We start from the raw sequence: 271,425 nt of genomic DNA on the forward strand, positions 1-271,425 counted from the left end.
ATGGGGTGTGCTGTATGAAGACTACCGTTCTGCTGCAGAGGACAAGAAAAAACAGGATGAATGAAACTCCTAAGACCTGTTAAGCATAGGGAAGAAGAAAGTTAGTAGCTTAAGAGACTTGATGTTAAGTAGGCAATTACGTTGTGAGACACAGGCAAGAACCCTAAATACGGTAAGTGACCTGTTAGATATGTTGAAGGTAAATACAGTAAGGGGAATAGAGGGTGGAACAAATAAGAGAATTTTACTTAGAGGATAACCCAATCAAAAGGCATGATCATTGACTTCTGGGCCACTCCTTGGTGGTAATATTATGGTCTGATTCTGGTTCCCATATGCTCCGCCCCAAAACTGCAGATAACACCCGTGTGTGTTCTGCGAGCTGATTGGTGAGCTACATCTGTGGCCAGGCCTACTTGTCCTTGTGTCCCTCTGACAGGTGACTGTGAGTTGGCTTCAGTACTCTGTTGAGTAGCCTTGAGCATCCTCAGGTCTTTGTAACCCTGTGGGACTGGCTGATGCAGCAGAGAGAAAACTTATGAACATTGCATAACCCGGTGTTTAGATGGTGTGGTCCTTCCATCTTGCCTCTGTCCTGTCCTATGTGTGTTTTCTGCCCCATGTTATTCCCCTTGCTGCAGGAGGTTTAAATCAGGTGTTTCAAACTGATTTAATAATCTGTGTAATTCAAGCACCTTAATCTGGCCTGGGAGGCCTTCTGTTTTGTGACTTCTGATACAGTTTGCCAGATACTGTATCTGGAAGCTACCATTGCATAGACTTCATTGGACAGACAAGGGGGTCCTGAGCACACACCAGGACACACACCAAGGTTAAGGATTCCTGCCCTAGATCCCTAAGGAGAGTGAGCAATACCCAACCGCCTTCTCAATATTTTTGTTTGGATATGTTATATTCTTCCCCAATGATGTCCTAAACCTCCTCCACTGCTTCTCATTTCAGGGAATGGTTCATGGTTCTCTGCATTGCTTAGGTCAAACTCCTGGAATCAACTTGACTCCTTTTCTCTTCCGTCCAACATCCAATCCATCTCTGAATCCTGACTTCCATGGTGTCTTACCACCTTCCCGTCAGCACGACTGTCAATGCTGCCATCATCTTTTGTGGTTCTGAGACAGTATCCTGTGGTCTCCTTCCATGCCAGCTCTCCAACTTCCCTCTCCATAAACGCATGTGAGGTTGCTTTAGATCTCAACCTGCGTTACCATGTTGAAAACCCTCCAAAGGCTTCTCATCACACTTAGAATAAAATCCAAAGTTCTCCCAGTGGCTGACTGGGCACTCTGGCCACTTCTCTGACTTCGCTGTCATCCTCGCCCCAAAGCTCCCGCTGCTCCATCCACACTGGCTTTCTGCCTGTTCCTCAAACACCCCAGACCCAGTCCCACCTCAGAGCCTTTGCATTTACTTTTCTGGAACAGTCTTCACCTAGCAAGCACATGGCTCACTTCCTCTCTTCATTTAGTTTCTGCTCACATAGTATTAGTGTGACCACCCCAGCTAATATGCTTAGTGTGTGCAAGCCACCTCTATCTTCTTGCTCTGTTTTATATTATTCTTTGTACTTATTACTCCTCATAGCATATTTTATACATACGTATATGTTCATTGTCAGATTCCCTCTAGCAGAACTGGGGTTTTTGTCCGTTTTGCTCATTGTAATATCCTCAGAGCCCGGAATATGAGTAGTGCCAAGCCCTCAAAAATACTTCTTTGAATGAATGAATAAATCCCACAGTTGGCACTTCCTCTACACAGCTCAACTCTTTTATAATCATGTTACTTCACACTTAAATAGATTTTCATATTTTACAAAGGGCTTTCATAAATATGTGTTTGCTCCTCATTACAATACTATAAAATAGTTTTTTAAAAAATAATAAAGGATTATAATTACTTAGAAGCATTCAGACTGTCCACATCACAGCTGCAATCCCATCCCCGCCCCAATTACAGAGTGGTATTCAATTAAAAGAACAACAATTATTTCATATAAGCTGCATGAGAGACAACTGAAGATGAAAAAAATACCGTGCCCGGATATAACTAATTTGTACTATGCACCAACAAAAACCAGCTTTGAATTCCCACGCCAGTTTACAATCCACATAGTGTACCAGGAGAGGTGGACAGCTATTGAGAATACCACCAGGACAGGGTTGTCTAAAGAATTACTTGGTAACAATACTCCTCCCATCCCGCCCAAAAAAGTTTAAAAACAAATCATATACAGCTTTACATTTCACTTTTTTTCTTTAAAAGGAATGGTTTTGCCTAAAGAGGTTGAGTGCTTGACAGACAAGAAAGAAAAAATCAAATATATTATTTAAATTAATTGTATGCTGCTTTTTACTTTTTGAATGTAGCTAATAAAAATTCAAAGTTATGTATGCATCTTGCATTATATTTCTTTTGGGCAGAGCTGTTTTAGATAAGACAAAAGCATACAGAATAAAAGATGAAAGTTCTACTTCACCATCTACCTCCACTTTCGTCCCTAAGTTGTCATTTATTTTTTATTTTTCCCCAATGTGAGTTTAAGGCTATGTACTTTATCCTGAGTTAAGCTTTGGCCATAGTCTTCAGATTTTGTATGTATATTATACTTTGTCTGTTTTTATATTTCACTGGTTATTTCAAATCCTTCTGTGAATTTCCTGTTCTACCCTTTTGCCCATTTAAAAATATTCCCCACCATATTTAAGCTTTATAGGTTTTTTTAAAAACAATGTTGTAAACATATCTTACTTTACTTCTCTCTGTGCTCTTAACTTCCAAATGCTCTTTACCATACATTATGTTGCCTGGTTTATTATCAGAGTGAGTCTCTCTAGAGACTAGAGAAAAAAATGCGCTTGCGTGATGGAAACTGTGGTGGGCGTTTGAAGTCAGGGCTCTGTGCAGGTGAGAGGCAGAGAAGGCTCAGTTTCCATCGCTGCCTCCGCCACACATCACCTTGCCCTCCTTTTCTTGTTTTTCTTTTAAAAAAATACACAATATAAACAGCAGCCTGTTCTTTTCTGATTATATAATACCTGCAGCCTGTGACCACAAAACCAAACCACATTACTTCGAGTATGAGGACGAATGTAAGATCCTGCAGTCTTATTCCGTTAACATGTGACAACCCCAGAAAGCAGGCGGTCCGGGGGCAGGGCTGTGTCCCTGATGCCTGGAGCAGTGCCGGCCTTACGTGTGGCTACATGGATGACTAAAGGGCTCCCCCCTCACCTGGAAGACTGCCTCCTAAGCCTTGTGCAAAAGGAAGATGTGCGGTTGGTGCCGAAGGAGCACCTTGAGTACGAAGCCATCATGGGACCCAGGATGGAAGACAGGGAATGACAAGGAGATTCTACTTGTTTAGTTCAAAATGGAGGCTACAGTTGTGCTGGAACCGTACCCCTCCCCCAGCAGTCTGAGGCCTGGTGTCTTTGGGCAATCATGGCCATTATGAGTCCAAGGCTAGTGTTCTGGAAAGAGGCGCTCTCTGATTGTGAGATGAAAGTGTGGACAGGGGTACAAGGAAGAGGCAGTGAGCAAGCCCGTGATGATTCAGATTCAAGAAGCCAGGTGTACCCAAGACAGGCTCGGTCACCTGGATTATACCACAGATAGGGCACGGGGGGCAACTCCCCTCTCCAGAACTGAGGACTACACCCTCGTGACATGACCAGAGAGGGCTTCTCTCAAAGCTGCACAGAGCCTAGTCCAAACTTACGGACTCTCGTCAGCCATACGCTGAATCCTGTTTTATAATAATCTGCTCACACAGCTGGCTTTCCCATCTAACCTGGAAATCTTTGAGGTCAAAGGCAATTACATGGCTCATTTTTGAAACTCTATTCCCAGCACAGTGATTGGCAGGGTGGCTGCAGGCTGTAAGTCACCATTACCTCATTGACCTTACGGTGAGGTCAAGAGCAGTCTTTGCTGTTAAAATCTGCCTCGGTACCAAATCTGGGATATTAGGAAGTTTGTCTAGGGCTTGGGGAGTTCATTCCATAGCCTAGAAATAAGTTGCCCTACTGTCCACTAGATGGTGTCCAATACACAAACACACACACACACACACACACACACACACACACACACACACACACATCACTGGAAACGCACAGCTAGGCGTGATGTCGATGAAAGAAAGTCACCTAAGAGACCTAATCCAGCCAATTTGGTCGTCTTGTTTTGTTTGCAGGCAGCATGCTCTAGGAGAGATTTGGGCAGGAGAGTATCAAGGTGTGCCTTTAGACAATCCCAGTCTTGCACTGTTGCCAGACTGGAGACAGAGAAAACCGGAGGCTGTCGGAGTCATCCTGCTCAGAGGAGAGGCAGGCCTGGACCAGGGCCGTGAGCACTGAGGGTGGAGAGAAGTGGATGGATTTAGGAAAGATAGGCCTTGATGACCTTTTCATATAACACCCTTTATATCCACTAGTTTTAATCTCTCCCTCTACAAATTGTGAAAGAGGGCAGAGGTCTTGGCTTTTCAGTGTTACTATTTTCAGTGCTGCACAGAATAGATACTCAGTATATACCTTTTGGACAGTAATGAATAAAGTAGCTAACACTTATTGAGTGTGTATGTGAGGCCTCCTAAGCTCTTTACATGTATTCATTTCCTTTATTCCCCCCAAAATACACAGCCTGGGCCCCTCCCTACCCAGATCAATTCTCTGGGACACATGGACCTGAGCTTATGTATTTTGTTTTTGTTTTTTTTAAATCACAAGTGATCCTTAAATACTTCCTGCCCTGTTGGGAGAAGCATTGAGGTGCAGGCAGGCTTGTCCTGTGAGGGAGACCTGGGCCTGTGAGGGAGACACTGCTGGCCACAGTGTCATGTCTCCCCGGGGCCGTGGGCCGTGTTTCTCTCTTTCACTTTGGCCTTCTCCTCACTTCAATCCGCCATATACCACGCGGGTTGCTGCTGTCTTTCCCCCTTCCTCCCTTTCTTCTTCACAGAACACTCCAGGCTCTGCTCAGTCTCTCTCCTTGCTCCTTATCCCTCCGTGAATCATGCACAGCCCTGGAGCACATCTGTGTTGGCCCGGGCCCACTTGTGCAAGAAGCCCTGTCTACTAGGTACCCGGAGAGGCTGTCCTTGCAGGCTCCTGGCTCCTCGGCTCCTTGCGGTGCGAGCATCTGGACTCGACCTCACCTTACACGCAAGCCTCAGGCCCTCAGCAGCACATCCCAGCCCTCCTCACTCCTTCTGGCTGCAGGCCTTCTTCTGGGCCTCACGGCAGCCCCGGCCTCAGATATATCCCCTGAAGATACCCTCCCCTGCCTCATCTCAGCTACTGTGTCTTCTCCCCACCAGTGCTTGGAGCACACACAAGTCCAGACAGTAGAGAGGTGTGGGGCCTGGGCCCAGGGAGGCCTAAGTATACGGCTACGAGAAAGGCCCTGGTTTTGCTGCTCCCTCCCCAACAAAAGGGACAACCATACTTGTATTTAGTTCAGCAACCATTCACTGGGTGCCAACTGTGCACCAGGCACTGTGCTACACCCTGGGGTTACCCAGCTGAATAATACACCCTCCTCCCACCTAAGGGCCTCACCTCTGTTTGCAGATGCAGCCAGTAAACATCACTACATGATTCCAGGTAGAGAAAAGATGCAGCATGCAATAGTCACAGGGAAAAGGGAGCTAGCTAGTTAGTAGTCGAGGTCATGAGAGTCTGAGAAAACATTCAGGGAACTCTAGTGCCCCTTGATACTTGGCTCAAATGTCATGACCTCCCAGAAAACCTCAAGCCCTGTTGGGCAGAACCCTGGTTGATTTCAGAGCCTGCCAGCCCCCCTCACGGCCCTTTCCACACTGTCTGTGATTCCCAGGGTCCCTCTGCCGGTAAGCAGCTTCAGACAGGAACTGTGTCTCCACTTTCCACACCAGAAACCAGAGCCAGGCACACAGTATATGCTCCGTATCCACTTGTTAAATGAATAGGCCATGCCATTTGAGCTGGGAGGATTTAGAGGGTGAGGGTGGTGGTGCAGGCACAGGGAAGGCGAGATGCAATCAGGAAGAAAGGAAGCAAAGGCAAGAGTCCCAGACTACTTCAGTGCCCCTCTCTGGGTCCTCTCTCGGGGTATCTGAGCAGCAGGCCACCCCCACCCCTCCAGAAACACCAAGGTTGCAGGGTTACCTTTATAGCCAGGTGCACTTACTGTCCCCTCGTCCTCTGGTGTCAGACATTTGCATGGCCTTAAACAGGACGTGTGTGGTGATTCTGACACGCCTTGGCCCAGGGGCACACTCATCCTTTCTCTCCCTTCCCAGCAGCCAGAGCTGACCCTACTGATCTCATCTGGGTGATCTTTAGAATCACCAGGGAAGCTTTTAAAAAATCCCGATGCTTTATTTAATTGGTCTGGCCTGGGGCTCGGGAAAAGTTCCTCTGGTGATTCCACCCCACAGCAAGCGCGAGCTGGCTCCCAGCTGGAGCAGAGCCTCCTTCCCTCAGCGCTTCTTCCCAACCTGCTTTGGTCTCTTCCTTCACAGCAGTGTTATCTCAAGCAGCACATCCCAGAGCCCTCTCAACACAGAATTACACGCATCTCAGTAGACTGCTGCGGTGAGTTACTGAGGCCAGAGCTGTAAAGACATCTGGCAAATAAATGAGAGCGTTCAATCATTCCGCCAAGAGCCAAGGCAGAGACACACGCAGCCCCTGGGGAGAAAGACAGAGGCCGAGTGAGCACAGGGTCGGGGAGAGATGGAGAGACCGAGACAGAAGGGAATGCAAGCTTGCAAGGGCTGTCTCTCTGAGAGCAGCCTCTGGGGCAGAGGGGAGAGGAAGGAAGTGTACAGGGGGCATGTGCCACCCTCCCTTGAATCCCCTCTTTGGAAGGCTGGGACAGAAGGCCCCTGTCTGAGATGTGGAGGCTGGAAGGGTGTAGGGAAGCCACAGGCAGGCAGCTCCCAGAGGCTACTGCTTGGGGGTTGGGCTGATGGGTATAAAGTCCTCTCAGGGTGGGCACTAAGGTCAGATAAAAGTGGGGTGTTTGAGTGCCACTTCCCGTTGCAGCCCTTCGGGGCTTGAGCCAGTATTTCCTTCCTGAGGAACATGCACCCGGCCTCCCAGCCCTGAGGACAATGACAGTGGGAATTTTTACAGGCAGGGGCTCCTGGAAGCTCTCAATCTCAAGATGGCTCTTTCTCCATGAACAGGTATCTGGGCCTTTATTCAGGAACTGCCAGTGGGGACATGAGCTAGGACCCAGATTCCTCCCAATGGCCATCCTGTCTGTGGGATCTCAAGCAGTGTGGTGGGAAAGCTGGTTAGGCGTGGGTTAGGCGTGGTGACAGTGAGCTAGGCCTGGGGACTGGTGCCGCGGGTGTGCTTGACTTTGTTCCTCCATCACGGATGGGGCCTTGGGGGGCAGTTCGTCACCTGTGCCCTAGGCCAGGGCCTCAGCCAGGTCTTTCCCACTTACCAGACAGTCAGATGCCCAAACACAGGCCCTCGAACTTGTATCGTGATCCTGACACCCCAGGGGCAATCCCTTCTGGGGTCCCCAGTTCTGGTTTTGGGTGGCCCTGAGAAGGCAGAGGTCATCTCAACATGAACAGAAGTCACCTCTTGGTGGGGGGAGTTCCGTGATGCCCCTAATAGAGGAAACCTTTGGTTAGATAGATAGCCCTTGCTTAGCACTTTAAAAAACTTCACAGCACACATGCCGAAGTTTGGATTGGCTAATTGTTAAATTGAGTCACTACACTGATGGAACCATATTGAAATTTATTTGTTTAAATAAGTGAGAGTTAAAAAAAAGGAGAAAAAGACCCACCTATAAATAAAGAAGGAGGCTGTCCATGTCCTCTGGTTAAGAATTTCAGGGAGCGGCCGGTTAGCTCAGTTGGTTAGAGCACTGTGCTCTTAACAAGGTAGCCAGTTCGATCCCCACATGGGCCACGGTGAGCTGTACCCTTCACAACTAGATTGAAACAACTACTTGTCTTGGAGCTGACTGGTCCTGGAAAAACACACTTAAAATAAACAAAAGTTAAAAAAAAAGAATTTCATGCTGCCCTGCACATACTGGGATTGCACAGGGGATGGGGGGGGCCTGGTGGGTGGAGTTGGGGTTGCTCCCCATTCAGGCACCTGGACCCCCCGAGGAAGGAGTACCAATGTGTCCATCTGAAGGGTGGCTGGAACGATAAACATGGATGGTGTCTGTCATAGGAGATCCATGGGAACGCAGTCTGGGCTGAGGACCCAAGGTCCTCGGGCTGCTTGCAAAGCTTAAGTATCCCTCATCCAGAGGCCGTCATCAATTTCCAATTAGCTGGAGGCTTGGCAGGCAGCTGTGGGCTCCAGACGCCACCATATTAATGAAGGCACCGTCTTTGCTGGAGACAGTGCTGAACCAGAATGGAAGTCAAATTAGGTTATTCCTCTGGAGGGACATCCAGGCTTTGGGTTGGAGCTGTTGGCTTACTTCTGGGACGGCTGGGCATTTCTTTGGGCTCAGGGGGTGAACTCTGCCCAACATCTTCCTCTGGGCCAGGGTGCTGGGAGTGGGAGATTTTTTTTACCCGTGGAGCTGAGTCTCACAGCTCTGGATCTTCCTTCCAGAGGGGCAACCAGGAGCTGAGGACAGAGCGGACAGGTTTTCTGTCACTTTGGGCTTGTAGCAGGGAAGAACAGTGTGGTCCCAAAGCCTGGGAGGACCCTGAACAGGGGGCTGCATCATCCATCCTCATGTAGACGAAGAGGGGCAGTTAGGAATGACTGGCCCTTCTGAGTAATGGAGGCAGCCCAGACTCCATGATGGAAGTCTGAGAGAGCCTCAGGCCGAAGCTGAACAGAACTGAGCAAGGAGGGGCTGGGAACTCCCATCACTCTAGTCAGAACACTGAATCCTGGCAACATGCTCCAGGGCAGTTAGGGAGCCCATGGGGAGCCGCCTACATTCCGTTCCTCAGAGACAAAGCCCAGAGGGGAGTTTCTGCCTCCCTTATTGATTTGCCCTATTCTATCAGTTGCAAACAGACTTTCATAAAACTCAAAGAGACATCTGCTGAGAAAAATTAATTTAATGGGCAGCAAAGTGTCCTCTGGGGAAGCCCCCATTCTTGTTCTTTCCTCCTCCCTCTCCTTTAGCTGCTCAGAGGGGTCTGAGGTGTTAAAGAGAAAACCATAGGCCCCAAATGGCATCACTTGTGCTAAAAACCCATGATACAAAACCAAGATTTTAATACTTGATCTAATTACAGTTTCAACGTCTCCCAGAAACATTATCTTAATCAACCTGTCTGGAATTCTGGGGTCAGACCTCAGTAAGGTAATCAGTAAGGCCCTCTCCATCCCCCATAGAAAGAAGAGGCAATCTGCATGATGAAAACCCTTCCCCTTCTCTTTCTTCAAAGAAACGGGAGGAAATAAAGTTTATGTTAGCTAATTAGGGATTTGGTTGCGAGGGTCCCGGTTCCACCTGCATTGGTTAGGAGTTTAATCAAACAACTTTGCTGAAGACGAGCTAATTACCTATTTTCTGCCCTAGGACACCAAAGATGCTTGTCTTTCCAAATATTCCTCAAATGAGGGAAATGTTTCAGCCAGGTTGCCTGTGGCTACAAGTAATAAAAAACACAGTTTGACTCACTTAAACCATAAAGACATGCTATCTTCCTGCATACTCAAGTCCTAGGGTGGGGTGGTTATTTGCTTTGACAAAATCCAGAGCCTCTGGCTCTGTCTCTCACTCAGCCCTCCTCTGGTGCTAGCTGCCTCTTCAGACTGGTGCAAGATGGCAGCCCAAATTTAGCTTCGTGGTCAAGTAGGAGAATGTTCACAGGAAGCATGTGAGGCGAACTTCTCTGAAGCTGTGTACCTCATTGGCTTGATTGGTTCCCTTCCTGGAACCAATCACTTCAAAGGATATGAGAGTACCCTGAGACTAATCAGACCTACTCCTGCTGCTGGTGGAGGTTTGATTTCCCCTGAAGCACATGGGCTGCAGGGGTGAACAGACACCTGAACTAAATTGGAGTTCCATCAGGAGGGATGGGAAATGGGTCTTGTGTAGACAAGCAGTATTGTCCATCAGAGATGGGTTCCAGATCCTTCTCATTCTTGGTTACCCTCTTCTGATGGTTGAATTTTGTTGAAATTGGCCTTGAATGATGAGAACAACTTGAATACACAGAGAAAAAAGTGGAGAAGGGAACTGTTATGTGAATATGCAAGGATTTCTTAAGAAATCTGTGGCTCTGCCCATTGGAGAGGGTGCTTTGACCTTCAGAAATGACCATCTGACCACTGGACAAACACAAGTCATCTGGTTATTCCAGCTTGATGAAAATAAACAACGTGACCATCCAAGACCACTAATCTCATTTCATATGTACCCAATGGTCTTCTTAATTCAATTTCTAAAGTAGATTTTTTTTTTTTCACCAAGAAGACAATGTTCAGAGTGGACAATGTAAGTTCTCTGCTCTTCTTGTCAATTAAATATTAAAGGCCATATGTCTCATTTTAAATTAATGAACAGTCATTCTGGTTTCTCGAGAAATTTCTTTGGAATTTCAGTTACATCAATTTACCAAGGCCTGATTGCCCCTGGCGAATTAAGGACATTCGAACCTTCTGAACTGAATAACCAGACCATATGTTAACATACCTAGATAGGTGTAAATGTGTAATGTTGTCATGGTCATTGTTGTGACTGTTGGTGTTAGATTCTAGGTGACAGAGACACAGTGGTAAAGAGCTGATTGGACTCATTCTAAAAACAATTTCCTCTTTTCAATCTGACTGCAATAACCTGGTTGGCCAAGGTGGCAATTGATAAGTGAACAGGTAATAAGACTGTCCAGGAGACATTTGGACATTTTCTAGGTACATGTTTCAAAAGAGGGGGGTGGGAGCTGTGGTAAACTACAGTCCATGGAACTCTGTCCAGCAATGAGCTTAGCTGCCTTGTGAGGGTAACGTGGGTGTAGAAAAACTTCAGCTACTATATATCATCCTTAATTAGCAAGTCAACGAACACTTATTAATGACTGCCTCTGTGAACACCATAAGGAGATATGAAAGTAATAGCATGAATACACAATCATCCTATTATCAGAACTTCTGTGTCGGACAGAAAAACCAAACTGTCTTGTAAATAGAAGTTCGATTTGCTTATGTAACAGGGTTGGTGTCACTTTAGGCACAGCTAGACCCAGATGCTCAGACGAGGTTCTCAGGGTCTCTCTCCCGCTGGCCTAGCTCACCCCTGCTCACCTTATGTGCATGCAAGCACTGGGGCTGCTGGTGGTCCTGGACTCACATCCTCCTGGCTTGGCCACTCCACAGAAAGGGAGTCTCTCCCAGTGTTCACACATTAATATCTGGGAAGGCTATGGTTAGCCCCCAATTAGGTCACATGTCCCTTTGTAAACCAATCGCTATGGCAGGAGGATAAAGCACAGTGATTGGCCCATTCTGGCCAGCTCTACCCCAACCCTAGCATCTGGTAGAGGACGTGTTCTGATATTTTCATCCAAAACCATTTTGTGTCCCTGTGCAGTTGTTTGCAGGGGATGTCGTGCTAGGAATGTAAGAGCCAGACAGATGTGACCCCTGCACGCCAGATATTTATAAGCTCTGTCTTTGGCTGGGGAAAAATAAAAATAATTAGGGCCTGGTTTCCTTTCCTACTCACTAAGGGGCTTGTTGGGAAGGGCGGTTTGAGAAGAACTGAGAGAAATGGAACTGCCCTTAGAATTTTGTTCTGCTCCCAGGGAGACTAGAGTGTATTTGGCTGGAGTCTGTGAATTATGACTCAAAACCAACCCGTGAGGGCTGCCTTGCAGCCTAATGAAAGCCACCTCATCCTATTTGCATATTTGGCTGGCTAATTTGCATGTCCACAAAACCTTCAACCAGATAGGTGGGAGTGACAGAGCCAGCCGATTCAGCTATTAAATTTGGATCACTGTAGCTGAGTGTGCTATTTTGTATATAATTCAGAGTCTCTGATGAGTCTTCCTACTGGATCCAATCCATAGGGGGAGAAAAATATCCATTTAGTAAGATGGCTAAGGAACTGTCCCAGGGACCCACCTAGAGGTTAAGGTACATGTGTGTGGCCTTTTACCCTGGCTCCAAAGAAATGTGTGTTTTAAACAAAAAACAAGTTAGTTGATATGATTGTATACTGGATAATCTTTGTTGTGTTGAACAATTTTGTGGTAAATATACGTAATTTGAAAAGGCCGTTTCTGGTCGGTTTCCACTAATTAGACTAACGAGGGTTCCTGTAGGCTGACCTGCACCAGGCCCACCTCGCTTTGACTCAGTTGGGGCCCCACATGCTGAGTCAGGGAGTGAAGAGGAGGGTCTTTGAACTTAATCAGCAGTCCCTGGAAAGAGCAAAGGACCACTCACTGCGTGTGTCCCCTCCGGAGACACACTCCCCTACCACGAGGCACAGTGACACAAAGACCTGGGTCACCTCCTCCAGTTTTCCTGGGGGCTGAGGCAGAACTCCTACTCCCACACCTGCTTCCACACAACTAGTTGAGGACGGGCTATAAATCCAACCGTTCTTATGACTCTTTGCAAATGTTATTCAGAAGAGCTGGAGGCATTTGGAACACCTGTCCTGTTTGTCTTCAAGGCAGGCCTTAGAGGAGGGCAGAGAGGCTGTCATTTCAGATCTGAGGGTGGGGACTGGGCCACGTCCCTCATCAGGTGGCATTGCCTGACAGGGGTCACTGAGCCATCCAAAGGCCCAACAAAGAGGGAGAAAGAAATTTTGTCTGCAGCAGGCAGCCTTTTGCAGAAAGATCTTAGGAGCTAAGAGAAGATTCTGACAAGCAGAAAGTAGCCTTCTGGCCTTGGCCGTGCCCTGCCCTCAGCATAGGGACCCAGGCTGGTCACCTGCTTGAGCCCATGAGCAGCACTTCCCACACTGGACCCCATTCGCTCACACCGTCCTCATACAGCGTGAAATGCAGACAGCAAATTGCAGATGGAAAGGGATATAGATTCCAGCTCTGTAGAATCGCCTTTTCTGTTTCTGACGGTATTAGGACTTCAAGAAGAAGGCAGTACATTTTAGGGCTTCTCTCACTGGCTGTTTTTACTTCTCCCTTGTTAGCTTTTAGACCTGCAGAGCATTTCGCCTTAATAATAGTAATAATTATCCCAATGTCAGCAGCTTGCCTGTGTCAGGTGCTTTTCTTTTCAACAGGCTCACATCCTTCATCTCGTTTCAACAATCCTGGTTATCCTTTCGGAAGCCTCGCCAGGGATGGGCGCCCATATTTATGTGGCACTTTGAGGTCCAGGAACCTGGAGGCGGGGGTGTGGAGTGGGGAAGTATAACTGGCCAAGGGCTGAATCTTCCCTGGACCTCCCAACTCCTGCCCAGTGCAGGCCCTTCTGGCTGATGGCAGCTTAACAAGCCGAGATGTATCTTTCTTCTTATGCCCTGAACTCCTTCAGGGGAAGGGTTGGGCGGTTTCTGCTTCACATTTCATTAGATGATGTATCTATTCTGGGGGCTGGGTGCCTATTAGCATGAGAGGCTGGCTGTGTAGTGCTCACTGGGATTGTGTCAGCGGGGATCCCCTGGCTGGTGGGCTAGAGAGGGTGAGGGGTCAGGGCAGGGCTGCCCACAGCCACTTACCATCATTCTCCACTACAGACATGGGCAATATGTGGACACTGGTGGGCAGAGAAGCAACAGGTTGGAATACTGATGAGCCAGGCCTGGGCCAGGCCCTGACTCCGTCCAGACCCATCAGGCTCTTAAGAAAAAGTCAAATAAGTTCAATGAGAAGGAGCAGAGGAAATCGATGGAGAAAACAAGAAATTCTTTAAGTGCATTTTTAAAAGCAGGAACGTGTAGGTGGCTAGGGAGGAGATTGAGCAGGAAACAGCGACAGGTTCAAATAAGGCTGCACTCACCCCAGGTGACAGTTGAAAATGTGTGCTCAGGAATCACAAAAGAAGCTGTCAGGCACGGGGCCAAAAGCCTGCTTTTCCTGGGATGGAAGAAGCGCAAGATTTGAGGGTATGTGGGAAGAAATAGAAGTGACTCTCAAAGTCTGTGCAGAAACATGCCAGTCATATGCAAATCAGGTACAGATGAACTTGAGACCTCATTTCACATGTGTCTCTGACCCTGCGGTTTTAAAGAGAAGGCAGTTACGGGATGGCAGGTACCTCTATCTCTCCAGGGGGCTCTAGTGGTTTCTGCAACTAGCTCCATGATGTGCAACTGGGCTGTCACCTGGGTTGAGAAGTTTTTCCAGAAAATTTCATCGTTGGGTCAACAGTGAGGGCCCCATCGAGGTTCTGTTCTGGATCCACACTAAACAGAGCAGCCCCCACAGGTGGAGGGATAGACTCCCTGGCAGACTTGACCATGAGCTCATCTTACTATTAACAATATACCCTGGTATATACAGCTCTGGTGTCCTGATTGTCAGGCTGTACTGAGCGTCGCAAAGAGCACTCACTCAGAAATCCAAATAGCAGGCTGCCACCCTAGCCCACTGCTTCCCGCGGCTCCCCCCCCACCCCCCACCCCCGCCGCTGGCCCCTCCTTTCTGAGTCTGGGCCATTCAGGTAGAGATAGAGAACATTAAGTCATCCCTCCCTCTCCCTGCCCACCCAGGGACAGGGACTGAAAATGCCTCGCTGCCCACCTTTCTTTTCTCCTAGACTTTAGAGCTTTGGGAAAGGCATAAAATACCTGAAATTTCTTGGACAAGCTGTTATTACAAGTTGTTATTCCGTCAACTTCATGTCTGCAAAGCACGTTAAAGTAATAATACAGACAGCAATAACCACGCGTGCTTACAGAGGGCTTTTGCTTTCAGGGCACTTCTACCCCTATTATCTCGTTTTAAAATCATACCATTGCACGAAACAACAGGATTTACGGGAAAGGGAACCCGCAGCTATGGCTGGAGCTTGACTTGGTCCCAGGCGCTGTGCTGGCTCTCCACCTGGGTTCTCATTTCATTTTCACTGCCTCACACCTGGTGGGTCACCTGGACACTTGACATCAGGAGCCCAATTTGTCAGATGAAGACCATAAGATTCAGAGAGATTAAATGCACTGACTTCACCACAGGTCTTTTTTCTTTTTCTTTCAAAGAGGCCGCTATAAATTAATCAATACTTAATAAAAGCCAGTTGCCCAAGGCAACCCTGTAGAAGCCTGGACCCCCACAGTTCTGACCTGGAGCTGGGTCACATCTGAAGAAGCACTTAAGAAAACATGAAACAGGAAGTAAATAATTGAAGAGAAATTGCACTGTGTGCTCGAATCCCCTGAAGGGCATTGAGGAGGGTCCAATTTATAATTCCCAGCTGTAGCTCTGGTCACTCCTTTTCTGCCGCGTAATTCCATCCCTGCTATTCTCGAGCACTCCATTTTCACTGCCCCTCCCAAACCTCTTGCCTGGTCCAGCTGGCTTTTGTATCTCTCCTCTCCTCACTCTTTCATATGCTTCTGGTCACTTAGACTTTTTCCTTTTATACTTAGTTGAGAGAAGTCTTTCAGACTTAGACAGATTCATGTCCTGTGGCATTTTGTGCATACATCACAAGGGACACATAAGTGAAAAAAATTGGTGGGACACATAAGTAAAAAAAAAATTACCTTATCACTTCCGCCTGCTGACAGCAATTGTAAGGCTAGTCTGATGTCAGAGTTGTTAAACACCCAGGATCCAGCGCCTTGCTGAAGAAACAATAATTCCTGACACCATTGAAGGCTGTGCCCCCCTCTATGACCTCATCTCGTCCTTTCTGCCCCAGAGGTAGCCATGCTCGTGGATTTCATGTTTATCATTCTCTTGTTTTCTCTACGGTTTTGCCAAATATGAATCCTACACCACCCGTTGTTTGGTCTTGTTTTTGAAATGCTTCATAAATAGAACTACAGTTGACCCGGGAACAATACGGGTTTGGACTACATGGGTCCACTTATATGCGGGTGGTTTTCAAGAAATACTGTACATGTATTTTCTCTCCCTTATGATTTTCTAAATAATGTTTGTTCATTTAGTTTACTTACTGTAAGTACAGTATATAGTAGAGATACACAATGTGTGTTAGTCGGCTGTTTACGTTGTCAGGAAAGCAGCTTTCAGCGGCCAATATACTTTTCCAACTCACCTTTAGAAATTGTTTTCCCCCATCAAGCCTTAAATCCGGACCAAGTTAACACCCCATCCAAGTGTCCCGTCCCTAACACGAACCCTAACACCAACCCTAATTTTACACTAATGCTAATCTTAACCTTAAATCCACTTGATCATTATCCTAACCCTAACCCTATCTAACCCTAACCCTAACTTCAACCCAACCCTAATTCTCACCCTGACTCTAACCCGAGACTTAACCTTAGCCTTCATGCTATCCCTAACACCTACCTCAAATTCCAAATCAACCCCAACTCAAACCTCAATTCTAACCCGAATGTTTGCCCTTCCTCTAATCTTAACCCTCATCCCAGGCCTAACTCTAACCTCTGCCCTAACCCTTAACGTTAACCCTTCACACAGTCACAACTCTGACCATTTATTAATCAGGTTTTCCAGAGAAACAGAACCAACAGGATGTATGTGTACAAAGAAAGATGTATTTTAAGGAATTGGCTCATGTAATTATGGAGACTGACAAATCCAACATTTGCAAGGTGGTTCTCAGGCTGGAGGCCCAGGAAGAGCCAATGTTGCAGCTCAAGTCAGAAGGTCTGGCAGAATTTCCTCTTGACAGGGGAGGTCAATCTTTTGTTCTATTCAGACTGTCAACTGATTGGACAAGGCCCACCCACGTTATGGAGGGCAATCTTCTTTACTCAAAGTCATTGATTTAAATGTTACTCTCGTCCAACAACACCTTCACAGAAACATTCAGAATAACGTTTGACCACCTATCTGGGCATTGTGGTCCAGCCAAGTTGACACGTAAAATTAACCACCACAAATCTCAATCCAAATCCCAACCCTTATCTTAATCTTCTTTAAAAAGAATCCATCTCTCTACCAAGCCAACTTTACCTCTACAGATGGGCTGACTGTCTGTTGGTATTTGTTCTATAAGGTGGTGAAACTTCAGAATGCTATTTCACCAGTTTGGCCTTCACCTTGACTTTAAATACAATTTGTATTTAAAATCAGCAAATTGTGCTGATTTCTATTTCACAGGCTGGGTTCTAGTGGCTTTTGAATTCTTCTAAATGTATGTAAATTATCCATTGTGGTCCAAAATCCAACAATTTTCATAAGAGGACTGTGGTTTTTTTTTTTTATTTTGTTTTGTTTTGTTTTTAGGACTGTAATTTTTGTAGGAGGACTTTATACCAGCTCCTGCTAGCACTGGCTCATTGGGCATGGCCCCAACAGGAGACTCAAATAAGGAATGAAAGAGCATTAGTGAAATTCACAGGAAAAAGGAACACTTTTTAGAGAGCAAATAAAAGCAATAGATGGTTTCAATTCTGTACAATTTAACAAATGTTTTTTGGATACATGCAAACTACTGGAATTGGCACTGCAGGAAATCAAATATGAGCAAGATGGTCCCTGGCCTGGGGATGGAGAAACTGGAGAGGGGGGCAGCAGACTTCTAACTCCCTCATTCTCTGCTTCAGTGTTACAGTGTCGGAAAGGCTTTCCCTGTGCATTCTATAAAAAAGGGAAACCTTCCTGTATGAGCCTGGGTCCCAAGGGAAAGAGGAGGTGCATTCCATAGGGACTTTGAAAACCATTACTAAAGAACAGGGAGCAGGGAAAGGAAATTAACTAGGAGTAATGACGCACACAGAAACCAGCCCTTGCCAACCTGAAGAGGTAGGAGGAGGGAATGGTAGATCGGCATATGGTGAGAGATAGAGTAATCTGAGAGGCTCTGTTGGCTAGAGCTGCACTCCTGGGGAAAGACAGCCCCTGTCAGGATGGAGGGTGGGAAGAAGTGGGAAAGACATCCCCAGACGTCCCTCTCTTTCTACCGATGTTGTGTTGGAGCTGGCTCATGCTGGCTCCTGAAGGCAGACTGTATGTATCTCTTCCAACTCCCACATCAAGTTGGTAGTTTGAAATCTCTCAAGGTGGAGTATTTACACCACAGAAATGAGAAAATGTGCAAGTTGGGATGTTTTTCCTTGGAGAGCTGGCTGATTGATGAACACTTACCAGTACATCACTGCCCCCATTCTCCTATCTCTTCTTTCTGCCTAATCCAGTTGTTTTGTATATGAACTACACCTCAAAAAAGCTGTTATTTAAAATGTATTATGACATATTTTGACTTACAAATATACGTCCTGTATTTTGTCTACCTCTAAGGTACCATTAATTTTTAGAGGCATCATTATTATACGTACCACAGAGAAAGATAACAGCCTACCAAACAAACCATGGCACAACCTTGTGTTTTTTCTTACCACATTGATTGTGAGATGCATCCCAATTTCAGAGAGGTTCAGTTTCTAAAATGTGTGCATTAGAATCTGTGACATAAGATACGTAGCATATGTATGTGGTTTCAGAGGAGGCAGGTGTGGCTGGATACAGGCAATGGTCTAAACAAGTATATTTACCTGCCACCAGCACACTTGTAGCTTTGATGTAACCCTCCCACTCCCCCTGTGGTGACCATCATCTTGTTTTTTAAAAACATGTGGTACAATATACACAACATAAAACTTACGATTATAACCATTAAGTACATTCACCTTGCGGTGTAACCATCACTCCCATCCGTCTTCAGAACTTTTTCTCAAACTGGAGCTAATAACTCCCCATTCCTCCCTGCCCCAGCCCCTGGTAAACTCCATTCTACTTCTTGTCTCTTGTGAATTTGATGAACACAACATTTGTCCTTCTGTGACTGGCTTATTTTACTCAGCATAATGTCTTCCAGGTTCATCCAGTTGTAGCATGTGTCAGAATTTCCTTCCTTTTAAAGGCTGAATGACATTCCATTGTTTTTGTATACCACATTTTGTTCCTCCATTCATCTGTTGACGGACGTTTGTGTTGTTTCCACTTTTTGGCTGTTGTGAAGAACGCTGCTGTGAACTTTGGCATACAAATATCTGAGTTCCTGCTTTTAATTCTTTTATGTATATACCCAGAAGTGGAATGGCTGGATCAAATGTAATTCTGTTTTTCATATTTTGAGGTACTGCCATATGATTTTGCACAGCAGCTGTACCGTTTTGCATTCCCACGAGCAATGCAAAAAGGGTCCCAATTTTTCCACATCCACACTGACAGTTGGCTATTCTGTTTGTTTTTTTGTCTTATAATAGCCATCCTCATGGGAGTCACCACTATCCTGATTTTGAGTGTACGATTCTTTTGCTTTTCCTTATAGTTTTACTAACTATGCATCTCTCCAAAGAATACATTGTTTAGTTTTGTAAGTTTTAAAACTTTATTTCAAGAACTCAATTACTCACCGAGCATCTGCTGGATGCAGGCACTGCGCTGGGTGATGATAGGAACAGGGTGGGCGAGGCCCTGCCCCGTGGGGCTGACAGCCTAACAGGCTTGATGCTTTTCTGATGGGGAGTCACATGCAGGGTGCCTGCTCCAGAAGAGGCTCGTGGGAGAGGACTGTTGGGGAGTTTCACCAGTTCCTGGGAACAGGGAGGCCTTCTGAGGATTGCAGGGGTGGGTGGGGAGGCTTGATAATAAAGAAGAAGCTGTGTGGAGGGGGAGCAGAATCAAGAGGTTTTTGTTTTGGGAAAGGGGAACTCACTCTTCCCCAAAGAAGGAGCAAGGAGAGAGGGACAGCTGGAAGGTGCCAGACCCATAGGCTGGTGGGTGGGGTGTAAGTCACTAAGCACATGGCCTCCTGTGACAGCGGTCCCTGCATTTCTGCAGGGCCCTTGGAGAGGTCGCCTTGAGGCTAGAGCTTGCTCTCCGGGATTCCCAGGTGGGAGCCTGAGGCCCGAAGGGACAAGCTTGTCCCGTGTGCTCATTCGCCCTGTAATCTCACTCCCAGAGGCCTTTGCAGGATATCTGGGAACACAGAAAATGCAACTGTGAATAAAGAAGCTCAGTTCAAGTAGGCTGAGGGGATAGAGGAGAAAGGGAAGTGATGGCGCTCGCAGCAGCAGTGTCTCTCACCACTACCTAGAGCGGGGCTGAGGAGATGTTCCACCCACCCCTGCAATCTGCAGCCCCATCACCCTTCTGCCTTGTTCTATTGATAGGCTCAGGGAGCTGTTCCATCTAAGCACAAAAACAAGTTGAGTCTATTCAAAATCTTCTTCTGCAAACAGTGGGTGTGGTGTGGGGGGTGCAGGGCAGAGGGACTCATGCCTCTAAGTGCTCCTGCCTCTTTCCTTTGATCTCCTCCCCTCCACATCCAATGTGCAAAGAGCCCCACAGGGAGCCAAGGTAGCCAGGCTCTTTGCCACTGTGCTCCAGAGCATATGGGGTGGGGCTGGAAGAGAAGGTCAAAGGCATCTTCCTGCTGGGGAGGCTAGGAGACCTGGGATGGACAGAACCTCAGAGGGAAAGCTGCACAAGCAGCAAAGCTCAGTGGAGCGAGACTGAAGACTTCAAATCCTGGCTCTTCCACTTACCTGCTGTGTGACCTGTGGAAAAATACTAAACTTCTCTGAGCCTTGCTTGCCTCAATTGTAAAATGGAGATCACACTTCTTCTCTGTGGATGGATTTGAGGATTGAAAGAGGTAACATACATGAACTAACTGACTAACTGGTACAGTGTCTGGCATATAGGAAGAGCTTAATAAAAACTAATTATGTTCATCTAATAGAGTACCACTCAGCAATAAAAAGGAATGAATGACTGATACAAGCTGCTATGTGGATGAATCTCAAAAAAATTATTCTGAGTAAAAGAAGCCAGATCAAAAAACTACAGACTAGAAGATTACATTTATATAAAACTCTGGAAAATGCAAACTAGTCTCAGGTGATAGAAAGCTGAGTGGTTGCCTGTGGATGGGGAAAGAGGAGGGAACCCCACTATAAAAGGTCCCAAGGAAACTTTTTAAGCAATGGATATGTTCACTATCTAGATTGTATTGATGGTCTCTTGGGTAAGTATATGTGTCAAAATTTATCAAATTGGATACTCTAAATACTGGGGGTGCCAAAAACATGTACACATTTTAAGAGATGTTATCTATGTATTACTTTTTGAAGTGGAATTGAATTACGGTAGCAATGTGTAGTATGACGTTTACCCAAAAGATGGCATTAATCAAATGAATGCTAGTGTCATTCATTGTATTACAATTTCAATACAGTTTTTTCCTTTCTTAAAATGTGTATACATTCTTTTGGCACCCCCGATATGCATTGTATGTCAATTAAACCTCAATAAAGCTGTAAAAAACAATGAAATGTAATGATGATGATGGTGATGGTATTGTTTCCCATCACCATCCTCCCCATTCCTAGATGATCACTTTGCTCAAGAACAGGAGAAATGCCCCTGCAAAGAGGGGCTGATGGGATATTCCCTTACATAAGAACATCAACACAGTTCCCCCAGGGAAGAACATTGGAGAGAAAGGACACAAGGGAAGGTTCTAGAGGAGGCAACCCCCTCTCACTGAGAACTAAGGGCAAAAGGAGCTGAGGGAAGGACAACTGTACCTCTTGGGAGATGTTCCATCCCAGCCCATCCATGGTTCAGGGACAGGCTGGCAGGCAGCCTCAGGGGTCACTTCTGTCCCTTTGACATGAGGGCAGTTACTGGAAGATACAGATGTGAGTTCTCTGGGGCCCTTTAAAGCTGTGTTCCTCTTCCTTTGTTTATGCTTTGGCATATCTGCTGTGACCACAGCCACCCTCCATGAATAATGGCACCCACTACGGTCACGATTCTAAGACAGAGGGCCAAACCTCGAGGGGAGGTTCCCATCAGAGAAGGTGAGAAGTGGAAGGGAGCTGATCCAATTTAAGCCTATTTTGCTCAGGGGAGACAGAAGCCCAGGGAAGAGGTCAGGAGATGCTAATGCTGCATGGCCCTCTCCTTCTGCTCCCTCCGCCACGTGCGACAGAGCTGCTCGTTGCTGGGAGCTGCACGTGGACGCTGGGCTTCTTGGAGACATCTGCAGGAGCCATTCTCCAGCCTACCACCCAGTTCAACTCTGCTGCGCTCCTTGCCAGGCTGGAAGGGTGGCTGGCCCCTTGTCAGGCTCAAGGGCTCAGCTGGGGCGGCCACATCCCCTGGGTGCTTCTGAAGTCTGTGCGAATGGAGCAGTGAGGGTCACAGGGAGGCTGGGAGGCCACTGCCAGGTTCCTCATTCCCAGGGGTCACAGGATCCCTGTCACAGAGCTTCTGCCGGGGCTCCAGAGCAGAGCGTGCCGGCCTCAGTGGGAACTGCAGGCTGATTCCATCTGGTCCATACGTACATTTGTTTATGTTCTAATTGCATTAGTTGCTCATGTGGAAAAATTGGAAGATTTCAAACAAAATCCAGATTTCCAACTACTTTGATTTATGGGAAAATCCAGCATCTCCATGTCCACTTTGCTAAAGGACAGTCTGGAGCAGCTGGAGCTGAGCCATAGTTGCTCCTTTAATAATAATGAATAATGAGAGCTATCAATGAGGGCGTTCTGATGATGTCCCAGATGTAAATTACTTTACATGTAATTCATCTATCGTGGCTCCTACAGGACCCTCCCATATTTAGGGTTTTGGCCTGATGCCCGCAGGCTTCAGTTTGCAGGCCCTGCTTCACAGGAGGAGGAAGGGTGGGTAGGGAGGAACCTGGGGCCGCGATCTGTCTTCCAGGCTGCTGTCTTGGGCTGATGAAAGAACACATTTTATCACCACTGAACCAGCTACCTTCCAGATCCATTTTAATCTTCTCACTTCTGCCACTTGGCAGCAGCCATCACACTTCACCCTCTGCCTCCTCCCACCACCGACTTTCACTTCCAAACACCACCCGCCTTTTTTGCTCTGGCTTTCAGGAGGGCAGAAGAGCTCCCAATGGAGGGCCAGGCCCACCTACCAAATAGGACAGCACAGGCAAGCCTCGGGGGGCTGTGAGGAGCTTGCATGCTTTGTGTTGGTTTAAGACTTCAGGGAGCCCTGGGAGGTAAAGCCTTGACGAAAGCTCATGTTGAAATGTGGCCCTGATTTTAGCAAAGCGTGCGGTGAAATGTCTCAAGTCCTTACAGCCAAGCTGAAGAAATGTGGGTTATCTGATAGCAGAGTTAAGGAGATCTTTAACGAATGGGACCATTATGACTGTTGGATGGAGGTCACTGTGGGTCATGGATGAGGCCAATACTCAATAGAAAGAAACCAGAAAAGATGTTTGTCACATGTTTGGAGGATGAGCCCCACAACACAGGGGTTAAGAGTCCTGGTCCTGGAAACAGGCAGATCCACGGTTAAATACAAGCTCTGCCACTTAGGAGCTGTGTGAACACAGGCAGGCAGATTATGTACATCTCTCAGCAGTTTGGTTTCCTGTATCAAGTTTCTCCACCTATAAAGTAGGGACAATAGCAATACCGTCTTCTAGGGTTGCTATGAGGATGAAATGGTCTGACACCTAGGAGATGCTCTGTAAATGTCACTCTGATGATGATCGAGTTCATCGTGATGCATTGCTGGGGGGAAACGGAGGCAAAAAACTAAGCACGAAGGCCTAATTCTGGCCCTAGTAAGAATAGACGTGTGCTTACCTCATTGCCACCAATGCCAGACCCTGTTGTCCACTGGGTCAAAGGGAGATGGCCGATGGAGGGTCACAGCATCTCAGCCCCCTTGGACACTTGGACACAGCTATAGCCAAGATAATCACTGGGTGAGAAAAAGAAAAGGAGAAGCGATTGTAACTAAGAAAAAATTGAAGTTAGAGGAAGAAGGGCCAAGAAAGGTGAGGGTGAGCAAAAGAGGGAGACATAGAGGGTCTCTCTAGTCTTGCCTTTTCATGAGGGAGAGTCTGATAGTTAGATGAATGGGGATCTTGAGGGGGCTGGCGGTGTTCCAGAAGGTGCTGATGGAGGTCCAGAAGGGGTGGGTAACTGAGATAAGGGAAGAATACAGCTGCCCGGGGCTGCCCCTCAGACCTACTGGAAAGTAGGACCTTAACACCAAACAAATTCCAAAACCCCTGAGTTGGGAGCTGGTCACTGCTGCTGCATTTCCTGCTCTCAGCTGAGGGGGCTGGAAGCCCATTTGTCTCCTGAATGTCTGGGAGAAACTGTGTTCACATTGGCTCTCATATGTTAGTAGGATCTTTTGCCAAAAGTGAGAAGTGTTATTTTTCTCTGAAGCCCCAACTTCCAAGTGCCTGGCACATAGCAGATGCTCAATAAATACTGAGAAATGAAAAGAATGGAGCCTGAGTGGGAGTGGGCACTGGCAGCTCAAAAGGGACTTGGAAGCTTGTTCTAACGGTGGTGAGGACAAGAGGGGTTCCCCAGGTAGCCAGCCTCACCCCCTGAGGAGATCACATGGCCCTTTTTCATAGTTATCAAAGTAATATGTGCACACAGTTTAAAAAATCAAGTGAGATTACAAGGCTTGTAATGAAAACATAAGCTCACTGACCTTTCTATTACTCAGAGGCAAAAATTACTACCAGCAAAATGACCTCTCTTTGGAGATATTTATCACAGAATTGTTTTCATTAGAAAAGATTGGAAATGACCTTCACGTCTACCATATAGTCAATGAACACGATGCAGCAGGAGAAAGACATGAGGAATCTCCATGTACAAACACAAAATGATCTCAAGATATACCCGGGGTGGGGGTGCCCCAAAAAATGTATATACATGGCTTGTATTCATCTTTTGTTATCAGTATATGTTAAGTATTACAATTTTAGTACAGTTTTTTGCCTTTCTTAAAAAGCGTATACATTTTTTGAGCACCCTCTGTATTGAACACAAAAAGTGGGGTGTGCATGAGTTTTTGTAGCCTGCTACCGGTGGTGCAAAAAAGGGAAGAAAAGATACATGTGTGTCACCATTTTCACAGAGTGCTCAGGGAAGGCCCGATACATTTGAGCGGAGAGCTGAGGGAGTGAGGAGAGACGTGTGTATGTGCACGTGTGTTATATACATAGATTCACTGGTTAAGTTATAAGAGAAACTGGTTATATTTGTCATCTCCCAGGGAAGAAAACTGGTTGGCTAGGAAATGGGTGCATTTATGTATTTTGCATTACTTATTTAAAAAAAAGTTTAATAACCTCTTTGTGGTGGATGGAATTTGGGGTGGTCCCAATGATCCTGGCTTTCTGGCATTCACACCCCTTGAGAGCATGACTTTTCTGGCAAAGGTGCTGGGATACTACTATGTTATATAAGACTCCATCTTAGCAGGCTGGAGTGACAGGCTCTCCTTGAGGCCTGGATAAAATCAGCAGCCATGTCGGAGAAGCCCACATGGCAAGGACCTGTGGGTGGCTTCTAGGGACCTCCGATGACATATAGGCCTGAGGGTTGTCTCTAGCTAACAGCCGATAAAAAGCTGGGGCTCTGAGTCACTCAACCACAAGGAAATGAATTCAGCCAGCAACCTGAATGAGTTTGGAAGACGATTCTTCCTCAGTCCAGCCTTCAGGTGAGAACACTGTCCAGCTGAGGCCGTGACTTTGGCCTGGTGAGACTTTGCTAAGGATTCCTGCCTGGACTCCAGACGCCTGGCAACTGTGAGATAATAAACATGTGTTTTTTTACGCTGCTAAGTTTCAGCTGGCGATTTGTTATAGAGCAATAGAAAACGAATACACTCTTTGAGCTGTTTCATCTGGAATTTATCTCCATATTTCTATGGAGACAAGGATTTGTTCTCTTTCTATCCACTTCCCTCTTCCTACCTTCCAAGGATAATGGCTTCAGTACTTTTAATTAATATTAGTAAGCAGTGTTTAATTATTATCACTGTGTAAATATTGTTTATGGCAAACCTAGTAGTATGCAGTAATTATATTTCCTTTCTTTCTTTATCCTGGGATTAATAATTACCTTATTTTAAGCTTACCCAGTTTTCTATGTATGTTGCCTTATTCTTTCCCTAGTTGCTCCTTCAGTTCTGGCAAATGTCTATAAGATTTCTGAGTGGTGAGACCTATCATTTACAGCATTGATCCCATTTTTTCCCCTGGTGGTCTCCCTCTTGGAACATATCTCACCCCTACGCCAAACTATACAGCTTGCTCTCTATATCTGCTGCACAGCTGTCATCCAGGGACTTGCATTCTGCTCTGCTTTTCCTGAGTCTCTCTCTTCTTTGTTGGTTTACAGCCTAGTTCTGATGGAGCACATCCTCCAGCAGTTTTTTTTTAAGACAGGGTGCATGGGAGGTCAATTTGTTAGAGTCTGTTTATATCTGAAAAATGTAACACTTACTGATAGGGAATGCATATAGAATCTCAAGTTGATAATAGCTTTTCCCTCTGGGAATGTTGAAGGCATTATTTCTAGTGTTGCTGCTGAGAAATCGGTGCCATTTTGACTCCTGCTTCTCTCATTGTGTCCCATGGTAGCTCCCTAGATGCTTTTTAGATCTTCTATCTTTGGTGTTCAATTTCAAAATTGGTGTAGGTCTTTTTTGTTTGTAATGATGGGTCCTCCATTGGTCCTTTCAATGTGGAAATTCATGCCTTTCTGTTCCAGGAATATTTCTTGTATAATATTTTAAAAATAATTCCCTCCCACCTGTTTTCTTGGTTGTCTCTTTGCTTCTTTCATCTTCTTATCTCATTTGTCCTGTGTTTCCTCTTCGATTTTTAGTTTTCTTTTCGGGTAGGTTTCCCTTTATTGAATTTTCACTTCAAACATTATAGTATTTTAATATCCAGGAGTTCTTTCTTGTTCTCCGATTATTTCCTTTTCTATAAAGGGCAACATTTTCTCTTATTTCTCTGAGAATTCGTATTAGAATTCTTTTCAATTTGTTTTCCAGGCCTTGCACTGTCTTGGATGCCCTGACACCCATGAAGCCCTGCCGTTGTTGTGATCTCTTTTTCGTGTTGGAGTCTTCCCTCAAATATCTGTTAATCCTTGACTGTCTCTTCCTACTTCCGAGAGGCTCCATTGGAAGCCCTGGATGCTTGGGTGTGGCATCAAACCTTGGACATCGCCAAATGTCAGTATTTTGATGTTTTTTTCCTCTGGGGTAAGTCAGTTACTGGAGAGGAGAATCCTGTAATCACTTGCTTGGGGGTAGGGTGCATGTAGCAGGACTAGAAAATGGGACTCAGAGATCCACCATGAAGTGTTTAGACTGCAGCCCTGAACCTCACCCCATCCCTTACTTTGCCTGGTAGCTCCAAGTTCAGAGCTGTCTGCTTCACCAGAGAACAGCCTTGGGCTTCTTGCCTGGGTAGGGGCGCAGGAGGAATATCAGCTATCCAGTCGGATGGGGCAAAGGGGTCTCCAGCCGTATGGACTTCCACACAAACCTCCTCCTGTCAGCCCACGTTGGACCACAGCTCTCTGTATTTGTTGTCTCCAAGGCCTGCATGTCTCAGGTTTCCCGTGGGCAAATCGGTTTGCTTCTCAGCTGGGACCTCCTCCGCAGGCACTTTAGCTTATATCTTCCTCTGCTAATTTTCCTCCTCCATCTGCTTTCTGTCTTCTAAACTTTGTCAAAATCTCTTATCTAAAATTGTCTCCTGTTCTAGTCTTCCAGTCTTTGGGTTTATACTTTCAAAAAGTACACGTGCTTTCATTTTAGTGGGGTTTTTGGAGAAAGACGGGATAAACACCTGTAGTCACGTTTGGGAGGAAGCACACGTCTTAGTCTTCAGACCGGGGTTTCCTGGCTTCTCCCTCATCTCCTGATGATTCTGAGCAGTGCCCAGGCTCTCAGGGGCTATCAGAGCTGCTGCCCCAGTCTCAGAGCCCTTCCTGGGACCCCGGATGATGTAGTGTCTTTGGAGTCTCATGTTGGGAAGTTAGAACCTGCAAGAAATGAAATGCCATCTCTGCTCTCACCCTGGGGACATTGTGACATTGGCTAGCAGAAGCCAGAAGGCTTTCCCTGTCAGGGCCACTTCTTGGCAATCCCAAGGCGATGACAAAGTTTCTCAGGAGTGTCCCAGCTCATTAGTTCTGCAGCAGAGTGAACAAGAGGGAAATGCACCTTCCTTTGCTGGCAACTCTGACGGCCTTGGGCTGGACTAAGGGGAGAGAATGGGCATCTGTGGAGCAGGCACTTTACAGGCACTTTCTCATTTGATTCTCCCCTCAGCCCTCTGAGATGGTCTTGTCACCCCATGACACAGACAAGCAACCAAAGCTCAGAGAGGTTGAGCAGCTTGACCAGGATCACACAGCTAGTAAGTGGGAGACCCAGGATTCAACCTGGGTCTGCCTGAAGCCAAACACAATCTCTCCCAACTCTTTCTGGCTGCCTCCCAAGAAGAGACTCATGTTCTTTCAAGGGATGAGTGGGGTCGCGAGCCTTCATTGCAGAACCTCCGAAAGAAAGACCCAAAGTTGTTGTTCAAGTTGAACAAGGCCTGGAATCAGCTGGTGGGTTACTCGTCTAATAACATAGCACACCCTGAAACCCTGGCATGCCAGAGGTGGCTAAGTGGAAGCCTCACATCTGCTCTCCCCAGAACACAGCCCCAGGGCATGGGTGTTGGTGTTGGTAGTGTGCCCTTTGGAGCCAGTTACAGGATTGAATTTGCAAGCCTGTCCTGTGCTCTCCTAAGTCTGCCAAGTTAATTGGGTCTGGGGCATCTGAGAGCTGAGATGAAGCATAGATGTTATTCAGGAAGTCCTGGTCCTGACCATCCTGTTAATACGTGTCCAAATTCCTGAACCCAAGTCACCTACAGCTGCTGCGTGGAACCACCTCTGAGTGGTCAGGGCTCAGAGCTCAGGCTCGGAGGGAGATTCCAATAGAGGGAAAGATATGGAATAGAGAGATCCCAGTCTAGATATAGAAATAGATATAGACATGTGGATGCAGATGTAAGTCCATAGATGGAGATATAGAGATAGATACAGATATAAGTATAGAGATGTCACCAAAGCCAGCTCAGGCAAAGTCACCAGCGGCCACTTACAGAATCCATTTAGTCCTCAAAGCAACCCTGTGAGGTAGGAATTTTTATCCCCATCTTATAGACAAGAAACCAGGGCTTCCAGAGGTTGAATGACTTGCCCAGGTCACACAGTGATGGAGAAGAAGACTGGGTCTTGTTCTTGCAGCCTAAGTCCCATCAAGATGAGTGGCCCCTGGGATTTGGGCCTTCCTTGCTCCTGGCCAACTGCACACCCCTGGGACTGCAGTCCCGCTGCCCTCTGGAAGCCCTCCCTGCCCTGGCCTCCATCCCCTCCCCGTGGAGATGACCTACCTAGATTTCCTGACACCAGGCTCTGCCTTTTCTTGGAATATTCCTATTAAGGTATGACGTAAGTGCTTCATTTCTCATGTTGTCGAGCCGTTTCTACATGCCAGACGCTTCGCTAGGCACTGGGGAGATGGTGGAGAATCAAATGACTTGGTTCTAGTTCCTGGGGAGCTTGTAGGTGGCAAGGCAGAAAGATACTAAATGTACCATTATAATGGTGGTCAGCACCATGGAAATCTGAAGGGTTGTGGTGTTTTATAGGGGAACCTGAACAGGTCTGAGGGGCCCTGGGAAGGCTTCCCTGAGGAAGCGATGATGAGGGGGAGGCCTGAGCAAGATCAGGGGTTACTCAGGTAGAAGAGGAGAGTGTTCTCAGCAGAGGGAATGGCATGTGCAAAGGTTCTGAGGCAGGAAGGTGATGGAGGAAACACAGTCAGCGAGAAAGAGGTGCATGGAGAAGCTGGAAACGCGGGCAGAGGCCTTCTAATCTAGCTGCTGTCTTTGGCCCTCTGAGCACGCTCACTTGGGCCTCCCCTGGTGTGGGCGTGAGCCTTGTCCCTCCTGACTGCACCCCAGGTAGGTCCAGTCCAGGTCCTGCCACCCTCTAGTTGCCCCAGTTACAGGGGCCATGCCCAGCAGGGTCCCAGGATCTCATTCTTTATCTCCCCCTCCTCCTATACCCTTTCCTGTTGCCACACAAATCCTGGCAACATCCAAGACTAGAGGACCCCAAGGCATAATTTACAATCCCTTTCAGCACGTTTTGTCGCCCTTTGAACCTCAGGGCAGGAGAAAAATAAAAAGACAATACCCTTCAGCCATGCTTTTGTTGGAGACCCTGGGTTTGATTTTCCCTGAGCTCCACGGTGGCCCTCAGAGCAGGGACCTGGCCCAGCCCACTGCCTCTCCTACCTGTGGGGAGTGAGTCACCTTGGGCACAAGCTGGGGGAGGCTCAAAGAGAAAGTATGAGAGGGATGACGTCACCAGACCCTGCTGGGCGCCTCAGTACATCCTGCAATTCTAGAACCAGATCGACTCTGTTATTTCCTTTGATTAAACTTCTGTTTTCCCTCAGCCTACTGGATCCATCTTTCAGTTATTTAATTCCAGCTGTAATAAAAAAATCCATTGAACTGCACACTAACGCAATATGAGGCTGGCAGCAGGCCTGGGAGGGCGGAATTGAGCAGAGTGGAACCTACAGGGCTTTGTCATTTGTATGTGCTCTGATACATAAAATCTGATCTCCTTTTAACTCAGAATGTGGGGATGGGAGACACACTCAGTCAAAGCTGGGAGTTTTGGGGGGCAAGAAGAGAGACCTGTGCTGTCCTTGCTGATTGGTGTTTTGGGCATCCAGGTCCTGGACTGCCACCCACCTAGCCTTAGCACCTGCAGGGCACATACCAGCACCTGGAATAGGCCTCAGTCACCCTTATGATAGTCACATCTTTAGACTGGAATCACGTGCTCTGACTCACCTCCCAAGCCTCTAAGCAAATTATTCTTATTCTTCCATCTGTCTTTGAGGTTTATTTCTCTCTCTCTTGCTTTACCCCACCCCACAGACCCACACTCAGAGCCAATTTAGATGAGGTTAAGCAAGGCTCAGAGGGGTTAAGCAACTTTCCCAAGGTCACACAGCTTGGGACAAACTTTGATTTTCTGAGCTTCAGGACCCTTCCAGGCCACTGTAGAACTCTCCCCTGGACCATGCTTTCAGCTATCTTGGTTCACTAGGGTTCCACTGCTGGTTCGGGCCTGTTTGGGTGTTGCCCACACGGCTCTAGGGGTCTCTGAGCAGTACCAGCTGCCCTGGCTAACCCTCTGCCCTGAGCACCATCCTTTCTGTGCTACCTCAGCCTGACCCCCCAGATGTAGCTTCCCTCTGGGTTCTGGGTAAAGAGCACTGCTTCACCCCAGGGCCCAGGACTGCTGGAGATGCCCTTTCAGACTAGAAGTGCCCCTGAGAGGGTGGGGCCCAAGGGGAATTTCCAAATAACGAAAAAGTGGGACACAGAGGAATGGAGGAGCACTGACCAAGCCCGAGCCTGCCTGGAGGTCTTGTTCAGGGCCAGGCATTAACGCTTGAGTTGTGGGACAGGGGGAAGCTCCTGGGTTCCAGGGGGGGCTCCTGAGCAGTCTGGATGAGGGGACCTAGGAGGGAGATGTCAGGGCTGCAGCTCTTTGCCAACTTGTGTGAATGTATTTCAACATTTTATCAACAGGTATAGCTGTACGGGTGCACGCTAGCTGGTTAGCAGTCTTGATTGGTTCTGCCAAAATGCTGTTGGATAGAGAAACGAGTCTCAATTACAGGGCTCCTTCACGGAAGCCGCTGCTTTGCCTGACAGCTCCACTGGAGCCAGAGTCCCTCCAGGCTTCGCCAGAGCGTGGTCAGGTTGCTGACCTCAGGTTCCCAGTCCTGCCCCTGTTTGCTCTTTGAAAGAGGAGGAGAGGGGAATGAAGGAGAGAGGCACACAGCAGTCAAGAACTCAGGCTCTATGGTCAGACGGTCCTGAGTTTGAAAACTGGCTATGTCACAAGCTGTGTGACCTTGGAAAAGTTGCTGAACCCCTCTGAGCCTTGCTTAACCTCATCTAAAACATGGGGCCAATAACATTTCTTTCATTGTTGGCCTGTAAGGATTTAGTATGTTAAAAGTCTATAAAAGCAACCTAAGTGTCCATCAACAGATAAATGGATTTATCTTCTTCAGAAGTGGTACATATATCAATGGACTATTACTCAATAAACAAAGAATGAAATCTTGCTATCTGCAACAACATGGATAGCCCTAGAGGGTGTTATCCTAAGTGAAATAAGTCAGACAGAGTGACTAATACCATATGATTTCACTTATATGGGAATCTAAAACATAAAATAAAAGAACAAACAAAACAGAAACAAATTCATAGATACAGAGAACATTTTGATGGTTGCCAGATGGGAGGGGGGTTGGGGGAATGGGTGAAAAGGGGGTAGGGATTAAGAGGTACACATTGGTAGTTCCCAAATTACATGGGGATGTAAAGTACAGCATAGGGAATACCGTCAATAATACTGTAATAACTATGTATGGTGTCAGTTGGATACTAGATTTATCAGGGTGATCACTTCCTAAGTTATATAAATGTCTAATCGCTATGTTGTACGCCTGAAATTAATATAGTAGTGTAGGTCAACTGTAATTGAAAAATAAAAAAATGTTTTTTAAAAAGTCTGTAGAGCACCTGGCATAGAGTAAGCTCTTAATTAATAGTAACTAATATTATTGTAATTGATTTGATTCTGATGGTCCAAGTTGATGATTTTCCCCTTGCCAGTCTGAACATGCCTATATTCAACTCCAGCCACTCCCGGGAGCTGACTGTGGGCCACACATTGTGCTAGATGCTGAAGTTTCATAAATGAACACCACAAACACATATCAAGTGCTATAAGGAGCTCAAATAAACAAGATTACCACCCCTCTCCATTCCCCGCAGACCAACCCCTCCCCTATCTTGTATGGAGACAACCCTAACTGTACTGGTCTATTGTCCTGTAGGAATACACCCCCACAAAGAGGCCAAGACGGAGGAGGAATCATGTCCATCACGGCCAGTGCCCACACAAAGGAAAGAGGCTGTTGGCACAGAGAGGGACCTTTGACCCTGATCAACAGTGCTCAGGCCTTGGGGATGGGGCTCTTCACAGCTGAGGCTGGGAGTGAAAGAGCAAGGTCCCCTCAGCCAGACACCTGGAAACCCACAAGCCCAGGACAGACCCCTTGATCAGGGCAGCGTGGGGCCCAGCCCCCGGCAAGGAAGCTGGAAGGGCAGGCTCTCTCCCGACCGAGCACAAGCTGCTTGCTTGTGGTTTCTTTCTCAAGGAGAGCCAGACATTCGCTGCACTCAGCTGGGCCTCTTTCAAATGGGCCACTGACATTAGAGTTGATATGTTTTATTTAAGAGTTTTTCAAATGTGCGCACTTGAACAGACTATCGAATCTGTCTTTTCATCGACCTACTTTTCATCGACTTTTCATCTAGGGTTAAACAGAGATCACAACTCAGATCTGATCTCCTGCTAAAACAGTGTAAAATCTGCCATGCCTGGAAGAACAGAAATCTTATTCCTGGCAGCAGGGTGTTATAAACCAGATATCGCTGGTAAGAATAGTGAAGAGTTCTCACACCTTTGAAATGGAGATAATTGCTTCATTTTCCAATACTGATAGTTTGTAAAACAATATTTGTATCTATTGCCTGTGGTTCATGCCACAAGCTGACCACATAATTTTAGAGACACCCTTCTCATACCTGTCTCCATACCTGTGACCTGTGTCTACATTGTCTTGGTGTGCAGCCCCTGCAGGAAGGGAGCAAGATCGCCCAGAGCCCATATGTTTCTCACATTTGGAACGTAAGGAGGTGAGGCTGCATTTCCTACTTGTCAAGTACGAAAGCTTAATTGGGCCAGAAATACTCCCTGGTTCCTGCTTCTGGAAGACAAATCTCAGCTGTCACTAAGCATCTGTGGTACCCGGAAGGGACAAGTGGAGTTCTGTGGGCTGGAGGCTTTGAGAAGGAGCAGATTTTTTCCTTTGTGCCAATGATGCGCATGGCGTTTGGTTTTCTTTGTCTGAACCACCACGTCTGAACCTTTGGCCCCGGGTATGACATTTGGAGCACACCTGTATCCCCCTCACGGCTACTGCCATGATCCGCAGGGAAGCGTGCCAATTGAAGCCTGTGCTGCAGGCAGCAGGGCAAAGGGGGCTCTGAGCAGGGAGCCGCTGCTCAGGGAAGGCAGGGGATGAGTGCCGTGAAGAAGTGACAATCTTGGATCTTAGAGGGAAGAGGGAGAGCAAGGAGGGGAAGCTGCGGGTCCAAAGGCAGGAGGCAGCACACTCATGCATGTACTGTTCAACGCTATTTGTTGAGGACTTACTGTGTGTGGCAGCCATCGGGACAGACCCTGACCCTGCCACCAGGGAAGGGGTGACAGACAAGCAAACACACAGATTTGATGATATCCGGTAGGGAAGCATGTTTTGAAGAAAAATAAAACAAGGTAAAGGGAGAGAGGGAAGAGGGGTGGGTTTGGATGGGGCGGGCGGTCAGGGCAGAGTGGACCAAGGGCACTGCCAGAACAGCAAGGAATCTGGAGGAACAGGGGAACGGTGGCTAGAGAGGCATAGCATTGGGGACGGTGATGTAGGCTGGAGAGTGTTCATGGCACCTGATGGGTAGTGCGTGGGTCCTTACAGAGTGTACGCACAGGGGTGGGGAGGGGATTGCTAGATGTTTGGGGTAAGTCCTCGGCCCTTGAAGGAATCAGAAAATCCACCAAGCAAGACCAGAGGTTTCAGTATATGAGAGCAACCAATGAGCCCACCACCATTTAATGGGGGAGGGAACTGAGCCCAGAGAAAGGAAGTGACTTATCCAAGGTCACTTGCCCAGAGAGGAGGCAGGTCTCCCGACAGAGCTGCCTCTGCCCAGGGAGTGGGAGGGAAAGGCAATGCTGGCCTGGCTGCCTAGCTGAAGAAGGTGACAAGTGAGGGAAATGGCAGATCCTGGAGCCTTGGGACATTCCTTGGAGGCATGGCTTGGCCTTGCCCATCTGAACAGAGCAGAGATACCTTCCCTGTCCCTTCCCCGCCCTCATTTGCCTTCCTCAGTTCTTGCCCCTTTCTCTGCTCTCCAAAGCTCCTTCCTGCATTTCGCATCCCAGGGCCTCGGGGTATGGTGTGATAGGTCGGACATGGGACTGGATTCCCTTAGCCACCTCTCTGTGGATACTCTGAGTTTGCCAGGAAACGCCAGCCTCCCCTGTGACAAGGAGGTGCCTGTCCCTGGGGAGATCTGCAGACCCATCTTGCAGGTTGCACTGGTAGGCGCCTCTCAGAGGCCCGCAGTGTGCATATTCCAGGTGGGTACAGGACTTGACGTTCTCTGTTTATTCATCCTCACAGGGGCTGTAGAGCAAAGGCCTGGCTCGAGGGGAAACTGCCTGTATCCTGAAGGGCCTAGGAATGCTGGCATAGGCCAAAGCCAGGTCATCACTGCCATCGCAGCTGCCCGCTGGAGTGACCCTTCACTTCACATGGAAGTCCGAAAGCCTCTTTTTAGAGACATTAATTAGGCCCAATTAATGCAAGACAGAAGCTCACTGTCCATAGAGAGCAGCATTAGCTCCAGCTCTGGAGTCTATCCCTCATTTGTCTACAAATTGCCCAACAAATCATGATGAGGCTTCAGTCCTTTCTTATCAAAACAACAAAACAGCTGAATGGGAAAATTAAAGGGCCCTTAGAGGTTTATTTATTTCCTTGGCCTGTCATTGAAGACCCGTGGACCCTCCCCCCCACCCAACACAGGCCTAGGCTCTCTGACTTTATCTCCCGCTCTTTACCCTGGCCTGATCCCAGCATAGAAAACCCTCCAATGCAGCAGCTTGGGTCTTTAATTAGCAGCTTTGGAACTAAGCAAAGTGCCTCCATGGAACAGATATGCCATGGTTTCTCTAAGAATTGTCCTTAATGAGTTGAACAGGGGTTTCTGAGGTTAGTGGTGTCACCGTGACTCCCTCTGTCCCCAGGCAGAGGACCTTCCTGACCAACTCAGGCAGCTGGGGTGTGAGTGGGGTGTGGGGGAAAGAACCAGGATGTGGTTCTTAAGTGGGCTTTCGTTCACGCCACAGGCTGTTCGGACACCCACACTCCATCCAGCCTGACGCTTAGGGGACGAAACGATAAACCACAGCGGAGGAGGGTGGTCAGCCCCGCACAGATGGCAGAACAGAAGGTCCAGCACGTCGCAGGGCCTCATACCTCATCAACACTGGAGGAAAGTTTGGAGATGGACAGCTCAATTATCTTCTTCCTTTTTCTTTACTTCAGCCCTAGGAACGTGCTCGCAGGAGACCAGTGTCCCAGGGTGCAGGGAAGGGAAGCAGGAGCCCAAAGAGGCCGTCTCCACGGGGTGGGAGTGGGGGGGCAGCCAGCGCAGGCTCATATTCTCCTTTTCCACATGTTCCTGCCCCAGCAAACCCCTGACCAGGAAGAGTCTTTGGGGCAGGGACAGGGCAGGGTCTCTAATATAGTCAAAGGCATGGACGTTGGGATGGGGAAAAACAAAAGATCAGGACAATGAAAGAAAAGGGTGTGTGTGAGACAGACTTCTTTTGTCGCGACTCCCACCAGCATCTCACCATGCACACGCATACATATATGCCCGCACACTCACGCATGCACACACTGTGTGTGCTCATGCACATACATGCATGCTTGCACACACACATACACAGATTCAGATGGGTAGGGGGAAGGGAGGAGGGAGAAATAAGAGAGGGGGACAGGAGGAGGACGGATGGCTAAATGATGGGATAAATACTCATTCCCTAATAATCATTCAAGCTCTAACAACCAAGCAAGCTGTGGTCCCTCATTACTGCTTTTGAAATCTGACTCGAGTTGGCAGACATCGAGATTGTAGGTGCTGGCTGTTCTGCTAAGTGCTGGGCAAGACAGAGCTACCTTCAGGCACATGTGCCATCTCTTTGGAGAGAACTGTCCATGCAGAACTACATTTGAGCTAGCCCACGGCAGTGGTGAACACACGAAGAGCTATCCAACTGAGAACGTGACTTTCACCTTGAGAAATAGCTTGTCTGTTTGTATTTTAATGTTTTGGCATTTATTTTTGAAAGGGAGGTTTATTTTCTAAGAAAGGCTGAGGTTCAGGTAGTTGTCTTAGGCTAGAAGGGCCGGGGCCATTTCCCTAGTTCTCATGACACTGTGTGTGCCCCAAACCAAGGACCCTCAACAGCTGGGTTGAGTGTTCCCTTTCACCACCTTTAAGGTTGACGTCATTGGTGGGCCAAGTGCTTGAATAGGGAAGGGGAGCTCCCTTACTTAGAGCGATCTAGGCTGTCTCTCATCTTGCCGCTGGGGAATTTAAGTCCCCAGTTATTTCATCTCTTACAACATTGTTGGTACAGGGGACAAGTCTGAACCAGGTCCTCATCTTACAGATCTAGGCAACCAGCCTAGAGGGGTGCTGAGCACACGCCACTTTTCCTGGCTGGCTAGAGGGCATTTCTACTTTAAAAAAACTGGGAGTATATAATCATGTGCAAGACGCGATGCGAACAAACTGTGAGGGAGCACAGATGACTAATGTGATAGAAACCAACATAATAAGATTATTCTAACACATAGTCAACCTGTGTGTGTGAGTGTGTGTGTGTGTGTAACTAACACATGAGCTCTCGTAAGTACCGAGTGCAATACTTTAACCCTCACCCTTAGTCCCCTTCACAGGCTCCCACCAGGCCCTACCCTCTGGGCTTGGCAGGTTCTGTCCGGTTTGGGGGGTGTCTCCAGCTTAGCAACACCCTTGGGGCACCAGTGCAACAGGGTCCCCTCCAAGCTGAATTCAGAGTCTGAACCGCGCTCATTGTTCTCGAGCTCAGCGCCCCTCACACCTGAGTTAGATGACATTTTGTGATGCCCTGTCCTGTAGCAGTCCTAGGGAGGAAGCCTGTCCTCGCTATTGCCAGTCCCTTGTTTTGTCCCTAACCTCCTTATCCCCATGCCCCACCCCTGCTCCTTCAGGTCTGAGACCCTGTGGCAGGCGGAGGACAGGTTCCCTTCCACAGGAATGTGTGAATGTGGCGTTGGGTCCTGAAGTATCCCCATGCCTGGATTATCCACCACCTGTTTACGGTGACGTTAGATGTGCCTGCAGGTGACGGGGACCTCCATGCTCTGCCTGTGCATTGACCACTGGGCCTCATCCCGCCCTCCACATTGGCACCTGATGAGGCTTTGTCAATCCCTCCTTCCCAGAGACTTAGATGCCACCTGCCTCATGCCTGAGCCCCACCGGTGTCAAAGGATGGTAGTCATGATGACAATGGTAGCTACCACCCTACATACATATTTACCTGCATCTTCTTAAATTGGAAAAAAGTAAAAGATGTCCGGTGAGGTATAATTGTTCCCCCAAATATTAACGTCTCTGATTTAGTGAGCTATGAGTAATTACTAACAATTGTCTTTTTTCTAACAATTGTCACCCCAATAAATAAAAATACAAATAAAAACTTCCCTGTACTTTTCCTGTATATCTTTCTATCATGATGGAAAAAAAATAAACATCACAGAAATGTTTTGGGACAGACTGGGCAATTCTTTCCCACCGTTTTGTCCCGATGAAGTCTGGTTAGAGACCAATAAATAGCACCAGGAAGGAAATAGAGGCCCACAGGGCATGAGGTAGCTGGGATGATGGGGAAAGCTATCAGTCAGGGGCTAGTCAGGAAACCAGGGACCGTGACAGGTCCTCCCATAGCAGGGAATAGTCTGGGTCATTAAGTACAAAACAGCCCTGAGGCTGGGCATTAGGCCCCGGAGAAGGGGGTACAGGCCCATGCTCTGCAGCAGCCTGGTGCAGCCCCCAGCCCAGGGAGTGGCATGCCCCACCTGACTGCCAGTGTTACTGGCTTCAACTCATACAGCGAGGTTTTCCTTTCATCCTTGGAGCTGCTTCAGTTTCCTCACACAAACCTGACTAACTGAATCTACTTCCTGTTTTCATAGAAATTTCAAGATGTGGGGTTTATTTGCTTGGGGATTTCCCCCTTCCCTTCCTACCTTCCTTTCTCCGTTGTTTCTTTCCTTCTAGAGAGGAAGGAGAGAAAGCGGGAAGGACAAGAGGCAAGTGGAGAAAGTACAAACCAACCCTTTTTCTTAGGTAACCAGCCACTTTATCTTTTGAGCCCTCTGATCCAGACCTCAGAACCCACTTTGTCTTATAGAAAGAGATTAAACTGTGTTTAATCCAAAGCAGAGCCTACCTTAGCTTTGCCAGCAGAAGGGGCCTTTCCACGATGGAGCCAGGAGGGAACCCATGTGGTGATAAGGCTCAGGGCCTTATCTGGCTCAGGCCTCTGCAGCCAGAAGATGAAGGGAGCAGAGCCAGTAATACTGTGACGGTGGCCGCGACAGACGCAGGTGCTTTCTTGCTTTTGAACTTCACAGCTGGACCTCTGCTTTGAGGGGTTCCTGGAGCCCACAGGCTCCCTAGGGAGACCTGGGCTGGGAGGATGCGCAGAGCATGCGGATGGAAGCTGGGCCCTGCGTGCTGGGAAAGCCGGCCAATAATGACAATGATGACTTACTCCTGAATGGCGCCACCTGGCTGAAAAATGCTCTCACCTTGGGTTGCCTGTCTAGAAGCCAATCTAGAAAGTTCTGTTTGAATGACAACAATAGTGCATTCGCCCTGTATCTTTGATGTAACATTGTTTTCTTCTAAGAAACTTGGGAACCTCCTATGCGATGCACAAACCTACATCACACACCAGCTGGTTCTTGGTTTTCTCAGGAGCTACTTCCCAGGTTGTGAGGTGCTGGCGAAGGCACACAGGTGTGCGAAAGCACCATAGTTAGTTGACTCTGAGGAAATGGGAAAGGTGCTGGAGGATGAGAGCCCGGCAAACTTATCCAGATCTTTTAAAAGGGAACCAGACAGATTTTAATGTTTACATTTGGGTGAATATGATGTCAATTTACAAGGAAAAAATGCTACAAAAAATTAAGTTAGTTGATTTTTAAGTACTTAGGGGAAAAAGGCAGTCCTTACTAGCTGCCATGAATCCATTAAAATTTATTAAATTTATTAAAAATGAACTTTCAGGAAAAAAAAGAGCTTTCAAGGAATTTTCTGCAGAAATATTAAAGCTGGATTACAGTACCTTCCTCTCCCAATACAGATACCACAACCAAAGAGTTTACCAAAAGGAAAATTATGGGCCCATTTCACTCAGAAATACAGATGCAAAAACACTAAACAAAATATTAGCAAATAAAATGCCAACATGGCATTAAAAATAACATACTATATTTAAGTTGAGTTTATCCTGTTTGGAATGGTTAAATAACCATGGCAAATATAACTTACTGTATTAACAGATTAAAAGAGAAAAACCATCTAATCATCTCAATAGATGAAACAGATTCATCTTTGATAAATTTAAACACTAAACTAAAAACTATTTCTAAATTAGGAATAAAGATAATTTTTTGATAACAAGTATCTAAAAAAACTGAACAAATGAAATCCTAATAGGGCAAATACAGGAAGCATTTCCTTTAAAATCAGGAATGAGACCAGAATAGCCACTATCATAAGTTCTATTGTATTGGAGGATGTGGGCAGTTCAGTAAGACAAGGAAAATAAATTATAGGCATGAAGATCGGAAAGGAGGTAATAAAACTCATTGTTTGCCAGTGACATGATTGCTATATTGGAAACCCAAAAGAATTAATATGCAATTATTGATGTGCATCATACTAGAGTTATAAAAATTGCTGGATATAAGATTAATGTACAAAAGTCAGTATAGCATTTCTGTTAACCAGCAGCAAACAACTAGAAATGTAATTACTATTGAAGATGATATCATAGAATAATATCAAGTGTCTAGTAAGAGTGTCAGAGAATATGAAGAATCTACCAAAATCTGTGTAAGACATCTATGGGAAACATTATAAAATTATGTAAGAGATATTAAAGACTCAAATAAAAAGTTATACCACACTCATGGATAGGAAGGTTTAAAATCATGAAGATGCCAATTTCCCCCCAAACTGATCTATAGATTCAATGCCATCCCTATCAAAATCCTAACAATGTTTTCATAGAACTTGATAAAATCATTAAAAAATTTATGTGGAAGAAGTGAAAAGCCAAGAATAGCAGGCTACTTCTTAAGAGAAAGAGCAGGAAGGTGAGGTGTGCCTCACCCCTATCAGGACTTCATATGAACCTGTCATAATTAAGACAGTGTGGCATTGGTGTAGGGATAAGCAAATTGACCAATGGAACAGAACAGAGAACCTCTATGCATATGACTTAGCTCAGTCTGCCATAACTAAATACCGTAGGCTGGGTGGCTTAAACAATAGACATTTATTTCTTACAGTCGTAGAGACTGGGAAGTTCAAGATCAAGGTGCAGAATTGGTTCCTGGTAAGGTTCTTGGCTTGCAGACTTCCACCTTCTTGCTGTGTTCTCACAGCAGTGAGTAAGCAAGCTTTGGTCTCCCTGGTTGGGTAAGCTTGTGTTCTTTTCACACCATGCTGCCTCGCACACTCATTTGTCATATTCTACTGACTCTTCTTCCTGAATATCTCTCACGGCTGTCCTCTCCAGCTTCTCCCCATTGACTCCTCCTATTCAGGGCCTTATCATTTATTTTGCCTGGACTGTTGCATGATCTCTTACCAGATTTCCTGGGCTCTAGTGTCTATCTTTAGAATCTATTCTCTGCATTGCTTTTAGAGGTTCTTTTTAAAAACATGGATCTGGTGTATGACTTGCTGCATTTATGGAGACGGGGAGCATTTTCCCAAAAGGGACAGGAAAATATGCCAGGTGGTCAAACACTACAGTTCAATCGGAAGGAAAGAGTCCTATGTGTCTGGGAGAAGCCCCCCTAGTGTAATTAGGTAGCTGTTACTGGGACCATAATTTCAGAAGTACATTAATAAAAAATAACTCTACCACTTGTTGATCACGCATTTTGCACCTGGTGTTTCACCTCTTCTATTTTGCAGATGAGCACATTGGAGCTCAGAGAGGTTAGGAAGGTGCCTGAGGTCACACAGCTAGTGAATGCTGGAGTTAGGATTCCCCACTCCCATCCTACCCCTGATCTCTTTGGCTCCAAAGCCTTCTTCTACTCACCAATAAGTGCATCCAGAAGAATGTGTTCATGGCACACAAGGCCATGGAGGAAATGGGCCTGTTGGATCTGGAAAAGAGACACAGGCAGACATCTTGGAATAGTGAGGCTCTGGACACTGGGAGACCCATGAGAAGTTGGGTGAATGACCTATGATTTCATAACCCTTTCTTGAATACCTCCCTCTCTGCTATGGGTTTCTGAGCTACTCAATTCTAGTTAGCCTTTCTTCTGAGTACAGAGAGGGTGAGAAAAGAGTAGAAGAAAAAAATGAATTAACTTAATTAAAATGATTTAAGTCAGTGTCGTTAAAGGGGTAGAGTTACTGAAGTGGCCATTGCTGGTGAAACTGGACACTAAGAAACCAGACATTAACCAAGTTTCTTAACTATCTTACAGAAAACAACAAGGAGCTTTTCTCCAGTCCCTCTGCAGAGACTAGCTGAAACCAGTGGACACTGGCTGTGACCAGTTGAGCCAACTTGTGTCTGCACAGAGAACTCTTGAAATGTCCCCTTTTCTCTTCCGCCAAACTCTGCCCGATTGGAATTCCTTTGTGCTTTCTCTGTGTCTTTCACATTCGTCACCCTACCTGGATGGCTATGTTTCAGAAACGTCCAATCAAACCCTTTCAATTAGAAATTTATGAATATATATAACTCCTCTTAACCTCACCCTTTTAACCTTTCCTAGGCCTTTGTGCGAGGAGACAGATCTGAGATTTGTTTCCTGTGTCCTTGCACGGCCGTCCGGCCGAAAAGCCCTTTCTCTGCAAAAGGCCATTGCCTTGAATTTGGGCTTTCTGTTTAGCAGTGGGCAGTGAGCCTACTTGCTCAGCTTGGTTACACTGGGAGTGAGGAGTCCCTGTTTTGCTGTGGACACCTGTGGTCTTAGAGTCTTAGGGTGGCACTCATCCACTCCCACATCAGCTCTGGTTGTGGGTCCACGTCAGATACTCGGCCCTTCCCTGAACCTTCAGTGGCTCTGAGAGAAATGAGCACAGATAGCTGTTACAATTTTCCTATTCTCAAAATGTTCATCGCAGCTTAAATTCAAAGAGCAGAACATTTGGGGGAAAAAACGTTTGATTCCTATAATTTTTAGTAAAAATGATTATATGTTGCTTGGAGATGGGAGTAGGAACGGGGAGAGACTACACATGGGCACAAGGCGTCTTTTTGGGAGTGATGGAAATGTTCTAAAATTGGATTGTGGTAAAATTAAAACTCTGTAAATTTACTAGAAACCATTGAATGCTACGTATATTATACCTTGATAAAGTCAAAATGATTATACATTCAGGAAACACCTATACCAAATAGCAGCTGTTGCCTTGCAGATATTTGTGGAAGGCGTTTTGGTCAGGCGACCATGAACAAGCTGTGCTCCTTCGTTTTACAGAGCTGGCAAATTGGCCCAGAGAGGAGAGAGGCATGAATACAAATTGCTCTGTCACATGTGGTGAAATGGTACCAAAGAAGGAAAATCCAGAGTCAGCACGAGAGATTTTGGGAGGCTTTGATGGAATCCAAATAAGGATGAGAATCCAAGGCAGAATCTGTGAGAGGCTAGAGGCAGAAAGGAAGACTGTACAGGCCACACACAGTCCCACCGAAATTTAGGAAAGGCCGGGGGGTATGAGGGGACAGATATATGGGTAACATAGTCCCTCTTCCTAGGAATCTAGTGACCCAGCTAGGCCAGGACAGGCCCAGAGTGGCTGTGGGGACGGGTGGCTGCTTGTTACCACAGTCATTTGGCCATGTGACCATGTGCAACGCCTGCAAGGCTGGTTCACCTGTCAGTCTCTACCCTGGAACAGTGAACTCCTGCAAGGCAGGAACTGTAGATGCTCAATTAATGCTTCTGGAGTGAATGCATGATAAGGAGGCCGGGACAGCGTCCATTCTAGAACGTTTCATACCAATTCTCCCTGTTCACGATGCCCTTATAACCCCCAATTGATCCTGTTGTTTTTTTCACTTCTAAGTCATTACCACAAACAAGTACCCAAACCTCTTCCCCCCCCCCCCCAAAGACAAAGCATCTCTTCCCAGGCCACTGGGGATGACATATGATTGGCATCCTCCCCGCTTTGGAGAACAATTGGCATATCCAACATTCTAGCCTGTCTGGATGGCAATTTATAGGGTAATATAATAAAAAGTAATTTGTAAGTGGCAAGGAATTTGAACTAAAGCATAATTCCATTTTGTGCAGAAAACCAAGATGTTCTGCATAATTTGTTACCCAGCCAGGGTTCTCTGACTTGCTTAAGCCAAAGGCTCCTTCCTCCTCCTCATCAGTGACTGGCTCCTTCTAATTTAATGCTAAGTGGCAGGGTTCCCAATATCCCAGTAAATATGTTTGCTATCTCTCAGCTGAAACAGCTGATCTATGCCTTTGGAAATGGCTGACCTGGGATGAAAAATTTCGATTGTACTATCCCAGAAACTTGCTCCCCCCAAAATTCTATCAGTGGTTTTCAGTTATCTGTCATTGCATAACAATCGGCTCCAACACGTAGTGGCTTAAAAATCACAATTGATCATTTCTCCTGATTCTGTGTTGTTGGCTAGGCTCAGCCGGGCAGTTCTGCTCCACATGTAGGGTTTAGTTCCCTCTTATGGTTGCATTCAGCTGGCAGTCCACCTGTGGTTGGAACATCCAAAAGGGCCTCTTCTTCTCCAGAGCCTCTTTCCACATGGCCTCCCACCATTCAGTAGCCTGACTGGCTTCCTTCAGCATGGCAGCTGGCTTCCCACACGGAACTTTCTAAGAGAGCAAGCCCCAATTTGCAAGTGCTTATCAGGCCTCATGCGCGCTAATATCCCAGGGGCCAAAGCTGTCGCATGGCCAATCATGAAGTCAGTGAGAGAAGGGAACACACCATACGCTTCCTTTCAACTCTGAGTCTATTTAAAGCTTTCCTTGGCAGGCCAAGGACAACATTTGTCTCCCAGATAGCAAGTTCCCATGTCAGGCCACTTGCGAGGGGGCGGTCAGAGGGAGGACATAGTCTTCCAGCTGGACATTATCTCAGTGGCTGAATGATTAGGGACTCCATTCCCATGGACTGGGAACATTCTTTATGCTCTCATTAATTGACAGCCGAGTTGGGGATGAGAGGGTGAAACTTCCTGACAAACAGGAAGGCCTGACTTGGTCCTGGGCAGAAGTGTCTAAACAACCTTTGAAGAAGCACTTTGGCTCCACACAACCCCTCAGGAGCTCCTGGGGAAGGGGAGGCTGAATGGGCAGGCAGGGCTCTGCCACGCATAGACCACTCACCTCCCCCTGCTCAATCAGAGACGCTCTACTTTTGTGTCCTGGCAGATTGAGTTTTCTTTCTTTTTTTTAATAAAGACAATATTACTTCTACTTTTCCCATCTGTATAGCTTTTATGTCTTTTTCTTGCTTTATTGCAGCGGTTAGGGCTTCTAGTATAATGTTGAACAGAAATCTGAATCTTAGGGGGAAGCATTCAATTTTTAAAACATTAAGTCTGATGTAAGCCATAGGCTTTTTTTTTTTTTTTTTTTTTTTTTTTAAGATTTTATTGGGGAAGGGGAACAGGACTTTATTGGGGAACAGTGTGCACTTCCAGAACTTTTTTCCAAGTCAAGTTGTTGTCCTTTCAATCTTAGTTGTGGAGGGTGCCGTTCAGTTTCAAGTTGTTGTCCTTTCAGTCTTAGTTGTGGAGGGCACAGCTCAGCTCCAGGTCCAGTTGCCATTTTCTAGTTGCAGGGGGCGCAGCCCACCATCCCTTGCGGGAGTCGAACTGGCAACCTTGTGGTTGAGAGGACACGATCCAACCAACTGAGCCATCCGGGAGGCAGCTCAGCTCAAAGTGCCATGCTCAATCTTAGTTGCAGGGGGTGCTGCCCACCATCCCTTGTGGGACTTGAGGAATTGAACCAGCAACCTTGTGGTTGAGAGCCCATGGGTCCATGTGGGAATCGAACTGGCAGCCTTCGGAGTTAGGAGCATGGACTCCAACCGCCTGAGCCACCTGGCCGGCCCGAGACTGAGTTTTCTTGCACCATTTTTGTTTGAAGAAAGGATTCTAGGGCTAAAAGAATAAAAGCTTAAAAATCACCCAGAGAAATTCTATCCATAAAAAACATTCAGTCAGCTGCAAGGGTTCTGCAGCCTATGAGGACATAGGGGAAGGAGTTGGGGTGAGGGGTTATGTCACACATGCATCAGGGAAGGGAAACAGGCCCCACAGGCATTGCCACTCGGGGAGAGGAGAGCTGAAGTGAGCCGGGGCAGGCAGCTGCCCATCGAGTGTTGTGTATCTGGGTCCAGAGTCAGCTCCGGCACCAAGGCACATGTCTACGCCCATTAATCAGAGGGTACAGTCTCGGGGTATCTGGCCTACTTACCCAGCGGCAGACAGTCCCAGGTCTACTTACTGGCAGTATGAAGCCTGGAGTTGACGGAGCCAGGGGCAGGGATGCTAAAATGACCACTCCCTGGGAACACTGAGAGAGAGGGAGGGTGCTGGTCCTGGACCAGATCTGAGTGGAAAATCTGTGGCTTTCGCTATAGCTCCCAGCAGCCCCCTCTCTGGGCGAGCCTGAGAGCCTGAGCACTTTTGCTACGGAGCACTTGAGTTTCACGCAGGGTGAGGCCTCTTGGCAGTGTGACTCAGGAATGCCACTCTCCTCATAGCAGTTTCAGGCAAGAGTTCTTAGAATAGCAGGTCCCACAAACATGGCCCCTTACCGCCTCAAGACACAAACAGAGTGAGGAGGCCAGCATTTGAATATTTTGGCCCTACTCAGGGCCTCCTAGAGTAAGAAGCTAATATATTATAAGTGAAAGCCTATCTTCAGCACTTCCCATCTCCTGCTCCAGGACACTTTCCCTCCATTATATTAGTTTTCTATTGCTGTAACAGATCACAAGGTTAGTGATGTAAAACAACCCAGATTATTCTATCAGTGTTCCTGGGTCAAGAGTCTGGGCACAGCCTAATGGGGTTCTTTGCTCAGGGTCTCACCAGGCTGAAATCCAGGTGATAGAAGGCCTCAGTCCCCTGTGCCTCCATAGGTTCAACCAGGAAGAACCCACTCACAATCTCATTCAGGCTGTTGAAGGGGTTTATGAACTTGTTGCTGTCTGACTGAGGGTTCTTGCTTTTTGCTGGTTTTTGACTGGAGGCTGCTCTCAGGTCCTAGGCTACCAGCTCCCTGCCATTTGGGCCTCTTCATATGGCCGCTGACTTCATCAGGCCTGCAAGGAGAGAGTCTCACCTCAGGAAGGGCCCCGTCCCCTTTTAAGGGATCTCACCTGATTGAGTCAGGCCAACCCAGGACACTCTCCCTTTAGATTAACTCATTTGGGACCTAGATTACACCGGCAAAATCCCTTCACTTTCATTTTATTTCTTGGCTAGAATAAGTCACAGCCCCACTTGGGCTCAAAGGGAGGGGATGATGCAGGGTGTGAATAGCAGTGGGTGGGACTCATGGAGGCCACCCTGGGGTGTGTCCCTGACACCCTCTTTTGGAAACCCCAGGCCCTGGTACCTTAATCCCTCTCCTTGCTTGCTGAGACCCATCCCCCCAACACCTGTCCCCACCACGCACCATTCCCCCAGACCAGCTCTTATCAGCTGGTAATCGAAGACTCAGCTTTCCATCTTACCCCAACACATTTTTTTCTCCCAGCTGTCTGATGAGATAGAAATGGTCAGATCAAAGAAGTAAGTTCCCCAAAGGGTACTGTGCCGTTGTTCAGAGCCTCTGCCTTATTTAAAAGGTGGACATTTTAGGGATCCAGGACTAATGAATGGTAAAAATGGTTTATTTGGATGCTGGGAAGGTCACTCTTAATCACTCTGCTTAGATGACTGCCTACTTTGCTACTCTGTGGGGTTCCAGGGTCATGCCTCCCTCCTCCCACCACTCCAGAGGACAAGTGGCCTGATCAATCACCTATACGTTGTGTGCTTGGGTTTTGCAAAGAGGGTGCCTAGAGCTACCTGATATCAGGGCAATTGTCCCAGGCTCCTCTATAAAGTGTTAAATAATGATCATGGTAAGACGTACCATTTATTGAGTGTGTACTTGCCAGGCATTGTACTAAGCACTCTGTATGCAATCCTCATGCCAACTTTATGAGGTAGGTACTATTATTGGCCCCGCTTTATAAGTGTGGAAACTGAGTCTCTGAGATCCTTTGTCTCTTGCCCAAGGTCACCTAGTTGGTGAATGGCAGAAATAGGATTGCCCCTTCATGGACTGTCAGACTCTGAAGCCCCTGTGACAGTGTCTGTCACGGGCCCGAGTACTTCCTGACCGTGGTATTGAGTGTGAATGTGCTTGGCACCCCTCCCTAGGGCACAGCCACACTGGGGCTCTCTGTGGCAGCCCCAAAGGGCCCTGGAGTGTGGAGGTGGGGCTAGGGCAGGATGCTCTGGCCCTGGGCACAGGCCTAAGGGCCTTCTGGGGGGCCTTTTGCAGCACAGCAGCCCCCCTGAAGCCTTGGAGATACTGGCATAAGTGGTTAAGAGAGAAACAAACCAAGGAACAAGCCAAGTCCACCCAGGAACTAAATACTAAGAGAGACCAATCTGAGACACCTGCAGAATAACAGAGCTTCACATCCCCATGTGTCATCACAGGAAACATGAGACCATGTAACTGTGCAAAAGCTGCACCGTGACAGGGAGAGTGGGGCTGAGAATCCAGAAGCTGGGCCGGCCAGGCCGTTGGTGAGGGGCTACCAGGCTACGCCTCCCAGTTTTAGGGCCTGAGAGAGTTTGGACAGACTTGGCAACAGGTCATTAAGGAGACACAGCAGAGACTGGTCCATCTTCGGTGACTGAAGGAAGTCCAGGGCAGACAGCACCTGCCTTCTAGGTTGGTTGGGCTGTGTGGTTGTTTTTCTTTGTATTGTTTTCTAGTGTGTTACTTTCTTAGTTAAATGCCAGACTTGTGAGTATAAAGGCATATGAGCCACTCTTGTGCTCCGGCGCGGATTACCTGTAAGGTAAAAGGCAAGCTCTCTCTGCCTCTCTCTGTCTCTTCTTCTCTCTTTCTTGTCTCCTTTCATTTCTCTTTTGATTCCTCCTGGCTTCTCCTATTCACTAGCGAGTCATCCATTCTAGGACTCCCACTGCTTCCGAAAAGGCATCAGTGAATCAGGGCGCTGTCTGGGACAGCTGAATAATTGCATGTAGAGACATAGGAATTGATTGTGCCTGAATGAGGAGGCGAACTCAATTCACATTGATCAGACATCCAAGATGTGTCAACCTCTGTGCTCAGCCCGGTGTGGGAGGGTGTAGCAGGGAAGAGGAGCTGGGGGTAGGCAAAGAAGGCTGCAGAAACTTCAACTTGACGGTGAGGAATCTCCTCGGAGGGCAGGAGTGGTTGGTGTCCCTGTCTTGACCAAGTGCCCCTGTGCCAGCTCCACTTGTGTCTCTGGAGAGGGAGAAGGACAGGAAGGTAGATCTTCAGTTTCCAGGGCATCTTCACCACCGGTCCTTCTTAACCACCTCTCCCCCATCTTTGGTCCACCATGCCTACCGCTGCCTGCAGTCCCCTTTTGTTTCCATCAGAAATAGGCCACATCTAACACACAGTTTGCAGACTAGTTAGGGGACTGCTGCCTCTCAGAAAGTCCTGTCCTCTCTTACTTCTGTACCCAAGTGGAGGGAGAGAAACCCTAAGAAATCGAAGGAGGGAGAATTATTACCCAAGACCTGGAGGAGGAAGGGTGTTTGTGAGTGAGACAATGAAAGCTCTGGAGGATTCTTGCTCACCTTAGAGAAGCCTTTTTCCATGACTGTCAGGATCCTGACCTCTGGCCTGAGGTCAGAGGTCTGTTCTGGCTTCCACACCCTCAGCCTTGGGGACAGGTGGGGACGGGACAGCAGGGAACCAGGTCATTCGTGGTCAGGGCCTGGCCAGACAGACTACAGGAGAGAAGAGGAAAGGTATTCTGAAATAACCCCATTTGTTCTGTCAATCAATTTGATTTATTGCTCAGGTTTTTGGCTGTAATTACAGGCAAATGCAAACCTAACCCCACTAGGTTTAGTCAGGAGAGCTGATTTATAGATTGATTACAACTTAATAGATTTACTGTATTAGGAGCTAAGTGGAACAAGTGAGTCATAGGCTGGGTGAAGCTGGCCTGTTACACTGGGAGATAGAAAAGGAGACTGAAACCCAAAAAGCAAGGGGAGAAAGGGAGGGGGTTTAGGAAGTGAGGAGAGAAAGGCAGGGGAGAGAATCCAAAGAGAAAGAGAAATGGGCCTGGGACACATAGAGAGGAAGAAGGGAGTAGAATTAAGTAAATATGGGGAGAAAGCTTTTGGAACCAATCTAGTCCAGCTCATTATTGAACTTTTCTGAGTTACAATGTCTTCATCTGTAAAATGGGCATAACTAACACCTCCCTCATAGAGTGGCTGTGAAGGTAAATGAGATTGTAAATGACATAGAAGGGGGGGTGCAGTGGGAAGTGGGATAAAAGGAAAAGGGAGGACATAGAACAGTGGAAAGAGAGAGAGAGAAAGATTACAAGAAGGAGAACACTGGCAGACACTGATTTCCAGTGCTACCCATAACTGCCATGGAAAAGACTGCTCCAGAAGCTCACCATCCAGGCTCCCCTTCTTCCATAGTTGTAAACTTTTTATTTTTGACCAGAATAAAGTTTCCCAGCCTCTCTTGCTGTTAGATGAGGCCACGTGACAAATTGTGGCCAATGGAATGTAAGCGAAGATACAGGAATTAATGCCTTTATAAGGAAGGGGCCGCTCTCCCTCCTTCCCCCTTCCCCCAAGTGGCTCATCACCCTGGACCATGTAGATAAGGAAGCATCCCAGGAATGGCAGGGTGTCAAAATGGGAGGAACCTGGGTCCCTGATTCTGAGGACACCAAATGAGCATCACTAGTCTTGATGACTTTGGGGAACTGAGCTACTGCCTTAGTATGAAAGAGAGAAATAAACCAAATATCTCAGGTGAGCTGCTCTGACAGTTGCATCTTCTTAATCTGCAGCCCAAACATAGGCTAACTGAGAGCTGTCTGATCACACTTTTGGAGATAATGAAAATATTCTCTTTGTGCCCAATGTGGTAGCCATAAATGGCCATTGAACACTTGAAATGTATCCAGTGCAACCAAAGAATGAATTGTAAGTTTTAATGAATTTTAATTAATTTTTTAAAAAGATTTTATTGGGGAAGGGGAAAAGGACTTTATTGGGGAACAGTGTGTACTTCCAGGACTGTTTTTTCCAAGTCAAGTTGTTGTCCTTTCAATCTTAGTTGTGGAGGGTGCCGTTCAGCTTCAAGTTGTTGTCCTTTCAGTCTTAGTTGTGGAGGGTGCAGCTCAGCTCCAGGTCCAGTTGCCGTTGCTAGTTGCAGGGGACACAGCCCACCATCCCTTGCGGGAGTCGAACTGGCAACCTTGTGGTTGAGAGGACACGATCCAACCAACTGAGCCATCCGGGAGGCAGCTCAACTCAAAGTGCCGTGTTCAATCTTAGTTGCAGGGGCAGAGCCCACCATCGCTTGCGGGAGTCAAGAAATTGAGCCAGCAACCTTGTGGTTGAGAGCCCACTGCCCCATGTGGGAATTGAACCGGCAGCCTTTGGAGTTGGGAGCACAGAGCGCTAACCGCCTGAGCCACCAGGCCGGCCCTAATTAATTTTTTAAGTAGCCATAGGTGGCTATCATGTTGAGTGGTGTCCCAGGTGTCCTCTGGACTGCCCAGTTCTCTCTGGTGACAACCCTTTTGCCCCTTAAGTTACTTCCCCATGTAGCTGGGCAGGCTCCTCCTTGCCTTCTGGTGTGGTTTGGAATTTGGCCCATGCTTCAGTGTGCAGGGACCTAGGAATCCTCCATTCTTAAGAGAATGCAACTCTGCTCTATTTCAGCTGCCTTTAGATCTCAAAGGCCTTTGCCGGCCGGAATCTCCTGTTCTCTCTCTCTCTCAAAGTATTCCACAGTTTTCTTAGGCACCTGGTCTGCAGCCACAGCCTTACCAACTTTAGAAAAGTGTACAACTGTTTGCATAAGACGTGGGACTTGCCAAGGTAAAGCCCTCGTCTCAGTGTCTGCTGTAGGGCTCTTAAGGAGACAGCAGTCGCCTCCCTTGCTTTCTAGAGCTCATTTTAACATGTTTTTCTCATATCATCAAGACTCTCAATTCAGTGCAGTAATAATTCTTCCCTTGGTTCTTTGGTTGGAAGTAAAGGTTTAAGACGAGGAGCAGCTCTGCAAATGAAGAGAAGGTCCATGCTGGCCCCTGCGAGTGGGTGGCTGACCAGGAGGGGAGGCAAGAGTCATAGGAATTAGACAGAGGTACAGGAAGGCCACCCTGTTGTAGGATCCCAAGCAGGCTGGAACCCATGGCAAGAACTGATGCTTGATGTTCACAGGTTACAGTCAGGAAGAAAGATTTAGAGCAGAGGTGTCCAAACTATTTTCAACGTTTTTCACCAAGGGCCATATGCGGTAAAATACACAAACAGCCGGGCCACTCACTCGAGGTGAAGTACGTATTGCCTCACCTGGTTTATTTCAGTAAACTAAATATATTTTTGGAATTTGCTGCGGGCCAATAAAAAATGGATTGCAGGCTGCAGTTGGCCCGTGGGCCGCAGTTTGGACACCCCTGCTCTAGAGGGAAGAGAGACCAACTGTTGGCCCAGCAGCTACTTGGCATGTCTCCCTCAGAGAAGGCTTAAACCTGTTGTAAAGACTTCTGAATAAGTGAGACTTACCCAGGATAATCTCCCATTGATTAACTTAAAGTCAATTGATTAGGGACTTTATAATCACATCTGCAGAATTTCTTCACCAAAGCACTTAAATTAATATTTGATTAAATACCTCAGAGAAGAAGCATGGATGTTACAAAATGGCCTCTGCCTCCCTTCTTGAGAGAGTGTCATCACCTGTAGCCCACTCTAAATGGAATTCTGGGGACTGTAAATCAGCCATGACAAGTTGATACATCAAAGGCCATCACATTTATAAATTCCTTTTTTTCTTCCATAAGCTAAATTTGAGTTGGGTTTCTATCACTTGGGATGAAAAGGGTCCTGACTCAGTTGCCATTTACTGACTGCCTTACACATATTATCTTACTTAATCCTTACACATACACAAATGAGATAGGTATTATTTATAATTTTGGAGACTAAGGTTCAGAGAAGTTAAGAAATTCAAAGACACAGAACTCCAAATAAAGTCTGTCTTTCTACTGCCAATGCGACAATGCCAGTCTTTGCCAAAAGAAGCCATCCCTGTTGGTGTATGAATTATTTGTACAGTTTGGAAACTGGTTTTAGCACAATTATTATTATTATTTTCAGCTTAAAAGAGGGCCAAACCTGAGTACTTTTATTCAGCTATTGACAAAACAAGACCAAGAAACTTATTTTATCTTCATGACCCAATGCCTGGCCTGGATATGTTATTTGGCTGATGTAATCAGCTGTGGGATCTGTTTCCCATGTTGTGTTTATGTCTGATTTTTTTTTTTGGGGGGGAGTATTATTTTTTAAGGTTTTAACTATCAATGGGAGGCCTCCTCCTACCTGAAATAGCTTAGACCTTAAACTCTCCTTCAAACATCAGCCACGGTCACAATGTCAAATGGACGTGGTACGAACCCCTGGCAAGAGTGATCCAGCAAAGAGAAAGCACAAACGAACAATATCAGGACTGAAAGAGGAGACATCATTACAGTTCTTAAAGACATTAAAAAGATAATCTGAGGATATTATGAATAATTTTATGCCACCAAATTCAACAACTTAGATGAAGTGGATAAATTCCTTGAAAACAGACGCACCATAGGTGAGACTTTGGTGCTGGAACTCCAGGGAGCTGAACATTTTAAGAGCCAAAGCCAGTAGGCCCTTTAGGAATCGACCCCTCTGTGGCATTTGACACTCCTTAAAATCTTCTTCTACTGGCTTCCATGAAACATCCTTAACGTTTCTCCTTTTAATCCTCTTTCCCACTCTTCTTTTGTGCTTAATTGACAGTACCCTGTAGTGACTCTCCTGGGCCCTCTATTCTTATTATTCCACATTTGTATACAGAGCTTTAACTACCATTTATATGCTGATGGTTCCCAAATCTACAGCCCAAATTGCTTTACTGAGTCCCAAATGGACTACCTATCCAAGTTCTCTCTAGACAATCATCTGTGCCAGTCTACAAGTGCCTGCCACCCCTTGGATGTCTTCAGAACCTCAAACGCAATTTTTCCTCTTTGCTAATAATATCCAGTTTTCTTTTGGGAACTATTCCTCCCGCATTCCCCATCCACGTAGGTCAGGAAGAGTGCCCCTCTCATGGGACCCAACTTTACTCCCCTCCACACTGTTGATCAAGTAGTCTTACCTCAAAACCATATCTCATTAGGGTGGTTTTAAAGCCAGGGTCCAAATTCTTCGACATTGCTCCATTGAGAGGTGAGGTGTCCTCCCTTTGAATTGAAGCAGGTTTGTGACTGCTTCAGCCGATAGAGTCCATAGAAGTGACACTGTGTGACTTCCAAGGTTAGGGTAGAAAGTCTATGCAGCTTCCCCTGGTCCTGGTCTGGAGGTCCCCTCTGAGTAAGTTTCCTCTCAGAAGCCAACCACCATCTTGTGAAAAGGCCAAGTCACGTGGAGAGGCCATGTGTAGGTGCTCTAGTGAACAGTGCCAGCTGAGTCAGCTTTCAAGTTACCCCAGTTCAGGCACCAGCCCTAAGAGTCATTTCGGAACTGAATCCTCTAGCCCTAGCTGTTCCAGCTGCCACCATTTGAGTCTTCTCAACTGAATCTCCAGACATAATGGAGCTAAGAAGAGCTGCCTCAGCTGCGCTTTGTCCATGTTCCAGACCCACAAAATTTGTGATCGTGACAAAATGGTTGGGCCAAGCCACTAAATTTTGGATGGTTTGTTACATAGTACGTAATAGTAACTGAAACACTCATGCCACACCCCGGCTTAAAATGTTCCAGTGATTCCACATTGCCACAAGGATAAAGTCCAAATTCCTTTGCCCTTTATTACCAGGTTCCTGCCCACCCCATCAGAGCCATCTCATGTCTTTGTGTACACAAGCCCTGGTCCCAGACGTATTGTAATTCCTGGAATGTTCCCCGCTCTTCTAAGCTTCCATGCCTTTGTACATGCTATTGCTTTGCCTGGATGTCTTTCTGACATCCAGATATTAAGTGAATCATCTGGAAATTGGGAGCTGTCAATCCACTTCCTTCCTTGAAATCCTTTCTTCCAGTAATAATAGTGTTTGTGTGGTCCTTAAATAGTTCAAGTACTCTGCAAAAGAATGTTCAAAAAATGTGGGTTATTTTCTAGGTATCTGAATGTAACAGTTCTACAGATGGATTCTGGAGCCAGATTGCCTACATTCAAATCCCAGCTCTATCACTTACTAGTGGGTGACTTTGTGCAAGTTCCTTAACCTCTCTGTGCTCCAATTTCCCCATCTGTAAAATGGGATAATATGTAATACTTCACGGAATTATGGTAAGGGTTTAAGGAGTTAGAAGGTGTAAAGTGCTTAGAATGGTGTCTGCAGGGAGTGCTTGGATAAATGTTTAAAATAAAACATATCTCCTGCAAGTAGTTCATTCTAGTCATTGCTCAAGTTTCACTCAGTATCACGTTCTTTGGGGGGCCTCCCCTGATGCTTCCCCGACTCTAGCTGGCTTCACGGACAGGTCCATGTTTTCTCAACACCTTAAGCTTCCCACAGCTACAGCGTTTGTCACTGTCTGTAACTCTGTCCTTGGGGTGGTTAGTATCCCTCACCTATAAAATCCTTAAAGTCAGGGTTTTACTCTTTCCTTTCTCTCCCAAAGCTGAGTCACGTTAGGCCTTCAATAAATGCGTATTAAGTTGAATCTTGCTTTGATTTTACAATCACAGTAACTCAAGCCTAGAAAAGGCTAAATAAGTTCTCAATCATACAGGTAATTGGTCGCTGAGTAGAGACTAAAACTTTCAGTCCTGTTCACTTCTGAAGGCCAGGCCTAAACTAGTTACCGTGAGTGTGTTTCTGTACGTACAGTTATCGCCACTAATCCCCGCGGACCATCTTCTTTGAAAGTTATTTTATTCGGATATCCATAAAATAATCCATGGTCGTTCAGCATCTTTCCTCTAAGTCCCTAGGCTGTTTTAGGGTCATTCAATCACTATTACTCCTGGAGAAGGGGGATTACTAGGAAGGAAATGTATTTGAATCCTTCCAATTATTCTGACGATTTGCTGAATTTCTGGATAATTCCAATGCATTGAACCCCTCCCTAAAGTAAGAGGCAGTTGCTTTCATGCGTTCACTTTTTCCAGGCGTGGAGGTGAGGGCGGCATTATTCAGAAAATTTAATTTAATATTGGGCCTCCTGCTGCCAGCTCAGGCACAGACGGCAGAATCCTCTTGCTTCTACCAACTGCCCTATTGTCAACACCAGACGGCGCTGTGTCCTCTCTGGCTTTTTAACCACCACGTCGAGGACACAAAAGCTCCAGGTTTTCCTCCAGGACAGGTCAGGGGATGGTACCCAGCGTCCCTCCTTGCGGGTACCAGGCGCATTTATTCCCGTTTTTCGTGTGTGTGTGGGGGGAAGAGTCCCGTTTTAACTAGTCTTGCGGAGACCTGTCTCCTGCTTTCAGCTCTTATTACCGAGATCGGTTTTACCCCGTGAGTCAAATCCATTTAAATCAGAATGAATTGAAGGCCGACTAGGCACTGGGGGCCGCGCGTTTCTTGCTGCATCTCCCGAGGGTACTGTGCACCCTTCAGATTATACGAGGTTTTCCCGACGGCGCCAGCCGAGCACACACGCTCCATTCATGGTGCCACCCCGAGTTACCTGTGTAAAGAGGGCGAGGTGTGTCCACCCCTCCCAGTATCTGGACAACCGGCTCCCTCAGCCTTCTTCTACTTTCTTCGCTTGGACCTAATTTGTAAGCGGTATTTTTAGGGGGGTGGGGTGGGGGGCGGAGAGAAGGGCGGGGAAGGGGCCCGGCTGGGAGGGGCGTCGGAGCGCTGTCACCGAGTGTCACACCGCCCTCCCCGCCCCTCGGCCGGGCGTGTGGGAGCCCGCGGAGCGCGGCACAGGGCCCGGGGCGTGGGGACGCGAGAGTGCGGGTTCCCTGCGAGCCGCGCGGCGCGGAGCACTGGCCGCCTGAGTCGGCGCGGAGCCCGGAGCCCGGAGCCCGCCGCCCCCCGCCCTGCGCGCTGGGCCGCAGCCCCGCCGCGGCAGCCGGGCTCCCGGGGAGCGCTCCCCGCCATGGAGCCTTCGCACAAAGAGGCCGAGACGGCGGCGGCGGCGGCGGCAGCGGACCCCCGGGGGGCGTCCTCGTCCAGCGGGGTGGTGGTGCAGGTCCGCGAGAAGAAGGGCCCCTTGCGCGCCGCGATCCCCTACATGCCCTTTCCGGTGGCCGTCATCTGCCTCTTCCTCAACACTTTCGTGCCGGGACTGGGTAAGACGCGGCGGCCGCGACCCCTGCGTCCGGGCCCCGCGGCGGGAGGGTGGCCAGGGCGGGGCTGGGGGACGCCCTGGGCTAGCGCCCACCCGCGGCAGGTGTGCGGGCCCGCGCTCGCAGCGCCCCAGGGCAGGTGGCAGCAGCGCGTGGAGCGGGGCCCCCGCGGTGGCGCGGCGCGGAGCTGCCCGCCCCGCCTGCACCTCCTCCCACCTGTGAACGAGGTTGTCCCGCTCAGAAGAGCCAGAAACTTTCCGGGGAATGCTGGAGCCCGCGGGCGGCGGCGGGGATGGCTCCCTGTGGCCCGGCTGGGCTCCCCGCCAGGCGCCCCGAAATTCTGCCCCTTCTCTCCACCACGCACCCTCCCGCAAGCCCTTTATGCTGAGGGGTGCGAGGGCCACGCAGAAGGAGCTCTAGGGTCGCGTTTGGCGATGACCAATCCCCGGGTCTAGCTGAGGAAAGGGGGGACAAGCGGAGCTTAGGACGCACCCGACAGCCCCGTCTGCTTTCGCGGGGCGCGGACCGTTTGGGGGTGAGGGCGCTTCAGCCCGAGCCTCCTTCACCTCTTTGCAGAGCTCCGGCGGGCGATTCCTGCACCAACCCCGCGCGGCGCCAAGGGGATGAGTTTATAAATTATAAAATCCGATGCTTGTGTGTTTGGACCGCACGTGAGAGGTGGCCCAACTCCCTCGCACCCTTCCGTTACTGAGAAAGTAGAGAGCTCGCCCATGTAATTCTGTGTCGGACTCTGGCTGCCTGGAGGGGCTCTAACGGCACCCGTGTCCCAAATTTTAAAACAAAGACCCATCGCAGAGGTAGGCATGCAGAAGTGTGCGTAAGGGAAGGGATGAGAAGTTTTCCTGACCTCCCCTCCTTTATCTCCACTCCCAAATCTCTCTCTGCACCCCTACCCCCATTTCCAGAACCCGCTGTTCTTCGTGCTAAGAGGTCTCTCTACCCCCAATTCCGTGCGAGATGGAGAGGCAGGCACCTCTGTGCCCTCTCCAGGAGCACGCCTGCCCCTGCGCGCCAGCGAGGTGCCAGCGTCTGGCTCCAAGTTCCCAAGAAGGGAGGGCAGCTGCCAGCGGTTTTCTGTTGTACTTCGGCCCTTCTCACGGCCTCGCTCTTAGTCAGCTTAGCAGGGGCCTCTGCGGCGCTCACGACCAGGGCCACACCCACCCACACAGGACGTGTTCACTTCCCCCTTACTTGTCTTTCTGTCCGCGGGGCTGCGGTGGCCAGAGCAGCACAATCTGTCTGAGCAGGTTTCCCCCTTCTGCTGTGGCCCGTCTCCTTCCGTCCTGGTCATCAGGCCGGCCCTTTGCACGTTTACGCTCTGAGGAGGCTAGCTGATGTTGATTTAGTTGTGTCAGAAATTCCCACCTGCTGGAGTAAAAACACATTCACTGCTTCTCCCTCTCTGGGAATGTGAAGGTCATCAGCAGGATTATCTTGGTTCCACTGTTTTTTCCCCTTTTAAGTGGTGAAGTAAATGCCACCCTACCATCTTTTGAGGAAACAAATTGATGCCGCGTGAGGGGGGCTGCACCAAGTCTCTGCTGGGTGAGGGAGCCACCCCCAGGAAGCAGCAGCTGCCCACCTGTGCACGGCCTCTTGCATCTCACCTCATTAGGCACCTTTTCCACCCTTAGCCCTGCTGCCACGCCCTTTACCCTAGGAGACTTGAGGAAATTTGAGGGACATTTGATAAGTGCTATTATGGCAGCAGGAATAGTATTTTAGCAGCAGTAGTATTAGGTTAGACCTTGCTGAGAGTATCCATCATGTGAATCCAAGCTCTTCCCATCCTCCCTTCACTCCTACTCTCTAGAAACTGGGCAGACCACTGGTCTCTTTTTTCTGGAATCTTCCCTCCCTACAAATCTCTTCATTTGCAAATTGGATGAGAGTGCAAATGTTGGCTGAATAAAAGCGTGAATTTTCTCTGGTATAGGTGTAACAGGTCCATTCAGTCTGCAGGAACTGCCATGGAGAAGCTCTGTATTTACAATTCCCTGGTGTCTTCTGGATCCAAGCAACAGTGATGTCAAGATAACACTCATGCCATAAGAGAGATGGTTCCCCTCCTGGGGAGTGGATGGGAAGGAGAAATGATTTATGCCTGCTCTGACTCCTCACTGGAACAATACAAAGCAAATTTTAAAACTGGATGATGGTAAAGAGAGTTGCCCCCGAGTCCTATTTAGTGTTACTCTACTAATAAAGACCACTGCCTGTACCTTCATAGTCCAACAAGCAGAGTATTTATAAGGATATACACAATTACTCATACACGTAGTGAAAGTTCATCGTTATGCCCCCAAATGGCCAGAGAGTTGGTCTATTGGTCAGGGGTAAAATTACACTTTCCCGTTTAAAAATTATATCTATCTTGATCGACTTGGTGAAATGAAAATGCTAATAACTCTGATAGTGGCAGGGAAAGTGGGACAAAGAAGGGCTTCCACGGACTGTTAACCATTCCATTGCACTAATGTTGGCCATTAATTTACTGTGGAATATTCATAAATATTTAATCTACCCCTAATATACCTCCTACTCTTTGACACTCAGCTGAAGTATTGCTTCCCTGGTAAGATGCCCACAGTCTGGCTGAGCTTCTCTCTCTCCAGGCCTGAGGCTTTGTCTGGTATTCATCATGTCCTACCTTGTGGCATCTTTTTATTAATATTGACTTTTTTTAACTGCTTGTACTATTGACTTTTTGTTACTGTTTCAAGGGTTTATTCTTTGTCTATCTAAATACAAGTTTCTTGAGAGCACTAACCATTTAAAATTTCTCCTTGATATAGTATGCTATTTATGAATGCATATTAACTAGAATTAGACTCCCGGAATAGGCATCAGAGACCATCTGGTCCAACAGCTTAATTTTATAAATCAGTGAGGCAGGCCTGGACCTGGAAGTTTATATCCGGGTAAGAACCAAGAAAGTTTATATCCTACTTGGCCATTTTAAGGAAGTTAATTGAGCACATATTTTAGCAAAATATCAGAGTAAATCAAGAAAGAAGACTATGAGATCCAGGAAATAATGGATCCAATACAGGGCAGCTATGAAAAGCATCCCTAGGATAAAATTGTTCAGTAGGCCTGGAGCGCAGTCAGTCTTCCACAGAGTGGGAGGATGAAAGGTTCCAGGAAAGTGGTCTTTGAAGATGGTGTGAGGAGGGAACATTCCACAGAACAGAGGTTATTACTGGGATACTGCAAGAAATTAAAGTTGTGATTTAAAAAAACAAACAAACCCGAAAGTACGAAAAACAGAAGACAATTACTAATTACAGTAAAGACAAAAAGCTATGCAAAAGCATTAGAATCCCAAAATGAAGTAACCTACCCAGTTAGATGAGGAGGTCTGCAGGTTTCAAAAAGAATAGTCTAAACAGCAAATGGAGTAAGAAAAAATTTGGAGGATATTAGGGATATGGTGTAGAAGGTACATATTTCTTCTTCCAACAGTGAAAAAGAGAGGTACTCAGCCACTTCAGGAAAAACAAAAACAAAAAATTCATGAAAGGCATAGTTCTAATATGAAGTAAATAAAAATGTGGCCCGATTTTGAGCAAATGGTGGAATATGAGAAAGGCTATTTTAAGTGTATAGAGCCTGTCATTGGAACAGCGGTGCACGATATGGTCTCTTAGCTTCTCTTTGACTCTGCGGTGAAGGACATTTGCTTAGTCATACAATATAAATGCTTCTCAGCAGTTTTCATCTTCTAAAACCAAACAGACAAAGCACTGAAGACTGTTTAATAATAGCTATAAAGGAGGATATACAGATTTTCCAGATTGACAATATAAAATGAAAAACACAGCTTATAAAAACTGGTATATCGAAGACCAGAGAGGGAGAATTGTGATAGATTAAATTATTGTTCCCAATTGTTCACTGTCCTCCCATGGCTTGCCATGCTTCCTGTGGGAGGGGAGTATTTCCTTCCTTGCCTGTACATGTCAGTCTTGGGTATGTGACTTGCTTTGGCCAATTGAATGTGAGTGAAAATGACGTACGCCATGTGCAAACAGACACTTTAAGAGGCATTGTGAGGTTGCGTCATTGTTTTTTCTTCTCTCTCATGAGAATGGCAGATCTCAGACTAAGGCTGCTCTTCAAGCTGGTTCCCTGAATAAAAAGGACATCAGAAGCAGAGGGTGACATGCTATGTGAATGAGAAAGAAGCCTGAGTGGCTGAGATTTTTGTTGTTGTTAGTGTTGTTATTTTCCTAAAACAACCCTCTATAGTTGACTAACACGGACAGGGTAGGGTAGAGGCATGAACACCCTCCTCATATAAAGAGGGGGATCGAGAGATGCTTCTGTAGCTGATAGACTAAGAAAGATTACCAAGGTAATCAATAGATGAACTGAAATTAGGATATTTGGGGACAATGGGACAATGTTGGGATAATGTGCTGGGATAATGTTGGGACAAGAATAGAATGGAAATGAGGAGTGATATAAGTAAGATAACCCTTTTTTTTTAAAGATAACTCTTATGTATCATAATAGGAAGTCAATAAATGATGTGTAAAGTTGATAAAACATGAAAAAAAACCAATCTAAGCATACTTTGGAAATTAGAAAAACATCAAAATAATTCCCCTTCCAGCACATCCATTTTTCTTTGTCTGCTGGCTCATTTCCAGAAGTATACATACATGCTGAAATGGTCTCCCATCTTTTAAAAATAGCCCCACTTGATCCCGCCTCCCTCTCTGGCCATTGCCCCATTTCTCTGCTCCCCTTTACAGCTCCATTCCCTGAAAGAGTTGTCTGGATTTGTTATTGCCAATACCTCTCCTTTCATTTTCTCTTGATGCCACTCTAATCATGTTTTGCCTCCATCACTCACCTAAATTGTACTTAATCAGGATCACCATCACCTCCAGGGTACTAACTTCTCCAGTGTTCAGTTCTGTCTTCATCTTCCTGGACTTCTCATTAGCACTGGACCCAATACTCACTCCGCTCTCAAAATGCTGCCTTCACTTGGCTTCTGGAACCACCCTCTCCCAGTTTTCTTTATACCTCAAGTTTCCTTTGCTCTGTTTTCTTTGCTTATCTCATCAACCTCTAAATTTGGGAGTTCCCAGGGCACTTGATCTTGATCTCCTCTTTGATCTTGATCTCTTTTCCTCCTGCCCTTGTTTGATGATCACGTTCCATCTCCTGGCTTTAAATTGCATCCTTATGATGATGACTCCCAAATCCAGATCTCTAGCCTTCCCCAGAGTCTTATGTTCAAATGACTTCTTAACATCTCCCCTTGGATACCAAAAGGCATCCTGGACTGAACTTATCCAAAATCAAACTCCTGATTTTCTTCCCCTAACCTGTTTTTCTCTTATCTTTCCCTATCTCAGCAAATGGCATCCTTCCAAAAGCTCAGGCCAAAAACTGGGACTCATCCTTGACTCTCTTTTTCTCACACCCCACGCCCAATCTGTCAGGAAATACTCTTGGCTCTGCTTTCAAGATCTATTCAGTATCTGACCACTTCTCATCATTTGTCACTACCTCACTGGTCCAAGTCTCCGTCTTCTCCTAAATGACTGCAATGGCCTCTTAATATGGTCTGCTTGCCTTTATTTACACCCCTTATAGTCTGTCCTCAACATGGCAACCAGAGTGACCCTTTTAAACACAAGTGAGTCAGATCATGTCACTTTTGAGCTGGACACCCTCCAATGGCTCCCATGTCATTCATAGTAAAAGTTCAGGTCCTGATTTTGACCCACAAGGCCCTACGTCAGAACTTTCCAAAAAATAAAAAAATAAAACATGAGCCACAGATGTTATTTAAGAATTTCTAGGTCAGCTTCCACCATGGCGTACCGTGGCCAGGGCCAGAAAGTGCAGAAGGTGATGGTGCAGCCCATCAACCTCATCTTCAGATACTTGCAAAATAGATCTCGGATTCAGGTGTGGCTATATGAGCAAGTGAATATGCGGATAGAGGGCTGTATCATTGGTTTTGATGAGTATATGAACCTCGTATTAGATGATGCAGAAGAGATTCATTCTAAAACAAAGTCAAGAAAACAGCTGGGTCGGATCATGCTAAAAGGAGATAATATTACTCTGCTTCAAAGTGTCTCCAACTAGAAATGACTAACGAAGTGAGAAATTGTTGAGAAGGCCATACAGTTTGTGTTTTTTAGGTCTCCTTTGTTAGGAGCATAGTTCTTAAACGTTTATTCATATTGCTCCGATTACTCTTATGTTATTACCAGATGACAATAAATGCTGAGGAATTGTTTTTATTAAAAAAAAAAAAAAAAAAAAAAAAAAAAGAATTTCTAGTACCTTATAAAAAGTAAAAAAGAACAGGTAAAATTTACAGTATATTTTACTTAACCCAGTATATCCAAAATATTATCATTCAATGCATATCAATATAAAAATCATGAATGAGATATTTTATAATCCTTTTTTGTTTGTATTAATTTTCAAAATCTGGTGTGAATTTTTCACTTACCACACATCGCAGTTTGGACTAGTCCCACTGACGTGCTCACTAGTCACAGTGGCTGCCATATTGCCCCGTCCAACTCCATAGCATCTGCCCCCACCGTGTTTCTGATGTCATCTTCTATTGCTCTCCCTCTTGCTCACTCTGCTCCAGGCCCACTGGCCTCTTTGCTGTTTCAGAATATGTCAAAAGTCTTCTCACCTCAAGGCTTTTGCGCATTCTGTTCCTTCTGCCTGGAGTGCTTGTCCTACAGATTATCTGTGTGGCTCTCTCATTCACATCCTTAGGTCTTTGCTCAAATGTCACTAACTCACTGAGGCTCTCTATATTAGTTTTCTAGGGCTGTCATAACAAAACACAGACTGGGTGGCTTTCACACCAGAAATGTATTTTCTCACAGTTCTGGAGGCTGGAAGTCCAAAATCAAGATGCCTGCAGTGTCGGTTTCTCCTGAGGGCACTCTCTTGAGCTTGTAGATCCTGTCTTCTCCCTCTGTCCTCACATGGTCTCTCTGTGTCTGTACCCTAATCTCTTCTTAAAGGATACCAGTCATATCGGATTAGATCCTACCCAGAAGACCTCATTTTAACTTATTCAACTCCTTAAAGACCTTATCTCCAAATATAGCCACATTCTGAGATACTAGGGGTTATGGCTTCAACATAGGAATTTTGAGAGGATACGATTCAGTCTACATTTTCCCAGATGATCTTACTTAAAATTGTGGCTCTCCCCTTCCTCCCCAAACTCCCTATCTTTCTTTACTTCATCTTCCTTAAGAGCATTCTCACTATCAATCAAACTGTATGTTTTACTCTTTTTTTCCTGTTTCCTGTATCCCCCACTTGAATGTGTGCTTCATGAGGGCGGGGGATTTTGTTTTTGTTTTCGGTCTGTCTTGTTTGTTGCTGTATCCCTGTACTTTAGAACAGTGCCTGGTTCATAATAGATGCTCAATAAATATAAGTGGAATGGATGAATGAATGAATGTGCTAAAACCAGAAACAGAAGTGATTGCCTTTGGGAAGGTATATTCAGAGCAGGGAGAGCTGGGAAAGGGGATTATAGTTTTTCATTAAAAGTCCCCTTTTGGGCCGGCCCGGTGGCGCAGGCGGTTAGAGCTCCATGCTTCTAACTCCGAAGGCTGCCGGTTCGATTCCCACATGGGCCAGTGAGCTCTCAACAACCAAAAATAAATAAATAAATAAAGCAGTATACCTTTAAAAAAAAAAAGTCCCCTTTTTCTCTATGTAATTTTTAAAAAACTGTGTACATGTATTACTTGGATTTTTTTTTTTTAAGGATAAGAATCAATGATAGGGAAAAAGAAGGGACTTTCATACTCTGTTGATAAGAATGTAAATTGGGACTTTTTTTTCCTGGAATACAATTTAGCAATTATATCAAGCATCTTAAAATGTTTCTACCCTTTAATTCAGTAATTCCACTTGCATGAATTCATCCTAAGGAAACAATAAAAAACATGGACAAAAATTTATGCATAATGATGTGCCACAAAGCATTATTGACAAGAATGGAAATTATAAAGAAACTCAAATGATAACAGTAAAAGAATGGTTAAATAAATGGTGGCTATCCATATGGTAGAATGTTTTACACCCATTAGAATGGTATTTACAGAGTTTCTGATGATGTGGTGGACATTTTTAGAGTATAAGGGAAAGAAGGTTGAAAATTGTGCTGTCAGTACGATCTCAAATATTTTTTTATTTCCCTGTTTCTAAGGCATCTCTTTTCCCCACACATTGGATGTTTCTGAATTATCATTGATATCAAAAGAAGTAATTTCTTTTTTCTTTTTTAAAATTTTTTCCCCTAAACACTTGTTGCTAAATTAATGGTGTGTTTTTATGATCCAATGGCATCTTAAAATCAAGAAAATATAAGGTAGATGATAGATAGGTAGGTGGGTAGATAATAGTGGAAGGAAATACATTAAAACGTTAACAGTTGGTGGGAATATGGGTGATCGTTTTCTTCTTTATACTTTTCTATATTTTTAAATTTTTCTGAAATAAGCATAAAATGTATGGCTTTTATAATAAGACTGAATAAACACTGTTTTGCAAAAACACCCTCCTCGTAGAGTTATGATGCTCTAATGCGAATATTCTGACAGTATTCTGACAGCAATGAAGTCCTGTAAAGTATGTAGGACTGCCATGGTTACCCCATTATATCTACATGCCCCATCTACATATACACCACAAGATCATTTATAACCCAATATATAAATGTCACTGTGCCAAGTGTTATCATGGGGTCAGAGGCTCCCCTGTCGCTCTCGGAAGTCGAGTGACACCTGCTCAGTCAGTCTCCCATGGGATGTATCCTGTCATGGGTTGGGTCACAGCCTGGGCAGCGACACTTTGAGGAGAGACCAGGTCAGGTTCAATAACATAAACAGCCTCCATATTTCTTCTGAGACGTTGCAAGGAACCGAGTTGCTGTGTGGAGTGGATGTGGTCAGTCAGCAGATGATTCTGAGGAAGTTTGTTTCAGTCAAGTGTCGACCGAGTGCTGAGCAGAAGAGAGAGCTGACTTCTGAGAGCCTTCGACAGCAGGTCACTCACCCGACATGCACTGTGCTGCTGTGTGCTAGGTCTGTGCTCGAGCTGAGGTACAAAGGCAAAGAAAACGTGGTCCCTGCATTCAAGCAGCTGACCATCTGCTGGGAAGGTGCGCTGTGATGAGTGCAGACAGTGGGTATGCGCTTTATGGAGGAGAGGAAAGGATGGCTGCAGGGGGTCCATCTAACGGGTCCATAGCAGTGAGGGAATGCTTTCCTGGCCAACATGGCTACTGGGGCAATGAACAACAGCTGAACAGAGTGACCTGGAGGGCCCTGAACTAAGTGACATTCCAGTTCTGCCTTAGATTCATTAAGCCACAAAGCGTCATGGCAAGTGGGGCAAACTAGAAGTTAGGAGACTTCAGAGCCAGTCCTGGTTCTTCACTAGCATGAAACCTTGAGCAAGTCACTTAACCTCGCTGGCCTCCGTTTCCCCACCCATAAAATGGAAATAATAATAATAATCCCTGCTCAGCCACCTCACGAGGTCACTATTTCAGTTAATGGTAAAGCACTCCACAGTCAGAAAGAGTTTATCACTACCAGTTAACATCGGCAAAATTTCCTTTCTTCCCAAGATCGGTCCTGGGTTTTTCCACCGAGTACGCAGGAGACCGATGAGCACTTCTGCCTTTTCCAGCATCGTGGTTCCATGCAACTCCCAGAGCTGAGACCTGGGCCTCCCTACGGACACTGACCAAAGCTCATACACCTGACACCGGGGGGCAAGGAGGGAGAACACACTTCTCTAAGGCGTGGTTTACCACACCAAGTGGGAGGTTTGCCATTATACTCCCCACACCCTGGTGCTGTGGGAGGGCCGTGTCCAAGGCTGACGTTACAGTTGGGCAAACTGGTGAATGAGTGTGTGTACACACACACAAATGTCCCCACAAGATTTACCTCCTGTTATTTTACTGTGAAAATTAGAGGATTTGTTCCCAGGTCTGTGTTTGAACAGCCCAGCCTCACAAGTCCAGGGAAAAGTTCCGATGGCCTGTTCACCCACCCCTGAGACACATATAGATGGTTTCCAGTCCTGGAGCCCATCACCTGGGCAAGTATGTCTTCAGCATGGGACCTTCCCAGTGAGAATTGGGTGCTGGATCTCAGTGGCCCTGGCTGAGCACATTTTCTCTAAGCCACGTTATTAGGAATAATGTTCCTAGGGGAAAGTTGAGGCAATGGTGAGGGGACAATGGCTTCCTAATCAAAAGGCAGAACACAGGAATTAATTATGAAAGGTCTTCTGACATTGAAGAAGTCATTTTTCTTGAAAGGAATAAAATGACACGAGACCAGGGCTGTCCTGGAACCTGAAATGTGTGGGGACCCTGGCCAGGGCTCCCTGGTAGAGCTGAGCACTTTGGTCTTTGTAGACCGAGAAGTTTGACCCCAAGGCCAAAAAGAATTCAATGCTTGTGGAGAAGAGCCTGTCCTGAAACCTCAGCAAAGAAAATGGTCCAACTTTCCTAGGGCCAGGCAGCATTAGGGCCACTCCTACCCCCTCGTTTTCCAGACAACAGGCCTCCTTCAGGACCCGAGGCTCTTACCCACAATCTCACCCTCACTGACACAAGCCCGAGGCCTTCCTGCTCACTGCAGCATCTGGCTTGTAGTGGATGGTTTATTACTATTTGTTAAATTTAATGAATGCACTGGCATTTTATAAAGATCTGATGTTGGCTACAGAAGATACATGACCTATCAGTGACTGCATCAGATCCTGCCACCTGGATCACCTTTTCTACACTGCCCAGCCTTTATTTTCCCCCTAACAGCTTTATTAAGAAATTTACATACCATAAAAGCCACTCTTTCAAAGTGTGGCAAATTCCTTCCCGTGCCCTGTCTTTCAATCTCACTAGTTGACCACTTTCTTTATGAACCTCAGAAGCTTAATATAACAAGAAACAGCAAGGCAGGTGCTTTTGAGGAAGAGTGATCATTTGGGATGGGAACCTTTGCGTCACTGCTGTTTCAGAGTCCTGCCCTTGTAGGAATGCTTGTCCCAGAAGGCGAGGCCCACCACGGTGCCACAGAGGAGCGAGACACAAGCAGCCTGGAGGCTTCAGGAATAAACATTGTTTGGGAGGTTGTCATATTTCACTTTCTGTTTTGTTTTAAAAAGGAGCATCTCACCAAGAAGGAAAACTTTCTCAATGAAAATGTAATAGCGTGGCGCCAGGGCCATAACTTGCAACATGGGCATTTAGGAGGAGTAGAGAGCCCCTCCCTCTGGGGACAGATGGGCTCTGGCCCTGGTTGTTGGTGTTGCTTCACTCTGAGAAGTGTCACCCTTAAGCCAAGCTGCAGAAGGGAGCACCGACAGCAGTTCAGTTGGACGTGGGTCTTCCCGGGTCCCGGCTCAGGGTGGCTAGGGTGTTACATTATTGTTTTAATAGAATTTCTGTGTTAACAGATTAAGCACATTTCTGCTCTGGTCTTAGCTCTGATCATTTCATTCTTTGGCTCTGAAATCTTCAGTAGCTCCCCATCGCCCATGGAGCTAAGTTCATCTTCCACATTGGAAGGATGCAATGAACTTCACCTATTGTTGTCCTCCCTTTGTTTAGTTGAATTGGGCAACTTGCTGGCACGAGGTGTGCCCATGCGTTTTTGCTCGTGCGGTACCTCTCCTGGAACTCCTTCCCTCACCATGATGTCTAAGTCCTACCCAGCCTTCAGGGCCCATCTCCAGTGCCCCTCCTCTCCTAACCTTTTTTAACCACTCCTGTGTGGTGAGCTCCTCCATCTTGGAACTGTCAGGCCACTTAGGACATTCCTCTTGCTCTCCTTCAATTCTGGGCCTTCTGTTGTCTTAATCCTCTTATCCTTGAATCATCTCCTTGAGGGTAGGGGCTAAGCTTTCCTCACCTGCTAACTCCCACAGCACCTACCACCTTTCCAATAGGCATTTATGGAAGTAAATATACATAGGCATACTGGCTTCTGGTGGTGAAGCCAAGAGCAGGTCCTGGTTCCTTTAAACTGGTGAGCCCTTACCAAGGGACACAGGCTTTCGTGTCACTTCTTAGCCTTGCTAGCTCAGAGGGAAGTAAGGGACAGTTCTCAGGGCTGCAGGCAGGATGAGCTTGTGTTTCTGAGGAGTCCTTGGTGTACTGGTCACTCGGGACACACGTAGGGCAGAGGAGGATATTGGCAGCCCCATCGCAGGGACAGAGGGCCTGTTCTCCGGGAGAGTCTTTGGGGACAGTCACAGTGTTACTGAGAAGAGCCAGGATCATCCATCCTTTCAAGTCGTATAGCTAATGACAGATAAATGGGAGGTGGGGGAGGAATAGTGGAGGTGCTCAATCTTAGTAAACTGCTTTCATACAGATTGTTCTGGGCAATCGTCATCAAAATAAACCTAGGGAAAAATTTTGATGAGGAGCAGGATATTAGCATGTTCTCAAAGTGTCTCTCCACAGAATGCTTACAACTTGCAAGGGGAAAAATTATACCATGGAGAAACCAGACAGCATCTTGACTGGGTGAACAAAACAACTTTACCTGGGCCTTGAACACACTGTGCTAGGTGAAAGAAGCCAGTCACCAAAGACCACACATTGTATGATTCCACTGATGTGAAATGTCCAGAATGGGCAAATCTGCAGAGACAGAAAATAGTTGTGGGGGGAGGAGTGGGACAGTTGGGTGGATCTGGGGAGTGATTGCTAATGGATACGGGTTTTTTTGGGAGGTGATGAAAATGTCCTAAAATTGATTATGGTTACATAATGTTTACATAACTCTGAATATACTAAAGCCACTGAATTATTAAATGGGTGAATGTCATCATATGTGAATTATATCTCAAGAAAGCTGTTAACAAGTGAACATCAATGAGGAGGGACAGATAGACATCGCAAGCTTTCTGATGTGATATCCTGAGAGGGACACATGTCACTTGTGTAGTATTCTGAATCGGTTCATGAGGAAATATCAGGAAAGCCCAAATTAAGAGGCATTCTACAAAATACCTGGCCCGTATTCTTCAAAAACATCACCACGAAAGATTTAAAAAGACTAAAAACATGACAACTAAATGCAAAGCATGCTCTTGGATCAGATCTTGTACTGGAGGAAAAAAGCTACTTATTAGGACATTATTGAGGCAATTGACAAAACTGGAATATGGACTCAGATTAGATAAAATATTGCATCCATATTGCGTTTGCTAGAATTGATAACTGTACCATGAATGTGTAAAAGAATACCTTTGTTCTTCGGAAACACACTGAAATATCAAGGGATAATGGACTATGGTATATTTAGCCTACTTACAAGTAGTTCAGAAAAAAGAATAATATGAAGAAAGAGAATGATAAACCACGTGTTGCCAAGTGTTAAAAATTGGCAATCTGGGTAAAGGGTAGATAGGAATTCTCTGTGTTATTCTTGAGATTTTTTTCTGCGAGTTTGAAAGTATTTTAAAATAAAACAGTTACAAAGTCATGTGGTTAAAAGCCAAACATACTCATACAGTTCAGACATAGCAATGGCATCTAACTCCAAATTTCTGTACCCTAAGTTAGTCCTATCTTCTTTTTCATCACTTAAGGTCTACCCGCTCTAACTCAGGGGCCATCTGGGGCCACAGGAAGAAATGGTACAGGGTGGCGTTAGCTTGTAGGGCATTAGCTTGTAGACCCCCAAGAGAGATTTTCCCAGGAACCCCTACCCTTCAAAGCCCATGGTCACACAAAAGTTGGTTGTAGCCATTTGGGAGTATGAGCCGTCCCTCTGCTCCACCAGCACCGGCTTGATTATAACGAAAGTGAGTTTCCCAAGAGGCTGAGACCAGTACCCACAACTAGGTTCCCGTACAGCGGCTGGGTGGGACTAAACGGGCTGCATTTGTAGCCATCCTTGGGGACCGATCAGGAATCTGAATGTCTTAGCCAGGGCTGGAGCACCTCCCAATGCTACAGAACTATTTGGAGAATTCTTTCTTTTCTTAGTTATGCCTCTTTTTGACATCCCAGTGTGGAGTCCAAGAAGCATTCATGGACCTCAAAGAAAACAACCTCAGACCAACAACCAATGGCTGTGCCATGCCAGGAGGGCATGGCAGAGCTGCCCCTTAGCCCTGGCTACTCTGAGGGGTCATGTGAGCTGAACATACAAGTGGCATCGTTCTGTGGCCTGGCTCAGAAGGGGAAAATAATAAACATAACCATTTTAGGCCCAATAACTGGGGTTCTGAGGCTCAAGGCAGAAAAGGGGAGGGCAGAGTGAAAGATGCACGAAAGCTCGCAGGCTGGGCTTGACCAGAAGGTTTGGTTGGTCTTGGGCCTCAGTGGTCACGGCCAGACTCTGAGTGTGATATACCCTGAGAAGAGGGTCTTGAGAATTGATCCAGGCTAAAGGAGAGCAGAGAAAAGCCTTGGCTTTCACAAGATACCACATTGCTTGGGCCCACTCTTGGGTGGAACTGCTGTGTGTTTTATGTTCCCTACTAGCTTCTCATCTAAGCCCAGTGCAGCTAACGCCACAGGATGTTCTAGATTTCCCGGTGTGGGCTCCTCTGAGGACTCAGAGATGGGTCTGTCCTGTGTCAGGATGCTTGGAGATCACCCAGTGCATTCATTAAAGGCAGACCCAGGGAGGGAGTGGGTGAGAGTTATGGCTCCCAATGCTGTTTGCTTCCCATCATTTCATAGTCTGCGTGGAGTCCCCCCCCACCCCACCCCCAGACACCAGGGGATCAGAACTACCACCAATTATGAGAGGAAACACATGATTCTTACCATAAGTCTGAAGACAACACCAACTGTGGGTAGGGGGAAGAGGGTTGGAGGTAGGGGTAGGGTGATGGGTAGAAGACGCATTAAAATCAAGCCTCTCCTCTTTTGGGTTCTATTGTCTACCTACCAGTCTAATTTTGGCTTTTCTAATTGATCATGTGGGTTGGTTTTAGCTCTTTGACTCCACCTTTTTTGTATCTTCCCTTAGTGTGTGGTCCAGTGCAGAGCCCCCAGCAGGATCGCAGCCACACTGCTGACTGATAATGAGCTGGGAAGGAGAGTGTGGCCTCTGCCAGGCTGAGGTCCAGAACCCTGGCTTCTTGTTCTAGCTTTGTCATAACAGCGCCCCACCCTTGGCCGATGATGCTCTGTCCCTGTCCAGGCCCCTCAGTGTACCCATCCGAAGCAAGGCTGGTTATTATTCTTGCCTCCTTGTTTGTGCTGAGCTAGTAAAAGAAATAAGATCAAGGTTCCATGCACCATGTGCTTTAAGTCAGGAAGTGAACGGAGACTCTGCTCCAAAGCACGCAGCCTGATCTCACGCTTTCATGTCCTGAAGAAGCGAATCTTACCTTTCTACCCCTTTGTCCCCGCCTCCCAGTCCCATCTATTCCGGCCCCTTCCCTGCCCCGCTCTGGGCAGGGAGGCTGACCTCTGTGGTCTGGCTTCCCTGCTTCAGTGGGAAGCACTGGAGGGATGGCGGAAAGGAGGAGAGAGGTTGGGTTTTGGCGCCTCTGGCTCCCTGTCTAGGACCACAGCACCTGTCCTGCAGCCCCCAGTCCTCCATCCCAGCCCTCTCCAGACTCAGACAACACCCTCTTTTCTCTCCCTGTCCCTTCATGCCCAGGAGTGGGAATGCCCGCCTGCTGTTTGGAATCCTCAGCATTTCATCTCCTTGCAGGTTCCCTCCTCCTGCCTGGTCCTCTGTGAATAGCCCATTCAACACGCCTTGGGCTCAAGCCTGTCTCCTGCAGGGACCCCCACTGACATAGAGATCCTGACCCACCTCCTTGGCACCACTACTGCTCCCTCACCCCCACCCCTCCCCTGACTCTTCCCTGCTAATTTTCCTAAAGAAGTTGTTTTCTAACAGTCTTCCTCCTGGAAGCCCTGGAACAGCCAGCAAACGGAGCCAGAGCTTCCTGCCGTCTGAAAAGCGTGGGTGTCCAGCCTCCAAATGGCTCTCAGTGCTCGTGAGATGCCATGTTCCCACGTGGGCCCCGGGAGGGAGCCAGGCGGGGGAGGGGCAGGCGAGGAGAGGAGGAGAAGCAGCGGCTGGAGAACTGAGTGTGATGCTGGGGGTGGGGGCTAGGGAGCTGGGGGGGATGGGGTAGGGGTTTCCTGCGTTTCCCTTTATGGTTTTTCATGTTCTTGCTTAAAGATAGACTCCAGCCCCGGCTCCTCTCGGGGCCCTTTTGGCCCCTAGTTCTTGGCTCAGAGATCTTTAGGCTGCTCTCCTGCCCAGTGCATTCCCCAGAGATAAGCCGGGGTTCTGCCCACTGTCCTCCCAGGAAACCCAGATAGCTGGAAGCTTTGCTGCCCCAGGAATCGCTGCCCCCCACCTGAGTCCATAGACCGGCCATCCTTCAAGAACTAGCTCACCATTTGCAAACGACTTCAGGATATTTCTCTGTCTTTCTGATCCTTTGGGAAGACGCAACATCTGCCCAGCCTATTTGTCCATGTAACAGCTATTCCTCCTTACTCTTCCTGTTAAAAAAAGATATTGAAAGCAAATCACCACCTCAGTCCAGTGTACTTTCCACTCCCCAGGAGCCATCATTTTGCTTTTTGTCCCCCATTTCCTTCTGCTTCCCACCTCCCTGTGGAGATGGAGACCAGCTAAAGAATCATGGTCTGTTGCATGGTTTGATGTGTTTCCCCCCTCCTTACAAGAACCTCTACTGTTTGAGTTGTTAAAGCCCCAATGATTCCTTGTTCTGAGACGAGTCATCAAAATACATCTACTACGTTTGAAGTCTTTACAAAAGACACCCAAAATTAATGCATCATCTACTTATTCGGATCCCCTTTGATAGCCGTACCAATTATGTTTCTAAAAAGCAAAGAAGCTCTAGTTGGATACTTCTGAATCTATGTGTGTGTTTTCATCCCTTCTTGTGTGATCTGTGTGCACACTTCTGAGAAGCAGGTTTTATAATAGAGATTCAGCCAGGCTAAATCACAGCAGCAAAAGCTTATGCAACTGCTAGAAACCTATGAGTTAAAAATGGAATTGTCTTGCAGAGTGGGGAAGGTAATAATATCAGTGATGTGAAAATAGAAAGTAAGAAATTAGTATTTCAGCAATTCAGGTCTGTTACCCACATTTTTCTGTACCAGAAGATCTTGGTGTCATTTTCCAGAATAAATTGAAAGTGCAACCTCTTATTAGGGGGGAAAAAATCCAACTTTGCTTTCACAAATTCAACACTCTGTCCCCAGTTAATCCAGGCTCAGGAGCCCTTTTTATTGATTTCTGGCCATCATGTCACAAAACACATTGTGTGTTGGTTAGAATCTGTATGTTCATTAATGCCCGTAAGGAAACAGATTTTAGATGTTTCTAAGGGAGTTTTGGTAATTTGCTATTTTAAAAATACTTGTGAGACCTTTACAGTTGCCATGGTGATATAATTTCCATAAACATGATTTTTGTGGGGATTTTTGCACATTGAAGGCTGAGGTTGATATGCAGTGTTGGGGGAAAGTAGGTGGTTAATTTGGCATCCAGCTCATGCTGTTTCCCTAATTGCTGCAAATCTGATTCCAAGAGACCATGTTATGGCAAAGACCCAGCTCTCTAAACAACACAATTGACAGGAGAGGCTTCTGGGAAGTGGACCTGGTCAGGAGAGGAGGAGGCCAGCCTGCTGTCCGATGAAGTCAACGGGGTGTTGGATAATGGGTGCCTACTCTGGTAGTCAATTGTCCTGTCCAGGCCACAGTGACCTGCAATCTCCCCCCAAACCTTTTGAGGAGCAGACACCCTGGGTGGTGAAGAGCCTGAGGGTTTTTATTCTCTTTTTATCCAGATTCTTGTCAAAAAAAAAATCCCATTTAATACCCAATAATGTTAAAATGCTGAGCATTTTGCGATGGAAAATAATAGGAAGTAAAAACATGATATTATCTGTTAAGCAAAACAACACCGAATAAGAAATAATTTTAGAGTCGTCTTCAATGCCAGTGATGGAGGAAAAGCAGATTTAATTAGAAAAAGAGGTAGATGGTCCCAGTGGCACCAAACTTTTTATCAATGATGATAGACATTTGTTTTGGCTCACAGACAACTTTCACCAATTAAACGTTATTTCCCAGGAAATAGAATACACAAAGGGATTGAGGGAGAAGAATAAGAGAGAGAATTTTCTAATAACTGAAAACGTTCTGGAAAAGAAATGACCAGTAAAAGGAATTAAAGGCGGAAGTGCGTCAGTGTAAGAGAATTCCACCAAGGGTTCACTGAGTGCCAGGCGCTGCCTAATTGAGCACCTGGGCACAGTCCAGGGGTTTGAATCATACAGAATTATGAATCATAAGGAATAATAATTACTAGAAAGCCATTGTGTTGACTGTTATAATTTATGTAGTGCTGGAAATTTGAACAGGGCCACCCAGAGGAGGACGTGCCAGACTTCCTGTATGACGAGTGCTGATTTCCGTTCCTTGAAAGCCAAACTTCAATGCCCAGGAGAGGTTGTGTGTGCATATGGAGTGTATGCACATGTGAGCCTGCATGCCTGGTGTGTGTGTACACCGGTGGGCCTGCTCATCTCGTGCCCTGAATGTGCATAGGACAAGAGCATGTTCAGAGGTTTGTACACGTTCGAAAGGCTCAGAGCACCAGCTCCTACGCACGGTCTCACCCTCCCACAGTGGGAAAAGGCCAGTGAACTGTCCAGTCTGCAGACTCGGTGGCGACAGCAGCTGCTGCTGACGCTGCTGACGTGTTTAAGTGTGTTTATTGAAAGAGAAAGAGTGATGGATGAGAGGCATAAGAGGACATTTTGTGCTTCTAGAGTAGTGAGGCTTGGGGCAGGGCTCATTCCGAGGGTGACCTGGGCTGAGTCCCACTGAGGATGCAGGATGGAGAGAGAGCATCTCTGCTGCTGGGCCTCCCCTGTGTGGGACATGGGGATGTGCCGACCATCCACCCTGGGTGGGGTGACTTGTCTAGGACCAGGCGACCAGTGCAGTGATGCCTTCCAGGGCTGCTCAAGGGGCGTCCCAGACACTTTTGTTTGCCCTGAAATAGCCCAGATGGGTTGGGCATGGAAAGCTGTCGGAAAGTGGCTCACTGGCCCGTCCTGAGTGGGAATCAGAACTAGAACGGTGCCTGCAGTGCTGCTCCAGCCTCTTCTCTTAACACACATTTCATTTAAAACTTTTTTTTTTTAATTTAAATACTGCATCAGTAGCAGGCAGCTTGCCTGGGGCTGCTGGGTGGCAAGGAGAAGAAGGCAGCGGCCCTAGGACTGGTGCCTTCCTGCCTGTTGCCCTCTCTGGTGGCCCCTGCCTTTGCTCTGGGGAAGAGACATGTCCCCCGACTTAGGATGAGTCCCAAGCATGCAATGCAGTGGGGAACTGTGCCCTGGGGAATTGTCTCCTGAGATGCTCCTTCATGCTCCCAGGTGCCGGAAGGCCAGGAAAAGGAAGATTTCATTCTTTGGAAAGAAACAATAAGTAGAAGCAGAACCCCCTGCCACGCTGATGGGGACATGGGAGGGAGAGGTCCCCTGTGGGTTCCAGAGCAAAAGAACATTTGATGATGTAGAGTCAGGAATCCAGATTTATTTATTTTGGGGTGCTTCCCTGAATCCTGATGACTCTTTATCTGGGTATAACTTTTTTCTTTTGCTGAGGACCTAGATCCCACTGTACTACTTGATAGCTGTGTGACCTTGAGCCAGTTACTTAACCTCTCTGTGCTTCAGTTTCTTCATCTGCAAAATGAGGATAATAAGAGTACCCACTTCACAGGACTCTTCCCCCCCCCCCCACAGGACTCTTGAAGGTTAAATGAACTATTATACATAAAGTGCTTAGAATAATGCTTGGGATATAGTGAAGATTGCATTTTTTTCCTGGTTTGAAAGGATTTTTTTTTTTTTTTTTTAAATCTCCTCTTTCCTCCCAAGCCCCAGCCTCTGGTAACTACCATTCTACTCTCCGTTACTAGGAGTTTGCTTTTTCTTTTTTTTTTTTTTTCAATTCCACATGTAAGTGAGGTCATGCATTATTTGTCTTGCTGTGTCTGGCGTATTTCACTTAGCATTATACCCTCCAGTTTGATCCATGTTGTCGCAAATGACAGAATTTCTTTTTTAAAGCTGAATATATCACATTTTAAAATCTATTCTTCCATTTAGGTTGTTTCCATATCTTGATGACAATGCTGGAATGAACATGGGAGTACAGATATCTCTCCAATATCATGACTTTATTTCCTTTGGATATATCCCAGAATTAGGGTTCCTGGATCATCTGGTAGTTCTATTTTTAACCTTTTGAGGAAACTGCATGCTATTTTCCATAGTGGCTGCACCAATTTCCATTCCTACCAACAGTGCGTAATGGTTCCTTTTTATCCACAACCTGACCAACACTTGTTATTTCTTGTTGTTTTTTTTAAAAAAAAAATTATAATAACCATTCTAACAGGTGTGAGGTGATATCTCATGGTGGTTTGGATTTGCACTTCCCTGTGGATGGTTGAAGTTGAACACCTTTTCATGTACCTGTTGACCATCTTCTGTGCGTCTTCTTTAGAGAAACGCCTACTCAGTTCCTCTGCTCACTTTTAATTTTTTAAAAATTAAGTATTATCACCACCCTTGGAATTGGTATGAGGGTGAAGACAGCCTCCCCTTCTAGCTCAGAGAGGAGCCATGCTGTGAGAACCAGCGACCCTCCAGACGGGAGGCCTATCGAGGCACAACCCTCAGCACTGCACATCCAGTGCTGGTACAGTGCCTGGCTCCTCACAGGCTCTCGGGAATCTGGGAACGGAATGACCAGCCAGGGACATGGCTGATTGTCATGCAGGGTCTCCAGTCCTGCTCCCCGCACAAGAACGCAGGATATGGTGAGGCCAAAAAGGAACAACAGAGCCATAGATAGGGGAGTAATACCACTATATTCTTGCTGGCGGCTGGGCGAGACACAAAGCAAACATCCGCCAGTATCCCAACGAGGGGTCTTCCTGCACCCCCCTCTCACTGGCGGCTGGGGGAGACACAGGAAGTAGGATCCACACGATCCACAATCCACCATCCGCTTCTCTGCCAACCAACCAACCCACTTGCTAGCTGCAATCCGCTTGCTAACTTAGCCACGGCAGTTATATCAGTGGCCAGTGGCTTACTGGTTACAGCTGATGGCCATCTACTACCCGAGCCGGCACCTTTTCATGTGAGGCTGAGAGCCTGGGAACTGCTCTCTGGGACTCTGTCCCCACACTGGGGAACTTGCATTTTAAGAAAGAACCTGATGTGAGAAACACTTACTCCTGGGAACCTCAGTTTGTGGCACTCTGCAGTGCTCCTAAGCTGGGGCTGGGGGAGGAGAAAGAACCCAGGAGTGAGTGCTACCAGTGGTGGCCTGCCCATGAGGCCTCTCTGCCTTTGGGGGCAGGGGAGGTGGCTGGGTGGCTGTTGTTCCCCAGAGCCCTTGCTTCGCACTGTCTAGGAATTGGAGAGAAATTGTGGTTGAATGTGGTCTGAGGCATGTGGTCAGTGGTTCCTAGAAACACTGTAAGGAGCCCCCAGGAGTCCCCAGGACAGGACCGCAGCTACTGGTCCCTTGAGGTGTCTCCGCATATCAGGGCCCCTCTGGTTCCTTTGGCCTCAGCTGGTCCCTCCTAGGCGGCCTCCTTCACAGCCTCCTGCATGGAGTCTGCAGGCAGCTTTGGCCAGGACGGTTCTTCCTGCCTAAAGCCATCACCTGAGAAAGTGGCCCCTCTGTTTGGGTCATTGGAGCAGGTCATTGGATTTTCCTGGCGGCTCAAAATGAGACCTTAGGAAACCAGTCGTTATTTTAACTTAAGCAGCCCAAGAGAAGACACGATGGAGTTGAGTGAGGAGGAATGTACTTTTCTGGAGCTGGGTGATTAGAGAAACATCTGGGATTTGTTTCTTAGCAACAGTGCTCATCCAAAGCTCACTGGCAATGTCAGAACATCCAATAATGCCCACGAGCACCGTACAAAATACAATAAAAATCAGTGGAACAGGAGAGACGATCTGAGCAGAGCACCTCCAATAGGTAGAAAAACTCAGGACCCTGAACAGAAGCAGCAGCCATTGGTTTAGACTGGAGAGGGCTGGCTCCTACCCCACAGACGCCAAGCCACCTCCCTCCGCCTGGTTTCCGTACAGCCAGCAGAGCAAGCCTCCTGGGGACGGTTCTTCTCTCCTCCTGCCCCCACCTTCCCTGGCACCTGGAGCTCCAGTGTCTAAATGGCCTTCTATGTACAGTTTGTATTTGAACAGTGGCAGGTGTGAGCCCCGGAGGAAATATTAGACCCAAATCTAAAGTTTCTGAACCTTGGTTTGGTGCCTTTGGATTCTGTAGCAGTCTGGTAAAGTTTTGGATCCCTTCTTAGAATAATGCTTTTTTAAAAAAATGCATTTTTAATGCCTTTAATACATAGACTTACAAAGAAAACCAATGATACTGAAAAACAGTTATCCAAATATTGGGGAGGGAAACCAAATTTGTATATAGAAACACTGTGCTTCTGTATTAATGTATTAAACAAGAAGATTCAGCAGTCAGTCTAATAAATACCATAAGTTTAAAACAGTGATGAGTGTCCATGATGTTTTGAGAAACCTACTTCTCAGCTTCAGTGGGGTAAGGAAATATCCGATTTCTGTTGGTGAGGAAGGCCAGGTTCTGCTAATATTATTGTGGTTGCTGCCTACATCCATAATGAAAGGTTTTGAAATGCTAAAATTGAGTTAGGTTAGTAAAAATAAAGAAGTCATGTTTTTCAGTCCCAGTTCATGGATCCCCAGGGGGGTTTGTGGACCCCAAGTTGGGGCCTCTTCCCTTATTTATCCTCCCGTTCTCACTCCTGTATACTTGAGGCCTGTTAACCAAAGTTGCTTAAAAACCTATGCTATCAGAGCCACTATATGGGCAAGGACAGACAGACAGACAAAACAGAGACAGCGAGACACTATTGAACAAGCACAGCCAATAAGCAAGTATTAAAGTACAAGCAATAAGCAAGCAATAAGCAAATATTAAAGGGCATGACGTGTTATGGCTGCTGTTGAGAACCAGTGACCTGCGTCATCAGAGCCGTGTGTCGTCACCTTCCTCCACAGAGGCGTTCACAACACAGATGTCCTGGGTCAAGGTCACTGAGATGCCATTTGACCTTGGAAAGATGAAAGCCCTTGACTATGAGATTCTCGGGAGATAGGTATGGGCTTTCTTCATTTTTTTTCCAATATCTACTACACCCATTTAACACCTTTCAGCAAGTATGTGTGAAGTAACCACTTGAACTAAAAGTGGGCAGGTGTCACGCAGGGACTCAGCTCTTGCTCCCCGCACAAGAACGCAGGACATGGTGAGGCCAAAAAAGGAACGCCCACGGAGCCATGGATAGCGGGGTTCATACCATTAAATTCTCTCTGGCGGCTGGGTTGGAGACACAGGAAGCAGGCTCCACATGATGCACAATCCGCCGTCTGCTTCTCTGCCCACCAAACAACCCCACTTGCGTAGCCACGGCAGTTATATTAGTGGCTAATGGCTAACCAGTAACAGCTGATGGCCACCCAGTCACAGCTGATGGCCATCTAATAACCGAGCCAGCACCTTTCCACGTGAGGCCGAGAGCCTGGAAACTGCTCTCTGGGCCTCTGTCCTCACAGCAGGTTAACAGTCCTGTATGGCCAGGTGCCTGGGGAGATGAAAAGCAGAGCTGGTCAGGTCGCACCCGGAGCGGAGCAGGCCCCACTGCAGGGCATCTGAGACACCAGTCAGTTAGAGGGTGAGCCCGCTCTGCTGAGCCGCCTCCAGAGGACAGGCCTGCAGAGGGTTAAGTGGGCAGGGAAAGCCTCCTGTGTTCCCAGAGTCCCTGAGTCAGCCGCTGGGCAGGCTTCCTAGGACCCAGGCATTCTGGCTGCCTGCCCCTCGACTGCCCATGTGCGGGCTGCTCCACCAGCCTCTGAGAAAACCCCTGGGTGGTTGTGCCACACTATTGAGCAGGGAAATTGTAGGCTCCATAGTACTTGCTGGTTTTGCCCGAATGGCTTTCTTCTGTTCACAGGAACAGCGTCACAAAACGTCAGAGGTGAAAGGCTTCTTGGGGAACAGGGCATCCAGGGGTCTCATTTTATAGACGAGACACTAAGGCTCAGAGGCGAGAGGGACTCTCTCAGGTCCCAGGGCAGCAGCAGAGAGCCCCGGTGTCCTGAGCAGTGTGAGGTGACGACACCTTCCTTCTCTCGCTCATGGGGAAGGCAGGATGGAGGTCATGCCTGAGTCCCCAGAGGGCCCCAGGGCTGCAGTCCTCACAACCCCCCATGAAAAGGCCTGCCCTGCAACTCACGGGGGACAAGCAAAAAGAGGAAGTGTGGACTGTCACCCCAGCCCATCCTTAGAAACAGGGCAGAGCGTGTCCCCAGGGTCAGGTGAAGAGCACAGGTCTGCGTCCCACTCCTGGAACCTCACTGTGGCTGTGACAGTGCCTGGCTCTGCAGCAGGAGCTCTGCGTGTATTCACTACTTCGTCATCACCCCAGGCCTGTCACTCTGAACTCAATTGTGTTTCACCACCCCCAAATTCACATGCTGAAGCCCTCCCCTCAGTGTGTCCGTATTTGGAGACAGGCCTTTTAGGAGGTAATTCAGGTGTAACTGAGGTCATAAGAGTGGGGCCCACTTGATAGCATTAGTGTCCTTATTTGAAGAGACACCAGAGGCTTTCGTGCTCTGTCTGCCCTGTGAAATGGCGGCCATCTACAAGCACCTTGATCTCAGACTTCCCAGCCTCCAGAACCTTGAGAAATAAATTCTGCTGTTTAAGCCGCCCTCTCTGATGTCCTTTGTATGGCAGCCCGAGCTGAGACACCTGTGCAGTACTGTTAACATCACCCCCGTCTGGCAGAAGGAGAAACTGAGGCACAAAGAGCTTAATTGGCCTGCCCAAGGTTAGCAAGGAGCAGAGCCAAGTTGCCCTGGCCCCCTCCCTGCTCTGCCACCTCCCCTGCAAGGAGCGTCCACACCAGGGGTTGTGTGAGGACTCAAGGAGACTTTGTTGTGGAGACTCGAACAGACAAGGCACAGAGCGAGCCCTCAGGGAAGGTGGAGATTGTCACTCTGCCCCAGAGCACACATAGGAGGAAGGGAGACGTAGCAAAGAGGAGCAGAGAGTTAGGAGCCACCCCTGGGTGCTGCAGGTTTCTTGCAGATAAAGTGGCACTGTCTGACAGGCCACTCTCTGGGCCACACACCATCAGGGGACCCCGGGTGGGTAATGTGGGAAGTGAGCCGAGTCCCTGAACCAGCAGCTAGGCCTGCTGGTCCCTGGGTCATAGGGAGCAGAGTAGGGGTGGTTAAGTGGCAATCGGGAAGTGTGGGGGAGGGTGGGTGAGAGCAGGGCAAGGGGACAGCCTCCACCTACAGTCTCTGCTGGGGAGAACATGGAGGGTAGTTCCAGAAATCTATCAGAAGACAAGATTTCCCAAAGTGCCATTTCCGGGAGGAAACACATAACCAGCCATTTCTATAGAACTGCATGCCTTACTTAGTCACCCATTTCCAGCTCCCTTTCAGGCGATTAGAGCCTGTAGTGGCACTTTGAACTCAAATTCAGGCTTTCACATTTGCAGTCTTCTTGCCCTAATAGGAAATGTCTGGTGGTGAGCTTCTCCCCAGAGCCTGCCTTGGCATCGCGCCTGCGGCCGAGTCCCGCCCTCCCCAGCTCCTGGCTGCCACCTCTGTCATTTTTCTGCTTGTTTAGAGCATTGGAAAGAGAATCTACTACCGATGGTTGCAAAGCCCTAGAGAAGTCTCCCTCTACCTAATGAGTTTTGCTTGGAGAAATCCGTCAGCTGCAGAAGCACTCTGTCTGACCCTGTAATCGTCTCCTTGGCTCAGTAATCCGACCAGCATCCCCAGAAAGGCTGGCAGCTCCTCTCCCAGCTGCTCCCTGGCAGGTGGATTGATGGTTTGTCCTCACTCCAGGTCTCAGAAGCACCTCGTTAAAGGGGATGACACACTGTCTGCTGGAGCTGCTGACCAGATAGCTGTAGGAGTGGAGGGAGGCACAGAGCTGGTCCTGGGAACCAGGGGTGGGCAGGATGTGTGTGCTGGGTTCCCTGGCTATGTATGCCCGTAGTGGGGCCCAGAGCCCTAATGTTGGCGTTCACACACTACCTCCCTATGGGCTGGACCTCATGAATCAGCTTGGCACTCAAGTCTGAGGAGAAAAAGGGATCCTTCCTGTATTTACAAAGCCATGATGAGATTATGTCATGGAGAGAATGACATAAGACCAAGGCGCCCAAGCGGCTGCTGCCCCGAGGTTATTTCCCAGGTAAAGACTCACCTGTCACTAAGGTTGGCAATGACTAGTCAGTTAGTAGACGTCACAGGTCATCTTTCTTACTGGTAAAATATATGTAGCGTAAAATTGACCATATTAACTTTTTAAGCGTATACCTCACGGCATTAAGTATATTCACAATGTTGTGCAACCAGCATCCATCTCCAGAACCTTCCATGACCCCAAACTGAAACTCTGTCCCCATTAAACAATAACTCCCCACTGTCCCTCCCCCGGTCCCTGCTAACTTGGCTGAGTAGTACTCTATTTCATGTGAACACCACATTTTTCTCATCTATTCATCTATTGATGGAAGCTGCGTAGGGCATTTTTAAAAGGCAGTGATTGTTCTAAGGGGCTCTAGATGTCTAGCTGTGACATTTCATCAGAGTGGCCTCCAGGGTTGGTTTGGGGCATGTGGTTGCCTGGGAGGGGGTGTGCCCAGAGGTAGAGAAGAGAGGGGCACTGCTCCCTGGTAAGGGCTGTGTGTGGCGGGCAGCAATGTTGACTCCCGGCACCCTTTCCACCACCACGATTAGTCCAAGCCTGTCTTGGAACTCCATCCCTCTTGTGGGTGGCTGGTTCAGCAATGACAGGTGACCCAATGATCATTCATCAGGGAACTGTTTCCTCAGGCCTAAAAAGGGGCCACAGGAAGAAGCTATCTCTATTTTTCCAGACATTGTTACGTATAGATTGAGCGTCCTGGAACCGCTGCAGCCTTCTGGGTACCAGCCTGAGGTTGAAGTCAACGCTAAGAGATGGAAAGAGCCAAGGGCCTGAACTGCTCAATTAGCCAAGCTCTGAACTACCTTTGGAGTTCCTGTTATTTGAGATAATAAATACTTCCGATCACTTAAGCTAGTTTGAGTTGGCTTTGTGTCACTTCCAGCCCAAAGCATCCTAGGAGATATCAGCTATGTGTAGCTGTGTTCCTTTGCTGGACCTTCCGACTGGTTATCCTTGGAAACAAAGCATAAAAACAAGGTTCATCTACCAGTCTCGATAATGACCTGAGCCTGCAGTTAATTGTAAATATCGATATAAGGTAACAAATAACCAACTCTGGTTGGCACATAAGCCAGTTACAGTATATATACCTGCTGATGTCCCCAGAACCTTGGTCGGCATGCCTGGCATTCCCCAGGGTGTGTGGCATGAATGCCGGAAACCTCTGCTTTTGCACCTGTTTCTTCGAGCCCTGTGGAGCTGGCCTGGGGCACTCCAGCAGGTGACATGCTGAGCTGAGAAGGGCAGGGGAGGCCTGATTCTACTCCTATCTCACCTTTAGAGGTGAGGTAGGTGATGCTGACGCTGGCAGCTGCTGTCCCCCATCTCAGCCTCCTGGGGACCCATCCTCGTGGGCAAAGCGCGAGGAAGGGGACAGAAGGGGACAGGACTGCATTTTAACGAGCACCTGTGTGCTCTGCCTTTGAACACCGTCACCTTGGAGGAGATGACTGGAAAATGACAGTTCACAACACGAGACAGATGATTATGGGTGATCCTCTTATCCCGAGTGTCATGGGTCCTTGCAGGGTGCTGTTGGGACAACCAGCTGAGCCACCCCCACTCTCCCACCCCAGGAGATCTGCTCTCAGGGTCAGCAGCACATTCTTTTGAAAATTTTAAATCATTCCCAAAAAACTCACCCAAGGCAGGTGAAATTCATTCATTTCTGAAACAGCCAATTTGTAGGCAAGGAAGGTGAATGAAGTGGGTGACTAAGCCGAGTATTCTGACTTCTGTGAAAGCAGGGTGCGCTGTGACCAAAATCCATGAGTCTGCCTCCTGATGTGGGTCCAGGCGGCTGCTCCTGCAGGGCTAATGCTCTGTCAGCGTGTGTGTCAAACAGTCACAGCATTTCGGAAATGACTGCACGTGCTTTGAGGCTATGTCTGTGTGAAATGATTGCTCACGTATCTGGAAATGTTTCTGACATTTCACTGCGGGGAGAGGTCTGGCTCCTAAACCCTTTGGGGATCTTTCTCCTGATTTGTGTTCAGGACTGTTTGTGTCCACTTTGGGGGCGTGGGTTGGTCTGGGACACCGAGTACTCATGCTGCTTATGTAGCTCCTTCTCCAGAGAGTTTTGGTCTCTTGTCAGGCTGTCCCCTGAGGGCTCCTGTCCCTTTCCTGTCCCCTTCCCCTTGGGACCACTCAAGCCTGTGGGTGGGGTGGGAAGCTACTTCCTGGACTGCACAGCCCTCGAGAAGCTGGGTCATTTTCATTTTCAGAAGGCAAAGTGGTGCCCAGCCCCCAAATCCTGGGGATTGAATTCTGCTGGGTGCCAATACAATGTCATCAATAATAACAACCATGGGGGGGGGCAGGATGCTCAGAGAGGGGAAGTGATGGCCGAGGTCTTGCAGTGGTAAGTGCCCGAGTAGGGCTGGAAGCCAGGATGTGAGTCCACTTCCCTTTACCACGTGGCCTTTCCTAAGCAGCCCAGACGTTTAGAGGATGTGCAGGCAGTCTGTCTCCGTGGGACCTCGGCTCAGCCCTCATCTGCAGGGACCAGGAAGGGCTGACCATTGCTTATCACCTATGGTTGTCCTTGTGGGCGCCACATTGCTATGCTGCTATGTACATATCACAGGAATGGGTGAGGGTAGGGGGGTGGGGACTGCAGGGGCCCCATGGTGGAGATGTGCTTACAAAATAACCCAAACACGGGGGCTTGCCCCCGAAAAGTACACAGTCCACTCAAGGTCAACCAGGTGACACCTGAGAAAAGGACACATAGATCTTTGGGCCTTAGCTGATACCTCTGTGGTGATCTGTCCATTTAATAAACCCTCACTAAAGGTCTGCCATGTAGGCATTGCACTGGTGCCTGGAATATAAAGGGGAGCAAAAGGCAAAGCCTATTGCTAGTGTAACAATAGCTGAAGCACTTCCACCATCCTTACTGGGTGCCCTGTACTGTTCTAAGCACCTACTCCTTCTGTAATGTTCAGGGCATCACAAAGATAGAGGTTATTGCTGTCATTCTCAGACGAGGAAACCGAGGCACAGAGAGGTTAAGTGACTTGTCCAAGGTCACACAGGTGGCAAGTGGCAGGGCTGGCTCAGACCCAAGCAGGCTGGGTTCAGAGTTGGCATTCTTACCTCTCAGCTGCACCGCCTCAAAGGGCTCATACCTTGTGCGAGGGACGGAGTGTAACTTCTTCTTGGGACCACTCTCCACCCAAGAGTTGTCCTCCCTGTGATGAGCACATGAGTGAGTCTAGTAAATTCACATTCATTAGATACCTGAGTACCTTCTCTGAGCCAATTATTCTTGTAGGCCATGTAGAGGCCTCAAAAATGGACCAGAGAAGGCTGGACCCACAAAGGGCTTGCGCGATAGTGAGAGAACAGATCTAGAGGCAAATAGCACTGCGGGGTGCTCTGTGGCCCCGGGAGGCCGAGGGTGGAGTGTGGGCTGGTGTGGAACCACCTGGGCTCCGAGCTGGAGCACTGGGGCGGGCTGTACAGTGCGAGGGAGTAAGAAGAAGCATAGAAGATGGTGGAGGAAGACAGACAGCTAGTCAGTGGGTGGGGAGAACAGGAAACTAGTAAAATCGGCTGAGAAGAGGCGGGCAGGTAGGAGGCTGGGAGCGCCACCCTGTTAGCCAGTTTCTTCCAGTGCTGGGCCTGGCCTGACCCTCTCTGGTCACTGAGAAGCTATGATGGCTCAGGCACAGCCATCACCTGGACTTACTGTTCAGGCTCCTGAGTAGAACTGTGTAACTTGCCCCACTCCCAGCCGCTGAGGTTTCTCTGGGGGTCCCTGAAATCTGCCATTTTTCCATTTCTAACTGCAGCCCACCAGCTCCTGTCCCTCCTTCCTCACTCATGTGTGTCCCCCGTCGGGCATCACAGCTTCCACATCCCCTCCTCCAGGGGCCCCTTCGACTAGTCACCCTGCAGCCATGTTGGCACCAACGTTCCCGGCTTCCATCAGGACAGCTGCTCTGGATTCTTGGTCCTTTCCTGAAATAAATTTGCCATTAAAAAGGAGGCTTAACAAAACCATTCTGCTCTTTGCTCCTTGAAGAAATCATCAAGCGGTCCCTGAAGTGCTATCCTAGAGTCGGTCCCTTCTGAAGGATACTCCACGCGAAGCCCGACTACTTAGTTTGGCTCTTATTTTCTGAAAAGGCTCTCTCGGGATAGGCTTGCTGGGAGATGCCCAAGTTCACTGCCCTCCTCTTGTTCTCTGACGGAGCTGAGGGGCCCTGGGCCTCAGGCCTCTCACTGCCCTTTCTTGGCGTTCACCAGGTTTGTGAAAACAGGCACAGTTGGTGTCTCAGTTAGCTTTTGCTGCATAACAAGCCTCCCCAAAACTTAGTGTCTTAAAACAACAGCCATTGATTTAGTCCACACTCCATGGGTTGCAATTTGGGCTGGACTTGGGAGGGGCAGGGCAAAGCTTGGTTGTTCTTAGCTGGATGGCTGGGGCCTCTCCCCAGGTGGCCTCATCCTCCAACAGGCTAGCTTGGTTTGTTCACATGGTGGCTAGACAGAGCTCTACTCAAGCAAGCAAACGCATGAGTGGCCTTTGTGGCTTGGGCCCGGAACAGGCACAGTGCCACATCTACCAGGTTATGTTGGCCCATGAAAGTCACAAGGCCAGCCTGCATTCAAAGGTTGGGAAACAGACTTTACCTCTCAATGGGAGGAGTTGCAAATTCACATTGCTAAGGGCATGGGTGTGGGGAGTGGGGGAACTGGGGCCATGTCTGCAATCTACGACAGTTGGTCAGCGCACAATTCATTCTGGGTCTATTCTTGTCGGTTAAATGAGGATAAAGACATGGGCTTGTTGTGGGAATGAGGTGAAGTGAGGTAGTGAAATGCTAATCTCTAATGAGTGCTCAATACATTACAGATCGATACCGATAATAACGGTTACACCTGTGACCATTAGAATGTTGGGAAGGTGCCTTTTCGTAGACAATCAAGCACACTTGTCCAGCTCAAAGGACAGTAAAAGCAGTTCTCTATTTTCCCTCCTTAGTGGCTTATTAGTTCATCCCTCTCCACCCAGAAAGGTCCTCTGGGAGCCCCTCCGCGTGGCTCCCTTCCTCTCTTTTTCCCTCTCTCAGCCCTGTGGTCCACCATAGCCCTCCTTTTGCCTCTGGCTCATCTTTCAGTGGGATAGGGGGTTGGGAGGGGAGGCCAGAGTGTCCAGTTCAGTGGGATAGGGGGTTGGTCACAGAATAGCAAGAGTGTCCGGCTTTATGTGCAGCAGGTACAGGAGTCAGAGGGGCCCAGCTACAGGACACAAAAGCCTCTCTTGTCCCAGGTTGCTGCCTCTAGTTGTGTGGGTCAAAAACTGTTTCATATGTGGTCCGTATCTTTCGATAATAATGAGAACTTCCAGCAGCATTGCTCCAGTGCACTGTTATCCTAATGATCCCTGATGCCTGGTTTTCCTAGCTCGGTGTGGGCAAGACTGTTAGGGGATTGCGAGTGAACAGGCGCTCCAGGACTCTATTCAGATGCTAAATGATTGTTGTGAGGATCAAACAGCACAGCCCACTTCCTGCTACCCTTCCTCCCCCACCATTGCCTGGTAATGCCCCTGTTCCAGTTATCTACTGCTGTCCAGCAAACAGTCCCAAAATTTAGTGGTGTGAAAAATAAAAAAACATTTTGGTATGCTCCTTGGTTCTGTGGGTCAGGAATTGGGACAGGAGGACACATTGGCGATATCTTGTCTCTGCCCCATCAACTCAGAGACCCCAGGGTGCCAGCTGGGGACTAGAACCATGTGGTGACAATCTCGCTCTTATGTCTGGTGGCTGACACTGGCCCTCAGCTGGGACCTCACCTGGCTGTTGGCTGGCGTGCCTACACCAGCCCTCTCTCCGCATGGTTTCTCAAGTGGGCTAGTTTGGGCTTCCTTATATTAGGTTGGTGCAAAAGTAATTGCAGTTTTTGCCATTATTTTAAACCTTTGAAACCATAATTACTTTTGTACCAACCTAATAGTATGGTGCTGGGTTTAAGACTGAGCAGCTAAAGATTCAGGACACGAAAGCCACCTGTTTGTTAAGACCTGAGCCGGGAAACTAGCCCAGTGCTGCTCCTGCTGTATCCTGCTGGTCAGTCACAGAGCAGTGTAAAAGGGAGGGATACGGTCCCCACCTCTTGAGGGAAGAATGTCTAAAATCTTGGGGCCACCTTTTAAAACCACCACACTTCCATTTGGGAAAAAGATGGTCCAATTGATCATTTTTCTCTGCTTGATTTTGTAATGCATTTCTCCTGTTAGTGAACCTCGCACTTACCCAGCATCATTTCACCCCAAAACTCAGATTTTCACTTGGGCGTTCACGCCTCCTCCATGCTGCCTAAGCATTGTAGAGGATGACCCCAATTCTAGATCCAGGGGTGGGCCCAATTGCTTAAGCCAATAAGCATGTTACATTTACTTTGCCAAATTGTTGGTTCAAGGGTAGGCATGGAACCTAAGCAGCACTCTTTGGGTAAATCTCAAGACTCCTGCTTGGAAAGCTGACACAGAAAATAAATGTTCTGCCTCCTCTGGACAAGTGGTATGTGGACGTGATACCTGGAGCTGCTGCAATCATTTTGTCACCATGGGGGAACCTGGTCTTGCAATAAAGCTGACAGCATGGGAGACAGAGCGGAGAGACGGAAGATGTTGGGTTCTTGTTCAGTTTTAGCCATGGAATCAAACCAGTCCTGAATTCCTATTAATAACCAAAAGAGCAAACAGTGATTAAGCTCTTAGTATATTCCAGGCACTTTAAAAGCATAGTCTCCATTAAACCTTGCACAGAGCCCCTATCGTACAGATGAGAAAGTAGATCTAAAACTTTTTCATAAGGAGACAGGCAAAGTAATTTGCCCAAGTTCACGTAGCCAGGAAACGGTAAAGTCAGGATTTACACTCAGCAGTCTGACCCTAGAGCCCACACCCCTAACCACTGCCCTGTAATACCTTTCTGGATTTTCCAGTTATGTGAATCAGTGGATCCCTTTGTTATTTAAGCCTGTTTGAGTTGGTTGTTTCCAAAATAAAGAACACAATGGGCAAGCCCTTCCTGCAAGTGTGGTATGTCTGCGTGGCCTGAGCAACAAGGTCAGCCCCACTTGCAGAAAGCCATCCTGAGCCTAATCCCATGAGCCCTGGCACAGGCGCACACACACAGGCCATCCCACAGGGCACGGCTCCAGGAAGGAGCGGATGTGTCTGCCAGGCCTGTGGGAATCCCTAGCCAGCCAGGGAGCACCTGAGCACAAGCCCCACACAGGGCTCCTTCCGCCTTCCCTTCTTCCTCCATGGTGCTCTGGGAGGCTGGGGAGCAGCTCAGCTGAACCACCTCCTTTTCCACTGCTGTCATCCTGTGGCCACCTGAATGAATCCACAGTGGCTTCTCAAAGTCTCTTGGGACTGGAGTCCTTTCCTGGCTTTCAAAGAAGAACCCTCATTCCACCTCCAAGAGGTGGGCCCTTTGCCTTCTTAACTGGGAATGATTCTAGGATTGGGGGCTGCATTCCAGAGACACTCCTGGGAGTTCAGAGGCTTTTGTCACACCCCAGCATAGTCACAAGGCATCATGTGTTTCCTGTATCAGATGTCTGCCTGCCATCTGTCCTCTAGTTGGCTTGACTGCTACCTGGCTTTCTCTGTGGACAGTAAGAAGCTGTTCGATGGACAGTCTTGCACAACTGGATCTTGACAGGTGCCTGAAACTTCTTCTTTTTTAACTGAAAAGAGAATTTATTTTTGAGAAAAGAGAGAAAACTACCTATCCTTCTGCCCGGCACAGCAATTTTTCTTTGGCTTCACACATTCCGGTCTTTGTCCACGTACATAAATATTTTTAAGGCGTCCCCGGCACAGTATGCGTACTGTTTTTGTAATTTCACTGAACGCACTTGCCTGACGTGCTGCGCAGTCATCCTACCTACCGCTCTTACTGGCTGTATAACATCGCGGCACACGGATGAGTACAGAGTCTCTGGCTTTACGAGGCGGACATAGTGAACTTAGCAATTACAGCACATGTTTTAAAAAGGGTGAAGACTGGTGCCTTCGGCTACAAGCCACTGGGAGAGCAGGAGTCATTGAGATCTTCAGTTTCGTTCTCATCTTCATGGTGACTGAGACCTCATTCGCCAGGGTTCTATTCCAGGGTTGCCTCCTGGGGACACTTTCCTGACCACCCGCCTCCAAAGCCTGGGGAAGGGCCGTCCTTAAGCTCCCATACATCCCTTATTCAGTGCACACTGTGTTCTAAGTATGACACGTACTAACTGAGTCCTCACATCCACCCTATGCAGCAGGATGGGGACACTGAGGCCTAAAGAAGTATGTCACTTGTCCAGGTCTCAGGGCCTCTGGGTGGTGCCGCTGAATTCGGGCCCCGGCCTTCTGACGCCAGAGCCCACCTCTGTAACCACAGTGTTATCTTGCCTCTGCCACCTCCAGGAGGACTGACTACACAGCGGTGTGTTCTGTGCCTGATCTGTCTCTCTCACGACCACGGGCGATTCCTGAGGGCCGGGCTCCTCCTTTTTGTCGGGGTCCACATGGATTTAGCCAAGTTCTTGGCACCCTGCAGGTACTGCAGGAAGGCTACCCGAAAACATGGGAAAAATGAATGGACGAAAAGAATCGGGTATGATTTTAAGGAAGAGGCAACTTTGTACCCAGGAATGCAGGCCTCCAGGCCTCGGTGGCATGATTGGAAAAGTCCCACCACGACCCACAGGCCTTGGCTGCCGAGGGCTCCAGGGCAGGCTGCAGGGTGGCACTGTCCTCCCACGTGCCCAGTGTGTGTGGCCACAGCTTGGGGATGCTCCCCCCAGCACTCCCAGTGATGAGCGACCCCTGGTGCCTGGCACACTTGGCCTCACACACACTTGGGTGCTGTGGGCCCAGGCAGATTTGTCCCCACACTTGAATCAATAAGGAGAGTCACTCACCTTCAACAAGCTCAGTGTCGAGCACATGGTAGATGCTTCATAAATGTTATTTATTATGCGGGAGACTGAAAGAGGGTCAGCCAAGCGCCCGAGAATGAAGGACACCCACTGAGACAAGATGGGGTGCAGGACTCAGGCTCCCCGGTCTCCATTGCTGCAGCCGCCGTCCCCAGAGGAGTGCCTTTGGGGTTCATCGTGCTGCAGGTTTTCACTGCAGTGATCTCCAAAAGGCTGCCTGGCAGCTGTGACCTTGGGCAGAGCCCCTCCCTGTGTTCATCTCAGTGTCCACCCATCCGTGGAAATTTCCTCTTGTCAGGTTGCAAAGTCTAAGCAGACAGGTGTGTTATCTCCTCTAACAAATGTCATCGCTGCTGTCCTTGCCCATCTTCCCACCTGAAGGGCCTCAGCCCTGGCTCGGACTCCCCTGCCCTGCCCGTTACACATCCTCTCCCTGTCCCATCCCACTTCCTCAGTTCACCCTCTGGCATTGAAAGGAAGCCCGGAATCTGTTGTGACAGGCTTAGCACTGGGGAACCAAGAAATTCCATGTGGTTACATTTCTGCGCAGGCTCAATGTCCTGGGGAGTTGCCGGGGCCTCCCGGGGATGCACTCAGAGAGAGACCTGCAGTTCTGTTCTGCAGCTCCCCAGGCCCTCACGGTCTGTCCAGGGCCGGGAGTACATCTTAGAGTTTGTCAGGTATCTGGCAGGGGAGGTTGAGGGCAGTGGAGATCGCTAACAAGCACAGGGAGGCCCCGCGCCATGGAAATTAATTATCAGCTCCAGCCAACCGAGCCTCCAGCAGGATAACCAGCCTGATGTCACAGTGGGAAGGAGCTGGTCTCATTTCCTCTGTCCACAGAAGGCAGGGATGACAGATTTGTTTGTGGCAGCCACGGGGGCTCCCTGTCCTCCCTTCTTTATGCCACGTAGCCTTTTCAGTTGGAAAATCCAAGGCCCACCCCTTGGCCGTGGTAGTGACTGCCTGTTCCCCACTGAGGTCTCACTTGTTAGCCCCCTTATCCTTCTGAACACGTCTACCCTGCTGCCTTTCCCCGAGCTCCTCAATCCTCAGATCCCTTCCGGGTAGCTGGGTGTATTGTCAGCACAATCTCCATTGCTTCTTATGCTGCCCAAAGATTGAGAATTGAGGCTTCATAAGGCTGAGTTCGACTCTGAATGTGATCTCTCATTCATCTCATTCTGGCTCTGATATGACAGCAGTTGGCCGTGGGACCTGTTTCATAGGTTGTGACTTGTCCTTCCAAATGGCTGTGAAGTCTGTGCCAAGCCTTCCCTTACATTTCCTACCTGGCCCCCAACGCTCTCATTCAGGGTTGTGCCCGTAGGAGGGCTCGCCCAGTCCTCCCTGGAGGAGTGATGGAGGGTGTCCTGGTGTCAGTCCTGGCCATTGACCAGCAGCACATTTTAATGACTGCAGAGCCAGATGCAGGTGACATCTAGGGTCTGACTTGCCTCACTGGCCTTCATCCCAGGGGAGCACATTTTGTCAGGAGCAGCTGCTTCAAAAGACAGCTCTGCCCTCTCCCCCTGAGTTCCAAGAAACCTGGGGATCCCATCTCCACCCCAGCGCCTTCCACAGCTCGCATGTGAGTCATGCGAAAAGCTGAACCGGATGGGACTGGTAAAGGACATTTCCAGCCCCCAGATCCTGTGTCTCAGAAGCAGTGCTGCCCTGTCTCCTGGTGGGAGACTGTGCCAACCCACTTCTGGCTGCTTCTCTTCCAGTTCCCATATAAGAGTCTTATGACACTCTTATTTGGGTGCTTGAGAGTAAAGATTATTGCGATCATTTTCCTTTGTGCCAATCAGTGTTGGCCGGGCTTTGGTGCCCCCAGGCACCTTAGTCCAGGGCCCAGTGCCCCTGCCTCTGCCGCAGAGAATCACCACCCCAGTGCAGCACTGAGTCATGTGGGGGACACGGAAGGACAGAATGAAAGGCCAGAATCATGGGCTCATTTCCTCTAGGTTTTGTGGTTTTTTGGCTCTGTGTCTATGAAGCCAAGCTCTCTACTTCTCAGAGAAGGATTCCCAAACCTGAATAAGCTGGAGGAACGTTTCTTTCATTTTTAAATAAGCAATTCCTGGATCCGTCCCTGGGATTGGTGGCCTGGAGGTGGGGCCCTGGAATCTGCATTTTGGGAATTCAGTTTGAGAATTCCGATGCACAAACCAGTTGCACAAAACTGACGTATTTCATTTGCCCCTCACCTTCTCATCTTATTAAGACCTTGACATTCACTTCTCCCCCATCTGCTTATATCCTCATCCTTTCCCCTGCATCAGCAGCTTTTCCTCAGCTGATAAAGAAGCTTAAGTTTCTCCCATGAACTTTCTGAAAGAGTGGACCCCACCATATCCGGGCATCTACACCTCATTTTCTTCTCTAACCTCTGACATCTCATTCCCGCTCTGCACCTCTGGCTGGACTGTCAGTTCTTTGGACAGAACAGCCTTTGCCTGGACACACCCGCCATATTACACCACTCCTTGCGTCTACACAATACATGTCAGGCTCGCTGTCCCTCCCCTTGCAGGTCTGCGTGTCTGGGGGAACCCCATCAGTGAAGGGTTCCAGGAGATCTGCCCTCACGTGCTCTCTCTCCACACTGCAGGTGCCGGGGGCCTCAGCTCCTGTCCTGAGTGATCAGGGTGTGTGCTGGTGGTGTGTGTGTGGGGGTGTCATTTCCTGACTTTACCTCCTGGGGGCTTCCATGTTACCTAGGGACACTGGCTCTTACCTCTGAAGCTTTGCCACCCAAGGTTGGTGCCCTCTCCCCTTGCTGTCTGTTGTCCTTGAAGGTGGCTGTACTGTTGCTCCTTAATGGCGGGGACCATTTGTCATGTGACATCTGTGTTCTCCCAAAGGCCCCTTGGCAGCCTCTGCCAAGCCTCCTCCAGGTGATACATTGGCCTCCCTGTGGGGACAAGAGGCGGGCGAGGTGTGAGCGGGAAGGTGCCGGCCACCAGCTCCTCCTCTCCGCGCTCCGGGAGGGTGGGCAGCTGGGCCCCAGGCAGGGATGAGCCCACATGCTGCCGTCTCCCAGGGCCCTCATGCAGTGTTCCCTCGGCCTCTCCCAGGGACCTTTGTCTCGGCCTTCACGGTGCTGTGTGGAGCCCGCACGGACCTCCCGGACAGGCACGTGTGCTGCGTCTTCTGGCTGAACATCGCGGCCGCCCTCATTCAGATCCTCACGGCCATCGTCATGGTGGGCTGGATTATGAGCATCTTCTGGGGCATGGACATGGTCATTCTCGCCAGTGAGTAGCTGCTCACTGTGGGGCTGGAGGAGGGGAGGGGCTGGACGGGGCTGGGCGTCTGTGATCCTGCAGCGCCCGGGTGCTTGGCGGGGAGAGCTGCAGGGCCTGCTGCTCCCCCGAGGTCTTCCCTGTGTCCTCCTCTCGAGTGTCCGTGGCTGCCTGGGTAGGAGAGCTTCCCCACACGCCCAGCGCCGATGTCTGTAGGAAGTCCTGTGTGCAGATAGGTAGAGACTATGTGTACCTGGCAGAATGAATAAGAGGGAAGGAGCCCCTATTCAGCTCAGACCCGTCAGGCATCGCATTTGTCAAGGAAGTAGGGTGACAAGGGTGTGGCCCAAGGAAGCTCAGGTCCCCTGCACCTACCGGTTCCCGTCCCTCCATCATGCACTTTCCAGAAAGAAGGAAAAGGCCACAGGAAACCCTGTAACTGTGCTTTTTACAGCCAGAGCGGCATAATTTCTTTTAAACGAAGCTCTTTGTTCGTTGATGCTAAAGCCTTACTTCCTAATTGGTATTGACCTTTACCAATCATTTAACACAAACTTGATCCAGGCACAAACCTGTTTTGTGAAAGGGCTTACCTTTATGAAATCAAGTTTACCAAAGACGGCTTAATTAACGTTTTAAAAATAACCTAGCAAGATCGTAAAAGAGACACCACCTATTTTAAGCAGCCGTGCATGTCGCCCTGTGCCCCATGCATATACCCTGTGTTCTCGCACGTTCGGTCGGCCACGGTTCCTCACGGACAGGGACCACACCTCCTCAGGCACTTTGTCCTTCTCTCCACACCCCACACTCCTCATTGTGTCCTGAAACCAACAAATCCATTCATAACGCGATTGTCAGTGCCAAGGGTAAGGACAGCAGAGGCAGGAAGGGAAGCTCGGCATTCAGGGGGCCCTAGAATGATCTGCAGCTGACTCAGCTTGAGTCAGGATCCTATGAGGATCCAAGGCCCAGGGCACACACAGATGCCAGGACCAGGCAAGTCCTCGGGTCAGTGGCCGGTCAAGTCTGACCGGGCCAGAGGAAATGCAGGTACCCGAGCCTAAGGGAGATCAGCAGAGCTGGTGGATTTGTCAGACAGGCTCCCTGGAAGCACGTCCTCCAGGGCCCGAGTTGGGGGAGAAAGTGCGTTGGCTGGACTGCCGGAGCAAACCAGGCAGATGCTGGGAGAAGTGGGAGGGAGGCACCAGGCCTCGCTGAGTGGTGTCGTTAGGGAGGGCATCGGGAGGTGAGCAGGCAGAGACCAGCCCATCCAGCTCGTGCGAGCCCCGCTCTTGAGCATGTCCAGGGACCACTTCCATTTGGGGGGAGGGGTGCAGGACAGGAAAGAAGTGCTGCCAGCTGCCTGTGATCTGGTGCTTCCCTAAGGATCTGTGGGGTAGCCTGTAGCTCCTGTGCCTGTCCCCAGGTACAACCTGCAAGGTGCGTCTGCTCTCAGAAGCTTCCTGAGCAGCAGTGAGGAGGCCCCATCTCTGCCCAGTATGAGTCCAGAGCCCCCTTACTGCTTCATCTCATCACCCCGAATATCTAGCCAGGCACTTGGACACTTGAATGAGTAACCTTTCCATTAAGGTGGAACACACCTATGTCACAGGGTGGGTCTCCATAAATGTGTGTTGGAGTCTAATCGGATCCGTAGAACTTTCTGGTATTCTTGTCTTTGGTTACCCTTAATACCCAGGAAGCACAGGGTCTAGATCTTAAATGTAATTTAAAAAGCTCATTTTATCATGTCGTAGGTGAGGAAACAGAGACCCTGAGAAAAACAGATGGGGACCCAGTCAGTTCCTCACTTTCCATCACCACAGGCTGTTGACTCTTCTATGGCTGATGTGGGGACCATAATTGGGCTGCAGGATAATCACATGCCAAGATCCCCTATGCCCACCCTTCGTCCCCACTCCCCTCCACCCGAAGCCTTCACTGTGGGTCAGAGTCAGCTCCTTGGAGTCTCTACACTGGCTTCAGGGACGCTGTCTTTGTGTCAGACTTTTTAGAGCACTGTTTGGGGATGGATTTGAGGGCAGCACACCTGTCACACCTCACTGCTAACCACTTACCCTTCCTGCCCCACCCCACCCCGAGCCACCAGACTTGCTCACCCATCTCAGCAACACAGTGCCTTTGCACATTTTCCAAAAAGTAAACCCACCCTCAAAGGATGAATAATTGCCACTCTTGAGATGGTGCTTGAATGGCTCCGAGCAACAATGGTGTCTGTGTCCCAGGATGACTACTTTGAAGGGAATAACCGTGACTGACCTGTCCCTCCTAGTAGATAGTCGGACAGAGGCTGTTCCTTCCAGTGTCACTCTAGCCCCTTCCTGTAATAGTGAAGAAAAGTTTTCAGTTGTAACCATACAGAATGATTTTCACATGCATTGTCTAGGGTGTCATCAACAAACAGACTGTCAAGAAAAACTCCTAAGAGGGGAATCAGAGAACTAGATATCAAAGTAGAAGTTAAAATTAGAAACTTACAAGCATGTTGCTCTATTTATATTAATAATAAAAATAACAGTCAACAACAGCCTGTCTTGGACATGAGACAATAAATACTTGGTAGTTCTATAGTCGCCTCTTTCTACTGCCACACTCATGGCAGACATTACTAATCAATATGATGCTTTCTGCTGAACAGTCTTACTGTGCTTGACTCTGGGCCTCAGGCCGTCACTACCAATTGATCTAAGATGTCTGCAAGATAAAATCTGTTTGCCATCCCTGGGTCTGGGTCTTTCCCAAAGCATTAGGTTTTACATATGTGGCTCCTATCGATACCAGTATAAGGGCAAATCACATGGCTCAGACAGAGCTGTGCTGAGGCCAGGAGGGATCACTTTAACATCTTTAGGTTCTCGCAGCTGACCCTCCTCAGAATTCATCCTCAGGTCCATCCAGAATTCATCTCAAGGCAAACATGGTTGGGGGTGAAGGAAGTGAGAGGGGCAGAAAGAGAGCAGAAGAGTGGGCTGGGCTGAGATATGGAGGGAAGGCGCGAGTGGGAGAGAGCTTTTTGGGGGTGTCTCAGTAGGTATGACCCCTAAGGAGGGGAGATCCCTCACTGTGCACTCTTGCAGCCAAGCCCACACACCAATGGGGCTGATCGCCAGCTGTATGGCTGGTCATTGTGAACACTGAACACACCCCTGTCCTGTCCCTCAGGCAGCCGCCCTGTTTTCATATTTCAGGCAGCCCCTCTGGTCTCTGTTTACAGACTCTTTTTTTCTTTTTTTTCTCCTCTTCATGCTGCCGCACATCTCGTGCTGCTCCCAAGTTTCCCAAGGTGAGTCTGTTGATGGGTGCCCGGCCTGGAGCCTGGGCTGCCTGGGGCCCTCCCTACGTTGCCCCACCCACTGCTTCTCTCAGTTGGTCAACGGGCTTCTATTTTTAGCTTTTTATTTTGGAAAATGTTTAAACATAAGCAAAAGTAGAGGACCTCGTATAATGAGTCCCTACAGGCCCAATTTCAACAATTGTCAATTCATGGCCACTCCCATTTCATCTATTACTCCCCATGTCTTCCCCTACCCCCAGCACTGGATTATTAGCACCTAAAATTGATGACTAATCTGATAAAAAGAAAAAACCCGGTTAAGTCCACTGGAGCGCCTCTGCTGGCTAAATTACCAGTTAACAGGGGGTAATCATTCAGAAAATTCCAGACTCATAATTTCATCCTTAAATACTTCAGTAGTTATCTTTTTTAAAAAATGTAACCATAATTCCCTTTCACACCCAGATAAATTAACAATAATTCCCTAATATCAATAGTGGTTCATTTTTCCCAATGGCCTCCTAATTACAGCCAATGATTTAAAGACTCAAAGCCCTCAGTCACCTCTGCCTGTGTCACAGACGTCCAGCTGGTTGAACACACACTCATGGTTATTCCCTTCTGTATGCTGTCTCCCTCCTGGCACCTTCTCCCAAAGCTCTGCATTTGGAAATCACTCCAGGCCAGTCTGGTGGGGCCACTTGTGTGCAGTGGCTTCAGAGGTGTGAATTCAAGAGGTTATCAATGATAAACTCCCAAACCCCCATGGCAGATACCCTCCTCTCAGATATCCCCACTAAACCCAAAGCTCCACAATTCTCCCTTCATCCTTTTGTTTCCCATTAAAAAGCCAATGCCCTTGGGAAAGTTGGACCCTGACTATAGCAGTCATTTATACCTCTATGTGAAAAAGATCTCCCGAGAGCGGCATATTCTAGCCTGCGGGTACCTCCTGGAGAAATCTTGAAGGAAGTGGGTGTCTAGCCATTTCTCCTCTGCTTCTTCCTCACAGGCTACAAGGAACAGGGAATCCCACAGCAGCTGTGAGCCCGGGGCAGCCGAGAAGTTCAGCGTGACCCTGTGAGGGCCACCTCCAACAGCGGCAGGCACAAGGACCTCTCCATCTCCTCTTCTGTTGTTCCTGGGTTTGGAGTGGAAATGGGGGGGTTAAAAATATTATTTATTTTGAAAACACATCTGCTTTTTTCAGCAGGCTCTGAGGGCTGCTAGCCCTCCTTGTGGGCACGGGCGCCCAGAGCATCTCCAGGGGGGTAGGGAGTGGGGTAGAGACAGGAGTGCTGACAGAGAGGCTGGAATGGTCCTGCTCCTGCTTCCCCCTCATCCCACATACTCCTAGCCTTGCATTGCCCACTGCAAGGGCCCCGTCCAGCTGAGCAGGGGCTCACCAAGGGGCAGGACTGTGGGGGATATTTCCTCTGCCGGAGTGGTCTCCTGAGGGCAGCACCAGGACGAGAGTGAGGATGGACAGTCTCCAGTCAGAAGTGCACAGGCCTACTATGCCCTCAGCTCTGGTGGTGATGGTGGTGGTGGTGGTGGTGGTGGGACACAAATCCCCTCCTCGCTGTGTCCTGATCCTGCCCCCACCTCCTTGCCACTGAAATCTCTGGGCCTATGTGTTTTGACCTTTGTTTCTCTGGGGAGGGGGACTGTGGTCCCATCCTTGGGGCAAAACTGCTAGAATCATCAGAGCTTCAGACACAGCATTCCCTGCCCAGGTCTGAGTGAGCCGGGCTGGCAGCCTTTCACATTTCACTTAACACCGCTGCTGGTTCACAGTCCTTTTTCTGAAAGTTTTGGAGTGGATGGTTCTCTGAACGCAGACATTTTGGATCTGAAAAAGAGAATAGGAGCCATTTACCCTACATTTTCTAACACCCTGCAGAGTCTGGAGCAGCTCTCTACCACCGAACAGTGACTGTGTGTCTACAGGGAACATGTGGCTAGTCAGGCTAATTGGCATCAAGAAAGACAGCAAATAGCCTCACCTGGGTTCAGCTCAGATTTACCACTAAATCAGTTATGGGAGAAAACTTACCACTTGAGAACTTTTGGGGTTTTAGAATGGCAAAAAAATTGTCCAGGGTTCTGGATCTTTGAAATCCTTCTTGCAAAAGATGCATTAGAGTGAAATCTTTGTTACAAAGCGATTCCTCCCAGGGCAAAGGGATTGTTGGGCCCTTTCAGATACCTCTGTGATGGTTATGGTCAGATCCCACTGGAGGCAGGAACCAGCAGAAGCTGTCCAGGCTGCTATGGGTCACGGATCAATCTGAAATGAAGAAAAAGGAGCTCCAAAATGATATTGGCAAGGCAGACATTTACACGTCTGTTTTCTTTTCATTTTCATTCTAACATAAGAATTACTAAACTGTGGGAATGGCCCCAAGCTCCGTTTCTACCCTACTGGACTTTGTGTCGTTGGGTGTGTCCTTTTCTGAGTGTTTTCTTCCTGTCTATCAGGGGCTCAGTCAGAATTTGGCCAGAGCTGGAGAAGTGACCTGTCTGGCCATTTTTTTCTGTGCTGGGTGGGAATGCCTGGGGAGCCCACAGCTGGACAGGCCCGCTGGCTCCACTGTGAGCCCCTTTGGGGGCCACTGCTTGTATAGTCTTTGTTCTTAAACCCCCTACTTGGGCCAGTGGCCCACCCACCCATCCACTGGGTTTTCTAATTACAGTATGGGCAGGAAGTGGGCCTTGGGGTCCCTGTGGCCTGGACAACTCCCTGACATCCCCTCCAGCTAGCTAGCTACTCACCCCCCACCCCATGGGCCCTGATTCGGAGGCAGGTGTCGGCTGCTGGCCGGATCCTACCTGCTGTCACCCCTTAATTTTAATAAACATCTCTCTTCCCTCCTCCATCGCTGCTGGGGGCTGGGTTGCACTTTCTGAACACCTAGAAGCAGCTTTATCTTCTTTCTCCTCCTTTCTTCCTGACACCAACGCAGGCCATTTTTGCTCCTTTCATGTCTGGAAGCCTCTGTGTTTTCAAGGCGTGGGACCAGATTTGGTGTGGTCAAAACGCCAGACCCTTTCGCTGTGTGAAGACAGGTCCTCCAGGCCAGGGGCGCACTTGGGGGGAGGCTGGCTGTTGGCTCTTGGCAGACGCGGTGCCAAAGCACGGAGCCTCCCCTAGAATCAGATAAAACAGCTTCAGCTGACGAAACAATGCTCCAGCGCCAGCCCACAGCCCTCACCCCAAACAGCTCCCAGAGTTTGCCTGTCTCCCTGGAGTGATGACAGGTTTCAGGTGGGGGCTGCCTCCACAAGTGAGAGAGACAATCTTATATTCCGGGCTGGGGCTGGGGGTGGCTGCTGAGGGGGTAGAGAAGAGGTAGCAATTTTTGTCACATGTTTAGTGACAATCCAGACACAGGTGGGATTTTCTTGAGTGACAAATGTCACCATGAGTCCCAGGGTGGGGTGGCTTAATTCAGGAGTTTGTGTGCTTGGAAGGTCATCTCCAAACTTGAGAAGATATCAACTGCAGGAGGAAGCCCCTTTTCATTTAACTGATGTATGGAAGAAACCAAGAGGACCTCTGCTTGTCTTGTGAACAGTGAATGTGTGAGGATTGCCAGGTGGGTGGAATCAACTCAAAATAACACCCCTCTAAATTAGCTCAGCGTTATCATCTTTGTTAGATAAGGAACAGTGGCCAGTATACTTTGAGTAGTGTAAGCTGGTGACTCAGGCTGTTAGAGGGCCAGAGTTAATTTACTAAATGCCAGCCAGTTGAAATGTAAGGTTCTCGTGCCAGCAAGTGCTTGGTTGATGCACAGCCTTTGGGTGACAGAGCTGGGATGGTCTAGAAATCACAGGGCACATTTCAGGTTTGGCCTTTCATCAGTCAGAATTCCATAGGACATTCCCTGGCCCTGGGTTTTGGGGGTGGGTGTGTGTGTGTGTGTGTGTGACAGGGATGTAAAGAACGTCACAGTGAATGAGATACTTCCAGGACCTAATTGGGACACTCAGACCAGAGTCGCAATTCCCTTGAGCCAGAGTAGTACAAGAATGAGCCACCTGGCAGCCTGGGTGTGTCCTGTGGATATGGAGACTGTTGCCCTGGACCTTAAGTGCTGACCTGCTTTAGAGCAGGATTTCAGGCTGGAAAGGCCAGGGTCCCCATGGAAGCAACAGGAAGCAGATGGCTCTTGGTCCTGTCTGGCACCCCTCCTGCCTGCTGGGGGCTGCAGGCCGGAGCGACCCTGCGTGGCCCTCCCCAGCCCTGGCCTGACAAGCGGCAGGCCTAGAGCCAGTCTTTGGATGCACTTGAGGGGACGTAAGGAAGGGACATGGAGTGAGATGCCCTTCCTCTGCTGCCCCAGACCCATGCATCGGCCCCAATGACAATGACAGCTTCCAGATGCTGGGCCTTTGCCCAGCTACAGTGTGGTGGTGCATTTTATTTTCTATGACCGTTACCAACAGCCTGGCAAGGGGATATCAACAAGCTGTGTTTTCAGATGGCAGAACTGAGGTGCCAAGAGAGGAAGCCACGTGCCCCCAAAACCCAGGATTCATAGGGCTGGAGCTGACTCTAGAGCCTGTGACCAAGCCCTGCCACAGAAAGGTGGGGGATTGCAGGGGGCAAAGAGAGGGTCCTCAGGGGGCCTGGCCCACTCAGAAGTCATCAGGTCACACACACACACACACACACACACACACACACACACACACACACACCTCCTCAGAAAGAACTGAAGGGTCTCCGTCTTATCCCACAGCGCACCCTGTTGTTAGCATGCTGGGTGGCCCTCCAGCCAGGCCCAAGGAGCCATGGGGAGGACACATGCAAACAGGGGGCACTGAGAGGAAAGAAAGCCGCACAATCGACATTTCCCCAACAGGGACTCAGTGCTCAGAGAAAAAGACCAAACACAGGCCCCAGACAGCGAGCCCTGAGGCCAGCGTGAGGCGCGGCTGAATCCAAAAGCCCACAGACCACCTTCCAAAGGCTGAGCTGACGGTGGTCCTTCTGGGACCAGCTTGGCTCTTTAAAATCCAAAACGAAACCCCAAAATACTTTCTTTGGTGAAGCCCTGACACTGCCCAGATGGGGAGAGTTTGCGAGGGTCACTTCAGCTTTGCCTGTTTCGCCCCATCCGGCTCCCAGGCCCACCCCAGGCTTTAATGACACTGGTTGTTTTTATCATGTTAGTGATGTTGGCAAAGAAAGCCTCACGCATTGTGTAAACTGCCTGGGGATGTATAATTTAAATGTAAATCCTCCAGTTGGTGGTTTTAGGCCTTGTTTACTATTCTTACTCCCTCTTGCTGGTTTGTTTGGAGGGCTTTCAACAGAGGGACTGGAGGTGGATGAACGCTTTTAAATCACCCTTCAGCTGCATGGACCCTCCCCAAAGATGGGATCTTGTATGTGGTTGGGAGCTTCAGGCTTGGGAAGCAGTGCGAAAGTGTTGGGGACCATCTGCTGACTGTCCCTCCCCCCAACCTGAGGCTGAACAGACGCAGGGCTTGTTCCGTCGTCCCTGGGTGTTGGCTTCACATGTGTGGCCTCCCGGTTTTGCAGTTCTGCACTCAGCAAGCCCTCAGTGGGTACTGGTGTGGGCTAAGCGGGTCCAGATGCCACTTTCCTGGAGAGCATCCCAGCCCCCAGCCTTCCCAGGTGAAACAGCAAGGTGAGCAGCGGGAGGAGACGGAGAGCCGTTCCCCAAGGACTGGGGCTGGACCCTGTGTCTGCAGCGAGCTCTGTGTAGGGGGCGAGGAGGCTGGGCTGTCAGGGAAGGTGAGGCCTAGGTCCGCACAAGTGGGTGGGTGTTACTTGGGGTCCTGCATTTTTATCAGTTTTCTTCCTGTTAGATTCTCAGAGCTTCAGAATATTCACGAGGTCAGAGAGGCATGGAAGGTCATGGTCAGACTCTCCTGGATCCACCCTAAATCCCACATAGAGATAGGATGAACCCCTCTAATGACAAGTGGGGGAAACCCCAACCACAGTAACCCCCTAAAGCCCCCGAAGCCCGGGGCATGAGTTCCAGCCTCAATGCTGTTGTCTCTCCAACTGCCTCAGGTCTCAGTTTAACCATCTATATAGGCTGGGAACAGGAGGGGTCCGGGCAGCCATCACTTTTCACACTTCTCCGAGGAGCCCCATCCGGTGGTGGCAGAGACGGAGGGGGAGAGAGAGGCTGCTATCTCCTGAGCAAGCCTGGTGGGCTCAGAGGCTGGCAGCCCTGCGCTGAGGCTCTTTCCAGTAAAACAGAAACATTGGCCGTGCACGCTTCGCTCCTGATCCTGTCTCACTCAGGTGCCACTTGTATATGTTTGAGTTTTTGGTACAAGCTGTCTCTGGCTTGGATTTAGCTGCGGAATCTCCGTCCCCAACCCTTCTCCCTCTTTCCCTGCCTGTATTTGCCAAAATGCCAACCACCAGAGTGGTTAGGATTCCACAGTTCACTGCCCCTTTGTACTTGCACCAAGTGGGCAGGAGCGCACACACTCTCACACACACCCTCGCAGCCCCTCTGACTGCTGGGCAAATGCAAGACAGAGTCTGTCTGGAGGCTCAGGACTGGGACTTAACATCTTCAGAAGGGGCCCCACCCCCATCCAGAAGCTATCTCCTTCCAGCCTGGGCTCTAGCTGGTGGCACTTTTTGCCCTTGTCAACCCCCCCCCCCCCGGGGGGGTGGGGGGAGGTCCAGATGAGCAGTTTCCTCTCTCCAGGGACCCTGCTCTTGGATCTCTTCCTTCCAGGGACCATGGGTTCAGCACCCCCACCCCACCCCACCTGGCTGTTCTCACCCCTCACAATCCCACCTTCGCCTTCTGTAGGAGGTGGTTCTGCCCAGAGAAGGGGGGACAGTGATCTCTTCTGGGCATTTTCTGGGATGCAGACATGCTTCTTTTCTGAGGCTCTTTTCTGTTTCCACAACCCTCCCACCTGCCGCAGTGTAGGAAGCAGTGAGGAGAGAAGGGGGAGGAGGTCATGTCCGCCCCACTTTCTGGGTTAGCGCTTAATCTGTGTTCCGAGAAGGTGGTGGAGCGGTAAAAGGCCTGGGCGCCCTGTGGGAACCCTGGGCTGGGCCCGTTCACAGGCTAAGCTCCACACTGTTGTATAAGGTGCCAAATCTTTGTAAACAACATACATAAAAACAAGACCGGTTCTGTGCGTATCAGCTGAATTCATATTTGGATGAGTGTTGTGCTGTGATCTGTAATTTTTTGATACTGTGACTGGCTGTGTTTGGGTCTCTCTTCTTTCTGTTAAATCAATCGCTGTACATTTCTACAGTTCTCTGACAAGACCCATCTCTGACCTCCTAGGGCTTTCTTGATTCAATTCTACCCAGACCCACTGGGGGCTCACCCCACTCCCACCAGCTTCCCCCAGGATCCAATCCAGCTAAGGGGGTTTTTCAGCCTATCCCAGTGACCAAAACATTCCTTGGTCCCAAGAGAGGAAGAAACCTCTGATGTCAGGAACCCAGGGATGTTTCTAGATTTGCCCTGGCCCAAACCTTGCAGCTTGGGCCCAGGCCTGCCTGCAGCTTCGCTTTCCCAGAGCCCTCAGGACCGAGCCCCGGCAGACCTTCCAACTGCTGCTGGGGTCTCCACAGCACCCCATAGGCGCTGAGCAGGGTTCCAATTTCTCCAGCGCTCTGCAAGCTTTGAAATTCATAACTCAAGCACCATTACTGTACATGTAATGAAAAACACCATGTATGACAATAAAAACCTCTGTACATATCTCCATGTACATATTTATATATATACACATACATTCCTATTATAAATATATAAAGCATGATGGCTCTTTGGCATTCCAAGTTTGTGTTGTTTTTTTTTTAAATCCTGGAAATAATGGCTTTGGAAACCTTTTCTTCCTTCCCTTCTTTTCTATGTAATAAACATTCATGTGACCTTTCTGGTGGCTTCTCAAATCTCTGTGTCCTCTCATTTTCATTAGTGGACAGGTCTCTGACCGGTTCTTAAAAAACTCCATCTCTACAGTGTTTGCTGTGGGTGTGTGTTCTATTTGTGAAGGCTGTCCTTCTCCAAGGACAGCCAGTCAGTGCCTCTCTCCTGGAGGGGAGCAGCCCCTGAAGAGCTCTCCTCAGGTCTGGAGGGGAAGGGCTGTGACCAACACAAAGGCATTTGCTCCGCAGAATTCCTTACGCCCCCAGGCCCCAGGCTCTGAGACAGGTTTATGCTTGCGTGTGACCAGTCACAGGAAAGCACGCGTGAAGCTGCACGCAGGAGACGGGAGGTGGGTGGGGTGGGAAGGCCAGAGCTGGGTCGTGGGCAGGGCTGTGGATCCATTCTGAAGGTGCGTGGCCTTCAGCGACATGGAGCGCAGACCTGGGGCAGAGAGGGTCCCGGGAGATGTATTAGCCAGGACTTGTTGTTCCTCGTGAGAGAAACTCAGCTTGAGTCAGTTTATGGAAAGGAAGATGGAACGAGGGGAGGAAAGGAGGGAGGGAGGACAGAGCTGCTGAGGAAGCAGCAGGCCTGGCAGCTCCTTGAGCAGATGGTGTGTCCCATCTGCATGGCTCCACTCCTCCAGTCACATGACTGTCCCTCAACTTCAATAGGCCAGTGCCCCATGAGAAGCTGGAATGGAAAGCTGCCACCAGCCAGGTCCCTGAGGCCTTCTCACATTGTGACATAAACCAGGAATTACTGAGACAGTCCCTTGGCCAATAGCAAAGGAGGAGAAGGAGGAACCCCTCAAAAAAGAGGAGATAGCCATGTCTGGTCACGTGAATGGGGTACACGTGCATGGCTCAGGGGCAGCAGCATATCCTGGGCCCAGCTGCCAGCGCGCGCCCATTTCCCGGTTTCTGGGAGGCACAGTCCCAGTGTCCTTGTGATTAACCAGGAGACATGAATGTCCCCTGAGTTAGTGCCTCCTCCACCCACCAATGCTGAGTTCAGCCCCCGGAAGGAACTGGCTTTGGGCAAAGTTATCGGAGGGGGAACCTGCAGCTGTCTCTCCTGTCAGAGCCCTGGATATTTATACTTTCACCTAAAATAGTTATGTAAACAAACAAACAAACAACAACAAAACAAGCCTCTGAAAAGCAAAGAAACTTTCAAAACTTTTCCAGAATGTAGTTGGTGGAAGAAATAAGCACTTTTCAAACACTTAGAAGTTATCCCCATTGTCTGTGGTTCCAGGCCAGGAGGGGAGCCGGAAGTCAGGAGGGAGGGCCTGCCTTTGGTTCTGGGGAAACTTGAAACACATCAGAATCTTTTGAAGAAGCGGAGGTGGTGACGTGTGGATCTTATTACAAAGAAATCACTGTTATTACTTTGAGCCACCTGTCCCCCAACATGGCAATGTCCCCAGAATCTGCAGCTGCTCTCTCTCCCTGAGTGGAATGCAGCCCTCCCCTCCCCTTCCCACCAAACCCTCTCTGGACCACCCCCCACCCCCAAGCTCAAGAACCCCAGGGACTGGGAACTTTTTTGTCCTCCACCCTCCGTTCCAGAGCCTAGCTCCTCCCACTACTCAACCCACGTGATTCTGGGGACGGCTGCCAATCACAGAACCCACTCCTTCCCAGCCAGGCCAATAGCACTGGCCCTCTTGCTGAGCCAGCCTGCAATCGTGGGGTCTTTCCTGAGGTCTTCTTAACTGGAGTTACAGGAAAGCTGTTTTTCCTCCTTGGCCCTGAGGTTATAGTGTGGACATCTGAAGCTACCTATGACCAAGGTTCTCACCTCATGGAGATGTGAGGATGGAGCAAGACACAAGATGAGAGATGGAGGGAGAAGGTCGTTCCCATCATCCTCAAGACTCCGACTGGCCTGGACCATGCCACAGTTGAAGCACATGAGCCATCTGTGCTTCTCCCTCCTTTTCTCCCTCCCTCCGTTTTTTTCTTCCTTTCCGTAAACTGGTTCAAGTTGAGCTTCTCTCCCTCATAACAAGAAAATATCCTAACTATTTGCTCCCAAAGTCTCCTATGACTTATTCTGTCTTCACTGTTCTTTCCGTAAAGAACAATAGCCATCATTGACTGAACTTCTACAATGTACCCAATGCAGACCTCCCTTCTAGCCCCTTCCTCCCCCCTTTTTACTCTACCTGACCCCTTCTGTCTCAAATGACAATATTGGAGAACAGTATTTAAAGAAAAAAACTTGTAGTTGTATACATGTACAATGATTTCAATTGAAACTGTTTTTAAATATAAAACATTCCTGAAAAGGTTAATATATATGCACCCTTTCTTTTCCCATCAACCCGATTGTAAATGTAGATGTCCCAGGTGTGTGTACTCACACCCCACACCCCCCCGCCCGAGGCTGAGCCTATGGGACACTTGATGAGGCATCTCAGGCTGCTTGCTGGGGGTTGCCAGCTGGTTCATGAGGGGCCAGTTAAAGAATAAGAAACCAGGGCTGAAGTCTCAGTACCTACGTCTAAGTATCTCCTTCTGGAGCCCTTATGAAAATGGAACCCCAGTTTAGCATTCCGAACCCTTGAGAATTCTCTGAGATTCTTGACCCTCAGCCAGTGTTCTGCCATCCAATCCCATAAAATTCTCCACAAAGCAGGGCCTCTGACTCAAGTCACTTCACAGAGGGAAGCAGGTTTTTCAGACATGAAACTCTCCCCCAAATAGCACCACCTCCTGTAATATTTTTATTCCCCTCGTGTCAATCCTGGCCTGGTTCCAGGCAAACTTCCCTGCATGGGAAAGGTGGAATTAGTAGAAGCAGCACATTGTTAATTGATATGAAGCACACTTGCATATTGGCTCCCTCTCTCCACCTCCACCTTCTATCTAAAATGGAAAATATTTTCTGCAGAGTCCTCTCTGCACCTAGTATAAAAGCAGAATGTGTTTCCATTGGCTTTCTGCCCATCTCAAATGTTGGTTACTTAGCCATGCAAATAAGCACAAGTTCACAGGCCTGGGGCTTCTAAGGATTTCATCTGGACCCAAGAGAAGCTAGACAGAAAGAGAGGAAACAATTGGAAGGAGAGGAACAGCCACATGTCAGGAAGGGGTGGTGACACTTTGGTGGCCTGACATAGATTTTCAAAGTGTCTCATAATTTCAGTGAATGCATTTCACTGAGGGGCTTTTTCTTTGTTGTGAGACTTAAGAGTCATGGTTCGATGTGGTCATATGGCAGCCCGGAGTCCTGGGGCCCCAGGTCATTAAGGGGCGACTCTGGCAACATTGCAGAGGTGGAAAATGCTGCCTGTTCCATGGTCCAGGGTGTAAGGAAAGAAGTCACTGCAGATCAATGGCCTCAACTGCTTCCTTGGCTGTGTGGGCCCAGCCTGTGGAAGACTTCTCAGGACATGGAATTATGGGAATTGGTCTGGACTGCTGTCATGCAGGGTGTCATACGGGGTCTCAGCTCCCGCTCCCCGCACAAGAACGCAACAGATGGTGAGGCCAAAAAGGAACACCCACAGAGCCATAGGTAGGGGAGTCATACCGTTATATTCTCGCCGGCGGCTGGGTTGGAGACACAGGAAGCAGGAGCCACACGATCCACAACCCGCTGTCCACTTCTCTGCCAACCAACCTCACTTGCTAACTGCAACCCGTGCTTGCTAGCTCAGCCACGGCAGTTATATCAGTGGCTAATGGCTAACCAGTAACAGCTGATGGCCAACTAGTCACAGTGGATGGCCATCTACTACGTGAGCCAGCACCTTTCCACGTGAGGCCGAGAGCCTGGAAACTGCTCTCCAGGCTCTGTCCCCACAACTGCCCTATGGAAGTGGACTGTAATCACATCTATAAAATACCTCACAGCAACACCAGGTTGACACACAGAACTGACCATTGCGCTTGGTTTCTGTAAATCGCAACCATGTTGAAGAATTACTAAGACAACACATGAGTAATGCCTTCTAGAGCTGGTACAAAGCAGACACAGGATACATGGTGATGACGCACAAGAAAGAAACGCAGAAAGAATTACTCCCAGACTCTAACATGGATAGTGGGTGATTTTCCTCTTCTTTATGGTCCAGGCCTTTTTAAAATTCATATCGGAGATCCATTAACTTTTAGTCAGGTTTTTTGAGTTTTACTGTACGTAATGTCTTATATACAGTACAATTCACCCTTTACAGTTCTGTACACAGTCTTGTGTACAATTTGTCAAACACACACAGCTGTATAACCACGACACAATGAGCACATGGAGCATTTCCTTCAGACCAGAGAGTTTCCTGGTATCCCTCTATATTCAAACCACGTGAGGGTTATCCTGGGCATGTAAGACTGGTTCCAGATTTGAAAACGAATCGATGCAATTCACCATATCAATAGACTATCAGGCCAAAGATGTAACTAGGCCGGGAGAAGCCTTGAGAGGAAGGAAACTTTCTCTTCCCCAGGGCATTCCTGGGGGACAGGAGAGGAGCTTGGCTGAGCAATGGGTCTTCATACCTGTAAGTGAACTTCTGACACCTTCCTTTGCAGCAGGTACCTTGTAACTTAAATGCACAGACTGTCCAGAAGGGGGCAGCCTCCCCTCCCCTGACCCGGTCCTGCTATTTCAGCAGCCTGGGTAGGCCATGGTCTTACTTCACTCCAGCACGTGTTTTCAGAAAGCATGATTAAAATTGGGCATTTTTCCCCCCATTGAAATAAAACAGGGCTGCTGGCGACAGCAAATTGTCTCAGTCTGATCCTGTTTGTCCATGATTTGCAGAAACTATTTTTAAAATAACCCAAATACTTTTTGCCACATTGAAAACCACAGATTAGCATTGCACTCCTACCCTCCCAGACTCCACACCCCAGAACAGCTTTACTCATTCACAAGTTTGGGAGGTACAGGCCTGAAGGTGGAGATGGAAACAGTACGTGATGTTAGTTAGCAAGAGGCGGCACTGTTATGGACTGAATGTTTGTGTCCCCCCCACAATCCATATATTGAGTCCCCAGCCCCCAATGTGACTGTATATGGAGATGGGACCTGTGAGGACCTGACTGAGGTTAAGTAAGGTCATACTGGGGGGAAGGGGTCCTAAGACTGGTGCCCTGAGAAGAAGGGGGAGAGAGCTCAATCTCGTTCTCTCTCTCTGCCTTGTAAGGACTCAATGAGAAGGTGGCCGGCCGTAAGCCAGGAAGAGGGTCTCACCAGAAGCCAAATCCTTGATCTTGGACTTCTAGCCTCTAGAACTGTGAGAAAATAAACTTCTGTTGTTTAAGCCATCCAGGCTGTGGTATTTTGTGACGGCAGCCCGAGCTGGCCGAGACAGGCACCTACTCAGGGAAGTGCATCATTTTTTTATATTATTATTGTTGTTGGTATTGTATCAAGCTAGTTATTACTATTATTTTTTTTAGAAAACAAAACAAAAAACCCCTGCAAGCCCTCCCATCTTGTTAAAGTGTGAAATTCCTCTTCTCACTCTGCATTTGCCATTCCCTTCCTCTCTTCTCTGCTGAATTTGTCATCTCGGGCCTGAGCACAGTGCGCTAAATGCCAGGAACAGGCCACAGCTGTCACAGCCAAGAGAGAGAAACGACACACATGTTGTTTCGTGAGGTTTGTGAGAACTTAGATGAGTTTTCGGGTTTTCTGTGGAAGGGCATGTGAGCCAGACCCCGAGTTGGCAAATGAACTCGGTTCTGGACTCTGTTGAGGGGTGTTGTGGGGAGCAATAGTGAATCTCCGCGTCTGTGTGTCGCAATGCTTTGAAGGAACAGAGGGCTGCGTGGGCTACGCCTCCCTGCAGGGTCACACAAAGCCTAGAACAAACAGTGCCCGAGTGTCAGACAGCTCCTGATCCAGCGTCCCCACCCCGACTCCCCCGGGCTGGCTGTTGGTCTTGGGGGCTGGAACCAAGGCCTGGGCTCGGCAGCTCAGCCCCCGCCCCCAGGAGAGAGCTATGCTTGGCATCAACATTCCCAGGGCCTGGTCAGCTTGATAGTCACCTAAACCAGGACCCAGGGCTTGACAACAGGGTGTCCCAGCAAGCCTGTGACACAGCCGGGTGCCAAGACGAGCCCTGCGGCTCAGGACACTCAGTCATTCAGGATCTGGAAAGATCTTGAGCTTTGCTTCAAAGCTTGGGTCTGTAAGTTACTTACCCTCTTTGTGCCTCTACTTTCTTATGTTCCAAATGGGGTTAACAAATCTCATCTCATGAAGCTTTTATAAGAATTAAATTACTGAGCCTTAAATCATCCAGTGTGGTGCCTGGCAGGTAGTAATTCTTCATCAGTGGTCACCGTTATTCTAAGGCAGGGGTTGGAGGATTTTTCTATAAAAGGATTTTTCTAGCCTTTGCAGCCAGAAGTCTCTGGCAACTACTCAACTCTGCTGTTTTAGTGGACAGCAGCCATAGACAGTTCATAAAGAAATGGGCGTGCTTCTTTCCAATAAAGCTTTATTTACAAACAGATGGGCCCTAGTTCTAAGGTGATACTTGTTCAGAGGCTAGATAGTTATAGGAGGGGAAAGAGAGGGGCCAGAGTCAGGCGGGTTTCTGATGCATGGAAATGTCCATGCAGTGAGGGGAAGGGGCCTGCGTCAATATGTATTATTGGAAAGGACTATTACAAGCCAAGGGTTCTTAAGATGGGGCCCATATACGACCTGGGGATTTATCAAGGGGCTTTAGGGGCTGTCTAGGAGTCCCTGAATTTGGATATAACATTGTGTAACGCATACAGGCATTTTTCTGGGAAGAGGGTGCAGAGCTCCCTCTAATTATCTAAGGCATCTTTGATCCCCAAAAGGTGAAGAACCGCTGTGTTAAGCCAAGTGATTTCCCAGACTTCAGTAAAGATCCCCTCCCCTTTGACCTTGGGTCCCTACCAGACGTAGGGAGGAGAGGTCCCAGGGCTGACTGGGCTACAGCTACCTAGAGGCAGGCGTGGGTCTCCCAGTCCGTCCCTGAGGCCTTCTTCCTACTGCTGGTTCTCAAACTGCTTCAAGGAGGTTTTCCTTCTGTTCCTTGGTCTGAAGACAGCCCCCTTGTCACCAAGGCAGCTGGGTACTCCCCAGCAAACCCCCTGCACACCCTCAGGGAGTCTGTTATTTTCAACTCTCCTCCCCTTTGAAGTTGGATTGCCCACTAGGCTGAAGGTAATAGGGGTTCCACTGCTGGTGGAAGGAAGGTGACCGTAGCAGTTACCACGGTCTTCACTGTGGTAACTGGAATGACGTGGAAGGTGAGACGTGGGGCAGGCCTTCAGTCAGTGGTTTTGAGTCTGTGAGCTGACTTACTTCTAGAAGGGTCTGCAGTTTCCCGTTGCGGCAGCCAACATCAGTGTTCTGGGGTCTGTGCTGACAATGCTACCTGAGACCTGAGATGTCCGCATGGCCCTGTGGTTAGAGACGAGCTTCTCAGAGTCCATGAGGTAACAGAGTGTGGGCCCAGATTCATCTCACAGTGAGCCCAGAAGCTCCTCTGCCATCCCATGGGGACCTCCCCAGCTCCCAGTGTAAGTGGGGTAGGTTGTCAGTGCAGCTGACAGAGTGCTCAAACTCGCCCCTTGACCTAAGGAGCAAAGACGCTCCCAAGGGCTGTAAGCACGTGAGCGACTGTTCAGGCTGTTTTCTAGATTCCCAGCCAGTCCAGTCCCTATGAGATATGTTGAGGGAGAGAGGCGGCACCCCTCCCAGCCAGTGGGACCAAGGTCAAGCCCTTCTGAAGCTACGGGGCCGAGTTGGGGTGATACAAAATCCCACCCATGCTCTCCACGCAGGATGCGGTGGGGCTGTGGACAGGGGCTCCCGGGAGCTTCATTTGGTTCACATGCTGATTCCTTCTCCAAAGGGCAGGCAGGGTTCAGGGGGCAGCCTCGGCCATTGACATTGGCCTGAAGGGGGCAGCAAGTCCCAAGACGCCATTCATTGAGCCAGAGGACAATTCTGGCCCATCCAGGGGCCCCGTGCCCTGGTGGTGCTCAGCCTCCTCTAAGCCCTTCCTGCACAGCCAGGGTTCTAGTCCTTTCCCCATGGCCAGCAGCTCTAGGGGACGTGTGCGGTCCACGCTCAGTTAGCAGGATGAGGGGGTGCAGAAGCTGAGAGGGACTGGATGCCCCTCGTTATAGAGGAGCTCCTGTCTTGTGTGTGGCTAAAGAGGGGGAGCGGGCAGAGGCGCTGAGGGGTGAAGCGTGAAGCATTGTCTCAGTCAGTCTGGGGAGTGGGCATAGGAAGCTGGTCAGAGAAGCCTGCGTGGACACAGGGGCAGTGTTTAGTGACCACAGGGTGGCACATACGGTTGGGGCTGATCGCAAAGCTCTGGTAGGTGATCACAGAGGGAAAGGATTGTGAGGTGAAGACCGACGGACACTCACTCAGTTCAGAAAGTGTGTGTCGAGCGTCTCTGCTAGTCCTTCACTGGTACTGGCGAGGTCTAGAGAAAGACACTGAGGAGTGACGGCCATAGGGGGCTCAGGATGAGCTCACTGGAGGACAGGACGGAGAGGCCGGAACCCACCCAACTGGGAGTTTGTCTTCTCCTGCCGAAGAAGGGATGTCCATGCACCCCAGCTGCCTGCGATGGCTCAGGCACCCTGGTCATTTATGAAGCACCTGTCACGTGCCTGGCACTGCTAGCCACTGAGGAAAGAGCAGTTACAGGATCAAATCCCTGCCCTCAGCAATGTGGCAATAGAGGAAACGGACCCCGAGACCGGTAGACGGCTGTGAACACAGGTTTGTGACAGGTAACACAGGCATTGGAGGAGAGAGTGGCTGAGGTAGCCTTGCTTTAGCTGGGCGTTCAGAGTCCTTTCCAAGGAGGCAACATCTGAGCCAAGACCTAAGTCTGTTCGGGTTCTCCTGTGAGCAGAGCCTGAGGGGAGGCTTATCTCCTACTGTTTTTTTTTAGAGTGCAACCCAAGCAAGTAAGGGTCAAGGTCAGGTTGCACCGATACAAGGATAGTGATCATGGTGGTCCTACTAAGTGCTCCTGGCTGCTGGATCTCATGGGGCCGCCCACTGGAAAGCCGGTCAGGCTGTACCCATCAGTGGGGTGGGAGGTGAAGAAGAAAAGACCTATCAACCTGTTCTTTTCTCCCATTGGTGCAAGGTTTATTCCATGGGGAATTAAGTCCCCCAGACTTTAAGGTTACACAGGCACCGGCATGGGCAGATCCCAGGGTGAACCTGAGTGGATGCAGGTGGGAACCTACAGAGCTAAGATACCGATGGGAGAATCTGACGTTACCGTAGTTACCACGTGATGACCTGGGGAACGCACCCCGGGCAGAAGAGACAGAAGGTGCAAAAGTCCTGTAGCTTTTCTGTACTTTTGTCCTATAATTTTTCAAGATAAGGGAAGGACACCCCCCCAAATACAGAATTCTGTAAATGAAACCTCCAAACATGCAGGCAGAGCTGGGAGAGTCCTGAAGGGAAGTACAGGGTAGACAGTGGTGAATCTCTGATGTGCTGCAGGGGTTCCTGCTCCCCCTTATTCCTTGCCAGCCCAGCCCACATCATATATGAGGGTGCCAAATGCTGTGCCAAGTCCGGTGCTTAGCACATGGAATCTTGGCAAAGATAACACAAGCTCTCTGCCTTCCATTCTCCAGGGAGGGAGGGAGACAGAATTGTTTTTGAAACCAGACAAATTCTGGATCTGAATCCCTGCTCCTCACTTGTATTACCCAAGTCAAGGTGTTTGGTCTTTCTTAAGCCTCAGTTTTCCCATCTGTAAAATGGAGACAACACAGCCTTGTTCATGGAGTTGATATGGGGATAAAAGGGGACTACAAATGTGAGCTGCCCATCCAAAGACTGTAGAGGTCTCCCCAGCCTGGGATGGAGCATTTCTTTGTGGCTGTTTGATGTCCCTGAGCTACTACGTAAATAAAGGTTTTGTGGAGAAGGTAGAAAAGACCACATAGGAGTTCACCACTATTTTGAACAAGCGCTTAAAGTGAACAAGGAAGCTTAAAAGTGATTTCCTTTTTAAAAATCTGACGTTATACATCCTCATGTCCCGCCCTCCACCCCTAACAACCATTTTTTTTGTGGGGGGAAGAATGGAGCAGATTTTTAACTTTTGAAGAGTGATTCAATCCTTTGCAGACTAAAATGTTACCCAATCTGACTCCATGCCCAGGGGTCGTCACAGCCCCAACTCAATCCTCCAGCTTCCAAAGTGCCCCCCACCTCTGAACCACTTCTCGTGGGCTTGGGGTCAGAAGAAACATACCGCAGACAGCACATGGTCTCCAGGCCTTTATTCAGGAAGGTACAGAGTGGCTGCAGTCTGTCTGACAGGCACTGTACGGGGGTTTGTAACAGTTCAGTTTTCTCCAACGTGCCGTGGGGAGAGGGCTGCAGAGAGAAGGAGAAACCTCTGGGGAGGCTTCTCCTCCAGAGAAAAGGCATTGCAAGGGGTGAACACCCTGCTTCCCAAGAAGGCGCATGTGTTATGTACACACAGGGGCTGACCGGATGCAGAGAAACTCAAAGCTAAATACAGCTAAGGGAGGAAAGAGCCTGCCTGGGGTGGGGGTGGAGGGTGGGGTGGGGTGAAGAGGCACCAGGGCTGCGTCCAGGCTCTTCCCACCAAGCAGGACAGAAGTTCAGAAAGAAGGCAGAGCTTTAAAGGAGAAACAGAATCTAGCCTCTTAGTCTTAGTGTTTTGTGCAATTTAAAAAACCAACAAAATAAATATAACTTAAAAACTTCTTACATGACACTAAAGGCAGTCTGGAACGGGAGCAGTTGAGAACCCTTCCTTGAAGGCTAAGCAGTGCTGAACAGCAAGAACGCTGTGGGGATGGGGGCAGGACAGGGACAACAGAGGTCTTTCAGACAGCCTGGGCAGGAGTTCTGGAAAATTCCATTCCAGGATCCATTTATCCCACTGGGCCAAAGGGGGTGCAAGGACAAAGGGGGTAAGGGTTGGGAGATAGACTAGGTGTGAAAGAGGAGAACTAACACAGTAAATACAAAAACCCAGAACCCCTAAGTAATAGAATAACCCTAAAAAGATGTCACTTTATTCCACTTTCACATATATAATGTAACCCAAAGCAAAGTACTGCCAACAAGAGGCCTCATGGGCCTCCTTTAAGAAACAAATCATTTACATATTAGCACACTGTTTGCAAACAACAGGTGTTTGCTTAAAGTGCTTGGAAATTTTGTTCTCTTAAGTAGGTGCAGCTGGTCCCGGTAATTTTTGTTCATAGCATTCATTTGCTTTAGCAAACTTTTTTCACAGATAGGAGGAGAACTTTTGGCCAGCCCATAGGTGTAGAAATTTGATGTCTGAATTAATGATATCCCTTCCCAGAAAGCTGCACACAGACCACCGGGGTCCCTTCTAACTCACAAGTTTCACAAGTGACGACAGCCCCCGTGCGCCTGCCTTCCAAGATCACGTGCTGTCACGAGGTCCCCTGTGCTCCACAGGGGCGGGAGGGCGGGGGGTGACCTTTAGCTGTCAGCCCACACCAGAGTTCACCACTGTTTTGAACAAGTGCCAGAAGCTGAGAAGTGATTTCCTTTTTTTAAATCTGAACTTACACATCCTTGAGGCCCACCCTCCGCCCCCAGCAACCGTCACTCAGCCAGGACGAAAGGGGAAACTTAGGTGTCACGTGGGCGAGCTGACAGTTCCCCCAGAGACCCTGGGGTGACAGGGCGGCCCAGGAAGCCCTCCCTCGGATTGGTCCCTCCAGGCACACACACCTGGGAGCACACTATCTCCATTACGACCTGAAGTAGCTCCCTCTGGAGCAACTGGCCCCATTGCCTGTTGGTTTTGTCCCCAACTCTCCTAAGACAGCAAAGGGGGACACCTGGGGGCACAAATGGCCATAGCCAGAATTACATGTCTTTAAAAGTCATGTAAATTTTACATTCTTCGCAATAATATAGAATTACCTGCCTTACAATTAGAATAAGGCTTACACTTGGTTCCCCACGAATCTCGAAGCCACCTAGAAATTCCAGGAAGAGATACCTGGAACACCCCCTGGCACCCACTACACGCTCTGGAAGCTGCCCACACCACATTTGGGAACTATGGGTCTAAGCGCTTCAGGCCATTAAGACTTATTTCAGGAGGTGGGGGTGGGGGGAAACAAAAAAGCCAGTAAGCCAGCTTCCTGTTTCCTCCCTGCCTGGCCCTGGCCTGAAGCCCTGCCTGTAACTAACTGCAGGGACTCTGGACCTCATGAGAGAACCTCCGGTTTGCAGGCAGGCCCAACGTGGCACCGGGGAGGTGGGAGAGGTTAGGAGTTTCCTCTGCACATTCTTTCTTCCCCGGGCAGCTGCCTGCACCCTGGCCCACTCCCACTCAGCCCCCGGGCCTTGCCACATCAAGGTGGGGAGTGGGAGGCACAAGTAGTTTTGGGGGTGGGGGATAACCCTGGAAGCTCAGGTTTGTAGAGTGTACCTCCAAATTCATGGGCAATCACCACAGGTAGAACCCAGCTCCTACCTCCCCCCCACTGGGAAAGCCAACATCAGAGAGCACAGCCAAGACGGCTCAGGCCTTTTCCTGGCTCCTGGGTCTGGACCAAAGCTGGATGGTTTCAACCAGACGGTGAAGGGCCTGGCTTTAGCAGCCTTACGAAGGCCACTCCAGGTCTCTGGGAGCCCCTGGGCTGCTAAGCAGAGAGTGCTTTACTCATGGCCCACATGCGGCTCCTAGTGGTTTTGTGTCCGAACCACAAGAAAGCCTGGCATCAGGCACCTGCTGAACAGGGGCTCTTAACAGCCCCTGCCAGGCTGGGAGGATGGGGCAGAAATGGGCTGTGCGGGGCAGCGGTGATAATGGCGCCTGCCACCAGGGGGCAGCAGGTGCCCACAGGTAGCCTGCCTCGGGGGCCGGCCTCAGCCAGATCTACTGGCCTACCCTTCATGCCTTACTCTTCTAGTGGGAGATGCTATTTATGGAGAGAAGTGGAAACCCCAGCTCCAAGCCCCTCAATTACAAAAGTTACTGGAAAACCTTGTCTTCTCGTCTACAAAGTGTCTTGTAGTGCAATTTGGGAGGGTCAGTTCTGGGGCTTGCACCCAGGTAAGAAGTGAAAGAAAAATGAAGAAGAAAGGAAGCAAAGGGGAAGAAAAGAGACCGGGAGTGGCGGTGAGGTGGGCACGGGGTGTCCTCAGGCAAGAGGGGCGCCGGGACCCGGGCACATTTCCGTCAGGATGTCGATGAGGTTGTTCAGGCCCGAGAGGTAGCCGTCCTCCCGGTTCCCTTCCTGCCAGGGGACGTCGTGCTGCAGGGTCTGGCCCTCGGGCAGCGGTGTGGTTTTCCCAAAGTCAATCATCCACACCTTGGCCTGTTCCTTCTTGTCGTGGATGAAGAGGAGCGAGCTGCCGATGACCTGTGGAGGGGCAGGGAGATGAAGGGAGCAGGAAGGGACCACGGAGCCCCCTCCCTGCAGCCTTGCACTTGAGGGGACTTGGAAAAGCCTGAGGTCTGAATGAAACGAGGAGCGGTCACTCAGGATAGGCCCAGAGCCTGCAACTCTGCCCCCCCTTCTCCCCTGGGCAGCAGAGTCCACAGGACAGTGACCATGCTGGGGGTGGGGGGCCGGGGGGAAGCATAGGACATCCAATTCCAGAATAGCAAGCACCCTTCTGTGTGGGCGGTGTGGCAAGGAGCAAGGCCCACATGGCAGGTTCCCCCCCCATCCAGCCTGCACACTTTCCACTATTTCCGACCACAGCTACACCTTGGGGCCTTCCCCTTCCCTTCCTAGACGCTGACTCCCCAACACCCTGAGCAACTGCCTGTGTGAAAGGGAGAAAGACAAAGAGATGACACACACTGCACGAGGCAATGAGGCCCATGTCAACCCCCATGCCCGCAGCACGACCTCTGCAAACCCTGGGCCGATAGGCCCAGCAGGGTCTCTGAGGCTGGGTCCTGCACCAAAGAGCCGGCAACAGCCTAAGGCCTACCTCGTGGCTCTTGAAGAAAGGAGAAACTTCTAGGGTGGCCCGAATGTCCTTTAGCCGGTCCCGGTAGGCGATCTGGGAACAGAAAGATGACTAGTTTTACACACTTGAGGGTGTGTGTGTGGGGTGGATCTGAAGCTCCATGCGGCCCATTAGAGTGTCAGAGTAGGAGGGACCTTGATCATTTATTCCAACCTCCTCATCTAGAAACGAAGCACCTAGAAATGAAGCCAGCCCGAGAAGCAGGCTGGCTGGCTCCTGGTCCCATGCTTCCTCCAATGTGCACTGCTTTGCGAGCAGGCGGGGCCGGGAGGCACAGCTCCAGAGCAGCCTCCAGGAGCTCCTCGCATGAAGGTTAAGTTTATTCTGGAATGCCAGCAGTGTAGAGGCAGGCAGCATCCCAAGAGCCTGGTTGCCATGGTGTCTTCCTGAATACAAACTTCAGTGCCCTGACTTTTGAAAGGACAGAGCCAGTGGGAGACCACAAATCTCTCTGCCAGGGGCCTCTCCACAGAGCCCTCCAAACCTGGGTTGACTGTTTGGCCCTAGGGGTGCCTGCCTCCCCTGGGGACCGCTGGGGAAGCCTGTCGCACACAGGCACACACGGTCCCTCAGTGCCCATCTGTAGCAGAGTCAGCCTGGAGCTGAGGACCAGGAATGAACAGCTCTCATCGAGGCACAGGAAACGTGCGTTCTGTGGCAGGCTTTGCTAAGGAGCTTGACCCAGGGCCCAGAGGGGCAGCCTATGGAAGAGTCGGGGTATGTGCTCCATGACCGAAGCCTCGGTGCTCGCCACGGGCCAAGGGAAGTCTCCCGGCCAGACAAGGAAGGGAGGGTTCTCAGTTCCAGCTGGCGTTGAGTCTTCTGGGAGAAAAGGTATCTAGTCCACCCCTCCCTGCCCGGCAGCCCTGGGAGCCTGTTCAGGAGAAGGTGCCTCTCTCAGTGCCACGTCCCTGCTGTGACTGGGTCTCTGTCACAGGGTGCCCAGCCCCTGGGGTGCAGAGGCTCGACACTCCCCACCTACGATGGGAGGATCAGAGCAACGTCCACCCTGCCTGCTGCTGCAGTAGGAGGCCACTTCGCCCTGAACTTCTGCCATGTATACCACAGAGACAGCCGGCCAGTTCTTGCTGGGGAGGACAAGTGACCCCCCAGGTATACTTCCCTCACCCAGCCTCACAGCTGGGTAGAGGCCCGGCCAAGCCTGGGAGCACTGCAGAGCTTGGGACCGGTAGCTGCCGGCCCACCTGTGTAAATCCGTTTCACCCAGCTGTGTGTCCTTGACCTCTTAGCTTCCAAGGCTGCAGTTTCCTTCCCCAGAGCGCTGTTACGAGGACTGGATACGCACTCACCATCACAGTTGGCAGGTAGTGGGTACCAAAGAAACACAGCGATGGAAAGGATTCTCTCATGAGAATGGAGAACACTCTCGGAAGCTGTGGGGCTGACAGCTAAGGGAAAGCGTGAGCGAGTGCTCACCCAGTGTCCCTGTTTACCCACCGAATGGGGCTCACACCACATCACCTTCTTCTTCACCTTCCAAGAAGAAGTTTGGGTCCAGGATTTTCCGCGTGGGCACTGTGGCTGCCACTGCTGTGGCCTGGGTCAGTCTGGGTCTGGGCAAGACTTTCCAGAGCGGGTAGTTACCCTGCCCGACAGGCTCCCCCATCAGGGGCGCCCTCACTCACCAGGATGTTCCGGTTTCCTTTAGTGAATTCTCGGAAGGCCTCGGTGACCTGCTCCCGTGTTTTGGTCTTCTTGAAGTCCCGGTTTACTGAGCCGTCTTCTTTCTAAGAAGGAGAACCCAAGAGAGGGTCAGCTGAGGGTCCACGGGCAGGCACTCCACTTGCCCACCCAGCATCTGAGAAAGCCACTCCGAGCCCAGGACTAACCCTGGGGCAGCGAGGTGCCCAAGCATGGAACAAGGAGGCCGGCGCCTGCACGACCAGCTGCATGGTGGTTAATCGGGGGGCACAGGAGAAGAGAACCTGTCCGGGGCCCTGGGTCAGTGCACCAGTGTTCAGGTGGAGTGAAGAGTAGCAGGAAAGGCCTGGAAGTGTGAGAGGCGTGTGGACAGAGAATGGAAGCTGTGGAAGCAGCCCCTGCTCAGTATGAGCAGCAGGGGTTCCAAGAGATGGACAGGCCTCAGCTTCCACTAGGGGCCTGGCCCCAGAACCCGAGTGCTGGACGGTCCCTGCAGTCCAGAGGCACCTTCCCTCGCCCGCTAGGAGAGACACTCCCTACCCCAAGTTCAGCTCAACTCCCTTTGTAATTGAAGATCTTTTATCATAGGTTTCCTGAAAGCCAAGAAATAATACTGCCCGCCCACCTCTGCTCTCGGGTCTACCCAGCATGAGAAATCACTCCATTCTCTTAACCCGCCTCTACGTCTGTTCCAGGCTGTTCCAGGGCAGCATGTGGAGCTTACCTCCTCTAGGAGGAAAGCAGTTCTTTAGGGACAAAGGGTGAGAAAGGATGGATTCTCTAGGAGCCGCCACATGTGGGCCTGTGCGCGAGGTTAGAGATTAAGGAAAGCAATGTGGCTGCCTCTGAAAGAACAGGTTGGGGGTCCTGGGCTGCGGGTGGACGCAGGGTGGACGCGCATCTTGGCTGAGCCTTTCCCGTGGGGCCTCTGAGGGATGTTTCCTAAACCAAGGGACTCAAGAGGCAGGTGGATTGCTAGCGAAGACACTGGCTTCTCTCAGAGCTGGTGGCCCTCAGTCCAAGAAGAGGAGCCGTTGGCTGTTCCTGCAGCTGGACAACGGCCAAAGAGCAGAACGTCCAGCTTGAGAGGGAGAGGTGAAGGGAAATGTGGATTGTTTCAAACAGATAAAGGGAAATGCGCTTGAAGGGGAGAAAGACCAGCATGTAATTTGCATCCAGCCTGAGGGCTGGATGTGAAAAAAAAAAAAAAGATAACTGGTTTCAGAAGACAGGAAGGAGGCAAATGGCTTTCCCGGCCCCGAGCTCACAGAGCAGCTGTCCCGGGGGAAGGTGAACACTTTCCCCCCCACTTGCCACCATCGGAAGCAAGACCGCACCAACTGCAGGCCCTCCTACCTAAATGCCAACTGCTGAGAGGCTGCGGAGCCTGAGGTAGGGCTCCCAGCCGACCAGCCCTGACTCTCGGTCTGGACAATGTGGGCCGAGAATGGACAGACAACAGACAGAATGCTGAGGGCCCACCATCTGCCGTGGAGGGACGGTGCCAGAGACCCGAGGGGTGAATGCACGTCTGAGCTGGCTCTTCAAATCCCGAAGTGAGGACATAGGGAGAGGAGAGCATTCTTAGACCCCGCTCAGGAGACTGAAGAGGAAAGGAGAGTGAGGTGCTGTGAAGTTGGGGGGTGGCGTCAGGGCCGCCTCCCTAGGGGTATGTGGTGACACAGAGGGGCAGTGCTTGGTCCTGCCTGCCTGGGGGTCAAAGGCAGCCAGAGGGTTCTCTCCCTTGACTGCACCTCACCGCCAGTCCCCAGTTTTGGGGACATGGGCAGAATGAGCCAGCTCTCCCTATTGGCTGCTCCTGGATGGATTCTCAGTGCCCAGCGTGTTCTGGGCTAAGCGTAGAGTCCTTGGCAGAGAGCTGACTGCTGGCAGAACTAGAAGCCACACCTGCTGTGTTGCCCCAGCCCCCTACGTGGCCATCCCACCTGTCCCCAGACTGAAGATTTCTCCAAATGTCTGTCCTGGGAGCTGGCTGCTCACACCCTGGGCCTGTGAGGGGAGGAAGCTTACAGCAGCCAGGACCCTTGGGGTAGATGCTGGCAGAGTCCGAGCCCCCATCCCTTCTGCACCTGGGAGCTGGGTGGTCCAGGCAGCCTCAGGAAGCACCTGGCTGGCCTTACCTTGATGCCCTCGATCCTGAACCCGAGGGTGGCCGTGGAGCTGATGGTCTCCCTCCACTGCATGTACCGCGGCTTGGTCACAGCCCGCTGCGCTTTCTCCTCCTCGGTCGGGGCCTCAGGGTCCACCTCAATCATCTTCTGGTACATGTCCTTCCGGAGGCTGGGCTTCTTGCGGGCCTTGGTGAGCTCCTCCTCCAGGTAGGTCCTGTGTGGGAGAAGAGGTCACATGAGGGCTGCGGCCCGCCCACCGGTGCCTTGTGAGGGGCTGCAGTCAGCTTCATCAAGGCAGGCTCCAGCAGGATGGGTGCACATCTGCTGGGGGAGGGACTGGCTCCTGACTGTAGAGGACAGGAGTGGCCTTGCTGCATGGGGACAGCTTCATTCCAAGACCACCGGGAAGGCCTGGCACAGCCTACGGAGCTCTTCCTGCTAGGGGAACCTCACAGGCGCCAGCAGAGGAGACAAGGAGGCAGCAGGGTAGCTTGGTGGGCTAGTTGGGCTTCTCCTGCTGCCCCTCCCCTCATCCTGCTGGGGTGAAGCGCTTCTGAAGCCAGCACCTATGTGGGACGGAGAGCTCATTCTGTCCCCCCACCCCACCCATCTCCCCAGTTCTCAGGCAGCCTGAAGGGCTGAGCAGGCACTTCAAGGTCTCTGGCTCTTTCCAAGATGAGAAATCTTGAGTACAAAGGTTGGGCCAGAAGGTGGCCTCTGAAGGAGCCACAGTGCTGGAGGAGAAGCCCAGGTAGGGAGGAAAAGCCTGGGGCTCTTTGGCCTTTGTTCTATCGTAGAGACATCCCCGGTTAATTTTGCCCCATGGACAGCAGGCCTCAGCCCAGACATTCCTCCTCACACCTGAGCCCCCAGTAGAAGAAAAACCGGAGAAAACACAGCCAACCAAATGGCTCACTGCCCTGCCCTTTGCACAAGCAGGCTGGGCCTGCCCACTGAACCAGGAGGGGTCCCCTGGACACTGGTGGGGTAACAGCAGCAGGGACAGTGCAGGACTCGAGCAGCCCTGGCTGCTTCCCTCATCGCCATCGAGTATGGCACTTCCCCCACACCTGCCCTCTTCCCTTCTGTCACTTTAAATTCCCATTCTCTCCCCACAGCAGGCTCAGCTGCTGCCGGTGACCCTTCACGAAACAGAAATGTGCAGCCTCAGTTGCAGTAGAGGGAAGTTTTGTCTCCGGCCCTGCGTGGGTGGCAGCTGCTGTGACAACAGGCCAGGCTCCCACTCCCCCCACCCCGTCTGTCCCCGGGGCCTTGCTCCCCCACTTCCCCCCACACCTTCTCCAAGCTGCTGGTTTGGGACCCAGAACTGACTGGATGTCAAATGTATGATGTCTTTAAAAGACATGTTTTCAGAAACCACTGTGTCAACTGATATAAGAAAGAAACAAATCCTTGGGTGTGAACTTGGGTCTGGTCGTTTAGGACGTTCTAGGAGGTGATGAGTAAGGAAGACCGCTGGCCTTGGGTGTGCACGTACACGTACACCCGTGCCCACGCCCACACATGCTCACACACTACTGTGAGTGCAAGCCAGGTCAGGTGGTGGGTCAGCTTCAAGGCAGGGGCTGTGAGGCAGGGTGCATCTGCTCAGAGCCACGCATATGGACGTGTGTGTGTGCGCGCGCGTGCGCGTGCACGGCAGGACGAGGGGCCGGCCATCCCAAACACCCCTGATACCCTGCAGGGTAGTGGGTGGCTGCACTTCTGCAAAGAGCTCTCAGTAGCTCCTTAAACAGGAAGCAGGCCTCATGTCAAATCCCTTTTCACATGGGGCTTTCTCCACACAGGGCCCCTGCAGCTAAATCTGATTAGAGTTGCTCACCTTCCAGGAGGGGAAAAGGGCTGGGCGGAGATGCCCACAGGTCACCAGCTAGACAGTGGGGCTGGGGTCCACCGGGAGACGAACCATAGTCTCTCCAGGCAGCCCTGTCGCCTGTCCCCCCCCCCCCCCCCCCCGCCCTCCACTCCAGAGGGAAAGTCAAACCTCCATCTCACGTGGTGGTGGAGTTAAGAGGGATGGCGGAGGACCCAGTAGGTGACAACCAAAGCCACTCACAGATTCAAACAGGGCAAAGGTGCTAGAGGCAGCACTGGTCTCCACCTACCAGACCCTAGTCCGGATGTCAGGAAGACACTTCTGACTTTCACTGGCAGGTCATATAACACAAATTTACAGGGTCAAACCTAAGAAAACACCCCAGAGTAATGTGTGTGCTGATATGGAACTGGGGTCCCGAGACACCCCCGTTTAGGACACCACAGGCACCTGCATCACCTTTTCCTTACGCCCCACTGTGCCTGAGGCTGGATTTGCCTATCAGCCCTTCCACCACTGCTCTGTGACAAGTCTTAAGCCCTGACGCTTGGGACTTGGTATCTGTGGTGGCCCTAGGCTCCAGTCTCCTTCCTTGGCAAGGACAGGTCACACTCTGGGGCCATGGAATGCTGGTTTCAGGAAAGGCTGCGAGGCCAAGGAGTCTGGATGCAGAGCCCCCCTGGTAAGTGTGGGGTTCAGCCCCGCCTCAGCATGCAGGCCTGATGGGGCTGTGTGGCGCTGATGGGTTCCTTCATCTCTGGTGTCAAAGCCTCCTGCTCAGACCCAGGTGGCCGTGAGGAGCGCCTTGCACAGTACTTGGAACACAGAAAGGCCCGTCCTTGGGATCCGTGAGGCAGGGAAGGTGGGGCTGCGGGGGACAGGTTCTGGGGAGACCTATCCCTTCTCCTCCACACAGGCTCCTCTCAGCCCACTCCTTCTGCCTCCAGGCCCTGAGCAGAACTGGCTTAAATATGTCTCAGCTTCACTGGTCACTCTGGTTCCCTCCTGAGAGCCCTCCAGTGCAGTGGGACAGAAGCTGCAAGGGGTGGGAAGACAGAGGAAGGGGGTGTGGGGGACATCCCTGGGCAGACTGGGGTTCCTGTTCCCAGCAAACTCCCGGGGAACACACAGGTACACTGTCTGGCCACGTATTCTTCCTACAGGGTGCAGTTTTTTTGGCCACGATCTGAATGAACACCACCCACAATATTTTATGTTTCCCCTTGAGCGGGTGTATTCTGAGGCACCAAGAGGTGGGGGAGGGGAGATTCTAGGGACAGAAATAAGGCTCTGGGGGAAGAGCAGTGGCTAAACGGTGGCTGAAGAGATGTTCTGTCCTCTCCCTGCTGGAGCTGGTGAGGGCCCTGGATGGATGGATGGCAGGAGGAAGGCCAGGGACAGTGCAAGAGAAATCGTGGGACCTGAATTCCCCCCTCCCCCCCCGCACCTGCCCGGGAAGCAAGGCTAAGGGCAAGCAGGTCAGCCTGCAGGGTCTGACTTCAGAACCCAGCTCCCAGGAGGAGTGAGGAGGGGAGGAAAACTGGTCTCTCCTGGCCTGTCTCTCTTGTACACACACACACACACACACACACACACACACACACACACACACGCACCCCTGTTTCTCAATCTCCTCTCATAAGAAATAAAACTGCTTACATCACCCAAAGCAAAAAGGCTCCAGGGGAGCTCTGCTTCTTGGAGCCTGACCACCCGAGGGAGCCGTGGACCTGGGACTCCAGCGTCTGGCCGTCCTGTCCAGTCCAGGTACCTGCAGCCAGGTAGCCCTCTGAGGTGGGCACAGTACACTGGACACTACATGGCTCACGGCCCCAGAGGACTTTAGCACCCCCTGCTAAGAAGGCGGGAGCCACATGCTGCGTGTGGCCAGGTAGGGCCTTCAGAGCTCCTGGGCTCCCTCCTCCATTGCATTCTTAGGGCAGCACAAGTCTTTTCTGGCAAACCAACCTGTTCCACTAAGCAGCTCTCTCTTCCCACTCACTGGCACGGGATAAGGTGTGGGGGAGGGAGGGGTGAGAAGAGCCTCTACTCCAGCCTCCCCCTCACAGCTCATGCAAGAGAAAGCCGCCATCTTGCTCCCCTGGGCAACCGCACCTGACCAGATGGGCAGTTCCGTCTGCCCTCTCACTGGGGACACCCAGAACCCAGCCAGGGCCCCTTTCTGGCCCCGTCCCAGCTCACGGGACAAGGGTGGGGCATGAGGAGCAAGCCAGGTCTCTGTCCCCTTTGCATGTAATAAGAGACAACTGAGGTGGGCAAGGGCTTCCACGCCCAACCAGACCCCCAGGCCTGCTCTTGCACACACGAGGCCTCAGGGATGGCCCAGGACGCCCGGCCTCCTGGAAACCTCGGATGCCGTCCCAGGATCTGCGGTGTGGCCAGGCGTGGTCCGAGGCGCATGCTCCCAGGAGCCCAGCTCACCTGACACCCATCTTGCAGTCCATCACGCATGGCGAGTCAAAGTCGGCCAGCAGGTCGTCCATCTGGTTGTAACGCTCCCCGTCCTTCACCACGTCCCCGTGGTAGGCAGGTACGAAGGGCTTCAGCACGTCAGCCATCAGCCGGTCCAGGCAGCGCTGCTCCGACTCACAGTGTTTCTTCAGGATCCGGCCATTGGCAGCTGCCTTGAAACTCCCTGCAGAGCAAGGTGGGAGGAGGCCCTTGGTCCTTAGGGGTGGCCCTCCCCACTCTGAGCCGCCCACCCTGACATCCCCTCTGTGACAGTGCCTGGGTCCCTCGGGGACGCTTCGGGGCTTGCTAAGCGTAAGGCGGAAGGTGTGCCCAGGTCCCCGCTTGTGGACTGAGTACTTCAAGGGGAGTGGGTGCCAGTCTCAGACCCCCCACACCCTGACTGCATGTCTGGGCTGGTTCCCCAACTTCTGACTCCAAGCTTCTCATCTAAAGATGGAGGGACACCAGGGCTCACTGTTGGAGGGTCAGCAGGGCTAAGGGAGAGGTCTGGGCCAAGACCTACTCACTCCTTTTTGTATAATGATTACCACCCCTCCCCGCCATCATCAATCCTGCTTCTCAGGCAATGAAGGGATCTCGGGTCTCGGGAGAAGAGAAGCCCCAATCGGACCAGACTCAATGCTGGGACCGGCTGAAGAGCGGGGCTCCAAAGCCTGGCCCACCTGGCAGTGCTCCTTCTGAGCCATATCCCCAGGTAAGTATTCAGGGAGTGTGTCCATCCACATGTCTTGGGCTGGGCCAGTGTGGTTGGGGATGTAAAAGAAACGTCACACCCTGAGCTGGCCTGAGGTCAGGTAGGCCAAGTCCGTGGGTAGTCACTGGAACGCACCCAAGGGCCCCCATGCATGGACTAGGCAGCTCTGGGGCGTTGGCTCCGGCCCCCCTGCTCCCGTTGCTGATGGGTGAACTAGAGACCACATGGCTGACCGGGCACCCTGGCCACCTGCACCCAACACTCCACCCTGTCTTCCAGCTACAAGCTCCTTTGGGGCAGATCCTCCAGTTCCACGCATGTTGTGACCCCTAGGACCACGGCCACGTGGGCAGGCGGTAGGTGCTCAATGAAGCGGTTAGTGTCGCCTCTTGTCTAGGATGACACATGGCGGGCAAGCTATAAGACTGGCGATTTCACCTGTCTTACTGACTTAAACGGGGAGACAGAGAAACAGATTGAAAAAGATGGAGACAGAGATGAGGGCGGGGTGTGTGCGTGTTTGGGGGCAGGGCTGGCACCGACTGGTGAGGGCGTGCACTTTCAAGGCAGAGTTAAGGCCCCATCTGGCCAATATGGCTGCAATTGCCACTGCAGTGCTCAGAGAGAACCTGTTCCAATGCATTCATTCCCGGCAGCATCCAGCGCCAGGCCCGCCCCTCCCACAGGTGCTGGGTGACTCCCCAGAGAGCCAAACATCCCCAGGGAAAGTCCCCACGGGGAGCTGCAGTACCCGCGTGTCCTGCCAGCTGGATCCAGGGGTACTTCTTCTTGAAGGACATGACAAAGGGAGACCAGTGCACCATGTTTTTTATTTTCCTCCATGATTTGCTCTAGAAAAAAACAAATGAGAAGCTCTACGTTAGAAAGAAAACGACTACTTTCTGGTTAGGATGAATTCAGAGCAAGTCCGCTCCTGCCGGTGGTCACAGGATGACAAGGATGACAAGGGCCGTGCCCACAGTGCAGTGCAGGTGTCCCCGGCGACTCCAGGGACGTCGTCTCTGTCATCCATCCAGTGTAGTGTCAGAGCGGAATTGGCCAAGTCCGTTTTTATCAACAGGCTGAGCAAAACGCCGAGAAGCAAGGGGACCTTAGAGGACCAGGGTCTTACAGGTTCCAGTGGTGGGAAGGAGGGGGTGCACATGTTGTCATCCCGTGCCACCCCATGAGGGAACAACTAAACACACACTGCCCTGCTTCACAACCCCTCATCTGTCTAGTGAGGGATGGACAGCTGGTTCCCCAGGCTCCCTGGACAGACGGACACTCAAAGACTCTGGAAAATGACCTCCCACATCCCAACAGCCATGGCTCCTCAGAGGAAGACTAGAGAGGGCCACCACACCCCGCTGTAATGTGTCGTTTCACATTTCATTTGGAGATGTGGTGGCAATAGGGGCATCTCTTGCCTGCGAGTGATTTGAAGAGAGATTTTTTTTTTATTATTAATTAATTTATTTATTAGTTTCAGGTGTACAAAACAAGGTAATACTTAGACGTTCATCATTTATATCCCTCATACTGTGAACCCCCCTCCCCCCATCCACTATCCCTCCGACCTCACACTGAACCATCACATGAAGAGAGATTTTTAAAGGGAGTTCCCCGGGGACAGCACAGGGGTGAGAACCCTGCAGGTCTGCCCCCTTCACTGCACTTCTCCTTCTCAGAATGTTTCCTAAGTAAAAACTGGGTGTCTGCATGTATGTGTGTATGCGTCTGTGTACATGTGTGTGCGCGCACGCACGTAGGAGAGGCTGCCTGGGCAGAGAGGAGCACTAACATTCCCCGAAGACCTTATTTTCACAACAAGCATGCAAGGCCGTTATTGTCATTTGTAGAACCTGAGCCTCCGTGCTGGAGATAAAGCTAGCATTTAAACCCTCAAGGACTTTTTAAAAAAAAAATCCTTTTTCTTCCCCAGCAGTAAACATTGCTCTAGAAAAAAAAAAAAATGTATCCCTACGTTAACTTGAATAGGAATGGGCTACAGAGATGAAAATCACATGTTCCCAAACACATGCGCCCCTGACGCGGTGACTAGAACCTGAACCGAGAAGCATTTCGTGTTCCTGAGAAAGCGGATCCCTGAGCAGCCAAACCACAGAGTTAAAAACCTGGGAAGCTGGGAAGAAGGAGAAGCCAGGAATGGCGCAGAAGCGGCTGAGGAGGGGTCCTGCTTGACAGGGAGACCCTGAAGTTTCATCTCTTCACTCACGCCCTGTCCAACAGCTGCCAGCAGCCACCCCAGGGGAGAGTTGGAGGGACAGAGGCTGCTGGAGCCCAAGGTTGAATCAAGGTTAAATCAGCCTCCTTTGTTTATCGTTCTCTCTTGAGGCTACGCTGCTTCTGTCATCATGTTTTCAAGTTAAAAATCTGTTTAAGGAGAAGACTATTTCCCTCCTGAACCCGGCAAGTGTTATCCCCATCCCAGAAGCCCTCACCCTACCACCAAGACCTAGTGTATCTTAAGGGAGGGTAGCGCTCTGCCAGGCCATGTGACAAAAGGGCTCGGCCTTTACTGACAAGGGTGTTTGTCCTAGATCCTTCTGATGGTGATTGCCAAAGAAGGCGAAGGAAGGTGGGGCATTTCTTATCTAAGAGCCCAGAAGGCTGCATAAACAATCGGGGCAGACAATGCTGAAGCAACAATGGAAAAACCTAATTATATGAGATGAGCCAAGCGGTGGCTTGTGGACGCATGGGGAAGACATTAAGGTAGGCGCAGAGGAAAAGTGCACAAACGGTCACCACATGCTAGTCAGGTCCCTGCAATGAAGCTCAGAGAGGCTAAGGGTCTGACGGGTCCAGGGGTAGGAAGTGGGGAGGGCAGAGTGATCTCAATCCACGGCTGACCCCATCCCATGCCACCCCATCAGGGAACTAAACCCACACTGCTCTAGTGAGAAATAGACAGCTGGTCCACCAGGCTCCCTGGACTGATGGACACTTTAGGACTCTGGAAAATGACCTCCCACATTCCAACAGCCACGGCCCCTCAGAGGAAGACTAGGGAGAACCACCACACCCAGCTGTAATGTGTCGTTTCACATTTCATTTGTAGACAGACATGGTGGCAACAGAAGACCCAGGGATAATGTGTCCCAGGGCCAGGGAGGGGCCCTGCAAAGTCTGATGATGGCAAGAAAGGAAGGCCCTGGAGGCGGCACCCAGCGGAGGAAGTTGAGGAAAGACGAGCGGAGGGGAGGGAATGGAGACATTGCAAACAGGGGGCCTGTGGGAACAGAGGCCTGACACAGGGATTTGGGGCCGTTGGGACCAGATCTGCTGAGACTGGGAGCTGGAAGCCAGGGGAGATGAGGGAGCGGGTGAGGCTGGCTCTGGACACTGGGCTGAGAAGCCTGGACTCAGGGCAGTGTGGTGTGGGGGAGCCAGGCCCCTGTGGGCCTGAGTCCTGGCTCTGTCCGCTCCTCACGGACGGACCTTGAACAACCTCCCTGAGGCACTACTGTCCTACCTGTAAAATGGGGAGACACTGATTCCTAATGCCAGGAGGTAAAACCATTAGAAAATTATGGGGTGTTTGTGGAAGACTCTTAGTTCTTTGTTTAGGGAACGGGGGTGTCTCTGAAGTTACCCTGGAAGCTGAGCATAGGTGCTGCCACAGTTACCAAGGAATAAAGGCCATGGAGCCTCGGGGTGGTCTCAGACCACCCTGTCGGGATGCGTCCTCCTGAGACCCACAGGGACCCACTGGGCCTGCGACCTGTAACCCTGGGAGGCAGGAGGGAACAGACACTGGATGAGAAGAGCAAGGCTCGGGCCCATCAGGGGCATCTGAAGCTGTGAAACCTCTCGATCCTGGACCTTTCTTCAGAGGCTAAAGATCTGGGGTCCAGCAAGGAAAGGGGAGCTTGAGGGGTTTCTCTGAGAGTTCACAGGATCCAAGAGCCTTCCAACATCACTGAGCTTGGAATAAGTGGGGCATTTTCTCTTCGGCTTCCTCTTTCCCATACCTCCTCCATGAGGAAGCATTTCTTCAACACGAAAAGGGGCCCCGCATCCCAAGGCCATGAGAGCCTACCATCCCACGGCCGCCCTGCGCAGGGGAGGGCAGTGGAATATTCCACTGGGGCGGGCCCGCACACCAGGGGACTTCACTCTCTGCTGGCAGCAGCACACAGGGGTTTTTCCCGTGGTTTTAAATAGCAGCACCCAGGCAGTGCCTCATGTGGTTGCCAAACATTACACAGAAAAGGCACTTCCAGGTCCAGGTCCAGGCCTGGGAAAGAAGGATGCTGGTAACCCACTCTCCCCTCTCCCCAGCCCATAGGAGCAGAGACAAGTGACAAGGCGGGAGACAATTTCAGATTTATCAGTTCCCTTCCGATGGCCTGGTGACCACAGCCCCCATTCAGGAACTAAACCTACTCTAGGTAGAAGCTGCTTTCCAGGTGGTGGGTAAGGACCAGTTGGTTTACAGTTTCCCTTTAAGCCCTTCATTGGAGGAAGCCACGGTCCTCAGAACTGGATGCCAGGCCTTTCCCCGCAGCTATGGCAGGTGAGGAGGCAAGAAAGGAGGGCATTCCGACAATCTGGAAGGATCCCATCCAGAAGAATTGATCCTTCTCAGCTTGGCCGTCTACCTTTCCTCTCCTGGGAGATTTCTCAATAGCCTCAGTCACTTCTCTGAAATCAGACCACACTCCCAGGTCTCTTACTTCTCAAGCTGAGCTTCGCGAAATACAAAAGCAGCCCTCAGGTGCGTTGAACATGGTGTAGCAAAGGGCACCTGGTCCCCTCCCTTGGGGCGGTGTTGGCTGCCTACTGATTTCACGGGTCCTGTTCCTTCATCACCTCCCCCCAATCTCCGGGGGCACCTGAATATCCTCTGCTGACCCTTCCTGGAATGTCCCCAAAGCTTCAGATGCCTGACAGGTCTCCACGGCATCTCACTGGAAGCTGGGAGGGCTCGTTTCCCTAGATGTGTAACATGCACGCCACCCTGCCTGCCACCCTGGTGTTTGCACGAATGACTCTTACCACTTTCAGAGCTCTTACTACGTGACCGGCGCTGGCCTGGGCACTTTATGGCCTCATGTCTGACCTTCATAACCATCTGATAATAGGTAGGGGTGTTTTCTCCATAAGATGAAGAATCCAGGGCTCAGCAAGTTAGATTGTTTCACCAAAGTCATTCTACTTTCTGCCCCGGCCAGTAGGTGTTGGCTTGCACTGGGAACCTCAAACCGATTCCCCAATGGCCGTGTCTATTGGGAAGCGAGGGCCCCCATCCGTGAGTGCTCCTTGCCTTTGGGAAATGGTCTGGAGCCAGCCACCAAAACCCAGGGACGTGCCATTCAGGGCTGGGCAGGTGCCATTTTTGGCTTAACTTCTGGTCAGATCAGACCAGCTAAAAGCTTCTAGACTGTGGAATCCCAAGTGGGATTCTGCACTTGGGATTCTTGGAACCACATCAAGGGAAAGGAAAGCACCACCAGGCTCATGACCTGCTGAGCAGGTAAAGGGCCATAGGGTGGGCTGGGGAAACACGGCGTTTACCTTGATTCTGAGTTGGGTGGTTAAGCCCACTGAAGACCAGAGTGAGGTTTTTAAGGTGACACGTGGGGTTTATGGGCTTGGAGAAGACCCAGCTACCGAAACCCCTAGGTGACTCACTCTGGGTTAAATAAGCATTAGCTTGGGTTTGCCCTGTTTTCTACCTGAGTGCAGAGCAGTGCCTTCCGATGACTTGTTACAGCGCTGATTTCACTCTGTCAGAGGTGGAGTCCTGTGCGATCCTCTGGCTGCACGAGGAAAGGCAGGATCCCAAATCACTCAGAGCATTTTAAGAGAAAGGGACCAGAAGACAGACAGATGGGGGTGGATGGGGGTGGGGTCCTTTACGACCCAGAGTAGCCTGGAGATGTCTGCTGTTCTGAAGCGCTCTGGGCAGTTCCTTCCCCTTGTACCTGACTCAACAGGTGCTAAAACATTCAGAGAATGTGGAGAGAGATGTGTACTGGGAGAAAAACACCTGCAACAACTGAAACCTCAGCCCTCTTCATGGTTGGGATGACAGAAGGCCCAGGGAAAGTGAGTTTCAGAACCGGGCAAACACCCGCCCCGCCTTCTCCAGCCACAGCCAGCCAACCTGTCCCAGCAGCTCAGACTCCACGCCCCCTGTGTCACCTGCCAGGAGGACCAACACCCTTGAGAGGCTCAGGGCACGACACACCGTGTCTCCTTTTCCTCCTCCTCTTTGCCCAAAGAGTTCTGGTCTCACAGCAGATGTCAATCTGCTCTCTAGAGGCCGACACCTACATGGGGCGAGCTCCTTCACTCAACACCTGGAGCCTCAGCATGCACGGGCTTCCTGACGGGGCAGTGTGGTCACGGAGCCTCTTGGTTGGTGGCGCTTCACCCACCTCTGGGCCTGGACTTGGAGTTGCCCAGAGCCCTTAACAGCCCAGGGCAGAAGCGACCTACTGGCTTGTGGGGCCGCTGGGGCCCAGGTTTCCCAAGGGAGGAGCGTGGGCAGTGTCTCTGATGCTATGTGTTTATCCAAACCAGATTCCAAGCCTCCCTTGGCATGAGGGTAATGACTCCTGGGTAAACGTTGCCTTAAACAAATAAAAGGGCTGACTGAGATAATAACCTCACGAGTGGCTTTTGTCTTCTATAAAACAGCCCAAAAGGACTGGAGGGGAAGAAGAGGAGGAGGAAAGAGGTGAAGCGGGGACCCAGAGCCGAGGGGTGAGGGGACCTCTGGCCACCCCACTCACAGAATGCTTTAGCTACCATCAGAATTAGCTCCACGACACGCAGGGCCTGGTGCAAAATGAAAATATAAGCCCCTCCATCCAAAACTTAGTAAGAATGTCAAGACGGAGATGGCAGAACCTGAACCAAACGTAGAGCCCCTGCGAGGGCCCTCTGTGACTGCCCTGCTCTCACACCCACGAAGTCGGCCCTGCTTCCTGGGGTGTAAAACAGCCCTGCTTTTTGGTGGTGACGGGTGACCTTGGCCTGCTGATGACCACAGGTTACTCCACTGCTCTTCAGTGCTGGGGGCAGGGCAGGGCTCAGAAGCCACAGGCACCTGAGGCTTTCCCTGGGGCGCTCCCAACAGCCCCCCAAAAAGCCCTGGCAGTGGGGACAAGGATGGTCATCAGTCCTCAGCCCTCCCCTCATTCAGCTTCACACATTCCTCAGGGTGTGGCCTTGCTCTCCTCGCCTGTCCAGTCTCCCCCACAAGAGGGAGAGCTGCTCAGGGCCAGCCCCATGGACTCGGCCCAGCCATTGTGCCCTGGGGGGAATGCTTCTTATCTTCTGCCTAGCCCCCCGCCTGCACCTCCAAACCAAACGTGTGTTTCTCCATGCAGTTTGGGGTGAGGGGGGAAGGAGGGAGTGACATTGGGGACAGATGCCTCCTCGCTGTGAGGGTGTTTAGCAGGTCTCGTGCCCCACCCCCACCCCCACCCCCACACGGAAGGGTCTGCAGTTTGCAACACACATACTCTCTCAGGCCTGTAGGATTCTGCAGGCAACTTCTGACTCCATGTGCCCCTCCCTACCTCCCCTCAGATGCCTCCGAGGGTGTCCGCGTCTCCATCAGGGATTTTCCACAAGCATGGCCACAGAGGCATAAGACTCAGACACCCCCATGCAGCTCAGACCCCTCTTTCCCCAGACCCTTCCTCTGTCCCAGCTGCCCCTCCTGGGTGCTCCCAAAGTGTCCTGGGCACACCTGCACCCCAGCTTTTATCTGGGTGAGTGTAAGCCTCCTCAGAGCTAGGAGCCCCCAGCATCTGGCCCAGCAGGCACTCAGCAAACCTTTGCTGGGGGCCCCTGAGAGGCCACCAGGCTGAGCCAAGCCTCGTGTGTGAGGGGCTGCGTCTGCCCATCGGGAACCTGGGCAGAGACTCCTGAAGCAAGATCTAAGCAGGTGGGGGCTCTGCTGCATTTCTCATCAGGGCCCCTGCCGCTCCGCTCCTTCAGCCGCAGCGATGCCTGGACCGCTGCAGACAAGGAGGCCTCTTGAAGACAGCGACTCACAGTTCCACGTTCACCCCACACAGAGGCCTTCCCTCCAGCTCCCCTTCCCACTCACTGGCCAGAACCACCACCGCCCTGCCAATTGAGGCCAAAGTGACATATTCCTCCCACGCTGTCTGGATTCTGTCTAAAATCCCCTGCCTCTGAGCTGGAAAGGCAGGTCATAGTGTTAGACTTCTCCAGGAGGCAGTGTGATGAAGTGAAGCACAGTCCGGTTTTGTAGATAGAATGAGCCCTTGCTCCCCCATCTCAGTGTTCCCATCTGTGAACTGGGCACCATAGCATCGTGCATGACTCCATACATCTATACAGGTGCTCTGGAGACTGCCATGGGACGGGCCAGTTGTCGAGGTTCACTTTGTTTTGACTTCTGTGTCTGTTTTTTTACATTGAAAACAGTTTTTTCCTCCAAGCCACCATAGATGGGCAAGAATCCAACTGGGCACTTCCAGAGGGTCAGATCATTGCCGGCGGCAAAGATGAGCTAATTGTGTGATTAATTGCTTACAATACTTCCCTTTGGATGCTCAGGGCGCGGGGAACCCACAGGACGGCTCCTGTGACTCAGGGAGAGTCAGAGCCCAGGTGTCTCGACACCAGTTTCTGGGTCAGAAGGTCAGTGAATTTGCCAAAGAGAGAAGAGTTTCCCAAATAACCCCATTCCACGTATGTGGAACTCCGCTCAGCAACACTGAAGAACAGTATTTTGGGGCCGAACGCCTTTCATTTTATACAGGGGTTTATGTGCTCTTCTTAACCTCTTTCCCACCTCATTCGTTCCTTCAATTTGCACTTTTTCCTCCAGCACTTGCCTTTTTATTTAACTAGTGTGATCATTTGGCTAACTTTCACTATCAGATCATTATAAAGAGTCTCCATTTTTTTTAAGAGTGAAAGTTATGAGGGGAAATCTCTAAAATGTCAAAAAAAAAGGAAATTATCTGTGGACCTTGGGACTGTCCAGAACAATACTGCCGGAATTCTTTGCTCTGCTGCACATGCGTGCATGTGCGTGTGAGGTGGTGACTGGTGGTAACTTGGCTTGTGGGGTAAAGACGCAAAGAAATCACATATTACTAGGCATTTGACTATGCGAAAACCTCATATAATCCTCACTCACAGCACTGGAGATACTGTTATCTGCATTCTGCAAAGGATGACATATGCTCAGATAGGTTAACTAAATGGCTAAGGTCACACAGCTTCCTGGTTCGCACCGTTTAATTCCGGGGATTTTGTTTTGTTTCAGCCAACAGGATAACTGGGCCCCCATCCTCTCTTGCTTCCCAGGGCTATCTGCCTCTCCCCTAGTTGAAAAATAGCCTCAGATAAACAGCAAGTTCTTTGTCAAAAGAGTGACCTTCCAGACGGGAGAGGGTTGCATAAAGACCTGCTCTGCCCTCCTTTCAAGTCCGCTTCCAGAACAGTCTCACTAGGACACACTCCGGGAAGGCACATTCAACACTGCGCGGAAAGTGGATGAAAAGCACCCCCGCCCGAGGGAGGTTGTCCTGTTTCAGTGCCTTTGTTCAGCACTTGCAAAAGTCTGAGTGAAAGTCATTGACTTGTCCATGTTTGGAAAAAATGCTGTTTTTTTCCCTCCCTTCTTCTTTTGGTCTTTCTAAAGCAGCAGTTAGGGTTTCCCTGGTGATCGTTCTTCCCTTCTCTGGGGGAAAGCCTGTGCTTCTCCCAGGCCGAGGCTGGCCAGCTTTGTTCATTGTGTTCGGCAGCTGGGGGCAAGCCCAGGCAGGTAGGGGCCCCTGGCTCTCCAGCTCCCTCCTGGAGCCCTGGTTAGAAACCTGGCTGGGGCCAAAAGTGAAACCCGCCCCTGCCAAAAGTGAGCTGCGAGCTTGGAGGGGAGGAGGCAAGGCCTTTCAAAACCAAGACACCAATGATCGGAAAAATTAAGCCCAAGGACTTGGCAGGACAGGTATCTCTGGCTAAAAATAAGAGTCTGGATTTCAAGGCTCACTGTCTGCCCCCTTTAACAAACAAGAGAATTCTCCTAAAAACCAAATGCAAAAACACTTTTCAAAAAAGGCCCGAATAATGTTTAATTCCTACCTCCCTCCTATGATGGTTCAGAACACCTTGTGCCGAGTTTATGGCTAGGCACAAGCTTTTCCTCACCTGTCCTGAGAAACCACGAGTGGAGGAGTGGGTGAAGTGGCTCCCTCAGAAGCAATGGCTGGTCTAGGGCACAACGAGATGGGTGGCCCTCCCCAGCGCCTATAGGCTGGGACCCCTTGGCCACTCACTGTAGGTGTGAGAGGCAGGGATTTGCTCTGTATTTGCAAGGTGAGTGTTGTGTCCACTCCACTCCTAATCAGATCCATGACTGCTGTGCTGCAGGTTGAGAGTGTAAGACCTACTCAGGACCTCTGGCGCCTGTTTTAAAATGGCAGCTGGGCTATTTCCGAGGGAAACCATCTTGGTCAGTCAACTCCTGACAGCAAATTCTGGCCAAAGCCAGGAAAAGCCTGAGTGGCTGCCTAGCTGTCCTCTCCTGATTAGCTGCCTTCTTCCGGTCGCAACTACAGACCCAGTTTCTGGGCCAAGGGCAGCACCCAGGGGTCCTCCAGCATGGCCGCTCTGCCTCACCTATTGTCAGCCAGACGAGGCTGCCCCAGGGCCCTACCCACCGAGTGCTCCCTGAACACCCACAGGAGAGAGTGAGGCCCCACCAGGAGCACGGGGCCACCCCACCCACCTTTCTTTCCTCACTCCCCACACTCATTCTCTCAGGTGTCCTCTCCGATCCAGTGAGGCTGGCCATCTTTTTGTCCCCTACCTGCCCCACCCCCAGGTCTCTGCTCTTGCAGGGGCTCTGCCTGCAGCGTTCCCCCTCCTCCCTCGCATCGATCTACATTCTACCTATCCCTCCAGCTGATTCCGCCGGACTTCGTGAGCTGGACCTACCTTCCCCACACAACTCAGACCACACTCCAGCCACGTGCCATTTCTGGAATCCTCCCCAGAGCAGGACAGAGTGAGGTGTTTTGTGATTCTTCTGTACAGTGCTGTGTCTCCCAGCAGAAGAGGGTAAGCTTCTGGAGAACTGGGAATTGTTCTGACACTGCTGTATGCCTCCTTACTGCCCCCCCACCCGTCCCCAGGCTGGACACACAGTGGATGTACAATATTATCTGCCATCTGACTGGTAAGAGAACGTTACAGGCCCAGCGCATAGCATGGGGATGTGCCATATCCCAGCTCGTAAAAGCTGAAATTCCTTACGCTCACCTGCTCAAGCCTGGATTTTCCCAAAGACATCTCCAGGGAGCAGGAGTGGCATACCTGAGGGAACCTCCTGGAGCCTTGGGGGCCTGGAGTTCTCTCCACGCGCCCAAGGCTCCTGGACAGCCGGCAGTCCCAAGCCTCAGGGATCTCTTCAGGTGTACAGGTGACGGTGTGAAGGCCCACCCCCCTCCTTCACTCAGGTTAGTCAACCCAGCAAAGAAAGCACTTCCACTAGTGACTGTTCCAGACCCATGCTCCTTCCCTAATTTTGCAGGAGCTGGCCTCAAAGGGGCCCACAGTCTTGCCAAAACAGCCTTTTTTTGGTTACTCAAGAATGGAGGTATCCTTCACCCAAAATGGAAATGCCTCTAACACTCCCTGTTGGTCAGGGCCCAGCAAATACTCCATCTCTGCTCTGGAAGGTCACTCACTGGGCTCCTCCTCCCTCCTGGATTCCATTCTCTTTAGAACTAAAAATAATGGAGGCCTGGAGGAAAGAGGTGAGAGAGGAAGCAGCAGAAGGCATAGGAAATGCTTTGGTGCACACAGAGGCCTAGCAGACCTCTCACACCGGGAGCCTGTCAGAGCCTCAAAGGCTGCTGGGAGGAGAGGCTGGGGGACCAACAATAGCAGGAAACTGGGAGTGGCTGGGGGCTGGGGAAGAGCCCTGGGGGGGGGGTCGCCTCTAGCAGCTGGCTTCCTAATGGACAGAGAGGCTCAGCCTTTCCTCTGGGAAAGGGCATCCGGGGCTCTGCCCAGCTGGTGGGGGCCACCCCTGCAACACACACTAGGCCCCTTCCCTCCATTCGCCTCTTCCACCCCTCCCCAGAGATTTTATTTTTACTTTGGTAGAATGCAAAAAAACAAAGCTGAGTTCCAGAGGGTGGAAATTTACTAGAGGTCCTCACTGGCCAGCAGACAACTGGCACTGAAGGTCTGGAAATACCAGGCACCCCCATGCCCCTCCTGGGCCAATTCCTGAGAGGGGTTCACCCACACATCCCCGACCCCACACGTTACCCCATTTTACAGATGGGGACATGGAGGCACACAGAGATTAAGCAACCTGCCCAAGGTTCTATAGATGGGAAGTGGCAAAGCCAGAATTTGAACCCAGGCAGTCTGGCTCCAGGGTCCAAGCTCTTCACCATTCTGCTAGATTACCTGGTTTCTTGTCACCTGTAACCTGTAACCTTATAACCAGATACTCCCAGGTTTAAGTACTGTTTAGATCCTGTTTGGATCCTGGCTGGTGGCATTAGGCAAGTTACCAAACCTCTCTGAGCTTCAGTTTCCTCCTTATCGGTAAAGTGGGAACCCATCCATCCTGCAGGCTTGTTTTCAGGATTCAATTCTTGAATCCTGTGCCTGCTACACAGACAGAAGTGCTCTGTGAATGTGAGTATTGCATATCTCCCACGTGTCCTGTCTGATGTCTAAGCCCGTGAGGGCCAGAGCCTGAACGTGGGATAAAACACAGGGGAGGAGGCTCTGTGTTGGCTCAGCAGAAGTTAGCAGCATGGTCTGATCTCCTCCTCTCCCCCCAGCCCTGGCCTTTGAATCGTACCTTTCCATGAGGAAAGGAGAGGCAGAGGTGAAGACCACAGCCGGCAGGAAGTGGGTCCTCCAACAAGCCATGAAAGGAACGCCGCAGAGCTTGGGGCTTGCCTTAAACATAAGCTTTCTGGAAGTCCAGAATGCCCAGGAGCCACTTTTAAGCTGGGTGTGAAAGACAGCTGATGAGGTGGCAACCTAGCCAAGAAGCCACCAGCTGCTCTTCTGTTTCCTGCAGACCGTCCCCTCTCAACCCCCTCATGCCCCAGGAGACTCTGCTTGTTCCCCAGGAGACTCGACCCCAGGAGAGTTCCCCAGGAGACTGAGGGAACAAGTCACTCTGCTTGTTCCCCAGGAGACTTGATTAGGCAACAGGACCCAGGCCCACATGGAAACAGATTTCTTTATCCCAGGCTGGAAGATGACATTTTAAAAGTCAGGAATCTGAAAGGAAGTTTTCTGCAAAATGTTGAAGAATCTAAAATGTCCTTCTCTCCCTGTAGCTCTCATGAGCATAGCCCTGCTTACAGAAACAAACCTTTCCTGTGTTAGCAGCTCTGTAATTCTCCTTTGTATTTCTTCAGATATTCACTGAGATTGAAAACCTTCAGGTTATAAATTTAAAAGGCTGAGGATACTACTGGACATAGAAAAGGACAAGATTTCCTCCATGAGCCTGCTAAAAGTTTATTTCTCAGACCAAGACAAAACACTGCCAGAAAAGGCTTGTAAGAGGTTTGATAAGGGGGTTACTCTGGACTGACTCCAAAGCCAGATTTTTGGGAACTCCCACGTAAAGAATTTCTATCAAGGAAACTTTTCAGGAAGAGCCTGACTACCACATGAGAACTTACAAGCAATATCAAATATTTTCCTATATTTAGAAAATATTTCCAAGCAAGATATGTGGGTGTGATTCATATTTCTGACAGATGACACTGATTTGCCTGTGGCTAAATGGCGCTCAGCAGATGGGAATGCAGACTTGTAGAGAGAAGTAGAAACCCCGGGCTGCTTTCTGAAGAAGCTTTTGCAGGCCTGCCCGTCAGAGGCTGAGGCACAACTCTGAATTCTGCTATGAGTCACTCAGCCTCCCTCTCCCGGCCAGAGCTGTGCAGTTAAGCGTCACGCATCTGTTCACGTGTAGACGGCGGGAGGCACAGGAAACGGGTTGCCAAAAAGACATACCAGTGAACCCCCAAGACTCGTCAGCTCTCAGAACGTGGCTGTCCCCTGGGTCATCTTGACATTTGTGTCAGTATGTGTGATTTTCATAAACAGATTGACTCATCGCCCTTCCCCGAGCATCTCTGTCAACTGGGGCCCGGAGTGCTTACTTAGCACTTTCTCGTGTAGCATGAGCCTCTCAGGGCCCGAGAGGTAGGCAGCAGACTCACTTCCCAATCCCAGAGAAGCACACAGGGACAGAGGGGCTCACCCAGGCTCGTGTGCCAATCAGGGGACAGACCTGGGGTCCTGCCCTCCACTCCTCCCCCAGGCATGCCCAGCTGCAGTGGGAGGTCTCCTACCCACTGGAAACAGGGATCCCCCATGACTGTTGCCTTCCCTTCATGTTTTAGGTTACAATGAATGAACATTTATTTTATATTCAGGTATTTTACATAGCTCTTGGCATAATGACAGACAGGATGGGTTTTCTCAAAACTGCAGTAGGACTGCCTATGTTAGAGACAGGGGCGAAGGAGTGTCCTACGCTGGTCCCTTCTCTACTCCCTCAGCTTTCAGAGACACTAACCCATAAACACAGCAGCGGTGTCCAGGGATGGCAGCCAGGTGTTCTACCTAAGGTACCCTACCCTCCGCCTTAAAGCCCGACCCACACAAAGTCAGCCTGTTGTCTGCATGGCTTACAAAATGCTCTGGTTCTTAAGGCTGTTGGTCTCCTTCCCACTGAGTTTGGGGAAACGAAACATTATTGAGAGATGCGAGTGGGTTATCTGAAACATGTATCCTGGAATGACAAGAGGCGGAGGGATGAACGACCTCAGAGAGTCCTTCCAGCCAGTGGCCTGAACCAGAGGAACTAGAGACAGACAGGGTTTCGGTCTCACCAAGCTCCGGGCCTCTGGGCACAGCGAAAAGGCAGGCGTTGAGGGAGTGCTGTTGTCTGCCAATTTATGAAGCGAATGGCTGCTGAGCTGGGCATCTGGATGAGGCAAGAGAGCTGCCCTCCTGGGTGAAGCAAGAGCTGCAGGGGCTCTGTCCAGGAGAGGCGTTCTGGAGTCTCACAGTGGCCCCAGCTCGCTCGCAGGCCCAGCCCCTCGGGTCTCTGGGGACGGCCCACATTTAGGAACTGGAACACCACTTCTAGGGAACAGAACCAGCTGGCTAATTTCTTCCCCTTAACTTTCAAGGCTATTATTAGGACACATCTGTCTCTGAGTGAAATCACCAAGGAAAAACCCAACCGAAGAACATATTTTCAACCAGTCGTCATTTCAATCTTTGGAAAAAGAAGTGAGGCGACGAACCGCCCAAGAACCCCAGAATTCATGGTGACCCAGGAGGAAAATGGAAATGCAGGCAGAGGAGCTAGTTACATAGTGCTTGGCCAGCGGACACACATGCACCAGCAGCTTCTCAAACTGTTTCCTCTTCCTTTTCCCCCAAGTCCATCGGAAGTTCCCCCTCAACCCTGGATTGGACCCACAGGAAAGCCAGTTAGTGACAAGTGACCTAATGACATAGGGCTGAGATTCCAGACAGTGGCCAGCAGATTTATTTTCTTTGGCTACAATTCTTTTTCTTTTCTAAATTAGTTGCCAACATTTAAAAATCAGGACACTTCACACAAATCCAGGTTTCCAACTTTTTTGAAATCCTGGGCCGCGTTCCTGGTGGCGTCCCTCCATGGGCTGCAGCTGGGCAGCACACCTTGAGTGGGCCTTCCCCTCCCCTGTCACCAAGCCCTGGGCATACCGATCACCCGTCTGGCCTCTGACAGCATTTGAGCTGAGCCCCTGGCTTTAGAGATGAGGAGGAAAGAGTGCTAAGGACGCCCGTAGGCCCTCTGCAGGTCATAAGTAGTCTACTCACTGGCCATGTAAACGTGGACAAGTCACATTTCTCTGAGCTTCTATTTCTCCATCTGCAAACAGACAGGACAATGCAAAGCACTGCCCATCCCTGTAAGACTGCAAAGAGGATTAGGTAGGAAAACAAGGGGAGTGCTCTGAACACGTGATTGCATCATATGTGCAAGGTAAGACAAGGCCATTCAGGTCTCAAGGGTCAAATAAAAAGCCCAAAGGAAGCTGGCCTCTGAGGAGATTAGGAGCTGGGGAGACGGAAGCACAAGAGATGGCTCAGTGGTCACCCATCTACGGGGGCTGAAATAGAAGCCGGGATTTCTGAGCCGCCCAACCACACCACCCTGGCCCAGTCTGCTTCGCTGCTCACTCATCGGAGAAGTGGAACGCCACTCGGTCACGGCTGAGCAGATGGGCTCGGACTGGCCTCTGCTTCTAATCAGAGCAGAACTGGGGGCACCTGGCATTTGGGGACTGCCAGCTGTGGCCCAGCCTGGGCGAGACACTCAGATGGCATTTGAGCTGGGGCAGGAAGCCTGACACATCTTGGCTATGAACTAAACACTTGGTTGAGTGCGAAGGAAAACCCAGAGGGCACATGGGCCTCTGAGTATTTCACAGTGCAGATGCCAATGGAAGTTGGAGTGTTGACCTGCACTAGACCCAGAGTCCCTGGCTGTCCTTTCTCTTCCCCACACAGCCTGCCAACAATGACAGAGAAATGACAGAAATGACTTCAGAGGGCTAGCCGGCAACCAATAGGCTTCTTGCAGACGAGGAGAGGTTGAAATGATAAACACCTTGGTCCCATACCTGCCTTTAAGTCTTCACGAAGGCAATGTATGAGCTCTCAGGCTTTCTGCAAGGAAGGAAGGCTGTGACCTGGTGCCTATGGCCCACTCATCAGGGTACCTCCCATGGAGCCAGAGGAGCTCAGAGGCTGGAGCCGCAATGCTCACAGCTCCCAGGAGCCAGAAGGCACCTTTCTGCTCGCCAGCTCCTTAGCGAAGCATTCCAGGCAGCAGAAACTCCGTTGCGAGCCATCACACCCAACTGTGCTTTCCTGGCGGCTGGGGGCTCCAGGGGTTCTGCACAGAGAGCACGTGCAGAGTCCGGCCTGGCCCCCAGACCTGTGGCCCCCGGTCACAAGCTTTGTGGGTGACCCTGAAATCTCCCTTCAGGGGACAGCTAGGGCACCTTGGCACAGTGTTTCCAGAACATCCAGCAGGTCCCTGCAGTCGCTCGATTCCACCTCCCTGACAACCCTCGTGCCCCTGTCACTGTCACCCTTGCTCTGGTCCCTCCTGGATTAGGACAGCCTTCCCTGTGTCCAGGCCTGCCCTCCTGCAGTTCACCTCTCTACACCTCAGCCTCGGAGCTCTTTCTAAAATGTACATCTATCTAGCTCATTGTGCCAGTTCCAGCAGATCCCTCACCGCTTTACACCTCCACTGTGTTCCCCAAAGCCGTCAGGACAAAGACCAAACTCCTTCAGATGGACTCTCCAGGGCTCCTGACCGGCCAAATCCCTTCGCCACTGTGCTGAAGCAAAACTGGCCTATTTGCCAAGACACATCATGCTCCTTCATGTGTGGGCCTTACGTGCCCTTCCATCTGGCTGGATACCCCTCCCCCAACCTGTCCAGAGAACGTCTTCGTGCTTTAAAACCATGCTCAGTTGTCATCAACTCCTCTTTGAACGTTCCCCAGACCCCATGTCCTCTTACGCAACGCACGAGAAAAGCTAACTGCGTCCCCCGCTGTAGCACTGCTCCTCCATATCTGTACCTTCATTCGTTGCTCCGCTTATAGCATATTCAAATGAGCTGGCTGCACCTCAATGTCACCCCACTAGAATGAGTGTTCCTTGAGGGCAGCAAACAGCTAATTCATGGCTGCATCCTTTGATCCTAGCATATTACTTTCCCAGGGTCAGGAATCAATAAATGCCTGTTAAACTAAGTGGCTGGAAGCCCCTCCCCCCACCACGACTCAGAGCTTGGTTGGGAAGGCAGAAGAGAAGAGTTACCCAGAACCTCCCGCCCTAACTGTGGGATCTGGCTTAAGACTGGGGTTTCTGAACCACAAAGAGAGAAGCCTCACACACACCCAGAGGTCAAGGTCAAGAAGCAGAGGCAGCAGCCTCTGAGGCTCAGTGTAAGGTCCCACCACAGGGCTGGCCCTTCAGGGAGAGGTGGACAGGGGGAACCCCAGAACCAGGACCCAGGTATGGGCGGGCTATCTGGCCTCTTCCCCTGAATCTGGCTGCCCTGACTTCCTGACATCCATGGCAGCCCTGGCTGCAAAGAACACCTGCTAGGTCTGCTTTCTCCCACAGACCTGGGGATGGCCACAGCTTGGGCACGTGAGGAAGGCAGAGTCCCCAAAGGCACCTGTGTGATACTCTGAACATCAGAGCAAGAAGCAGCTGGAGATCCCTTGTCAGGTCCTTCACTGCAGAGAAGACCCACACAGGGGAAGGGACCTGCCCAGAGCACAGCTCAGCAGAAAAGACTCCGGTCTCCTCACTGGCCAATGTTGGTTCCATAAATATGTCACTACCATTGGTCAGCCCTCCCCTCCAGAAGTGTCTACCTCACTGAGAGCGAACCAGTCTCGCTGTGCTCTCTCCAGGCCCCAGGCCCTTTTCTGACCGAAACAGCCTCCACTCATCTCTCCTGTTTATGAAACCCAAAACGTGGTGGCCTTGCTGCCTGGTTTCCCCTCCTTTTGCACTTGACCACCTAGAATAATCTGCACCCACTCAAATCCCACAACATTATGGGGGCCTAAATATCTACAACAGAGGATAGGAAATGGCAGTGACCTTAAAGAGGCACAGGTACTGGGCTACCAGACAGTTCATTGCTTTGGGAGTCAAAGGAAGCAAATTAGGGAAGAAAAAGGTCACATTTCAGCTAAGTCTTACAAGGTAAGGAAAATGAATGGTGTGTGTGTGTGTGTGTGTGTGTGTGTGTGTGTGTGTGTGTGTGTGTGTCTAAGTGGGGTAGGATTTCTGGGGAAAGCATAAGCAAAGGCAGAGAAGCAAAAAAAGCACATACAGGACAGCAAATAGTTCAGCTCAGCTCAGCACCGAGATCGGGCAATGGGTGCCGTTTGTTTTAGAGGAAATCAACTTAACTGGTAAGTACTCAACTTAAGAGGGTAAACGGTCTGCAGGGAATTTAAAACAGTAAGAAAACCAATTTGCTTTTTAGTATCATCAGGAGCTGGCACTTCTGATTCTAAGCAATTGCTGCATTACTGTTTCATTTTCATAACATATGTGAGCTTCAAATTCACAGACTTATTACTTATCCGTTAATAAATACTGTATTCTACATGGAAGTTAATTCAGAGACCACCCAGTTAAAAAGTCAGTCCCCCGAGACACACACACACACACACACACACACACACACACACACACACACACACACTCAGCTACATGTTTCAAGAGTAAGTTCACAGGATTCAAAAGCATTTGAGCCCAATTAGAGGCACGGTTTGTTGTCCCCAAATCCGGTGGTACTACATGTTCCTGAACTTCAAGAGCAGATCAGGAATAAACTTCAGACCAGAGATAAACAACGATAGCCCAGTGAAAAGATAAAGACACAGAACCTGGGCTCCTTCCATCCTGCCATTCTTTGAGATCACTTGGGTTTTTTCTTGATATTTAAAGTTTTTCAACACCAGAGACATGGACTCCATCCCAAAGAAATACAGATAAAGACAGTAGTATAATTTCTGGGTTTACTATGAAACGGGAAATTTGGGAATTTCTGACATTTATCTTCACGTTCAGGATTTTTTCTATCTGTTGCTTCAACTGAAAGAAACTTTTCAAAATTAAAACTAATAAAAAGTGCTCTGCAACCAACTACAAGGACAGATAGACTGACAAATTGGTCTGTCTACTGAACAGGGATATGCAAAGGAGATTGGTTTATATGAAGTTTGACAAATTTATACTAAGCTCAAAAATAGAAACGATAATGTTATTATTCATTACGGCTATAGACTAATACATAAGTGTAATTTTTCCCTTTTTCTAAAACATGATTTAATGTATTTAACAAATATTAGATCCATTATTGTTGCCCCTACTTTTTCTTTTTTTCTTCTTTTTTTACTGGCATGATCATATACATAAAATTCAATGGAAAAGTTTCACTGTCTGCAATTCTTTTCTGGCAGTTTTTATTATTTGTTTTATTTCTTGATGATTACTGAAAATAATTTTTTGGCATACAGAAGAGTGTTAAAAAAATCATCCACACCCAGTGCCAAATGTACTACATAGATATACCACTGGTTTCGCTTCCTGACAAGAAACCTTCAAGAGGAGAACATAAGAAAGTGAGGCTTCTTGAAAAAAGATCACCATTCCCTTGATTGCCAGGCTGATAAACTTGGACTAGAGACTCTAGCAGACTCTACTCTCTGGGTAGAAATGACAGGAAATTACCAAGAACTTTGACTATTCAACATGTAAAATTTCTAAGTATCAAAGGTAAAGAAATCCCCCAAATCAAAGTAATAGTCAAATAAGGTAGAGAAAATATTTTACAAAATATTTTACGGTAGGAGAGTTAATCCATTTGGTACATAAAGAACTCAAACAAATGAGTGGAAAAAAAAACACTGAGATGCCAATAGATAACTTGGCAACATACATATAATTCAACGTACACATAATGAAAATCGCAAAATATTGTTTCCCTATTAAATCAGCAAAACACAGAAAAGTAATCAATAAAATGCTTATGAGGAGGAGAATACAGAAGAACACACGCCAATTCGCTTCTGGAAATATCCCAAATGCGCACAACCCTTGGGGAAAGCAGCCCAGGAATGTATTTTAAAGGCCATACAGATGTCTGAACTTTTCATTAGTTATTTTACTTCTGGAAATCTACTTAAGGAAATACTCTAAAACATGGAAAAAGTTACAAGCACAAAGATGTTAATTATGCCATTGTTTATTTAACAATAGCATTGAAAATAACCCAACATCCAACAATAGAGGAATGATTAAATAAATTATGGGCACATCTTTGCATTTGATCATTCAGTCCTGAACAACAAGAGTTAGAAAGAAACATGGAAATTTTTTAATGTGTGTGTGTGTGTGTGAGAGAGAGAGAGAGAGAGAGGGAGAAGCATGATAGGCTATACAAATTTATATACTATATTCAAAGGCTGGGAGGAAATAACAGCAATTTATTAGAATAGTTGTATCAGTCTACATTTCTGCACATTAAGTTTATACTGATTTTGATAAAACGATTTGTCCCTTTGCTCTGATTTCTTAGCTATTTATTATATTCTAAGATACTACATATAAGTTTGTAAGCATCCTCAAATCCTTCTTGAATTAAAATAGAATATAAATCAACCCATTAATTAATAATCAACAGAATCCATATATTTAGTTATGATGGTAGGGTTATGATGACCTATACATCCTTTTTCTTTATTTTCAAAATGTCTGTAATATGGCTAGTTTGCTTTTACAATTTAAAAAATGTAGAGATCACCAAATAAACAGGTTATGTGAAGAAACTGCTGTTGTGTCTTACCGCACACCTTCAGTGCTTCTCTTGTGGTGATCTGAGAACACTGCCCACTCCAGAATGTCCCTTTGTCTGAGGAAACAGGGATCCCTTCCCCTGTGTGTAGGTCCCAGGAGGTCAAGACTGAGCATTGTTCCCCAAATGGGACCTCATGGAAATCTAGGAACCCAGGAACATTTTTGATAACAAGCAGCTAGAATTGTACAGTGGAAGGGCCTTCCCAATATTTAAAAAGCACGGCCTAGGACAGGAGTGGTGAAGAGAAAGTGGGAAACCTTCCATAGAGAAGAGATCAAAATTGTGAACTCCCTGAGAGCAGGGACCGTGAGCGCCATCTTGGTAGCCCTCCTACGGACACGATGCCCAATAAACAGCTCAGTCCATGCTGTTGCTAATGGATTCATTCATTCATTCGCTGTAGGACACTATTATAGAGTCCCTGCCGTGGGCCACTATCCTACCGTGTTTCCCTAAAAATAAGACCTAGCCGGACAATCAGCTCTGATGTGTCTTTTGCAGCAAAAATTAACATAAGACCCGTTATATTATATTATATTACATTTTATTAATTATTACATTAATTATATATTATATTAATTATATTATATTAAGACCCAGTCTTATATTATATTATATAAGACCCGAACTTAGAGTAAAATAAGACCGGGTCTTATATTAATTTTTGCTCCAAAAGACACATTAGAGCTGATTGTCCGGCTAGGTCTTATTTTCTGGGAAACACAGTAAGCGCACGGATATAGTGGTGACCACAGCAAAGTCCCTTCCCTTGAAGGAGCTGACATTCTAAGTGGAAGGAGGCAGACAATGACCAAATAAGTATATAATACATGAAATGGCAGCCAGCGTTTTGAAGAAAAGTGTAGTGAGGTGGAGGGGAGGGAATGCAGTGGCCAAGGGCAGGGGAGCCGGATGCGCTACCTCAGCCCCTTACTGTAGGACATGAGGGGCTGAGCCCTACATACTCCTGGTCCAGAAACAGCCAGGTACAGAGGCCTGAGGCGGCGTGCTGGGCAGGTAAAAGGCTAACAAGAAGCACAAAGTGACTGGAACTGAGTGAGCAAAGGGGAGCGTGGAATGACACGAGGTCTGTTCACAGAGCTCCTTGGGCCCTACTTAGGATTTGGGATTTAATGTGAGGGGAGGACACTGGACGGTTTTGAGGGAGGAGTGTCTAGTTATGCCTGAAAAGGATCACTCAGTGTTTGTGTAGAGCAGACCTGGGGAACAGAAAAGTTGAAAACAAGAAAGATTGGTTTTGAGGCCTCTGTAATTGTCCAGGTAAGAGAGGAAGATGGAGCAAAACAATTTAATCTGCTTTGGACCATGACTGTCTTTTGGTTGCTTCCCACTCCCACTGGAACCTGGAGGTGTGATCCCTGTGGAAAGGGGGGGTGCCTTCTAAGGCTCCTGACAACAGGGCAGTGGGAAGGAATCTGGTACTGGAGAGAAAGAGTCTGTCCCTGGGCCTGGGTGGGGAGTTGCCTCAGGTGAGCCTTGGTGGGAGGTACTCCAGGTTTGCACAGGTGGTGTAGCCATCTCACTCTCTTCAGGCTGGAACTCCCGTAAGAAGTATAAACTTGGGCAAATAGGAAGAAAGTTCCAGAGACAGAGCCTGCCCTTGATTTTCGTACCCCAATTGTCCTCATTAAGAAAACCCGCCAGACTCAGAATAATGCCCCTTCCTAACCAGCATCCTATTTCTGACATGCTTTACACTGTACCAAGTGTACGACAAGGGCATTCTTCTAGATATTCCCATTTAAAATAGGAATGAATTGGATGCACATGGACACGGAGGGTCTGTCACACCTAGGAGTGGGGGTGATTGGAGGAAGGCCAACACGAAGACCTTGGTCTGTCTAAAAGCAATCACAGCAACCAGTTCAACCAATTCCCAAATTCTCTAGACATATGGAAACCTTTGACTTCTGGAGCATACAGATACAGATCAATACATAATACACATCATATATATTAGACCTATGTTATATATTTATATTAGTTGGCCTTTCAGCTTTATCATCTATCTGCACGAAGTAGGAAACATGACAAGCCTGTTTGCAATGTAAGTTTCTATATCGGGACCGTCTTGCAAATCTGCCAAAGTTGCAGGAAGCTCCTGCTTATTCTACGCAGAGATCTCTGGCAGATAGGGCTCAGAGACTTGCTCTTTTATTGTTCTGTTTAATAATGCATAAAGGTTAAGCACAAACACACACAGAGTGGCCTTACTTTTTCCCCTTTTTTTGGCTCACTCACAGGCATGGCCAGGGCATGGAGTCAGAAGGTTTTATAACCATATAGGACTCCAACTCCATTTCCCACTTGGTGCCAGCTGCCACCCTACAGAGTCAGGGGTGATCAACTTTACATTACAATAATTTTCAGGTGATGGAATTCCATGGTCTCAAAGGATCTAAGAAAAACTGGGGTGGATTGAGAAGTTCTTATAACCCCAAACTAGCAATTACAATAAAAGTATTAGAGCATTTAAAAAAATATCTAAAATTAATGCTTCTCTTTAAACTTTTTGTTGTCCCTTTTCTTATATCCCCACACCCCTTCAGTGTCTGTGGAATCCCTATTGCTTCCCTTTCCCCATTACCTAACCGCCAAATCCTGCCCTGCTCACCACGACACTCCCAGAATAACTACTGCATTATCTATGCCCTGTCATCCCAGTGACCCCACCTTACTGTTCACCCACACGCCTCTGACTGCTCCAGAGTGCCCCTAGTAATTAAGGACTCTGCATTCCTACCCAGCGGACTCCAACCCAGGTCCCTCCAAAAAGAAGCAGGACGACAAAGGACCTCAGTGAGAACTGCATCTGTCCTATGTGTGTGGGCTTTCTCTTTCTGAGGCCACTGTAGGATACTCTGAAAACTCTCAACCAGAGGGGAAGGAGACCTGCCCTTCTGTTTAATAATGGTCCTTCAGAACCAAGTGCACTCAAGCACACATTTAAAGATGAGAAAAAGAAAAAAGGAACCCACCAAGGCTCTCAGAAGGGAATACACTGCTGTAACTGGTGTTTACCATGTTCCACTGGGTGCTGAGGGGGAAGTGGTTACTATAACCCCAAGGGGGAAATGCTCGCTTGAAACAGGAAAATGGAACTCTTACTACTTTCCACTAGCAGCGTGCAAGATGCAGGCCACACTTGGAAATGCTTGCACAAGCACTCTCCAGAGGTGAGTGTCTAAGACACAGTCCGATCACCATGAACCCTGAAAGCACCGATCAGGACAGAGATACAAGTCCACTTTTTTTCCAGCAACACCTCAAGCACTGGAAAAATTCTCATAATTACTTCCCTTACCTCTAAGCAAATGAAATGGCCAGGAGTCCCTGGGGAGCTGGGGGTGGGGAAGGGGGGAGGAAGGAGAAGAAGGCTGGATGGCCGATGGGAAAGAACACTAAACTAAGTTGTCCCAGCTCTGCCATTTACTAGCTGTGGAACTTTGGGCAAATTACTCAACCTTCCTGCTTCTCAGTTGCTACTTCCTCTATAAAACGGGGATATTATTAACTGCTCTGCTCATGTCCTTGGTTGCTATGAGAGTCATGTGGAATAAGGCATAAAGATGAAGGTTTTTCTAAACTCTAATATGTCGACAAATGCAGGTTGTTATCTGTCAACAAGATTCAAGTCTTTATGAAGCTTTCTGGAGTGCTCACGTCTGGCTCCTCAAACTTCTCCCCTCACCTACATTTCCATTTGAGGAACCTACTTCCCCAACTCACCCTTCTGAACCTTATTTATATAATTCTGACCACATTTCTGCAGAATTTTGCTAGAATTTCTATAGAGTTTGGGCAGAGAAGTATAAATGAGATCAAATAGAAGAAGTGGGGAGAAATAAACAAAACTATTTGAACCTGGGCAGCCTGCTCCCACATTCTCTATAATCCAAAGACAAAGATGTCACCCTCAATGGCTAATTTGCCTGCTTGGAGGGTCAGATTGGTCTCAGTTCTGAGTCATATTTTCCATTTATTAAAATGAACATCTGGCTGCTGCCTGATGCATTTTGTGCATGATTACCTGCAGGGTAACTCTGATGTTTCAAGCAATGCAGAAAGAAGAATCATGGACATTCCCATCCTAATCCATGGCAGGGTGCAGGAGCAGACTAGGTGGGGCACAGGGAAAGTCGGCCATTTTGGGTTCAATCTGATATGCAAATTCTCATGAGGAAAGGAAGGCAGTTCAGAAAAGCCACAACCAGCAAGTCCACACACACCCCAAAAAGAACAGGTGAGTTAACTGATTTAATCCAAGAGTTCAAAAGGATCTTGGGTCTCAGGAACCATCCTGCTATTTCACCTCAGTGGGAGGCGGGGCAATGAAGAAAAGACTGATCTCCAGTGCTCCCCCCCCCCCCCCCCCCGTGTGACCTTGAGCAGACTACTCAACAATCCAAAACCTTGGCTTCCTTATCTGTAAAACAGGGATAATAACAAGACCTGCCCTGCTGGGCTCCCAAGGGGATTGTGACAACCAAGTGAGAAAATAGATGTGAGAGTGCTTTGTAAACCACAAAACATCCAAGAGTGAGATGCCTTAAGAATACGCCCCCCCCCTCAAATCTGGAAATGTTTTATTTTAATCCCTTAATAGACCTATACCCTACCTCGATTTAAAAAGAATTTAAGGTAGCTGAGCAGAGGAATTCTGCAACAATTTGTAAATAAGCTTATCCAAGTAAGTTTCAAAACCAACCCACTGAACTGGGTAGTAGGCTTTTGGATTTTTTTAAAATTTTTTATAAGAAAACTGGAGATGTTTTACTATCCTTCTTTCAGTCTATTTCTGCTTTTGAGCCTCGAAAAGGACCAATGTACGCATCTCGTGTTGCCTTTTAGAACTAAACGAAGTCTCCTCATGCTTACCACCCTTCTTCCTCTCTGTTCCCATTTCTTCCCCCTGAGCACCTTGGCAGTTCCTTGGCCAAACCTGCAAACCCTCCCTTCCTGGGCCCCCAGGCTGGTTTGGGAGCTTACAGCTATTTGAAACACTTGTTTTCCTAAGATCTTGAGGCCAAAGGTATCCCCATCATCCTTCCAGGAGGGTGCTGCCCTCAGGGAGGGACGGCAGGAGTTCCCAGGACACACAAAGGTTTATTTTGCTCACAAAGGGTATTTACCAAGTCAGCCCGGCCAGAGTCTGCCAGGATGACTGTGAAAGAGCAGAGCTGGGACAGCCTTCTGATTCACTGCCTGGCAGATCTACCCTTCTCTATTATTAGCACCCCAGGCAAGATGCCACCAGGCTGGGAAGAGACCTTTGTGTCAAGGTAGAGAAAGCAGGAAGAGGTGTGTGTGCCCGAGAGAAGCAGAAGAAACTGTTTGAGGTTTTCTTCAGACAGGGGAGGAGAGAGGTGGAGTTTAAAGTACTGTCTCCTTCCTCCTCAGTTCTCTAACCTCATTTGAACCTCAGGCAAACCCAGTCCCAGAATCAGAAGGCCTGGAACTCGGACCCACCCTGCTTGTGACTCGAGGTGGGGGAGGTGTGCTCCTACTGCACCTTCTGGGCCTGGTGGAGTCACACCTGCTGATTCCACTGGGCTTTGAGCTTTGATAACACTGATTGAGGGACAGAATTGAGGGGCAAGTGATTAGCTTTACCTGTAGACATCCTGGAATGTATTCTTCTATTTGTACAGGTATTACACTCGTATTATTTCACTTGTTATATCAAGCTGTACAGGCATCAGTTGAATACTTTAAAACACATCATATGAAGGACTTAAAAAAAGGAGGTATGTTGCCAGTCAGTGGTGGAGTCTATATTTAAATAGATTTGTCCAATTCTAGAATATGCTTTCTGGCCACACCTCCATACTAGTCCAAACCCAAATCAGGATGTGGAAGCTGACAAATACTATTTTTATAGCATTATTCATGTGAAAAGTTTTACAAAACAACAAACAACTAAATGACAGTTATTAAACATGACAAAAATGGCTGAGTGGGAAAGAAAAGATACAAAATGAAAACGGGCTGCCGTGCAAACTTAGGACAAGAGATACGAAGCGAGGCTACTGCCTAATGTGCAAGACCCCAGACGCGCACTCAAAAGGGAAGAAAATAAAATCCCTGTGCAGATGGCCTCAGTGAAAGGGCTGAGCCCCTGTATGAAACCAACTAGTCTAGTGTAGTGATTAGAAACGTGGTCTCTGGAGCTGGGTTAGTGTGAATTCTGGCCATTTATTAGCTGTGTGACTGGAGGGAAGCTTGTCCGTGCCCCGTACATTTCCTCATCTATAAAATGAGCTTGGGCTACTATGAGGTAGATGGCCTTTAACCCTCTCCAGTTGTTCACTTTTAGTACCATTGTTGGAGAGAGCCATCCTGTGCTCTGGTCAGGTTTTTACGTGGTCTTCACAATCCTGTTCACAGTAGACTTATTCTAGGCTGCTCGCAGCAAGGTGTTCTCCTGTGTGATGCTTCCCAGGAAGTAATACGGAGGTGTCAATTAATACTCCCAGCAGGTAAAACAGGGCAGGCACAGAGTGGCTGCCAGAAAGAGGGGCATGCTCAGGGGTCAGGCCCCAGCAGAGGTGCTACTGGTAGAGGAAGAGAATGTGGCTGCCCAGACAGGCCAGCAGGGGAAAGCACACCAGCTGGCAAGACTTGAAACGGGAGAGTCACGGGGCCAACTTCTTCAGGGGTGGTGTCCAGGTATCCCAGAGAACTGGGTGCCTCTCCAAGACAGAGCCCTCTGCCTCTCAATGCCCTTCCCTGCTGGTGTTTTCTTCCAATGCGGAAAGACATCTATGTCACTTTTGTTTCCATTGGTAAAAAGAAATTAGAATGTACGGAAATTCCAAAGAAAATGGTCATTTTCTGAGGGTTTCCCTCTTCCCTTCTCTGTCTTTATTTTAAATCTCCAACCTGCAGAGAAGGTTATGTTCCGTGCTCCTGGAGTTTTGAGAAGAGCCTGGCTTCCCAGGCAGAATGCCTGGGTTCTTCTGCTCCCAGATCTGCCGCTCAGTAGGCAACCCTTAGCCAGTCATGTCACTTGTGAGTCTCCCTCCACAAAACGGAAGGATTAACCACATAAACTCAAAAATAATACCCGCTCTGAAATTCCGTGGTCTTGGGATAGTCTCAAAAAAAGCTGAACTGTGGGAACTGACCTGCTTTAATATTCCGCTTCCTTTTTGAAGTGGTTTTTAAGGGAGAAGGCAGATAAGAGAATGGAAATTTTCTTCCCTATCAGAGTAACCCAAAAGAGCATGCTTAAATAGCACTTCGACAGTACGAAAGCAAATTTTTTAAGTGCTTAGGAAAAAAGTCCTAACAGGGTGGGTACAGGTGACTTGTCAATTCGTTGTAATTTTTCTGGATTTATCCAATTATCTACAACGGATGCACGTTGTAAATAAACTTAAAAGATACTGTTTTAAACCATATTTTGCTGGGCCGAGGGTTAAGGAAGAGTCTGACTCCTGAAATCCCTCTTTCCACCAGTGTTAACTGCTCTTGCTCCCAACCTGGGAGAAACCAGAGAAGAGTTCATTAAAGCGATGCCAGAAGGGGGAGAAAGGGAAATGCGAAAAGCCTCCGAGAACCTGTTGTTTTCATACTGATCTTGACATCTCAGCCCCCGCGACCGCGCCTCTGACCGGCTCACGGCGACCAGCCACCTCCTAGCCTAACGTACATCGCGGGGGACGCGCAGCCGGCTCCCCGGCGGCCCCGAAGCCGAGCTCCGAGGCCGAATCCCTAACAGCGGAGGGCGGAGCCTCCCTGCGTGGAGGAGCCGGGAACCACGTGAGCACGGCCCCGCCCTCACCTTTCCGAGAGGTGGGGCGTACCTCGGGGGGCGGGGCGAGGGGCGGGGGCGAAGGGCGGGGCGGGGCGAGGGGCGGGGCGAGGGGCGGGAACCCGCGCACCCTGCAGCCCAGCCCAGCGGGAACCCGGAAGCGTGTCCTGCTTCTTGAATTCTCATTCGGATTCCTTTAGATCTGAAGGGCAGCATCAGGCTCTAGATCCTTTTTGGCAGACGTGGGAGGCGGGAAAGCTCCAAGGGCAGCCGAGTACCGGCAGGAGGAACAGAAACTCTTCCCCTAAAGAGAGAAATGCTGCATGTTTGAGGGTCCTTGCCCAGGGAGATCTGGTGAACGAGTTACTTGTGAGTCACCTTTACGGTGATTAACTGCATTTCGTTATCCACGATTCTTATTAAAAAGGAAGACAACGTCTCCGTTTGGAGAGGACCGAAGAAGGGGACCCAGGTTTTTCAGCAAGGACATTTGTAAACAGGCTGACATCGGCGGCAGGAACTTCTCAGAACAGGCGCAGCTTAGTTGAGATGCAACTCCAACCAGAGAAAAGTCAGACAGGAAACTGAGCCAGGGAAATGTGGTCCAAGAGACATTTTAAATGTCTTCTCTCAACAGTATTTATGCTGCTCTCTTGCCTTGCAGCCTACTGGCACAAGAGAGCTAGCCTGTCCCTGGGCTAAGCAGGGAAAATGTTCTACCCCATCCTTAATGAATGCAAGACCTCATCCCCCCCACGCACACCTTGTCAATAAGCTAAGTGGCTGTGTCCCTTCATATCGCTAAGAAAAAGTCTCCAAATAGAAAACGGGCAGCCTGTGAGGTGAAGTCAATGCACCTGCACCTGACATAGTGCCTCTGGGAGGTACTGCCTTCCGAAACCACAATTTACCAGAGGTGGTAAAATTATTCATGCCACTCCTGGTGGCCTTTCAGCTGAGCATCTTGGGCAGGCATTTAACCATCTGCCTCCTCTCATGATGTCAGACCCAATGGTTTAGTGAGAAGATCTAAGACCAGGTACTTCTCAGCCCAGGGGGCTGCTGTGGGTTCCCAGGGAGAAGTCAGATGGATCCTTTCTTCCCAGCCTGTGAACGACACTCCTGCCTAAACCAGCCCTTTTTCTCTTGAGGGGTTTTACTTCATTTACCCTGGGGCTGACTAGCAAGTTTACTATTGCAGAGCAGCAGACATCCCCATTTTTAAAATGGGGCAGAGGAGGAAGGGAAGGGAATTCATATGTGTATATGTGTTGGGCATACACTCTGTGCTTGGCACTGGCACTATGGGAGAGATTGAATCATTCGTTCAGTTAGTCTTCACAGCCATCCTGGCAAGGGCACGGAGTTGGTTATGTGTTAAAACTGATAAATCCAGAGCCCAGATCCAACCCAGGCCTGCCAGATACCTTCCTGCAATTGCACAGGGAAACAAAGGAACACGTATATTAAGGTAAAAAATTTGATTTAAAAATTAAGTAGTCTTTTATTGAAAAACCCGATTTGCGTATTTTTGCATTGTGTAGATTTAAATCTGTGCTTAATCCTTTCCCACCTGCAACATTTAAATGCCTCAATCTCAGCACTGAATAAAGCGAGTACATGCAGGTCCACCAGCCAGCCAGCTTTTTGGCAAACTCTGCAAATACAACTCTCCTGACAACACCCCACCTCTCCCTTCAAAACAAATGCCTGTATTCCAGCATCTGTCTTTGATAAGCTCAAGCTGGGAGTTCAGGTGCTGCTTATAAGCTTATAAGCTGAATGACATCATTAAATAAAAAGTCAGTCTCGAAGCCACAGTGTGGCAGCCTAAAGGGTGGACCACCGAAAAGGGTGGCTGAAGAATTTCTCATCTTCCTGAAGGATCCCAGGCAGCTGCCACCATCTCACCTCCATAGCTCAAAGAAGCACCACCTGAAGGCCAGGTGGGCGAGGGCTGTGGTCCTTAACCTTGGCTCCATGTCAGCGTCAGTGAGGAGCCTTACGACCATTGTTGCCTCGGGTTCCAGGGTTCCAGTCCCAGGGTTCTGACCTACTTAGTTTGGACTGCAGTCTGGCATGGGCATTGGCTACAGCTTCCAAATTTCTAACATGCAACCTATGTAGGCAAGAACCACTGGACTGGTGTTGGGTCATAACGGCCCCAAAGAGCTGGGAAAACAAGTATATTCAGTCAGCCACTCAGGGTTCTTGAGACGAGGGAAAGCCCAAAGGGACTTGTGCTGGTTGGCAGTAGAGAAGTGAGGTGGCAAGGTGGAGCAAAGGTTTTGGAGGCAGGCAAGCAGACATTGGCATCCTAGCTCCAGCACTCTGCTCACTGTGTGGCCTCAGACAAGCCACTTAGTGGTTCTGAGCCTTAGTTTCCCTGTCTGTAAAATGGGGATGATAATACTACCGTTACAGTGGGTTCTTAAACCAGCTGTACTGGGACATTGCCTGGCATGTGGGTCCTCAGCAGGTGATGCCTGCCACTGCTAATATACAATTGCACCGGGATTAACTTGTATTAGGTCTTGAAGAGAAGATATGCTATGGCCTGACAGTCTCCTTCAGAGGGGATCCTTGGGGAGAGCAAGTGCATACCTCCTTGGCGAGGAGCTGTGGAAGCTAAATGAAGCTAAAAGTGGTGAGGGAGACAGGCGGGGCAGTGGTTCCGGCCTTGAGGACACCCCCAGCCTTTGTTCCCTACCTCCAGTCCCTTCTCCACTTCCAAGTTCAGCCTCAGGAGGAGGTGTATATTTAGAGGGAGATTCCAAATGCATTTGGCCACTGCTCTACCTCCCAAGGTGGGTGGCAATCAGACTGCATTGTGTCACCCTGGATTGTGTCACCCAAAGCAGCTTTGCCCAAGATAGGTCTGTCCGCCCAAGGACCCACGCCTACCTTCTCCCTCCTACTTTATACCACCATGCTCTGAGGGGAGCCAGGCCCAGAGGGGCAGCCAGCACTGGAATCCTTCACCTGTACAAACATGAGTAAATCTGCGTAGAAGAGACAGACCTTGGGAATCTGTGACAGGTGTCCCAAGGCAGAGAGGAGATGGGGGAATTCCCTATTCATGCTCGGAACAGCCCAGCATAAAAGACTCCACTTTCAACGTGATTATTTCTCTCCTTTTCCTCTTTCCTCTTTTAACATCTGCAGAGTTCATGGAGCTTTTTCATTACTTCTTATAATTGTCAAAACACCCCTGTGAGGCAGGTAATGGCAGAGAGTAAGAATACCCGATGGAACACTAAAAAAACAGAGAAGCTCAGCAGATTCCATAGCTTGCTCCAGGTCACAGAACTCATTGTGGAGGCAGAACCAGGACTTGAACCCATGTCTGTGTACCAGAACCCGTTTCTCCCCACCATGCTATGTCCCCTTGCGCCTTACCCATTTCAAAAGTCCTCCTGCTTGCTGTGGAGTATTATAAGCCAACTATGAAATGGGGGGATGGTGTGGGGAGGTGGCTGGTTTGATTCTCAATTCTAAAACTGTGCTTTGGACAACACACCATTCCCTCTTTTCTGTGCCTCTCTTCTATTCTCATTTGAGAAATGGCAAAGCCATCTGCCCAAGGCCAGGGTGAAGGAGAACTGAAAACGCCAACCACCAAACACTTTACAAGGTCTATGCCCAAGAGCATAGCTTTCATCTGACCAAATTTCATATTTAAAAAACAAACAACAACTAAAGAAATGAGGGTATCACAAGGTATTTTGCAGAGAGAGTTTGTAAGTTGCTGGTCCAAAGTGGGAAATGTTAAATTCCAGCCAAAGAAGGCACGAATATCCTGCTAATTACCGAGGTACACCCCATATTGACAAACCATCTGGCTTTCTGGGTCTTGGGGAAGTTTCTAATACAAGCAGTAAATGAATTTGAACAAGTAGAAAAATAGCCTCTCGACAGCATCCATTTCTCACCAAGCACTCTCTCTTACCATTGGCATCAAGTGTGGATGTTGGGAGGAAGATGGCCAACCAACAGGAATGAAGTGGAACCAGCACAAGTATCACAAGAAGGGAATGTGGAGGCAAATGCAGAACCACCCCCACAGATCTCACAGCAGGACCAGTCTTGCTCATCGGTTACCTGGCACTCTCCAGCCAGGCTCCTGGCACAAGGCTTCCAGAAGGAGAGGGGCAGTCAGCCTGTAGACCCCACCATCCTGTGTGAAAAGCCTGTGTGGAATGCCTACCTGTAGATTCACAGAGTAGCCCTTTTGCCAATGAGCAGGGGAGGGGAGGACAAAAGATAGCACTTAAAAACAAACAAAAAAAAAACACCAGGGAGACACACCCCCCAGGTGCAGCCCATACAAACCCCAAGCCATTCTTGTCCCAGAATCGGGATCCCGAAGAGCCCTTCTTCTCAGAAAGTCCTCTCCACAACAGAGGAGCCTGGAGAAGCAGCCTGGAGCTGCAGCCTGGAGCTGGGAAAGCCAGCTACAGGGACACAAACACGTGCATGCGAGGCTATCGGCCTCATGCTTTAAAGCGGTATTCTTGTACAGTATACATTTGCTCTCTATGGAGACTCCAGAAGGTAGGCAGTCATTGACATCCAACTACAGGTAAGAAAACGCAGGCACAGAGGGCCCACCAACTCCCCTGGAGGCACACAGCTGGGCTCAGAGGCCAGAGGCACTCAGGCCGTTCTGTCCATCATGGCACCCTGCCCTCCGCCCGGCACCATTCACGTGCACGGGTCCGCGTTCCTGGGGCAGAGAACATGGAACTCAGAAGCGGGCTGTTTCACAGGTTCTACACGAGGACAGTAGAATGGGGTCAGGAAAAACCGTGGTTTCTGTGTCCCTTTAAAGCTTGAGCAGACACTGAAACCAAGGTGGGGGAATGAAGGAGGTAGCTATCCTCGCACCAGGAAGGAAACAATCCTTCAAAGGGGAACAAGACAGTAAGAGAGGCATCTGAAGTCCTTGTCATCTACGACTAGATTTGTTGATGCCACTTTTAAAACTTGACGTGTCCTCTTGTCACACACAGGATATTTTGATTTCCTGAAAGGGTGGCAGTTCACAATTCAGCGCATGCAGAGTTCACTCGTCAGGACACGCAGCAGGCACACTCCAGCTCTCCCCCAACCCTGCCCCGAAGTCCTGGAGACATCAGCCCACTCACCATGTCCTGGGTCCGCCGCATCTCTCAGGTCCCTTGGCTGTTGGATCTTTCACTTGGAATCTTCCTTCCTTCCCTGTCTAGCCACTGAAGGCCCACTCAACAGGTAAGCGCTGGCTGACTATCCTGCTCCTCAGAAGCCTTCGCGACAGCTCCTGGGGCAGAAGGCATCCTGCCTGGCTGTGCCACAGCCCTGCCCCTGCTGCGCCTAGCTCTGTGATGATTGCACACCTCTCTGACCAGCTACACCTCCAGCGTCTCCAGGGCAGGTGCTGGGTCTCGCTCGGCTGGAATGTTTAACATGTAACACGTGTTTAGTTCACTGTTTAGAAAAATGAACTAATGAAAAGCTCAAACACACTGGAGAAAGGAAAAGAAAAATCCTCTTTCTTGGTAATGAGGCTCTAGATCTGGGGAAGTGAAGGGGCTTGCTTCTGAGAGCAAGGAGAGCAGGGGCCTGGCGGGAAGTGGACAGGAAGAGGCTTTTCCTGGGCAGATAAAATGGGGAGCAGCCCAGAAGCCGAGGACAGGTGCAGGCAGTGAAGGGAGATGCCCACCTCAGATAAACAGGGTAAGCTGCTACAGGAAAGGGAATAGCCCATCCAGCATGGTAGATGGGCCCGCATGCATGCAAGAACTTCAGGAGAACCCAAGGGAAAGTCATGTGGGCCAGCAGGCTTCCCAGCCGGTTTTCTCTGCTGGAATGAGGCAGTGGAGGTAGGTGGGCAGAAAGCAGGTGACAGAAGCACTTGCCCTTGAACCAGCAGCAAGGCTCTGGCTGGTTGAAGAATGTCTCTGTTCCCTAGCCACCCATGAGGTCAAATTTCATTTCTGGGCACGGCTGGTATTGATGGAAAAGGAGGTTGTGGTTAGTTACCAAAGGAAGTGGGAAAATTCCCTTGGGTTCACGGAGATTCCATGACGAGACTCGGGGCCCCTCGAGTATTTCATAGGCCAGAGCTGGGGATCTACCTTGGGGATTGGAAAAATGGCAAAATTCAAAAGGATCAGACCATTCAAGCGTCCATAAGCTCAGTGGGAAAACATACACAGCCCTCCCCCCCCCCACACCCCCCACAGGCCCAAACCTGCTGCGGCCTGTGGTGTAACATGCGCCCTAACCCAGCACAGACCTGGCACAACAGAAACCAGCCAGTGTGCTCTTCACACTGAGCCAGGGCTACAAGGCTAGCTCCTGACCGCGCGCCTCCTGTCTAACCAAGACTGCCTTTTGAAATGTAATATGTAGCTATGCTCCCCTGGAAAGGACATCCCAAAGGGCTTGGGTGTGTGTCCAGACGTCCTAGTGGGTGTCCTGCATGGTAAGTGTGGACTTGCACTGTGCCCTGTGGGCTACTTAAGTGCCCTGTGGCCGCTTAATTGGAGCAGAAGTCGAGGCGCAAAAGGGCACGTAGGGAAAGGGCACGTACTGCTCAAGAGGATGTGACCCAGTGGGAAGCAAAAGCCCCTAGGAGCGGCTAGCCCCAGTCTGCGCCTCCAGGCAGTGTTGACACCTTGGACCAACTCCCACCTCACCGATGTGGCACAAGTCATTGGCTGCCTTGGGTACCCAGTATTGCAGTCAGTGAGTAAAAAGAAATCCTAAAAAAGGCATCTTCCTATAGCATCACTTAACACTTGGCTGAAATAAGTTCAGAGTAGAGCAAAATAAACTCTGGTCGAGAAGAGAAGGCAGAACTAGAGCCGAATATTTAAAGCATGAGATACAGAACCATAAATTATTCATGAAGAGAGATCTTTCAGTATCATGAGTCTACAGCTCCTGTCCTTGAGGCAAACAGAAATCTCACCCACTGTTTACACGGAGCCACCAAAAGTGGGTCTAAAAACAGACGGATAGGGCCTGGGGTCTTATGTGCCATCTGTTGTGGCCCCCTGTCATACCCACCTTTCTTATCTCTGTCCTCTAGCTCAGGGGCCAGCCTGGGAAACACTATACCTTTCGTCCTGGGGACAGCTTTCTCCATGGAGATTCAAGGTGCCACCACAGTACAGGAATGGGAGTGAGCTTGGAGACAAAACCTGCTCCCGAACTTGCCGACTTGAGGCCAGCAAAAGTGGGGAGTTCCTCGAAACCCCCGTGTCACCAGCTCCACTTACCTGGAAACAAGGTGTGTTCAGGCCTCCAGCGTTTCTTCTGCCTGGCACAGAGATAGGGCCACACAGAAGCCTGTGGCAGCAGGTCCTCTAGCCGGGGCAACACACACTCACTCCTCACTTTGAAGGGACACTTATGTGTGGCCCTCTTATCAAGGCAACGGGACCAAGGTCAAAAGACACCATCACTGCACCTCCCCAGGAAGCTCACCAACTCCCACAGGTGTTTGCGGACAGGGAAGAGCTGCTCTTATGAACCAGGAATCTTGCCAGGACCAGCCGGCGGAGTCTCTGCAACAACTCTTTTTTCCCTACTTTTAATAAGAAGCAGGAGAAAGTCCCTAATCTGCTTACGTTTTCCTTAGGATAAACAGACCTAAGTGGAAGCCAATACCAAGTCTGGCCCAAGTTCAAGGCAGGGGAGAACACTGGGCTGAACCCTTCTGATAGGGCTAAGCAATGATTCGAGTCCCTCTGAAATGACAAATCAGGCTAGTGACAGTACTATGAAAAAGATCCCTGAAGCCCTTGGGGGCTCCCCGAAAAGAAGAGCACCCCCTTTGTGACTGCAGCCTCTATATGGGACAGATGCCGTGGGTTCCAGAGCTGGAGGCACAGAATATAAACCCCCAGGCTCTGCCAGGAAGGCCCCATCTGTTTAGGGTCCCATGTAAGACAAATAAAAGAGTCAATCCCCATCTGCTATATTTGGCATTAGATACTAATGAGGGCTGAAGGAGAGAGGAAAGGAGGTCACGGTTGCCAAAGCAACGCTGACAGCAGCAGGAGTGCAGTGTCCGGGCCCACTGCCCAAGGCTAATGGAACCCGTGGTGATTAGCAGGCTGCTCAGGGGCACACCGGACAGACCACAGAGCTGCTGCAACCTTCTGTGTGCTAGAGCAGCCCGTCCAGCCCACACAGAGCTTTTATGCTGGAACTTTCTCCTCTGCCTTTCACCTAATGTTTGGAACCCCGCCAATAACCCTCGTATCCTTCTCTCTGCCTGAGCCACAAACTATCCAAGGAGGCTGGCATGATTCATTGGTCAAACTGAAGACAGACGCCCTTGGGTGGGAGTAGGGAGGGGGGTCCAAAGAATGATTTGAACTCTCTTGGTTCCCATCACAACTGTTCAATATCCCCGCTCCTCGCCCCCCAAGTCCCTCCCACGTCACTGACTTCTGGATTCCTCGTCCCCAGTTTGGGGCTGACTGTTCTACGACTTGAGGGCATTCAGCGATGCTGATCAAACAGCTCTCTCCAAGGACAGATGTTTAACTATGAAAACTGCTAAAGCCATTGGGGTATGTTGACTTGCCAAGATACCTGACAACTGGCCTATTTTTAAAATTCCAACTAATAATCTTTTAAAAGCACTCCATGCACCAACAAGGAGGCAATGACCAAAAATGTAACGAGGCCAGTATTAGGTTTTTGTTTCTCAAACAAGCCAGAATCTACTGATCCAAATAAATAATATTGTCTTCAAAATGGTCCTCTTAGGAGGTCCTGCACCCGTTCCCCTGGTGCTGTGTTTGCTCTCAACATTTTTGGGAACTCCTGTTGTGGAAGAGCCTTTGTTTCACATACGGTGTCCAGCGTAATCTTAACAAGCCTTCAACTGGCAGCCGCCACTGTGTGCCAGGCACGGGTTAGGCCTTGGGAACCATATAAGTAGCAAACAAGGTCTCCCCGGCAAGGTGCGCGTTATGTGCTGGAGAAGGGAAGAAAAAGGGGAGATTTTTTTTTTTTTAATGCATACCATAAGCCAGGTACTGGGCTAACAGTTTTTGATATGTTGCGTTACACACACACACACACACACACACACACACACATCCCCTTACATGCCAAGACTGACATTAAGAGAGGTTAAGTGCCTTAGCCAATGTCACACGACCAGGAAACCACGGACTGGTGCTGGGCCTGGATTGTCAGGTTCCCAGGCTGGACCTCCCCCACCCCCGTCATCCCAGGGCCCTGCAGGAATCAGGACGTCCCAGCCACGGAGGTGCACGTACAGTGTCTGGTAGGGAGAGGCTGCTGAGAACAGTGAACCCCTATCTGGGTCATCTGGGACCCAGGGGAGGAGCCTGCCGCCTGTCTGCTCTCACATGCCTCCTGTGTACGCTTTCCTCAAGTCTTTGAAAAGCATGGTAGGCAAGGAAAGTTTCTCCTGATAGAAAACAAGGTTTCAATACCCTATGGACGTAAACTCAAGACAGACAGATGGACACTCAGACACTTTCGCACACACCTCAGTCACTCATACAGAGAGTGCTGTCTATTCAACTTGTCCACCTCGCAAGGAAGCAGGAAAGTAGGCCTTCAGCTCAACACGTCAAAAGTACTTTCCTCCAATAGCCCAGAGGTGGAAGCAACCCAAGTGTCCATCGGCGGATGAATGGATAAACAAAATGTGGTCTACACGTACAGCGTAGTATTATTCAGCCTTCAAAAGGAAGTTCTGACACATGCTACCACATGGATGAACCTTGAGGACGAGTCAAAGTGAAATAAACCAGTCACGGAAGGACAGATTTATGTGATTCCACTTACACGGAGGACGTGGAATAGTCAAACTCATAGAGACAGAAAGTAGAATGGTGGCTGCTGGGGGGGGGGGGGATGGGCAATTACTGTTGAATGAATACAGACTTTCAGTTGGGAAGTGAAAGAGTTCTGAAGATGGATGGGGTTGATGGCTGCACAAGAATGTGAATGTACTTACTGCCGCAGAAATGCACACTTAAATGGTAAGTTTTATGCATATTTTACCACAATTTTTAAAAAACTAGTTGCCGGGTAAGGATGTTCCTCGAAGCAACTTTAGACATATTTGTGAGATCAGTGTCTTCTAGTCTCTTGTCAACCTTAGACCAGAAGGCTTCCGATGACAGCAGCAGGAGGCAGGCTGTGGCCGAGCATGGCTGAGGAGAGCTCTGCACACACCATTCTAAAATCCCCAGAAAATCCCCCAAATGTATATGAATGCCTTAGCCCAGCAGGAAGGGGAGGGCCTAGAATTAGCAGACAGCACCTTCCTCCCATTTGCAAAATAGGACTTTGGCTAGTGCATTTGGCCCAATTAGAGAAGAACAAATAATTTTACTGGAGGAACAATGCGAAGAGACTATTAGTCCTAAGACTAATGTCTTAGGGAAACTTTGTTCTCTGCCCAATTTCAACTTTCCCTAATAAATAGTAACACTGTCCTGCCAAGCAATCCATTGTGCCGTCTCAATAGCTGCGTGCTCTGCTTCCAAATGTTCCATTTGCGTTGCCTCCATCTCTCCCCCTGGCATTGTTGTACTTGACGCGTTCAATTTTAACGACCCCAAACCAAAACAAACACGGAAGAGCTCTGGGAGCAGCACTGGATTGCATCAGCCCTGATCCTGAAGGCAGGTTTCCATGGTCCCGGGAAGCCACACAGAGCCTACCCAGAGTCCAAAGCACTGTTTGTCCTGCGCTCCCAAGTACCTGCTGAAGCCCAAATGGATGACTAAGGGCCAGTGATGAAAACAACAGTCCCAGGAAGACAAAGATAGAAGAAGGCCTGGGAGGAAATCGGTATTTATCAAGGGCCTACTATGTGCAAGGTATTATATCTTTATTTTTCATGGAGCTTTCACAACCCTATCTGTAACTGTCAGGTTTTATAAAAGAGAAGAAATTCAGCACTATGCCCAAGGATCAGAGCTAGAATTCGACTCGAAGTCATCTGCCTCCAAAGTTTTCACTCTTTCCATTACACTAGGCTGCCTCTCAGAATGATTTAAAAAAAGAAAAGAAAAGAAAATCCTGCTTGCCTGGCTTCTAAACTTCGAGTTTTCCCTAGGGCCCAGAGCAGGCTAACTTTCCATTTGGGTAAAAAGAACATCATCCCAGCTGCTATGTCCCAAGTCACATGAAATGGCGGGAAGAGATTTCATAAACACATGTCCAAAAGCCTCTTTAAATAAATAGGAAATTGCAAATCAGTTTTCAAGAGGAAAGCTTCTAAACAAAGCACTCCCATTCTGCAGCTCTGGAACCCTCAACATCAATGAGCCACAGAGCTGCTGAGCTGAAATTGGCCTGCACATCCTAAGTTCTCCTCCATAGAGCCTAGGGTCTGCACAATATGTGTGCTGGCTATTTCTGAGCTGGACACTGTAAGGAAAGTCACATCAAACCACCCGCCGGCTTACTCCAGAGGAGGAGAGCTGGAGAGAGTGTGTCATTCAAGAGCTTTAACCTTTAAATGTAGAACTGTGCACAGCTAAAACATAATATAAATATTCAGATTTGAGAAACACACAACTAAGAAAGAAAGGAGGGAGGTGGGGAGGAAGAGAGACAAAGAAAAAAGGGAAGGAGGGAGGGAGGTAAAGGCTCAACACTGAGTATTTGTGTATTTTTGCCAGTGTGGACACTTGTCTCTCATTTCCCCTTTTCCTTTTCCTAACAAGCACCAACAATCAGGAGACAACAAAATCTTAACATTTGACTCCTAAGTCCATGGCTTTAGTCCTCTCTCCTCAGCTGAAACCCTGACCAGCTCCCTCAGGCCCTACTGTAAGGGAGCTCGGCTGCTCTCTGTCAGGGAACAGAGCAGGCATTTTGGTCCGAACTCGGGTACTGCCTTCATCCAGGGATCCAGGAGCGCTTGCAGGCAGCGCTGTTACAGCAGACCCTTCTGTGAGCAGACAGCACAGAGCCCTGCTTCCCAGAAGCTGGACTACAGTTACTGTCAGGAATGAGGTGGGCCAAGAGCCCACAAGCAGAGCTTAGAAGACACCGAGTTAAGATTGAGTCGGGCTTCCGGAAGGAGTCAGGTCTCTCCATCATCTCCTTTCTCCTCTCCTGCCTTTTCCTGGCTGGTCCACACTGAACACTGCCAAGTGATGCTGAGAACCTCTTCACCACACGGAGTGCAGGGAACCCCTACGAGGCAGTTTTTGAATGTAAATTCCACACTTTAGAACCACTTCCAATACGGATCTGCCTCTGCCTGCTGCTCTCCCAGCCTTTTTCATTGTGACCTATCGTGAGCAATCGAATTTACAGCATGCCCCCAAATTTTCTCAGATACACACATAAAACTGAAAACATACGTTTTACACAACAGGACTTCCCACTGCTTGGTGCAGTGCTCTCTGATATTTCTATTCTACTCTATTATGTTCTATTTCATTGAAACATGTTGGCTGTGGCTGTCTAAATCGACCCCGTTTGAGGGTCATGATCTATAGTTTTAAAACTATCCTTGTTCATGGAAGCCAGCCCCAGCTTTCTGAGTTAACATCCTGGGCTCACATCATGGGTTGGACGGCAGGGACACATCAGGAAGTTCGGGAGGTTGATAGGTTATTTTATCCCTCCTTTCCCGGATAATTCAAGTTCACACATAAAGCCCCACACTGGTGCTTTTAAGAGAATTCAAATTATCCAATGGCCCCACACAGTAGGTTCTCACAGCACAGCTGGCTTACTAGCCTTGTCTTCAAGAATAGGCATAAAAGAACACAACCATGTGCTCAAAGAACCATCACTAGTAACCTTTAAGACAGCACAGAGAATATGAGAAGGGTCAGAGGCCTAAATAAAGGTGGGTAAATATTTGCCCAGTGTTTTGCCAAATTGGATTCTGGAAACTTCCGACTGGCAAACATAGGGTTGGAATACAGAACAAATGATCTGTCGACATTTACAGGGGAAAAGCAGAAATCACTAATAGTCGAAATGAATTCACTAACAAAAAGTCTCAACAAACCAACCTCCTTTCTTCTTTTGATGCAGGCTATAAAACCAGGAAGAATTCCATAGAAAACGTGTTCAGGTCTCATCAAGTTGCATGAAAAGACAGAAATAGACTCTGCATCACAGTATGCTTGAATACTCTTAAAGCTGTTTGAACAAGCACAGCCTGGAGGCTGTTGATAATGGACCCTTAACCTCAAGGAAGGCTTCTGTTGGGACCCCAGAGGGTTCCTTCCTGAGTCCAACCCTAGCCAACCTTGTCATCAATGACTTCTTTAATTTGTGAATACTGCAGCATTAATTGGCATGGATCACCCTCAATCATAACTGATAAAGGGATGAATGGGGCACCTATACAACATTTACCTCATTTGAGCCTCCCAAGTCAGGGAGCCAGGTATTGCTATATATGCATTTTGCAGCGGAAGAAACCTGGGCTCAGCCATCAGGGTTTCTCAGCCTTGGCCATCTTGACATTTCTCTGCTCTCCTATGCACTGGAGGAGGTTTAGCAACGTCCTTGGCCATTACTCACAAAATGCGAGCACACCCCTGTTACAGTTGTGACAAACAAAAATGTCTCCAGACATTGCCACATGTGCCCTGAGGTCCAAATCACCGCCCCCCCCCCCCCCACTGAAAAGTAGCACGATGGAAGTCCGGAGTTATAATGTTGCCAAGGCAGTGTTTGAATGTAAGTCTCCTCATTCTTCCTCCCCTCTCAGAAAGCTGGGAGAAAGAGTCAATAGGATAAATCACAGAAAGGAGGAGTCAAATGATCTTGATTGAAATGCTGGGCCAAAATCAATAATGAAAGGGCACAAAGGTCCATATTTTGGCTTTAAAGATATCCACGTACAAAGTGAGGCTGAGGCTGGTTTAACAGCAGTTAGGGATCGCAGACTGGGTTGGGGGCAGTTTAACGTCAAGTCTGTGAGCAGCAGTTAGGCATCTCCCACCCTCCAACCCAGCCCAGTGGCCTTAGACCGCCCTGCCATCCTCTCTGCCCCGCTCTCCTCATCCACTGCCACAGGCCCCGAGACACCTGCAGAGTGTTCCTGCTCCTCCAGAGAACTTGGCTCTGTCGCCCCATCCTCACTCGACCTTCTGAGGACTGGCAGGTAGATGGCAAGAAGGGAGAGGGAAAAGGAGGGGAGGAGGACATGGGGAAGGAGGAGGAGGGGAATGGAGACACGATGGCAGGTCCCACAACACCAGTGTGACCCCCAATGCAGGGGCGTCACAGTAGGATGAGGGTGAAGGAGGGAAGAGGGGAGGAGAGGGAGGAAAGGGATTGAGGACGAGGAAGAGAAGAGAGAAAGGCGGAACAAGGGAAAAGACTGACGTCTCCCAGACCTCCTCCTCAGCTCTCCAATATTTATTCCCACCGTCATTCTTCCTCATCCATCCAACTCTTTCCTGCTCCTCTCCTGGGGTACCAGCTTAGCGCATTACCCACCCATGACTGCCCCTACTGGCAGTCTTTGGAATTCAGTACACTGAGTTAACATCCTGGCTTCACCAATTACTTGCTGTGCGATTTGGGCCAATAATTTAATCTCTCTAAAGCCTTAGTTTCCACATCTGTGAAATGGAGATAATATCTACCTCACATTTTATAGTTGGAGCATTAACTGCTACTACTTCTCAGTGTCCCTTTGGAGACAAAGTGACCACTAAGCTGACTTTCTCCAGAGAATTCACTGCTGGCATTAGCAATGAGAAAAACACCACCACCTTACCATCCGATGAGGGCTGTGACTATTTCCTCAGTTTTCATCACACTTACTAAGGTCACAGAATCTCAGAGCTAAGATACTGCAAGGTGATGTGGTCCAAGCCTCAGCCTTAGGCTTGTGTGCCCCTGTGGTCCCCTCCTCGGGGTCGGGAGGTTGCCATAACCTGTCCCCATTCCCAGGAAAACACCTGGGACAGATAGTGTCACTAATTAAAAGGAGGAAGCCCTGAAGTTCATTCACCCAGGCCTTTGGGAATAAATCATACCAGCAACCCCTAAACAAATTGGTTCACTTGAATTTGGAGGTGTTGTTATCTGAGTAACATAACATAGTTCACCGAACCAGAGAACGTGGGCAAGCGTGGACTAACAGCTGGCAGGTCCAGGAAGAAATCCACGGATTCAGGCTCCGTGCCTGTCACAACTTGGTTAACCTTTCTGAATCTGCTTCCTTGTCTGAAAGATGATGGAAAATAGGCATCATGAAGTGTGATTAAGGCATAATGCATTTAAGGGCACAGTGCAGTGTTTGGCGAATAGTCAACAAATGTTATTATGTCTTTCCCTTTTGTCCCCCAATAAGCCCATCTGAAAAATAATCACAAATACACAGTGCAGAAAACATGAGAAGTACAATTTTTCCCTCTTCCATGAGCGAGCTCTTGCAAAGTGGTCATAGCCATGGTACGCGCCATGAAGGGAACTATTTCCCCTTCCTGTCACCTCTACTGACTGGAAGTCAGGTGAAGGACTCTCTTTGTACCTGAAGAGACTCGCAACCTGCGCCAGGTGGCATCAGTGAAAGAGAGACCTCGGGATTCCTCGGCACAGAACCCAGACTCTCTTGACAGCTGCCCCAGGAGTGCCACGGTTCTCTCGCCTTACCTGCCACTTCGGGCACCAGCCATGCCCCATGCCAGGGCACTCAGCTGGGGTTGGCTGGTGTCTCCTGGGATCCCTCACAGAGGTGGGTACAGGTTCAAGGAGTTAGGACAAAGGGGCAACAGGCTCCCCAATCTTCCTTCCCCAAGCCGAGCACTCACGGGGGACACTGCCAAAACTGAACCTGAAGGGCAGGCAAAGCTTGGGTGTAGCCAGTCCTCGCCTACCCATCACCCCCCTGCCCCAAAGTGCCTCTTCTGTGTCCATCAAAGCTGAAGCACCCCCTCAGAGATCATTCCGGGAAGGGTCGAACTGCCAAGGACAGCCAGCAAAACAGATGAGTCTTTAATTTCCATCTGGATGTCAGAGGAACTAAAACGCTCCTGGGCAGCCCTGGTCACAGCCACCAGACTCAGAGGCAGGGTGTTCACACTGCATTCTCCACACAGATGAGTGTGACCCTGCCCCAGGGCAGGGTGCCACTACAGGCTGAAGGGCAGCTTTGGGTTTGTCTGCCCAACCGGTTAAATCTTGTGTTCTGTTCCCTAAATGTCATGGGTATAACTGTCAAGGGGCCAAGGGGAATCACCACACAGAAGGGCTCCTGAGGGCAGATGCTCTGTGGGATTTCTGTTTCCGCAGCGTCTCGCGTGGCGCCTGGCACAGAGGGGATGTTCAGGAAATCTCTGCTGATGCCAAACATGAGGAAGGTCCCTGAGTCCCGAAGGCCCCTAAAGCGGCAGTTACAGCTCACTTCTGGACTGAATACAGTTGACCTCAGGGCAGAAGGGCAGGGCTAGGGAGGCTGAATGCATGGGTGACCAGAAACCTTTCTTAAGTAAGAGTGTGGATGCTCTGAGCCAATTAGAGGAGCAGCGACCTTTCAGTATCACAAGGCTGGAAAGTGTGTGCCTTTTCATTTCATCTTCCCTCTCTGCAGACTCAGAGCAGGGCCCCACGAAACCACGTTTGGAGAAGACAGAGGCCAGGGGCACAGGTACTGTCTACCCACATTTCAGTGGATTGTTACTAATTCCCCAGCAGCTGGAGAAGAATGTAAATGAAAGACCCCTCCTGCATGTGGCCAATTCCAAAGTGAGGGGGCTGCTGATTGGGGTCACAGGAGGTTAGGCTGCGTTCCCCTCCCCACCAAGCCCCTGAGCTAGAGCTCAGCTCAACCTGGCTTGTCATCCTGTCCTGCTGACTCAGTATTCACACATCTGCTGAAGGTCCCCCAGTCAGAGCCCTGGGCAGTGGCCACTCTACTCCTCTGCTCATATCTCAGGCTGGTGCCCTCTCCAACCTGTTGCATTATTTACTTAAAATAAAGAAGAGTGAGCCTGGCAGCTCAGGAAAGAGCTGGAAAAGCAGTATCAAACCAATGTCATCTGGAAACTCTCACAACAGCTGGGGAGGACCCAGGGAAGAGCTGCCGGGCAAAGAACAATGCTTTAAGTTTTCCTCCGGCTCCTTGAACTCTCCGTGGCCCTCTGGCCTCCTCTCACCCCCACCATCTCCCGTGAAGAACAGCCTTGGCTTTCTCACATGTTGATAATAAGGGCCTATCGGGCCAAGGCGGAGGGAGAGGTCTCAGCCAAAAGGAAAGTGCTCAGTGGGCCGTTTGTTCAGCAGGAAAGCTGAACACAGCAGCCTCCTGCTCACAGCAGCACTGGGAAGAGTGACAAAAGGGGGGGGGAGGGAGGGAGGACACCTGGAAGATGACCTCTGAGGGTCTCAGCACCGCAGGACTCTCACAGGCTGCTGACAATGCTGACTTCTGGATCTAAAGGCCTGTATGGAAAGGCAGGGTAGAGCCCCGACTCCGGAGCCCGGCTGCCTGTGGTCATATACTGGAATCTTCTTTGACACTTGAGAAGTTACTTAGCCTCATGTCTCAGTTTCCTCATCTTCAAAACAGACATATTAAGAGCACTTATCTCCCAGGGCCAGTATGAGGATTAAACAAGCCAAAACACTTAAAGCACTTAGAACAATGCCTGGCACATACTAAGCACTCGATAGTTAGCTATTATCATCTTTACTGTCAGCTTTCTGAGAGCAACCCTTACTCGGATAGTCTCCATAGCCTCGTTAATTTTAAAACAAAAACACTTAGTACCACGTACCGTGCAGGCAAGGTACTTTACTTCCATCACTCCATCCCAACAGAAACCCAAAGTAGGGAGCATTTTTCACAGAAGATGAGTATCTTGCCTAAAATGACATGAGTAACTGGCCAGACTAGGATTGAATCCCAGCCTGACTCCACAGCCTGCTCCTTCATCCCACAGGCTACCTGCCTGACTACTGGACACCATCCACCCTGCTCAGAGCCAGAGGGATGTCAGGAGCCCAGACAGACGTCAAGCAAGAGAAGAACCAGAATACAAAGAGAGATGCTGGGGACCTCAGAAGACATTCACTATTTTGGGAAAGGCTGTGTCTTTTTCTGGATCTAGGTTTGTCATCATTTGCAGCTTTCCCTTTGGCTCTGGGTTTTAGATTATCCAAGGCACTACACGGCAGCACACAGCACCTGAAATTCTTCATGTGAACACACCTCCAACAACTTCAAATGCTCTTGGCACTCTGATCAGAAGCCAGCCACGCAGGGTCTGTGTGAGCTGCAGGCAGGCTTTCTGCTGTCTAAGCTCGGAACTCCTATGTTTAGAAGTACCATTGCTACAGAACAGAAAGTACCATTCCAACAGGAGAATTTCAGTAAGACTCTGCAGGCTCTAACGTCTTGCTAACGACAGCCCTACTTCAAAAACTTGCCTTTCCCCATTTTCTCCAAGGACCTTATCTCGTAAGTTCCACAGATACACAGAGACCTGTTCAGTAAACTGTCAGCATGACAGGGAGTAGGAGGCATGGGGAAGCTGACTGGGCACTCACATTGCCCAAGCTGACATTGACGTGAGGGCTCAGTGTCATGACCAACTGAATCCTTCTAACTGACCCCCTAATTCTGCAGAACCACCAGTACCAAATAGCCATTTCCTGCTCTCACTATTCCCTTATCAGAAATCTTCCTCCTCTTTCTTCCTCTAACACCCATGCACACACACACACACAGAGAAGATCAGAAAAGGCAGGAAATGCTTGCCTACGACCAGAGAAAATACCAGGGAAACAGAGAGAGAGAAGAAAAACGACATCAGGTATTTGTTGAGCAGGGCAGTTATTTCCCCAACAGAAAGATCATCTTGGCGGCTCCCCTTATTCCATCATGGTGAGAGTCCCACAAAGAATGACCTTCTGCTGGGCTGCCCATGTTCTATTAGGGCCTCACTGCATCTCTGTGAAAAAGGCAGAAAGCAACTGGCACTGTGGCTGGCGAGAGATGAGCCGACTGCACTTGCACAGTAAGAGCGTAGCGTGAATTCCATCATGAGGCTCCAAGAAACCCATGAAACTCAATTCCTCAGTCTCTCTACCGGGCAGGTGGAAACGAAGATCAATGAACAGGCTGCTCCCCCACGTCCGCAGTCTGGAACCCTCTAAGACTGCAGGGCAGTATTGACTGGGGAACCCGGGGCCGTGTGCTAAGAACAAGAAAGTCAATTCAAGGCAAGTCCGTCCATCAGGAGCCAAGCGACACTGCATTCCAATAGGGGTTTTTTTTTAGACCCTCGTTATTTTTTTGAACTTATCTATACCTGTTCCCTGCCCAGGTCCCCCCACCGTCAAGGAACTGGGAGTGGAAAGAACTTGACTCCTTTCCGATTAAACACTGTTTCCTCCAACAGATAATCTGCACGGACCCTATCAAGGAAAAATCTGAGCTGGTGTAACTGCAGGAGGTGGTTTGTTTTCACAACAGTAAAATATCTAAACCAAACACGCCGTGTTTCAGCAGCTTAAACATTGAGGTCTGACAAGGACCCGAGATTCCACTTCGCCTGCCAAGGGCTAAGTGTGCATGTTTAAATAAGAGAAAGTGATTACGAGGAATGTCTCAGTACTGGGGGGGGAGGGGGGGGAAGGGGCCGATGTTGCTAGAAAATTAAGATTGCAAACCACGTCCTCGTCCCTAAGCATGAGAAACACCGAGTGCTGGCACCCCGGGGTGGGAAGGGCCGAGAGGCCCCTGAAACCAGCGGAAGCCTGCACCGGGCACCCAGGGCACCGGGCCTGACTTCATTTCCCACTCGAGTTGTTTACAAGCGACAGACAGGGCAGTGGTCCTTCCGCCCTCAGCTCAGCCGGCTTCACACCGCCCGACGCTGGCGGCCGAGGCGGGGGGCGCCGCACGGGGACCGCGGAGGAGATGAGACTTGGGGAGGGGACTTTTCCTGCCAGCACTTTCTCCCCCGGCTGCGGGCCCCGGCCCCCAGCAAGGGCGCCTCCCGCGCGCCCCGCCCACCCACCCACCGCCCACGCGCGGAAGCCCGCCACCCGGTGGGGCACCGCCTCCCGGCATGCTCCGCGGCAGGCGCGCGCCCGCGCCGGTCACGTGACGGGGCGGGGCCCAGGAGGCGGAGGCCGCGTCGCCCCGGAAAGGGGGGTGGTGGTGTCCGCTCGAGGTGGGAGATGCAAAGGGTCGCCGCTCGGTCTCGTTACGGAGAGAAGCCGCGCTGTTTGCCTGCTCGGGCGACCCAGGGGAGCACGGGTCTACCCCTCGGTTTCCTCACTTGTTACACGGGGAGGATAGATCCGTGCTTAAAATGGGTAGAAGAGCTCTTCTGGGGGGATTTCGTGGCCCGCTGGCCTGACTTCATAAGACTTAGCAATAAGTTAAGTCGTAATTGGTATTTTAGTGGCATGCTCAGCAGATGTTTCTAAAGTGTGTGCACTGTTCGTGTGTAGGCGAATCAGCTCGGCAGCCCCCACGTTTCAGACGCTGCACAGTAGTAGGTTGAATTCAGCCTGCGTGCATCATCCCTCGTCCCTCTGACCTCCAGAAACCACAACGTTGGATCCCACTATTGGGTAACTTTGTGCAAAGGCCGATGCAACAACCAGACAAAGCTCGCACCGTCAATTCTTCGGGCTACACTGCGCCAACTCTCCGGACAGGTTGGGAAGGGTACCCGTTCTGCATCCGTGAGACGGAAGCTTGTATCTCCCTGGACCTCAAACGTGAGCGAGTCAGGCCCTCACACTCACGTGCAGACCCCTGAGACCTCAATTCAACATACTTTGCACTATGATAAAACGGGGAGCGGCTAAACTAGCGAGAACAAGCATTGACAGTACAAAGACTTCAGAAACCTCTGTTTGGCATGCACTAAAATACCCATTACAAATGATCGCTTCTTATTAAATGAGGACCCCAATTTAATTGTACATGAAAGTAATCCAATGACTTTATGTTTCAGAAATTATTACATAATCGAGGCTAGCCACCCCCCAGGAGCCAGCATAACTGGTCAAAGCTGTGAGAATTTCCCGTACAACACTTCTTGTGTGTGCTGCGAGAAGATGTACGAGGCTGGAGAAAAACCCAGCTAGTGCCTTTCCTGGGTCACCACGAAAAACGGAATCGAGCAGGCAACAGCGAAAATTGTCTTTCTGGAATATTTTCTGGGGAATGCAACATTCTCTCAGTCTTGGAGGAACAAACAGAAAGACCATGACAAAAGCACTGGATATAAAAATGACATGGGGAAAGACAGTTTACAGTGGCTTGAAAGAAAGCAGTGCATCCTTTTGGCAACTTTACAGCCAGGCTTTTTTTCAGAAATCATTGGCTACTTAAACAGTAAGTGATGGACGGTCAACAAAGCCGTGCCCAGTGTAGCGGTAAGGCTTTTGCCTCCGAGGTTGATAATGGAAAACCTGGGACTTCATACAGTTTCAACTCCATTTGAAGTCTTGAGCCGGAAGGAACGTTCTTAAAGGGGTAAGATTCCTTTGGACTCTGAAACAAACTCCTCATAAAACTTAGAATTTGGCAGGGAGAAATACTAGCACAATCGTTTTGTGTGCTGTTAAAAAGAATCCCAGCCTAGCTCTTCCTTGGTCAAAAGTGTGAAATGTTCGGAGATGAATTTCAGAATAGGCAACACCTATACTTAGGATAGAACCAGGTGCATAGGTTCCTATATTCAGGTCAGTCTCCCACACAGCAAAATATCCCACACAGCAAAATATTTAGGAGGCTAAAATATCAAAAAATATTTAAGAGCTAATTCCCTTTTCACGCTCCCCACATTTTCCAGAAACATTCTGGTGGCTGAAGGGACGGAAGAGATTCCAGAAACAAAGTTGGGGTTGACGATTCTGATCTCTCCCTCCTGCCTTAAGCCCTGTCAACATCCTGGGTCAAACCCAAAGATTCAGAAGCACCTGTACACACAGATGTGCACACACACCTTTAACCTCCCACCAGAAAGCCTTGAATCTGTGACTGCCTCCATCCCGTTCCAAGAGGCTGCGCTGATCTCCACAGCTGGAGGCCAAGGGCATCTCCCCTCCAGCTAAAATCAAATTAAACACTGGGAGCTTTCTCCTGACCCTTGAGAATGAATCTTTGAAGCCAGGGTCATTCCTTACACTGCCCTCTCAAGCAGGTCACTTGAAGAATTAGAAAAGTCCCTGGGAACTGAAGCAAAGCCTCTTAACCAAGCACGCCCCGAGTTACTGCAAAAGCACTCTGATCAACCAGAAGACATTTTTCTCCCTCTCTTCTGACTCCCAAGCACCCATTTGCTCACAAAAACATCAACTCCACTGGCTTGTTCTTTCTTGTTCCAAGCCGCTAAAAGCTAAGGGTGAGCAGGCAAAGGTTAACAGCTCCTGGGAGTTGCCAGGATCATCTGGGCAGATGTTTCCCCCTCTCCCTTCCTGCGATGAGAGAGTCAAAAAGTGTTCGGAACCCACCTCCCCCAGCCACCGAACCTGAAAGATTTCAATAGTTTCAGTCCGAGGCAGTACAAACATTTAAAAGAATAAGATGAAGGGAAAGAACGTGGTATCACCAGGTTGAACTTAACCCTGAAAAATGACAAACAATAAAAAACAAAGAAAAATAGCTGATCGTGAAACCCTTCCGGGCTGGACAGTTGTTTCTTCCACTTCCCTCCCTAGGTTTCTTGACCAGAAACTTTGTAGAACTTAGGCTTTCTGAACTAAAAAAAGGCCGTCTTTCTGAGCTGAAAGAGATGACCGAGTCTTTGGGTTCTAAACCTGCGGACTGTGGACTGGAGTTGAGATGGGCTGCTAGACATAAATGTCCTGAAAGGGCACGCAAATTGGTTTATGAAATGGGCATTTCTCCAGAGACAGTGCATCTCTTCCAACCACTTTCCAAAATGACACAAGATCCAAAAAAGGTTTAAAAACACTGATCTGGTCAGGCTCTTGGATTTCACAGATAAGCCCCAGAAAACTCAATTGAGCCCTCCAGGTGACAGAGCAAATTATATGTCACCTCCCAAAGCTGCTTGGGGCCTGTGGGAGGAGGAGGAGGACACCATATGAGCTAACAGGCTTTTTCCCTTTCTAATTATAAGGATTCCATGAAGTCTCCAGCCGCCACTCTGTCTGGCTTTCTGGGCCTGGGTGTGTCGGTTGCCACTCTGTTGTCAAGGTGTACAGATGGCCGGGGGACTGGGAGTGGCTGGGCATGGCCAGTGGCCAGCTAGCTAGCACCCAGGCACCAGCTCATAGCTGAATTGCTTCCTGGGCATTCAAAAAAGGGGTTTTTAAAAAACTCCATCTTCATAAGGTGAGGCACAGTTCAGTCCTCTAAGAACCCATCATAAAGATTGGTTGCATAAGAAAAATTAGTAAAAACCATTGCCCTCAAGTACTAGATGCTCCCATTTCCAAGCCCAATTAAGAACAATTTCACAGGGAAATAAAATGGATCTATTAGAATAAGCCAGAATGAGAACATTGTTGCAAAATAACATATGAATTTAAGAGAAAAACCACAGAATAGAAAAATATTTGTAAATTTAACAACTGATAGCTTACTACATAAAAATGCTATCTACAGATGCTGTCACTACATTCAATTTACACGGCTGCTCCATGGGGATGAGCTGGCAGTTTACACAGGAATAATTAAAGGCCATCATCATTAGGAAACATGCAGGGTCCCACTTGAAAACGAAAGAATTACAAATTAAAGCTTTATGGGACAATTAGATGATACCAAGCTAAAAAGAAAACCTAATGGTGGTAGACAAGCAGGGCCATTTAGATTTTGCAGACGTCCCTGTCATTGGTTCAGTCTTTCCAGAGAGTAAAGTGGGAAGGTGACACAGCGATACGAGAATACCACTGAGAGGAGCATTTCCCCAAAGAAGTAACTAAAGGGAGAAGAGAAAGGGTAATTTTTATGAAAACTCCCAATGCTGTGTATAGCAACAACTACAGTAAAAACATGACGGCATAAAGTGGTCCAAAGCTTAGGCTCAGGAATCAGACCACAGGGCATTTCGAGGTACTCGGTGCCTCAGTTTCCTCATCGGAAAATGGGGTGCTGTGAGGATTAAGTAAAATAATCCATGTAAAACACTTAGAACAGTGCCTGGTACAGAATAAGTAGCTGATAAAAGTTAGGTGCCATTATTATAATGTATTCATTTAAAATGACTGGCCGATGACCTATGTCACATTCATGGAAATGAAAATGTGAGATGACAGGCCTGAGATGTTGGAAGGGCCTTCATGTGGGGAAGCCATTCACGGTATAAGCTGATTTTCTAGCACAAAGAGAACTGCAGGGTGGGAAAAGCTCTTTGTGAAAAGAGTATTCTCTGCAAAAACAGTTCTGTAGAAGTCTGGACTGGACAAGATAGTTGGCTCACGTTACCCCTGATGTCTATCAGACATTCTATTGTTTTTTTCTGCCTCTAGCATATAGAAAAGTAAACTGCTTCAGAAAACAAAAGAAAATGTGAGATGACATTAAAATGATAAATGCAAAAGACAAAATTAGTACAACCAGATTACAATTATGTAAAAGAAAATGAGGCAACTTATCAAAGACCGAAGTGCACGTGGAATGACTCAAATCATTCATTTGGTCACGGTTTTCCTTAGAGTCTTTCTCTGTAATGCTTACGTTTATGTTAAAAATCAAAAAGAAAAGAGAAATAATCAACACTGCCTCAAATCCTTTGGAGGACAAGGTCGAGACCAGAGTGAGAGACTTGACTTAGGAGGTCTCTCTTAGGGTTTCTGTATCTCCCCTGAAGGAACTCCGGGTACTGTGTGCTCCACGGAGCTATTCCAGGAGTAAACACTAGACAAGTGGCTCCCCTGCTAGAGGCTGACTTAGGCACGACATGTGACACATTCTGGTCAGTGAGACGTAGCGGTGTCACCTGGACCTGGAGCAGCCAGTGTGACCCTGAGAAGAGATGAGTCAACATACTGTGGATGTGGGGCAGGTTGATGCGAAGGACACAGACTCTTAAGTGACTCTGCGGCACTAATGCCCCCCCCCCCGCCCCCACGCTGAACACTGCCTGGGCTGGGACTTATTCATGAAGGTGAAGGAATACACTGTCTTTACTGTTCAAGCCAGCAGAGTGGCAGTTTTCTGTTTCTTGCGGCTGAGGGCATCTCGGCTGATGAGGCAGCAAGTCTGAGCTGCCTTGTGATGGAGGCCTGGCAGGCCCTCAGATCCGTGGGCCTTGTGATTCTGCCAGGACTCCTCCTCGGCCCCATCCTGGGGGAGAGCCTAGGGGACATGTAAGAAGAAAAGCCACTGGCATTTCCATTCCCATGTACAAAAAAAGCCCTACCCAGGCCTAAGGACAATGCCAGGTGGCACAGCAAGCAGGTGGTGGCACTGGGCAGCAGAGCCCTAGATGTCTGGCCCCTTCACAGGGGACCTCCAGAGGTCTCCTGGCAGCAGCTCTCTCATTTCTGGATTCACATGTTTCACCAACGCTGTGACAAAACCACCCTCTGGAGCAGGGCTGCCAGGAAAAGTACAGGACACTCAGTCAAGTTTCAATTCTAGATAAACAATGAGTAACTTTTTACTATGATGAGTATGTTTCCTATGCGAGGCTTCCGTGCCTTTGCCCCACTGTTCCCCGTCTCTGCCAGGTACCAGACGAGGGACAAAGGCCTCTGCCTGCATCCTGGAAATAGAGATGGTCCCCTTGCCCCCTCGTGTGGTCTGGGCTGCCCTGGGTGTGTCTGGCCCAGAGGTAGGAGGGTGAAGAGTGTCTGTCCTGGCAAGGTCTCCGGGGAGTCCAGGGAGGTCTGATGTGCATTTTATAGTAACAGACAAGAAATAGTGGACGCTGAAAATGCAGGGGTGGGGCGGGCGTGACTGTGGTCCTAAGAGGTCTGGAAACTATGCAGCAGACTGTGGGTGGAGGACGGGGTGGGGGGAGCACAGTGGCTCCTGACATCCAGCTTCCTCCCACAAAAACGCCTTAGATGAAGCAGAAGATCCTATTCTGTGTCTAACTATGGCTCCCATGACTGTCGTTCAACGGTGACAAGTGGCAGCAGGCAGGGGCCCCAGCCTGTCCACTGTCTGTAGACTCACCTTATCTGTGGTCACTTTGGACTCACAGTTTTTCCACAGTGGGCTATGTCTTACGGAATAGTCCCCAAGGCCAAGACCAAGGTCTATTTACTTTGCGCATTGTGGTACTATCCACCTGCTCACAAACAATCCTTTAGTAAAGCTTGTCGATGGGAGCGGAGCCTCATTTCCTGGAACCTCGCTTTCTGGTTCCTGTTGGTACCCCTACAGGGCCTGCCCAGGGCCTGCACTAGCTCAGAACTGGTACATAGTAAGTGCCTGTGAAGAAACAGCTCACTGACTAAGGAAGATGCACTGCTGACTGGGCAAAGAAATTCTGTCAGGTCCCGGCAATAGACAGACGACCCTTCCCTGCCCCTCTCTCTCCCCTGGTGTGCTGCCTCCCATTGAAAGTGCTGTCCCCACAGGTATCGTTGGAGAAGAATTCTGGCGTGGAACAGCTGATGACGGTGAGCCTGGGAAGAACAGAAGGGAGGAGAAAACACATGGAACCTCCTAAGTTTACCATGATCCCTTTTAATTACTTGTCTTTTTTTCTTTCTGGAAATGGGAAAGAAAACTAAACAGAAATTGCAGGTAAGAAGGAGGTAAGCAGGGCCTCCTATAGAATTTGAAGGGCCCAGTGAACAGTGAAGATGCAGCCAGCACTTCTTGTTCAAAAAGCAGAAAAAATGGCCACGAAAGGTAGTAAAATGTAAAACTTTTTTCTTTCTTCCACAATCTCTCTCAACCTAATGTCGCCTTGGTTCTTGGCTACGCAACGTCTCCGGGCTAGTGCAGACCTTCACAGGACCCAGGGGTCTGGCCACTCAAGGGGGCTGCGAGTTCCCTGCCAACACTACCAGGTCAAGCAGAGGGAGGTCTCTTCTCAGGGGCCGCAGAAGGATGGGAGCACCCCAAGCAACCTCAACTTCCACGCAGTACATGCTTGGTACCTGGATTGGGAGGAAGCGTGAGGCTCGATCCCAACAAGCTGCTGCTTTGTGGCCCTGCCAGCCTGGGATGGGGACGGCCGCCATGCCCTACCTTGTAACATCAGTGGCACAGACCCTGATGGGTCCTCCCTGATGGGCCCAACGGACAAAGATACTAAATGACCTGTCTGTGCCCGGCAGTCCCACCCAAACTATGAGAACTGTCCTACTCAAAATGCCAGTCATGCCCCATTTGATAAACTGCACTGGGAAACTGAGTTACAGAAGCTTAAATGGAAACCTACCCATCTGGACCTCTTCTTATTTGCCATGGAGGCAACAAGTGCCAGCAGAAATCCCTCAGGAGTACTGCCCGTCGTCTCTTCGAGGTTTGAGCTGAACCTACTAGGGCTTCTGCCATTACGCAGCTTCCTTCACACCACCATTTCCATCCCTAACCCAGTGGCCCCACATTAAAAGGCAAGAAGGGGAAACAAGAGGGGGTTCATGGCAGGCTGGAACACGTTGGTCCCCCAAATCAGCTAGTGGGAGCCCACTGGTGTAAGGCTGGTTGCTTTTCTAGATACCCCTAGTTCCCCCTCCCTCTTCCCAAGCAAGCCCTGCAACAGGCCTTTTTGGGAGAATGTACAGTTTCTCAGAAAGTGGCCTCAGCCTGGCCCCCCTGAGTCTGGGAGCAGGGCTTCAGGAACTCTCCTCTGCGGTGGTACAGTAAGCAGCAGGGTGGAAACTTAGCAAGAGTGAGATAATAGTCTTGGTTTATATATAGCACCTGTGTCTTCCGGAGACCTCAAAGGATGGGGTAAGAGCGAGGTTTAACCTCCTTCCTACCACCCGCGGGGTGAGCAAGGCCCACTGGGAAGCAGCCCTTCTCGAAGCCCTGCTACCTGCCGACCCGTCCAGCAGCCCAGAGCCTTTTGCTGGGCTCTGCTGGGCCCTTGTGAGGTCCACAGCGGTCTGGTCCCCTGCCCCCCCGTCACAATCCCCATTCTGGGAGAAGTGGACGGTAAGCGAGTGTTCACAGCCTCCCTCCACGACGTACACAAATGAGCAAGAAGGTGACAAAAGCTGAACTCCAAATGCCACTGCTACAGACGTCCTTTATCAATAGAAATTCCCAGAGCTGGTACATTTGCAGACCCTTCCTGCTCAGCTGAATGCAACATGCCCACTCACAGCTGAGAAAACAAAAGTGTTGAAGGGACAGTGGTCAGGGTGGAGGGAGCACCGGATGGGGAAGAAGAGGAGCCAGCCTCTCCCCGGCCTTGTGCTCAGCACCTTTAGGCCTACGTGTCTGTTCAGGCCCATAAACTCTAAGGCTCCTTCCAGTCTTCCATATTCTGGTCCTGTATAACCTGCTGAAACTTCTAGAAGGGCACCGTCAGCCTTGCCACCCTCGGAGAAAAGAACAGTACAAGCTGGGGGGCTGTGCCTCACAGAGCACCCTGGAGTATCCGACAGAGAGAGGAAACACACGCAACCCAGCTTAGGCAGCTATCAGCAAACCACAGGATGGTCAGTAACGCTCACCCATCTGCACAGCCTTCCATCGCAGCTCCCCTCCCCTCAAGGGCACAGGCATGCACACACACCTGCGCGCGCGCACACACACACACACACGTTCCAGCAAGGCCCTGGAGGTGAGGAGACTCTGGACAGAGCTGGCTGTTTTGGGTTCTTCTTGTCTGTGGAATGCCCCACCCTCCAAGTTCCCACACTGTTCTAACCCAGTCTCCCTTTGCCCCCCACAGGTCCCCAGTGCTGTCCACCTCATTTGCCCTGGCGCTCTAAACACCACGGTGAGAGACAGTTCAGAAATACAGTGAACACCAGGTCTGGAGGGAGGACTTCATTGGCGAGGGAAGTGGCCAATGACTGCTATTTTTATTTCTATTTTTCTAAGACCTCTGTGCCCCCTCTGTCAAGGGGTGACAAGGACCTCATCCTTCCCACAGGTTTCCGGTTTTATCCCATTTTAGATCCACTGCAGCCAGGCTCTGTCTCTATCTCCTCAACCCAGGGCCTGGGACTGGGTCACGATCTGAGTAAGTTTCAAACAAGGAAAGTGCTCCTAGGTTTATAAGGAATTTGTTTAGGCTTTCTAATATCATCCCAAATGTTCTTGGTGGTTGCTGCTCGCTCGCATCTAGTGCTTTCTTCCACCCCAGAACAGCTCCATAAATTTACAGGTCACCAAGGACTCCATCTTACTACCTCACACTTGGCTCAGGCTTGACAGCTGGTCTGTTTCCCATTGTAACATCCAGAAAGCATCCTGGGTGCTTTCTGGATGGTCAGATAACTATCTTTACCTACACCTCATTGAAACAATCTACCGTGGCCAGGCCATATTTACTTGAATAATACCTCTCATTCTCACGCTCAACATCCTAACAACGAGGGCCTGTAACCCGGTCCTAACCCACAGGGTCCTCTCTGACTTATTCAGAGAATTAACATTTTTTCGAACCTTGGTAGTCTAATTTTTCTCTTTTTGTTCAGCAAATTCTTGCCTGAGTTTGGCAAAAGGCCATTCATTAAATCCAAGCTATGAAGCCCCCAAAGAGATGGCGAACTGTCCATACATGTTACCTGCCAGGTACAGACCTTTGACACCTGTGGTAGATTAATGCTGACCCCAAATAGTTCTAGTTCTTCTCTTGGGCACATGGTAGGACTCAACTCCCCTGCCCCCTTGAAGTAAGGTGAGGACATTGGACTTGTCTGGTCAATTAATTATGAGCAGAGGTGATTCATGCTACTTCTCTGGGCTAACGCTTCCAAGCCTGGTATGATGCGTCATACTCTTGTTTCCTCTTGCCATGTGACCAGCAATGCTCCAGGTGGTGGCTGTGCCATCAGCCTTGGTCACGGAGTGAGGACAATGTGCAGCAGAGGCCGTGGCTGACCCAGATCAGGTATGTAGCACACACAAGAAATAAACCTTTGTTTTTACAAGCTGCTAATTTGTGGGACTGTTTGTTACTGCACCATAAACTATCCCATCCTGACTAATACAACACCTTTGGCTGAAAGTAAGAATTATGTAGCTACCGGTGAGCCAGGTTTGCTGCTTGAAAGGAGGAAACAAGAAAATAGCAAGAGAGGGAAGTGAAGGTCCATAGCAAACTGTCACCCCTTAAACCCTTCTCGTGCTTTCATGCTTTTGTACATGTGAGTCCTTCTCCTCTGCATATCCTTCCCCGTTCTCTGCCTAGGTGTGTGAAGTCCTTCCAGATTCAACTCAAACAGCACCATCTCTGAGCTTCTCTTCCCAACAACTGCAGATAGAGTGACATCTGTCCTCTGGATGGACTGACTGATCAACCAAACACATGGATTCTGCATACATCTCTGACTAGCTGGGAAGGCAGGGTGAGTAGTGGTTATAAGACATGCTCTAAAGACATGCTCTAAAGCAGTGGTTTTCAACCAGGGGTGATTTGCCCCTCGGGACATCTGTCAATATCTGAAGACATTTTTCACTGTCATTTGGTTGTCACAAGAGTGGCACTACAGATGAGGGAGGCTGCTAAACATTGTACAGTGTACAAAACAGCCCCCCAAACAAAGAAATGATCTGGCCCAAAATGTCAACATTGCCAAAGCTGATAAATGCTATTCTAGAGTAAGAATGCTTGGATTCATAACCTGACCCTCCGACTACTGGTGTTTTAGGGATGTCATATCACTTAACTCCTCATTCAATGCCTCCCACATAATAAATGAGCGATAGGTGTTAGGTGTTGTAATTTGCTTCCTCCACCGAAGTGAAAATTCCTAGAAGGTAGGGACGAAGCTTTGCTTACATTCAGATCCCTACGTGCCAGTGTAACTTTGATGCAGTTGGCACATACTAAATTTGTGGACTCTATGAAGAAGGAGTTGGTCCTTTGCTAAAAGCTAGCTAGGTATAAACAGTAGATGAAACCCTCCGCCTGCTGCCAAAACGACAGACTGTGCATTTAGCAAAACCTCTGCTGGTTTTACCGTAAAGTATTTTATTACTTCTAGTTCATTGCAAAGTACTAACACAAGCATAGTAACTTAGTTAACCAGAATATGTATGGAATGAGATTAACACACACACACACACACACACACACACACACCCTGGAAGAATGCAATTCTTGGGAAATAAATTTTGTAACAGTGATGCTATCTGGAAATGTGACCTGAATCAAAATGAACGACTCAACGAATAGCCATAATGCATTTCATTTATTCAACCACAAATATCAAATTTTAATTTGAACCAAGAATGTAACACAAGGTTTTGTTTGTTTTTTGCCCTGAACTCGACCGAACAAGTTCAAACCAGAATCAAACCTAGGTTTCAAAAAAAGCAGAAAAATATTCCGAACCAAACCATCATGTGATTCAGCTCCATCTTAGGCCTGAGGCCCAATCAAAGGACTGCCAAAATGTGCTGGAATATTCTAACAGGCCCCAGGGACACTGTGGAAAGCCTCTGATTATCTACCTTTACGAGACTATATTTCCACTACCCGGACTCGGGACACATATAAAAACTCTCTGCCTATTTTCCAAAAATCCTCTACATCCACACAGAAAACAATTCTTCCTTTGTGACAGATTGTCTGTACCAATGCACCCAAGGAGATTTGGCCAATGTCATTCTTCATTATACCAAGGAAGAAACAGTCATGCCTTTTCATTCGTATGACTCACGGAAACGAAGACTAAGGGTACTTAGTTCACATACTCTGAAGCCCCATGCACATCATTAGGCAGGAATCAACCGAAAATAAAGGCAGATGACATCTACCTTGCTTCCCGGGGACACCAAACCCTAGAGCAGAACCTCAAACTGGTAGCAATCCCATGAACACAGGACCACTTCCTGCTACCCCTCCTGAGGCAGGAGGCAAAAGGCAAAAAACAAGTCAACCCTGCCAAGCAGCAGAGGGTGAAAGGGTGCGATGAGGTGCTGGTTTTTAAAAGAAAAATTACTTCAGTCACCACTGTTGTGTAGCAGTTTAAAATTATATACATGCCTTTTCTTTTTTGTTTAATTAACATAGAAAGGGAAATGTTTCTGGGACCTTCAGAACGACCTACTGTGTTGCAAAACTAAAGCTGAAGAGACACTAGGGAGCGGGAAGGGGCCTCATGGAGCCACAGTCTTTCAGGGAGGCCCAGAGAGAGGCCCGGTGAGGTGGCAAGGAGACACTCTCCATTGTTCCTTTGTTTTTCTGTTTATTTCCAGGCCCAACAATCAATAAACAACTTTCCTTAAATATAGCACCAGTGAGTCAGCCTGTGGGATCCTTTGGAGACAGAGCTGGGTGTGTGTGTGGGTAGGGGCCAAGTGGTGGCTGCTCTGGGTCACTACTCTATTTTGGAGTCAGAGAGGGTTGGGGCAGGAAGGGACCTCCGAGATGACCAAGCACCTCTGCCTGAAGCCGGGAGCAGCGAAGCTCACACAGGTGAATGGCAAAGGTTTTTCACCCGCTGCGGGGGTTCTCACAGCACCTCTGTGGCATTTGTTTTTTAAGTCAGATTATTTAATTGAAGGATATACAGATGGCAAATAAGCACATGAAGAGATGTTCAACACCATTAGGGAAAAACAAAACCACAATGAGACAGCCCTGCATAACTATCAGCGTGACTAACCTAAAAAATAGTAACGCCACCACGTGCTGGCGAGACTGCAGAGAAACTGGCTCACTCACACACTGCTGCTGGGAACGCACAATGGTGCGGTCCCTCTGGAACACAGATTGGCAGTTTCACACAAAAAAACAGTTTCATAAAAAAAATATGCAATTGCCATAGGACCCAGCAATCACACGCCTGGACAGGTAGCGTAAATCAATGAAAGCTTGTGGTCCCACAGATACCGGTACACGAAGGTTCACGGCAGCTTGATTTATAATAACCAACAATACAGATGTCCCCTTCTAAAAGTCACAGCTTCATCAGAATCTCAGATGACAAGGCCGAGGCTGAGTAACCCAACTTCAAGCTAAGGGACCCCTGAGAGCACGGCAGCCCTTGCCCTGTGGTGGGTCGCTCACTGTCCCATGTGGTCCTTCCATGTAGCTCATACAGAGGCCACCTTCATGTGGTGACACTGCTGTGCCCCCCTCTAAGGAGATGCCATAGCATCCGGAGAGTTCACACCATTCCGTCTCAGCTCTGCCCACTGAGGTGATGCAGTCTCCTCTGGGAGGTAAAGAACCCCGAGATAACCATCTACTGAAAGCCAGGGCCTTCTGCCCAACTGCCCCCTTGGAATAAACTTTCTCCCTTTGCTCCTCTAGTGTCTCCTAATTTAACCCAAGTCTGTAGGCAGGTAAAGCAATTTTATGCACTCAATTCTAATTTAGGTATTACTATCATGTTTGAAGTATAAACCCACAACAGCCTTTCAACGATGTCGTTTAGAAAGGTCCAGAATGCCTGAGGGCTATGCAGAATTATCCAGGGAGCCCCATTAAATGAAGAGGCCCCCCCCCATGCTCTTCCTGGATTGTCTGAGGAAATCCAACATGTACGGACATGTGCTCTGTATCTGCTGAGACCCCCAGCACTGCCTTCCTGCTCCCTGTAGGAGGAGGCAGGCCCAGGCCCCAGGGCTTGCGGCTGGGGGACTAAGGGCTGGACGCCCTCCCCTCTCTCCACCCCTGGAGACTCACTGCCCAGCTCTGTCTGCAGCAGGGAGCAGCTTTAGCTTGTCATTGCCCTTCCGGGTTAGGAGTTCTCCGCTTTTCTCTTTCTCAGGCCTGGGGGCTACCAGGCAGCTCCAGAAGCTTACTACGCTGGCCGTGGTTCCATCTCCGGGGTCTGTGTTTTTGTACAAAGGCCCATTCATTTAGAAGGAAAAGAATCCTTTCTTAGTTCTACCTCTGTGAATAGATTGATCTTGAACCAGACTAAAATGATACTCCAAGGCAACCATGTGAGACAACTCTGTTGTCGCCCAGATGTACTATGTCCAAGGCAACAAGCCACCTTAATTCCCTCAACCATCTCCAAGGCTGTGGTTCAGATGCCTCCTCAGCCTCCATCTTCCTCTAAACTCAATACAATTAGTCCCCATCCTCCTAAAGCATGGAGCCTAGAACTAAACTCAGATCCCCTTCTGCAAAGAGCTGCGCCACCTGCCTGTGTTCTCCAGGTGACAGATGATGCGTGGCACAGAGGCAGGGGCAGGGATCCCAGCCCAGCCATCGGCCAGCTCATGGGACAGGCAACCTCATCTGTCTGATCCTCAGTCTTTTTGCTGTAAAAGGAGGAAAATGATATATACCTTGCAAAAATGAAACGAAGTCATTTATGGCACATACCTGGTGTATAACAGATACTTCTGAAATCGTAACTGCTATTTTGTTATTATTCTTGTGCAGCCTAAGACGCTCAGCCTTTTTAACAGTTGCACTACACAATTAATGCACATGGAATGTCTGGGGACCTCATAAGTCGCAGGGAATTTCCTAAGATATATTGACACGCCAGCTCCCCTCCATCCTACCCTTTGTGTAATTGACTTTTTAAAACCTCAATTCAGGATTCACATTGTCTTTTACAATATTTAATCATGGGTCGTAACGAACCATTTTCTGAAGTTCTTGAAATCTTCTTTCCAAAGTCAGTGTCATATGTCCGCAAACCAGTGAGAGCCCAGGCTAAGGATCCCGAACAACACGCCACCTGGGACAATCAGGGCACTTCCCTCCAGGCTGACCCACATCCAGCCTTAGGGTCCCTGTCCCTGCAACTCCTGGGTGAGACTCTCCTGCTTTCCCCTGGGGATGTGGTATTTGAGGCCACCAGCAAGTCTAGGCCAGTCCAGAATGCCAAGAAAGGACGCCTGGGAGCACCTCTGGACCTGTAGGACTTTGTTCGGCTTCTTGGTGTGAGGAGGAGCTCTCGGAAATGTACAGTGTGATACTGTAACGTAAACACTGTCCAGACGCTGCTCCATGTGGCTTTAGCCTGAGATCAAAACCAATTACGTCCTGTGTCTAGTTCCAGGTTGGGGCAATAGGGGGTTACTATCCAGCACACTTGCCATTCAGACCACCACGGAGGTCAAGGCTGCCACATACTAACAAGTTCTTTTGGTGGTTTCATGCCTCCCAGATGCTAAGCCCAGATGTGAGCCCCTCCATCCTTGCCAAGGGCAAGAGGAGGCTGGAACTTGGGGACATGGCAACATAGGTCAGGCCTGAGACCCAGCCCTCCAAAAAGGCGCACGGCCCCAAATGTCACATGAAAAACTCTTTGCTCAGTGCCTGGAAACTCTGCCCAGATGCCTAGTGGCCATCTTGGGGCGCCAGCAGGCAAGTGGGCCAGAGGAAGGCAGGAAAGATGCTAGCCCCAAGAGGTAATGCCGCAGGCTGCCCACCCCATTCTACAGCCAAGAGGTAAAGAGGGATTTCCACATCACACATCCAATGTCTAGCAAAGGAGAAGCCCGTGATTGGCGGGCAGGGTGCCCAAGACTGTGGTGCAGTCTGGCTGAGAAACAGCCTGTGCTGCTCAGGTGGAACCTGTCATCACACAGCCCCGCCATCTGCCCGAGTCTGCACAGGTTCCCCAGGGCCTTCCTGGGACTTCAAAGGGAACTGGTGTGTTTGGGGTGAATCCAGTTTGGCCCAGTCACCTGACCGGGTTTTCCCTCCACACCCCCATCCACCATGCAGGCTGAGGAGCAGCCCAGAAGGCCAAGTCTGGCCTGGCCTTCCGCTAGTTCAGTCAGGACAGTGGCAAAGAGCAGCCTTGTACCTTGGGAAGCGCTGGGCAGGCTCTCCTTTGTTCACTTGAGAGAGGAGGTGGGGGTGGGCAAAGTGGGCTGCAGAGATCGGCTAGCAGGGCCTCAAGGCCTCGGCTGGGTCTGAAGTGAAAGCAAGCATCCCTTTCATGGAAGGCAAGTCCTGTTTTCATAAGCATGTGCTTGGCCCGCACCAGAAACAGCGCAGGGAAGCGATGCAGGCCATTCCATCACACACATGTCCCCCTGGTGAGAAGAGCATAGCTGTACAAAGTGATGGGGACATGTATACATATTTCATTCTCTCTCTTATGAGCTAGGATGACTCTAAAAGATACACCATGCAAGCAGAGGAGCCCGGGGAGTGGGGGCGATAGGATGGAGCCTTCCACACCCCCAAAAGCTGGGCCTTCAGCGCTTGGATGACCTCAGACAGTTTCCACCTCCAAAACAGAATAAAGGGGCTGGCCCCCTGGGTGCAGGGTGTGTAATCTGACACCCCTCTCGCCAGCAGCTCAATGCAGTGGGTTGTTTTTAAACTTGAAGTTCTGAATCCTGGTAACAAAATGAGGCCTCTCCTGCAACTGAGAAACTTCCTCGGAAAAATAAATCCTGCTGCCTATTTTGTCATCGTCCTCACAAGGAGCTGCACTGGGGTGAGGTGACTCTGTGAAGGCAAGTTAGAGTCACAACCGAGGAGGAGGGGCCGCAACAGAAGGTTACCTCCATCCACACAGGTTCTGTGCCAGGTACTCGAGCTGCGTGATCTCATTTCATTTTCAGCACAGCCCATGAGAGACGGTCATTATCCTCATGTTAGAGACGCGGATAGGCGGGCTCAGAGAGATGAAGTGCCTGCCAAGCAAGGTCTGGGACGGAGTGAGGGTGTGAGTTCAGGTCTGCTGGCCCCTCCCCCAGCCCCAGCAGACCATCTCACTTCTTTGCACATCAGAGCAATCCTACTCCATCCAGCACACCCCGCCTACAAACCGCAGTATCAAAGAGCCCCCAGACCCCACTTTTTTCCAAGGGGAAGAAGGCCACCAGCACGCAAGACTCCCTCAGGTATCCTCCTTCATTTACACGAACAGAAAGAATGGTGGAAGTTGCAGGTTCAGCTAATATGCTGCGGAATGACAGACAGCATGGCTGCCTCTGAAATCCATGCAGTTTAGTTACTGCTTATCGAGCATTTAGGATGTCCGGACACTGTACTAGGCACGTCACACATGACCCCATTTAAGGCTCACAACTTTAAGGCGGGTAGTACCAGTTCCATTTTACAGATGTTGAGACTGAGGGGCAGAAAGGTAAGGCATTTCCCTAGGGTCACACAGTCAGGAAATGGCAGAGCTTAGACTCAAACCGAGGAAAGTCCTGAGTCCATACCAGGGCTCTGTACCCGTCTCCCCCTCCCCCGCCCAAATCCCCCAGGGTCTTCCACAGGTTCAGGCTCACTAAACACCTAAGGAGTAGAAATCCCTTCCAAGTTTTGCTGACCATATCCCTCTGGTCCACGGGGATGGGGTGGGGGTCTCCCGAGGCTCCATTTTAGCCTCACAAGAGCATGCTGACAGTGTAGCTGCCCAAGTACTGAACCTTGTGTCAGATGAGCGTCCACTGTGTGGAGTTCAATGCAGGGCATTCAGGCTTTCCAACCTCCCAGAGCCTTTGGATCCAGAACAGTCCCTTTGCTTGACCAGATCTAACAGAGATAGCAAAGCCCTGAAGGCTTCTACCCAGACGCCTTCTCCATTGGTTGTTGTCCAAATTCAGTTCCTCTGCGCCCTGGTCCACAACACCCATGGAAGCTTCCTATGTGTCACAGGCCAACACCAATCCATTATTCATTAACTCCTATTTAATGAATGTGCTTGTTTAAGGGCTATACAACTTGTTCTTGAGTTTCGCAAATCTCAAATATGTCTGTTGGCATCAGCATTGCCTCAGAGGGCAGATTCCCCAAGGACAGGGAGACCATCAATGAAGCCATTCTCTTCAGCACAGGAATGTGCAGACAGAGGTGGCAGACGCATTCCTGCTGTTTGGGCAGCCACTGGGGTGCAACGTTCACTTCGCAACGTGGGCAGCCCCCCAAAAGGGAGGGCCAGCTCTGGGCAGAGGTTTCTGGAGCTAGCCCCGGGGGCCCGGCCATACTTAGAAAGTACCCGATATATATCTGCTGAATGTCACGTCTGCTTCAAAAGCTCAAGACTTGGCTGATGCCCTCAGTTTCATTTCCCAGAACACAGGAGAGGAAACCACCACATGGTATTGGAAAAATCAATGCTCCCTCAGACTCTAGATGGAGTGCAGTATCCTCTTAATTATTCAGGAGCTGACAGCCCTGTTCCAGAAATATCAGACCTCTGCTCTGTGGCCTCTGCCTCCCTCGCTCCAGCCTTCTCTCCATCCATCACCATTTGCATTCCCACCTACGAGTCAGCAAACCACAGGGGCAGGAAGCTTCGTCCACAGTCCACACTGGTCAAGATGGTCACTCGGGCAGGGGGAGGCTAAGTGGAACCAGGATGGAATCCAGGAGTCTGCTCACCCCTGCTCCCCTAGCCACACTGCAACGTCCACGTCAGAACTGGCCCTGCTGTGGACACACAGGTATTTTTTTTTTCCTCACAAACATGCCTCAAATGTTTCAATAGAATTTATCTTTTCCTTAATATTTTTTCACATAGTCCTTAGCAATTTCTCTTTTAGCCACACAGAGGTGGAATTATCTTGTACAAGTACAGTGCTTGTCCTTGTCCATTCTTTGTTTGGAAAGCTTTAAAAGCAACCTCAGAGTACTCATAATTAAAGCTACTTTAGTCAGGAAAGAGTACACACTCTCTCACAATGACTCTACAAAGCCTAGCTCATTTGAGACGCACAAAGAAGTGGGAAGACTTCATCAATATACTTATTTCACAGATGAGAAAACCAAAGCCCATCGAGGCTGAATCTGAGAGTCACTAGTCTTTCCAGCTCACTGCACTTCTGGCATATGCAGCAAACTTTTCAGAGAAGGCCTTAAGTCTCCAAAATTACTTGGAATTTAGATGCTCAGTCCTAATGAGTACTTAACACTGCAATGACCCTGATGATGATGGTGAAAAGTAGAAAAAGATTTCAGTGGCCTCATACAGACTAAACTATCCATTATGACCCATTCAAAATGTCCCCTCCATTAGCCGATTTTGTATCTGCCAAGTGTGTTCAGTAGTTTCTCATACCCGAACACTGTCTTCCAGACCTTCCAGCTTTAACACACAGCAGCCAATTTTCCTACCCTGGGCCCAGCAATCTGGGTCTCAGGATTTGCTGTCCCAACAAAAACCTCCCAGCCATTTCTTAAGCTATTGGCTACAGCTGGATTTTCCACTTGACATTGTTAAGAGATTAAACTGCTTAGCTTATTATCATACACAGGCCCTTTCAGTTTCCTGCTAATAAATTCAGGTTAGATAATGGTTACAGAAGTGATACTCCCAGGTTCCTCTCCCTACCCCCAGCCCGTCTTTTCCCTCATAGTTCTGAGGCATCTTTTATTAAACCTACTCTTCGGGAAGGTAACTTGCAAAAAGAAAATGTTACACACCCATGCCTAGCAGAGGAGTAGACAAACACAGCTCCTATATCACGGTAGGAGAAGCACTTTAGAGGAGATCCTGCTGAATTATACATTCTACAACTCAGACATCAATTGCCATAGAGAAGAAGAAAACAAATTGAGCTGAGCCTGGAAAGAATGTCAGTGAAATTGGAAAAACACTTGCTGGGAACTGCCTGGGGGTACGGTGACCTCCCCTGTAATTGCTCAGGTCTTATCAACTCCCAACATACCAAGAAAGATTGCAGCTTGAGCTGGTGGACGGCCAGTCACCAGGGTCCCAAATCCTTCTGCCCTGTGGCAGGCGGAATACTTCCCAGTGTCCAAAAGTATTAAGCACTCGTAATACACAATGTATTAGAGTTTCTTCTTGGAAAACAGTACAATCAGTTTATTCGTTGTGATTAAGTGGGTGAGGCATGCAGAATGCAGAGAACCCCTTAAGAGAGGTAAAGAAAAAAAACAACTGTCAATGCCCCAAAAAATCAAAGGCAAAAGTACCTTATTCCTGCCCTCGGATGCATTAAGACCAACTTTATAAACATGAGCAAATGGACCACCGTTTCAGAAGAGTTCTTTCTTGGCCAAGAATGGGGCTGTACCCTGCGTCATTAATACATATTACCATCTCTGGGTTAGGCAAACCCTAATCTTAGTCACCAGTCAACGGAAATAATCTCAATGCTTTTGTTTGAGATGCTGTATCACTTAATTTTCCCTTTCCACCCAGAATCTCACCACAAAAGTAAAATGCTAGATTAACAGGATAACAGTGATCTTCATGAGGGAGGATCCCCTTTAGTTAAAAATTCACCATCGCTACCCTAGGTTGAGTGCAAAGCTTTTCTACGTATTCTGAGATGGGGAAATAAAAACATATACTCTCCCTCCACCCCAATTAAAACATATATGAATGTGAATTGTAGGGGTTCGTTCTGCTTAGTTACTGCGTGTTACTCTTCTTTTTTAGTTACTTATCAAATATATTGGCCGGTTTGAAGCAAAAGAGAAGAATTTCAGGAAATAAAAAATGTGTAGTGTATATTGACGAGTGGCCTTTTGTTGAATGGGTTTCCATTAACTGATATCTATCCAGTCAATAAAATGCCCAAGTAAAGCTCAACAGAGGGGAAAGATCAGATTTCTAACAGTGAATTCTTAATGGAAATGTTGAGAAACACGCTAGACAAGTTAGTCAAAAGCCTGCATGTTGGCTTACCAGTAAAATTATTATTAATACAAGTCAATCCTCATCAGAGAAAAGCTTGGAAGGCCCTGACTTCAAGTAGGAAATAGAATGGTCTTCCCTGTGAAAACACTTTGTGAAAAGGCACCATCATGACCTTGTTCCCTGAGTCCTATATACGGCGTGTACTTCTCTCAAACTATTTGACAGGTGTCTCTAATTTTCAGCCTTAAAGTAATTCCCAACCCGGCAAACTGAGCAAAAGGAAACTACACTAGGAAACAGTCTAAATAGGTAAGGCCAGTTTTATTCCCAATGTTCCATGAAAGACACTTCAAGAAACTGCTGTGTTTCCACAGTAGTCTGTGAGTACCAGTCTTTGAGAAACTTAATTTCATTCCAGCCTTTTTGGCTGAGGCAGAATCACTTCCCAGGATTGCACTGGGATGAAAGTAGAACCTAAACGAAATCCCAGGACTGCTACAGAGTGTTTCTTCCCAGGGACCCAACTGAATCTTCTAGACAGACATCGCCTCACCAGTAGTCAAGGTGTCTTCCAACTCTACCTTCACCAACATTTATGGAGGCTCTATTACTTGCCAGTTGCTGTGCTAGGCATTTATTTATAAGCACTTTATCATTGAACTCTCACCACCCCATGAGGTCGTACCTACTCTCTCAATTTTTCAAAGGGCTCGCAGGCCATGTGTAGACTAGGATTTCACCCCAAGTCTCTAAAACCCCAGTCTGGTACCCCTACTCCAATGGCGACAAGGTCACAGGAATAAGCAATGAGCTTGCCTTCATTGTTCTTTTCTTTTCTTCATCTTTCAGATGGTTCAACATTTCTTTTATAGGTAGATAATGCAGGAGAGATACTGTCTCTCATTCATTTATTCACTCATTCACCTATTCCTTGAACAAAGTTATAAAAACATGTACTATGTTTAAAGCCAAGGTAAACCTCCCAAGGTGAGTAAGCTTATTCACTAACAAAGTTTTTTACGTGAAAAATAATTCTTTTTACGTCGGTCCTGTAACTATATTGAATACTTTCTAGCCTTGCTTTCCTCATCTGTAAAATGTGGCTATCGGAAGACATGAGCTCTCAAGCCTCTCCCAGACCCAAATTTATATTATGTAAACTATGTAAGCTATAGAAAAGTTTGTTATTTTTTTTAATAGCAAAAACAGAGGCCTAACTGCATAGTGAGATCATACCTATTTATGCTGCCTTTCAGCTAAGGAGACTGGAATTGTCTTTAAAATAATAGTTCAGACCTGGAAAAATGAATGACCAGGTGTCTGGGAAGACCACAATGAGACTCCAGGTTGGTGGCAAAAATACAGCAAGTTGAGTTTGACTATAGGGACCAGGTCGGTGGATTCTTCCCGACCTCCAAGTTGGTTTCCATGCTCAGGTCCAAGGGAAAGCTGCAATGCTGGGTGTTTCTGTTCCATGTTGTTGAGACCACTTATAACACTATGGTCTTTTGTCCACTAAGTTAATTGTACGCAGTCACAGAAAGGGCACACAGTCTTGGAAGAACTGGCCACACAAAATCCCAAACATCCAGATGAGAAAATGGCAGTTGGCATGCCAAAGGACTTTTCATATTAACAAAGAATTAATAGTTGGGTTTGGTGTGATGTCATAAACAATGAGCTCCCCTGACTCATGAAAATTACATCGGTGCCAATTCTACCTAGTCAGGAAAAAAATCACTGCGAGGCATACTTGTTATGGATTTGAGGGTACAGCGTGCATAACCTACAACGCTAAGGTCTCATCTCCTGTCAAAGCCCATAGAACCTTCCACACTGAAGGTAGGGCTACAATAGGATTTAGAAGAATTGCTGAGTTAATTCCAAATCACCTGCTGATTACCTGAAGTCTACAAAGTTTTTTCTACAGATATAAATTTTTTTCCATTAAATACTTTAAAATTCTAACTAAGTAGAACCTGACAAAATAAAATAAGCCTAAACAATGTTATCAGTGCCCCTACGAATATAAATAAACTACACAGAACTAATCTAATCTGTAACTGCATGTAACAGGTAGGTATATGCCAACAAAATCAGGAACGTGACTTGGTAGCAACTCAATGCTTAAAAATGTAAGTTCTGAAAATGATTTATCTAACACCTGAAATAATTTCTCTCAAAGCAGCGACCAACTGGTTTAATGTGTTTTTCTTGTAAAACTTAAGACTAGGTAAATCTTGAGTTGGGTTTTTGCAATGCCTAAACCTCAATCTCCTCTTTTCTCTATACCCTACCTTTATTTGAAAAGATATTAAGCTGGTTGAATTACTTTTATCTTTGATAAAACAAAAGTCTTTTGAAGTGATGTTTTCACTCTGTGTAGGCAAAGCCTCGGTTTCCAAACTGAACTACTCGAGGGGGCCAAGGCCTTCAGATATTAGCATCTTTTACTTTTCTGGTTAATGATTTGGCATTCTATCAGCACAGCCTCTAAGGTCCGTCTAATTCCTAATGAGACTCTTGGGGATCGTGCTGATGATTTATTTTGATGATGCTTTTTGAATGTCATATTGCAAAGAATCAATCTTCCAGTACAGAGAGAAAAAAGAAGCAGATTGGTTAATGGGTCTTAAGGAAAAACAAATATCAAATGTGCCTCGTTTCTGCCTCAGTGCCCGAGGTCCACACCAAAGCAGTTGTGGCACACTTTCAGACACCCCTGAAGTGTGACAGACACCATGTTTTAAATTAAGTGTCTAGAATTATATAGTCACAGAAGAGTTAGAACTAGACAGAACACCTTCCCCCTGCCATGAGATCATCCTCATGCAAAAAGTTATTTAAAAGGAGGAAACTGAGTCAGAGAGCAGAGCCCACAAATGTGTCCTTGGGGCCCTTTGCCTGTCTGAGTCTTGGTTTCCTCATCAGAGTAACACCCGGAACCTCACATAAATGACTTGGGGGTCCTTCCAGATCTGAAAGGAGCTAAGAGGCCTTGCTGGAAAGATCTTTTCCACATACCTGACAGAGAACAAGGAGGCCCCATCTCAAGAAGACTGCACACGCAACCTGAACTCAGGCCACCCCTAAATCTGGGCCTTCAATATTCTCAACCAGAAAAATAATTTTTCTATTTAAAAATACTCACCACTACATTAATTTTTCTAAGTATCCCTCCAAGGCTTTTTACATTTTAATGTGGTTTACCCCCAAATAAAAATTTTGTACTTTATGAAACCATTTTAAATTGTTTGAATTTTTTAGTGCATGTAGGAGTTAGTCACTAAAAAAAAAAAAAAAAAAAAAAATACAACGAAACTAACCAATATAGGAAAGAAAAAAACAAAAGGACAAAGGAAACAAAATTCCAATGGCCCTTAAAAAGTAATAAGCACCAAGACGCTAAGGATTTCATATCACACTTCTTTGTATTTCCCCCGTAGGTAACTAGGCCAACATTTTGTTTCGCTTTGTTTTTCATACACATCATTGATAGTACAATTCTGGAATAGATTTAAAAAATCCACTTTTTAAAGTAATATGCCCAGGTATTTTACTATAGTACTTTTAAGCCTGGTGCTTCCATGGCACGGACACTCTTAAATGGAATAACAGAGGAAAGTAAAGAGCTGCTGATTAAGAGTTATTTTAAAGAACAAAAGAGAGAACACCATCCTTTACTCAGTGTAATTCGCTTCTGTTCAGATCCCAGTGAAGGATAAGTGTGCCTGAATTTAAGCCGTTGAACACGAAGGCATGTAACACAATTGCTTCCAAGCAAAATTCAAGTGTCTGAACCTTTATAAACAGACATGCAAGTGCAAAAACTTGGAACATTCTCTTTTCAGGGATAGGCATATCGGTCAGGCTCATCGGAAGACATAGGAAAAGCCTCACACACTTTGCATGTTTCTGAGGATGTCTTTATAGCTCCTTCCCATAGAAGCAAATGAGGAGAGCGGGCCTTCTCCCCACTTTTCCTTCCAGCAAAAAGGCCTTTGCTAATTTGCATAATCTGAATAGTGAAGTGCTAATTTGCATAATCTAAATGAAGTAATTTTCAGAGTGCATTTCTGTGTTTCTAACTATAGGGAGGTCCTCTGAATAGGGAGGTCCCGTAGACTGGCTCTGAGACTTCCAACAGTGACAAACAGCAGGGAGACCAGACAGCAGGAGAGGGAACAAAGCAGCCAGGCTTCAAGCTTCTCTGGGCTGTCACCTCCGCCTGCACACAGCGTTACACACAGCCATTCCCCTGCAGGAGGAAAGAATGTGCCACACAAGACATAAAAGGTTTAACTCTGTGGAAAGACAGAGCAGCATGAAAAAAAGAAAAAAGAAAAAAACCCAAGGGCCAGGGGTTGGTTATGTGACTGAAAAGCTAAACATGCAGTTTCAAATCTGTGTGTATAAGTGAGTGTGTGTGAGTGAATGCAAGCATGCATATGTAAGGGTGTACGGGAACATGTGTGAGGATGTGTGCACGGGGAGTGCAGGGTAGCAGTTAAAAAGCAGCAGCAAAGACCAGAGAAGATGTTGGTATTGCAGAGCCTCTGACAGCGCTGGCTCTGGTTTTATCTATGAAACACCGAAAAGCCCAGCCAAACGGCCCAGCCAATCAAGATGTCTGGCCTTCTGTAGACGAAATATCAATATCAGGTAATCAAGGGATTTTGGACCCAATGAGTAGATGTTATGGTGTCACAGATAAGGCTTCACCGTAACAATCGATACAAGAAAAAGAAAACTTAGCTTGTCATGAAAGTACTCAACCAAAAGTTCAAATGTCCCTAGGATCCCATAATTTCCAGTTGGTTACCCACCCTTCCCCCACACACGCTCACCATCAGCCGCAGTGATTCAGAGAGCAAAGCTGGCAGGAGATCCTGCCCTAGCCCTCCTCTGTGGGTGTTTGGAAACCTGTTTAAATGTAGGAGGGAGGTTGGACAACAGGTAGGCGCCATTTCTTCCCCTGGACCTGTTAGCTAACTTGAAAATACCATTCAGCCCCCTGGTTGTCAGTCAGCATCCCTCTGGCAAATAGGGGAAAAAAAAAAAAAATCACCTGTCTGTCATTATTTATCTCCCCTTTAACTCACTTCCAGACAAGAGCCCTTTTCAAACATTGGGACACACAAACTGTTTTGAGAACCAGCCAATAGGAGTTGCTAATCCATCACTAGAAAGGGCGAATGGAAAGTTGGAGAACAAGTTCAAGCACCTTGGCTGTGCCAGTTACGCTTCAGGGTTTAAAAAGCAAATGGGAGGACTGAACACAGGACCATCTCATTCACTAGGCCTTTAACTGTAGGCAAGAAGGCAGAGAAAGCTGGGCCACATCTTCAGTGAGAGCGTTTTCCATGGGCCCTTCACTGTCATCCCCTTCCACGTGGACTGTCTTTTCTCTAAAGGTGGTGTGCCCACGTCTGAGGCCCTGCCTGGCCACACAATGCCAGGCGGACCGGGGCCAGATTTTGCATACGTATTTGCCTCCCGCTCATCGGCAGCAAGTGGAGTTTCATGAAAAGAAATGCCTAGTCTTCAAAAATCCGGACTGTGATTTCTGAAGTGGGAGTGAGAAAGAAACACACTTTGAGGTCCAAAATACCTTAGAGAAGGATGTAGTAGAATAGAAATACAAAGTTCTCGGTTGCTGTGGTTTAAGTCACTGAGTTACAAAGGCAGTATTTGTATTCAGTATGAAATCGGAAGGCTACCTACTACAATACAATGCAGACTTTCCCCCAAGGTACACAAGAACCCCTTACACGCCGAACTAGGAAATTCCCCACACTCTGGAAAAGCTGAGAGAAAGTCCAGACCTTTTCAGAAGTGCTAGCTTCAACTCTTACGTCTTCCGTAAGACATGCTGATCCTCCTAAGAGTGAAAACAGCTGAGGACTGAGAGTAACCATAACAGAAATAAACTCCTGTCTACCGCCATAGCCAGAACAAGATGTCAGAAAGATGAATTAAAACAGATGCACTTGAAAATGTACCTGAAATGTACCTGTACCAGCCAACAAGAGTATCCATCAGGAAGTATCTGCTCTAGAGATATCACCCAGGTGCCTGTCTCAGGCAATTCCACCTAATATAACATTCTGTTATTAAAGAAATGCAAAGCATGGTTTTCACATTAATTCTCACATCAAACTGCATCTTAGTTACGCTGGTCCCACGAATACTGCGATGTCCTGACTTAACTTACTGATGCTAAGCGGTTCTTCACCAACTCAGACCTGCCACAACCACATCTCCCCTGCAGGTTTCAGGGCCCTATCTTTGGGGATTAAGCAGGAAGTTTTTAGTAACACGCATGAATATTATCTTCCCAAGACATGAGTGGTGACCTACCATAAGTCCCTTAAAAAAATTGTTTTTCAAATGTATGTGGAAAAAGCAATAGAAGAAACTTTGTCCAAGCTACAAAGCGCATGGTCAGTGCCTAAATACCTCCCCAGCAAATACCTCACCTGGAGAGAATGAGTTGTGACTGCCCCAGGGTCTACCCGCCCCCATCAGTCTTCGTGACTCAGTAGAAAGACGGAAAAATGGGACACATGGAACATGAAAGCAGCCCAAGTTCTAGAAAAATCTCAGGGTGACTTACCACTCTGGGCTTCTGCTGGTCCAGCGTATGCAGGAAGGCGGAGTGGGGGTCCAGGCAGCGCTCAGGGTCACTGGAGATGTCCTCCTCTGAGTCATCGTAGGAAGAGGAGAAGCCCGTGGAGGAGGCGGAGGAAGAGGACAGTTTCCTTAGGGGCAGGGTGCCCAGCGGGCTGCCCTGGGCCTCCTCTAAGACGCCATCCTCCTGGGCACCCATGTCTGTAATGATGACGGCAGGTATATTGCTGGGGCTGCAGGCTTCTCTCAGGAAAGGCTTGTCCTTCTGGTCTGGGGAGAGCAGCTCTGGGCTGGGGTGGGCAGCTCTGTCCTGGGGAGGGCTTCCCCAAGTCCCCTGGGGCTGTACCCCTGTGTCACGCGTCCAGGCCAGACTGGCTTCCTCCATGGGGATCAGCCAAGCCCTAGAACTCCCAGACTGCGCCCCCACCCTGTCCCCAGGAAGGCCCTGAGGTTCTTTCTGATTTTTTGCTGCTTCCCAACAGGGCAAAGGCTCCAGCATTCCCCCAGAGGAAATTCCTGCCTCTACCTCCTGCGTTTCTGGCAGTGCTGAGCTGCTGCCCCCACGCAAGCCCACCAGTGGAGACCCTGCATCTCCTCTCTTGGGGTGCTGTGGAGACTCCTCCACCACCACCGCAGCCCCACTCTGAGTCACCTCTGGGCCTACTGAGCCCAAGTGTCCCGGAGGCCTGAACCGGCTAGGGGCCTGAGAGGGCTCCGAAGAGCTTTGCGGGGTCACAGTCCTCTTCTCTGGTCTCTCGCCTTCTTCAGGCCCCCCAATGCTGGGCATGCCACTCGGCAGAGTTCCTTTCTCCACCTTCTCAGGGGGCTCTCCACTGCAGGGTCCACCCTTCTCTGGGGCTGGGCTTGTCTCACTGCCCAGAGACTGTCCCTGACTCTCCACCAGGACCTCCGCGGGGTGCACACCCCCAAGTTCAGGGGCCCTCTCAGACAGCTCAACGAGGCCAGGGTCGTGCGGGTGGTGTGGCCCAGTGGATGTGGCTCTCGCGGCCACTTCTGTGGCCATCACTGAGTTTGCTCCCACCGGCCCCAAAGAGGGAGCTTGGCAGCTCTGTGTTGCCAAAGGGGAAGAGACACTCTCGTCAATTTCCATAGCTACAGGTGAGCCACAGTGGGGTCTGGCAGAGACCCCCTTCTCCGTTCCCACCGAAGCGACCAGACCCTGAGTCCCAGATCCCGACGGGACAGCCGGGCCAGAAAAAGGTGCCACTCCCTCCATGTCCTTGGAAAGGCATAGGCTGAGCGCTCCTGCTCTCCTCCCCAAGTCGGCCTCTGAAGTCTCTGGACAGTGATCCCCCCAGGACTTGGTCCTCCGTTCCTCGCTGGTTGCCAGGACCCTTCCTGGGGGCTGACTGCTGCTGCGGAAGGGGCATGGGGAGGGCGAACGCGCCCTGCCCAGACGCGGGCTGCGGGGCGCTTGAGTGGCAGAAGTCTGCGCCTGGATGTGCGCCTCGAACATGCCCACTTTCTGATTGACCTGCACGTTCTGCAACTCGCGCTGCAGGATTCGCAGCTTCCTCTGGGCCTCCTCCGGCCCTGGAGGGCAGAGGGGACCGGCGGTCACCATCTGCTGCTGCCGGTCTCCTCTCAGGCGACCCGCCCAACTCGGGCTGCCCACGCTGCTGCTGCTGCCACTGCCGCTGCCACTGCTATTCAGCCTGCGCCGGCCACTCCGCCAGCCCCCGGGGCTCCCGGGCTCCTCGGGCGACAACGACTCGGTTGGGGGGAAGAGGAAAGAGGCGCCTCTCCCGGGGCTGAAAACGCTGCCGGGGCTCAACACGGCGCTCCCCGGCGGTGGGGGGGTCTCGCTGCTGCTGGGCCGGGGGCCGCCGCCGCTCTTCACCTGGTTGGCGCTATTCATGATCACCAGGCTGTTGAGTGCATAGCAGTACACAGCCATAGTAGTGCGTCCCGCGCTGCCCGCAGCGGCCGCGGCTCCCGCTCCGGCTCCGCCGCCGCGCCTCCTCCTTCGGGGGCTCCCGGCTCAGCCCCGGAGGCCCGGCGGCCGCGGCTCGGTTTGCAGACGGAGAGACATGGCCTGTGCGGCGGACGGGGGACAAGACCGCGGGCTCAGCCCCCGCCCAAAGCTCCATAAACAACAGCGCCGCTGTGGAGACACAAGGAGAAGAGTCAGGACCCCAGAAGGCAGTTGCGGGGAGTGGGGAGGGGACGCCCTGGCCCGTGGAACACTATTGGGGATGGGACGTTTCCCCTACACGGATTACACAGCACCGCGAGGACACAAGCCGCGGGGGCCTCGTCGCCAGCGCGACGGATGGTGGGTGTGCCTTTCCCGAGTGCGCTCCCACCCCTCTCCCCAGGTTGTGATGCGCTTGGACGTCCCTCCAAATTCCACATTCTAAGATTCGGCTGTAGAACCACGCGGACGGGTGGGGGACGATGTGCAAGTACTTGGTGCTAAGCGTGCGGTGTGCGGGGCGCCGCTGCCTCCGAGGGTGAGGACACCCCATCCACCGTCCCCGGGTGTCCGGCCAGAGCAAACCTTGGGTACATCGGGTATAACGGGGCCGCCCCTGCCACTAGGTTTCAGGGTCTCCCCGCTCCACCCTCCCTGGTCATCGGAGACCCACTCACTGAAGGAACCTGAAGGGGACCTGCTTTCCACCCCCCACCCACCGTCCCCCGCCGCTACCTGCGCTGGGGTCTGAGGGGACCCTGCGTGACTGCCGTTTATCTTCCTGACCCTGGCCTTGGGACTCTGTCCCTCGGCCTACGAAGGCCTGGGCGCACAGCGGGGCCACTGCTGTGGCATTTCTCAGCACCGGCCTTGTCGCTTGTCCCCAAACAAGTGTGTTTTGTTAGTGTGGGCGCGCCTGCGCGCGCCCGGGGCCGAGGCGCTGCATGTCCCCTGTACCGGAACCAATACACGCCGCCCCCTGCCGTCGCCCCCCGCGGAGGGGTGTGTGTGTGTGTGTGTGTGTGTGTGTGTGTGTCCCCGCAAGCAGGCAGCGAGGCAGCCTCCGCCAGCCCTGTGCCATGGGACGCGGCTGCTGCTCCGGGCTCCGGGACCCGCGCCCACTCGGAGGAACTCCAGGGTGTCCGTGGCTGTAGCTGCGCGGGAGCCGGGACTCTGTACATCTCCCCGGAGCCCGCGATCTTAATCTCCGAGCCGCGCGGCCAGGGCAGGGCTTCTCCGCATCCTGGGCAGCCTCTCCCGGCGCCCACCGAGCCGCCCGGCCGCCGGAGCCGGGGGACGCCTGGAGTGCGCCGGGGGAGGCGGCGCGGAGCCCGCGGCCCGGAAGGCGAGCAGTGGAAACGGCAGCTCGTCTTGCCCTGCTCTCCCCGCACCCCTACTCCGCGCCACCCTCCCAAATCAAAACCCCCTCCCTGCTCTCCCCAGCCCACCTCTCTCCGCTTTTTCAGAACCCGGAACGCTCAGATCCGCGCCAGAGCAGAGTGAGGGGAAAGAGGGTTCAGAGGCGAGAGCCATTAAAAAGCTGCCAAACTTACCTGCAATTTCTGATTCCCGGGTCCTCTGCAGACTACATGGTCCAGGGACGCAGACCTCGTTAAGAACAAGATGGCTTTAAAAGTTAAAAAGCTCAGAAATGATTTCCTTCCCAAGCTACGGAAGACAAAAAGGGGAGTGCAAAGAGAAGGTGGAAAGCTTCTGGGCTGGGGCCCGGCGATTCCGGCGGTGGCGACGCGGGGCTGGCCCTACACGCCCTTCACCGCGGTGGAGATACTACCCCTGTCAGTGTCTGCTCCCGGCTACTTGTGTTTGTTCAATGTGCGATTAAAAAAAAAAAAAGGGGCGGGGGGGGTGTTGGGAGGGAGGAGGGAGGAGGGTGAAAGGCGGGGGTTTGGGGGAGGAAAGCAGGAAGGAAGTTGTGAGCCTGTCTGGGGTTGAACTCAGCGGAACAAGTTTTTCTTTTCTTCTTTTTTTTTTTTTTCTATTGCTTGGCAAGACCGAGGGAGGGAAACACTTAAAAAAAAAAAAGTTTCCATTGTTAGCTAACAAAAAAAAAAAAAAGGGCTTTTAACTTCTGCGGGTTAAAGATATATGATCCATTTTCCACCCCTCCATCGAACCTTGCTGATGTCTAGATTTAAGAAACTATTTTTGAAAAATGTTTTTAATAAAGTTTTGAGTGTGCATTTTAAGCAAAGCAAATCATGGGGACCTTTTTTAGCATTTTAAACAGGCTAAAATCCTATATAAACGGTTTGTGTTCTTGTACACAAACATGCAAATTCAAAGAAGGGCCTTTGCGGGCACCTCCTTGCAAAGTTGCAAATTTTAAATGCATCACGCTCGTATTTTGGAAGACTCGTTGGGCTGTGAGCTGTTGATGGTTTTGCAGTGCAACGTATAAACATGCCTTTACGTTGCACATTTATCTATTGCACACAGCAAATGTGATACTGGTATATTTTTGCACTTATTTCTCAAAGTGATTTTAAGAAAAAGGGTAGTCTTGGAACTAAGAAAGCCTGAGATCCCTTGCTCAGTCTCCTACAGCTGTATCATTTTCAAGAGCCTTCCCCCCCTCCCCCACCTCACCCCCATCCCTATCCCATCAGCAAAACAGGGAAGATGCATCCAGTAATACTACTGGGCTGGGGCTCGTACTCCACTTAAACTCCGGTGCTGCAAGTGTGTGTTTTGCATAATGCTCTAAATCCTACACTATAGTATTTAGTGAAAAGAGGGAAAACATAGCTGCCAAACTAAGGAGATTTAAAAATCTAAAGCCTGAATTAGTTCTGATATTCCCATGAGTTAAAATTTAGATGGAAATTTTGACTTTGCTTGTAGAAAACCCATCTTTTGTTTGTTTATGTAACAATACCATTTACGTGAGCAAGGCAACCTGGGGCTGAGTCAGGAAAAGACTCCACCTGAAACCAAGAGATCTTCTAGCTAAGAATTCCTGGTATTCAAATACTGTTGAGTCCTTTCTAATTTTTTTTTTTTAAATGCCATGAAAGGATTGAGCGTAATTCTTCTCCCACCCCCACTGGCACTCAATAAAAAAAGCCCAGGGTGTGTTCGGGTGTTGATTCAGGATCTGGGCAGTTGTTAAGGCAGAAAAGCCAGTCCTATCCTTGCCCCTAATTTGGGTTCCCTACTGGCAAGAAAGAGGAGTTATGGGTCCTCAGGAAACCTACTTGAGTTTATTTCTGACTATTCTAGGAGATGCAAACCATGTCAGGTAGCATAGTGGAAGCAACTGGAGGAACTAGTAGTGCACACAGTGAACACAGAAACTTTGCTTCCCAGGCCTGGGAAGTCTCACTATCACCTCACAGCCAGACATCGGCCTTCCCCAGAATTGAGAAGTTCAGGCTTCCTGAGTGTACAATCAGCCTGAATTGCTTACAAGGCAGCCAGCAGCTGGTCAGGTGTGGCTTGCACAAGGGATTCCTGCATTGGGCTGGAGGTAGAGCTACGTGAGAATTCTACCAGCCCAAATTTCTAACTGTCCCCTAAGAGAAGCAGGCATTGGGAAAAGATAGAGCAAAACCTGTATCTGGAAACAGAATCTAGTTGCCTTCCATGATTTTAAGTAAACATAAGAAAAAAAGTATATAGCACTTATCATTGGCCAGGCACTGTTCTAAGCATATTATAAATATTTATACATTTCAATTCGCATAACAACCCCATGAGGTAGATACTATTATTAGGCCCATTTTACATATAGAGAAATTAAAACACAAATGGTGAGTAATTTGGGGCTTTGGGTAAACAAATATTTTAAACACAACACTGAAAGCGTGATCCAAAAAAGAAAACTCTTGACAAATTGAACTACATTAAAAATGTAAAGTTCTGCTCTTCTAAAAAGAATGAAAAGACATGCCACATACTGGGAGAAAACATATGCAAAGTATATATTTGATTAAGGACTTATATTAGAATGTATTAGGTTGGTGCAAAAGTAATTGCGATTTAAAAGGTTAAAAATAATGGCAAAAACCAAAATCTTAAAACTCAGTAATAAGAGAACCCAATAAACAATGGGCAGAAGATTTGAGCCAACACTTTGTCAAAAGAAGCATAAGAGTGATATATACATAATAATATGAAAAGATGGTCAACATTATTAGTTAGTAAAGAATTGCAAATTAAACCATAATTAAATATCATTACACACCTATTAGAACGGTTAAAAATTTTAAAACTGACTTGGCAAGAATCTGCAGCTCTCATACACTGCTAGAAGGAACATACATATATAACCACTTTAGAAAGAGTTTGACCGTTTCTTAAAAAGTTACACATATACCTACCATATGATCCAACCATTCCATTCCTAGGTATTCACTCTAGAAAAATAGAAGAACATGTCCATACAAAGATTCGTACGCAAATATTCAGAGCAGCTTTATTTGAATGAACCCAAACCAAAGAACATCCCAAATGTTCATCAACATGTGAATGGATAAACAAATTGTGGTGTATCTATACTACTCATCAACAACAAAAAAATGAACTATTGATACGCACACAACATGGATGAATCTCAACATAATCATGCTGAGTGAAAGTAGCTAGACAAAAAGGAATACTGTACAATTCCAGTGATTCTAGAAACTGCACACTAATCTATAATAACACAAGATTGGTGGCTGCCTGAAAATGGGGGGTTGTGGGAAGGGGCAGGAATAGGGATGACAAAGGGGCGTAAGGAAACTTTTGGAGGTGATGGATATGTTCACCACCTTGATTGTGGAGATGATTTCACGAGTGTATACATGGGTGAAAATGTATCCAATTGTAAAGTGTTAAATATGTGCACTTTATTGTCTATCATTTATACTTTAATAAATAGGTTGCTTAAAAATAGCAGTGGACAGATTCAGCCTTTGATGAGGATATTATGAGCCCATGGCCTAGTGCCAAGTATGGTACTTGATATAGAATACCCCTTCTGCATAAAATATGAAATCATCCAGTGATTCACTCACGAATTCACTTCATGGAATATCTCTATGTCCCCTTTCACCATCATATATAAATAACTCTGTTAAATTATCTACTGCACTGTGTCATAATCTTCAACTTCCTGTCTTCGTTCCCTTCTAGGTGGTGCACTCTTCAAGGGAAGGACCATAATTTATTTATCTTTCTAGCCTTAGGTTTTCACTCCACACAAAATGGGTCTATACATATTTATGAAATCAAAAAAGGAGACAGATGAATCAAGCAGTCAATCAAATTACTGTGCAAAGGGACCAAGGAATCAGCAGTGGCAGGAAAGCCACCTCCTGCTATTTCCCAAAGGATGGGAAGTACTTCTGCCTGCCACGCTTGGCAGCCAAGAGCAGGCAGTGTGGGGGACTGCTGATAGAGGTGGCCATGGGTCTTCCATCATCCTATACTCCTTGCTTGAAATCTTAGTTCTGAAGTTTCCAAAACACCAGGAGCTCAAGACTTGGCTGCGGCAGACCTGGGTCCCTAAGGAAAGTTACCACACCTTCTCCTGTATAGCACAGACCAAGGCCACAAACAAGTGCCTTTCACTTCTGCCCTGGCCCCTCTGGCTCCTTCCTCACTTGTATCTCTTCCCTTCCCCGTCATTTGGATTCATTCCTTCATGGGTTAGGCTCCAGAGTATGACCTGTGCGTCAGGCCTGACTGTGGTAGTTACTGGGTGCAAGATGGGGAAGCCAATTTCTTGCCCCCGGTCTAGGGGGAGACCAATGAGGTGATGGAGACCGGCTGTGCCTTCCTTTCAGTCGCTGCCGAGGAGGGCAAGAGAGAGATGCAGCTTAGCTAGATCTGAGATTCCTATAGGTTCCTCCATTTATCACAGCTCTGTGTCCTTAGACAAGTAACTGAAATTCTCTGCACCTCAGTTTTGAGCTTTAAAATGGCGAGCATTATAAAACTGTCTCTATAATGTTCTTAGGAAGCTCTATGTGTTAGATGATAAACGGTTAAGTACTCCAAAGAATATGCTTTCTCAAAAAGTAGGCTTTCCACCCCCCTAGCATCTCATACTAAAGAAGATCCAAGCGTTATAGTGGGCCTAAGAATCTGCCTTACACATAACAGGTACTCAATATTTGCTTCTAGAATGAGCTTCTTTAGCATCCAGAGACCCCTTTTCCCTGTGCTGCTCTGATTTCTTGGTAGCAGTGATGGCACCAGCAAAGGTGGAGGGGATAGGGGCTTGGGGGTCCCAACAAGCAGCTTCTTCTTGCTCTATCTTCAGATACTCTGAAGTGTAATGACATCTAGATGGCTATGGCCACATTGAGGAGTGAAATTACATGAGAGACTCCTATTCACAGCCCACATGTCCTTCCAAGTGAATCTTGTTCCCTATTAGAAATGCTGGGAATCAAAGGCCTCTGGCCCACAGCTAATGAGCTCAAGGTGGACACGGGTCCCACAGACGGCTCATCCATAGGCATGAAATTAAGAGGTGGTCAGTTGGATTCCTCTAATGGACTGTGGGTCCTTATTAACAGGAACTGAGCAGACAGACCATGCAGTCAACCTGGGGTTTGTGAAGCATGGGCGAGGAGAGCTGTAAAGGAGAAAGCAGGAGTGAGCAAAGGATGTCGGAGTGAGTGGAGAGCGTAGTGAGAAACAGACGTGTCCAGACAAGAGAAGCCACAATGCCTGGTTTGAGCCATGGGGAGAGAAAGGCAGGGAGTTCCCTGGCTTGCTGGTGGCTTCCTAGGTCCCATTCCCATGAGGCTGGCAGGTTCTGTGTCTGCCCTTGGATTCTGTGAGCAGCTATGGTATTTCTATTTACAAACTCACCCTCCCCCAGCCACCTAATACCAGGCTTTATGCATAAATATTTATTCATGATTAATCCCTTAATCTTTAAAAATACTATTTTAAAAAAGATAGCCTTATTTATTTCAAACACACACACACACACACACACACACACACAAAAACACACACACACACAGTCTTGCTGCCCTCTTCCACTACTGATAGGTGACAGAATATGGGATAGCAAATGTTATGGTTCTAGGTTGATATGAAGAAGAAAAAGTTTATTTTGACACCCACATCCCCAGTCCTCGTCAGATAGTCAGATGTCTTCCTGGACACACCCCCTAGGCCCAGGGCTTTCCTATATTATAATAGCTTATTCTCCATTTATTCATTTACGCATCAAACATTTTCCGAACACCCCCGACACACACACACACACGCACACACACACACTACATACTCTGTTGTAATCTGGTACCTTTTGTCTCCTTCTCATTGAGGCAGGGAATAATAACGCCTCATTCCCAACAGCATCTGCAGTGCCTGATGTAGAGAGGGTCCTGGATAAATGTTTGTTGAATGATCAATGTCTCCAACTCTGGCGAGGGCAACAAGCAGAAGGATTTTCTACCTCTCCTAAATCCAGAGAGTATTGTGGGGAGGTACTGGAAAGGGAAAATAAGGCTGGCTGGAAATGTTCCTGCAGCAAAGCATAAGACACTTACAGGTGTACAGGACTCCACTTGCGAGTGGACACTGAAATAACGATCTAGTTTCAAATGGTTTCCAACCATTCAAACAACTGATTTCTGCACAGTTGGATTGGCTCTGGCCAATCTGCCTGAAAAGCCATGGCTCAGCCACTATCTGAGCCAGTGGTTTTTATATATACTACATTTTTCATTGTCTGGAAACAACCATGAAATGATAAGAGATAGATTGAAAAGATGCGATCCTGTTTTTCATATCTAAATGTGAAGTTGGCCAACGTAGACACTCATGCTGAAATGCAGGGCCAAGACTTTGTTTCAATGTACACCGAGTCACTGGCTGTCAGTTTAAGATACAGCTCTACGGTGCGGCGTGCCTACAGCCCTTCTCCAGGGATCTCCTCCTGCTCGCTGGGCCTGTTTGTGACAGAAAGATGCTCTTGTAGAGGTTACATACTGAAGGGTTGAGAAGCAGCCTCAACACCCTTCCCATGCCCCTTTCTCTGGATAACTGGATTGCTGTGACATCTGTGGACCTGGAGCAAAAAGTCAGCGATGAGAAAGCACATCAAAGACATACGAGTTATAGGAAATTTGTAAGACATTTTCTTTGAGGTTTTGATGTCGTTGGCCTTGGGTTTGAGTGGTGTCAATCAGCAAGTCCAGGAGGGTCTTTGAGTCAAACCTGTACCATTGTTTAATATTTTAGGAGCAGGAAGGAAGGATAAAGTTTACATACTGGTTCTTTAAGGACAAAGTCTCAGAAAAGGTCACCATGTAATGTTCTAACACAAAATAGACGGCTCTCTCCAGCAGAAAGAGGAAGTTTCTTAGGCCTCCATTTCTCCTGCTCCTCACAATGAAGGAACAGTATTAGCAACAGGAGATTTTATCTCTGGCGCTTGCCAGTCACCCTCCAGCAGCACTTCAGGTGTCTACAGAGCTTGTCCTGTGTACCCACTACCACAACCTATTTAGCTCTTGTTTGACCCATGAGTGCCCCGTTTCAGCCTTTGGTGTTGTTATTAATGCCTCTTGTTGACTCACTCAACCATTCCCAGGTTTTCCAGGCAAGAAGAAAGAGAAGGGGAGGACATGAGGAGGGATGTGAAGGAGGATAGGAGAAGGACATCAAGTTCTTCAGACAACTCGCAGACTAGAAGGAGAGCCAAGGTTAAAAATAATTATAACTTAGTGCGGTACAGGGTATAATAGCACTCCAAGTACCAGGCAGCATGGTGGTGGCTGTCCCTGGGCAAGGGGAGGAGGTGAGAAGACTTCAGGAGAGGGTGACATTTGAGCTGGGCCATAAAGGATAAGTAGGGACTCACTGGGCAAAGAAGAAAGAATCTTCTAGGCAGGGACACAGCATGAGCAAGTGGAAGGAGCAGGTGGAAGCGCGGTGAGTTGTGTGGCTGAAGCACAGGGTGGCAGGAGGTCAGTAGAGGGGGGAAAAGAGCCTGGAGTAGCAGTTTGGGGACACGTGATGAAGTCCCTTGAATGCTATACTAAATAGTTTGGATTTCTTTTTTTTTTTTAAAGATTTTATTGGGGAAGGGGAACAGGACTTTATTGGGGAACAGTGTGTACTTCCAGGACTTTTTTTTCCAAGTCAAGTTGTTGTCCTTTCGATCTTAGTTGTGGAGGGTACAGCTCAGCTCCAGGTCCAGTTGCCCTTGCTAGTTGTAGGGGGCGCAGCCCACCATCCCTTGCGGGAGTCGAACCAGCAACCTTGTGGTTGAGAGGATTCACTCTAACCAACTGAACCATCTGGGAGCTCAGCAGCAGCTCAGCTCAAGGTGCCGTGTTCAATTTTTAGTTGCAGGGGCGCTGCCCACAATCCCTTGTGGGAGTCGAGGAATCGAACTGGCAACCTTGTGGTTGAGAGCCCGTGTTCCAACCAACTGAGCCATCCGTGAAACAGCTCAGTTCAAGGTGCCGTGTTCAATCTTAATTGCAGGTGGGGAGCCCACCATCCCTTGCGGGACTCTAGGAATTGAACAGGCAACCTTGTGGTTGAGAGCCCACTGGCCCATGTGGGAATCCAACCGGCAGCCTTCAAAGTTAGGAGCATGGAGCTCTTACTGCCTGAGCCACCGGGCCGGCACAATAGTTTGGATTTTTTATTAAAAATGATAGGAAGTCACTAAGGAGTTTGAAGCAGAGAGTGATGCCAATAAACTGGCATTTTAGAACAATCTCTCTGAGGCAATGTGGAAGATATGTTGGGGGGAAAGAGACAGACAGAGAAGTTCAGGGGAACCACAGACATTCCTAGCGCCCCTGTGTTGGGCGCTATGACTTCGAAGATGAGTAGAACACCATCCTGGCCTTTCAGGAGCTTGCAACTAAGGGAGTGTGTTAATTTTCTGTTGCCATAATGGATTACCAGAATCTTTGTGGCTTTACACAATACATCTTAATTACCTCTGAGTTTATATGAGATGCAGTGTGGCTTATCTAGGTCCTCTGCTTCAGGCCACAGTCAAGGTGTTGGTCAGGGTTGAGGTTTCATCTGAGGATTGACTGGGAAAGAATCTGCTTCCAAGCTCATGTTGTGCTGGTGAGATTCAGCTCCTCGCTGGCTTTGACCAGAGGGTGCCCTCGGTTCTTTGCATATGGACCTCCTTGGCTTTATCAAAGCATGAGAACTGACAAGGCAGTAGAGAGAGTGTGCTCACAGAACAGAAATTGCAGTCCTATATAACACACCCCAGAAGTGACCGCATCGCCTTTACTTAGAAGCAGGTCCCAGGTCCCACCCACACTCAAGGGGAAAGGTTTACACAGGAGTGTGTACACCTAGAGGCAGGAACACTCTGGAGTCATTTTAGAGTCTGTCTCTACAGAGGTAGACAGATCTTAAACTATATCAATAATCAGGGAAAAATAAAGTGGGGTATTCTCAGTGGGCTGTGAGATCAAAAAGAAGCTATCTGGACCAATCCAGCAATTAAGGAGATGCCTCAAGGAGTTCGATTGCTGTGGTATTATGAGATGCAAATACCTGAACTTTTCCTATTCATTGTTTTATTCTCATTATCTACAGGGTCCTTATGTTTGAAAGTCTGTGATGGATCCCAGATCTGCCAATTACATCTATGTGAATTGGGGAGTTAGGTAGCCTTTCTGAGCATCAGTTTCCTAACCTACAAAATAGAGATTCTGCTACTTATGCTTCAGGGCTCTTGAGGGATTAAATGAGATGGCATATATATTAATAAAAAACCCGGCACACGCCTGGTTTCACCTGAACTTAGTCAGTAACTAAGGCCAATAGTGCAGACCCAGAAGGATATTAAGACCTTGTTCAAGGTCACACACAAAGCAAGCCCTGGGTAGGACAGATCCTTCACTCCTTAGAGAGCTGTTACCAAGACCCTCACAGATACACCCAACATCAAGGCCGCCTCGGTGGTGAAAGGAGGAGGCACTCACATCTCCATGGTGTGGACACTTCGTTCATTTGGTGACTACCTGATAAACACTTGCTTACTTCCTCGAGGACCTGGGCTCCAGGGCCACATCCTCCTTTCCAGAAGCCCTGCCAGGGCCTTAAAACAGGCAGGGCCCCTCTGCCCTTAAGATTCCCTCTAGGACCAGCATTCATCTGATGGTTTGGCATAGCCAGGGAGGCTAGGAAATCTTGTTCGACATGGATGACATCTGTAAGTCCAATACAGTGAACTTGGAGATAGTAGAAGTCCTCTCAAGGTCATTCCGCCTTTTCCTGAACAATCTTATATACCAAAAACAACAGCCTTACTTATTCTATTATTTACTTAAAACTCTCTCCATTTACTCTTATCTGCAGTCCACAGCCCAGCAGAAGAGAAGGCTTTGGATGACTTTTAAAAGTGTTTATTATGTCCCTGGCTCTGTGACAAATGAAAACCCGTGATGAAGGATGTGTTGACCTTAAAAAGCAAAAGAGCCAGTTATTTTACCAGCAAAATGGGTTTATTTGGAAATAGCAAAGCAATTGCAATTCAGAACAAGCGCGCTACGGTGAACCATAGGCCAGTTTGAAGAACAGAAAAGAAGGGCTTGCTCATATAGGGAAAAAGAGGAAGTTGAAAGTGGTGTTGGAAGAATTCAGGGTAGTAATGGCTTCTTACTGGCTGAGTGTGGCCATTTCTCATTGGCTGGTCAGTAACCAGAAGTGCAATCCTGAGGACAACAAGCTAGAGAGGTTCAGGTGAGAACTGGGCACGATGGAGATGTTTCCCTGGGCAAGGAGAAGTTCCTCCTTTCTTCTGCTGTGGTGTGCCCTCGTGTTCGTGGTCTGGGGGGCAGTGCGTGAGAGTTTCCCCTTCAGGGCTTCCACACTCCATGTTGAATGAGATTTCCTTTGCTTATTTTTAACAGATGGAAAGCTGGGGTAGATGGGAATGGAGGCGGGGGAAGGAGCGCTTCTCAGGCTGGGGTTTTCAGGCGTTGGACTCCCTGATAAGGCAGAGCTTGGAGGCTGGAGCTGGGCCTAGGCTAAGCTCTTCTTCCTCCGTCTGGTCTCCTGAGTACAGCTTCAGTGGTTGTTATTCCAAAATTCTTCTATTCAAATACCCTGGAAATGCAGCTCTACAAGAATATCCTCCGGAGTCCACAAGTGCTCGGGTTGAAAGCTTTCCATCCAAATTCTGTCTCCTTGTGGTGACAGTGCCACTATCCTGGATCTCTCGCATCACGTGGAGGATGGAAATCCATCTGAAGAAGACTGCGGAACGCGCAGATGCATAATAACTTCAAAATGAGACATCTTTTCCAAAGAGCACAGACAATCTGCAAAACTCAAAGATGAACGACTTCAAACTGTGAGAGGCAAAGAATGCAAACTGTTCACATCGACGTAAGGCAGACTGTACGAATAAGCAGTTAGGCAGGTTTGGAGGAGGCCACTGCTTTTCCAGGGGCCCCCATCTCCATGGTCATGGCATGCCCCCACCTCTGCTGGTGTTGCTGGTTATTGTTATGGAGTATCACAGAACAGGGTCCTGGAGTGGTCAGGGTTCTTAATGGCAAGCAACAGAAAGTGAGTTTTGCTTCTATACGCAGAAGATACATTCACAATAAAGGATATTGTTGAGTTCATGAAATCACCAAGAGTGCCAGAAAATCAGGCTTTGGAGGTGGGGCAGGAAAGAGGGAGACTCCTAAGCTGGAATTATGCCCCAGAACTGGTCCAGGGCCACACATGGCATTGTCAACAGAGCTTGGACTGGATGTGGCCACCACGGCTACCACCATCACTACCAAGGTGGCTTCCCGAGGCCCCTGCTTCTTTGGGTGTGTCAATAGGCTGAGCCTAGTCATGTATCTGTGACTACCGCCAGGGAGGCTGGGAAAACAAGCATCTGGGGCTCAGAGGCTGGGCAGCTAAACAGTGATCAGTGTCCACTGGAACCCCAGGGCTTATTCCCAGGTCTCGCAGGGCCTTTTCTCTTTATTTTTTTTAATTTTTAATTTTTAAAATTTTTATTGGGGAATATTGGGGAACAGTTTTTTTTTTTCCAGGACCCATCAACTCCAAGTCAAGTCGTTGTTGCTTTTTTTCTTTTTTTCAATCTAGTTGTGGAGGGCACAGCTCAGCTCCAAGTCAAGTTGTTATTTTCAGTCTAGTTGTGGAGGGCGCAACTCACTGGCCCATGTGGAAATCGAACTGGTGACCTGGGTGTTATGAGCACTGCGCTCTAACCAACTGAGTCATTTGGCCGCCCCAGGACCTTCTGTCTTTAAATCAAAAAGTAATTAAATATAAAAAGGGAAGAAGACAAATTCATTCCAAAAAATGTTATAGAGCAGCTATAAGACTAGCAGTATACTAGACAGTGAGGATAGAGCAGTGAGCAAAACAGACATAATCCCTGACCTTGGAGAGATTACACGGTCCTGGGAGATGGTGGGGAACACATAAGTGTGTGCATATGTGAGTGTGTGGTGATAAGTGCTGTGGAGACAATCAGGGTAAGAGGAGCCTCGGGGCGGGGTGGAGGTGTTCATTTATAGAGGGGTTCAGGGAAGACTGCACGGCTAAGAGGACATGGGAACAGAAATCTAAAGGAAGGGAGGAAGGGAGTCATGGGGCTCTCTGAGGAAGCGCATTACTGACAGAGGAGACAGCTCGTGCAAAGGGCCTGAGGCAGGAGTCCACATGGGCGTTCAATGAAAAACGCAGCCATTGTGGCTGGGGCCAAGTGAGGAAGAGGAGAGTTGGAGAAAATGAGCTCAGAGAGACGAGAGGTTTTACCAAGCACAAGACAGGAGCTGTATGGAAGGTTCTGAATAGAGAAGTAAAAATGATCTGACTCCCATCTTAGAAGGAGCCCTCTGGCTGGTGGTGGAGAACAGACTGGAGAGGAGCAAGACTACAGGCAGGGAGAGCATTTAGGAGGCCACTGCAGTGATCCAGGCAGGAGGGCCCAGGTGGGACCAGGTGCGAGGGTGACAATGGTGGGAAGGGGCAGATTCTGGATGCATTTGGAAGGTAGAGTCATCAGGATTTGATGGATCGGGTTTTTCATACTTTCTCTCTTTCTCATTCTCTCACATATATATGATATATATATATATATATATATATATATACATACATATGTTTTATATATATATAACATATATATGCACATACATACATATGTACATTTATATGTGTGTGTGTATGTTTAGGCAAAACAAGAAAAATCTAGTTCTAACCAGAGTGCTGTTCCAAAGTTAACATTACATAGTAAAATAAATAGAGATAAGAAATAAGAAAGAGATCAGCTCAGTGAATAATCTAAGAATTGATTAGCTCAAGCTCCCTTTCCAGTAGGAAATAGTAATCATAATAACATTTGAATTGTTTGAGTGCTTACTAGGTCCTAGGTACGTTCTAAGCACCTTACATATGTCGTTTATAAGTATTAATCATTTCATGATCACAGCTGTGCCATAAGGTAGGCGATATTACTGTTCCCATTTTAAAGGCAGTGAAATTGAGTTGTGGAAGGTTAAGTAAGTTAGATAAGGAATACTTACAGAGAAATGAAGTTTTGCCTGTAGTGAAAGATGGAACAATTATTAAACAACCACCTACACATAAACATTTCTCACTGGGGCATGATTATTCATCTGTAGAATTAGGGTATTAGAAGAGATGATGGCTAAAGTCCTTTATCTGTGACTGTCTGAATCCTTCATTGCTAGCAAAGAAAATATTGTCCCTTTTGCCTCCTTTCCATTATAAACATGAAATAACCAATTCATGTTTTCTCAAGGCGTACAATAAGCAATTAAAGATTATTTTAAAGAATAACTGGATTTCATGAAGTAGTTATATTATTGCTTAAATAATTGTCATTGATCATAATGAGTTTGATGACTAGTGTTCCTTTATGTAGAAAAGTTGTACTCTCACGTTTACAGAGCCAAATATTCCCCAACATGGATAACAAATCAATAAAGAGTGCCATAGTTCAAGTGAGAGCTGTTTGTGGTACCCCAAACGATCCACCTATCCATCCAGTGAATTTCTCTGAGCCCCATATCCCACCTCTGTACAATAGGGATAATAATATTCACCTCTACATGTTATTGTAAGGATCAGAAGCGACACCTGTAAAGCCCAGGTAGACCCGTGCCTGGCTTGGGGTTAAACTTCAATAAATGATGTCCCTTGGGGTCACCTGTCCTGGACAGCACTTCACTTTTTAAAAATTCTTTGAACTCTAAGGTCCAGCATCAGGAATGTGCTCCTACAGGGCTCCCAATGTGGCCCTGAGGGCTCCCAATGTGGCCCTGAGTGTAGTCAAGGACCCCTTGGGGCAAGTTCCCCACAGCAGAGGAAGTCTGGGGAAAGAAGCCTAAAGGGGGGGGCTGCAAGCAGGAAGAAGGGACAGAAGAGCCCCAGGACCTGCTCTTTCTCACAACTTAACTTGTCTTCATGGTCCCACAAGCATCTGTCACCACGGCTCTGATCCACACTGGTCGGTTATCCTGAAGGTCACCTTGGGGGGAAAAATCATATTTATAATTTACTAGAAGGCAGGCAATTATAGTGGTTAGATAACTGATTTTGGTATAAGATATTCATTCAACAGATGTTTATTTAAATGAGTGTCAAGTATGTCCTAGGCCTGTATCTCAGGATCTAGGAATACACCCGTGAGCAGAAGACAAAAATTCTACCCTCTTGAAGGTGACATTTATGTGGAGGGAAACAGCAATAAAGAATAAGTATAATAAGTAAGTAAATTATATAGTATGTTAGAAGGTAATAAAAGATGTAGAAAAAAAAGTAATAGGTCAGGGTAAGGGGAATTGGGGACGGGTTAGGAAAAGTGGGTTTTAATCTGAAAGAGCTTAGGCCCCCATGTCTTTGGAGTTTGGGTTATTTTACATCACGGCTCTGTGGCATTGAACGATTTACTTAATCTCTTAAAGCCTCAGTTTCCCCACCTGTAAACGTGGGGAGAAGAGTAATACCTAGGGCATAGAATTGTTGTCATGATTAAATGTGGTATTATATAAAAGGTTTAGCATATAGAAAGCACTCATTACAGTATTTCAATTCTTTTAATATATTGCAGAAAACTTTAATATATTGCTTAAAGCTTAGAAAACACAGCAAAGGAAGGAGAAAACCAAAATCCTACCACCCAGAGATAACATTTAATATTGTCATACAGCCTTGCAGTCTTTTTTTCTCTGCATGGATATGCATAAATATACACATTTAACAAAACGAAATCTAACTATACATATCCACGTTCTACCCTGTGTCTTAATTTGTGGAATAATATTCTGAAAAAAATATCACAGTATTTAAGAACACTTAACTCTAAATTCATCAAGTTGTATACATTAAATCTGTACAACAATTTATATGATAATCATACCTCAATAAAGTGCTTTTCAGAATGCTTAAGAGGGTAATTTTATGACTAGAACACAAGATTCACCAGTTCATTACCCAGCTTGAAGGGAAAAGTGTTTTCCAAGCACCTCCCAGGACTGACAAATTCTTTTTATTATAAAGTTTCTTAAGCGTATACAAACAAAATCATGTGTAGACTCATTATTATTAAAAGTCTTATAGAACTATAACAAAATAAATTTTGAAATGCTATCCACCACTGCTGTCTCCTATTCCCATCGACAAGTAGCTTTCAAACCGTTTTTAAGTGACGGCCAGCAAGAAATACAATTGATAACGTTATCCAGTACATCCTAGGTCTATCCACTATCTATAAATAGGCACGTTATATAGATAGAATCATAAATTCTGATAAAGACTGCATGAAACTTCTCTTTATTACGTCTGATGTACCCTGATACTTTCTTTTCATTCCATTCCTTTTTTTTTTTTTTTTTGAAAATGCTGGTCAGACCTACTAAAGCTGGTTCCACCATCCTCTAATGAAAGATTTTAATTCTTTGGTTTGGAAAACACTACCTCTGGCAGCTAAAACTATGCTTTGTAGTCTCTATATCCCCAGCACAGAGGCAAACGTGAAAGTTTATTGAAAGAAGGAAGGAAGGTTAAATTAGTAATATTATTTCAAGTTTTAAAAACGGATAAGGACAGGGGTGGCTGGTTAGCTCAGTTGGTTAGAACGTGGTGCTACTAACACCAAGGTTGCTGGTTCGATCCCACATGGGCCACTGTGAGCTACGCCCTCTTTAAAAAAAAAGCTGATGAGGACAACAGGACCCAGAGAGGTAAACTGACTTGCTCAAGGTCACACGGCTCACAGACATAATTGAACTCAGGTGTGTCTGAAATGCAGACCTGCGTTCATGCTACTGCCCCGCTGTTGTGCATGGTTCTCCCTGCCTATCATTCATGTATGAAGTGCTCGCAAGAGAAAGGGGGCGAGGACAGGGCAAGGATGTGAAGGGAAGAATATAGTCTTCGCTGGAGACCGGTCTCTTCCATCTAATCCTCCGGGAGCTCTTGAGCATGAATTACAACACAGAGTGGGTCCCGCCTGGAACCCAGAAGATTCAGTTGGTTAGAACGTGGTGTTAACCACCTTTTAGAATCTCTGTGTGTGAGTGAGTCACCGTCTGTGAGCTGCAGGGAAGGAGGGAGAGGCAATTCCCTGGCAATTCCAAGGCAGCTCCCTGGAGCAGGTGGGCTATTAGCAGCTGAGGGTCACAGCCATTGGAGAGGAGACCACCGGCCCAGGGAAGGGATCCACAGCATCCATTTCATTGACAGTGCACCCGACCCCTGACTGTTCATTAAATAAATGAACATGTTCCCTCAGTAATAAAATGAAAATAATAATGTGTACTTTGGGGGTCATTACGAAGAGCAAGTGAGATCACGTGTATACGTTACTTAGTCTAGTGCCCAGCACGTGGTAAGTGCGTAATAAATAATTATGAGCTATAGTAAAAATGAGTATTAATTTAGCAATAATTAGCCATTCATGTTATTAATGATTATAACTGCCGTGTTTGTGACAATTGGTAATAAAGCTTACTCTGAAGTCTCAGCTGGGTGACTGAAGAAGAATAAAAATTTGTACAACAGGAACTCCTACCTGCCTGATGGGGCAAGACTTTCTGGCTCAGATCTGCACGTGGCAATTCAGTAACGAAAGCCCCACGCAGTCCAAGATAAGACCACTTCAACCCGAATTCCCAGCGTTCAACCTGGGATCACACCGGTCACTGTGACCTTGGGTTTGGCTTATTGGATTTGGAGATTTAGGGTGAAAGCATCACCTCAGCCCCCAAATACATCTTAAGCTGCAGGACAGAGGAGGTGTGGGCAGGGAATGGGGGAGGCTGGGAGATCAGGGAAAGGGTCCCCAATTCTGGGTCTCTGTTGCAAGCAAGAAGAGAGCTGGCGCCATCTCACAGTCACGACTTGTGCTGACATCATTGTTTCCAGACCCCAAGTTGTCACGGAAGGTAAATGTTCCCCGGGGACCTTCCTTTGTTTGACTCTCAGCATTTCCTGCCTGGTGCTGTTTACAGCCACCCCCTTTGCCCCATCATCCCATAGATTAGGATATTAAAATGCCTAGTTCCTGCTGAATTTTTCACAACCTCAAATGACTCATACTGTGTTCTTTACTGAATGCAAAAAGAAGCAAACCATTCCTCTTGCTAAAGGCAGTGGTTTCCCATTTTTTTTTTGAGATTATGTAAATCTGCATTTGCTTTGTGTGTATGGAAACACTTGATGGGTGTGCAGGATGGCGGGGCAAAATGGGGAAGAAGGCAGACCCTGGAGGAAGCCAAACTGGGCACAAATGTGACATATATCTGCATAATCCTTTTTTACTATTTCTAGAAACATTTCTGGGACCTGGAGCTTCATGGGGTTAGGTTTCTTTGCCTCAGATCCCTCCCCAACCTTAAATTCAGATCAATGGTTTGCTCTGCTGCTCCATTCTATCTAACTCCATTGTCACCTGAACCTCCACCTTTGTTGATGACATCCCGGACTCTGCCTAGCCCTATTCTCTTCAGAATATCAGCCCCGTGGCTCAGGCAGCCCAGGAATATCAAATCCAGCGAGTTCAAGTTGAACCCAGTGTCTTTTGCTCCTTGGGTGTTCCAATTTCTCACTGAAGAACCGAATGACACCACCTGTTCATCCAAGCTAGAAACCCTAGAGTCTTCAGTTTACCTAAAAGGATGTACTTAGCTTCTTATTCACTGCCCCTCCCAGCTGAGTTATCAATGAAAGTTAGCCAACTTTCAATGTGTCTTAAATCCACCCCTTCCACTCCGTTTCTGCCTCCACTGCTCAGGCTCATATCATCCCTGTATGAAACTATGGTGATAGCCTCCTAACTGATTTCTTTGCCCATCCATCCATCCATCCATCCATCCATCCATCCATCCATCCATCCATCCATCCATCCATCCATCCATCCATCTTTCCATCCATCCATCCTACAAATATTTATCGAGCATCTACTATATGCCAAGGGATAAACCAAACAAGATCCCTTCCCTTATGAAATTTACATTTCTGTGGGGTAGTCAGATAACATACAATAAACAAAGGATTTCTGGACTAAGATGGCAGATTGAAACTTTCTCATAGAGTTTTGTTTTGCCAATACCTTGAAAAAAATAGCCAAAAAAGTAATGAAGTAAAAATAAGCAAAAGAAATTCACCAACAGCAATGAAATAAAGAAAGAGGCATTCCTAGCACAATAAACTTCAAAAACTGTTAACCAAGAAAAAAAACGAGATTCTGGGGTGGAGTAGAGAAACCTCGCAGGGCTCGGCTCTGAACCTGGTCCGTATTCCCCTGGAAGCTGCCATGGAGAATCTACAAGGTTCTGGGAATGCTCATGGATATCCCCAAAGCTGAGAGAAGCAAAGCATGTAAGTATCTGTATCCATTTCCTCCACTGACTGAAAAGTGGTAGAAGTGAGTATTGGGGCGAATTGGGTAACATCGGGGCTGATTCTGACCAAAGCAAAGGCTCAGGGCAACAAGCTGAATGTGGGCAACAATGTGAGTCTGAGGTTCTGCCCTCGCGGGAACCGTGTACACTATGCAGCCATGACATGTGTCCAAAACTACAGCAGCTTAGAGCAGAGTCCGAGTATTCCAACCACCAACACTCTGCCCACTGAGCTTCCCTGCCCCTGCCTACCTAGTTCCCTCAACCATCACAGTGGAACTGAGAGAGACAAAGTGATCTCAAATACAAGAGGAAGAGAGCCCAGATGTCACTCACAAGCTGTCAGAACAAATAACATGAAGGGATGAAGTTCTCCAAGCATGAGCAAAATGAAAAGCACGACAACTATAAAAACAGACTACTCACGGGGAAATGCAGCATGCAAAACACTAGGAACCCCAGTAGGAAGAGGCAACAGAAGGAAACTCCTGCCAATTCCTTCATGCTCTGCAGCTGAATTAGAACATGAATCCAGCAAAACACGCGAACTCACAAATGCATGTAAGACAACAGAAATGAGATGAAAAGGGAGATTTCAGATTTAAGAAAACAGAGAGCAGCATTATTATAAAATAAAAAAGAAATGAAACATAAGAAGACACTAAATAGATACTGTCGACATTTGAATTATGATGTAGAGGGAAGGCTTAAGATAATCACCGGGTCTGTCCCCACCGACCCCTGGCCTTGAATGTCACCATGAAGAGGGCTGAATTCTGCCTGAGTCTTGCTCCCCTGTGGTGACTGGTCGTTTTCCTATCAAGATGCTTGAATAATTTTTTTCTTTATCACCCAAGTTCTCTGTCTGGCAGTGAGAATGTACATTTGTTCAATTGCTCTATTTGGCGTTAACTTGGCAAACTGAACGTGCATAAAAATTTTTATCCTATAAAAAATATTGCAACTATACCAGGAGACAAGTGTAAGAATGTGCAGAACAGCACTGCCTACAATGGAAAAAACTAGAAACAACCTGTCAACGGACAAGAAAATGGAAAACTATACTGTAGTACAGTCATAAAATTGAATTCTCTACCGCAGTGATAATAAATTGTTAGAGTTACATGCGTCCACGTGATCGAATCTTAGAAATATACTGCATTTGTCATGCTAAAAACACACAAACAAAATTAAATTATATATTATTTAAGGAAATGTCGTGATAAGTCTATAAAGACAGCTTAGGTGAATGATTCCTTGTGAGAGTTGGGGGAAAGGAGACAAGTTGGGGGAGGCGCCCAAAGGGAACTATACTGTAGTACAGTCATAAAATTGAATTCTCTACTGCAGTGATAATAATGGATAACATTATCAGTAGCAGTAATGTGCCAGTTAGGAGGTTGGCTGATGGATTCACGCATGCTCATTTTATTGTGAAGAGTTACATGATAGAGGTGATGTCATAGGTGTCAGTATTTCCCAAGAATAAAGGAAACACAACTTGAAACATTTTGTAAGACTTTTCTAAATCACTAGAAAAATAACTAAGGAAGAAAATAGAACACTATAAAAAAAGACAGCCCTTTAAAAAGTGACCAAGACAATGAAAACCAGACAAGATGCCGTGGCCGTACAAAGACAAAAGGCAGACATTTTCAAACTTGAAAGAATGCAAGGAATGTAGCACCCATGAGTCCTTCTTGAAAAACAAAAACTGCTTGTTATAAAATCAAACTTGTAGGGAAATAAATCAAATGGAGAACTCAAGGATGGAGAGATCATTGTTAAAAAAAAAGAGAGAGAGAGAGAGATTTAAGGAGAATATTGAATCCATTTAAATATAGAAGTAAAACTTGAACCATGTGATACTACTACTACTGCTAGTAATTACTAGTACTAGCAATTTTCTAATGAAAATCAGGGATGGGCTTTCATATCTGGCCATGTTGGAGCGCTTTCCCCATTAAACAACTATGAAAATGGGCAAGCATATGTGACAACTGTTTCCTGAAGTTGGAGCAACTTGGAGCAACGCAAAGCCGTGATCTTTGGGAGCAAGGACACACACAGGCGGCCGCACATCCCCTGACTTTCTATTCCTGGCAGCACGCTCTGAACCACAGCACAGGGATGAAGACAGGTGGTCTCACTGAGCCCAGGAGGTAGAGTTTTGAGGTCAGGGCTGAAGCCCCTGGAATTAGTGGGTCAGGGAAGTGGGGAGGAGGGAGCGCCCAGAGTGGAGCCCAGGGTCTGAGTGCAGTGGTGCTTGGCCGAGGGCTGGGCAGACGGTGGACTCTAGAGGGATGCCTAGCAGGGATCAGCTGCCTGGAGACCCCAGAAGCCAAGCAGGGCAGTGAGCAGTTGGCCTCCCTCCACGCCTCCAGTCAGAGTGGACGGGCCCTGCTGAGCTCCTGGGGGGCTGAGCTGGACTCCAGAAAGGACACCAATGAGAAGACGTGGCTGTGGAGCGCTGCAGCATGAGTCAGGAACAGTCTAAAGCACGCACTGGCAAAAGTGATATTGACTCCAAAGGCAAACCAAAAGCAGGGCCAGGAGACAAAATAATTTCATCATTATGTAGGAAATGAGCTTACATGAAGCAACATGGCCCCTAAGGCCCAGCTTGAAGATGGTTTGGACACACGCGCAACGATTCAACCCGGGTCACCACAAAATGACAGGTCTTTTTCTACATCTGGAATATTTGTCATGAAATAGATCCCTGTCATGATCAAGACTCTTGTTTAGGGCAATGAATGCTTTCTGTGTTCAAACATTTCGTTTTTAGAATAATAACTTTCAGTATTTGTGATACTCTTTCGATTTTTAATGACTTTTGTTATTTAGTTTGTGTTAGCCTTCTCTCCTTTTGTATTTTCTGCTATCAAATGTCTATATCAGTAGAGATTATTTTACATTATTGAAGCATATAATCTACCATTATATATATCCTCATCACAATAATAAATTATACATTTATTATATCTTTTTAAAAATAGAAAACCTCTGAAACATTGATTATAATCCTATCGCAGAAACATGATTCATTGTTTATTATTATGGCCAGTCATTATTATTTAAAAACAACTAAATAAAGTGTTATAAAAACACAGAATAATTTCTGATGTGGGGGAAATCCCAAGAATTCCTGGGAATTATGATTTATTCCTGAATCCCAAAGGAAAATAAATTACTTTTTTGCCTGATGAACTCCTACATGTTCTTCCAACTTCCGCTCACATATTCCCTCTTCTTTAAAACTTTCTGTATTTAAAACAAAAACCAAAACCCTTCTGTATTAGCCAGGGCTGATAGCTCCAAATGGCAAAAACAGAATATAATCTAGTTTAGGCAAAGGGGTACTTTAGTGGCTCATGTAACTGGGGGTGATTGTAGCTTCAGGCACAACTGGATCCAGAGGTTTAGAATACCACCATTCTGTCCTGTTTCTCTCTGTCTTTTTCTCTGTCTTTCTGTCTCTCCCTCCGTCCCTCTAAGCTTTTCCTGTACCTTAGGTTCAGTTTCCACCTAAAGTTAAAGATAGTCACTGAGAGGTCCAGGCATGCATTTCTCTTAAAGCTCATGACCACAAACAGAGAGAGAACGAGTACTTTTCTAATTGGTTTGATAAAAGTTCTCACTAGTTTTCTGACTATCCCCGTGTGCCACACAGCTCCTCCCTGAGCTAATGATTGTCATCACGGAGATAGATCGCCTGACCTCCTCTGGGACCAGTCCTGCCTCCTCACCTGGAATGTGTCCCCCACAGGAAGGATGGGTTCTCCTAACTGAAGAAGGAAGGGAAGCAGTGCTGGGTGCGCAGAAGTCATAGACGTCAACCTCACCTTCCATTCTTCTCTCCTGTTCCAGAAAGAATCCGTACCTCCCTGCCTATGGTCGTATAGCTTTTGTTTCTTCCTGTGTTAAATTACTTCTCCTATTGTGCTCTTGTGGTGTGCATGTCTATCCCCACTCTGTGCTCTTCTCAAGGGGCTGGTCTTACTCCATTTGGCATTCCTGCCCCTAGCACGTGCTTGGCACTTAGCAGGTACCCAATAGCTAACGTTTTTTTTTGGAATTTATTACGTGTTAAACACGGTCCAAAGTTCTATGTGAACTTGTTTACTCTTGAGAGAAATACTATGAGGTAGGTGTTATTCCCCCATTTAAATGTTTCTTGAATAAGTTAATAAAGATAAATCATGGTTTAAAGACCTTACAAACTGAACCCCATTATAGAGCTCAAGGGCTGTCTGTCAGGGTTGCAAGGACTTGGTGTTGTCAAAGGGACCTATTGTATTGTGGGTACTTCCCTAAAAGTAGCGTGTCTGACCGCACAACAAGGGTGGCAGGAGCTCCACCAAAGAGGCTGGGTCTGTGCCAGGACGTGGGCTTGGAGGCAGAGGGCACTGGCCGCCCCCGCGCCCTCATAACATCATAAAATATCTGGGTTTCCCCTGAGGCCAGCAAACAAAAGAACAACTGCCTTTTGGAATAAGTCATCCTGATACTGGACATCGTCCAAGACACACAGCAGGGATCCTTCTGGCAGATAAATCATGGCGTTGCAAGCTAGACGGACCTTAAAAACCACCTAAGACTATGTTTTTGTTTTCAAGACGAGGACACAGAGGCCTATAGAGGTGAAAGACATTGTCCAAGTTTGCACAGCTAGTTAGTATAGAAACTAGATACTGGAATTAGAACTCCGGTCACTTTCTGTGCCCCCTGAGGTTTCACACACACTGAACTTCTACTCAGATGATTTACAGCCTCAACGTCAATTCTTAATGGCAGTATCGTTAACTGGGCAGGCGGCCTCCGTGGTTTTGTCTTTAGTTCCCTATAAAAGCACACTGGAGGAGCTTTGGTTCAGGACTAGTCAGAGGTAAAGAGCCCCACGACAGACACAGTTCTGTTACCTGGAAACCTCCGTGCTCAGGGTGGTAGAGCATTGCCCCGGGGCCGCCGGGAGGCAGTCCCGCTGGAGAGGTGACGGCATTTCCTCCAGAGCGGGTGGTGAAGTGCATTGATTTCACGTTCCCATCAGCAGAACAAATGACCCTCTGACTCCACCAGCTTCCTAGGACCTTCTCCCTGCCATGGTCATTGTATCGTGTCTGCCATGCGTTTTCTGAACCCCTCCTCTTCCAGCTCCCAGCCTGCCAGAGTGGCCTTTTCCTACCTTGGGGTGATGCTTAGCACTATTACTGGGGAGTTTCTAGCTTATTCGATGCTGTTCTCTCTTGTTCTGAGATTTGGGGCTGGAACTCATCAGAATATCAGAATATGTGTTAGGCTGGGCTTATGCTCCTCTGGGATGCAGACTCCAAACCCCCCCCACATCTTCAGTCTCCATAATAACAGGCCCACCCCAAATGTGTGTGGGCCCCAGGGCAAGAGTACAAATGGAGCTCTACACACCATGTGTCTAAATAGTATGAAGCAATAAGTCAAACCAATAAACTGTTAAATAAAACATGTTCCATCCTACTATCTCGATAAATTTCTCTAACAACAAAATTTAAAATATGTGTAAAGCTATGATTTTTATGTGATTGCAAGTCAATAAAATATCAAAGACACTTAAATTTTATTATTGTACGACATGTTTAGTGTTTGGTTGATGGGCTGGCAATATCTAGATGAATAAGAAAATACATGTATAATTCGCATATTATCATAGTACTTGTTCCATGTAATTAATTTTTCTTGTCTTCATTCTAGCAACATTATTAGTTACATGACTGAAATAAAGATGTTCACATAATTTGTTTTCCATAACAGTAATGATCTAAAAGGTAAATAATAAAAGCCCTTATATTCAGGGTATATAAAATTTTGATATATTTTCACGAAAGTTAAAAAAAAATTGTTTTTTAAAAATTATTTTTCTTTTAAAATATTTAAATTTACCTATTAAAATTAAAAGCCAAATTATAAATTATAATTAATAAATATAAACATTTTGTTCAAAATTATTTCAATACAGAGAATATTTCTTATTTGCTCTTGAAAATTTAATTAAATGTTATTACACCTTTTTATAAAAATAACACTGCTTGCATTTTAGCATTCCATGCCCAACTAGTTAATATGGTAAAAAAAGTTAGGATCTCACTTCACACAAGTTCCATGTAGAGCACATGCAGTTGACCTCTTTATTCAAGGATTGAAGAGGACTTTACGAGTTAATTTCTTCTACTGCTCCAATCTTTCCACACTCCCAAAAGAGTGTCCATCTCCGATGTTGACAGTGATATGGCCCACAAATTTCGTGGCATTCAAATGTAGTCACTTTTTGTTTTGAAAACATAGGGCCAGAGATGTGGAGAAGCATTTCTCTGGGGCCTGAATGGTTAGTCAGCAGAACGGATGTTTAAGGTTACAGTCCTCGCTGTGCCAGCATTGAGCCCCAGATCACGGTGACAAAGCCTCTGTGTGTTCTGTGATACATTTGTTTTTCGGTGCACGTGTTTAATATGCAGAGCCCTGGAATGCCCTGGCCCCCGGCAGAATTAGTACTGTCTAAGGATGGTACGCCACGCTGGCCTGCAGCTCCGTAACCTCGTTCTGCTCAGGAAGTGTCCAAACCAAATACTTTATGGATATGGTCCTTCATCCACTCTTTCATCACAATCCAACTCTGTAAGTTCTGAAGTCCCAGTAGGATAGTGAAACGTTGGATGTGAATTTTTCCAGAACAACGTGTTTGTGTTAAGTTATTACTGCAGTCCCCTTTTCACCAAAGGAAGTTGGTTTATTGTTTTGGAGAAGAGATAGCAGGTAGTTCTCTTCGGTCACCAGTCAATGTATTTAAAAACCCAGAGTACTTTTTTTTTTCTTAATTTCAGAAATCTATTTTTTTATTTTTAGAATTTTCTTTTTGTTCATTTTTTAAAATAAATGGTGTGCATATTGAACATATATATATATATTTTTTTTTAACATTTTTTAAATTAGTTTTGGGTATACAACAGAGCACTTTTTTCTTTTTACAAAAGGTGCCTTGCCTGGCGCATAATCTCTTGCACAAGCTCTTTGCCCCAGATTCTAGAAGATCAGGATGGCCAGAAAATCCTAAACTTTTTTCCAGGAGGAGTGACTCTGCCACTCTATCCCATTTCCCTTATTCTTCCCTCGTTGTCCTTTCTTTTCTTCCATCCTTTAGGGCTCAGCCTCTCAGACGGCCTTTCCTATTTCCGTGATCTTTGGCAAGTTCTCTGTGATTCCATTTGCGCATCGAAGGAGTGGGGATGCTTGTGCTCACTGCATGGATTTGCTGTGACATTAAGTGACATCCTCCCTGCCACGTGCTGAGGACTGAGCTGAGCAGAGTACTGCTCAGGACACACATTCCGGGTCACCCTTGAAGTTATTGTGGCAGGACAGTTGGACTAATCCCTCTACCTTCCTCCAGCAAAAGAAGTTCATTGAACTTGGAGCCATTCCCAGGGTAACAAAGCAAGGAGGCGTTAAAGATGAAATGTTGATCTTTTGTGAGCCAGGTGGGTCCCTGGGCGGAGCAAGAAGAAACCAAAGCTGCTTTTTGCATTGACATGGGTTCATTGACAATGAAGGCTGGTTGGACTACTTCTGAACTAAGCAAATAATTACTCTTTACATATGGTGTTGGACAATGAAAATGAAACATATGAACATATGGGAAAAAAGACAACAAAAATGAATGAGTCTTAATCTAATAGCTTCTCTAGATTTTGGCTCTACCGTAACCTTGGGGAATATCAACAAGGAGATTCCAACCAGAGCACCCATGTCCACCCTCAGCCAGGACCAGGTCACTCGCCTGGCTCCTTGAGAGAGAATGAGGGCGGCATCCCTGTACAGCCCCAGAGCTTGGCAGGGACAGGGATGGAGAGCTGATGCATGTGGGGCCAGGGAGAGGGGGCATCCAGGAAACCAGATGGATTGCAGGGGTGAGGCTGAAGGTTTGGTGAGAGACACAGGAAGAAGGAAGCAGTGGAGAAAGGGGCAGGTATCTATTCGACACGTGCAAACGTAGGGACTTAACGGCTGGGTATTTGGGAACTCCCTCAATTGACAGGAGAGCCAGGCTCCGACAGACTCACATCAGATACCAGCTAGTCCAGGCACCCCCGCATCCCCCGCCGAGAAGTCCTCTATTTAGGCCATTGCTGTGGTCATCACCATGACACTCATTATTGCTCCCCGGGACCCCTGAGGCTCACCCACATCCTATAGGACACTGCAGTCCCTGGACGAGCCTGCCCCACCCCTGGGCTGCAGGGTCCCCCATCGCTGCTGCTGACTGTCTCTGTTGTCTGTTTTAGTGTCCCTCCCTCACGATTCTAAGCCCTGAGTAAGATCTGATCCCATTTAGACCTTGTGCCATCACTGTCCTCCCGCCTGCGCTGGGATTCCTCCAACCGAGGGGTGTTGGCAGCTGAGTGACCAAACGACAGGTGTCCCTCACAGCTTTACTGTAAACTGACTACATCGATTAGGACAGCTACATTAAAAATGGCCAGCAGAGGAAGGTGGTTGTCTTGGAAGAATAGGAAATAGAGGATTGGAGGAAGGTAAGTGTTGGAGGTGTCCATGTGCCCCCTATTCCCTTCTGGGCTCTGTGTTAAGTGCAAGAGATGTATTGCAGCTCCTGTTCTCAAGAAGCTCATGTTTGGAGGGGGAGAGAGAAACAAACAGGCACTTTGGAAACCGGTGTGAGCCCAGGGGCCATGGGAAGGCTGAGAAGAGGTTCTTGTCCCGGCCCGCAGCTGATGTCTGAGCTGAGCCAGCACTGGCCGGGGCGGGGAGGAGGGGCTTACAGGCCAAGACTTCTGCCAGGTCTGGAGGAGAAAAGCAGTGGTCTCGCTACCCCAGCCAATGGGCTACTTAGAGCATTCAATGGAGAAGAATGTTTCAACAAAATCAGGGCTATATGGGGAAGAGCGCTATGGGTAAGGGAGTAGGGGCCGGCAGGATACAAGGGAGGTGGTCATCAGGCCAGTCTTAGAGGCTGGGGCAGTTAGCACGGAAGGTGTGAATACTCAGAGACCAACCAGGTGCTGAGAACAAGAACATTCGAAAGCTGTCATTATCAGCGCCATCGGGCCCAAAGTCCCTTTTTCTAACAAACAATTTGTACCATATGGAATAGAATTACTGCATAGTATAACCTACCGGCATATATGCACATCTTAAACAAACAAACAAACGAGAGAAAAAAACACACCAAAAACCAAACCAGAAGTATGAGGCCGTAACTAGGTTATAGAGGTCACACAGAGGAAGAAAAAAGGAACATACTTATGACAAAATAATATACATTTCAATATGAGAATATTTGGGCACGATTATTCTGGAAGACATAATGAGGGGTGAGATGTTGACATTTATATATTTAGAATCCCCATAAATGTGACTGTGACAAATGCAGGCTGACACAGGCATGTTGACCTGATGACTCAAACATCACAAGTAGCTTTGCCACAGTGGATGTGATTTTCTGAAACGGGGAACGACTCTTGGTAAAGTTCTGAATATAGTGAAGCACAGTCTTCCCTGGAAAATTTTGTCTATTCTTAAGCTGGAAAAAGCACTATGGGTTTGTACGTAAAATGGGGTTAGGTTCTAGGCTCAATTAAATATAACCAGGTGTATCAGCTGTCTTGCATTCCCTCAGACACACATGTGAGCCTTAGTTTCCTAGGGCCACTGTAACAAATGACCACCAACTTAGTGGCTTAAAACAACATGACTTTATTCTCTTACTGTTCTAGAAGTTGGAAGTCCAAAACTGGTTTCTGTGCTACAATCAAGATGTTAGCAAGGTTGGTTCCTTCTGGACGTTCTGACAGGAGAATCATCTCTTTACCTTTTTCAGCTTCTAGAGGCCACCTGCTTTTCAGAGCACATCACTCCAGTCTCTGTTTTGTTATCACTTGGACTCTGATTTCTCCTGTGTCCCTCTGATAAGAAGTATTGTGATTACATCAGGCCCAACCAGATAATCCAGAATCTTCTCTCCATCTCAAGATCCTTAATTTAATCACACCTGCAAAATCCCATTTGCCACCACGGTAATAGTCACAGGTTCTGGGGATTAATTAGGACGTGGACATATTGAGGGGTCTAACGTTCTGCCTACCAGAATTCGATTCCTGCTCTTGCTGCAGTGTACAAGACCATGCAGACTTCAACTTCCAATACAGAGCAGCTTGGCTCAAAGTCATCCCAGGCGTCTTGGCCACCTATCCTGGGCTTCTGTCCCACCCTGGACATCCGCATACTCACTTACAGCACATGCGCAAGCTAGGAGGTGGAAGAACATGTAGCCGCTGAGATACTCTCGGCCACCGAGGAACCATGGAGAGGTGCTGCTGCCTCTCATTGAGCCCCGGTTACCATTTGTTTCCCCTCTTTCCGTGTTTCATTCTCTGTATTAGTCAGGTCTGTTTCTCTGTTTCCAGAGAAACAGAACCAATGAAAGATTAGACAGAGATGGAATTATTATTTGGTATTTATAATAAAGAATTGGCTCTTGTGATTACAGAGGCTTTGAAGTTCCAAGACCCACAGTCAGCAAACTGGAGGGCCAGTGGATTGGATGCCTCCAAGTCTGAAGGCCTGACAAGCAGGAGAGCCAACAGTGTAAGTTTCAGTTTGAATCTGAGTCCAAAAGCAGCAGGAGGCCAATGGGCCAGCTGGAAGACAGGTAGGGAGAGAACTGGACACACCCAACTCAGCCCTTTGTTCTGTTCAGGCCTTTCACTGACTGGGTGAGGCCCACCTATTGGGGAGGGCAATTAGCTTTACTCAGTCTACGATACAAAAGTTAATCTCATCCAGAAGCACCTTCACACACATACCTAGAACAACATTTAACCAAATATCTGGGCACACCATAGCCCAGTCAAATTGACACATAAAATGAAGCATCTCGCCTTTTCACGAAGATGGTGCCCAAAGAGAAGGAAGCCCCTGCCCCTTCCAAAGCCGAAGCTAACGTGAAGGCTTTGAAGGCAAAGAAACCAGAGCTGAAAGGCATCCACAACCGCTAAACAAAGAAGATCCTTACGTCACCCACCTTCTGAAGGCCCAAGACACTGCGGCTCCGAAGGCAGCCTAAATATCCTTGGAAGAGCGCCCCCAGGAGAAACAAGCTGGACCACGATGCCATCAAGTTCCCCCTAACTATGGAATCAGCCATGAAGAAGAGAGAAGACAACAACACACTGTGTTCATGCCACGGTCAACATGCTGATCAGGCCTGATGGAGAGAAGAAGGCATGTGTTCGACTGGCTCCTGGCTACGATGCTTTGGATGTTGCCAACAAAACTGGTGTATCATTTAAACTGAGTCCAGCTGGCTAATTCTGAATATAAAAGTTTTTCACTGTTAAAAAAATTAACCATTTTATTCTCTCTGCTCCCTGAAATCACCTTCTAAATAAACCACACATAAGCATGTACTTCGAGCTCTGCTTTTGGGGCAACCCAAACTAAAACCACAAGATTGTCACGGATATTGAGGTCTAATAGGACATATACAAGACTTGCAGTACTATCGAGGGTTCCCTGCCATATGGAATAGTCTACACATTACTGAATGTCTAACATTCCCAGCACCTGCAAACTAGATGCTAGTTACATGGAGCATCTCCAATCACTATTACAACCAAAAGAGTACTATATCCTTCCAAAATGCCCCAAAGGGCAGTACCACCTGCTTATTCCCCCAGATTGAAAATCATGTCTAGAGGATGGTAAGCTTCAGGAATGGCTTGCTCAAGACTCCAGGTGATTTTCCCGGATAAAAATCTGAGCATCGTTAGGAGGGGAAAGGATGCCAGGCGGGGAACCAAATAACGTGCACAATAGAGAGTGTGTGACACACTCCTGGAAAAGGAAGTTGTTTGGTGTGACTGTTGTGTGGGGCACAAGAGAAATGAGCTGCTGAACTACAGCAGCGAGCAGATGATAGAACATTTAATGTAATGAATTTACTTGGTTCCCTTCCTTCCTCAGCCATGTTTGCCACGCAAAGTCCCAGTGACACTTTGATTTCCTCCCTCCCTCAGTCATAGACTGGAGATGCTCTGACTGGCCCCTCTGGTGACTGCATTTCTCATTTGGAATCAGCAATGGAGCACTGTGGTCTATACATCAGTCTCCGCGAGCCAGGTTAGTGTGACATGGGCCTGAAAAAAATGAGCACCCTCATGGTGAGTGACATGAGATTCCTGAGCCTGCGTGATTGAACCTTGACCTGTGGCAAATTTGCCAAGTTACCTCTGACCCCAAAAGGCCTCCTGCTGGCTACCCAGCCTGTCTCCTCCTGGCGACCCCTCGCCACACTGACACGTTCCGTCGGCCGCCCCCCTTCTACAGTGTTCTTAGTCGGCATTTGCAGGGGAAGAAACTGAGGCTACGAGAGTTTCCATGATTGTTCCGGGGCCCCCAGCCAATAGGTGAGGAGCCAAGAGTTGACTACACCAGCCTCCCGTCATTACCCCCCACCTCTCCGTACATTAGCAACAGCTAACAGTACAAACTCAGAGGCTCCAAAGAGTTGACTATGTTCACGAAAGCGACTATTCTGAATATACCTGGACAGAGGTAAACAACACATTTACTGGCCTCACGTCTTTGCCTTATTGTTTGAGCCTTTTTCCCCCCTGTTCACAGCCTCTTCCTTGGGCCGGTACAATAGGAGAGCTATGAACGAGAAGGAAAATGTCCTCTTCAAAGACCAAATAAGGAGCCAGGCCCGAAATCCAGCAATAAACCCCACAAGGTTTGATATATTTAAACAAAGTGTAATCCATGGTAGGGAGGGTTCCTAGGACCACAGAGCCTGTATGACTCCCAAAGGAAGAGACAGAAAGCTGGCTGCCCACCTCTGTTTATTGGGAACAGTCCTCCCTCTAGCCCAAACCACATCGCCATAATAGGGAAGACCAGCACAGCCTTTCTGAGACTTTTTATTCTGAGGGCCAGAAAAGAGCAACTGATGTTTCTTTGGTCTGCAATATGTCAGCCATGGACTTTTCATTTCCCTTTCCTCTCTTACTCTGACCCCTCCACCCCAAGTCCCTGCCCGGTGTTTTTGGCCTTTTGCTTGCATAAAAATTTATTTCCCATCTCGACACTGTTGAGATACTCCGCAGTACCTTCTTACAGGAAGCTGCAGGAAACAGAATCAAAGTTTCCACTGTCTGAGCCGCGGAGCTCGTGGAGAAATCGGAAACTTGCCTTGCGAAGCCTGAAGGGGTTCTGCGTCTAGGGCTCATCCAGAGTCGCTAGAGACCCCATCACAACCGAGGGGGAGGCCAACTGGGCTGCTGGGCTTGGGGAAGCAGCCTGCTCGGGCGGTAACCCTGCCAGAGGCGAGCAGAGAGGAGGGGATGGCTGGAGTCCCGAGACGCCCCCAAGTATGAAGATGTCCATCGATGGGTTTCAGTCCACACTTGCCTGTTTTCTTCCCTATAAGCTTTCTGGTGTGGTTAGAAGTACTTAGGAGAGAACTCTTGTTTTTGAAGACTGACAGGGGTTGTGAGCCCACTGGTTCTGGCGTCGGGGAAAACACAGCTGAACAGTTTGTCGCACGTGGCCGTGACGCGATGGACGCCATCTGATGCGGTCCAGATCTTCTCAGATCAGCTTGTCCTTGTGTGACCAGGGCTTGGTTCAAGGCCTTTCACAGGCACTGAGACCCAGCCTGGGCAGCCTCCTCCTTTACTTGTTGATGGGGCCCTCCCCCAAAGGATGTGACAGGCGGTGTGAGTGTGTGCTTGCACGTATGTATGTTAGTGTGCTTGTGTGACTGTGCCTGGGAGTGTGCATGGGGGCGTGTGAGAGTGTATGTAGTGTGCCTGTGTTTGGGGGAAGAGGGCATGGTGTCCTCCCTGAAGTCAAGTTGAAAACTATATGAATCCCTGCATTATCAGAAACTTTTCTAAAACTTCCATGAATTTATAGCCCACTGTGTGAAGCTAAGCATTTTGTCTAAAATGTACTTTTCTCAAGGGTCAGAGGAGACCACCCTGTGTGGGTTAGTGAGTATATATCGCACCCAGGTCACGTTTGGTTTCATCACTCTCAACGGGTTTCCCTCTCTCCCCTCACCTTTCCAGAATGAGGGGTCCTTCTTCCCAAGGGCAAGCTCATCTGCATCTTTTAAAGTTGACTCCCTTCCATATGAGCATGGAAAGGCAGGAGAAAGGTTTCAGCCAGGAAGAGAGTCTGTCTGTCTGGGACTGGAGGTGAGCCTTCTATGCTACCTTCTAGAAACAAACTGCAAGCACATAAAGGGTGATGGAGATGCAAAATCTATTCTCCCTTTCTGTCAGGGCGCACAGGTAAACTACATTTCCCTGCTTCCCTTGTAGTTAGTATGCTCATGTGATGAAGTTCCTGCCAAGAGGATTTGAGCAGAAGTGATATGCGTAACCCTCCCAGCTAGGCATAGAGAATATGCACTCCAGAGGGGTAGTAGATAGGGAGAGGGGGGTTATCACTGTGGGAGGGATATAAATGATAAATGTCTATTACATTGTTTTGTACACCTGAAACTAATCTAATATTGTGTTCAACTATACTTTAATAAAATAAAAATATTTTTAGATAATAATTTTTTTAAAAAAAGAGAATATGCACTCATCCTCAATGATTTTTCTCTCTTTCCACCAGCTGGCAATTGGAACTTGCAGCAACCAAGCTTTGGCATACAGACAACAATGTCACAGAGAAGACAGAGTAATGATTCAGAAGGAAGCTGGATCTCTGAGTGACCAGGCAGAACAAAGATGTCCATCAGACTGGAACTTTACAGGAGACAGATTTCCACACACTGTTTCTTTAAGCCACTGACACTTTGGGGTCTCCTTGCTACAGCAGGGTAGCCCTCCCCAACTCTTTCTTATGTACTTAAGAAAGCTCTACTCCCCTTCCTCTCCTACATGAGGGTGAGAGGCATAGGCTCTGAACTGTTGGTGGCCACTGTTTGGTAGAGATTTTTGCTTTTGTTTTCAGTGCAAAGAGAATGAGCACCCTCGCAGAAAAAGTTGCAAAGGATTCAAAAGTCCTTTGAATGATATTCATTCATTCATTCGTTCCACAAACATTGCCTAAGCCCCTCTGTGTGTAAGAAGGCTATACGCTGCCTGCCTCCCATTCCAAACATTGTCTGCCCACCCTACACCCACCCTGCCCAGGATGTCTTCAGGAACCAGGGTCCAGAGATGAAATGTGAATTCCTAGTCACATGCTTTAATGTGTGGGCAGTAGAGGGAGAACAATGAAGATGGACTGTCTGGGTCAAGAAAAGCCTTCTTTGTCCTTGGGTACCATTCTCATTCTGGCTCCTACAGACCTGCAATTGTCCACTTCCATTTATTCACCCCCAGATTTATTTCTGACACACAAATTTCCCTCCTACCTCGTCTCTGTCTTTCACTGTAGTCATTGTCAATGGGAAGTGTTTAACGGAGGCAGGGGCTACATTTGGTCAGATGGCCTGGTGTGGGCCCCGACTGCTAACACTTTTTAGCCAGGTCATCTTACTTCTAGTTGCTGGAATTCAGGTTTCTCATCTATAAAATGAGGATTAACTTTTCTGTCCAGATTGTCTCACGGAATTGTGACAAAGTTGGGAAGCAAATGTGGAATATAATTATGTGTGTTTCTGAGTCCCACCATTTATAGCCCCAGGTACTAGACACTCCCAAATTGTGGGTGATATGGGCGGACATGGTGACCCCAAATGAAGCTCTGCTCCCTATCTAGGAGACCCTGTCTGTAAATTTCCAGATCTGGAAATATTTCCTTTTACAGGGACCTTGCTGAAAGTAAAGGGACCAGTCCAAAGGTCTACTAACACATGAATGGATAAACAAATTGTGTTATATATATAGGGTGGAATATTTTTCAGCCATAAAGAGGAAGTACTAATACATCCTACAATGTGGATGAAACTCAAAAACATGATGCTAAAACACAAAAGGGCACATGTTGTTTGATCCCATTTACATAAAATATTCATAAGAGATAAATCCATAGAGTCATAAGACAGATTGGTAGTTACCAGGGTCTGTGGGGAAGGGGAAATGGGGGAGAAACTGTTTAGTGGGTTTGGGGTTTGACTTTGGAGTGATGGAAATATTTTGGAACCAGGTAGAGGTGGTGGTTGCTCAGCATTGTGAATTACTAAATACCACTGAACTGTTCACTTTAAAATGGTTCATTTTATGTTATGTGACCTTCACCTCAATGCAGTCATGCACCACTTAACGACGGGGATACATTCTGAGAAATGCGTCAGGAGGCGATTTTGTCCTGTGAACATCACAGAGGCAGTCACTCAAAACTAGATGGTCCAACCTACTGCACACCTAGGCTACCTGACATGGCCTACTGCACCCAGGCTACTTCTGCAGTCATCGTCCTTTGATACAACAAAGGCCTGCATCAGACTTGGCTAACTGCAGCAGCTGGCTGCTCACCTCAGCTTCTGGGGCCAGGCTCGGTGTTTAAGGACACAGAAATTTATACGTATTCACCACAGCCTATAAATATTAGCACAGCCATTCCAGGTAAATTAGAGCCAAGTTTCCAGGCCAGACTCAACAAAGTGAAGCCTATACTGTGTTTCCCTGAAAATAAGACCGGGTCTTATATTAATTTTTGCTCCAAAAGGCACATGAGAGCTGATTGTCCGGCTAGGTCTTATTTTCGAGGAAACGTGGTGTATGTGTGGCTGTGTGAGGATGTGCACGGAAACATTAATAGCAGTTAGGTCTTATTTTTGGATGGTGGGACTCAGGATAGGAATTTGAATTTCCTTTTTTATGTTGGCCTGGATATTTTAAAATAGTTCTATAATAAACGTGACTTGTTCATGTAACGTTAAAGAAAATATTTGGAGGGGATGGTTCTTTTAAAGATGTAGTATATATATTTCTAAAAAATTATACACACTCATTGGAACTTTAGAAGCCCATGTATGTGTGGGGCTTATAAAAATGAGGACGTCCCTGACCTGAGAGGGTTCATATGACCATCACTTTCCCATTAGAAGCATTCACGAAGCTATATGGAAACACAGCAATAGGGAAATATGGATTCATTCTATGTAGAGGAGTCAGGAAGGGCTTTATAGAGATGTCATTTGAGCTAGATTCCTGTTTCAACCAACTTGTCTACCCATCGCCTTCATTTTTCCAGTCTTCATCGTCATTCCTCCTTTCTTTTATCAGAACACCATCCTTCTTCCAAGAACCATAGTTGCTCCCTTTTCTGAATCACCTTATCACTTGCTGATTGCATCCTTTTTATGGCATGTCTTATGTGCTACTTATCTTTTCATGTATTGCCTCAATGGTATCATAATCTTTTTGAGGACAGGTGCCGCTATTTTCTACCCTTTAACAACTACAACACCCTAAAAAAAGTATGTTCTTGATGGTTTTGATATCATACATGGATTTGGAATTTATCAATAATATAGTGAACATGCCAGAAGAATCTTTACTATTTGGTTTTAAAAATTCTTAAATTAAGATGCATTCTTAAAAGAGTCACCATCATAAATTAAGAGTTGGTGGGCATAAAGCCAGGCTACTCATAAATGCTCCTCAGGGGAGATCAAAGTAGACTACAAAAGTGGCTGAAACATGAGTTTCAAAAAGTTATCAAGTTCATTCGTTGAAACGCCGAAAAATGGAAACTCTGAATAAAATATGTTCCCACACAATTCACTTTTGTTTAAATACTAGATATAAGGTTAGGCACGAAAAGAGTCACCGTCTAGGTCTGAAATGATTCTTTTTCTAGAACGAGAGATGATTTCTGGAAACTCTTCAGATAAACAATGCCATTTTCAATTCATCTGCAGCAACACTTGCCGCATTAGCTTGGTTTAGGTCTGGTGGTGAGTAACAGAAGCCCAGAATAACAGTAGTTTAACTAGAAGTTTACTTCCTTCTCATACGTAAGAAGTTTGGAGGTAGTCAGTCTAGGGCTGGTACAGCCCTCTACCCTGTCAGGGAACTAGATCTTTATTTGTATCTTCCATTCCTAAGGCCCAAGATAGCTACCGTGTTTCCCCGAAAATAAAACCTAACTGGCAAATAAGCCCTAGCATGATTTTTCAGGGTGACATCCCCTCAACATAAACCCTCATGCATCTTTTGGAGCAAAAATTAATATAAGACCCGGTCTTATTTTGGGGGAAACATGGTACTAGAGCTCCTGCCATTGTGTCTGCAACCCAAGAAGAAGAAACTTAGAGGACTTTTAGAGGAAGTTGCAAATACCATTTCTATAACATTACCTTTGTCAGAACAAGCTGGAAAGTGTGACTTCTAACCTAGGCAGCAACATGCCCAGCTAAACATCTGTGGTACAGGGAGTTTTAGCCTCTTGTTTGGTGCCATGACTAGCCTCTCTGGCAGTCTAGTGAAACCTATGGACCCCTTCTCAGAATAATGTTTTTAAATGAATAAAATACATAAGATTGCAAAAGAATCCAATTATGTTGAAATATGGTTCTACTCACAAACCCTTTGAGATTTGTGGAACCCAAGTTAAGAATCCCTTCTATAGTATAGAAAAAGGGGGACAGTTATCAGCTTCTGACACTTGACATGGAAAGAAAAATCCCCTATAGAACAGCTTTATTTACTCGTTAAGCAATTGTTGGGGTCCTATTTTCAGCCTAGCTCTGTGTTGTAGAGCGTGATGAATACAGGATCTAGCTCATTCTCTCAGTTATTCTCTAATTCATCTAAATACTTAATAAAATGGAAATGTTCAACTTCAAAAATAGGTAGTCAGATAAGCCAGATTTTATGTATCTGTATTAGGGGAATTCAAAATAAGAGGGAAATTATGTGGAGTTGACTTGGAGAAAGGGAAGAAAGAAAAGTGTAAGATTTATTCTGAAAGAAACGCAAGGCACATTTTGGGGGAAAAGGTAGGGGAATGTGAGGGGACGTGATAGGAGTGGCAGGAGAATCCTAAATGGCTCTAAAGAAAATGTCTTAGAAGTGGTTGGCAAGGAGAGGGTTGGGTTTGAGCTGATTAGAAGTGGAAAATGACTATTAGTTCTTGAAATTAAAAGGATGAAAGATAGTTGAGAAATACCCATGTGTACACAGGCTGGTATGTAAAAATATTTTAAGTGGTTGGGGAGGATAGACTTCAAATTTCTGAGAGTGGTGCCTATTGCTTCTGGGGAATTAGATGGAGTGATAGTCAAAGGGACTGACACTCTTTCCCAGAGAAATCATCAAGCTCCTTAAAGGTCTGGCTTCTTATATTTAGGATGGCAATTAACAGCTCCTATTCCTTATTCCCATTCCATTCCCAGAGCAGACATAACTAATCAACCACATCACTTCTTCTCACTGAGCTTGGATACGGCCTCAGAATCCTTCTCAGAGCTCCCGGGGCTGCAAAATTGCCAATTGTATCAGTTGTACATTCAGATGAAACCTCTTTCCATCCCTACCTGTACTTCTTTTGTAGCTTCCAAAGTACCAGAGTTATTCGCAGAACAGATTCAGAAGGAACAACCATCATCCTTAAAACCGAGAATTATAACATGAAACACGTAATTTTGAAGAAACTCAGAACTCGTAACTCATTTTAGCAATATGCTGATGGCTGATTCAACTGTTTGAATGTGTCAAGGAATTAATCTGAAAAGAGACTCAGAAAACTTGGAAAAGGGTAATCCTGTAAAAGATTCACATAGTCCCAAACACCTAGGAAAGCATGGCTACCAGGCTGCAGGTGAAAAGCTCAAGCCCATCCCATCATTTCCATCACTAAGTGTAAGAACAGCCTTCCCCACGCTCTTCAAGGCCTTGAGAAAGCCCTAGGACAAGGGGAGAGGAGAAGGAGGAGGGACTGCTACTTGGTGAATTTGAGAACTGGCTGCAAGTAAGGCAGCTGGGACAGAGGCCTAAGAAAAGTCCTCAGGTTGAGGCTCCTGCAATCTTATTCCGCCCCTAAGAGATATCAGAGACCTGAAGAAAATACACCAATGAGCTGAACATTGAAGCCTTTTCATGGTGAGATCATGAGTGATTTTTTCCCCCAGTTTCTTTACACTTTTTCTACTTTTTCAAATTCCTATAATGACCATGTTTTATTTTCATGGTCAGAAACTGAAAGAGAAAAAAGAAAACAGATCCCTGAGCAATACCAATCTTTTTAAAAAGTGGTACTACTACTCTGTCTTTGGCATCAGAGAGAAATAGAAAAGCCTATCATTTCACCTACCAAGAAAGTGAGAACATGACAATGAAGCAAACATAAAATTCCTTTATCAAAGTGCCCAGTATGGTGACTCATTCATTCATTTCTTCATTCATTCATTCACACAGTGATCATTTGTGGAGAGGCTACTAAGTGCTGGGATACAAGAGAAAAAAGCAGACACAACCCTTGTCCTGATGGAGCATTCAGTTCCAGAGTGTGGGTGGGGACAGGTTCACAGACCTCAATCAAATGACCACACACGGATGCTAATTACCAGTAGGCTGAGTGCTGTGGAGGAGAGGTGTAAGTGGTACCATGAAGGTTTGTGATGGCCTGGGTTGCGGGGCCGAAGGGCACCTCATTGTCAGGCCGAGCTCTGGGTTGTTCCCATCGTCACCGCATTGGCTGTGACAGGGCCTCCTTCCAGCCTCTCCCTCCCCTGTCCGTCCTGCAACACCTCTCACTGCTAAGTTCCTGTAGCCTGTATCCAGTACCCAGAAGCCCCACAACACACAGGTGCTCCCTATTGCCGATGGTCTCCAATCGCACACATGGTTCCTTTGGTGTGAATTTTTAAATGGCAGCTCTTCCAACCCCGACCAGGGCACACAGCTTGGAGAGCGGAGCTCAGGTTGAATCTCAGTCCCTACTCTGCTTTCCTCTTTTATCTCTCATTAGACCACATACCTCTGGAGTAGGAATTTTAATCTTTTGTGTTTTAATTCCCATGGTCCACGACTCACTGCTGGACACATGACACAGTACCTTCTTGGGGACAGATAGGACTGACACACTGAGTCTTAAATGATAGAAACTTGGGCTAACCCGTGTTCAGCCTGTGCTTTTTTCTCTATCATCTTGAAAAGTGTCCTCACTTCCCTAAATCCTCCATTTCTTCATCTGCACAGTGGGAGGAATGGCTAGCTGGGCCCTTCAGGCATACAGTGAGCTGGGAAGAGAGGACAAACCAGGGCTTGACCCCCTTCAGGGATTGAGGAGACACAGGATGAAGACGGGGCAGAGGAGAGGGAGGAGGTAACAGGTCCTTTCTCCCTTGATCTTCCTGAGCTCACCACAGGAACTGAGAAGCAGTTGGGGCTGGCTGGCTGGGGGAGCGCCTCTCTCAGGGGCGGTCCTTATCTCTTTGCAAGAGCCATGTCCTTCCTGGGCCCCAGGCACCTGTGGTTGCCTGAAACTCGCAAGTGAAGTTTGACCCAACCACACACCCCCAACCTGAATACCGCAAGAGGCATTGGATTTTCCAGGGCAGTCCTGATTTTGAACCTTTTGTCTCACTGTCTAAACATGGTATCTTGGAGCACATGTTCCAGTCTGAGGCCCCGAAACCTGATCAGCTACAGACTGAGGGTCCCTAGTTGGAAGGCTGAAGTGAAGGTTTTCCACGTCCCTTGGTACCCGTTGCCCTCTCTGAGCGGCAGCCACACGGGTCCACCTTCCCACAGGTCCTGCATTTCCTTAGCTCTCAGCCTTGGTGCCGTAAGCCTGGGCCTTACCTCACACTATCCCAGGACTCAGCTGGCCACCATGCCAATGGCGGGGAGCCCAGCATCCTCACTGGGTGGGACCCAGCTTATGCACACCTGCTGCTGTGGGATCCTGAACAACATTCCTGTTTTCCTTGAGGTCGCATTGTCTTGACACCTATGGATTCCCTGCGTTTCTTTACTCCTAGTGTGTCTTCACAACAGCCCCCCGGCCCTGAGTGAACAGCATTGGTCTCCACCCCTTGCAATCTGATCAAGTGAAACAAAGACCCTACCTTGTGGGATTGCTATGAAAATCAATCAAAACCATACATAGACAATGGCGTCAGAGGGCCCGCGTGCTCAGCAGGTAATCAGTAAAGGGTAGCTGATACTGCCCAGGAATGGGCCACCACTGCCTGACTGCAGAGCCCAGAGAATCTTTCAGCAGACCACACAGAAGCCGGTGTTAACAGCCCTGAGCAGCATTGTTTTTCACCAGTGAGCCGGGCCGTATGGACCCAAGCTCATTCTCCTGTTCTGTCCCCCTAGAGACCTCACAGCTATACAAACAGCATTTTAGAAACAATACACGGGAGGAATGCTGGAAGAAGGCACAACTTGTACCAGTTCCCTGTATGAGAGGTATTCTGAGAATCATCGGATGGGTGCGGAAACGTTGGCCTGCTCGACCATTGTGATGTTGTATGAAGAGAGCTGCAGAGAATATCTGAAAAGAGATCAGGCCTTTCCTGAAAATCCCAGAACACATGGGACAGACTAATGTCGTCTGGATTGTCCCTGACCTTGGCCTGACTGGGGAAGGTGGATGAGAAGAGAAGAAGTGTTCACTTAACCCAGGAGGGGCAGGACTGTGCAGGCAGTTTGAGAAGCAATGGCATTGATGGTCTGATTTTCCTGATGCTTGATGGTGGCCTGATTTCCCGTGTTTGTTTCCAGTATATTTTCATAATAGCCCTCCCTCTCTGGTAGTGAACAGTATTTGTCCCCATCCCTTCCAACCTGAGAAAGTCAATGACTGGGCTCCGTGGTTCAGCCTCACTTTACAGTGGAGGAAACGGGGTCAGAGAGGTTAAATGACCCACCCAAGGACACGTGAGTGGGAAGTGCCAGAGCCAGGATTTGAACTCAGATCTGCTTGATTCCTTCCTGCCATGCCCAGGTAGTACTGCTGAAAAAAGCAGAACCTAGAATGTGACAGCAAATGGGGTAGAGTGAGTTCCAGCCATGACCTGGCTGTCACATCACACAGATGACTCACTTTGAACGTGAAGGTGGAAAGTGGAAAAATGCCAAATGGGTTTGGGAAGAGGTGGAGAGAGGAAGCAGGAGGAGCGGGGAATGTCAAGTTGAAAATATTCTCTGCTGCGTCATTAGGAGAAAGGAAAGGGGTGCCCTTCTCATTTTTCTTAACAAAAGCAACACAGGAAGAAAACAGTTCATGAAGACACTGCATACTTTAGCAAGTAAGCAGAAACACTTATTCCAGTTCTTAAGAAAAAATGTTTGCAAAGAAGAAAAAGGGGTAATAAATAGTTGGTTTGGTCTTTTTGTGTGTGTTTTTTTTTAACAAACCTTAAATGACTTCTGGTGACTGAGATGAACGTTTGTGGGACTTTGTTTTACTTGAGATCATCCAAATTGCATATAATAAGCTGTCAGGTCTCAGGGCTGAGGGTTGGTTTGTTCCTAGATGGGTCCCACCTCCTACGATGGGGCTTGGCACATAGGAGGTGAAAAAAAGTGCCACTTGGTTACCCACCAGCCTACAACAGCTTGAGGGGCACTGAGATCACAAATAGACAAAACCAATGTGTGCTGGCCCAACAGCACCTCTCAAAGATTACCAGTCCCGGAAAGGACTCAGCTCAGAATAATCTTAAAAATAGGCTTTGGAGGTGGCCAGTGAGAAAGGATGTGAATATTGGGTATTTTTTAAGGATTCTAGTGACCCTTCCTGCCCTCCATCTCCACGGATGGCTCCATTCTTATCCTCCTCTCCTAGGTGGGACTTCCAACTGAGGGGACCTGACTCAGTGGCTAGATATCAAAGGCCAGAGGCAGACCTATTCTCATTCATCTTTCAAAATTGAGTTCCACTGCCTCCTCCTCCAAGAAGCTTTCCTGTCACTCTGTGTCCTCCCCCTCTCTTCCAATTCTGGATCAAATCCCTCCCTTCTGTGTGACCCCAGCTCTCCCTTTGCAGCAGTGACAAGGCACCCATCTCTATCTTGCACCCATCATCCCAGGTGACAATATCCATCACCACACTGTTAGGTCCTTAGGGATTAGAGGTAAATCTTCTTTGAATTCCTATCCCCAGTGCTTGCCAAGGACCTGGCATGTAGTAGGTACTCAATACATTTTGTTAGAGAAATAAAAGGAAGAAGGGCGGGAAGGGAGGGAAGGAGAGAGAACACTTTGGGAACCATGACATTTTCTTTTTGTAATTTGTCTCCTAATTACCTGCCCAATACTTGTCCACAGATAACAATTAAAGTCAGGATTCTATCTTCTGTAAATGGTTGAGCTCCCCCACTCCCAGCTGTGACGTTGGCACCTAAGGCAGGTGGAAGTCGGGCGGATTTAGAGGAATTTGGAACATAGTGTCTGAGGAATATGTTGTGGCGTAACACATTTCTGAATTAAATCGATGTCTTTGAACCACATACAAAAGGCACACACAGCCGTTTGTCTATCTGCAACTTCGTTACTCAACAATTTCAACTTTCAGATGACAGCCAACCACGCTAGTAAGCAAGCGCGGTGTAGGATGGCAGAGAGCTTGCTGTCCCGTTCACTACTGTAACCACGTGCCCCCCAAAGACCTGACAATTAGAAGGTGCTCAATAGCTATTTGTGGAAAAATCAGAAAAGGACTTGAGGCAACTTCAATGTCACAAAATTTCTACGGTACATATCCTGAACTTTATTCGCAGGAGAACCCCTTAGATACTCACTCAAGTCATACTGACACTTAATTTACAAATAGATCTATCAGAATTTAGCATCTTGTTCTATGCCCACTGTAGACCAAAGATGGGAAGAGAAGAGTTTTTACCCTACCTGTATAAATATATTTTCTTTACTCTTAGGGAAGAATGAAGAAAAGTAGATACAAGACTTTAAAACACACAGGGGACAAGGGCCAACTATGGCAGCTGTAAACAGCTCTAAGGGATGTGATGGTTCATTCCAAGAGGTCACAGCACAGTATTGATACTCAAAAGAACTGAGTCATGAAAAGTAGGTAAAATGAACTCCAACACATTCTTCTAAAAAGACAGGGAAGGGGCAGGCGAATGGCTCAGTTGGTTAGAGCGTGAGCTCTCAACCACAGGGTTGCTGGTTCGATTCCCACGTGGGCCAGTGAGCTGCGCCCTCCACAACTAGATTGAAGAACAATGATTTGGAGCTGATGGACCCTGGAGAAACACACTGTTCCCCAATATTCCCCAATAAAAAACTTTTAAAAAAGAAAAAAGATAGGGAAGTGAATAAAACATTTAAAAAAGATCTCTATCCATGATAGATAAAAATGAAAAAAGGAGGTACTTAAAGAAGTAAGCCAAAAGCATTTCCATTAGCGGAGGCATTGTGGAGTTTGAGTGTTTTTGATTCTTGAGTTGGGTATTGCTCCTTAGCTCTATCCTTTGGCTTCTCCCCATTCATGTGAGTGGTCACAGGTTGCCTCGGTAACCCCCTCAGGGCCCTGGGGAAGGTCCTGTAGAGATAACCAAGTTGGACGTGCATTCTGTACCAGTCCTTAAATGGACTCATTCCTGGTTTTCCTAGAGGGACAGTAAGAACCCGGCTTCCCTAGGAAGCGTGGGATACTGTGTTGATTGAACAACAGTCTTGATTAAAATTACAGTGGCAACCTGAGAGGGCAAAGTACAGAAAGCCACACGGGGGGTGGGGGGGGAGGTGGTGAACTCCCACCCTCTGCCTATGGGGTGACGTGTGGTGATGTTAGGCACCAGCTCTGATTGTCCTCACCCCCAGGACAGCACTGAATAAAAGAGCCCTTCTTCCTCCAGACCCCAGTGGGCAGAGCAAGCAGCAGAGTGGAGGGGTGACTAGCCAAGGGGAAGCTGAGGAAAAGGTGCTGCCCTGTGGCACCTGGGGGTGGCAATGGGACAGGGTTGTGTCATGCTGCACAGCATGGGGGAGAGCACCCACACCTTTCTGACTCGGGACGGCTCTGTGTATGAATTCTGATAGGTCCTGACAGTGGCCAGATCTGCATGGCTGTCCCCTCAGGATGCCCATCCAGAGCTGGTTACACATGCAGTCCAGCTGGTTGCCTTTGAATGTTATAACCACCACCACAACAAAACAAAAGCCACTCAGCTGTGTTAGCTGAGAAGGAGGCACACCCTGGAGCAGCCTTCGCTTTTCCCTTTAAAGATAAATGAAGGGCTGGGGCTGGTGGCCTGTAGCTGCATTTGACTTTTGAACCAACTTGTTATACAAGCAGGGCCCCCATGAAATCCACCTGAGAGACTCCGTCCCCAGCCTACCTCTCCTGTCCTGACTCCTTCCCCCAAATGGCTCTAAACATCCACCCCCACCGGCCTCCCAGCCTGAGCCTATTTCCTGCATTGGGGAGCCTGACACACCCGGAGGCGTGTCTTCAGCTGGCAGAGTCCTAGGACCCCGGTGTAGATGGGACCTCACATATCATGTACTCTCATCCTCTCCTTTGGTGGAAGAGGAAACTGAGGCCCAGCGAGGTAAGGTGACCTGCCAGAGGTCACAAAACAGTGAGTGCCGGCTTATCAACTGGCCGGACGATGGCAAGAGCACACTCTGAAAGGGGGTGGCTAGGAAGGGCCTTTCTGTGGAGATGCCTTTTGAGCAGAGACTGTTATTAACAACCCACCTTTTACTAAGTATCCACCAGGTTCCAGGCACTGCACTCACGTTTGATACCTTATCCCATTTGTCCTTTCAGTGATGACCGATGTTGATTTCACTCATCCAGAGAGGAAGAGGCAAGCTGCTGTGCGGTTTGGAAGCAGGTCTTATCCTTCCGCTGACAGCAGTGGAGCCGCCAGGCCACCCTCCCTTCTCACCTATGTCAGGGGTACAGCGTCTTCTCAGGCCCAGGTTCTCACCTGGGACCTCGGGAAGCAACCCAGCTGCTCATCTCTTCAGAGCCAAAGACGGGCCCTTGGTGTTGGCAGCCACAGGGAGGGGTACCAGGGTAAGCACCGAATGACCACCCCACGCCCATCAAAGGTGAGCATGGGTGGGCTTCACCCCTCCCAGCTGGCACGTGCTGCTGAAAGAAGTAGCTGCTGCTCCCTATTCTGTTTGGGGCAGATAAGTCCCACCCCAGACAACCCTGCAGAAGTTGTGGGGCCCTCCAGGGGCCTGGAGTGAGCTCTCTTCCTCACGCTTGACTGGAAGTATCTTGTTCAGCCAGACCAGGCCTTGACCACTCCACAGAGCCACTGTTGAAGTATTCTGGGAAGATATATTTTACGGCAAAATCTTGCTTCCTTCTGTTTTATGTATGACACTTTCCCAAAAGAAAAAAAAAGTTGGAATAACAAGTGTCATTATTCTTTTCTTGCTTTTAGTTTCCACCCCAGAACCATCTGTCATCAGAAAACAGTTTACTTTACACCTCGCAGGCTGATTTCCACATCCAGGGGCGACCGGACAGGACAGCGGTGACCTCTGGACGCCCCACTGAAGGGGCTGGGAGGTGTGGGAGGGACGGAATCCTTAACCTCTGAGGTCGCTCAGGAGACAGCTGCAGAGGCTGCCGAGGGAGTCGCACCTCTGCATTGGATGGTATATGAGATGGGGAGATGCTGCGAGACAGGTGTCTCCTCGCTACGTCCCCTCTCGAGCCACTCAGTTGGGTGAAAAATGCAGCTGAAGTTCTGCCATTGTGGATGCGAACATCATCTGTGACACGGGACGGGGAAAGCATGTGGTGGGAACTAGAACAATGCTTTATTTACATCAAGATGTTTTTAGATCAAGAGGGAAGAGGGCCTGAGCTGATAAAAGACTTGCTATCAGATTGTGACCTTGTTGCTCCACATGAAAAGGACCCAATGAGACTGATGTCGCTGCTATAAATCCCAAAGGCAGGGCTAGAATGAGAAAATGCGATGGTTTAATATGTTGTTTGTACCATGTCGAATACCCAGCCATTGGAAGGGAGGTATTGACCTGTTTGGGTTTCTGGGTTGATGCTGAGCTAAGGAATCTGAGCTTTATTCTTCATTTGAGCTTAGAAGAATGTTACCACAATTTTTCGAACTACATTTTCAAGCCACCCAGATGGAGGAAATGTCAGTCCTGGCAACCAGAAACCACACTGTCCTTACATTCTACCCCTTGACAAAAGAAGGTCTGGGGGCATGCTAAACCAGAACTTGACTTAGGAACTGATGGGGAATGCCCTGAGGGTTTTAGAAGCAGAGTCACATGGTCAGATCTGTGTTTATAGAAAGATAACTCTGGGTGCACGTGGGAGTTGGGCTCCGAGGGGGCACTGGCTTAGGGACACCACTGAAGAGCTGCTACTGTCTGCATATTTGTATCCTCCTAAAATTCCTATGTTGAAATCCAACCCCCAGTAGGATGGGGCCTTTGGGAAATGAGTAGGTCATGAGGGTGAAGCCATCATGAATGGGTTCAGTGTTCTTATAAAAGAGGCCCCAGAGAGCGCCCTCGCCCCTTCCACCATGTGAGGACACAGGGACAAGATGGCTGCCTATGAGCCAAGAAGCAGGCCCTCACTGGACACCAAATCTACCGGCACCTTGGTCTTGGACTTCCAGCTTCCAGGACAGTGAGAAACAGATTTCTATTGTTTATGTTAGAAGCCACTCTGTCTATGGTTTTCTATTACAGCAGCCCAAACAGACTAAAACAGCAGCCCACTGGGAAGTGATGACAAAGGCCTGAAATCCTGAAGCAGCATAAGGGACGAACAGTTTGGGCTGATGGATCCTGGGTGCTGTTATAAGGTTATCAAGGAGAGAACCCAGCAACATCTAATCTTGCCTCCGTCCAACCACCTGCCTACCCCAAAAACTCCTAAGGAAATAGCCACGGACCAGAAGCCGAGAAAGGAAGAGAAAACACCACTTTTGTTAAGTTGCCATATTAATTCCCCTCTCTTCATGTTTCCTTCCAAGTGTAGGAAGATCAGTTATTCTCATCCCAATTAGTTCAATACCCTGGTCTCTCGCCATCGCTTCCCTGACTCTTCCCGGGGAAGACCGTACACACTGCAGCGTGCTGGTCCATGCTTCAAGCTTTATGGGAGCTGCTGTCTCCCCGTCTCCCAGTCTGGAGGCTGCCCTGGGCCAGAGCTGACTGTGGGGGAAACCTACTTGCTTCCAGTATAAGCCACATTCTCCAGTATGAGATTTATCTATAACAAAGGTGACAATTTGATATCGATACGCCTTATTCCTTTTTTTTAACCTTTTAAGTAGTTCAGAAGTTAGATAAGGAAAACAAGTTTGTCATTTATTATACCCCCCTAAAAACTTCAAATTTAATATAAGCTAGTGCTTTGGCCCCAAATCCCAACCTCCATCAAAATGGGTGGAACCACGACTTTGGCCTAGACTAGAGATCAATGCACCTTATTTCCCCTAAATCCAAATTCCAAAATGAAAGGTGACACCTTTAACAGCAGGAAAAGTCTCAGGGTAGCCTCAGGAGGCACAGTGGCAGAACACGTTTGTCCCACTAAGGATCAGGAATCATCTCAAGATGGCGCCCACTAGGAATCGTGGCCCAATCAGTGACTGGGAAACTGACTCATTAGACCAACAAGCTTTCTCTTTGGGAAGAAGTAAGGGAGGAAGAATCGTTAGTGGGAGGAAGAAACAGAGACTGAGGCCCACAGAGGAGAAAGGAGAGATGAGAGAGACCTATGCAAGCGGCAGATCCAGTCAGTCGAGTATCGTGGGTGAGGCGAGTGTCTGGCTAAGCAGCCGGAATGGATGGAGGTACCATTCACTGCACTAGGACACTCAGCGGTTTGGAAGGAGAGGTTTGTCATGGCTGCGCAAGGGAGAAGCTGCTCTGCAAAGTCTAGAAGCGGGTATTGCTCATGTGTGACAGGACACCCCTTCATTCCAGAGGCCAGGGGGACCGCCGAAGCTAACCAAATAAAAGAAAACAATAAAGCTGGGTCCATAGAAGCACTAAAATGGTCAAAGTCTGATTTGCTTAACAGATCTTTAGTGAGCACCACTGTATGTCAGACACTGCACTGAGGCCTGAAGATATAGTCAGTGATGAATAAAACACATCTGGCTCTGCCCTTGGGAGTTTATCAGGGTTTCTCCAGTTTTGTCTTGTTTGCTGGTTCCTTTGAGGGCTGGGGAGTAGTAGAAAAGTTCTCCCTTCCAGGGACGCTTGTCAACGTGCAAGTTTTGGGTGTTGTTGACTTTTGTTGTTCCGGGCCTTGGGGAGGTGAGCAGAGAGCCCTATTAGGGAATCCCATCCAGCAACAAAACATGACCCGATTAGCCAAAATGGAAAGCCTGTCTCTGTGCTGTCCTTTGTAGTCCTCTGAAAAGCTTTCTATGAATGTATGTATATGTACACCGCCACAGGGCTGTGCCTAGTGGGCTGTGACCAGAGAGCCCAGCTCCTGTGCTAAATAAATGTCAGCTTGTCCATTTCCTTTCTCCCACCTGTGCTCCCAACGGGGCCCGGGAGGGATCAGACCCACGTGACTACACAACAGGGTCCTCTATGGGCATTCACTGTGTTTGGAGAGGAGAGAGCCTCACCCCTACTGCCACTAAAAGTTAGTGGCTGTGGCTAGACACCTCTCCGAGACCCCAGGGCCTGTTTCCAGGGGTTCCCACTTGAGTTCTTCATCAGCATCCCCCGGGGAGCTTTGAAAAGACGGATCTGGAGCTCCACACCTGGAGATTCTGATTCACTGAGTCTGGGGTGCGACTCGGGAGTCTGTACTATTAATAAGTAGCCTTTCTCCTCCCGTGTTTCTTGGATCCCGACAAACCTGGGTGAAAACAGCCCATCCAAGTCGTCGATCATGTGGGCTTATTGTAAAGGGTGAGGCAGAGGACACAGCTGTGGCTTTCAGCGAGGGTATCAGGATGGCTGTGGGGCTTTCGACCTTGGAGAAGGCGCAGTGGGCAGTCAAGCGCCTGAGAGAGAATAAGAGTGAGACAACAGGAAGCCCCGGCTTCCTCCTTCTGTGTGTGAGGAAATAAGTCAGACCCTCCCACTGGGGATGCTCCTGGTACCTGTGCACCAATGGGCCCACGTGTGTCTGGGGGACAGGGTCTCTAGTGGGGATTCCCCTTGTTGGGAACCTCGGGGTGAAGCTTCTCATCCAATTTTAGAACAGCAGTCACTCCAAAGGGCTTCTAAGAAAGATTTCTTCTCCCTGCCATTGACCCTGCTTCGGCAGGGAACCAGGTGTTTCCTTCAGCTTCCCACAGAGGCAGTTTGTCCTTTTCGCAGAACCTTCCCTCTGCTGGGCTCCTGGACTTGCTGCCAGAGCCCTCAGTTTCCCAATTCAGAGTGAATCCAGAGAGAAATCTGATCAGCCCCTCTTCGTTGGCGCTGCAGCCATAGTTTCAGATGGCCCCCTCGGTCCCATTCGCTGTCGCCAGGAGCAGGGCCACAGCTCTAAATGATGAGCATGACTGGGTCCATTTAGCAGGGTTGTGGGCAGCAGCGGAGTAATAAGGCGTGATGGCACCTCTAAAGAGGTCTCTGCAGCCTGCCCCGTCTTGGGCGTTTGAGTGAGGTGGAAACCAAGGAGGACAGTACACCCAGTATTCAAAGTTCGTGTCAGAGAAACTCGTACAAGGTGATCCAAGACGTCCCTGGCATTTTGCGGCAAGCAGACACGGGTGCAGGCAGGTGTCATCAGCAGGCCGAGGTAGCTATTGTCTTCTTGGGAGACCAAACCTTGGGCCAGGTGAACACAGCTGATTCCTGGAAACGGATGCTGAGTGGATGAGCAGGAGATGGCAGGAGAGCTTTGGGTGCTTGTTACGGTTGCTCTCGCGTGAAACTTCTCCACGGCACTACTTGTGGCGACCTCCTGGGGCAGCTCGTCTGCAGGCTGGTGGCTTGGCAAGGGTGCTGCCTCCCCTGTAACACAACCCAGGCCCAGCTCAGGGTCCAGGGAGGCTCCTGTGGGCTGTTTGACTTGGACACAGTAGTCTTCCAAGGGATTCAGGCAGGAGCGTGAAACGATTCCGGATTCCTGATTTTCTGTGGTATGGAGGGAGCGGTCCCCTGAGCCTCCTCTGATTCCCGTGGCCACATTCTCTGGTCCATTTCACTTCCTCAGCTCCTTTTTGAAGTGCCCTTGGCCAAAGCTGTTCCGAAGGGTCATGAGGCTATACTAACAAAGCCTCCCCAGGAGGCAGGGGCTGAGCTCCCTCCCCCTCACAGCAATGGAAAAACTGGGAGGTCATTTGACTCCTACAAAATAGCCTCCTGAGAAGACTGCTGATTTCAAGCTAACCACTGAAGACTGGAGAACACATTCCAAGCTGGCGTTAGCAGTCCCCTCGGAAATTGCCTAGTAACCGGTGGCAGCAGCTTGATTGTGTGACGTTCTGTTGAACACCACACATTTGAGTAGCTTGCTAAGTAGCTAAACAGGAGATGGCCTTGAGCCGTCTCACTTGTGATTTCAGGTGTCTTCAAGACAAAGCCCATGCAAAACGGAGGATAGTAAGAGAAATGCAGACCTTATTAAGGTAAACTTCAAGGGATGGGGTCCCTCCATAAGCAGTACCGGGTAATTCAGCTCTACCTCCATCATAGGGAAAGCCCACTGCAGCCACACAGGTGGTTGTCAGAAATTCTATAACCTAAGGTAGAAACAGGCACAGGTCTTTCAGGATGTGGGTTCCTCCCTCCTTACCTTCTGGCACCTCAGAGACTCTAGCCAGTCCCGGGAGCCACAGTATCTCTATCCCTCTAGATGACCAGGCTGAGGGGACCAGGCCAGAAGGGTCCTGTCAGTGGGGCCCTGAGCCCCCCAAGAAGCCTGAAGCAGGCTGCGGCCTCCCAGCCTTTTCTGCTTCTTTTGGGGCCAACTTGCCACCAGGAGGAAGTTGCCCACCTCTTATTTGAGGTAAACCCGCCATCATGGGTGATGTCTGCACACATTCAAATGAAGCAGATTTACCAGAATTTCTGAAACCATTCCCCTCCTGTGGGGTGCTTTGTTTTTTTTAAATTTTCACTATTAATAACCCTATCGTGCATACCATGGGCACACAGTCTTTCTTCTGAAAGATAGAATCCCCAAAGTGAAAGAAAAAAAATTGGGTCAACAAATATAAAAATTTTTGCGACTCTTGCCAAATTACTTTCCAAAATATTTGTTCCACTTTACAATGTCACCATCAATGTAGGAAGAATATCAATTTTGCCCTAACTCCACTGGTTGTCATTATTTTCTAAATATTTTTCTAATTTAGTAGTTAAAAATATGCTACCTCATGGAAGTTTCAAGTTGCTTTTCTTGGATTTCTAGTGAGACTGAATATTTTCCTGTGTTTGTTTATTGATCATATTTTCTCTTTTCTAAATCATCTTTTCCCATCCTCTGCCCACATATATGCTGGAAGTTCCGAATGTTTTTCTTGTCAATATATCTAATATTAACTCTTTGTGATATTTACTATGCATGTATGATAAATTGTAAGGCTGTTGTTTGTCTTACAACTTCACTTCGATGCCTATTGGGCCATTCAAATTTAACATGTCAAGAAAGGACCCTAAATTTTCCTCCTGAAACCTGCTCTCCTTCTCTGGTCTTCCCCATCTCAGTAAACAGCAGTACAGTCTACCCTAGCCCCAAACCTAAGAGCCCTTCTGGATTCTTCCTATTCCCTGATGCCACGTATCTCATCCACCAGCCCTCTCCACCCACCCAATCTATGCAAGGCCCCCTATCACTATTCATCTCACAGCTGTTTTCTTCTTTAGGGCTTTGTCACAATCAGTAATTCTCTTGTTCATTCACTCATTTGCTCCTTTATGGCGTGTACCCTGTCTACATTCTAGAATCTAGAACGTAAGCTTCCATGAAGTCAAGAGACTTGCCTGCCTGACTCATCACTGCCTAGAGCCCAGTGCAGTCAGTCCCTTGTGGAAACTCTTAAATAGACACCGAATGAACCTTTTACATTTATTTAAACGTGTATGAAGGAGACCTCACGACATAGAGGATTAGAGTATTGGCTTTGGGGACAGACAATTCCGGGTATAAAGACGGACTCTACCACTTACTGTATGATCTTGGGCAAGTTACTTAACATCTTTAAAAATGAAAATAGTAATACCATCTGTGTAAGCTTGGAAGATACATTAGGTAATGTGGACAAAGTGCCTAAAAATACTGACCAGAATAAGCACTCAATAGATCTCAAGCCTGGTCAGGGTTTCTTGATGGGTTTTTCCCTTTGCTTTGTGGGCTTACAAGTCATTCTCTTGTTTTCACTAAAACCTTAGTTAATAGTAAATGATATTTTATTTTAGCGTTTATGGTATATTTTTAAAAAAACTTTAAAAAAATGTTTACTCTTTATATGCTTTGGAACTTGTGGTGTATTAAACAGAGCGACTTCTACATGGTATTGGCACCATTTGTTGACCAATCTTTCCCATTTGTTATGCTCTCTTTATCACACATTCCATTTTTATAGAGAATAGGGTAGTTTTTCTGGCTACCAAGTCTGTCTGTCTCCCTGTTGCCTCTGGAGCTGGGACTACACTGTTTCACGCTGTTTCGCTGAGCGGGTCAGACTCCCAACCTTGTTGGATTTGTGGGAGAGTCCCCCTTTCTCTGCTTGAACTCAGAAATGTGACATCGATTTGGAAGGTGTGTTAGTTCTGGTTCCAGTGCCTCCCAAGCATACTTGTCCTTCTTGCCCTTGGGTTCCTTGAGACACCAGTATATCCTGATAGAAATGTCCCCTTTTTACTTGAGCCAATTTAAACAGATTTCTGTAACTTGTGACTTGTCCAAAGGTAAACTTCACCTTTATAATGGCCCGAGGAACATCCCCAGCCAATGAGACTGCATTCTTACATGTCACAGAGATTAAAACGCTGTCCCTGAAATGTCATCATGAAATACATTATCTGCCAACAGGGTGAGCAAAATACAGGAAGGTCTCCCGGACACCTGCATGTCAGGTTGCACCTACCCACCCTGCCACCGCCCTGATGGTGGCTGGCACCTCAGTACTGCACTGCAGATTCAGACCCACCCAGAAAAGCAGGCTGTTACCAACTACTCAAGACTCTACCAGTTTGATTGGCCATTGTAAGACCAAAGAAATTATGTGGAAGTATTTGCAAGCGACCATTAAAATATATTATTATAATTGCCTTATTTCATTCCAAAATGGATGTGGAACAGCATACAAATTAAATATTGATAATAAAATATTATTTTTAATATGCCTGAGGATCTGTGTTGTGAGGTTATCACATGAAGAATATCATTTTTCAGCCTATAAAGGTACAAAGAGTAGACACAGTGCTGTGCTTGCCCTTTACCCTAGATTATACCCCACCCCTTGCTTTGTTTTAAAAAATCCTTGATAGTTTGGTTTTGCTGAATAGCTGGTTCTTGTCTTTTGAGGTGTTAGTTTGCCATGTGACCCTTTCTTAGTCATTAAGGATATAAGGGAAAGTCTATTAATGTAAGCGTGTTCTGGATTCTAGTGACAAGAAGTGTGCTGTCCTAGAGAAGGCAAGGGCACCAAGGAAAAAAAAGAAAGGCTGGCAAGAGCGCAGAGAATTTGTGACTTCACTCCCCCAAGCAGAGGGAAGAGTGACTCAGCTGGACACTCCATCAAGGCAGGAAAACCGTCCAGGCTTGCGCATTTCCCATCAGCCCTGCACCTGCTAGGATCTCCTGGCTGGCATGGATTCTGTGCGGTCACCTGGTGTCCCCAGCACAGGACACCCTGGGGCCTTTTTCCTACTTAGTCAGATGCCAGCGGGTGTGGCCATCTTCCAGTTATAGACAGAGCTAATAACAACAGTCGCTCTGCCTTTCATGTGTGCAGCACTTAAAGCCTTTCAAGATGCTTGCACACAACTAAGATCTTGCATAAGCAGAGGGACAGTCCTTTTGATTTACCGAAAAAGACACAAAGCGATTTAGAAAGTGAGAACTCAGACTTTCTGACGCCCCCCATATTGTGGGGCTGCTCCCCCACAATGTGCTGCTCCCACATTGACTGCTGACCTGTGCCCTGGCTTTTCTTGTCTTTTCCAGTCACCCATGGCCCTTACTGCAGGCAGCCTCCTGGGGTTGCCACCTCCCCTTCCTTGGCTTTCCGACAGGTGACACTATGGAAACCCACCTCAGTGCACTCACAAGAAACACAAAGACCCCGAAGATGTGCTAGGATCATTGTCAAACTGAAAGGTTAAGCTAGAGGGGCAGAGGTGTCCTTCTGGCCCAGATACAGGAAATTTCTTTTGTCCTCTGTCTTCCTCCTTCTCCGGGACTCAACAGCTAGTGGAAACTTCAGGCGAAGTAGTTTTGTTCTCATTGCTCCAATCCAAAATAGCCTCTGCTAGCAGCTGACCATCTATATTTATCAGGAAATGTTGGTCCCCGTGTTTTTACCACCTGGTTATTCAAACATTTAGAGCAATGATTTACATATGTCCCATTAGGAGTCCTCCCCAATTCAAATGAGTTGCTGCTAGAGAAGATCTTTTTTCCATGACCTGGAGATTTGGTTGAGGATGATCTGGTCTTCCAGGAAAGGGGCAAGTGATCAGCTTATGATGATGTCCCCAGCTCACCCCATCCTATGGTCCAATGGTAGGTGAAGGCCAAGTCTACAAAAGGCCAAATAATTCATCTCCAAATTAAACTTCCTATGGCTCTCTCTGGTCTGGAGCATGTTGTATGATGCCCCAGGAATTGTACAAGTGGATTGTCCATGCCTGGTGCATACCTTGGCGCGTCTTAGACTCCCTAAACCTAATGGGTCTGTAGAATATTGGATAACTCAAATAATTCAGGAATAAATGGATTGATTTAACAAACACTTTCGTGAGTAACTATTACGTGTTACAGACCGTGCCAGGCCTTGATCATGGGACTTCCTACATTATTTCTCATCCAGGTCTTCCCAAGGAGACTTGGCCCTAAGACACTCTTAACTTGTAAAGTGTCCTAGGTCTCCATAGAGACTCACATTCTTCAGCTATGACTCTTCCCACCCTGTGAGACTCTCCCTTTGAAAGCCATGGAGAGAAGAGGAAGGAAGAGGGTCTGGGGCCCCTTTCCTCCTTGAACCAATCCTCACATTGATTTTCTCAGAACCCCTAATGAGACTTCTGCTGGCCCATAAATGTACTGTGGGTTCTGGTTCCTTTGGTTGGAACAGTTTAATGGGCTGAACCTGGGAATGTACAAATGAGCGTACATTGCTTCGTAGTGCCATGGAGGCTGCATGTCCTTTCCCTTCACCCATGTGGCTTCAAGTGTTTTGATGAGGGCATTACCCGCCATTACGTTAGCTGTCTGTTGCTACATAACAAACTATCCCCAAAACTTCATGGCTTCAAACACTAAAGATTTATTATTATTTTTCATGATTCTGTGGGTTCGCTGGGCTCAGCTGGGCAGTTCTTCCACTCCGCATTGTGTTGGCTGAGGTCACTCATGGCTGCATTAGCTGGGAGCTTGGCTGGGGCTGAGACGTCCAAGATGGCTTCACTCACATATCTGGCACCTCAGCTTGGAAGGTTGGAAGAGCAGGGTGCTAACTGGGCCTCTCCTTCTCCATTCACACTCTCGTCATTCAGCACTCTGACCTGAGCTTATTTATATATGGTGGCAGAACCCTAAAAGCAGACAGTCGTGTAAGGAACTGCCATAGTATCACTTCCTCTACATTCTTTTGGTCAAATCAAGTCACAAAGACAGCCTCAGTTCAAGGTGAGGGGAGAGAACCCACCTGTTGTTGGGAGGAGTGGCATGTGGTCATAGGGAGGGGAAGATTTGTTGGCGCCATCTTTGAAAACAATTTACCACACTAACGAAAGAAAGGAAGACAACAAAGGGATGAACTGTACGTGTGTCTACAAATGTATACACTCAGATAACATACAAATAGCGATTTCTTTCAATGTTAAAATTGTCTCATGTGGTCCCCTTGCAGGGTTTTAAGCAGAAACATGCAGAACTCCACTTAGTCCTTCAGATAAAGTCTGTAGTGACAGAAAGCAGATCAGTAGTTGCCTGGAGCTGGGGGTGGGGAGGGAGGGTAGACAGCAAACGGGCATGCGGAAACTTTTAGGGGTGATGGAAAAGATTCTATATTTTGAATATGGTGTTGGTTACACAGGTGTATACATTTGTAAACACGCATTAAACTCGCCACTTAAAACAGGTGCTTTTTATTGTATATAAATGACACCTCAATGGAGTTGGTTCAAAAAAATTAAAGCCAACCTAGTTAGGATGATCAGAAAGGCTAAGTTTGAAATGTGGTTAAATAAAGCTGGTGTTGGGGGTATACTATATTTACAAACAATAGCAAATTCCTTCGGGGAGGGAAAGGAAGCAGAGGGCTAAAAGGGGATGTTTTGTTAGTTCCAAAGCAGGATACACGTTAACATTACCATGTCCTCCTGCTGTAATTGTACTTAAAACTATTCGCTGTCATTTGCAGAATGTTGAGTAGGTGCTTCTCAGTATTTTATAGATTATTGAAGAGTGACTACATCCTGCTTCCTGGGGTGCAGGAAGAACTGGGGTCATCTCAAAGCAGAAACAAACAACAAAATGTGTGGGTCGTTCTGTGTTAGATCATTTTGGAATTAAAGTGGTGCCACCACTGGGGAACACTAACTGGGGACTGTCACAGATGGCTCCAAGGATGTCCTAACTTCAGGAGTCAGGTCCTGCAAATCAGGTGACCAGAGTACATTTTTGGCACATTATTTGGGTTCTGAGTATCAAATTAAGTTCTAAGAATGTCAAGAAGTGTTGTATCAGAGAAGGATCTTGGGTTGAGTTGGGCAGATGGGTGTGTTAAGTGAGTTCTGTCTGCCAAATGCATGGCCCCCCCAACACACACACACACAGACACACACACACAGCGAAATCATGCGGGACTGCCTAGCTCTGAGATCCAGCTTTGGAAAAGAGATTGTCTTGGGTGGGCAGGAGAGGGAATCATATTTGGACTTTCCTGAGGGTTGGGACAGAGGCTGGCCAAGAATGCCCATCAGAAAAGCAACACACTTGCTTCAGGTATGGAGTGAGACAGGGATTCTCCCCCATGGGTGAGTTGGGTGGCTGTGGGAACAAGGGGGCATGACCCAGGGAGTCCCTGGTTGGCAAGAGTGACCCTTGGTCTCCTGAGTTCACTATATATATGAAGTGGTTGGTTGGAAACAGAGCTAGAGATCTTTAAAGACTGCTTTAAATGAATGTTCACTGGGAAAAAAGTGTTAAATTAGAGTTATTGTTCAGATGAAACTCATTGAGTTTGGTCCTCAATGGTTTTAATTCATTGTAGCCATATCAGCAAACTACAATTAACACAGACCACTGATTTTTGTATTGCACTGGGTAGTAATCTTAGTTATTATACTATCAGAATTCTAGTTGAATTTTTAACTAGTAGGGTCAGGCCCAGGACAAACCCCGACTAGCGCTGAACTTCCTGTCATGAATAAAGTCATGAATAAAGCACACATGCCATTATGGCAGGGAGGACGTGTCCAAGCTGTCTTTTCAGCTTTCCTGTAGTAAGGGTTCCCTGTGAATAACCAGTTTTTCCATAAGTATTTCCATAAGTGTAATTTGCTCATCAATTAATATCCTCATGTACCGTCACCTCCCAATCAAAACACAACTGAAAATTCCTTTCTTGGGAAATTGTTCTGCTGAAGGAACACTGGAAAAGACCTGATCAAATACTTATGTTATTATTAAATTATTAATTATTGGCGAGGTTGTAATGTTTACCCTTCTAAGGATTTTGGATTAGGATGTTTTAGCCTTAAGCCAGAGAAATAAAAATGTCTGAGGGTAGATTTCAGACAATGTCAATCAAAAAACCTCTCCTCGACAGTATTTTGTGAGGAAAAAATCTTCCTGGGATTAGCATTCCTCAAACGAAGCCATATCTATAACACCATTCTACCTTCTTGTCCCTTGGAAGATCCAAGAAAACACAAACAGCTTTCCCCAAAGGCTGTGGGATCATTTAGAGTTGTGGATTTGATTTCACAGTAGCTAAAATTCCTGTGCCTTCCTGAATGTCTATTAACAATTCATTTCCCTTTCTTTTATGCTTCTTAAACCTCAACCACCTTTATATAACATGTAATTTTTCTGGTCAATGTCCTTGGTTCAGAAATTTCAGAGCAACCTTAGAAGTCCAGGCGCAGCATGAAATCTCATTCACAGAGACATTCACATAAAACCTCTGGTTTCCAAAGTGCTTATAAACTGTCAAGTGACTCAGAAATACCAAGGAGGAATCCTGATAGAGTCCAGAAGGAAAGGATGACTTCATGCGACACTGACCCAAGGCAGAAGGCACATCTGTCACATCCCTGACAATGCTCCAGGTGAACACACGCTCTTGGAAGCAGGATGTGTGTCAAGGCTTGGCCCCCAGCTGGCTGCCTCATCCACGACCGCTCTCAGCATCAGAAAGTTCAGGGATGCTTCAGGCATTGCTCCCCAAACCGGAAGTGGGGACTGGCTATCCCTGGGGGGAAACTGACTCTGAAAGCTGCTTCTAGTATCCCCCTCACCTGTGTCTGAGGCAACTCTGTTACTAGTATTCCCTCGTTTCCCCCAGATGGACCCTTCTGCAGCCCACCTGAAAACCCAATAGGAACTTTCCTCACTCATTTTCTGGAACATGGTCCCATCCTATGGCCACTCAAGACTGTTCCGGGGACCAGCTGTTCCGTGGTTACCGTGATGCTGTGCAGCTGTAATTGGGAACGAATGTGCACTGTGGCCTCCATTTCCTCATCTTACTGAACAATTCTGCCTGGCTGGAAAAACAAAATGCTTCACCATCCAGCTGCTAAAATGAACAGACTCCTTACTATCATGCCATGAGGTGATGTATCAGTCAGAGTCCTTAATTCTAAGAGAAAAATTCCACACTGCAAGATTAAGTAGTAAATTGACGTATTGAAGGATATTGTGTGGCTTATCAAACTTCTAGGAAGGCCAGAACATCAGGCCTGCAGCCTCTATAGCCTGGGGCGATACCCAAATCATCTTCTCAACACTGATGAGTGCAGGTATCATTGGCACTTTAGATCTTGAGATGAGACACATCCACCAAGACCTCTGCCACTGCTGCCCCTGCTGCCTTGAGATCTCAATGACTGCTTCCCAGAGTCCCCAAGGAAAGAAGTCCTCTCACAAAGGTGAATCTTATTGGTGGGGCCAAGGCTACATGTTCATGTCCTAGCTGCAAGGGATCCTAGGAAATGTAGCTCTGGTCTAAAAGTCTCTGAAAAGAGAAAAGGTATTTACTCAAAAGGTGCTAAGCAGTCACAAATATGACATCTCCAACCCACATGAGCCTTCATTTTAGGCATTTAATATATATATTATTCATTTATCATGTATTCATATATTATTATATATTAGTTATTTATTCATCTCTTGAAAAGGTAAGGTCGTGCAGTTGGTGTGTGTATTAGTTTCCTATGGCTGCTGTAACAACTTACCACAAATTTAGTGGCTTAAAACAACACAAATTCATTATCTTATATTTCTGGAGGTCAGAATTTTGCAGTGGATGTTACTGGGATAAAATCAAGGTGCCAGCAGCCTGGCGTTTCTTCTGGAGGCTCTAGAGGAGACTGTTTCCTTATCTTTTCCAGCTTCTAGAGGCTGCTCGCATTCCTTGGCTCATGGCCCCTTCCTTGAGTCACTCCAACCTCTTTTTGTTGTTGTTATCAAAACTCCTACTCCCCTCTCTGACCCTCCTTGTCCCTCTTTTAAGGACCCTTGTGATTACATTGGTCCCACTCATATGATGATCCAGGACAATCTCCTCATCTCACAGTCCTCAACATAATCACATCTGCAAAATCCTTTTTCCCACATCAGGTGACATAGCCACGGGTTTAGGGGAGTAGGATATGGACATCTTCGAGGGCCATTATTCATCCTTCCACATCCTACTGGGCCAGCCAGCTGTCTGTACCAAGGCCTCTGAGAGGAGAGGGGAGTTCCTCTGTTGAACTGACCATCTTCCAGGGTCCATTTTCCATCAGAGTCACAGAACTGATCAGACTTGGAGAGGTTGGCTCAGGACCATCAGACCCCAGGACACTGTAGAATAAACTAGATTGCCAATTAATTCATTTTTAATTGGTACTATTCCTTTCTAGAGGGGTCTGCCTGGTATCTGAATGCCTCTGTGACCTAATTAACCATCAGAAGGCTGTTTAGTGGACATGAAGTCAAGCAAATGGTAGCAGATGTTCACCCAGGTGATGTTTTACTCAGGAAATGGGAAGGCGGGGCAGGAATCACGACTATTATATTCACTGCCACACCCCGCAAACCTGGCATATAGTAGTGACTCAGTAAAAGATTGGTTGTTGAGTCTGCAAGGTCGCCTGACACACAGTGTGCCTCCCAGGACAGCTTGGTGTATGGAAAGAAAGAATGCCACAATTGCGAGAGTGGTCAACCATGGAGGCCCAGAAAGGGGAAGCAAATGGGCAGAACCCATCCAGGCTCCATTGGTTGATGGAGCTCAACATCATGAGCACCTACTTTTTTGCTAGATGCAGATTATTAACCAATGAGTAGACTCTCTTACAGTCTAATGAGGGACTTATAGTTGGTCCAGGGAAGAGACAGGCCTGTCAGGCTACTAGAAATTCTGACTCTTCTAGCAGGTATATGTGTAACTTTTGTTAGAGTGCTGTTCAAAGTATCTAAGTGACATGGCAGAGGTGCTGACCAATCAGAACAGGCTCTAGCCATCGACAACTGGAGTCATGGAGGGCCTTCCAGATGAATATCCTCCCTGACAGAATGCAATCAGAGACCCCCTCTATTTACACTGGAATTGTCCTTCCCATTACACTTGTTCTGAGCCATGGCCACCAAGGAAAGGCTCCCCCATTCCCTACCCCTGCCTGTTGAGTTGGTTGGGCTGATATACGTATCTGATCTTATTTCTCAATGATGGCTTCAAGCATCAGTCT

The 271,425-nt window shown here is 48.3% G+C and overlaps 3 protein-coding genes and 1 long non-coding RNA gene across 5 annotated transcripts in view; 2 read left to right on the plus strand and 2 right to left on the minus strand.

Moving 5' to 3' along the window:
- Window positions 1-57,134: 57,134 nt before the first annotated feature.
- Window positions 57,135-107,387, plus strand: STUM (stum, mechanosensory transduction mediator homolog). The gene is made up of 3 exons (XM_081039477.1): window positions 57,135-57,547; window positions 96,011-96,190; window positions 100,489-107,387. Exons 1-3 carry the CDS (start codon window positions 57,355-57,357, stop codon window positions 100,521-100,523), a joined length of 408 nt encoding a protein of 135 aa, XP_080895603.1. The 5' UTR covers window positions 57,135-57,354; the 3' UTR covers window positions 100,524-107,387.
- On the plus strand, window positions 62,428-66,342 carry LOC308493392 (small nuclear ribonucleoprotein E-like). The gene has a single exon (XM_081039478.1). The coding sequence runs from the start codon at window positions 63,356-63,358 to the stop codon at window positions 63,677-63,679; it is 324 nt and encodes a 107-aa protein (XP_080895604.1). The 5' UTR covers window positions 62,428-63,355; the 3' UTR covers window positions 63,680-66,342.
- A 10,252-nt stretch (window positions 107,388-117,639) lies between the features above and the next one.
- Window positions 117,640-210,515, minus strand: ITPKB (inositol-trisphosphate 3-kinase B). Of its 2 annotated transcripts, none has more exons than XM_081039428.1 (8): window positions 210,125-210,515; window positions 206,622-208,760; window positions 130,951-131,050; window positions 129,455-129,668; window positions 125,185-125,389; window positions 123,028-123,129; window positions 121,343-121,414; window positions 117,640-120,762 (listed from the first exon to the last, which is right to left on the minus strand). In XM_081039428.1, the coding sequence occupies exons 2-8, from the start codon at window positions 208,551-208,553 to the stop codon at window positions 120,541-120,543; spliced, it is 2,847 nt and encodes a 948-aa protein (XP_080895554.1). In that variant the 5' UTR covers window positions 208,554-208,760; window positions 210,125-210,515; the 3' UTR covers window positions 117,640-120,540. The 2 variants fall into 2 exon arrangements, with proteins under 2 accessions (XP_080895554.1, XP_080895555.1); XM_081039429.1 differs by lacking the exon at window positions 210,125-210,515 and adding an exon at window positions 209,307-209,472.
- A 9,504-nt stretch (window positions 210,516-220,019) lies between these two features.
- Window positions 220,020-271,425, minus strand: part of LOC308493396 — a 72,738-nt gene continuing 21,332 nt past the window's right edge. The window contains exons 3-4 of the long non-coding RNA XR_013992680.1: window positions 223,088-224,055; window positions 220,020-221,800 (exon numbers count right to left, since the gene is read on the minus strand). This is a non-coding gene — a long non-coding RNA (uncharacterized lncRNA). The remainder of the gene's footprint in view (window positions 221,801-223,087; window positions 224,056-271,425) is intronic.

This window comes from Rhinolophus hipposideros (genome assembly GCF_964194185.1).
Source record: "Rhinolophus hipposideros genome assembly, chromosome: 26".
Taxonomy (NCBI): domain Eukaryota; kingdom Metazoa; phylum Chordata; class Mammalia; order Chiroptera; family Rhinolophidae; genus Rhinolophus; species Rhinolophus hipposideros.

Bases quoted from the DNA above. Each gene is read 5' to 3' on its own strand.
- LOC308493392 (XM_081039478.1), top strand. From the start codon at position 63,356: ATGAGCCACAGATGTTATTTAAGAATTTCTAGGTCAGCTTCCACCATG.
- ITPKB (XM_081039428.1), bottom strand. From the start codon at position 208,553: ATGGCTGTGTACTGCTATGCACTCAACAGCCTGGTGATCATGAATAGC. The intron at 131,051-206,621 runs GTAAGTCACCCT...GTTTTTTTCTAG, and splicing joins ACCAGCAGAAGCCCAGAGTG to AGCAAATCATGGAGGAAAAT. The intron at 120,763-121,342 runs GTAGGCCTTAGG...GCCCCTCCACAG, and splicing joins CTTTCTTCAAGAGCCACGAG to GTCATCGGCAGCTCGCTCCT.
- STUM (XM_081039477.1), top strand. From the start codon at position 57,355: ATGGAGCCTTCGCACAAAGAGGCCGAGACGGCGGCGGCGGCGGCGGCA. The intron at 57,548-96,010 runs GTAAGACGCGGC...GGCCTCTCCCAG, and splicing joins CACTTTCGTGCCGGGACTGG to GGACCTTTGTCTCGGCCTTC. The intron at 96,191-100,488 runs GTGAGTAGCTGC...TCTTCCTCACAG, and splicing joins GGACATGGTCATTCTCGCCA to GCTACAAGGAACAGGGAATC.